Consider the following 288,358-nt stretch of genomic DNA (forward strand, 5'->3'; position numbering starts at 1 on the left):
TGCTCTGTCACCCAGGCTGGAGTGCAGCGGTGTGATCTCGGCTCACTGCAACTTCCACCTCCTGATGAACCAGTTGTTTATTCAATATTTTTATTCTGAAGTTTGTACACCTTCTTCATTTTACTTTATTTTTTAATAAGTGAAGAATATGCCTTCATTTTATTTTTATCATCCAATTTCTTAACAATGTTTTATGATAGGCGCCATTCTCTAACTTCTCAAAGACATTATTAAAATCCTGTGGTCCCCTACAATAAATCAAACTGGTGGTCTTACACACATATTTGGGACACTTTCATTTTGCTTTTCTAAGCTAGAATTTTGTTTTCCACTTTATCTGGAATGTTGCAGCATCTTTCTTTTCAAATTGTTTCAATGGTTAGAATAATATTCTAGTTATTTTTTTTAAGAGAATGTTCAAAGGAGGTTTATGGAGTACTCACATATTAATATTTATGTCGATATATATATATATATATCCTCCTATCATTCTTATATCTGTCTCTATCATCTACCTAACTCTATGTTAATTTTCTCTTGTTAGCATTTGTATATTTTATTAGCTAGAGGATTCTAGTGCTAAAGTCATTGCTGTGATATCTTCCAGCACCTAATGCTCCTGCAGAGATGCTTGGCATCACTTGAGTGTTTTCCATTGAATGGTATCCTAGTCCCTGCTCCTCTTTCCCAGAATCCTTTGGGTTTTCACTTTTGTCCTAAAATTTAAAAATTGTATGGCAATATTTCTATGTGTGAGTCTTTTAAACATTTTCTGGCTTTTATCCTTATAAACCCCTCTCTGAATATTTATATTCTAATATTTCTGGATTATTTCTTACCATCTATATTTTCTCTTCTCTTTCTGAAATGCCTATTATGTGAGCCCTCTACTCATTGATCTCCTGATCTTTTTATTTCTCTTCATTTATATTAATTATTATTTTCCTCAAGTGCTCATGGATATTTGTTCTTCCTACCTTTCTCTTTGGGCTACTCACTCCTCAAATGTCTAGTGACTCCTGGTTGTCAATACATACTAACAAATAAGAGTTATGTAATAAATAGAAGAGTTTGGGGTTTTCTCTGAAAATTTATCAACCTGTTTCTCCACCTCCCAGAACTCTTATTCCTGAATTGAGTGATGAATTTCAAGCTCTGTTTGCATAGTCTGGCAAGCTTCACCTTAGAATGAGCCAGCTGTGGGGTTGTTAGGACCTGGAGACAGGAACGTCACATAATTACTTTAACATCTTTAAAAAAATTGTAACATCTTAGTTTTCATTCTTAATATAATAAATATTTGTCATATACCCTTTCAGAGAAAACTTATTGTGCAAAGTATGGGTCCATAATCTAATCATATTTCTTAAGAATAATTCCCTGAATTTGAGCACAAATAATATTTCTACTGTATTTCAGATTTTTAAGAAGATACCAACAGTTTGTTAGAAATCTGTTTCAGGTGTGACAGTCCACACACATTGAAGACCACAAAGCACCTTCTATCCTGCAGAGATGGATAGGCTATCATAGATCTTAAAAGACTTGGTATTGCAGACATAATTTTATGAAAAAACCATTTATCATACTCAGGAGTTCTCCGGATCCATAATTTAGACAGGGCATAGCAGAGACAGCATCTCTCTACCCCACTGTATATGGGGTCTCAGATAGAATACACAAAGCCTGGAGCCTAGAAGTGTCTACAAGCATATTCCCTCATGAGTCTAGAGTTTATGCTGGCTTGTGGCCAGCAGCCTAATTAATCTCCATGTGGTTTCTCTAAATGGAAAGATAAGGTCCAAGGGCAAGCAGGCAAAGGAAAAGCAAGAGCCAGGCAAAGCTCTATCATCTTTTGTGCCCTAGCTTTAAAAATCACATAGCATCATTTCTGCTACATGGTATTAATTGAAGCCAAATAGCAAAAAATTAGATTCTACACCTTGGTGGAAAGTGGCAAAGCTCTGGAAGAGAATGTGGCTCTGAAATATTGCTGCGAACATTTCGGCCAACCTAATGGGCCACTGTCTGTCCACTTTTCACAACCCCTCTTTCTCCAGTTTGTGAGATATGATCACTCTCTACCTCAAGCCCCTCGATATATCACCTTATTGCATCATCCAACTCAGGATGGTGATTCATTTTGTTATACAAACCAGGTCCAAGTCCAAAAAACACCTTCTCAGTTGCAGTTCTTCAAGTGTCCTTACTCAATTCTGACAGAATATGTTATGGTTTAGCTGTGTCCCCACCCAAATCTCATCTTAAATTGTAGCTCCTATAATTCCCACATGCTGTGGGAGGGACCTGGTGGGAGATAATTGAATTGTGGGGGTACATTCCTCAATACTGTTCTTGTGGCAGTGAATAAGTCTCACAAGATCTGATGGTTTTATAAAGGGTTTTTGCTTTTCCTTGGTTCTCATTCCTTCTTTCCTGTGGCCATGTAAGACGTGCCTGCCACCATGATTGTGAGGCCTCCCCAGCCATGTGGAACTGTGAGTCCATCTAACCTCTTCTTCTTTATAAATTACTCAGTCTCGGGTATGTTTTTATCAGCAGCATGAAAATGGACTAATACAGTGATTATTGAAAAAAACAATGAGATTCCACTCACACACTCAGTCTACAGTAATTGAATAGGCATTCAATAGCCAACTAGTATGGAGGTCTCTGTTTAGAAAGAGGAAAAACAGAATACACACAGCAGCCCTTGGTTTGTAGTAGATAAGAAATTCAGTCATACTCGCAGTGCCAGTTCCTTAATTAGGCTTCAGTCTCATTTCCTACAGGGTCTATTGCCTCTGCCTTTTGGGCTCTTTGATTTCTCTTTTGTTCTTCTGTTCCCACAAGAAATGGCCAGTGTTTGAAGCTGAGTAGTTTCCTAACCGTTTACTAACTACTGAAGTTTGGAGGTCATGAGACCTCTTTTTCATTGTGTCTCTGTCCCTTTCAGTTCAAGGTGATATAATTCTTTTAAAAATGTTAACAGCTTCTTAGGAATCAATGCATAATACATTTCATTATACAAAAGACTTTCTATACCTTGGGCTTCTCTGTGATGTTGCTATGGGAGTTGGTTTTTAAGATTCTTAGAGAGGTATTGTGAGGCCTGCCTGGAAGATTCTTAGAGGGGCAGAGTCTGGCAGGATGGCTCTCTCAGGCATTGCTTTATAGCTTTCTGAGTTCTTAACAAAAGATTTTAGAGCCACATCCTAGATTGTATCTTTACCATGAAGCCCTTTCTTAATTTGAGAATCTTGGAGGGCAGAATATAAAAACGGTTTGTTTTCAAACCCAGTATGTTCTGGCTCCCTTGTAGGTACTCTGAGTTCAACTTGTAGTTGAACACTGGACAATTTTTTTGAGCTCACCTCCACTCTCATTTTATCATAGTCATTAAGAAGAAGCCAGAAGACATCTTCTAAATTCTGCCCAAAAATCTCCTTCTCTAGATTCATCAATTTACTAGGTACAGTTTCCATTTTCCACATTATGACAAACAAATAAACTTCTCACTGCTATGGAAGAAAAGCCTCTCTTCCTCCATGCTGCTGTTACATTTTTTCCTACTTTCTTCTAAGAATTCCCTAACAGGCTTCTTGAAAGCCATATGACTTCTCCTAACAATCACTTTGAGGTTGTTTCAATCCATTTGGATTACTGTAACAGAATAATACCATAAACTGGGTAGCTTATAAACAACAGAAGTTTATTTCTTGCAGTTTTGGAGGCTGATAACTAAAAGATCAAGGCACCCACAGATTTGGCGTCTGGTAGAGGGCCTATTCCCTGGTTCAGAGACAATGCCTTCTTGCTGTCTCTTCACATTATCAGAAGGGGTGAGGAGTGTTTCTTGGTCCTACTTTTATAGAAACTCTATTTCCTGTCATGAAGGCTCTGCCCTCAGGACCTCATCATCTCCTAAAGGCCCCACCTCCTAATACCATCAGTTAGGGGTTAGGATTTCAAGATATGAATTTTGATTGAATACAAACATTCAGACCATGGCAGAGGCCCTTTCAACTTTTATGAACATTCTCCTCATTTCAGCTTCCACTCATCATATGCTTCCAATGGTGTTTGAGTTTTGTTACTACAATAGTGTGCTTCCAAGTACCAACATCTGTTTCACTCACTGTGACTCCATGAAGTACTCTAAAATGTAGTGGAGCAATACAACCACTTATCATGCTATCCCTTGTAGATCAGAATTTGGGCAGATCAGTAGGGCTGGCTTTTCTCTGCTTCCCATTATCTGTCACTTCAGCTGAAAGACTGTAAGGCTGAGGGCTAGAATCTTTTGAAGCTCATTTGCTCGCGTCTGACAGTCGATGTTTTTGTATGTGGTCTTGATTTCTCTCCACTTGAATTTCTTCATGGGAGCCATCTTGGACTTCCTCACAGGATGATGACTGAGCTCTAAAGCTCAGAAAGAGAGAAGAGAGGCAAGAGAGAAGAGAGGACAGAGAGAGAGAGAGAGAGAGAGAGAGAGAGAGAGAACAATCCAGGGGGGCATCCTATCCCCTTTTATGATCAAGCCTTGGAAGTTAGGTAGAGTCATGTGAGCTTCATTATTATTACTGAGGCAACTACAAAATTGTGTCCAGGTTTAAAGGAGAAGAAATAGATTTCATATATGCAGGAGATTGGCAAAAATATAAAAGAGCATATGAGGCTGGCAATATTACTGTGGTCCTCACTGGGAAATAAAGTGTGCCACCTTTAGTTTGACTCTACTTGGCTCTACTTCCCTCTATGATAAGGGCAGTAGGAGAGTGGGCAGCAAATAGTGCATTTCACAGCCTAGGATCATCTAATGGCACCACCTTTGCATGTGTTCTCTTTCTTTCCTTACATCATTCAGTTCTGCTGGACTTTACACCTCCAGAAATAGTTAAATATACTCCTGGAGTCTCCAGGCTTTCAGTGTCTGTGTGTGTGTGTGTGTGTGTGTGTGTGTGTGTGTGTGTTGCAGGGTCCTTTCTGCCATTTTTCTGTTTCATCTGTCTTCTCTAGCCCTGAGCAGTAAACAGCCTGCCAGAGATCCTAGAAATGATCATTAGGGGAATGAATTAGGTTCTGCTTTGTATTTGGCCCAAAGTCTAATTCAAATAGAAGCTGACAGTAAATCAACAAAAGTAGACCTGGGACATCTCCCTCTGTGTAAGACTGCTGACTCATTTCCTCATCATATTAGAGAATGTGTTACAGTGAATATTTTTATGGTGACAAAGAAGATAAGACTATGTGCTAATGGCCATTTTTGACTGTATTTTCTTTGATTTAGTATTATTTCATGGCTAGAGGAGCAAGGAGATATTTTGTGTGAAATTATGATACAAGTGAATATAGCATGTTTTTAAATTTTATTGCTGGATCTTAAATCATCAAATTGAGACTATAATAATATAATATGTATAATTGGGGGAGAAAGGAAGTATTTTGGAAAATAGACAGAATGTGATTGTACTATATCCTACTCCCTAGTAAAGAAAAATTAATACTTCATCAGCGGGACAGTGATTTTTATTACACCATGATGACACCAAATTCCTATTTTTATATAGCTTTTAATGCTACATAAAATATGTGTAAAGTAATTAAGTTTAATAGTAGATTTGGAGACTTGAAGATAGCTTCCTAAATGTCATGAAACTAATTTTAAGTAACTAGAAAACATAAATTTCATTTAATTCAAATAGTAACTATTAAGCAACCTCTATGTGGTAAGCACGGTGAATAATTCAACAATGTGTCTCTCTCAAATAGATAAAGCATGCAAATAATTTAAAAGCAATCATCCATTTGTTGACCTTGACAGCACAGCAATTCAGCACTTGGCAAGGATTTTTGTCCTTCAGAGATTTTATAATTTGTTTTAGAAGAGAAGTACAACAAAAATAATTAATATGTGACAACAATAATTTTCTTTAAAAAATTGAGCCCTAAACACCAAATCCTATGAGCTATAAGACAACTATATTTTTCAAGTAAAAAGGAAAATAAAAGATCAATGTAGAGTGAATACTTCAGTATTTGAAAATGAAGGAATTTTAAACCAAGGTTTAGAGGGACGGCAGGGTTTCCACAGGCAGAGTGGAAGAGAAAAGAGACTTTTAGAAAAGTGAGAGAACTAAATATGAGTACAACCATGGAGATGGAGAAGAAAGACCCTCAATATGAAGAAATACTCCTTAGGGCAATTCAGGAGCAGCCTTCTGGATGGTGAACTGTGGAAACCAGGCTCTGGGGTGGTTTCTCCACACTTCTGCTGATTTCCTCACAGTGCAATGAGGACAACTACACTGCCCCCATTGTAGTGGTAAAAATTAAATCACACAATGCCAAAGCCTGTGTAGCATGTGGACATTAGACTATAAACTTTGCTATGAAAGGAGTTATTGCAAAGCACTGAAACAGTATCCAACATAGTGTGGACACTTCAGCTGAAGTAGTTACATGAGTTTTTCGGTCTACAGCAAGCAGCCACTTACTGAAAATGTGGCATTGATGCCATCACTCTCTTGGAACGGACCCAACACGATGCCTGAAATAAGATACAGGTTAGCCCCACTTCAGGAGTTTCCTGACACACTGGCTGTATTCTCTTTAAAACATGGCTAAGGCACTTAGCCTAATGGCATAAATATTTGCCCCAACTTTATATGAAAGACAGCAGAGGGTGGTGGAAAATTCTGGAGTTTGGAAGAAGATACATCTGGGTTCAAATATTGACTTCATTGTATATACAACGTGTGCCTCAGGCAAGTCACAGAGGAATTCTGGCCCCCAGTGCCCAAAGGTAAGAAGAAAACTTGCTCTTCCTTACTTCACAGGTTTATTGTATATGTAGTGTGTGCATGTGTGTGTGTAGAATGTGTAAGTATTAAATATCTCAGAACGGCAAGAGTGCTGAACAGCACTATGCCAACTTCAATTACAGTCCTACTTCTATGGATAAATGAGAACTGAATTTCTTTCCCATTTGATATCTACTAGCTTGTGCCATTCTGTCATACCTTAAACACATCACTTAAAAATGTGCTTTAGTTGGCCGGGCGCGGTGGCTCACGCCTGTAATCCCAGCACTTTGGGAGGCCGAGGCGGGCGGATCACAAGGTCAGGAGATCGAGACCACGGTGAAACCCCGTCTCTACTAAAAATACAAAAAATTAGCCGGGCGCGGTGGCGGGCGCCTGTAGTCCCAGCTACTCAGGAGGCTGAGGCAGGAGAATGGCGTAAACCCAGGAGGCGGAGCTTGCAGTGAGCCGAGATCGCGCCACTGCACTCCAGCCTGGGCGACAGAGCGAGACTCCATCTCAAAAAAAAAAAAAAAAAAAAAAAAAAAAAATGTGCTTTAGCATATTCAATTCCTACAAAGCTCAGAGATACTTAGATACCAATTTTTAGGACTCTTTATTCTTAAGATTCAATAAGGATTCAGGATTAAAGTCCAAGGTATAATTGAAAAACATATATTTTGATCTGCAGTAAACCTAAAGGGAAATTTTCTCAAGTCTATTTTATACTTTCCAAGTCTGTTTTATGTAAACAAAAATACAGAATTCAATGACATCTTTGGAAATATTCAACTCATAAATTGTTACTACTGAGCTTCACTACTTTGCACTATTACCAGAGAACTTTTACTTTCATACATAACTTTGGTCTCTTTCTTTTACTACTCTGACAGGCTTCTTCCTTATTTTTCCCTGAAACAAACAGAAAGTCTTATATCTTTGGGTCTTAATTCCATGAAGTAGTCAGTTTGATTCACACACACTTACTATTAAATAATTTCTTTCATTTACACTTACATACTAATAACTTACGTACTAAATATACTACATAATAAATAACTTCTTTCGGAATAGTCAAGCCCTGAAATTGTCCTAATAACTGTCCCCAAAATAGTCTACAAAATAAGCCAATCATCTGTTACGGGGCTCTTTGTTTTATTCACTGACTTACAGCTACAGGGGAAGGATATTGGTTCACTTCATCAACATATGTATCATACAAGGGCAATAAGGCATCCTTTTTACTTACCTTTCCTGGTAGTTCTTTTCTCACCATCAGAAGGATCATACTGTGATGTTTTCAACATATATTCTGAGCATCTCTGTAGATGACAGTTGCGTGACACTATCCCCTTTGCTAGGTCAGTACATAGTGGAAAATATATGTCTTTAGCAGAAAAAGCAGTTTCATTTTTACTGTCACATACAAAAGCACAAACATGTACATCACAGTGAACCTACTGTTCATAATAAAATAAATAAAAGGTAACTATAAACCAAAAACTGGAGAAGGAATTAAAACAGTACCATGAAAGTAAAATGCGTATTTCTAGACTCTCAAATAGTTGATTTTGAAGTCCCACAGAGGTCCATTAATGGCTATGTTTATGGTTTTGTAAATAGTCGATGGCTAGGAACATGCAGTGACTGTTAAATTTAAAAAGCATTTTGGAAATAGTGGATAACTAAGGTTTCTCTTAATCATTACATCTCATGGTTTTATCTTTTCCAGAATCTGTTGACTCACTACCATTATTGAATCTGTATGTTCTCAACTATTTTATTTCTGTCTGCCTCGTATATTATTATATGGTAACTTAACTTTATTTGCATAATGTGTTCTTAGTGCCTTAGGGAACAATGAATAATTGGAGTGGTCAATTCGGCCCCGATATCTTAGAAAAAAACACTTTTACCGTCAGTGAGGGATTTCAGGGAGAGCCTGGTTGGGTGTTACATTTGAGAAAATGCTTCCAGGTTCACACAGCACACGTTTTCTTGCAGAGAGAAGGGTAGGGATAACAGCCTCATTTCTTAATCTAGTAATGATTCTATGAAGAATATTTCTGTGGTGGCCCGCCTGTGAAACTTAAGACTGTGGTTACAAAGAGTTGCTCAAAATCCCGGCAGAGATCTGCCTGTGGTCACAATACTTGGAACAAATGAATCAGAAGTTTAAAAGTTGAGCAATTAGCTGGACATAACCACAGAATAGGACCACCATGACTAATAAGTGGACGCAAAATGCAAGTCAATTAGGAATAAACCTAATAAAGCCTTCAGAAATACTTACGCTACAAAGGCATTTCCACTCAACTTCACTAAATTATGGTGATGACTTTGGAAAATTTATCTGCTTCCTTCTTCAAGAACAGTCATGGGGGTGGGGGTGAAGTTACCCATGAACCCTAGTCCCTGTGTAGTAGCTGAAACGCTCTCCATGAGTAAAGAACCCAAGGACATTTTGAGGTGGCCAACATTACAAAATTTAGAGTTTAGGGGCTTACTACACATGCCCTTTAGAACCTAAATGTATTTTATAATTCAAACCTATATTTCTTCAGTAAATAATTATTGAGCACCTACTATATGCCTATTCTAGAACACATCAGTGAACATTACAAAGATCCTCTGGCAGGGAACTTCCGTACAAAGTGAGAGATCTCATGCATAAATACAAAATAAGGGGGAATTCAAAAAAGCTGCTGGCATTCTCCAAAGTCGTTCATCTGGTCAATAATTGAGCCAGTTTATAAACTCTTAATCAAAGGCTGTTTCTTTCACAAAGCTAGCGTACAAGTAGAATTGAATCTGCATACATACAAAGTTGAGCACATAAAAACACATGGTAATTTCTACGCAGTTAAAAGGGTCTATGCCTTTACACTATAGGATTACATAATGTTACAAAGGACTTTTTTCCAGGATTTCCAGACGATGTTCATATATCTTTACGACATAAAACAAACAAAACAGAACTTCAGACAATGTAGATTGTGCAAATTTTGATATGAATCATTTTATTGGACTGTTTCTTCATCTTTATTCTAATAAACTGTCCAGTCAAAACTATAAAGACATTTCAGATTTGCCTTTTCTGTCTCACAGTGGATAATCTTTCAAGACTCTATAATGAAAGGTGCCACACAATAATCAAATAATTCTCTAAACAACTGACATGTTTAAACAGTTTCTTAAAATACTAAAATATCTACAAGTATATGTTTTATTTTTATTTTTGTTTTTATTTTATTGTAAGTCAATTCAAAACAAATAAGCTAAAAAATAATTGTTATATCTTTCAATGCATCTTATTTTCAGTTTTTTGGGGAGCTGAATATCAAATCTGAAATCTCCAGGCTTTTTGGGGGGTTACACATTCCATTTGACCTCTTTATCCTTCAACCCAGGGGAAGGTGGCAATGACTGCCTGAGGGAACTTCACAGAGTTATGTGCACTCTGAGGTAAGGAAGATGGAGCAGGTAAGAATTCCTGTAATCATCCCATAAGACAGCTGAAAGAGTTTTATTTGGTCTCCATGTGGGCTCCACAGTTAGGACAGTAAATGTTTCAGAATTCAGAATTCATAAACTAGACAAGCAGAGTAGAGGTGGAGACCATTATGGGATCTGCTGTAGTTTGAAGGTTTGAATGTGTCCCCCAAAGTTTATGTGCTGGAAACTTAATCCCCAATGATACAATGATGAGGGAAAGGACTTTTAAGAATTGATTAGGTCATGAGGGTTCTGCCCTCATGAATAAATTACTGTCCTCATGGTGGGAGTGGATTCCTGATTAAAAAAAAAAAAAAGAATTCTGCCCCCTTACTCTTTCACTCATCCTCTCTCATCGTCTTGCCTTCTTTTATGGGGAAGCATAGAAAAAAGATTCTTGCCAGATGCCAGCACCTTGATATCTGGCTTTCTAGCTCTCAGAACTGTGAAATAAACTTATCCTCTTTTTATGTCTCCCAATTTGTCATATTCTGTTACAGCATCACAAAATGGGCTAAGAGAAGGCCCATTACAAAAACACAGGATGCAGCTATCAGACCCATGCAGGTAAAGAAGAGTTGTGCTGAGAATGGGAGTAACTGAGGAGGGAAAGGAAGGCAGCAGTTAGATTATGAAGGGCCCTAAGTGCTGAATTCATACGTTTAAATTTTTTTGCTGACAGCTTTAAGAATTATTGAGGTATTATAAGCTGGACAATATCCTCTTTTTCTGTTTTGTTTTAAATTACTTGGTCCTTTGTGAGAAGTGTGAATTAAGGGGAAGCCAGTCTGGCAGCCCGTGGTCCCCAACAGTGACAATAGTGATAGCCTGAATTATAATACTCACAGCAGAGAGGTAGTAAAGGAGGGATAGTCTGTTAACAGTAGATTCAGCAGCACATTATTGATGGATTAATTAACTGGTTGGATATTTGAAGAGACTAGATTGATTCTCAAATGTCTGCTATAGATGTCTAGAGAATGGAGTCATAACCAATACAATTGATACTAGGGAACAAACAGTCAACCCCAGGGGAAAAAAAGGTGAGTTCATTTTGGACAGGGATTTCACATTCCTGTAGATGTTCAATTAGCCTGTTTAGTCAGCTGTTAGATACATTGTGTTATAGATCTCCCAACAAATCTGAACTAAATTAGAAATAAAATAAGAAAAGAAAAATCCTGCAGGCAAGCCATGGTTTTGCAAGGAGAGGATGTGCACTTCACAAGGTATATCTCTCTGCTGACTTCATCACAGTCTAATATCTGTTTCTCGATGTCACTGGCTCAGAAGAACAATTTCTTTAGGATCCCAGAATTAATGAGACTAAAAAATGATGACTCACATTAATAAAACTTTAGAAAAACCGACATATAACAAAAGAATGTAAGTGCGTAATGCTGTAAAAAAAGAAAATAATGATCAAATACAGTAAATACTCATTAACCTACCTTTTTAATCCTCCTTATTTGCAGGTTTCAAGGAATGCTAAACAATCAAAAGCTTTCTCAAGAAACACAGAATCAAACAAGACATAATTCCATGGAGTGGGAATAACTTTAGTAGTAAAAACCTTGTCTATCATTTAAACACACTTACTTGAATGGTCATCATCCAAAATGCTGATCACACTAAATGATGATGAAGACATGGAGCAACAAGGCCTCTCAACAAGGAATGAAAAATGGTACAGCCACTTTGAAAAACAATTTAGCAGGTTCATACAAAATTAAACATACCCTTACCATACAGTCCATCAATTGCACGTCTTGATATATACCAAAAGTAGCTGAAAACTTATGTCCACACCAATACAGCACATAGGTGTTTATAGCAGTTTTATTCATAATTATCTAAACTTGGCAACAACCAAGATATTTTTAAAATGCATAAATAAAATGTGGTACCTTCAGAAAATGGATTGTTACTCAATGCTAAAAAGAAATGAGTCATCAGGCCATGGAAAGACATAGGAAACTTAAATGCTTATTTCTTCTTATTATTTATTTATTCATTTTTGAGGTGGAGCCTGGCTCTGTCACCCGGACTGGAGTGCAGTGGCACGATCTCGGCTCACTGCAACCTATGCCTCCCGGGTTCAAGTGATTCTCTTGCCTCAGCCTCCCAAAGAGAGTATCTGGGACTACAGGCGGATGCCACCACGCCCGGCTAATTTTTATATTTTTATTTAGAGACAGGGTTTCACCATGTTGGCCAGGCTGGCCTTGAATTTCTGACCTCGAGTGATCCACCTGCCTCGGCCTCCCAAAGTTCTGGGATTATAGGCATAAGCCACTGTGCCTGGCCTTAAATGCTTGTTTCTATGTATGATTTTCATTATATGACTCTCTGGAAAAGGCAAAATTCCAGAGTCCTGGGTAGAAGGGGGTGGGTCCCCAGGAAGGCCCCACATTAGGGCCAGGGAGGGCCTGAAGGCTGGGGGCTGAACTGCCAGTCCCCTGGACTGGAGTGTGAACTAGTGGAGCTTCTTCTGGGCAGCCTATGGCCACCCACGGACCAATCAGCACATAGTTCTTCCCGTCTGAGGTCCATAAAGGCCCTGGGCTCAGCCAGAGCAGGGCAGAGGATGGATAGAGAATGGAAAGGGCAGAGAGATGACAACGGGACAAGCAGCTACAGAGAGGTATACTCTCTCTGCTGATAGCTGGAGATGATGAGACAATCAGCTGCAGAGAGGAGTTCCCTCTCCACTGAGAGCTGCAGAGATGACCTGCTGGTGAGAGGAGCTACCCTCTCTGCTGAGAGCTTCAGAGACCTGCAAAGACGCAGTAACTTGCCTGCAGAGAGGAGCCATCCTCTCCAGGGCCTCCTCTCTGCTGGGAACTGAACACTCGACTTGATGACCTACCTACAGGGAGGAGCTACCCACTCCTCTGAGTTGTTAAAAAATAAAACGCTTATTCACCCTTCACTTGTCTGCATACCTCATTCTTCCTGGATCCAGGGCAAGAACTTGGGCAAAGGTGCCACAGCCACAGAGGTTTCCAGCCAGAAATATCAACACCCCAGAGACCCCGTAACAAAACTATTTTGTATTAGCCTATAATGGTGGATATATGTTTGTATGTATTTGTCCAAACCTATAGAATTCACAACATAAGAGTGAGCCCTAATGTAAACTATGGACTTTGGGTGATAATGACATATTAATGTAGATTTATATTATAACAACTGTATCACTCCAGCAGTAGATGTTAATAAGGGAGGAGGCTATGTCTGTGTTGGGGCAGGGGTATATGGTACATCTCTGTGTAAATCTCTCAATTTTGCTGTAAACCTAAAGTTATTCTAAAAAATAAAGTCTATCAACAAAAACAGAAACCATTCATAATTCATGTGCAATAATTTTACTCTTATTTCTGTAACTAGGTTTTCTTACATTAGACAACATTGTGTTTGATGCAACAAATATAAAACCTGATAATTTGAATTAAGAAATCATAAAGTGGGCGGGCACAGTGGCTCACGCCTGTAATCCCAGCACTTTGGGAGGCCGAGGAGGGTAGATCATGAGGTCAGGCATTCAAGACCAGCCTGGCCAACATGGCGAAACCCTGCCTCTACTAAAATTATAAAAATTAGCCGTGCATGCTGTTGGGTGCCTGTAGTCCCAGCTACTCGGGAGGCTGAGGCAGGAGAATTGCTTGAACTGGGAGTGGAGGTTGTAGTGAGCTGACATCACGCCACTGCATTCCAACCTGGGCGACAGAAAAAAAAAAAAAAGAGAGAGAGAAATCATAAAGTATTCCAAGATATTATATGTCTATGATATATTCTAAAAGATGGCATAATATATCTATAACACATTCTAAAATATGTCATGACATATCTATGATACTTTCTAAAAGATGGCATATACTACAATCATAGTAATCTTTCTCTTCTTGATTGTAAGGGGACAGTCTCTTGCCCTATTTAGTTAAAAGAAGTCTGAGTGTTAAGACTATGATATCTGATATTTCTTAGGTACTCTTGCTTTCTTTCCTACACCATGACTAAACATTTTATTACTAGAGTATGTGACATATGAAGAGTCTAATTCATAGTCCTAGACAGTGTTTTACAAGTAAAAGAGTACTCCAAAATCGGGGACGTTTGAAAATGTGTAGAACAAATTTGTTTGTCACAATCATTAAGAGGGTTTAAAAAATTTAGAGGCAGGGATCAAAGATGATAAAATATTGAAATGTGTATGTATATATAGCAGGCCCGGAACTAAATTCAGGTTTTCAGACTGCCTGAAATATCAGAACAAAGAATGAAACATCATAGAAATGTTAACTTCAGGACTGACCTGTGAAGTCTAGTTGATTTATCACTTCCACAAATCTTAACCTGATTCATGGACATTTAGATGCATGCCTGTGTGTGTGTGTGCGTACCTCTGTGTGTGTGTGTGTGTGTATCCCTGTGTGTGTGCACACATGCGTACCTCTGTGTGTGTGTGTGTACATACACACAAGAAAGGGAGAGAAAGAGGAAGAAGGCGACAGACTGTAAAGGAAAAAAGATACTTTTAAGTATTTGGGAGTATTTTTAACTTTTCTTTCTTTATTCCCTAACCCTAATCTACGCAATTCTTCCAAGAAGAGTAAAGTGAAAGATATCACCAAGGACACCTATCATGCTATGGGCATGATACTGTGCTAAGATAAATTGGGTGTATTTGAAGACATCACTAATGTTTACCAATATTTATTCTCTTCTCATTCCTGAGCATAAAGTATACTGACTTTTCAGACCCTTATGTTAGGCAGAATCATAGGTTACTGGCCAGTGTACAGTCAGTGGAAATGCCTAAAAAGAAGAACTGGTAAAAACACTGAAGAATTTGTCTGCTCTTTCTTCCTCCGTTGTGGTTACTAGGGGATTTGGGGTTGAGATGTGGAGCCACAAGATCAAACTGGCTTAGATCACTAATCACCACATAGAGACCACTCTCTAGAGTGTTTTATGGAACCTGAGCAGATTTTGAGTGTAAGAGGAATAAAAGTGCATTGTACCAAGTTACTGCTTGTTGAGGACTGTTTATTATTGCTCCATACCTATGCTACCCTAATGCTGTCTCATCTCCATCTTCCTGAAGCTTGGAGAATATAAGTAACTTTCCCTGCATCACAGTTAGTAAGTGTCTGATCCCAGAATTAAACCCATATCTGGCTGCCATTGTCACGGGATTCCACATCACCACCATTGCCTTTCGGAAAATTCTTTAACTTTTTCCTCTGTGATTGCTTAACATATCTCTTTATTCTTTCAGCTACCACATTGGAAGTCTGTGAAGACTTGGCCTAATACAATGTTTTTCACCTGTTCATCTGACTATAGTCTGTCTTTAATCCAGACTATATAGCACTTCCTACCAGAATAGTTTCCTAAAATATTCCTTGGTTCATGACTCTTTTCTGCCAAAAAACTTCTATAATTGCTGGCTTTGTGTAGGCTAAAATCTATTTTTAAAATATTGGAACCATAGAGTTTTCAAGTTTAGGAAAAGTTTAAGATTATTTATCTTAAATTTCGTGTTTTAAAGAATATAAAACTGATGTCTGTGATTTTTCTATGGTCCCATAATTATAAGCAGCAAAGTCAGAGAAAACTACAGAGATTCTGCTTTTATGAAAATGTATAAACTAGCTTTAACCTACTTTATGAGCATGAGTTATGGAGTCAGAATACCTGGTTGAATTCAATCTCTTTTGGTTGATAGCTGTGTAAGTTTACCAAGTAACTTAGAACTTCTAGGACCTAATACTCTCATTTACCATCTGGGAATAATAATGTTGTCTCTCTCAAAAGGTTATTAGAATTAAATGAGCTAATATAGGTAAAGTATTTAAAGCAACATAGCATATTGACAGCTGTATGTAACATAATCAATTATCATTACTTCTGAAAACAGTTCATTTTCTTCAAGTAGTCCGGTACTCCACATTTCCTCAGAATATGTCTTTTGAATCCACACCAATTATACTTTTGTCTTTGCAGCTACCTCTGGCTGAGTACATGGCTTTGCTTTCCATATTTGATGTTATCTACATATTTTTAATATCAGATTGAAGTCCTACCGGCTAGTTAGACCATTCTCTGAATGTCCCAGCACTTGTGATCTCTCCAGTCTTGGAATTCTGACTCTGTGTGTGTGTGTGTGTGTGTGTCTATCACACATTCGGTGCTTACCACATCCTGCCTTAAATTATTATCTTACCAACAAGTTCTCTCTCTATGATTTTCTCAGGTTATACACTTTGGTGAAGCAAGCCACTGCATTAAAGAGATCTTTGTGGCAAGAACTGACATCAGCTTTGAGACAAGAGCCAGCTAAGAACTGAGGAACTGAGGCCCTCAGCCCAATTTATAAGGAATGAGTTCTGCCAAAAACGATATGTTTTTGGAAATGTATCATTCTCAGTTGAGTCTTCAGACAAGACCTCATCCCTGGCCAACACCTTGATTCTAATTTTGTGAGGGATCCTGAAGTAAAGAACTCAGTTAAGCTTTGCCTGAATTCCTGACTCACAGAAACTGTGAGATCAAAAAAGTGTGTTAAACTTCTGAGCTTATGGCTGATCATCTGTTATGTCGCAATTGGCAACTAGTACACCTGGGCCAGTGGCAGGAGAAAAGGCAGTTATTAGAATCTCACTTTTAAGGGCAGAGAAAAGAAAACAAGCCAGAGGCACACAGATTAGTTTGACAAAAGGTCATTCAGTAACTGTATTACGTGTACATTTACATATCATATAGTATATGCAGAACATTGGAGAACATATGCAAGGAGAAACTCAAACTTCCTGTCTTATTAGAAAGCTTTTTCAAGGCATAGTTTCTCCCCCATTGCATGAGAAATGCCCTTCACTATCTGTAAATAACAGCAACAAGCTTGTTTGCTGAACATGATGTCAGTTTTCAAGTACTGCACAAAGATTCAAGAGACCTCCAGGGAATTTACAATTTAATCAAGAGGAAGACAAGATGGAGTATCTTTGCCCAGCTCCTGCCCCTACTCTCTCAAATCTTCTCACTTATTGCTTATTTATTACATTTTCTTCTTGCAATATGACGTCACTAGACAGATGTGAATATTGAAATTTCAGAATAAAAAGAAGAGCATTTTTCTCTTCCCAGCTGAATTTTCCATATAATTCTTTAGAATATAGATAATGACTACTAATTTATAAAGAAATGCAGCTCAGCTAAAAATATTTGCCTTATGGAAATGGTGCAATGCAGCTGAATATATCTTTCATATGGAAGCTAATATGCCATATTTCATTAGAGGTAGTGTGCTATGCAATAAAGAACTGGAATTTAGAATCCAGAAAGCATTCAAATTTGAATCTTGTTTTTACAATGTATGAGCGTTGTTACTTTTATTGTTTCTAAATCTTGATGAATCGGTTTTTTCGTCAGTGAAACTGAGATTTAAAAAAGCTATCTCAGTATTGCTTCGATAAGTATGTTAAGTAATGTATATGGTGTTCTTGAGACCTTGTAATAGTTCCTCAAGTATCAATTACCCTCTCTCCACCTCCTCCCTGTCCCTTTCGCTCACCACACAAACTCACACAGGCAAACGTACATTTTGTTCCAGGGCTTTCTACAATTGAATGTTCCACAGAGAGCATCACAGGATATTTTGCTGTCATAAGAGAACTAATTCTTTGTATAGCACAATAAGAGCCACAGTTAAAAAACAAAAACAAGACAAAAAAACCTCTAACTTCTTTCTCGAGCTGTGGCTTGAGTTTCTTATTTTTTCTTAAAGACCAAGGGAATTTTAAAAATGTTTAATTGACAGATGAATTTATATGTATTTATCATGTACAACATGATGTTTTAAAATATATATACACTGTGTAATGACTACATCTAGCAAATTAACATATGAATTGCTTCACAGTTATCATTTTTGTTATGAGAACACTTAACATCCACTGTCTCCACATTTTTCAAGAACACAATATAATTCCAAGGCCCGGACTAGGCCTGAAGACAGAACAGTGAAATGACACTTTAGGGCCTGGGATCAAATAATACAAAATATTGTTATTAAGTATAGTCACCCTATTGTACAATAGATCTCTTGAATTTATTTTTCCTATGTAACTGAAATTTTGTATCCTGTGGCCAACGTTTCCTCAATGTTTCCACTCCCGTGGTCCCAGCCCACAGTAACCACCATTCTATTCTCTAGCTTTATGGGAGATCAACTTGTTTAGATTTCACATCTGAGTGAGATAAGGTATTATTTGTCCTTCTGTGTGTGGCTTATTTCATTTAACATAATGTTCTCCAGGTTCAGCCATGTTGTAAATGGCAGAATTTTCTTCTTTTATATGATCAAATAACATTATATTGTGCATATATAATACATTTTCTTTATTCATTCATACATTGATGGACATTTAGGTTGATTCCATATCTTGACCATTGTGAATGATGCTGCAATAAATGTAAGAGTGCAGATATCACCCCACACCCATTAGAATGGCTATTATCAAAAAGGCAAAAGATAACAAGTGTTGGTGAGGATGTACTGATGTACTGATTTACATTCACACTGACAGTATAAAGGATAAAGGAAACCCTCTATACTATTGGTAGGAATGTAAACCCTCCTTTCTGTTGGGGGAATGTAAATCAGTACAGCCATTATGAAAAACAGCACAAAGTTTCCTCAAAAAGATCAAAATATGACACCATACAATCCAGGAATCCCACTGCTGGGTGTGTATCCAAAAGACGGTGGAATTTTACTGCGACTATAATGTCCACAGTACATCTCTGAAGCACTCAGATGAAGTTATTTATCAAGCTGAATAAACCTGTGGTGCCAGGGAGGTTAGATTTCAAAGGCAATACAGGATCATTTTTGACCCTAGTTCAGAATAAATTTGTTAGGTTTACAGAAATCTCTGGCACATATTTATACTTAAGAATTTTCCTTTGTATTTGAAAGTGTTCAAGCTTTAAGGGGTTTTCTGCTCAGCAAGTCAGTTGTAAGCTGACCATGCACGTCTTTTAAAAGTTGGTATTTGTCTACTCCTTGCCAGAAAGAGATATTTGCCATTTTCTCCAACCATTTTCAATTAATTTGATGCATGCTACAAAATTCAGAATTTGGTCAGTCTTTATTTTTGTTGTGTCAGAATAATTGTTCTGCTGTCTTGCCATTAATTTAGTATACTAACCCTGAACAAACAGATGACTTTAATTTGGTCTTAGACTGGATTTCATACTCTTTGACCTTGGCTGAAGTGAAATCTTTAAAACTGAATAAGCTGGGGGCCAGATTTTAGTGTGCTTGTTGCCTAATGCAAATGCATAATGTTTATTATTAGTTAATTTTTAAATTAAATTTTGGAATACAATTTTTTATCATTGTTAGCTTAAGTCCATGCTGACATTTGAATGATACTCCCCCTAATCTCTCTATTAAGCTTGGTGGTAGCCCTAGCAAAAAGACTACATGTGGAACCACATCAGTAGGAGGTGTATATCCAGACTTCTTTCTTTAGTTATTTGCAATGAGGTGTTAATGAGACTGACATCTTATATTTAGTCAATTATAGTTTAAATGCATATATTGCTGTCTTCGCCTCAGCAAGAAATTTGAAATGCAGGTGTCTTGTCATTTGAAGTCAGGAAAAATTATTCATCATTAAATGAAAAATCTTTCATTTTACCTGAAAAATATATCTACTGTAAGCCCTATGAATACTGGATTAGTAGGAAGACTGGGCTTTAGCATAAATGGAATATATAATATCTTCTAAGTAATGTAATGTTGAAACACTGTCTTAGGTCGTATTTCCCTCCCAAACAAAGCAGAGGCAAGGACACGGGTGCAGGAGGGTTATTTGGAATGAGATCCCAGGAAGCAAGAATAAGGACATGAGAGAATAAGAAAGGACAAAAGGAAGAGGAAAAGTCATAATGACAATGAGAGAGAGCGAGAGAGAGAGAGAGAGAGAGAGGAGTTTGCCAGGATTTCTGAGAAATGTATAGAATGCTACTCAAAATTGTTCACATGAATAGGAGGCTATAACATTTATTTCATCTCTGGTCCCAATTGTTCAAGGATTGTTCTTGAAAGCATTAACTGCCCTGTACTTCTGTAATATTCTAGTGTGCAGGGGTAGCAATATGCCATGTTATAAAAGACTTTGAGGCCAAATGAGAAAAGACGGTGGTGAAATTTCAGGTGAAACATTGGCAGCACAAAATGAATCAAAGCCCCCTAGAACTGAAATTGAATTGGAGGTGTGTCACGGCATAAGATGTCAGCACCAAGTTCTCTCTAATAATTATTGGGTAGATCTTTCTTTTGAAATTATTTGTCAGCCAGTTCCTAAAATTTCTTTCTTGGGAATTTTTTTCTTTGATTCCCTAAATAAAAGATAAGTTCAAAGGGAAAATGCCTCTTGTAGAAAAAAAACTCAAATACCCCATTACATTTTTATGGAAGTGGTTGGTCTCAGAGATTTTACGAGCAGGTGAGTAATAGCATGACATTGGCTTCTGAAAGGCGTGGGCATCAAGAAATGAGAAAATAACATAGCTAATTTTAATTCACCTTACAATTTTTCCCAGCAACCTGAACAGTAATATAATTTTTCCACATTGGTAGACAATTATCATAGGTAAATGTGTAACTGCGAGGACACAGAGACATTATAGCCATTGTCTAAATTATCTGTTGCTGCATAACAAACTATCCCTAAATTCAGTGGCTTGAAACAACTCTTGTGTTCCATCTTAAGAATTTTTGGGGTTAGGAATGCAGTCGTACTCAGCTGGTTGATAAGTTGGCCTGGGAATCCAAGATGGCTTCACAGATATGTCTGACACCTTGGTGAAGGGGCTGCAAGGTTGGAATAAATTTTGACTGTCACGTGGAGAACCTGTATGGACCTTCTTTAGCATAGTGCTGTAACACTAAGGTCTTTCAGGGCTCTCAAAGATAGCAATCCTTGAGGCCTGGGTAGAAACCAGAAACTTCTTAAAACATGACCTTGATAGCACCACAATGTCACTTCTGCCATATACTATTAGTCAAGCATGTCGCTACATCAGCGCAGATCCAAAAAGAGGGGAATTGAACTCTACTTCTTAATGCAAGGAGTAGCAAATAATTTATAACCATCCTTAATCTACCACAGCTGTGATATTTGATCTTGGCTTCAAATTAATGTTTTTATGGGATTTTAAGAAAGCTGTGAAGTTTTACTTTACCACAGTAAGGGTTCTCATCTTAAGAGGCAAGAGGCTAAATCCCAGTTTACATGCCAGCCTCAGGAGGAAAATCTAATGAAAGATGAACGAAAGAACAGAATTTCAACCACAGATGTAAACATTGCAAGAATTTATTATACTTATTGCCATCGAAACTTTAAAATGTGGTTCGATAATCAGATTCATACCTTTAAATAATTAATAGCATATAGTGAGTTCCTCCTTTTTGACGAGATTGATTATGAAAAAAAACAGTTCATCTATTTGCAAAATTTTTCATAAAGGGTTTTGTCACATCTAAATGTGAGCCTAGCCTCATGTTTTAAGGATATCTCTTATTGAGTGTATGCTTGAAGGTATAATAATATATATATTTTTAATTCTTTTATTTTTCTTTTTGAGACAGTTTCTTACTATGTTGCCCAGGTTGGAGTGCAGTGGCATGATCTCAGATCACTGCAGCCTCCACCTCCCAGGCTCAAGCAATCCTCCTACCTCAGCCTCCAGAATAGTTGGGACTATAGGCATGCACCACCATGTCTTGCAATTTTTGTATTTTTTTGTAGAAACAGGGTTTTGCCGTGTTGCCCAGGCTAGTCTTGAGCTCCTGAGCTCAAGCGATCACCCCACCTCGACCTCCCAAAGTGTTGGAATTACAGGTGTGAGCCATCCTGCTCGGCCTTCACAGGTATTTGTTGGACTTGACCTTATTTGTAGCTTTTAGAGTATGCTGTAGACTCTGTCTTCCATTTCTCCTGTGTTGTACACGAATGTGCTCTGCATCTGTGTGCTCATTTGCATCGAAATGAATCCCAGAGGCTCATGTGTATTTGCCTTAATACTCTCAAAAGAACAACTTAAATGAAGATAATAGTCACAGAGTCAGCAGTCTTTCCAAGACTAAGTAGAAAACAACTGCATTGATAGCCTTGGGGCATTTCTACTGATTACCGATTTTCTCTGTTGAATTAATGGAAGAGCAGTTCTCCCTTTGAAGTTGCTGTTGTGGAGGTCTAGATTTTCCCTTTCACTCCAAAGCACTGGTCTCAGAGGGCTAGCAATGAAATCACTAACCAAATGGTTACTGAGGTAGACTGAACTCCGAACCTGGACCATGTTCCAGGCAAGGAGTTATAACTTAGAAAAACTTTGATTATAGATTCCCCTTGCATTCCCATTTAGTGCTCCTCTTGGCCATTTTAAAGCCTCATCTTACTCCAGGTATCCGCCCTGTTCTGTCAAAATTCTTAGTTGCCAGCTAGTGGTCTCATATGAAAGTCTGATTCATTGCACATTTTCTACCTTTTCTCATGTCTCTAATATTCCCCACCAATCTAATCTAAACATCATGAGCAAATTAATCATTCCAAAGGAATATTAATGTTTGTACAGGTGGAAAAGGAATTCTATCACCTGGCATTTGTGTCCTAATCCATAACTTCATGTTCTATGACCCTCATTCGTTTCATCATCTCCACTCCTCCTAGTGTTTCCACTTCCTGGCCTCCTCCCCCGTCTCTGACATGAAAATTCACCTAAAGAGGCATCTTCAGAATGCCGTCCCTGAATCCCTGACTATGGGAGATAATGAATCTACCTCCCCTGAAACCCCATTATGAGTTATTTGCACATTGCTTATAATGAGTGTTTGTGTCTGTTCTGTAGTATGGATATTTTGAATTGACCGCCCTTCTCCGCCCCTGCAGGCACTGTTTGAATGCTCTTTGGAGAAACATTTATTTTTATTTTAAAGTACAGTTTTCTCATACTAAATAATTTTTATTTTAAAAGTCATGTAACATATATACTTGGTGAGGAGTATAAACAGGATGAAAAAGATATATAGTAAAACATGAATGTCCCTCCTACTTCAGATTCCAAGTTACCTTCCCTAAAGTGGCTACTGTTAAGTTTCCCATTTGTACTTCTAAAACATTGTACTGTGCCTACAAATACATGACATAATTCTATGCCATAAGTTTACCTTTTCTAATTAACAATTCATAACTTATAAAGGTTTTTCCACACTATCACATTTTGATCTCTCTAGTGATTTTAGCAGACGTACTATATCCCATTGTATACATGTACTATAAGTCATTTAAACAGTAACTTGGCAACTACATTCAGCTTGTTTCCAGTCTTTTTCTTTTTTTTAAACAGATTGAGATATCTTGTTGCCCAGGCTGGAGCACAATGGCATGATTGTGGCTCACCACAACCTCCGCCTCCCAGGTTCAAGTGATTCTCCTGCCTCAGCCTCCCGAGTAGTTGGGATTACAGGCATGAGCCACCATGCCCAGCTAATCTTGTATTTTTAGTAGAGAAGGAGTCAGGCTGGTCTTGAACTCCCTACCTCAGGTAACCCACCCACCTTGGCCTCCCAAAGTGCTGGGATTACAGGCGTGAGCCACTGAGCCTGGCCTTTCCAATCTTTTGACATTAGTAATAATGCTGCAATAAAATTAGTTTATTGTTTTTAATCCTCATATGTGAGTATAGTGTGGAGGAAGACCCTGAACTTCAGGTGAGATTACAGCTCTGGCCAATACTTTGATTACAACCTTGTGAGATGATGAGCAGAGAACTCATCTGACCTGTATCCAGACTTCTAATCCAGGAAAACAGTTGTGGCAATTTGTTAGATAGCAAGAAAATACAACCTAAAAGGAAGGGAGCAGAAAGGTATTATAAATTAGAGGTTATCAGCGGAGACTACAGAATCAGGCCTGGGTTTTATCCCCTGGGATGTTATCTGAGTTATACAGATTGTTATCTCAATATAACAAATAGTTATACTAACTTAGTATTTGTATAACTTTAGATAACATCCCTGATTCTTAGTGTCTTCATCTGTAAAACAGGCATGCAACACTTACACTCAATGATTGCTACGAACATTAATGAACTAATGTAAGTTATATATTTAACATAATATTTGACACACCGTAAATGTTCAAATTATTGCAGCAATGCATATTATTTAAATAAAAGGTTCTTATTTCTAGGTTTTATTTTTTGATTGTTAATATCCATAGTCCATATTATACTAACCCTACAGGATTTGTGGGCATATCTAAGAGCAATTATGGCTTCAAAAATAATTTTCTGAAATATTACATTTTCTAATTATGTATCTCTCAGATTTAAAGTACCCAAAGCTTGAATCTGGCTGATAGAACTACATGAATCATCATCAAATGCATTCCAAAAGTGTTGATAAAGGTGACTTTACAACAGTTAGTTAATTTTTTACCCCAAACACAAGTGTAGTCTCCATGAAAATGAGTCTTCCTACAATCAAATTCTCCTTTTTTTTTTTTTTTTTTCATTTTGGAAACAGGGTCTCACTTTGTCACCCAGACTGGAGTGTCCACTGCAGGCATGACGTCCCAGGCTCAAGCGATCCTCCCACCTCCGCCCCTCAAGTAGCTGGGACTACAGGTGTGCACCACCAAGCCCAGTTAATTTTTGTAATTTTTGTAAAGACAGGGTTTTGCCATATTGCCCAGACTGGTCTCCACCTCCTGGGTTCAAGTGATCCACCAGCCTTGGCCTCCCGAAGTGCTGGGATTACAGATGTAAGCCACCACACCCAGCCATCCCCTTCTTAACTATGGACCTAATTAATGTATTGAATGAAAAATGACTTGGAGTTTGGTCCATGTATGAGAGATTAATGATAGTATCAAGCCTATGAATAGCCTGGAATGCAATCTTAGAGAAGTTAATCTTCATCTTGAAGGTGACAGTAAGCCATAAAAGAATTTTAAGAGGAAGAAGCACAGTATGTTTTATGTGATAGATTACAAAAATGGGAACAAAATTTTGTAGCTCGTCCTAAAGGATGTAAAATATCTTCCCTCTCGCCCCAAGTTTCAGGTTGGTCAGGTAAATTGTTTGCCCATTGGAACATCTGTAAAATTGACGCAAAACAAAGGCCTGATGTATGCTCATACACTCAAGTACTGTCTCTTTTCCTTCTTTTAGAGACCATGCCCCGTATGGAAAGACCACAATATGATGTTAAAAAACGAAGTGGAACAGAAACTAGGTTTCCCAGCCAAGGCCCTTCTAAACCAATCATGCCTCAGCCATCCTTATGTATGACTCTACGAGTAAGCCTACCATAGTCCACTCCATATTCCAAGACATAAAAAGATGAGCAAATAAATGGCTATGATTTTAAGTTCCTAACTTTTGCGGTTGTTTGTTATGCAGTAAAAGCAGATAAAACACTGTTGCTTTTTCTCAATAACAAGTTAAAAAAAAAATAACTCCAATTAAAATCTGAGTTCACTAACTTATATTTATTTTTTCTTTTTTAGACACTCATAATGCTTATATTTTCAAGTTTAAAAACAACATCTAGCTTTAAGTAACCTCCCAGTCTCTTATATTTAAAATTATATATATTAACATATATATTTAGACTTATCTAAAATACATTTTGCAAAACAAATTATTTGAGAGAGTAAGAATAAATTTTTTGGAACACACATGCACACACACATACACACATATATGTATTATATGCATAAATATATGTGTGTGTGTATATATATAGAGAGAGAGAGAGAGAGAGAGAGAGACAGAGAGCATATTTGTAAGACATCTTCTGTTAACTAATTGTTCCTTAAGGGAGAATAACGAATTATATTCATGATCTCTCTGGGTAAGGTTTAGGTATCACAAATTACCACTATGTGACTGAAGTTCTCTAATTTTTAACTAGCTTTATAATGAAAATGTTTCAAAATATTTAAAAAGTATGTATTTTTTTAAATTCAAGAAACATTATTGAATTCTTTGGGAAAAGCAAAACCACAATTTCCCACCTACTTCTGAATTTTTTTGCGATGTTAGGCAAAGAATCAGACAGATGGTAGATAAAAATAACATCTTTGGAAACTGCTGCTGTTGGCCAAAATGGAGTACCAGGGAAAGAACTTGCCCTCCTATCATAAACAACTATAAAACTTAGAAAATATGTGAAACAACATGGTTCAGATACTGGATAGTGGGCAGCTAGAATGTGACTCCTGGAAGAAAAAGAAACAAGGTAGACCTGACAAATTCACCGTGTGCTTCTCTTAATCAGTTTTCAAGTTTGCAGCAAAGCCATGGGAGGCCCAAACATAGCCTTGCAGTCTTGATTATATTAAGAAGAAAAAGATTAGCGTTTGAGGAGGCTAGAATTCAGGAAAAGGATACCGAAAGCAGAGAACTGTGCACACAGAGAGGTCCAGAGATTTAGAGAGGTTCTTGAGTTTTTGGCTGAGCAACCATATGAGCTTGCATAAAAAATAACTACCTCGGTTCAGAGAAAATATCTGGAAGAAAACCATGAGAAAGAAGTAGGCAACAATTCATGGGCTTCAAAGAGGCTGTGAAGAGTTTATCTTTCCACCAAACAGAATGGAAAGATACTGCAAAATTTGGAGCATCAAGTAAGATCGCCAGAAGTTTATCTCCTCGATAGCATGCATACATTGGCCCTAGATTAAAGGCCCTAGATTAGAGGTCCAGCCATAACAAAGCTTTTAAAAAAGCAATTGTATAAATACACAACTGATTTCAAACAATTTAATTGTATTTCAGCAAAAAAATCTAACAACCAAAAACATAAATTCACAATGTTCAGTATCCACTCTGAAATTGGGAAGCATTGAATGGTGCAAGAAAATATGACCTATAGTTAGCAGAAAAATCAATTAATTAAAAAATCCCAGAAACAATAGATGATGAGAGTAGACAAGGACAATTAAAGAGCTTTGATAAATATTTCATATACTTAAGATGGTAGAAGAAAGCCAGAGGACAATGAGGCAAGACACAAAATGATTTTAAAAGACACAAATGAGATTTACTAGAGATTAGTAATTAAAATATCTGAAGAGAAAAATGTACTCGATTGAATTAACAGCAGACTTGGAGAACTTCTAGCATTTAATGTTTATATTAGAGAAAAGAAGGACTTCAAATCAAGGATCTGTATTTTTACTTTAAGAACACCAAATTACCCATAACTTGAAATAATTCTATGGAGAAAATAAAGAGAAGAACTAAGTGGAATAGAAAATTTACAACAATGTTAAAACAAATAAAACTAAAAGCTAACTTTTTCAGAGAATTAAAATGATAGCAGGAAAAGGAAGACAGAAACATTAAAGATGGGGTGTAACTTCTGATTCTGTAGATGTTAGTAGCTAACAAGATGAATATTATAACAACTGTATGTCAGAGTTGAATAACTTTGAAGCAATAGATTATTTGAAAAATACAAAGGATCCAATCCCACTCTAGAAGAAATAGATAGCCTAAGTACTTTGATATGGATTTAAAAATCAAATTTTTATTATTGAACATTCCTACAAAGAAAACCCCAGGCCCAGAGAACCTCACTGATGATTTTTTTGATTTTTTTTTTTTTTTTTTTTTTTTTTTTTTGAGACAGAATCTTGCTTTGTCACCCAGGCTGGAGTGCAGTGGGGGCAATCTTGGCTCACTGCAAGCTCCACCTCTTGGGTTCACACCATTCTCCTGCCTCAGCCTCCTGAATAGCTGGCACTACAGGCACCTGCCACCACACCCAGCGAATTTTTTGTATTTTCAGTAGAAACGGGGTTTCACCGTGTTTGCCCGAATGGCCTCGATCTCCTGACCTCGTGATTCACCCGCCTCGGCTTCCCAAAGTGCTGGGATTACAGACATGAGCCACCACGTCCAGCCCTCATTGATAAATTTTACCAAACATTTAAGAAAAAAAATTGTACAATTCTACAGAGTCTTTCAGAAAACATAAGTGGAAACACTTCCCATTTCCTTTTATGAAGCTAGGATTAAACTAATATTAAGACTATTCAAAGATACTATAAGAACAGAAAATTACCAACCAATATTCTTTGATCCCATATCCATAATTTCCATACATAATGCATTTTAAGATTTTAGCAAATTAAATCCAGAAATATAGACATAAAAGAACAAGTGGGGTTTATGTCAGGAATGCAAAGCCGGTTTAATACTTTTAAAAAAATAAGTAATGTAATTTGCAATGTCAACAGAATAAAAAAGGGAAAACCTTACGATTATCTTAATTGATGCAGGAAGGGGATTTGAGGAAAACCCATCAACTAATCAGATAAAATCTCTCAGCGAACTGCTAATTGAAGGGGACCTTTTTAATGTGATAAGAAAATCCGATCTCATATTTTTAATCATTATTTGCCTGGATTCCTAGCTAGAGAAAAATGAAAATATAATTAAAAGACATACATCTTGTAAATAAAATAATAAATTATTTTTATTCACAGGTGATATGGTTGTCTATTCAAAAAATTCTTAAGGAATTTACAAAAAAGCTATTAACACTAAAGTGGTATTGGCAAGTTCATAGATTTCAGTAAACCAAAATCAATTATACTCCTGTATACCAGCCATGAACATTTGTATCTTGACACTTAAAATACCATTTCTGACAAGATCAGAAAATAAAATACATAGAGATAAGCTTAGCAAAATATGTGCAGAACCTATAAATTGAAAACTATAAAACATTTTAGAGAGAATGGAGATAGATACTATGTTCAAGGCTCATAAATAACGAAAAGATATACTATGTTCAAGTAGCAAATGAATGAACCTTGTTAAGATGCTAATTCTCTCCAAATTCATCTGTAGATTTAACATAGTGCCAATTAAAATTACAGCAATTTATTTTAGAAATGAATAAACTGATTTTAAAATTTAGAATAGCCAAAACAATTTTCTTAAAGAAAAAGGTAAAGGATACACTACCTAATTTCAATACTCACTATATAGATAAAAATAATCAAAACTATGATATGTGAATAAGGATAGATGTATTAATAGGCCAGAATTATATTTCAGAAATAGATCCAAAATAAATGTTCAACTGATTTTTAATAAAAACACAAAATAGTCAATTATAAAAAATTGATAAACTGAAGATCATCAAAATAAATATGTTACTCTTTTAAAAGTCACCATTAAAAAATGAATTGGAAGGCAACAGAGAGAGAGAGAGAGAGAATATTTGCAAAACAAGTACATGACCAAGAATTCATATCCAGAATATATTGTCTTATAACTTAAAAATAAAAAGCAAATAACTTTGTTAAACAAATGAAGAAAATTTTGAATAGATATTTCACCAAAAGATATACATAAATTGTAAATAAATATATGAAAAGAGATTCAAGGTCAGTAGTCAGTAAAAAATTTAAAATTAAAATCAAAATGAACACCAATATACCAAAAATTAGAAGGACTGATAATATTAAGTGTCAGTGAAGATATGAAGATAACTTGATTGTGGGAATGGAAAATGGTACAACCACCTTAGCAAACAGTTTGGCAGATTCTACTAAAGTAAAACATAAACTAATCTTAGGATTCAAAAATACCACTTTCATATGTTTACTTAACAGAAATGAATAGCATATTTACAAAAAGTCTTATTATTAAATATGTATTCAAAAACGCACATCCTGGAAGCAACTCAGATACCCAACTGGTATTTAGACACAAAGGAACTATTAATAAAAATAACAACATGGATGTACCTCAAAAGCATTATGCTAAAGGAAATAAATCAGACACAAAAAGACTATACATTATGTGATTCCATTCATGTGAAGTTCCGAAAATGTCAAAAAAAAAAAAAAAAGGAGAAAAATAAAATCAGTCACTGACAGGGGCAAGGATTACAGGAAATCTATTGATTACACAGGGTTATGAGAGAGCTTTTTGAGTTAATGCCAATGTTATATGCTATAATTGTGTTAGTTAACCTATACACATTGGTCAAAATTCACACACACATATACTTTAGTGATTGTTTATTTTAGGTAAATGATACTTGTATAACTTTGTATTATTATAAAATAAGGTTGATAAAAATATTACCTAAAATACTGAAAGAGACCAAATATAAGCTCCAACTGAGTTCTCTATCTGAAGCCTGGAAGTCAACTTATCTTCCCAGCCAATCATATCCAGTGCTGGGCTAGCGCAGGCTTTTCCTCCCAAGAGTGGGGAAGAGTACTCTAGTAGAACTTAGTACATGAGGAAAGAAGAATGCCTACTGTTGGGCACAGCCAGTTCACGAGGAAGGAAATGTAAGAGCTGAGTTCAGTTGAGGAAGTCCAGATTTTTCTGGCTGGTTTCATCAGTCAGATAAACTAGCCCACTTCCCAGAGGCATAGTGAGTTAGGTGGCACAGAGAAGTGTAGAGGACAAAACAGGTTAGGCATTATCCACACAGAAGGAAACAGGGATGGGAAAGAAGGAAAGATGCAGCGTGAGTAATCAACAACTCACATTTAGTTGCTTTTTTCTCCTTTTACATCATCTGTTTTCTACTGATGTAAGCCCATCATTTCAGAATGCTATTGCAATTCATTTTCTTAGCTGAAATGCACACTTTCCCTACTGTTAACAAGCTGGTGTTAACTTGTGGATTTTGTAGGATCACACCAAAGTGAGGTTTTATTGTCGGACCATTACCTGAATTATATAATGTTTTTCTTTTCAGCAAACCCCATGAATATCATTTGAGATAATACTTTTGAAGGCATTGGACTAAAGAATAAGGCTATTGTCACAAAATACGCATGACTTGTTCTTCTTTCTTTTACTTTCAATGGCAAAAACCGCAATTACTTTTGCACCAACCTGAGATTTATGGCCAATACATGTTCTGTACTGAAGAAGCCAGGTTGATCTCTTCAGAAAAAATCTAGTATAAATTTTATGTCATTTTTAGATGGTGGATCTTATGAAAGATGGTAAAGACTTCTGGTAAGAGGTTGACTTTACTAATTTTTTCTTATCCACTTAAGTTTAAGTATAGTTTGTTTAAAAGATAAGAGAGAGAGAGCTACACATACATTACTGAATAAAAAAGTAGAATAAGGAAATGCGGCAAATTAAATATTGAAAGCTGTTTTTAAATAATTCTCAGTTTATAAGTCTCATCTTTAAAAAAAAATTTCCCTCTCCTTCAGTCCATTACCTCCCCATATCTCTGTGGCTGTCTCTCTCTCTCTCACACATACACATACTTGATTGCGGGAATGGAATGTTGGTATCTTTGGACTAGTAGACTAGATAAGCTTAATTCATTTATATTAAAAAAACTGCTGAATCAGAAGCATTGATCACTTTCTAAGATTCTTTGTTAGTCCCACCTAGTCAAAATTATTCTTTTCCCTACTTTGGCCATATTTCCTTAGCTTTAATTATTAATACCTATATTTTTTACATTTTAAAAATCCTTCAATCATTCACAGGAAGAAATAATAATCAATTTGAAAAATTAATGAAAATTTATATTTTGACTAATAAAACTTCAGGGAGAAGTTTTTAAAAAAATATTTCAGGTGTTGAAAGGGTTATTATTTCAACTAGCCTTCTCCAGAAGCTACCCTGTTTGATACACATATAGGTAGGTAGGTAGGTAGATAGATGGATGGGCAGATAGATAGATAGATAGATACTATAGAGATAGAACATATAGTCTATAAAACATAATAATCTTGACCTCTCTCTGTGAAGAAACTTTATTTTATCAATATTGAATCTTATAATTATTTTCTATTAACTTATCAAAGACCTTATGAGCTTTCTCAAGACCACTCTAAAGATTAAAGACTAAAACCCCTCAAGAGGATGAATGAGTGATTAACCTGTTATATATTTATGTTAGAAAGAATTACTTTGACTATAACTTATATAGCTTTTCATTTCCAGAATATTTTACTTCTAAAATATATTTCCCAGAACAATAACTATTTAAGATTTTCAACAAAGATGTTTTTGGAAAATATTTTTGGAATATAAGAAAAGCACAGATTCTCTAATTCTAAAATGCTGGATAATTACCCTTCTTTCAATGCAATTTCTTAGTTTAATTAGCAATATTTATTAAATGATATGACTAATACATACTATCTACAGACCCAAGAAGTTTATTTTGCCCTCATATGAGAAATAGAAGAGAAAGAAAGAGAGTTAGTGTACATGGAGCATTTGAATTACAATATAGTTTGGGTCTGTGTCCCTGCCCAAATCTCATGTCAAATTGTAATTCCCAATGTTGGAGGTGGGGCCAGGTGAAAGATGATTGGATCATGGGGCCAGATTTCCCCTTTGGTGCTTCTTACGATAGTGAGTGAGTTATCCACAAAATCTGGTTGTTTAAAAGTGTGTAGCACTACCCCTTCCCACACATCTATCCTCCTCTGGCCATGTGAAGACATACCTGCTTCCCCCTTCACCTTTGCCATGATTGTAAGTTTCCTAAGGCTTCCCAGCCATGCTTCCTGTCGAGCCTGCAGAACCATGTGCTCTTTTCTTTATAATTTACCCAGTCTTCAGTATTTCTTTACAGTAGTGTGAGAATGGACTAATACAAATTAATAATGAAAATGCACAGTTTATAAGATAATTGTAATTATGAAACTTTCCCAAAAGTATACTCTTCTGCCAATGTCAAACCTAAAACCTAATTGTACTCATTGTTTCCTTTTTAGTTGTTGTTGCCTAACCTACCAATTTAATTAAGAAGTTAAGACTAATTTTGGTGACCATAAAATAATTTAGTGTCTTCACAAAGAAAACAAAAAAAATTAACATCATTATTTCTCAACATTTACCAAAGAACTTTGGAAGAAATATAAGTTAAATGCTGGATTAGTTTCAACAACATATGCAAATTATCCTCCTAAAATACATCAAGCAACATCAGGAAGACACCTAACCTTTATTTGAATAAAATTCTCAGAGTTCATCCAAGCAAAACCAGATTCTCCAAAACAACTTTGAATTAACTCTAAGCTGAAAATAGGAACACTTTTTAAGGTACCTAAACCTTAAGGAGAGCTGAAAGTACTTAACCATATATAGAACACAAGTGGTATCATCTTAGATAATTTGTCGCAATAAGCTAGAAAGAGAACTCTTAGACATTTATTTTATAGCCACTGAATGCTATGACATTTTCTATTTTGCTTCAAAAAACATTGAAGATGTTAGTTGCTTCCCCCCTCCTTTTTTTCTTTTCAGAACTAAAGAAGTGTGAAATGGAAGTTTGGAAAATTGCTGAGAACAGCCCACTAGCCCTGCCAAAAGAACATCCCAGAGGACACAACTTCTGTTCTTTAAAGCAAGGCTTGCTGTTTGGGAAGTTGGCTCACCTGCTGGAGTTGGGGGATGTATTAGGCAGACAGATGTTAGTGCTTCTTAAAGTAGCAATCTGAAGAGACAGTTTTAAGGGCTGTAGCATTAGCTAAAGAATGGCTTGAAGGGCATTGAACTTGTTGACCTATTTTGAAGTTTATATATATATATTCTCAAGACACTAGTCATTTTTAATGAGATAAGAGGGGAAAAAATGATCATGTCCAATATTTTTTTCACAAGTTTAAGTCAGCAAATGTGTTTTTTCTATTATTTTACTTGTCTTTCATGTTTTCAACTTTATTGCTTTTGAAACTAATATATTTAACAGAGGGTCTTTGTTGAATCTTCACTGTTATGGGTACTGGAATGTTTAGAATTGTCAAATATTTGAGAGTGATTTTAAGAAAAAAAAAATCTTGAGGAATTGATTCCTATGTGTTAAAGACAGTCTTGCTTGAATAAAGGAAGATATTTCTAGTCATTGTTCCTCATGTTTTCATGGCTGTTGGCTCCAATTGGCCACTATTTCAAAAATCTGCAGTCCCATCATGGTGTTCATTCATTCATTCATTTAAGAAATACTGTTTTTTAAGTTTCTACTATAAACCAGGCACTGTTCTGAGCACTGAGAATGTATTCATGGGAGGTGGGGAACAAAAATCCATGCCCTCATGAAGCTAACATATTTGTGGGGCTAGAAAAACACAAGAAACACACACACACACAAATGTGTAATACAATAGGAGGTTGAAAATTAAAATGGCACCGAATTGGGAAAGGTGGAAGAGCTATGGAAGGGGCTGAAATTGTGAATAAATAACTTGGGTAGCATTTTTGAGAAAGAGCACAAAATCAAAGGAGCAGAATCAAAGAAAATCTGCAAGTAAATTCTGCAGATATGTGAAGAAAAGATATTCCAAGCAGAGAGAACACAGTGCAAAGCTCCAAGAGTGAAGTGTGCCTGGCAAGTTTAAGGAGCAACAAAAGTGGAGCAGAGTGAATAAGAAGAGGGTAGCAGTGAATTATGTCACTGGTGCCAATACCATTATTGAGATTTCATATTTACCCTAAAACAACCAGAATCTCATTGAGGGGTTTTGCAGAGATGTGTGACATAATTGATATACATTTTGATAGGGAGTTTGGAGAATAAACTCTAGTGAAACGAAAACGGGAGCTGGAAGACCAGTTAAGAGTCTATGGCAATAGCTAATGCCAGATATTATAGTGCTTGGAATCAGGATAGAGCAATGAAGGATAATTAGTAGGTGGCTCTGGATATATTGTAAAGGTAGAGTCAACTCTGCTGGAGTGAATGCAGCGTGTCAGTGAAATAAATATTTTTGGATGGAACTACTGGTGGATAAATTTACCAGAAATTAACATAAAAAAATTGTAAGTAAAACAGGGTCAGGGAATATGATTTAAAATTTGGCTTGAAATTTTTAATTTTGAAATGTCTAGATGTCTACAGACTTTCTAGGAGAAATAAGAGGAGATGTCAAGTAGGCAGTAGGATACCGAAGTATGGATTTCAGGGGAGAAATCAAGGAAATAAATTTGCAAATAATCAGCAATAGATATGGTATTTATGGAGATTATAGGAGTCTCCAAAGGAATTATAATTACACACAGAAGAGAAGTGGTCTACAGACTAAATCCTAAGGACCTCCAATGTTGATAGAAACTGAGAACAAGTATCTGCAAGAAAGGAAGGAAGAAAATGAGGAGAATGTGATCATTTAGAACTCAAATAACAAAAGCATTTCTTGGTGAAGGGAATCATAAAATGTTTCTAATTTTGCTTTTCGATCAGGTAAAATAAAGACTGAATTGACTGTCAGATTTAATAACGGAAAACTCACTGGTGACCTGAAATAAACAAACAAAAAAAAACCCAAACATAACTGTGCAAGTGATTTATACCTTTACAAGTTTTCTTTTATGAGAAGTACAAAACAATTCTTCAGTATTCTGAAGAATGCATTTTATTGTATTAGCTTACTAATTGCTGAAATAATCTTGCATTCTAGTTAAGCTATTGATGTTTCCTCTGTTTCAGAGGATAAAAATAGTATAAACTTTGCAGTTAAAGGCATGAGCTTGAATCTTCATTCTTGAATGTATTAGTTCAGTTAGTGAACCAAATGATTTTACCACCTAAAAATTCTATTTTAACTATAAATGAGAATCATGCCCAGTTTATAGGGCTGTTATAAAAATTAGATGTATCGCATTCATAGACTTAGCAAAGATTACTTTAATGTATTCTATATGATAACAAAATAACATAGAGCAGTTTATCCAAAAATGACTGATTAGGCATAATCATTTACCGCCTTTTCCTCCTGAGATGTCATTACCTCGACAATAAAAGAATAAAGGGAATAAGTATTCCACAACAATAAAAAAAAAAAAGAATAGGAGTTAGGTCTGAGCAGATAAGATAATATGACATTTTTCTGGAGCTCATGAAAGTAGATGGAGGAATAGGAAGTAATAAAGCAGGGTAAAGGGAACTGCAGCCTAGGATGTGTGTGGTACAGGCCGTTGTTCCAGGTAATTAAATTTAGCACGTTTATTACTCTTAAGAGCAGTCCTGCAAGTAATGTTAGTATCTAGTGTCTTGTATCTAGTAAGTTAGCAAATGGTACAGCTAAGATTGGATTTGTTTTCTTCCTAAATCTCACTCCATGATAATGTCAAAAGACCCAACAAAATTATCACACACACAAACACAATGTGTCTACTAGGTTCAGAGATTTTCAAACGCTCATATATTTGAAAATACAAGTTATGTCACAATAAGAAACCTTAGCCTTTGAATTTCTGTCTGAATTTCTCTCTGTTTTTTACCTAATTCATTTAAAATGGAAACAGGATCAATCACTTTTACTCAAATTCAGTGTTTTAGACGGGTGATGTAAATATAACTAGAAAAAGGAAATGTACTACCAATAATAAACCGCTTGGACTAACTACTGTACAGACAGAGCAATAATGTGCAAAACTAGAAAAGAGAAAAGGACATGTTGGAGCATTAGCAAGAACACTAAAGTGATTAAGAAGTGTCAAAGAGGGATGCCGAGTAAGGTATTTGGTGTTTAGCTGTCAAGGTACAACTGAGTGAGGCAAATTAGCCTTGAATAGTATAATGTGAGTGATAATCAATTCACTTTCCTGAAGGAAAAGAAAGTGAATAAGAGATTGGTTGCTTGAAGACAAACTCCTGTATCACATAAAATATTAATCTCTTTTTACTTCAAAATTCTAGAGATTTTCTATATTATGAAACACATCAACTCTTCGCATCTACACTACTATTCTTTTTTAATGTCTGCTACCATGATAGTCAACCTAACAATGTTCAGTATTATTTGAATTATTCAATCTAAAAAAAACAGCATGTATATTTTTAATGCTGACATTTATTTATGAATTAACAGCAGAAGAGAACATTTATGAAGGCTATGGGGCTGTTTTTGTTCACATTTTGTGGATAATGTTTGAAATTATATATAGAATTCATAAATTCAAATTTTTCCGGAAATCCAAAAAAATCACCAGTTGGGTGGCACAGACTTATGGATTTAAATGCTAGCAAGACATTAAATTAAATAAAATTAAATTTCATGTTTGTCTAATCACCTTTTATTCCTTCTAAAAATTGCTTTTTAAATTTTTCAATATACAATTCCTAGATCAACTCTTTATTATGAACAAGTTTTAGAAAACTTACAAGTTGAATGTTTTACGGTATATATTATTCTTTAAAGTATAATAGTTGCTGATTGCCTCCTCTGTATACCAAGGTACCTGGACCTGATCACAATTTGGAATCACTGATAATAGTGGGAGTAGTAGTGGTAATGGCAGTGCTAATATTAGTGATACTAATATTTGTATTCACTTGCTATAAACTGGGTACTATTCCAAATCTTTACATATATTAATTATTTAATACTTATAAATAATCCTATGAGATAGAAACTATATTACATTTTTATATGAGAAACAGAGACAGGTTAAGTGATCTGCATAGGTACACAAAGATTGTCAGTGAAGAAACTAGATTTCAATTCCTACCATTCTAGCTACTAAATGTTGCTGCTTCAGAAGAAAATACATACCACTTTTGGGATTTAAATTATTATACATTTATTTTGAAAACATGGCGTGCATCTTCAAACATGTGGAAGTCCACCAATAATTATGAATTTTAGGGTTATTCTCAATAATACTCATTTGTTTTGACCATTATAATAGTCTCATTAAAAAGTTTGTCTAATAAACAGATGAACTCTCTAGTAATAAAACCTGGCAAGGCTTATGGGTTACCTTGATTTTATTGACATAATCTATAGAAAAAACTTCAATGTGTAATTATGATGAATTATATTAGCATTCTGGTTACTGAATAAATCCTTTTTCCTAGTACAAGTCTTATATGCTAGTAGGGTATTTTTGTCTCATTATTTGATTCTTTTGCTAGGAATTTATTTAGATTATCCTACTTATAGAGTGATATTTTTATTTGATCACAACTTGTTTGACAGTCTTATCGGATATGGGTATTAAATGTATTCTGCCTTTATAAAATGATTATATAGCTTTCCATTTTTTCCCTTACGATTTAAAGTATTTCAAATAATAACAAATATGTATATTCTTACCTCAAAATAATAAGAGCTGTCTATGGCAAACACACAGCCAACATCATACTGAACGTGCAAAAGCTGGAAAAATTCCCCTTGACAACTGGCACATGGCAAGAATGCCCTCTCTTATCACTTTTATTCAACATAGTATTGCAAGTACTGTCCAGGGCAATCAGTCATATAAATAAATAAATAAATAAATGAATAAATAGCAAGAAAGCAAGGAGGCAAGGGAGAAAGAAAGGAAGGCACCCAAAGAGAAAGACAGGATGTAAAACCATCTCTGTTTGCAGATGACATGATCTAGAAAAACCCCATGGTCTCAGCCTAAAAGCTTCTTAAGCCGATAAACAACTTTGCCAAAGTCTCAGGATACAAAATCAATGTGCTAAAATCACTAACATTTTTATACAGCAAAAACAGTTGACACCGAGAGCCAAATCAGGAATGTAATCCCATTCACAATTGCCAGAAAAGAATAAAGTACCAACGAATACAGCTAACCAGGGACATGAAAGACCTCTGTAAGCAGAACTGCAAAACAATGCTCACAGAAATCAAAGGTGACACAAACAAATGAAAAAAAATAAATTCCATGTTATGGATAGGACGAGTCAATATTGTTAAAATGACCATAATGCTCAAAGCAATTTATAGATTCAGTGCTATTACTATTAAACTACCATTAAGATTCTTCACAGAACTAAGAAAAACTATTTAAATTTAATGTGGAACAAAAAAAGCCAAAATAGCCAGGGCAAAACTACACAAACAGAACAAAGCAGGAGGCAACATGCTACCTGACTTCAAACTATACTACAGGGCTACAGTAACGAAAACAGCATGGTACTGGTGCAGAAAAGACACACAGACCAAGGAACAGAATAAATAACCAGAAATAAGACCTCACACCTACAAACCATCTGATCTTTAACAAAACTGACAAAGGCAAGCAATGGGTAAAGGATTTCCTATTCAATAAATGGTGCTGGAATAACTGGCTAACCATATGCAGAAGATTGAAAGTGGACCCCTTCCTTACACCAAAAATTAAGATAGACTAAAGACTTAAATGGAAAACCCAAAACCCTAAATACCCTCGAAGACAATCTAGGCAATACCACTCAGGACATAGGAACAGGCAAATATTTCATAATGAACATGCCAAAAGCAATTGCAACAAAATCAAAAATAGGCAAATGGGATCTAATTAAACTAAAGAGCCTCTACACAGCAAAGAAAACTATCAACAGAGTGAACAGAAAACCTACAGAATGGGAGAAAATGTTTGCAAAGTGTGTATCTAACAAAGGTCTAATATCTAGAATTTATAAGGCACTTAAACAAATTAAAAAAAAAAAAAACAAAAAAAAAACAACCCCATGAAAGGGTGGGCAAAGGACACGAACAGATACTTTTCAAAAAATGGCATACATATGGTTAGCAAGCATATGATAAAAAAGTTTAACATCACTGAACATTAGATAAATGCAAATTAAAACCAGAATGATATACTGTCTCTCTTCAGTCAGAATGGCTATTAATAAAAATTCATAAAATTACACATGCTGGCCAGGTTGAGGAGAAAACAGAATGCTTATACAGTGTTAGTAGGAGTGTAAATTAGTTCAACCATTTTGGAAGACAGTGTGGGGATTTCTCAAAGACCTAGAAACAGAAATATCATTTGACACAGAAATATCATTTGACCCCACAATCCCATTACTGTGTATATACCCAAAGAAATATAAATTGTTTTATTATAGAGACAAATGCATGCATACGTTGATTGCAGCACTATTCACAGCAGCAAAGGCATGGAATCAACCTAAATGCCCATCAATGACAGACTGGATAAAGAAAATGTGGTACAGTTATACCATGGAATACTATGCAGTCATAAAAAAGAACAACATTTTTGTCCTTTCCAGAAACATGATGGAGATGGAGGCCATTATCCTCAGCAAACTAATGCAGGGACAGAAAACCAAATACCACATGTTCTCACTTATAGGTGGGAGCTAAATGATGAGAATGCATGGATACATAGAGGGGAACAATACACACTGGGTATATTGGAGGGTGGAGGATGGGAGGAGGAATAGGATCAGTAAAAATATTGAATGAGAACTAAGTTTAATACCTGGGTGGTGAAATAATTTGTACAACAATCACCTGTGACACAAGTTTACCTATATAATGAACTGGCACATGTACTCTGAACTTAAAAAAAAAGTTAATTTTTTAAAAATAAATAAAATATACGATAAGGCGTTGTTAACTGCAGTCACCCTATTGTGCTACTGAATACTAGATCTTATTTATTCTATCTAACTGTCTTTTTATATACATTAACAATCTTCCTATATCCCTTTCTTCCCACTGCGCTTTCCATCCTCTGGTAACTATCATTCTACTATCTATCTCCATGAGTTCATTTTTTTTTTTTTTTTGTCCCACATGTGGTATTTATCTTTCTGCCTTTAGTCTTACAGACTCCATTTCTTTCCAAAGTACATAAGTTAGCACCTTTACTCTGTAAACTTCCCCTGATAATTCTTTAAACAGATCACCTTTCTTTAGAATTCCAACTAGCCCCATCTTGGGACAGTTTGTGACAGTCCTTTGTAGGAATTTTCCTATCTCTAATTTTGGGGTGACTTTAGCTGTGGATTCAGATACAGAGTAAATATAGAGAATAGTTTCTCTATCCAAAAAATTCTTTGTACTTCACCTACCCCACTCACTCTCCTTCAAATCCCTGGCAACCATTGGTCTATGACTAATCTTGAGTTAATTTTGTAAAAGTTGTAAGATCTGGTCTAGATTCATTTTTTTTGGCATATGGTTGTCCAATTTTTCTCGCATTTGTTTTGTAGAGAAGACTATCTTTCTCCATGGAATTGCCTTTGTTCCTATGTCAAAGATCAGTTGACTGTATTTGCATGGGTCTATTTCTGGGTACTTTAGTTTGTTCTATTGATCTACGTGTCCATTTTTTTTGCCACTACTAAGCACTGTTTTGACTACAATAGCTTCATAATAAGTCTTGAAGTCAAGTAGCATCAGTTCTCAAATGTTATTCTTCTTCAATGTTCTGTTGACTATTCTGAGTCCTTTGCCTTTCCAAGTAAACTTTGGAATCAGTTGGTTAATATCTATAAAATTGCTTCTTGGGAAGTTGATTGGGATTGTGTGAAATCTATGGATCAACTTGGGAAGAATTGGCATTTTAACAATTTTGAGTCTTCCAATTCATGGACATCAAATATCTCTATTTATATCCTATTTTATTCATTTCATCAGAATTTTGTAGGTAGCTATGCAAAGATCTTGTATACATTTTTAAAATTTGGCTTTAATTCATGTTTCTAATGCTACTAAACATAGTATTGTTTCTAATTTCAAAATTATAATTGTTCACTGTTGGTATACAAAAAAGCAATCGACTTTTGTATGTTAACCTTGCATCCTGTGACCTTGCCATAATTACTTTTTACTGCCAGAAGCTTTTCTTCAATTCTTTGAGACTTCTACGTAATCATGTCATGCATGAAAAAAGACAGTGCATTTACTACCTTCATAATCTGTATATAATTTATTTTATTAACTTATTTCATTATCTAGGTATTCCAGTATGACACTGAATAAATGTAGTAAGAGAGTATGTTCTTATCTCCAATTTTGTAAGGAAAGCATCCAGAAAACCTACATTAACTGCAGGTTTTTAGTAGACATTCTTTATTAAGTTGGGAAAGTTCCCTTCTATTTCTAATTTGCTGAAAGTTTTTATCACTAAGACTGTTGGGTTTTGTTAAATACTTTTCCTTTATCAGTTGATATGATTGTAGACTTATTTTCTTACTCTATTGGTGTGGTAAATTACATTAATTCATTTTTAATGTGGAACCAACTTCAAATACATGAAATAAATCCCACTTTGTCATGGTGTATAATTCTGGCTAATATTTCATTAAGGATGTTTGCATCTATGTTCATAAGAAATGGTGATCTTTAGTTTTCCTGTAAAGTCTATCTGGTATTGTTATTAGGGTAATTATGGCTTCTACTTTATGGAAGATATTGTAGAAAATTGACATAACTTATTTCTTAAATGTTTAGTAGAATTCACCATTGAACCCACTCAGGCTTGGTGCATTTTGTTTTGGAAGGTTATTAAATATTTATTCAATTTAATAGGTTTAGGACCACTCAAATTATCTGTGTCTCCATGTGTGAGCTTTGGTTGTTTGTGTCTTTTGGGGTATTGGCCCATGTTACTTAAGTAATCAAATTTGTGGTCATAAAGCTGTTTGTATTTTTTAATTATCATTTTAATGCCTAAAAATTCAGTAGTGATGACCCTACTTTTATTTCTAAAATTTGTGTGTTCTCATGCTTTTGTTTTTGTTTTGTTTTTCTTAGTCTGGCTAGAGACTTTTCAATTTCATTAATTTCATAAAACAGCTTTTTTGTTGTTGTTTTTCTCTATTGATTTTATGTTCTTAATTTTACAGATTTCCACTCTAATTTTTATCATTTCTTCTGCTTGCTTTAGGTTTAATTGTGCTTCTTTTGCAGTTTCCCATTTTTTCATTTCTTTATGCAGTTCTATCAGCTTTTGATTCAGTAATTTGGAATTGTTTTATTTGGTTTATATATGCTAAGAATTGTTATGTCCTTCTGGGAAAGCATGTCTACCAGACTAACTGTAAACTTCTCAGCAGAAATCTTATAAACCAGAAGGTACTGGACCCCTGTCTTTACTCTCCTTAAATAGAATGACTGTCAACTAACAATGTTGTATCTAGAAAAACTAAGTTTAATAAATGAAGGAGAAATAAAGTATTTTTCAGACAAGCAGTTGCTGAGGAAATCTATCAACACTAGATCAGTGCCATAATAAATCCTAAAAGGAGTTCTAAATATTGAAATAAAAAATCTATGCACACCATAACAGAAACTTCTGAAAGAACACAATTCACAGGGCTTAAAAAATGATAACACAACAAAAAAACAAAGTTACTAGGTAAAAATCAACACAATGATTGAAACAGACCCTCATAAAAAACAATCCAAATATCTGCTATCTTCAGGAGACATGATTAACAAGTAAATATTCTTACAGATTCCAGGTAAAGAGGTGGAAAATGATATTTTGTGCAAATGGAATCCAAAAGTGAGAAGTGGTAGCTATTCTTAAATTTAATAAAACAGACTTTAAATCAACAACAGTAGAAAATGACAGAAAAGGTCATTATATATTGATAAAATAATAAATTCAACAAGAAGATATAATAATCCTAAATATGTATGCACCTAACCCCAGAGCTCTGAGATTCAAAAAGCAATTACTAATAGAACTAAGAAAAGAGATTGACAGCAACGCATTAATAATGAGGAACTTCACCACTCCATTCACAGTACTAGACAGATCCTTGAGGCAGAAAGTCAACAAACAAATACTATATATATATAAAATATAATATAATATTAGTATTTCATATATGTAATATAATATATATAGTATTTCATATATATATATACACACACACACTGCACTCTAGAAAAAACAGACCTCACAGATATTTATAATGCTTTCTACCCAAGAATACACATTTATCTCATCAGCACATACAACATTCTCCAAGATATACCATATAATAGGCCACAAAGCAAGTATTAATAAATATGAAAAAAATCAAAATTATATCAAGTATCTTCTCAGAACACAGCAGAATAAAACCAGAAAATAATTCTAAAAGGAGTCCTCAAAAGTATACAATATATGAAACTCAAATATTGGGTCCTGAATGATAATTGGGTTAATAATGAAATCAAAATGAAAATTAAAAAAAATAAATGAATAATTACAGTGGTACAAATTATCCAAACTTCTGGGAAACAGAAAAAACAGTGTTAAGAGGAAGATTTATAGCACTGAATGTCTACATTAGGAAGACTGAAACTTTTTTTTTTTTAAGATGGTGGACAGGAGGCAGTGTCATCATGCTTTCCCACTTGCAAGGACAGAATAGTGGGTATAGATTCACACTGCAAATTTTTTTTTCCAAGAATCACTGAAGGAACTTAACCAGGAAAGCCAAAATAAATAATAGAACCTTTGAAAGAAGCAGTAGGCTGCAGCTACTCCAAGACATAGGTGAAAAACTGTAAGTTTCCCAAGTGTGAAAGGAGAGCTTGCCTTCAAATACACATCCCCAATGAGGAATCTGAAAATCCAGATCATGGGAGAAGTCCTTAACCCTACCCAGAGCTGGAATGGATTTAGAGAGCAGCATAAAACTCCCAGCAGTGGGAAGTGTCTTGTAGGCATTCCCAGTCTCCAGCTTAAGTCCAGGAAAGCCATTCCTGACTATATCTCACATGGGACCTCCGAGAAGTCAGCAAATGAACTCAAGGAGGGATCACAGGGTGAAAGAACCTCCCACCTGAATGTTATGTTATAATTCAAGTGGGGATGAACCACCTTGAACAGAACCGAGGGACAAGCTGGAAGTGTGCTGAACAGATGAGCACAGGAGCTGGATTCCTGGCCTTGTGGACAGATGGGGAGGCGCATGGCATGAAAGCCCTGTTTGCTATCTCTGTAGGGAAGCTTATGGACTGAGGAAGTACTGAGTTCTGTGTGCAAGCTGCCAGGATCTAAACCTGGCACTGTTAGCAAGGCACTGTGGGAGTGAGACCAGCCTTGCAAACTGCATGGGAGCTGGGTGAGGCTTACTGCTGCTATCTACTCCCCACTCCCTTTGCAAACTCTTCTGCACAACAGAGGAAGTTATAGTCCCTGTGGAACATTATCCCAGCAGCCTGAGATCCACACCCCATCCCCCACGGTGGCCACAGCAAGCCCAGCCCAAGGAGAGTCTGAGGTCAGAACCACCTAACTCTGCCCCCAACCTGATGGTATTTGTTTACCTTCCGTGGTAGCTTAACACAAAAGACAATTTTGGGAGATTTATGGCCCCATGTATCACCTGAGAAACCAGAATACAACCTCTGGACAACTTGGGGCAAGCTCAAATCCCACTGCTACTACTGAAGCTGGTGCTTTCTTGGAAGCATCACCTCCTGGCTGTAGGCCAACCAACTCAGGCAATTACAGCACCTCTTGGCAGAATAATACTGAGCCCAAGAAGGAGAAAACAGCAGCAGGGTCTCAGCTAACATCACTGCCTGCTGATCAAAAGTCCTGACTCTGTCCATGTGACAAGTTCAGTACTAAAACAACCAGCATTCTAGAAAGCCAGCACACTAAACCTATCTACAACCAAGAATTCTCACAGAGTCTATGTCACTCCCCCGCCACCTCCATCAGAGCGAGTGCTGGTATCCACTGCTGGGAGACCTGAAGAGCCAGACAGTCCCAATGAGTGGCTAGACCCAGGAGAGGGATATTAAGCGCTGTAGTTCAGCTGTAAGGAAGCCCCATTCATAGTGGAAGAGGGAAAGCACCACATCAAGGGAGCATCCCATGGGACAAAAGAATCTGAACGGCAGGCCTTGAGTCTAGTGGGAAGTTTCTTACAGCAGAGACACAGTTGTAGTGCTCGGTGCAGTAGGGAAAGTCTGCACCTCTATCCTAATAGGCAGCAACCTCTGTGATTGTGAAGGGCCTTAAAGAAGGTGTCCTTTTACCCCTGCAGTACACCATTGAATACACAGCTGGGGATTTTCTCCAAAAACACAGCATGGATACACCTATAGACAGCCTTTCTGGAGCAATTCAGGGTGATGGAAGCTCCACGGGAGGAGCACTCCCCAGATTCAGATCTGAACAAAAAGCAGAATCACCATTTCTCCCTGCTTGGAACATCAACATTTCTAAGGATGAAAAGAGGTACCTCTCTGATCTGAATAACCAGAATACTGGGATAGGAGTGAGGCTGTGAAGTGGATAACTTTCCTGCCTGGCATGGCAGGGGAGCTAAGGTAGCTCCCATTCTTCACTCTGATAAAACCTCAGCACATCTAATTGAGAGCTCGCCCAGCCGCTTTCATCAAGGCTAGTATATCTTCCCACCACTGGATATTACATCTACCCACTTGCCTTATTGATAACCATTGCCTACCCAGGGATGCCACCCTATTGACCTGATGCCTGAATCATTGATTCAGTAAATAAAATACTGGGGATAAATTAAATAAATAAATAAAGTGTACACAGTGAAAGAATGAGATAAGCTTCAAAAGATTTTTGCCATTTCAACCCCATAAAATTAAATAAACAAATAGAGTGTACACAGTGAAAGAATGAGACAAGCTTCAAAAGATTTTTGCCATTTCAACCCCATAAAAGACAGTGAACTTGCCCACACACCAAGTACATAATTACTACAAACAGCATCTGGGAAAGCCAGTATACAAAGACCATCCATAACTAAAAAACTCATACAGAGTATTCACCTCTTAAAGCACCAAGAATCAAATTGGGCTAAAATGAACTATAAACCTTAAACTTAGATTTATAAGAAAGAAAAACATAAAATAAACACAGTTCAATAAAAAAAATTGAGAACAACTTTAAGAAATAATCTACCCAAATAAGGAGTCAAAAAGTAATTCTGGTAATATGACAAAACATGGTTCTATAACAACCCCAAATGATCACACTAGCTCCCCAGCAATGGATCCAAACTATGAAGAAATCTCTGAAATGCCAGATAAAGAATTCAGAAGGTTGAGTATTAAGCTACTCAAGGGGATACCATAGAAAAGTTAAAAAAAAAAAAGCTTAAATAAATTTTTTGAAATCTAGGATATAAATGAAAAACTTTCCAGAGAAATATATATTATAAAGATAAAACAATCAGAACTTCTGGAAATCAAATATACAATTAGGAAAATACAAAATGCAGTGAAAAGTTTCAACAATAGACTAGAACAAGTAGATGAATTTCAGACCTCAATGACAAGGCTTTTAGATTAACCCAATAATATAAAGACAAAGAAAAAGGAATTTAAAGCATGAACAAAGTTGCCAAGAAATATGGGATGATGTAAAACAGCCAAACCTTTGAAAAACTGGTGTTCCTGAGGGAGAAGTCTCAAAGTTTGGAAAAATGATTTGAGGGAATAATTGAGGAAAACTTTCCTGGTCTTGGTAGATATGTAGACATCCAACTACAAGAAGCTCAAAGAACACCTGGGGAATTCACTGCAAAAAGATTATCATGAAGGCACATAGTCATCAGGCTACCTAAAGTCAAGACAAAGGAAATAATCTCAAGAGCTGTGAGACAAAAGTATCAGGTAACCTGTAAAGTTAAAACCTATCAAACTAATAGCAGATTTCTCAGCAGAAACCTTACAAGCCAGAAGGGATTGGGGTACTAATTTTAGCCTCCTTAAACATGATAATTTTCAGTGAAGAATTTTGTATCCAACAAACCTAAGCTTCATGAATAAAAGAGAAAGTATTTTTCAGACAAATAAATGCTGAGGGAATTTGTCACTACCAGGCTAGCTCCACAAGCAAATACTACAAGGAGTTCTAAATCTTTAATCAAAAGCTCAATATACACCACAAAGGAACTTTCATAATGTGTAAGTTTCACTAGGCCTCCAAAAAAAATAAAAATGCAAACAAAACAAAACAAAACAAAGTATCTAGGCAACAATTAACATGATGAATAGAGAGGTACCTACAGCTGAATATTAATGTTGAATGTAAATGGCCTAAATGGTCTACTTAAAAGATACAGAATGACAGAATAAATTAAAAAACCACCAACCAGGGGGGCGGAGCAAGATGGCCGAATAGGAGCAGCTCCAGTCTCCAACTCCCAGCGCGAGCGACACAGAAGACCGGTGATTTCTGCATTTTCAACTGAGGTACTGGGTTCATCTCACTGGGGAGTGCCGGACGATCGGTGCTGGTCAGCTGCTGCAGCCCGACCAGCGAGAGCTGAAGCAGGGCGAGGCATTGCCTCACCTGGGAAGCGCAAGGGGGAAGGGAGTCCCTTTTCCCAGCCAGGGGAACTGAGACACACAACACCTGGAAAATCGGGTTAACTCCCACCCCAATACTGCGCTTTAGGAAACAGGCACACCAGGAGATCATATCCCACACCTGGCCGGGAGGGTCCCACACCCACGGAGCCTCCCTCATTGCTAGCACAGCAGTCTGTGATCTACCGGCAAGGCAGCAGCGAGGCTGGGGGAGGGGCGCCCGCCATTGCTGAGGCTTAAGTAGGTAAACAAAGCTGCTGGGAAGCTCGAACTGGGTGGAGCTCACAGCAGCTCAAGGAAACCTGCCTGTCTCTGTAGACTCCACCTCTGGGGACAGGGCACAGTAAACTAAGACACACAGACACCTCTGCACAGACGCAAACGACTCTGTCTGACAGCTTTGAAGAGAGCAGTGGATCTCCCAACACGGAGGTTGAGATCTGAGAAGGGACAGACTCCCTGCTCAAGTGGGTCCCTGACCCCTGAGTAGCCTAACTGGGAGACATCCCCCACTAGGGGCAGTCTGACACCCCACACCTCACAGGGAGGAGTACACCCCTGAGAGGAAGCTTCCAAAGCAAGAATCAGACAGGTACACTCGCTGTTCAGAAATATTCTATCTTCTGCAGCCTCTGCTGCTGATACCCAGGCAAACAGGGTCTGGAGTGGACCTCAAGCAATCTCCAACAGACCTACAGCTGAGGGTCCTGACTGTTAGAAGGAAAACTATCAAACAGGAAGGACACCTACTACACCAAAACCCCATCAGTACATCACCATCATCAAAGACCAGAGGCAGATAAAACCACAAAGATGGGGAAAAAGCAGGGCAGAAAAGCTGGAAATTCCAAAAATAAGAGCGCATCTCCCCCGGCAAAGGAGCGCAGCTCATCGCCAGCAACGGATCAAAGCTGGACGGAGAATGACTTTGACGAGATGAGAGAAGAAGGCTTCAGTCCATCAAATTTCTCAGAGCTAAAGGAGGAATTACGTACCCAGCGCAAAGAAACTAAAAATCTTGAAAAAAAAGTGGAAGAATTGATGGCTAGAGTAATTAATGCAGAGAAGGTCATAAACGAAATGAAAGAGATGAAAACCATGACACGAGAAATACGTGACAAATGCACAAGCTTCAGTAACCGACTCGATCAACTGGAAGAAAGAGTATCAGCGATTGAGGATCAAATGAATGAAATGAAGCGAGAAGAGAAACCAAAAGAAAAAAGAAGAAAAAGAAATGAACAAAGCCTGCAAGAAGTATGGGATTATGTAAAAAGACCAAATCTACGTCTGATTGGGGTGCCTGAAAGTGAGGGGGAAAATGGAACCAAGTTGGAAAACACTCTTCAGGATATCATCCAGGAGAACTTCCCCAACCTAGTAGGGCAGGCCAACATTCAAATCCAGGAAATACAGAGAACGCCACAAAGATACTCCTCGAGAAGAGCAACTCCAAGACACATAATTGCCAGATTCACCAAAGTTGAAATGAAGGAAAAAATCTTAAGGGCAGCCAGAGAGAAAGGTCGGGTTACCCACAAAGGGAAGCCCATCAGACTAACAGCAGATCTCTCAGCAGAAACTCTACAAGCCAGAAGAGAGTGGGGGCCAATATTCAACATTCTTAAAGAAAAGAATTTTCAACCCAGAATTTCATATCCAGCCAAACTAAGTTTCATAAGTGAAGGAGAAATAAAATCCTTTACAGATAAGCAAATGCTTAGAGATTTTGTCACCACTAGGCCTGCCTTACAAGAGACCCTGAAGGAAGCACTAAACATGGAAAGGAACAACCGGTACCAGCCATTGCAAAAACATGCCAAAATGTAAAGACCATTGAGGCTAGGAAGAAACTGCATCAACTAATGAGCAAAATAACCAGTTAATATCATAATGGCAGGATCAAGTTCACACATAACAATATTAACCTTAAATGTAAATGGACTAAATGCTCCAATTAAAAGACACAGACTGGCAAACTGGATAAAGAGTCAAGACCCATCAGTCTGCTGTATTCAGGAGACCCATCTCACACGCAGAGACATACATAGGCTCAAAATAAAGGGATGGAGGAAGATTTACCAAGCAAATGGAGAACCAAAAAAAGCAGGGGTTGCAATACTAGTCTCTGATAAAACAGACTTTAAACCATCAAAGATCAAAAGAGACAAAGAAGGCCATTACATAATGGTAAAGGGATCAATTCAACAGGAAGAGCTAACTATCCTAAATATATATGCACCCAATACAGGAGCACCCAGATTCATAAAGCAAGTCCTTAGAGACTTACAAAGAGACTTAGACTCCCATACAATAATAATGGGAGACTTCAACACTCCACTGTCAACATTAGACAGATCAACGAGACAGAAAGTTAACAAGGATATCCAGGAATTGAACTCATCTCTGCAGCAAGCAGACCTAATAGACATCTATAGAACTCTCCACCCCAAATCAACAGAATATACATTCTTCTCAGCACCACATCATACTTACTCCAAAATTGACCACGTAATTGGAAGTAAAGCACTCCTCAGCAAATGTACAAGAACAGAAATTATAACAAACTGTCTCTCAGACCACAGTGCAATCAAACTAGAACTCAGGACTAAGAAACTCACTCAAAACCGCTCAACTACATGGAAACTGAACAACCTGCTCCTGAATGACTACTGGGTACATAACGAAATGAAGGCAGAAATAAAGATGTTCTTTGAAACCAATGAGAACAAAGATACAACATACCAGAATCTCTGGGACACATTTAAAGCAGTGTGTAGAGGGAAATTTATAGCACTAAATGCCCACAAGAGAAAGCAGGAAAGATGCAAAATTGACACTCTAACATCGCAATTAAAAGAACTAGAGAAGCAAGAGCAAGCACATTCGAAAGCTAGCAGAAGGCAAGAAATAACTAAGATCAGAGCAGAACTGAAGGAGATAGAGACACAAAAAACCCTCCAAAAAATCAATGAATCCAGGAGTTGGTTTTTTGAAAAGATCAACAAAATTGACAGACCACTAGCCAGACTAATAAAGAAGAAAAGAGAGAAGAATCAAATCGACGCAATTAAAAATGATAAAGGGGATATCACCACCGACCCCACAGAAATACAAACTACCATCAGAGAATACTATAAACACCTCTATGCAAATAAACTGGAAAATCTAGAAGAAATGGATAATTTCCTGGACACTTACACTCTTCCAAGACTAAACCAGGAAGAAGTTGAATCCCTGAATAGACCAATAGCAGGCTCTGAAATTGAGGCAACAATTAATAGCCTACCAACCAAAAAAAGTCCAGGACCAGATGGATTCACAGCTGAATTCTACCAGAGGTACAAGGAGGAGTTGGTACCATTCCTTCTGAAACTATTCCAATCAATAGAAAAAGAGGGAATCCTCCCTAACTCATTTTATGAGGCCAATATCATCCTGATACCAAAGCCTGGCAAGGACACAACAAAAAAAGAGAATTTTAGACCAATATCTCTGATGAACATCGATGCAAAAATCCTCAATAAAATACTGGCAAACCGGATTCAGCAACACATCAAAAAGCTTATCCACCATGATCAAGTGGGCTTCATCCCTGGGATGCAAGGCTGGTTCAACATTCGCAAATCAATAAACATAATCCAGCATATAAACAGAACCAAAGACAAGAACCACATGATTATCTCAATAGATGCAGAAAAGGCTTTTGACAAAATTCAACAGCCCTTCATGCTAAAAACGCTCAATAAATTCGGTATTGATGGAACGTACCTCAAAATAATAAGAGCTATTTATGACAAACCCACAGCCAATATCATACTGAATGGGCAAAAACTGGAAAAATTCCCTTTGAAAACTGGCACAAGACAGGGATGCCCTCTCTCACCACTCCTATTCAACATAGTGTTGGAAGTTCTGGCTAGGGCAATTAGGCAAGAGAAAGAAATCAAGGGTATTCAGTTAGGAAAAGAAGAAGTCAAACTGTCCCTGTTTGCAGATGACATGATTGTATATTTAGAAAACCCCATTGTCTCAGCCCAAAATCTCCTTAAGCTGATAAGCAACTTCAGCAAAGTCTCAGGATACAAAATTAATGTGCAAAAATCACAAGCATTCTTATACACCAGTAACAGACAAACAGAGAGCCAAATCAGGAATGAACTTCCATTCACAATTGCTTCAAAGACAATCAAATACCTAGGAATCCAACTTCCAAGGGATGTAAAGGACCTCTTCAAGGAGAACTACAAACCACTGCTCAGTGAAATCAAAGAGGACACAAACAAATGGAAGAACATACCATGCTCATGGATAGGAAGAATCAATATCGTGAAAATGGCCATACTGCCCAAGGTAATTTATAGATTCAATGCCATCCCCATCAAGCTACCAATGAGTTTCTTCACAGAATTGGAAAAAACTGCTTTAAAGTTCATATGGAACCAAAAAAGAGCCCGCATCTCCAAGACAATCCTAAGTCAAAAGAACAAAGCTGGAGGCATCACGCTACCTGACTTCAAACTATACTACAAGGCTACAGTAACCAAAACAGCATGGTACTGGTACCAAAACAGAGATATAGACCAATGGAACAGAACAGAGTCCTCAGAAATAATACCACACATCTACAGCCATTTGATCTTTGACAAACCTGAGAGAAACAAGAAATGGGGAAAGGATTCCCTATTTAATAAATGGTGCTGGGAAAATTGGCTAGCCATAAGTAGAAAGCTGAAACTGGATCCTTTCCTTACTCCTTATACGAAAATTAATTCAAGATGGATTAGAGACTTAAATGTTAGACCTAATACCATAAAAATCCTAGAGGAAAACCTAGGTAGTACCATTCAGGACATAGGCATGGGCAAAGATTTCATGTCTAAAACACCAAAAGCAACGGCAGCAAAAGCCAAAATTGACAAATGGGATCTCATTAAACTAAAGAGCTTCTGCACAGCAAAAGACACTACCATCAGAGTGAACAGGCAACCTACAGAATGGGAGAAAATTTTTGCAATCTACTCATCTGACAAAGGGCTAATATCCAGAACCTACAAAGAACTCAAACAAATTTACAAGAAAAAAACAAACAACCCCATCAAAAAGTGGGCAAAGGATATGAACAGACATTTCTCAAAAGAAGACATTCATACAGCCAACAGACACATGAAAAAATGCTCATCATCACTGGCCATCAGAGAAATGCAAATCAAAACCACAATGAGATACCATCTCACACCAGTTAGAATGGCGATCATTAAAAAGTCAGGAAACAACAGGTGCTGGAGAGGATGTGGAGAAATAGGAACACTTTTACACTGTTGGTGGCATTGTAAGCTAGTTCAACCATTATGGAAAACAGTATGGCGATTCCTCAAGGATCTAGAACTAGATGTACCATATGACCCAGCCATCCCATTACTGGGTATATACCCAAAGGATTATAAATTATGCTGCTATAAAGACACATGCACACGTATGTTTATTGCAGCACTATTCACAATAGCAAAGACTTGGAATCAACCCAAATGTCCATCAGTGACAGATTGGATTAAGATAATGTGGCACATATACACCATGGAATACTATGCAGCCATAAAAAAGGATGAGTTTGAGTCCTTTGTAGGGACTTGGATGCAGCTGGAATCCATCATTCTTAGCAAACTATCACAAGAACAGAAAACCAAACACCGCATGTTCTCACTCATAGGTGGGAACTGAACAATGAGATCACTCGGACTCAGGAAGGGGAACATCACACACCGGGGCCTATCATGGGGAGGGGGGAGGGGGGAGGGATTGCATTGGGAGTTATACCTGATGTAAATGACGAGTTGATGGGTGCAGCACAGCAACATGGCACAAGTATACATATGTAACAAAACTGCACGTTATGCACATGTACCCTACAACTTAAAGTATAATAATAATAAATAAATTAAAAAAAAAAAAAAAAACCACCAACCAAATATCTGCTGCCTTCAAGAGACTTACCTAACACATAAGGACTCACATAAACATAAAGTATAGGAGTAGAAAAAGATATTACACACAAATTTAAACCAAAATTCAGCAGGAGTACCTATTCCTATGTAAGAAAAAAATGGACTTTAAAGCAACAACAGAAAAAAAAAAAGAGAAGGAAATTATATAATGATAAAAAAGTAGTCCAATAGGAAGATATTACAATCCTAAATGTATATGCACCTAACACTGGAGCTTTCAAATTTATAAAACAATTACTTCTTAGACCTAAGGAATGAGATAGAAACACAATAATAGTGGGGGACTCCAATACTCCACTGACAGCACTAGACAGATCATCAAGACAGAAAGTAAACAAAGAAAAAAATCAACTTAAACTATACCCTAGAACAAATGAACTTAAGAGATATTTACAGAATATTATCCTCCAGATCTGAAGAATATACCTTTTTCTCATCAGCACATGGGACATTCTCCAAGACAGACCATGTGATAGGCCACAGAACAAGTCTCAATAAATTTAAGAAAATTAAAATTATATAAAGTATCTTTTCAGACAACAGTGGAATAAAACTCAAAATCAACTCCAAAAGGAACCTCAAAACTATACTAATACATGGAAATTATTAGCCTAGCAAAAAAATAATTGGAGTTTTTGACATTAAAAGTAATGGCAGCAACCAACCTAATTCAAACGTGAATCCAACCAACCTTTGGATTCACCACTAAATTCTATCAGGCATTCAAAGAAGAACTGGTACCAATCCTAATAAAACTATTTTAAAAGAGAGAGAAAGAGAAAATCCCCCATAAATCATTCTATGAAACCAGTATCACCCTAATACCAACTATTTTTGCACCAACCTAATAAATAATCTGTTCTTCAATGATTTTGGGATTAACAATGAAATCAAGATAGAAGTTTAAAAAAACCTTTGAAATGAATGATAATAGTGACACAACTTATCAAAACTTCTGGGATATAGCAAAAGCAGTGCCAAGAGAAAAGTTCATAGCATTTAATGCCTACATCAAAAAATTTGAAAGAGCACAAATAGACAAGCTAATATAGAGAAACAAAAACAAACCAAACCCAAACCCAACAGAAGAAAAGAAATACCAAAGATAAGAGCAGAACTAAATGAAACAAAAAAACAAACAAAAAGTAAAGGAACAAAAAGCAAGTCCTTTGAAAAGATAAACAAAATTGATAGATCATTAGCGAGATTAACCAAGAAAAAAGAGACCATCCAAATAAGTTCAATTAGAAACAAAAGTAGAGATATTACAACCAATACCACAGAAATACAAAAGACCACTCCAGACTATCTTGAACACCTTTACACATGCAAACTAGGAAATCTAGAGGAAATGGATAAATTCCTGGAGATATACAATCCTCTTAGATTAGATCAGGAATAAATAGAAACCCTAAACAAACGAATAACAAGCAGTAAGATTGAATAAGCAATAAAACAATTTCCAATAAAAAAATGTCGGGTACCAGATGGAGTCAGAGCTAAATTGTATCAGACATTCAAAGAAAAATTGGTACCAATTCCAATAAAACTATTTTAAAAGATAGAGAGAGAGGGAATCCTCCCTAAATCATTCTATGAAGCCAGTATCACCCTAATACCAAAACCAGGAAAGGACATGACAACAACAACAGCAGAAACTAGAGATCAATGTCCCTGATAAACATAGATACAAAAATCCTCAATAAAATACTAGCTGATCAAATCCAATAGTGTATCAAAAAGATAATACATCATGATCAAGTGGGTTTCATACCACAGATGCAGAAATGGCTTCACATATGCAAGTCAGTAAATGTGATACATTACATAAACAGAATTAAAAACAAAAAGTATTTGATCATGTCAATAGACAGTAAAACCATTTGGTAAAATCCAGCATCACTTTGTGACTTAAAAAAAATAAGCATAGAAGGAACTAACCTCAAAGTAATAAAAGCTATACATGACAAAGTCACTGCCAACATCATATTGAATGGGGAATAGTTGAAAGCATTCCCCCCGAGAACTGGAACAAGAGAAGGATGCCCATTTTCACCACTTCTATTCAACACAATAGTAGAAGTTCTAGCCAAATTAATCAGACAAGAGAAAGAAACATAGGGCATCCAAACTGGAAAAGAGGAAATCAAACTGTCACTGTTTGTAGTAATATAATTGTATACCTAGAAAACCCTAAAGATTCAACCGAAAAGCTCCTAGATCTGATAAATGAATTCAATGAATTCTCAGGATACAAAATCAATGTACAAAAATCAGCAGCACTGCTAAACACCAACAATGACCAAGCTAATAATCAAATCAAGAATTTAATCCCTTGTACAACAGCTGCAAAATAAAATAAAACAAAATACCTAGAAATATACCTAACCAAGGAGGTGAAAGGTTTCTACAAGGACAACTACAAAACACCGCTGAAAGAAATCATAGATGACACAAATTGAAACATATCCCATGCTCATGTGGAAAAACAAAACTGGATTCTCATCTCTCACCTTATACAAAAATCAACTCAAGATGAATCAAAGACGTAAATCTAATGCCTGAAGCCATAAAAATTCTAGAAGTTAACACTGGAAAAACTCTTCTAGACATCGGCTTAGGCAAAGAATTCATGACTAAGACCCCAAAAGCAAATTCATCAACAGCACATGTAAATAACTGGGACCTAATTAAACCAAAAAGTTTTTGCACAATGAAAGAAATAATCAGCAGAGTAAACAGGCAACCTGCAGAGCGGGAGTAAATATTTTCAACCTATGTTCCCCACAAAGGACTAACACATAGAATCTACAAGGAACTCAAACAAGCAGCAGAAAAACAAAAACAAAAACAAAAACAAACCATCCCATCAAAAGCAGAAAAAGGACATGGATAGATAATTCTCAAAAGAAAATATACAAACAGCCAACAAACATTAAAAGTTGCTCAATATCACTAATTTTCAGGGAAATACAAATTAAAGCCACAATGAAATACCACCTGACTCCTACAAAAGTGACCATAATTAAAAAGTCAAAAGCAATAGATGTTGACATGGATGTGGTGAAAGGGGAACTCTTTTACACTGCTGGTGGAAATGTAAACTAGTACAATCAATATGGAAAACAGTATGGAGATTCCTTAAAGAACTAAAAGAGAAACTACTAGATACAATTGACTCAATGTTTTATTTCATGTTCATGTAACTGCAAAGGTATGATTTCTTAAATTCTTGATTACTCTGACTATGGTTTTCTCTGTTCATAATACTTTCCTTAGTATGTAGTATTTTAATGACTCTTCAGATTTTGAACCATAGGATCAGGGAGGGGGAACATAGAGAGGACAAGGGAGGAGGAAAAGGAGGAAGACATGGAGGGGGAGGAAAGAAATGGGAAAAGAAGACAGAAGTGGAGGAAGAGGGAGAGAGGGATGGAAACTAGAAGGAAGGGGGAGGTGAAGGAAGAAAGAGAGAGTCATTTGCCTTGTTTCCTCAATGTCTCTGTAGAAATAACTACAAATATAAGTATGTAGCTTGCCTAAGTTGGTTAGTTACAGGGATAGGTAACAAAACACGTTCTACATGAAGTAAGATACAGCCAACAATAATTTATTGTATACTTTAAAACACGTAAAAAAATATATTCATAATGTTTATAACACACAAAAAAATGATAAATGCTTGAAGTAATGGATACCCCATTTACCCTGATGTGATTATTACACTTTGTATGCCAGTATCAAAATTATCTCACGTACTCCATAAATATATACACCTACTATGTACCCATAAAAATTAAAACTAAAAATAATTGAAAAACCGCATATATACATTCCCAAATGAGAATCCTTTCCCCATCCTGGGGATTCTCATGGGAAACATCACTTTACTCAGCACACCGAGTTTTCCATCATCTCCTGTTTCTTTCTTCCTCTGAACACTTTCTTTTGTGTCCTATCATCTAAAAGAGCAAATGTGAATCTCTGATTTCCTCATATAGAGCACTTTAGCCCTGTCATTTGTTATCTTGCTTCTTTCTGACATTCACCACTCAAAGCAGTTTAATAAAATATCATCAACCGGTCTCTCTCTCTTACTTTCTCTGTCTCTCTCATTCTCCCTCTCTCTCTTCTTTCTTTCACTTCCCTAAATCTTCTCTTTTACACATATAAATACAGTCACACAAGCACAGAAGCAGTTTCAGAATTCTGACCTACTGACATTGAAAAAATAAAAGCTAAACTTAATCAATAACGGAGACTACATCCTGGTCAATTAGTAGTAGTTTTATGTTTTTAATTACTATTTGTAAATTTTATGTTTATGGGCATATTGAAAAAAAGTCAGAATGTAAGTCTTTAGAATTTCTCATAATTGAATTCTGCTTTTGCAAAAGGAAAGGTAAACAAGTCAGGGAGTATAACAAAAAGGCTCATAAGCTTGGTTGGAAAAAAGGAAATGAAATACAGGTACTTATGTTGGGAGACTTAGGGATAAAACTTCTTTGACTGGCATAAATGAAGTGTTAAGTGGAAGAAGTGACTTGTGACCCTTCCCAATATACGTGCAGACAGATTTCCCTGGCCATTTTAGGCATTTCAGGGATTACAGGAACTAAAACACCTATCACAGCATAGAATGTATAGACTTGATTTAATTTTATTTGTTTTAACATGATTATATATCTGGATGTGCCACTAACAAACTAAAAAATAGTTAACACTTATTAATAAGTGAACACTTAGTAATAGGAAGTTAATTTTAATTGATGTACATAGATATGTATATTTCTGAATATGTTTCATGTTCTGGGTAATGTGCTAAGAATACCATAATAAATAAGGAATTACACCTGTTATTTATTTTATTTTTATTTATTTATTTATTTATTTATTTATTTATTTATTTTGAGACGGAGTCTCACTCTGTCGCCCAGGCTGGAGTGCAGTGGCGCGATCTCGGCTCACTGCAAGCTCCGCCTCCCGGGTTCACGCCATTCTCCTGCCTCAGCCTCCCGAGTAGCTGGGACTACAGGTGCCCGCCAAATTTTTTGTATTTTTAGTAGTGACGGAGTTTCACCGAGTTAGCCAGGATGGTCTCGATCTCCTGACCTTGTGATCCGCCGCCTGGCCTCCCAAAGTGCTGGGATTACAGGCGTGAGCCACTGCGCCCAGCCGCAATTACATCTTTTAAACTTGTCTTTTTTTTTTTTTTTTTTTTTTGCCAGTCTCGGTGGCTCACGCCTGTCATCCTAGCACTTTGAGAGGCCGAGTTGGGCGGATCACTTGAGGTCAGGAGTGAAATCCCATCTCTACCAAAAAAAAAATTAGCCGGGCTTAGTGGCGCGCCCCTGCAGTCCCAGCTATTGGGGCGGGGGCGGGGCTGAGGCGGGAGAACGACTTGAACCCGGCAGGTTGAGGCTGCAAGGAGAAGAGACCACGCCTCTGCAGGATCAAAAAAGAGACAGGGTCTCGCTCTGTCGCCCAGGCTGGAATGCAGTGGCAGGATCACGGCTCACTGCAGCCTAGGCTGGGGTCAGGCGATTCTCCCGCCTCAGCCTCCCTAGTGGCTGGGACTAGAGGCATATGCCGCCGCGCCCAGTTAATTTTTGGTAGTTACGGGGTTTTGTCATGTTGCCCAGGCTGGTCTTGAACTCCTAAGTTCAAGCAACTTTTAAACTTTTAAGGATAGTGGAGGAAACAAACATAATAGAAAATAATCGTAATGCAGTGCATCAATTGCCCTAAGACTGTATTTCCTGTCAGGAATGACACCTAAGTCACTTTCCTTTCTTTGGCTTTTCACCTACTAGCTAAGTTATCCCCATATCCAAGTAATATGGCTTCTGACACATAACATATGGGTTTGGATAAAGTGAGAACTCTGTTCAGGTAACTTCAGAAAGCAATAGAATTGGGTTCGCTACATTGTGTGCTGAACCATGGATTAATGATTAGCTCCACTGGAGAACAGAGGCAAAAATCGCAGGATGACGGAATATCGGGATAAAGCTTGAGTACATTACTCTGTGTCATCAGGTGGGGTGGGGTTGGGAGCTAATAACTGTCATGAGTGTGCCTAAGTTCTCTGATTCTTTGAAAGTCAGGAAACAACCGAATAATTGAACTCAGTTTTTCTCTATCCTAGAAACTGGAAGATGGTAGGAGACGTTTCCACACTCTTAATGGCATCTTTTGATTAGCACACTTTTTTTAAAATTTTAATTTAGTGTATTAATTAATTTTTATGGGCTATTAAAGATATCATTGCCTATCCCAAAGTCATGAAGATGTTCACTAGTATTATATTCTAGAAACTTTATGTATTTCTAATTATTCACACTGAAGTATAAAACCTTAATATTTGTGTATCATGTTAGGTAAAGGATCATGATGTAATGCGATTTATATGGCTACCAATTACAGCAATGACTCCTTTCTCCACTGCTTTGCAATGCCAGTTTTGTTACAAATCATGTCCATATACGTGTTGGTCTGTTTATACCTGCGTTATTTTGATATGGTTGTCTGTCTACAATTTCTCTGATACTACAATGTTTAATTAGTGCACGTTTACAGTAAGTTTCCATATATGGTGGCGTGACTCCACTAATTTTGTTCTTAAAGTTTGCCTTAGCTAATAAGTTCATTTTTATTTTCAAGTTAATGTTAAAACTCCCTTAGCTTCCAGAATTGGCTTCTAAGAATTTCACTGTGGTTGCACCAAATCTATAAATCAATTTAAAGATGCTAAAAGTCTCAATCTCAAAAAGGCCTAATTTAGTCAATAAATTAAACAAAACAAAACCCACACAATGCTCCCTCACTCCCCAAAGCTAGCAGTTGTGAGTTATATTTATGATGGAGCTTAATGTTTTTAACACAGTTCTGGTTTTCCGACCACCCCATGCCACCTCAGGTTTGCAGCAATATTAATCTATTATTTTATTCTAACCCCCCCATGTTATTAATCCAGTGATCTTTAGCTTTTAAAAATACAAATTAGGAAAGTGTTACTAATAAGATTTTTTTAAAGCATAGTCTTTTATAACAAGAATGACATATAAACCAATCAATAAAAGTATTTGACAAGGCATGAAGTTACCACAGACACTGGCTGTTGTTTCAAGTTGGGATCTTTATCCCACTATCTCACATTCATAGTATTATTAAGGTAATTAAAATACTGAAAATTGGACTCCAACTTGTGGGTTCTGAATGTGAATGTGAAAGATATATTATCTTTTGAGCCCACTTCCCCCCCAAAAATTCAAGTTTTCTTGAGGTAAGAACTCAAAATCCAATTAACACCCTTCTTTAATAAAGAAAAGTGATGATAATTTCAGGAAACATTTTTCATGCTTGAAAACTGCCATGAGTGACCATTCTTAACTGACTGGTTTTTCACTTTACCTACAGGACAAATAAATCCACATTATGCCCTATGTATTCTAAATATAAAAGTTATTTTCCTTTTATGGAAAGGACATTGCTTTTTTTTTTTTTTTTTTTTTTTAGGTGTGTGTGTGTCTGTGTGAGATGGAGTCTCACTCTGTCACCCAGGTTGGAGTGTAGTGGTGCAATCTCAGCTCACTGCAACTTCCACCTTCTTGGGTTCAAGCAATTCTCCTGTCTCAGCCTCCCGAGTAGCTGGGATTACAGGCGTCCGCCACCACGACTGGATAATTTTTGCATTTTTAGTAGAGATGATGTTTCACTATGTTGGCTAGGCTGGTCTCGAACTCCCGAGCTCAAGTGATCCACCTGCATCAGATTCCCAAAGTGCTGGGATTAAAGGCATGAGCCACCGCACCTGGCTGGAAAGGACGCTTCTCTAAGCATTCATGCTGGCAGAAGCCTCCCACCCACATTCATCCCAAGAGCCATCTGTATCAGTCCATTACTGAGTTGAGCCCTTTCCCTTCCTAACACAAGCCGTTGGTTTGATTACTGAGATTCTTGCTGCTAGATGGCTTTGTTTTTTTAGCTTTTCCCAGTAATGTTTTTCACACTCTGTGTATAATTTGTTTACAGATAAATTGAGTGTTAGGGTTATGTTATTTTACACCAGGGAGGATTTGTCTTAACATTTTGAAGACTTAAGGTAGAATTAGGTAACTTTTAAGACAATCAGTGATTGAATTGATTTGAAGCTAGCCTTCAGTTGTTTTTCATTTATCTTTGTTTCCAGTTTATGTTAAATAGATAATTTTTTAGTATAAAGAAAGCAAATATTACAAATGTCCAAGTGGAATCCATAGTCTTGGAGAAGTAGTCTATTTTAAGAGTTCATGACTCATACAGTGTTAGGAGGAAGTGTGCATGGGTTAGAAAAAGATTGACCTGAAATGTCTAACACAGACCACTGGGAAGATAATGATGTTGTTAAATGAAATAGAACATTTAGAACATTCTAAATAAATACATTAAGAACTGAAGCTTAAACAAAACTTATTGCAGTTTTGATCTTTTTGGCAGAGAAGGTGTGGAAGCTAAAGCAACTCCATCTTCTATGCTAATCCACTATGTTGGCTTCTAATTAACACCTGTTATGGGAAGATCTCTGAGATTTCCATTTATCTGTTGTTCCTTATGTCAGAGCAGGTACATACCCTAAATTCTGCTTTTAAATGAAGCAGACTTGATGTTATTGTACTTCAATTGTCCTACCCTTCTGAACCACCCCTCGCTTATGGCATCTATGCCCTAGGTGTGGGATTAATGGAGTGGGGTCCACCATTTTGATTTGCTGCTGCTCAAGACACAGACATGACTTCTGTTCAAAAGTCTCTGTTAAATGTTTCTTCCTAAGAAACTGGATTTGTCAGCATGTTTCTTCGGCCTATTGGCTTCCTCGGACTTTGAGGTAAGTTTGCACAGACCTGTACACTGTGAAACACAGGGTAATACCTGAGTCTTTATATCTCACAGATAGTTTAAAATTGTTGCTAAGTAGAGAAATTAGGGCCAGAATAAAGATCTGGACCAAACTGAAAATAAATATGCAGAAATGTAGAGTTACTGGATTAAACAGGTTGTAGATGGGTAACTTGTGTACCTGAAAGATTTCTAAATTTTTATACATTTATATTTATTTTTAACACATTTTATGTGAGGTTTTTTAATGTATAGAAAAGATTCTTGACATTACTTTTTACTGAAATAAATAGAAATTATTTAAATTGAGTGCTAAGTATAGGTTGACCAAAAGTCATATGTGCTTTTCTCTCTATTAGCAAAATGAGTTATCACTAGCTACAGAAATTCAGGTTTCATGAAGGCTCTGTCAATACACTCTAGCATACTGAACAGTATAATATGTCTGTCATTGGAAGTTTTTCTCAGATGTTTTAATGAAGATGTGTATCAGTATATTGTTTGAGTATTATGGTCAAGTCGTGGGCTCTTTATAGACATAGCTTGGAACACACAAGAGCAATTAAGAATAAATAAATCATACTTCACATCATAAAACTACTAAATAAATTCCAAATAGTCATGTATAAAGTATTTTTTCTGTTTCCCTTAAGTATATATTGAAGTCCATGTATTTTGATGTTGTAATTTTGTCTTGTGGAGTATTGGAAAACCTATTTTAGCATTGATTATATAAGTCCAGGAAAAACGGAATGCATGACAATTTAATTCACTGACAATAAAAGGAAAATGTAATTCTCAGAGTTTCAAAGAGATGTTAGACAGATTTTAGCCCAGTAGTATTAAATTTTGGCTGCACCTTGAAATCACCTGAGAAGTTTCAAACAATACTTGATCCTTATCCCAGACCAAATTATTCCAAAATTCTTTGGGTTGGGGCCAGACACCTAATTTTTTTAAGTTTCTCATGAGATTCTACTGTATAGCCAGTGGTAAATTAAAAAAAAGAAAAACCAACAAAAAACAAAACAAAAAAGGAAACACCGATCTAATTCAATCATCTCAATTTACAAATCAGAAAATTTAGAGCTGGAAAAGTTAAGTGATTTGCCCAATGACTCACTCATAAATATAAGTGCCCAACACATAAATGAAAAATGCTCAATATCTCTAATCTTCGAGGAGAGGCAAATTAAAACCACAGTGAAATATTACCTCACACCTGTTAGAGTGACTGTTATCAAAAAGACACATGATAACAAGTGTTTGGAAGGATGTGGAGAAAAGGAAATATTTGCTCTGTGTTGGTGGAAATGTAAATTAGTACTGTTATTTTGGAAATTAGTGTGGAGAATTCTCAAAAATCTAAACATAAAATTACAATATGATCCGGCAATCTCACTGGGTATATATTCAAAGGAATTGAAATTGGTATGTCAAAGAAATATCTGCACTTTCATATTCACTTTAGTATTTTTCACAATAGCCAAGATATGGGAGAAACCTAAATGTCCATCGACAGATGACTGGGTAAAGAAAATATTGTACATACATTCCCAGAGTTACAATGATGTACCTTGCGATTTTTTGACTTCATAGTGGTGTGAAAACTATGTGCATTCAGTACACTCACAGTTTAAGATGAAATTGTGCCTAGATTATCCCACCATATGTTGAAATATTCTAAAGTCAGAAACATCCTTTTGACTTAGTATTTTCAGCGTGTGATGAGTTTATCAAGACACAACTCAATTGTAATTTGAAGATCATCTTCATATATACACAGTGAAATACCATACAGCCTTAAAAAAGGAAGGAAATTTTATCATTCGTGACAATATAAATGAAATTGGAGGACATAATGCCCAGTGTAATAAACCAGGCAGAGAAAGATAAATACTGTATAATTTCACTTATATGTGGAATCTAAAAAAACTGATGTCATAGAAACGAGTAGAAAGATCGTCACCAGAAACGTGGGAGATGGGGAAGGTTGAGGAAAGGGGAGATGTCGATCAAAGGGTACAAAATTTCAATTAGACAGGCACTGTGAGGTAACCACAGTTAAAAATAATCTACATGTCAATGTTGGTAAAATAATAGATTTTTAATATTCTTACCACAAAAGAAGAAAGCCTGGTGAGGTGATGGATACATTAATTATCTTGATTTTTCTCTTTCTGCAAGGTATGCATAGACCAAAACATTATATTGTACCCCATAAACATACACAATAATTATTTGTCCATTAAAAACAAACACATAAATAATTTTACCATTAAAATAGAACCAAGGTAGGTGTCTGTATTCTCACTCCAGTATGCTCTATAAACCACACAATGAGAAGCATACACTATAGGATCTACCCTAGAATTGTAAGTTGTGAAGGTCAAATATGTGAAATAAAGTAACATATGTATAAGATTGTGTTTTGTTAGTGCTATACAGTTGCCATATATTGTGTCATATTTTAGTGCATTTTCTTAAAGCAGCCAGAAGTTTCAAGTCTTACTGAGGTCCAACAATTCCACCATGCTATGAGCACAAATGTATTATATGTAGGAGTTATAATCAATAAAACGCTGATGATCATTCTTATGTGATTCATGAATTTTAAATATCTAAAAAATATAACTAAAAGATAAATCTATTCAATAGAAACCATTAACAATGACATTATGGAATCAAAGTTTTAAATCATATACCTCCTAAAAGATACCAAATGAAGATTATTAAAGTGCCATGATATTTGGTATATTCAATATCCTCCCCATGTATTTAATATGCTCAACTAAGTAAACTTTGAAGCCACCCAGAATCTTTAGTTATTCTGTGTTATCCTCTGTGATCTCACTAGGAATTTATCAAAATGCAATTTCAGGGAGAAGCTCAAAGAAAATTGTACATTTGATACTCAGAAGCTTGAACAAAGAGGACTAATACAAATCTGCTTCAGCAATAAAACAAATCCTTGATTTTTATTTTAACACCACTGAATACTGTGATGATAACTGGCAACATCAGAGAATTCTTAAGATCTCAAGGAAGGAAAGATCAGTTTTGGTATTAAAAAATGAGTCTATAAAGGAAAAATAGTTTATTTTAAGCCATATAAGGAAACCAAGAGAATGATTTCCCTTAGCAATAAATTGTTCCTTCCAACCAAAATATATTTTATGTACGTTTCAGTTTTTATTTTTCCCTTATAGATTTCAAGTTTGTGTTATAAAAATTCAATGAAATAAAAATATGCAAAACAGGATCTTTAGTTCATATAAAAAATGAACTTTTTATCTAGTTCATATTAAAAAATCTCCAACTATACCATAAACATTATAAATTTTGGTTACAAAATCATCTGTCATTGTAACTTTGATTTCTATGTAATGGATTTACAGAGTAATGTTTTGAGAAAATTTGTTAAATATGCTCAGATTTTTAAAAAAGATATTTGGCTTTGGAAACAATATTTCAAAAATCCTCTTAATATCTTCTCCCTATGTAATAATTGCATCAACTGATCTACAAAATTATTCCAAAGTTATTATAATCGTGTCACCTACCACTATGTTCTTTATTTTCTAAGTAGCAGCATTTTCTCAGATTACTAAATACAAGAAAAAACATTCGTATAAAGGGCACAGAGTTAACGTGATTAATGTCTTAAGTATTAGAGGCCACTAGTATGTCCATTTCTCTAATCTTCAACTCTTCCCTCCCTACATCTTTTATCATCAAGCCATAAGTAAATTTTGATTAACTGACAGGTAATGTTGTAAGATTGGAGTATTGGTACTTAAAAACAAAGCAACAAAAATTTTTAAATGATGAAAAACAAAACAAAACAACCATAAGCAATAGCAAACTTTTTATTCTATTTGAGATTATTGTGAATGTTACAAAGCAGTTGAGGATGGATAAAAGGGAGGTACATAAAAGTTTTACCCTAAATAAGATATCTATTATATATCCCACCCTCTGTTATCAGATTGATTCAACAATATTAGACAACAAATCCCAAATGGTTAATAGGAAAGAAATGCAAGAGAGAATGCACACACACACACACACACACTCAAGTGCACACAAAGAGTATGTAAAGATCATAGATGACAGGCATAATGAAAAAGCAAAAACTTGTGTACCCTTAGGGCTGTAGGTAGAAGTGGGGTTTCAGAAATGAAGAAATGCACATTACAATTGCATATTTTGGGAAATAGAGAGGATACATAAATAGGAAATGAAATGAGAAGAATGGAAAGGTTTATTAGAGCTTGGGAAAGACAAATGAAAGTGTATTTGAGAATTTGAAGAGTTAGGATCTCACTCTGTCACCCAAGCTAGAGTGTAAGTGGTATAATCACGGCTCACTGCAGCCTCGACCTCCCAAGCTCAGGTGATCCTCCCACTTCAGCCTCTAGAGTAGCTGAGACCACAGGTGTGTGCCACTACACCTAATTTTTTAAAATTTATTTTTTATTTTTTGTAGAGACAGGGTTTCACTATGTTACCCAGGCTGGTCTCGAACTCCTGGGGTAAAGCAATTCACCCTCTTTAGGTTCTTAAAATGTTGGGATTACAGGTGTGAGCCACAGTGCCCAGCCAGAATTTGAAAAGTTTTTGATAAGTTTAATAAAACAGTACATGAATTCCTTCTCACCAAAATTTGAGAACAGCACCCAAGCCAGAACTCCCTTACATATCGAGGAGTTTAGCTTCTCCTGACTAGTTAACTTGGCGTCAAGTCAGAGGGTGCCTCTCTGGAGAAGAGACAGAGAATTTCATTAAGAAGTGGTATGTTACCTGTTGTTTGGTTTATAGCAGAAATTATCCTAATTCCCTTAACTTTGATAGAAATTTCTTTCTTAACTGAAATTTTCAATATTCAGAAAAAAATTGCTTGAATAGAGGATATTTTTTTCCCTCAGTAGAAACTTCATCCATCAGAAATCCAACCAGCCCAATACTTTCCTGGTTAAATCTTTCTACAAAGCAAATAATCCTCTTACTATCATGCCTTGTGCTTTTTTCATATTGTTCTGCTGTGTTATAAACCGAGGTTCGAGGCACTAGAACAAATTATGGATATTAGAACATAGGTTATGAAGGCAAGAAAACCTGCTATTTAAAGTCAGACCAGCAATTGGTTAAACAGTTCATAAAAGTATAGGACTTCATTTAACAGATATTATTAAGTGTCTAGTATGAGCTACTTACTGCTGGGTGTTGGACACACAACAGAAGATAAGATGGACTTGTACTCTACCCATACAGGGTAGATCTTTAACTAGGGAAGTTGTGCAATTAAATAATTAAGGTAGCATATTATAATTTTAATATAACAAGTACGAGGTTTAATAGGAATCCATGAAAAAGAGGACTTAACCTAGTACAATGGGACAGAGGGTGAAAAAGCCCCTTGAGAGAGAAAATGGTAGGTGTGATTAGGAAAGGTAGGTGAATGAGGGCTAGGATGGATTATAAAAGTGTTTCAGGCAGAGAGAATGCCATGTGAGAATGCCTTGAGGTAGGAGAGAGACAGGAATATTGAAGATGAGAGGAGTCAATTTCTGGCTAAGAGATACTGACATGAAGTATAAAGAGATGAGGGTCTGTAGTAGAGATATGAGGAATATGAACACTTAAGGATGATAAGCATCTAAGGTAGGAGAAAAACCAGAAAAATGTGGCACCATAATAAGACAAAAGGAGTGTGGAATAAATGTGTGTGTGTGTGTGTGTGTGTGTGTGTGTGTTATAAATAGGTAGCATGAGGGAGTTTCTTTGTAGTCATGTAGGAGGAGTTCTGTTTCTTGGTCTGGGTAGTGGTTACATGAGACTGTACACAGAATAAAATTGCATAAAACTATACACACGTGCATACAAATCATGAAAAATTATAAAACTTATTAAAACCTGTAGTTGAATCAATAGTGCTACCTCAATATCAGTGTTCTGGTGTTGATGTTATACTACAGTCATATAAGATGTTACCATCAAGGAAGCTGCACAAAGTCTACAAGGTCTTCTATGTACTATTTTTGCAAATTTCTGAGTCTGTAATTAGTTTCAATCAAAAGTTGAAAAGGTGAGGTGAGAATGTTTGGAAGAAAGGCACGATTAATAATGTTTAACAAAGTGAAGAAGACAAATTACTGAAGCATGCATTGGATTAAACTTCAAGGAGGTTGTTGGTTACCTGTGAAAGGGCAATTTAAGTAGTGGAATGGGGTGGAAACCATATTGTGCCAATGGAATTCAGAGTTAGAGGTGAGCAAATATAAGCAGTATGACAAAAATTTTATTCAAAATCACTCCATCAAGGGATGAATAAAGACAATTAGCTTAGCAGCTACCTTTAAAAAAATGGGACATGTTTCTTTCTCATTTATCCTCTGGTTCCTTCATTTATTTTCCTGTTAACATGTAAGAGTGCTTTTTTGATAATATTTTGGATATTAGATTTTGGCCACCATTTTCATTACAGTTTTTTCCAAAATAGTATTTTTTATCAACTTGATGTTACTTTTGACAAATAAAATATTTCATTTATTATAGAGACTGGTTAAGATTCTATTTTCTTTCTTAACCTCTAGTTTTAGAATTTGGTCTAGAATGTTTCCTTCTTACCAAGATGACTCATATAGTCTCTTTAGAGAGTGCTTGTAGGTTTCTATAGTATATATTTAAGTATTTAATGTATCTAGAATATGTATTTTTGTGCATGAGATACATTAATGGTAATTTAGGAATCTGAAAACTTTCTTATTCAACTTCCATACCCAACCATTTTTTTTCAGTTTTTATACCAATGGCTGGGAAGCTCAATATTTCAGCAATTTTCCTCACTGCCCAAAAAATAAAGTTCTAATCAAAGAGATATAGGCAGATTTATTAGACAGTCACAGTTTCATTTAAAAATATGGCAAAATATAGCTAGGGGAAAGTCCTTTTTCCTTTCGTACCTTTCCTTTATATCTTTCCTGGATGACTAGAGTTGGAGGAGACATTTTGCAACCATTGTGATAGTCATATAAATTTTCTCAGCAAACCTGGAGGTGGAAAGCCAAAAGGAAATCCATTGCTTTTGACATTCTAGAGCATCTGCCTCAGTCTAGACTATCAACCTGAAGACTTTTTGCCAAGTGAGAAAGGACAACACTTACGCGTGACTTTTGTTCTGTTATTTATGGACAAAAGCATTTCTAACAGATACAAGGTCTGACTTCAATTTTTTCTTTACACATAGCCAGTTGTGTCACAGTAATATTTTTTCTGACTAAATTAAAATGAAATTCTTAGAGATATAGATTACTCTCTTATATACATTGTAATCTATTCACATAATCTGTATTTTGTAAAAAATTCCTCTATTGGGGGGTTGATAAAATATCAATTTGATTCTTAAAGCTTCATAATTTGTTTTTATGCTAGGTAAGCAAGTTTATTCTTATAGTCTTCATTTTTATATATGTTTGGGCTTTTCTTGGATAATTATTCTTCCATATGCATTTTATGTATTTTTATAATAAGAAAAAAAACCATTTTGTTGTGGATCAATTTGGAAGTAAAAAAGATAATAATAATGTTAAGCCTTGGAAACCTTGGTGGATTTATAATTTGATGATGATAGAATCTGCTCTTAAAAGGCAGGTCTTGGGGCTTGGGTTTTGTTTCTAAGTTTGGTCATTTCACTTATTTATTGTTCCCTATTCTCTAAAAGAATTTTTTAAATTTATATATATAATTATGACTTTATTATTTAATTTAATTTTAAGTATTTTATAGTTGTCCATATTCTGATTAAAATTTTTTCAACTTTCCATTATAAAATGCTTACCCATAAAGACTAAGGTAAGTAGGTGGATTTTAAAAAGAATGTGTTTAACAGATTCTGTTGTGTTTTCTGCATATACTATCTAAGGTCATTCCAAAGATAGCCAACTATTTGTAGTCAGTGTTTGTGATAGTTATTCCAAGTTTTACCTTAGTGTACTCACTGGAATCTGCAAGACAATGTTGAATAACAATGGTGTTTGTTGGCATACTTATTTATCTCCTAAGTTTAACTAAAATAATTTTTCTCTAGATTTTTTAGAATATTTTCTACCAGCTGTTTTTAAATAGACCTTAAATAATTACATATAAGAATATATTATTAATCATTATATTTATTAACATCTATTTATATTTTACAGAGTAACAAACAGGCTGAATTTTGTCAAATTATTTTCAGATCTTTGATAAGGTTGCATGATTATTGTTCAATTTTTTAACATGAGAAAAGAGGGGAAAGTAGATGACATGCACACAAAATTTAGGACCCGTTGAAAGAGCAAGTTAATACTACCTGCAGCTTGGTGGCAACAATTTTAAAAGACTCAAGAAAATGGATGATTTCCTACCAAAAATATAAATTGCTAAAATATTAGTCTACAAGTACCAAACTTAAAAATTCAATTATCGTATTAAAGAATATCAAAATTATTAAAGATCTCTACTGTAAAATAAAAAAAAATACTGCAGTCATGAAGATTATGTACTAGGTTTGTCTAATTTGAAAGAACATACATTTCCTTTTTTTTTTTTCAACTTTTAAGTTCAGGGGTACATGTGCTGGTTTGTTATAGAGGGAAACTTGTGTCATGACGGTTTGTTGTATGGATTATTTCACCACCCAGGTACCCATTCCTTATTTTCCCTCATCCTTTCCATCCTCCTTCTTCTACCCTCTAATAGGCCCCAGTGTGTGTTTTGCCCCTTTACATGTCCATGTGTTCTCATCATTTAGCTCCCACTTATAAGTGAGACCATGTGATACTTTGTTTTCTGTTCCTGCACTAGTTTGGTAAGGATAATAGTCTCTAGTTCTGTCCATGTCCCTGCAAATGACATTGTCTCCTTTTGTATGGTTGCAAAGTATTCCATGGTGTGTGCGTACTATATTTTCTTTATTCAGTCTGTCATTGATGGGCATTTAGGTTGAGTCCATGTCTTTGCTACTGTGACTAGTGCTGCAATGAACATATGGTGCATGTTTCTTCATAATCGAATGATCTACATTCCTTTGGATACATACCCAGTAATGGGATTGCTGGGTCAAATGGTATTTCTGTTTTTAGGTCTTTGAGGAATCTCCACACTGTCTTCCACAATAGTTGAACTAATTTACACTCCCACCAACAGTGTATAAGTGTTTCTTTTAAAAGAAAAATATTATTTTTATATTAAGTTCCAGGATACATATGCAGGATGTGCAGGTTTGTTACATAGGTAAATGTCTGCTGTACCTATCAACCCAATCACCTAGGTATTAAGACCCACATGCATTAGCTATTGATCCTGATGTTCTCCCTTCCCCCACCCCCCGACAGGCCCCACTGTGTGTTATTCCTCTCCCTGTGTCCATGTGTTCTCATTGCTCAGCTCCCACTTGTAAGTAAGAATGTGCAGTGTTTGGTTTTATATTCTTGTGTTAGCAGTGTTCCTTTTTCTCTGAAACCTCAGCAGCTTCTGTTATTTTTTGACTTTTTAGTAATAGCCATTCTGACTGGTGTGAGATGGTATCTCATTGTGGTTTTGGTATGTATTTCTCTAATGATCAGTGATGTTGAACTTTTTTTTCATATGCTTCTTGGCCACCTGTATGTCTTCTTTAAAAGTATCTGTTCATGTCCTATGCACACTTTTTCATGGAGTTTGTTTCTAGTAAATTTGTTTACATTCCCTACAGATACCGGATATTAGACCTTTGTCAGATGCAGAGTTTGCAAATATTTTCCCCATTCTGTAGGTTGTCTGTTCACTCTGTTGATAGTTTCCTTTTCTGTGTAGAAGCTCTTTAGTTTAATTAGATTCCATTGTCAATTTTTGGTTTTGTTAGAATTGTTTTTGGCATCTTCATCATGAAATCTTTGCCTATTCCTATGTACTGAGTGGTATTGCCTAGATTATCTTCTAGGGTTTTTATGGTTTTGGGTTTTACATTTAAGTCTTTAATCCATTTTAAGTTAATTTTTGTATAGGGTGTAAGGAAAGGGTCCAGTTTCAATCTTCTGCACATATCTAGTCAGTTATTCTAGCACCATTTATCGAATAGGAGGTAATTTCCTCATTGCTTGTTTTTGTCAGGTTTATTACAGATCAGACAGTTGTAGGTGTGCAATCTTATTTCTGGGTTCTCTATTCTGTTCCTTGGTCTGTGTGTCTTTTTTTGTACCAGTACCATGCTGTTTTGGTTACTGTAGCCCTGTAGTATAGTTTGAAGTCAGGTAGTATGATGCCTTCAGCTTTATTCTGTTTGTGTAGGATTGCCTTGGCTATTTCTTTTTTGGTTCCATATGAGTTTTAACTTTTCTCTAGTTCTCTGAAGAATGTTGATGGCAGTTAAATAGAAATAGAACTGAATCTATAAATTGCTTTGTATAGTATGGCCATTTTAACAATATTAAGTTTTTCTAGCCATGAGCATGGAAGTTTTTCTGTTTGTTTGTGTCATATCTGATTTCTTTGAGCAGTGTTTTGTAGTTCAGCTTGTAGAAATCTTTCATGCCCTGGATTAGCTGTGTTCCTAGGTATTTTATTCTTTCTTGTGGCAATTGTGAATGGGATTGTATTCCTGAATTGGCTCTCAGCTTGACTTTGTTGGTGTATGAGAATGCTGGTGACTTTTGCACATTAATTTTGTATCCTGAGACTTTACTGAAATTGTTTTTCAGTTTAAGGAGCTTTGGGGTTGAGACTGTGGGGTTTTCCAGATATCTAATCATGTCATCTGCAAACAGAGATAATTTGACTTTCTCCTTTCCTATATGCCTGTCTTTTATTTGTTTCTCTTGCCTGATCACCCTAGGCAGTACTTCCAATACTATGTTGAATAAAAGTGGTGAAAGAGGGCATCCTTGTTTTGTGCTGGCTTTCAAAGGGAATGCTTCCAGTTTTTGCCAATTCAGTATAATGTGGGCTGTGGGTTTCTCATAGATGGTTCTTATTATTTTGAGGGATGTTCCTTCAGTACCTATTTTGTTGAGTTTTGAACATGAAGTGGTGTTTAATTTTATCAAAAGTCTTTTCTGCATCTATTGAGATAATCATGTGACTTTTGTCTATAGTTCTGTTTATATGACGAATCAAGTTTATTGATTTGCTTATGTTGAACTAATCTTGTGTCTCAGAGATAAAACCTACTTGATTGTGGTGGATAAACTTTTTGATGTGTTGCTAGATTAACTTTGCCAGTATTTTGTTGAGGATTTTTGCATCAATGTTCATCAAAGATATTGATGTGAAGTTTTCTTTTTTTGTTGTATCTCTGCCAGGTTTTGATATCAGGATGATGCTGACCTTGTAGACTGAGTTAGGAAGACATCCCTAATCCTCAATATTTTGAAATAGTTTCAACAGTAATGATACCAGCTCTTCTTTGTACATCTGGTAGAATTCAGGTATGAATCCATTTGGTCCTGGGCTTATTTTGGCGGTAGGCTATTTATTTCTGACTTAATTTCAGAACTCATTATTGGGCTGTTCAGGGATTCAGTTTCTTCCTGGTTCAGTCTTAGGAGAGTGTATGTGTCTGGGAATGTAACCATTTCTTCTGGATTTTCTAGTTCATGTGCAAAGAGTTGTCAAAACATTTTCTGATGGCTGTTTGTATTTCTGAGGGGTCAGTGGTAATATTACCTTTGTCATTTCTGATTGTATTTGTTTGAATATTCCATTTTCTTCTTTATTAGTCTAACTAATTGTCTATCTATTTTATTAATTTTTTTCAACAAACCAACTCCTGAATTTGTTGATCTTTTGAATGTTGTGTGCGTCTGTGTGTGTGTGTGTGTGTGTGTGTGTGTGTGTGTCTCAATCTCCTTCAGTTCAGCTCTGATTTTATTTCTTGCCTTCTAGCTTTGGAATTTGTTTGCTCTTGGTTCTCTACTTCTTTTAGGTGTGATGCTAGGTTAACTTGACATCTTTCTAAGGTTTTATTGTGAACATTTAGTGCTATAAATTTCTTTCTTAACAGTGCCTTAGCTGTGTCACAGAGATTCTGGTGTGTTGTATCTTTGTTCACATTAGTTTTGGAGAACTTCTTGATTTCCTCTTTAATTTCACTATTTATTCCAATGCCATTTAGGGCCAGGTTATTCAATTTTCATGTAATTGTATGGTTCTGAGTGTATTTCTTAGTCTTGATTTCTAATTTGATTATGTTGTGGTTTGAGAGATTGTTTGTTATGATTTCAGTTCTTTTGCATTTGCTGAGGAAGGTTTTACTTCCAAGTATGTGATCAATTTCAGACTATATGCTATGTGGCAATGAGAATGTATCTTCTGTTGGTTTTAGGTGGAGAGTCCTGTAGATATCTATCACGTTCATTTGATTCAGTGCTGATTTCAGGTTCTGAAGATCTTCATTAATTTTCTATCTTGATGACCTGTCTGATATTGTCAGTGGGATGTTAAAATCTCCCGCTATTGTGAGGAAGTCTAAGTCCCTTTGAAGGTCTCTAAGAACGTGCTTTATCAATCTGGGTGCTCCTTTGTTGGGCGCATATACATTTTGGGTAGTTAGATCTTCTTGTTGAATTGAACTCTTTACCATTCTGTTATACCTTTCTTTATCTTTTTTGATCCTTGTTGGTTAAAAGTCTGTTTTGTCAGAAACTAGGATTGTGACCCCTGCTGTTTTTCTGTTTTCCATTTGCTTGGTAGATTTTTCTCCATCCTCTTTTTTTTTTTTTTTTTTTTTTTTTTGCCTGTGGGTGGGTCTCTTGAAGACATTATACCAAAGGGTCTTAGTTCTTTATCCAGCTTGTCACTCTGTGTCTTTTAATTGGGGCATTTAGCCCACTTACATTTAAGGTTAGTATTGATATGTATGGATTTGATCCTGTCATAATGATGTTTAGATGGTTATTTTGCAGACTTGTTTATGTGGTTGTTTTACAGTATCACTTGTCTGTATACTTAAGTGTGTTTTTTTAGGAACAGGTAGCAGTCTTTCCTTCCCATATTTAGTGCTTCCTTCAGGAACTCTCATAAGGCAAGTCTGGTGGTAACAACTTCCCTCAGCATTACTTCTCTGAAAAGGATCTTATTTCTCCTTTGCTTATGAAGCCTAGTTTAACTAGATATGACATTCTATGATGGAATTTCTTTTCTTTAAGAATGCTGAATATTGTCCCCCTATCTCTTCTGCCTTGAAGGGTTTCTATGGAGATGTCTGCTGTTAGTCTGATGGGCTTTTCCTTGTAGGTGATATAACTTTTCTCTCTAGCTGCCTTTAACAATTTTTTTCTTTTCATTTTGACTTTGGAGAATCTGATGATTATGTGTCTTTGGGATGATCTTTTGTAAACTATCTTAGTGAGGTTCTCTGCATTTCCTGAACTTGAATGCTGGCCTCTAGCTAGGTTGGGGAAATTCTAATGAATGATATTCTGAAATACGTTTTTCAAGTTGGCTCCATTCTCCCTATCTCTTTTAGGGACATCAATGAGCCATAGATTTTGTCTTCTTACATAATCCCATACTTCCCAGAGGCTTTGTTCATGCCTTTAATTCTTTTTTCTCTATTATTTCCCAACTGTCTTGTTTCAGAAAGCCAGTCTTCAAGCTCTAATATTCATTCCTCCACTTGGTCTATTCTGCTATTAATACTTGTGATTGTATTATGAAATTCTCATAGTGTGTTTTTCTGGTCTATCAGAATGGTTATATTTTTTTCTATCCTGGTTATTTTGTTTGTCAGCTCCTGCACTGTTTTATTGTGATTTTTAGCTTCCATGGATTGAGTTTCAATGCACTCTTATAGCTCAATGAACTTTTTTCCTATCTATATTCTAAATTCTATTTCTGTCATTTTAGCCATGCCAGTCAGGTTCAGAACCCTTGTTGGAGAGGTGATGCTCTCATTTGGAGAAAAGAAAAAGGCACTCTGGCTTTTTTGGTTTTCAGGGTTCTTGTGCTGATTTTTTCTCAACTTTGTGGGCTTATCTACCTTCGATCATTGAGGTTTCTGACTTTTGGATGAGTTTTTTTTTTTTTTCCTCCTATTTGATGATCTTGAAAGTTTGATTGTGTTATAAGGTAGATTCAGCCAATTGACCTTGTTTCTAGAAGATTTTAGGTGGCCAGTGCTCAGCTCCCAACTCCTGGACTGTATGCTCTAACTCTGGGGGACTTCTATTGGACCTTGATTTTGTTCTCCAGCTTCTTAAGGTTAGGAACCAACTGCCCTGGTGAGATATGGAAGTTGTGGCAGAGTGCTAGCAGGTGCCACGGTGCTGGCCTCCCTGTAGGTGTTCAACACAATGGTGGAGGCAACACAGCTGGCAGGGGTCCCTGCTGGCGACTGTGTGCATGGTCCCACTGGGTGGGAGGTGTTGGTAGAAGCAGGTCTAGGTGCCTTCTCTAGGTGCAAAGCAGCAAGCAGGAGTGATTTCTTAGAGCACACATCTTAGTTTTGTCAGAGGTGTTGAAACCAGGGCGACTCCATCTTGAATAGAGTATGGGTAAAATCTTATGTATTTTTAAATAATGAAGTGAATGGAATTTGAATGTTACTAACAAAAAGAAATTATAAGTGTCTGAGGTAATGGATACTTTAATTACTCTGAAATTTGATCATTACACATTGTATGCCTGCATCAAAACATCACATTTACCCCATAAATATATACAATTATTATGTACTCATAAAAATTAAAAATAAAATTTATTTTAAAAGACTAAAAGCAAAATAACTACACACAGTTCCGTACTCTAGTTGGTAACATTCTTTACCACTAGGGCAAGGATTAAGAATTCTGATAATACTGTACACAGAAACAGGAATTGAAAAATTAAGTAAATGCATGACAATTGGTAGAAACCAGGCTTCTCACTGTTGAAGTGGGGATCTACAGATAAGCAAGAGGAGAAAGTTAGTTGATCAATAGTGTGACAAACTGCAGCTTGTGACAATATTAAAAACTCTTATGTAACTTAATATAAATCAAGATGGTTATGCAGAGAAATATTTATTAAAATGTGTATACAAATGGTTGGTATTCACACATATGTTTCTTTGCTCTGACAGGTGACAGCTCTAAAATAAATGAGACCCCAGCAGCAGTGAGCACATCTATCAATCAGACCTTGATGTTTCATGCTATTAAATGAAGCCAAGTCTCCTTGAAGAAATATGGATTCTTAGGCTGGAGAGGGAGATCAAAAAATCTGCAAGACAAACCTGAAGCATCTTATAGTGCCAGAAAGTAAGGAATTCTAAAAGCAAACATACGGAAACAACAGCAACATAAACAAATTTTTTAAAACCCTAGAAAACATACTAACAGGATATTTCAAAAAGACACAGAAGCCAAATGAAAGAGCTCCCAATGGCCAAAGCTGGAACCATTTGAGCAAGAACATCAGTAAGTAATTATGTATTGGATCATAGCCCAAAGTATACAATAAATATCCATGAGATATTTTTATAAATAATTTATATCTATACTTATATAAATACATGACTGAATAAATTAACAAATGGGAAAACAGAGACAGCCCATGCAGAAGAATTTCAAATACACTATGTAGATATTTCACCCTGAAGAAGTGGAGCTTAAATCCCTGCTCCTTAAGTGTGTGCTATGCATAATGTCTTCCCTCCAAAAAGTACAGAATACAAAAGGTAAAAATATTAACTGTACAGTAGAAAAACTTGATAAACACCACTTTAGCCAGATAATCAATGTCAACATCCATAGTCATAAATCATTTTAGGGCAAACAGTTTAAATGATTTTATGAAAATGGCAGTTTACATGTGTGATCTTCTTCCCCAAAACTCATAACCCTAGTATATTTAAGAGAAAAATATTTGACAAATTTTAAAAGTCATATTGCAATACTTCTGACCATTGTTCCTCAAAAATATCAAGGTTCATCTAAAACAAGGAAAGTCAGCAACACTGTCACAGTAAAGAAGAGACTAAGGAGACACACCTACTAAATATAATGTGGTATCTATTATGGAGGAATCCCCGGAACAGAAAAAAGGACATTAGTTGCTGCTACAGTTTGAATTTTTGTCCCATCAAACCACATATTAAAATTTGATCCCCAGCGTTAGAGGTGGGCCCTGATGGGAAGTATGTGGGTCATGGGAGCAGATCTCTTACAAATGCCTTGGTGCCATCCTCATGGTAACGAGTGAGTTCCCACTCTTTTAGTTCCTGAGAGAGCTGATTGTTAAAAACAGCCTGGCATCTCTTCCCTCCCTGTCTCGTGGGATTCCTCTCTCACCATGTGATCTCTGCATAGGCCAGTTCCTCTTTGCCTTGCACCATGAGTGGAAGTAAGCGTGAGGCTTTCACCAGATGTCTAATCTTTCAGCTGGCAGAACTGTGAGTCAAATGAGCCTCTTTACAAATTACCCAGTGACAGGGATTATTTTATCACAAAAACTAAGGCAGTCTGAGTACAGCATAAACCTTGGTTAATAAAAATGTATCAGTATCCGTGCATTCGTTATAACAAAAGTATCATACTAATGGAATATATCAATAGTAGAGGAATAATAGAGGAAATTACACAGGGGTATATAGGAACTCTGAACCATCTGCTCAATTTTTCTGTAAATCTAAAACTATTGTATAAAAATATATTTTTTTAATTAAACACTCATGACTTCTGTAGAATTTTATAGCCATTGAAGTGACGCAAATAGTTATAAAGACATTCAGTTTCAAGTGACCTACTTTACTCTTCGATCTCAGTATGTTCAGAGAACTATTAATGTTCATCTCATTTTGGAGACTGTGTACCACTTCCAGTGACCCTAGAAGTTAAGACTAGATGTGAGAGTGACTGGTTTGAAGAAAAGAGACTTTTTTCACTTTGGGGTTGGAAGGTGGGGTTATGCTATACATCACTGGTATAAGAGAAAGTAGTGAAATAATTAATAGAGCTAATTTTCAGGAGGATTCTTTCTGGATGTGTCCATAGCCCACCATTTCTCATAGCAACTAATGAACAACTTTATAATTTCATTGACTTTCAATGACAAATATTTACTTTTCACTCATGTTGCATATTAATAGCTGTGAACACTTACATGTGTATTTCAAATACATGAAGAGCTTTGTCAGAAATATGTATTAAAGATGCCTTCTCCAGTTTCATAAGTTGCTTTTTAATTGTTTAATGGTGTTTTCGGTTGAGCAGAAATATTTAGTGTAGCTTATGCAAAGAAAAAAGTTCGTGATGTTATACTGTACCTCTGTTGGGCTTTATTCTCTATATAAAGCTGTTGAAAATCACCACAGAGTGTCAAACAAGCACTGCGATCACTTCTGTGTTCCCATCTGTACCAAATACAGAAGGATCCTTCATACCTGAAGGAGGGACAAATGACCTCTTTTTGCCTCCCCAAGTATATAAGGAAGCTCTCCACCCCTCTAGGAGGCAGAACAGAATTTAAGCCAAGTGGAAAAAGAGATGAACATGTAGCAAGCACTTTCTTTTGCCTGTCTGAGTGTCTTCTTTTCTTTTGTTGCCACACTCATCAACTCTTTAAGGCCCTCAAACTACACTTTCTCCTCCAACTCAACCAGAATCTTCACTGAAGGGCCCCCATCATGACCACATGCTGTCTCATTCTCATAAATATTCCTCTTTATTATGTATGGAAATTTTCCTTGTTGAACCTGCTGACCCTTCTATAGAATTAAGAAAGTTGGAATCTGGTAAATAAATGGGTATAAAGATATTTGTTTGCATAATAACTTCTATTTGTAAATAATTGTTTTCAATATCTCAGTTCAAAAATAAGATTTGGTGAGACTTTCAAGAAATGTAGAAAAGGTTTTGACAGTCAGAGAGTAGGGAAAAACAGGGAAACTTTTCTTGGAACATTCAACTCAGTTCTTCAGCACAATTTTTATAAACATGAAATATATCCTGCTTATTTTCTTGTTTCTCCCTCTTACACTGGATGATGTAGTCTAACATTTTAACCAGCTATTTTCCTATAATTTTCACAAAACATAGGATTCTAAAAACCTCCAATATTTTTAAAAGTTAACTCTGAGGTTAAGCCAATCTAAATTTTTATTTACTGATACTGATGGCAACCAGATAGGCCTTCAGATGAGAATGTGGAAATAAAAATAAAAGTTGAAGAAAGAGAAAGAAGCTAACAGCAAAGAAACTGTTAAACAAAATCGAGTAGAGACAAGTTTGAGTTAAGTAAAATACATAAGTAAATTACACACATTTTATAACAAGAGGTCTCCAAGGCTTAAATCAGCCAATATATATGGCAATATTTGGAAATACATCAATGAATGCAGAATTATCTGTTTATATGAACACTTTGAAACTATTTTAAAAAGTGTCACATTTGTTTGCTTATGTATTGCTTAAATTACTACTAATGTTAAAACAGACAATGACCAAAGTTTCTTTAGTGTTGTTTGGAAGATAGAGATACAAAATACAGAGTTATCTGAACAAACATCTAGTGTTTTCAGTAGTGCTATTTTTGCATGCTAGTTCAGTGACAGTTATACTGCTTGGCTTTTTTCTTTGCTTTCTTTCCTTTTTTTAAAAAAATATACTTTAAGTTCTGGGATACATGAGCAGAATGTGCAGGTTTGTTACATAGGTATACATGTGCCATGGTGGTTTGCTGCACCTGTCAACACGTCATCTAGCTTTTAAGCCCCGCATGCATTCGGTATTTGTTCTAATGCTCTCCCTCCCCTTGCACCCCACTCCCCAAGTGTCCATCACTGCTTGACTGTTTTTGAAACTCTTCAGTTGAAATTGACTTGAGAAGTTTATATGCCACACAAGAAATTAATCTGGCAATTTAAATATTTTCTCATTTTTAATTTTTGTCCAGTTTGCTCGTAGGTAGCATTCCTAGACACAGGTTCAAATAAATTTTGACTTTTTACAAATCCCAGGTTTACCCACATGAATGAAATCTTGCTATCATTTATGACATTTAAAATAATGTTGCTGGTAGTCTGGAAACAAATACGGATATGTATATAATCTGACTTATGACAAAGACAGAACGGCAATTCAACAGGAAAAGTATTAACTTTTCAATAAAGGATTGCAGATACCTATGAGGAAAAATGTATATTGGCCCTCACATTGCTGCATACCCCAAAATTTATTGCACATGAATCAAAAATCTAAATGTGAAAGACATGAAAACAGAGTTACTGGAAGAATAAACAGAACATCTTGGATACTTTTGAATAGGCAAAGGTTTCTTAAATCTGGCCCATTAAGACTAAATATAAAACAAAGTAATTGATAAATCAGTATATTAAATGCAGGCAATTCTGTTCAGCAGAAAATACCATTCAGCAATGGAAAAGCAACCAATACAGTTGTAGAAGACATTCCCAAAGCATATATCTGACAAGGCACTCATTGTCTTAAGAATACACACACACCAGATACACAAATTCAAATGAAAAGGAGAAAACTAAAAAAAAAAATTTGGCAAAGAATTTAACATATCTTACAAAAAAGAGATATCCAAGTTGTCAATATTATAAAAAGTGCCTTAATTTTATTAGTGAAATAAAATTTAAGCTATAATAATATATAATTACAAATCTATCAGAATAATTAAATTTTTTTACAAAGGAATATATACCAAATTTCAAAGACTGTGGCAAAACCCAACAATAATAAACTGTTGGCAGGTTGATAAATTGATACAGTAATTTTAGCAAGCTCTTTTGCAGTATCTACTAAACAAAAAATATGTGTACAATGTAACCCAACTATTTAATACTGGACATTAGATTAAATCCTATGAAACTGCTAATTTCCAATTGTTTGTGAGTTACAAGCAGCAATTTCATATGGTTATGCACCCAAAAGGAAAGTTTCCATATATTCACCAAATGTTATTTTTAGAATATTTTAAGCAGAGCTATTTATAATAGTCCCAAACTGGAAACTAATGAAACACCCAACAGTAGAATCAACAAGTAAAATGTGATTTATTTACACAGTTGACTACTATAAATAAGTGATATGATTTGCAGCTAAACACAACATATATGTTATGTACAAGGATACTATTGATGAAAGAAGTCAGTCATTAAGAAGCACACAGTATATGATTTTGGTTATATAAAGTACAAAAACAGTCAAAACTAACCTAGATGTTCATAAGTCCTCAGATTGGTTACCCTTAGTTGGATTAGGCAACAGCTGAAAGAGATCACAAGAATTCTTCTGATGTGTGAATGACGATCAGTTTCTTGATATGGTGCTCAGGTTCACCAGTTTTTGAAGATTTGTTGAGTTGTATTTAGATATGTGTAATTCTCAATATAAAAATTATGCTTCACTAACTAAAAAATAATAATAGTAATGATAGTGTCTCCATGTTATGTGGTACATATTAAAGATAAATTTAAAAATATTTAGAACAGCAATTGACAGTTGAGAAAGTGCATAGCATACTGAACAATGTCAGACTGTCAAAAAGGACTCTCCTTGCACTATTTTCTATGATTCTGACATCAATTTTTGTATATGAAGATTATCACATTAGTTGTTTTTAAGCAGAAAGGGCAGGAACAGTTGTATAGAGTAGCAACAATTTAAATTCAAATGTACCCATAAACTTCAGCATTATGATTTCCTTTACCCAATAAAATGGAAGTGATGTTTTAAATAATTTCACACCTTGTACAAAATGCTTTTATGATATTAGTCACTAGCTTGAAATGGTCCTTTTCACTTCTATGGTGGATCTAATATAATTTTGGACGAACAATATTTTATGTCACTCCTTACCATCAGTTTTTAACGTCTACCGTTTGACAATGTTAGTGATACTTAATAACATTTAATATCTCAATTGTATAAAAATCAATTTTTACATTACTTACATGCATGCATAAAAAATCATTTCAATTAATTTGGTCCAAATTTGGTTTTCATTGGTGGTTACAAACCAGTTGTTCATTTTTAGGAGAGATAATAAATATCTTTTTAGATTAATGAACTGTTTTTATTCATCAGATATAATTGCACTGTGAGATAACTGTTCCATTAACTCCTCAAATAAATTTTAGGGGTCTCATTCATTTTTATCAAAAATATCAATGCAATATTTTCTATGGATAAGGAAACTCTGTTGGCATTGTCTATAAGCAAAACTGGACATGAAAACACCATAAATGTTAAACTGCAAAATGAATTAAAATAAATATTAGACTTTTAAAAATAATAATTATTTTTTCTCAGTTAAGATTACGCCCCAAATCTTAAGTCTGCTAGAATCTATATTCAGGACTCAAGACCCTACTATAGTTGGAATTCGTTTACATTTGAGAGTAGATGGCAATAAGAGATAATGATAATAACTTACCTTTGTATAGCAGTTTATATATTTAGAAGCTCACTCTAGAAAACTAATTTCTCCAAGATCATAAATTTAGCACATACCAGAGCTGGGACTGAATAACAAATTAAGAATTTCTTGCTCAGTGTACTTTCCACCATGTTAAGATTGTACTTGCAAACAAATTAGCCAAAATCTTTGTTCTAATTTAACTTAAATAAAAGAGAAAAAAAAAAAATCCAAGTCAGGGATAGTTTGACTACAGAGGAGAAATCGTACATGAGGTGTCAAATTATCCTTGACTTAGATTTTTTAAAAATACTTTTTGATGTACAGTTTATAGGATCTGTAAGTAATAACAATCAAAGAGGTGTAAAACTAGGGAAGGTAACATGAGAACTAGTGACATTGGGTCATGGGTTTGTTCCCCGACTTGTTCTCCGTGACCTCAGGCCCTTCGGGCCCCTCGTCTCACATAAACCAGAGGGAAGGCTATTCTTAGACAGAGAAATTTGACATATTAGTCATATACTCTGAGCCAGCTGGGGTGAGAGGGAAATTCTATCACAAAATTAAATAGGCAAAAGCCTACAGGCAATCAACAACTACTTAAGATTTATAATTTTAAGGACTTTAATGTGGCCTACTGAATGCACAACAGGTGATTGCCATGAGCAGAGCAAAGTTAGAAATAACCAGGTCCATACATGCCTTGTATCTTTCCACAGTGTCAGGCTTTTCCTAATGCTATTTCAATCACAAAAGCTACTAGCTACTTGGAGTTCCCAAGGAGGTAATTCACCTTTATACTTCGCATTCACTCGGTAGTCAGAGCTGCAGGCACACAGGCCCAAGTCACTCCACAAGTCAGTCAACATTGCAAACCATACATAATAGTATATATAATCAATATATAAATGCTACAGGTTAAGCATGCCACAATACACAAAGTAACATTTCACATCAAGAGAAAAAAAGATAGAAGAAAGGGTAACAAACCAGTCCAGGGGGAGCATAGAAGACAAAAGGAAGGATTCCTGGTCTGGGCCTGGTAGTCCAACAAGCCTTGCAAGGAAGAGTCTTTGAGGTGGCAGAGCCTTCAGTGGCAGATACCAAGTTCTTATCACAAGTGAATGCAAAATGGTGTCAGTTAAGATGGCCATTTTAAGCTGCTGGAAGTCTCATCTTTTATAGTCACAGAGTCCTCTGGTGAGAACTGATAATGGAAGAATGTGCTTGTTTGTATCCTTATCTGGTTGGATGCAGTCTTTATTTTTTGTTGTTGTTATTTATTAAACAAAACATCTTATTCCTGCTGACAAAGTGCCCTATTAAATATCAAATGGAGTCTTTTTCTAAGATGGAGTTAGTTATGTCAAGTGTGCTCTATACAGTGATATTAAAAGTTGTACTGCATACATGCCATTCCTTTAACTTAAATACTGACCCCTCAAAAGATATTTAAGTATATAAAATTAACAATTATCTATATCTCATTTATATTTACATTGACGTGGATCAAGCTTGTCCAACCCGTGACCTGCAGGCCGCATGCGGCTCAGGACAGCTTTGAATGCAGCCCAAGACAAATTTGCAAACTTTCTTAAGACATTATGAAATTTTTTTGAAAATTGTTTTTAGTCAGCTCATCAACTATGGTTAGTATGAGTATTAGTGTATTTTATGTGTGCCTCAAGACAATTCTTCTTCCAATGTGGCCCAGGGAAGTCAAAAGTTTGGACACCCCTGGTATAGATAGCTAAAATCCAATTTATCTATATATTTCAATATTCAAATAGATCAATAGATATTCAAATAAGAATTTAAAATTTATGTAAAACATTTATATATTCAGAAGTTATCATAGTATTTTATTTTTATTGAATCAAAATGTGAGTCTGAGCCCTCATCCCTTTGAAATGGTGGAAAATTCGGTCTTAGATACCCCTCAAGCTCCTGTAGGTCTTTCACAGAGCACATTTTTTAGTGCAACTCCTAATGCTGTTCAGATTTTCTCAAGATCAAAATTTAAGATATGTAACAAAATTAGACTTATGAAGTTCAAGTTTATTTTTAATAATGTGAAATGGTGATTTAATAACATTTTAATGAAAATGTACTTCACATAAAATATAAAGGTAACTTGAAAGCTAATTTTTATTTAGTTTTCTACTTTGATGATTGAGCACATCTTTTTCACTGCTATATGTAAGGGTGGGCTCTATACACACAGTCTTCATTCTTGGCACATATGGTGAGGGTAACAGTGACTAATTTCAGGTGATTAAATATCTTTGGCAATAAAAATGTGCCACTTATGTTTATAGATCAAATTATATAAATGGCTATTATGTCATGAATTTAAGTCCTATTAATACCTATGTGTATTTAGAATTTAAGGTTTCTCACTTGAATGAAGTTCTGGCCCAAATCTATTTTCATTGTCATGGGAATGCTAATAAAGTTAGCAGTTTCATCACAAGGTAAGTAGCTCTACTTACATTTAAACATTTTTAACAAGCATTTTTAACTTACCAGATAGAATTGACATCCTTACCTATGTAGGGTTGTAAAAGTTTAGAAACTAGAGCTTCTCTTATTCACAAGAGTTAAACTATTCCATACTACAGAAAGTGTGCTAAGCAACACATTTTGCCCAGTTCAAAAATCTACCTCTTACACCTTTCCTCTATTTTATAGTAATTCCATTAAATATCAGAAGTTTGTGACTTAGCAACTAACTTACGATTGTAGCACTTGAAAACTTCTTTAGGAACAGTTTTTTTTTTTTTTTTTTTTTTTTTTTTGAGACAGAGTCTCACTGTGTCTCCCAGGCTGGAGTGCAGTGGCGTGATCTCGGCTCACTGCAAGCTCCGCCTCCCGGGTTCACGCCATTCTCCCGCCTCAGCCTCCCAAGTAGCTGAGACTACAGGCGCCCGCCACCACGCCCGGCTAGTTTTTTGTATTTTGTATTTTTAGTAGAGACGGGGTTTCACCATGTTAGCCAGGATAGTCTCGATCTCCTGACCTCGTGATCCACCCGCCTCGGCCTCAGCAAATGCCCTCAGAGACAGAGAACACAAATGGAGAATAAAACACATGGTAAGCCCTTATATATATACAGGATGACATGGTTCAGGAATGGAGAATGAAGGGGTCTCTGAAGTAAAGACGAGGCAGTAATGAGATTCAAGATTAATTATTTCCAAGTTTTGCCACAGAATTCTTTTGAACTGAAGCACCGCTGCCAGGTTGATATATTCAAACCATATAATTAACAGGTTTTTTTTTTTTTTTTAAATGTAGAAACTTCTTCATTCTCCAGGAACATATTCCATGACAATATTCTAACTCACAATACTCATAACAAAGAGCTAAAGTTGTTTCCACATTTCTTGACAATATTTTTACAGTTGCTAACCTTTCCTTGTTAAAAAGCGATGTACTTAAGAGATAAACTTTTGAAGCACTTCTTGAATTTTAAAATGAAAAGCAATGTAAAATGTTGAAACTGCTTTTGATTTGTGCCTTTCCATGGGGCTACCTTTTTTTCTAAATCAGTAAATGAACCAGAAACATCAGGCCAGGCGCGGTGGCTCACGCCTGTAATCCCAGCACTTTGGGAGGCCGAGGCAGGCGGATCATGAGGTCAGGAGATCGAGACCATCCTGACTAACACGTTGAAACCCCGTCTCTACTAAAAAATACAAAAAAATTAGCTGGCGTGGTGGCGGGTGCCTGTAGTCCCAGCTACTCGGGAGGCTGAGGCAGGAGAATGGCGTGAACCCGGCAGGCGGAGCTTGCAGTGAGCCAAGATCTCGTCACTGCACTCCAGCCTGGACGACAGAGAGAGACTCCGTCTCAGAAAAAAAAAAAAAAAAAAAAAAAGAAAGAAACATCAGAGTACATGTGGAGACATTAATACGCTTTGGAAACACAGAATGTCTTTCTTAGGAGGGTAGGAGGTGTAAAGTAAGGGACTCAATTCTTAAAAAAAAAAAAAAAAAAAAAAAAAAAAAAAAAAAAAAAAGTTGTGAGAAGAATCGTTGTGTTTTGAAGACATATTTCATAAAACAATTACTCCACATCTTGGAGTAGATCATCACTGGCATAGAAAAAAGAAAATAGTAGACATGGGAGATGGAGCTGTGTCAAGTTTTGAAAGATAATTTGCCCCTAGGAAGTGGCTTCCTCCCAAACCAAGAGAGCTATAACCCTACATCCCAAGAATGATGACATGATCTGAAGTTACAAGACCCGGATGTGGAATCAGCGCAGAGGGTATTATGTATCCATCATAGCACTGTGCAGAACTGAACATGTCAAGAAGTAGCATAGCAAGACGGTACTGATCTCATCCCCATTGATTTATATGTGGATTTGGGGAAATTATGTTTGGACGGAAAGGAAGTGCCTGAGTTTTTTGAGAAAAATAAAATGTGAGTGGAAAGTGAGGGTTGATATTTTAATATAACAATCTCTGGTTAATATACATCTTCCTTTCTTAACCTGCTGATTAACATTATTTCCTCAAAATATTTCCCCCCACCTTACAGATTTCAGAAATCTTGTCTTTTATTTTGGGTATCTGAACATTTTTTTCTTTATAATAAAAATCTATAAAAATTGTAAACCATTTACATCTATTTCATCTGGTTTTGGCCATTTCAGATAACTAGAAAACAAAATACTTGCAAATCCTAATCCTTCTTTTTCTACAAATACAATAAAATGAATGAGGTAGTACTTTTTTAATAGGTATAGCATCAAGAGTTGTCTTCATTTAATTCTTTTTCTTGTTTGACTAATCTTAGTTCTCCAGTTGTATGTCTTTTGGGGTAGCCTCATTCAGTAGATATTACCTCTACACAAAAGTAATTTACAGAGAATCCCTTAGAGAGACTCTCATAATGTGACACCAATAACTCAATGGGGGGCAAAATACCCCATAAAACTCCAGTACCTGGGTAATTCAATCTCTGAAATGAAATTTCAAAACATTTCCATTATCTGAACCCAAGAAATAGTTGCCTATATCTTACCATAAAATGCTGCCGTCTCAACACTGGTAATGAAGCAACTAAAGTAGAAGTTGCTGGCCTTCTACACATTCATTGTCTGAGCAGCAAAAATTGAAAAGATTGGACCACATCAGGGCAGGACTTACTAACTGCACTAATAGTCTACTCCAGGCCAATGAAGAAACAACTTCTGGCAGGTCGAGGTGGCCCACACCTGTAATCCCTGCCCTGTGGAAGGCTGAAGCAGACAGATAGCTTGAGCTAAGGAGTTCGAGACCTGCCTGGGCAACATGGTGAAATCCCTTCTATACAAAAAATACAAAAGAAAAAAGAATCAGCAGGGCATGGTAGCACGTGCCTGTAGTCCCAGCTACTTGGGGGGCTGAGGTGGAAGGATAGCTTGAACCTGGGAGGCAGAGGTTGCATTTAGCTGAGATTGTGCCACTGCTCTCCAGACTGGACAACAGAACCAGACCATCTCTCAATAAATAAAAAAATAAATAGGCTGGGTGCAATGGCTCACGCCTGTAATCCCAGCACCTTGGGAAGCCAAGGCAGGTGGATCACCTGGGGTCAGGAGTTTGAAACCAGCCTAATCAACATGGTGAAACCCCATCTCTACTAAAAATACAAAAATTAGCCCCGGCATGGTAGTGAGTGTCTGTAATCTCAGCACCTGGGAGGCTGAGGCAGGAGAATTGCTTGAACCTGGGAGGCGGAGGTTGCAGCCGAGATGGCGCCATTGCACTCCAACCTGGGTGACAAAAGCAAAATTCCATCTAACAATAAATAAATAAATAAAAGAAAGAAAGAAAAGAAAAAGAAAAACCGAGCAAACAAATGACAAGCTCATGCAATGCATGCCACCATCACTTTCTACTTCTCTTTCCATATTTATCACTAGCACCAACCCTGGCCTCAGAAGCCATATCAACACAACAATGCAGATAGCTACTATCAACTGACAGTAGTGGACAAACTGGTTAAAACTCATCTTTTCTCTTAGAATAGCTTGCTTCATCTGGGCACGGTGGCTCATGCCTATAATTCCAGCACTTTGGGAGGCTGAGGCAGGTGGATTACCTGAGGTCAGCAGTTTGAGATCAGACTGACCAATACAGTGAAACCCCGTCTCTACTAAAAATACAAAAAAAAAAAAAAAAAAAAAAAAAAAAAAGCTAGGCATGGTGATGTTCACCTGTAGTCCCAGCTACTGGGGAGGCTGAAACAGGAGAATTGCTTGAACCTGGAAGGTAGAGATTACAGTGAGCTGAGATCGCCCCACTGCACTCCAGCCTGGGCGACAAAGCGAGACTCTGTCTCAAAAAAAAAAAAAAAAAAAAAAAAAATAGCTTGTTTGTAGAAATTGTGGCTCATACCTAATTCCACAGGGCACTCCCAAGGATGCCAGCTTACTTAAACTATTAGCCATCTTTAAATTTCAGACATTTTTTCATCTGAACTTTAATCTTTTGGTACTGGTTTTGTTTTGGCCACTCTTACACCTGGCACAAACCTCCTTCCATGTTCTTTCAATAGAGATTGTGAAACTCCAGCCTTGACACAAACTGCTTACATATTCTAAATGATATCTAAATATAAAATTAAGGTTTATTATGCAATAAGTAAGAAAGACCATACTATACATCCATGATGTATTCTACAGTATACTTACCTTTTCATTCAGTTTTGTGCATATCACTAGAATTTTTTTTCTCTTTAAACTTTCTTTTAATGTTCTAATTTATTTAGTCTTATAGAATTCCAAAATAACTCCTTATATTTTATAACTTTATTTCTGCTTCTGGTCAAGGAGCAGAAGCCAAGATTGGAGAAAGAAATCTTGTTTTTAGAAGTATCTAGCATAAGTTTCTATGACAACCATGACCCTTATTCCTGTAGACATTCCTCTTTTGAAATCCAGGGGAGCTAAAAATAAAAGACTCTTTTGAAAGCCACCATTTGTGTTGTATTGGCTGCATGACTCCCCATCATGTAAGTCAAGGAAACCCAGCTCAGAGAAAAGCTTCTACAGGTTTTGTATTTTTTTTTTTTTTGTAAACCATATTTCACTAGACTCAACTCAACTCTCCAATCCTATTACTTTTCTATCGTCCCACTTATCCACCTACATCTTATGATTGAATAGAAGGCTTGCCTATAAAAAGAACATTTTTTTTTCCAGTGGAATTAGGTAAAGGGAAAAAAAAACACCTGATACATGTTCTCCTTTGGTCTGAGAAGTCCTTGCCTATCAAATGCTTTGTGTGTTAAAATGAATAGTCACTGATATGATTAGTATAGGGCCTTATTCCTTGTTATAACCCATAACTTATGACATGTCATAAGTTAAAAAGAAACTTAAATTACTTGTTTTTTATGTGCTGGAGAGAGATATGATAGACAGGGATAGATAAACATGTTTTGATTTTTGGTCATATACATACACATTTATGTATCCATTTATAGATATGCCTTCATATATATGTATGTTTATATAATGACATCTCTTATAATGATAGAAACATATATATTACTTTTAAAACTATTATGTTAAGTCTACAGAAATATAATCTAAAAATGTGTAGTTTTACAATAACTTAAATAATAGGGTTGCTTTGAAAATGAATAAACTCATGTGATGAATACTTCCAATTTATTTAATTTCTAAGTGGTAGAAACAGAAATATTATTTTAAAAGGTGTCTATTGGAAGAAGTATCTGTGTGTATGTGTGTGTGTGCATCTCTATGTATTTTCACTGATCCTGTTAAAGAAAGAACTGTAAATACCTGAATCATATAGTAAAGTATTTACAGTTCTGTTCTTTCTTTACTTTACTGTATGATTCAGGATTCTTATAACAGCTAACAGAAAACATTGTGTTTTAATATTGTAGAAAAAGACATAAGGCAAGGACCTAATGGTTCCCATTAGGAGAATCTAATGTAATTATTTGGAAATGAAAAGCTCAAAAGACCATTTTGCAAATGCATGAAAAGCTTTTTTTTTTTAAAAAACAAACAAACAAACAAAAGCACTTTACCTGCATTCTGCTTAAGAAACCTAAGCACAGACTGAAAAGGATATTCAATTTTACTTTTCTATCTGAGATTTTGGTATGATCATGTGTATTATTCCTCACATTGCAAGGACAAACCGTTTTTATGTTTGGTAGTGACCACACAAAGTGGTAAGCAATAGAAATGGTATATTCAATTATCAACAGCTGAGAAGCCTAGGATTAGGAATTGAAGCCCTCAGTTTAGAGAGCACTAATCTGAGATCACAGTTTAAATATTACTACAGTGAGTGTTTTGTTACATATTAAGCTGAGAAGTGTTTTTGCACCCTGATAAAACAAGTTCTTTTTTTCCCCCTCTTACTAGCTTTTGTCCTCAGTTGCCCTGATTTAGGTGTCTACTACGGATTTTATTGAAACTTATTGGTTGAGAAACGTATCCTGCAGCTGTGTCAGCAAGACTTCAGATATTCAAACAAAATTTTTCCCCGTGAGAAAATTTTATCCATTATAAAAAACACTATGTTCAAAATAACTTTTCTGGTTTTAATGTGCTTTCCTTTTTCCACCAATATACATACTCTTAAATCTCATTTGTATGAATACCACCAAATATTTGCAGATTGGCATATTGGGTGTGATTTTTTTTTTTGCAGTAATGACGAATTATTAAATCTTCATATTCTCTATGAACTCAACACGTAACCATTTTATGTGGGCTTGAAGTTTTCTTATGTTGTTCCTTTAAAAGAGTTTGAAAGAGACCAGCAAGTTGTTGGTTCAGGTCTTGGCACTGGGCATTGCTTCAGTGATTTCAATGTCCTTCAGCTTCTACTGCCAAAGAATGATGTAATCAATTTGATGTCATCATTTGGCCCGAGAGGCATCCCTTTGATATATTTTAGGTATAATGTGGTGACCACGGTACGCTGATGCTTAGCCCACTTTTAAAGTTGGTTAAGAGCGTAATTGCTGGTATTCCCAGTTCTGCATAATCGTATTCAGGTTAAGCTAGTACTACTAATCTATAAAGGAAAAATTGAAATCAAGATATTACTTGGTCAGGTGCAGTGGCTCAAGCCGGTAATCCCACCATTTTGGGAGGCTGAGGCAGGCAGATTGCTGGAGTCAGGAGTTTGAGACCAGCCTGGCCAACATGGTGAAACTCTGTCTTTGCTAAAAATACAAAAAATCAGTCGAGTGTGGTGGTGCACATCTGTAATCCCAGCTACTCGGGAGGCTGAGGCAGGAGAATCGCTTGAACCCAGGAAGTGAAGGTTGCAGTGAGCCAAGATCACACCACTGCACTCCAGCCTGAGTGATAGAGCAAGGCTCTGTCTCAAAAAAATAAATAAAAATAAATAAAAATAACATTATTTGATTGCAGTAATGTGGTGAAGAATCTTCCTAGATCTTCTTGCTGCACTCAAATGTTACCTCAACATTGTATGTTGTAGTAGGTAATCATGTGCCGATGACTTGTCCCTGTCTCGAAAAGCTGGTATATGATCAAAGAGTCATCAATGTATTTCGCCAAACCTACAAATTCTTAAAGAGTGAGTTGACAAGTACTTTTGTAGAAAGCATTAAAATGGCAATCATACTTAGCTTCATCCTGATCGTATTATACATCAGTTCTATAGTCTTACCTTATCCCTGTATCTCTCTTTTTTTTTTCTTTTCTGTTTTCTTATCTTTAAAATAGCACAATTTCCTGAGGGCCTTTTCTGTCTCTAAAAATTCTACAAATTTATAACTCATTACAAAGTCAATACTCCAGATAAGTTATTTTGAGCAAAGAAGGCTATTCAAAAATGTAGGCATATTCAGTATGTTTTAAATTTACTAATATACTAATTGCTATAGTATCAATTTAAAGAAGATCGGATTCCCAAATGATGCATTTTTATACTCGCTATCACATAAAGACTCATCTCAGTATAAATTCAGCTTTTGCACACATGGTACTGAAGGTTCTTTGGTCTCAAATAAATAAATATATTTCCTCCAGTTTGGACCAAAGGGGATTTATTATTAGGACTCAAAAGCAGCTCCCAGAACAGAATATCAGGGCGTACACCTGGACCCTGTGAAGGAATTGAACTAGAGTCTGGAGAACATTTGGAGATTCATGAATCAGACTCTGTGCTTCTCTCTAAGCAGTTCTACCTATGGCCACATCAACTTGAAAATCACTTCTTCATAGAAAAGGCTTTGCCTTTTCCAACTACTTTCACTACTAATCATATCCTCCTATGACACTTTCTCATTGCAAGTGTGTTTGCTTTTTTGATATTTAACAGAATTTCAGTTAATTACATATTTACTATATGAATGTGCTTATGTTTATGTTGTATCCATTTATAATGTCTGTTTCACTATGACCTGAAGCTCTAAGAAGGCATGGATCATAACTAAGTTTGTTAATGTTTCCCAAACACCTAGCACAAAGCCCAATTAAAATAAGTTCTCAAATGGCTGTTGAATGGATGAGTGGGGCCACATATCTTTTTCCTCTTTACTACTCTCTCTGCATGGTAAGTTTTATATTTTTTCTATTCATATCGATCTGTTTCCTTATTTACCAATACTCATGGGTGACATTGAGCATTGATCACCTACCTATGCATCTTAGTTCCAAATACTACCAGTAAGATTATCATACTGTATAATAACAAAACGTAAGGGCTGAAAGAGCTCCATTTGGCTTCACTCAAATCACTAATAAAATTAAAAAAAAAAAAGTTTTCAAGGCACAGTAGAAAACAGCCAAAATTACAATACAAGCTTCCCTCCTTCCCCCATTAAAATTGTAGTTTTATGCAGGGAGACCAAGATCACCTGTTCTCTTTTGAAAGTAAAAAACACTGAAGCATATCGAATCAATATATTTTAGTTACTACTGTTTTCGGCACTGGTGATGGATACTGTGAAGGATTAGAAAAAAAACTACAAGAAAGTTTCTACCATATATGAACTTAGACTAACTCTGAAGTCAAGTTTGATGTACAGCAAAGACCACAGTCACAAATAAAACAGAACCATAGCCTTCTAGCACTTAAGCAATTATGTTCTTTTTCCCTTTAGAATATTTTTCAATTTACAGAGAATAAATTTTTGACATAGCGTGCCAATATATGAAAAAAATTATGCACAATTTTTATATGTATATATCTATGTGTGTATGTATAAAAAAAGTACCAATTGTATGGAAAAAATAGTGAAAAAATTTAAGAAGTGTTTAAATTTTGCAAGAGAATATGTTGTTGAATTTTCCACAATCATCTTGAGCAAACAAGCACGTGCACACATGTATGTGTGTATGTATGTATGTAATAAGGAAACGTTACAAGAGAAAAACAGAAATAAATGCAATAGCTATCTGGGTGGGACAAAAATAGTGAGGTGGAAAAGACAGATAGAAGCTAATTTTTGTTTGTTTGTTTGTTGTTTAGGGCATCTCATTTGTACAATTGTGAATTAGCATTTGCCATCCTAAATGCATTAGGAATAATTCTTATCTGCTAGACCAATCAAACATTATTTTTATGGATTAGGTAATCATCTAAGCAAACAGCTTTGTTGAAAGCAGGCTGTAAGGATATTTGCTGCAAGAATAAGCAGTAATAAATATAGAACACCAATAAAACAAATGCATTGATTTTACATTTCTGTCAGGTGTTATCACAATGTCATTCACGATCTTTTCTCCTCAACGAAATTCAGGAGAATAAATTTAGCTGCCATAATTAGTTCTTTAATTTATTTCTTTAGAAGCAATTAGCATAAAAACTTAGTCATAAGCCTCGTTTCAATCTCCGCCTTTTTCCTCTTGGAAGATTTTCCCAGTACCTGTCTCTTGGCACATGTAAGAATCAGGAACTATATTAATGACACTCCAGTTAGAGAAATTAAAGGAAATTGGACAATTTCAGAAAGGGCGGAGATAAAAATGTCTGTAGGCATCTTGGGGTGAGGTAGAGCAATCATAACAGAAAACTGAAACATGAAAATGTTCATTTCTTCACATATTTGCTTCAGAGCTTAGCTTTATTTTAAAAATGACAGTCACAAAAATAGAAAGCAAAGTTAAAAGAAACTTGAAAAAAATTATGGCCTTCCTTAAGAAAAAAAAAAGAAAAAATTTAATAACTAGATTTTTGCAAGTTTCTGATTCAATATATGTTTATAATATTATTATTAACATTTATCTTTAATTCTAGGCTGTTGTGTCAATACACTGAGATGACCATATTTTCTAAACCAAAAATACATACACATTTCTAAAAATTTTTCCTAAAGTTTATATTTGTAAATATTAAGATAGTTACAACATTTACAATATTACAAAATTAAATCGATGTGGTATGTGTTTAATCTCCGTTATTGAAAATAATAAAATTTTATAGCACTGAGTTTTGCCTAAAAGTGCTTCTCATACATATAATATTTATTTTCTTTGGTTCTTTCTGACAACTTGGATCTCATGAGTAATAAGACAGCACCTTGTCTCTAAAGACATAGAGGCTGGAAAATTACAGGAAAGTAGAAAATCATAGAACTTAGGAGTTACATAAACTGTTAGAAGGGTTTTCTTTAATTTTTCTCCTTAGGAATCCCTTATCATCATATTAACACATGACTGAAATATTATTGGTTAAAAAAAAAGATAATTTGAAAAATCACAACATTGAAAGACATGTAATGAGGGGGACAAAATGGTGATGTAGAAAAAGTGTCAAATTGCTGGAAATTAGAAATCCTGAATTCTAGCAGTTGCCCTATCACAGATTAGCTGTGTGATAGGAGGAAGCTTTTGTTGCTAGTCTTTAACATGGGATAATGAGGACAACCTTTTCTATCTAACGATGTTGTTATCTGAATCAAATATCATAATGTATACAGAAGAATTTGCAAAACATTTATCCTTGAAGTGATAATAAAAATAAGCTTATTCATATTGTACTACAGCATCACAAACTTTTTGCAGAAGAAGAGATTATTTAATTTAATGAAGATATATGGTACAATGATTTAAAATGAGGATTAACCTCTGTGTTGTGAAGCCTTCTATAGTTCAGACTGCAGAGACTATATTGTTTTAATAACCATGTTTGGTTTGACATGTCCCCCAAGCATCTTTAGGACTGAACCTAGAAACACTTTCAAGAAGGTACAGATTTTGTATTCTCTTCCAATCTCCATTGTGCTGCTGCTTTTCTTTTCAATAAATCAAATAATTATAAAGAATTTCAAAATTATAAAAATGATGGAAGAATATAATTACCATGAAGAAATCGTACAAATATGAACACTTTCACCATTTGCTTCCCACTCAGAATTTTTCAATAAATAAAAATATTATAAAGTTGAAGCTCTTCTCCTTTTTCACCTATAGCTAAGCTCTTGAAGTTGATAGCTTTCCATTCCATAATGACAGTTTTCTTAGAAATGAATATGTCCATGAATAACCTATGGCATTTTGTGTTATTTTCAAAAATTTATAAAAAGGCTTCTGTGGCGATCATCTATTGGGAACTCCGAGATATGTTTAAACATTTATGCTCTTTCCAGTTTGTTCATTAAGTCCAACTGCAAGGCATCTGGCAAATTGAAAGGACACTTGTCTGATGTCAGATACTGTTGGTTTTCCAGTTGTACCATTTCCTTTAAATTCTAAATTTTCTTCCAGCTGTGTGTATGTGTTTGTGTGTGAGTTGATAGTGGAATTATAAAATGTGGCACACACACTTTTTATACACCAACTGGATGGGAAGGATCTGTGAAAGGGATACAAGGAATTAGTTGTATAAAAGTGTCCCCCACCAACAGGTATATGAAAAGGTGCTCAGCATCACAAATCATCAGGGAAAGGCGAATCAAAACCACAATGAGATCACTTTACAGTTAAGATGGCTGTTATTATATATATCAAATATTATATATATAATATATATCAAATATTATATATATAATATATATATCAAATAGTATATATATAATATATATATCAAATATTAGTGAGAATATAGAGAAAAGGGAACCCTTTTATCCTGTTGGTATAAATGTAAATTGGCGCAACCACTGTGAAAAACAATATGGAAGTTCCCCCAAACAACTAAAAATAGAGCTATCATATAATCTAGAAATCCTACTTCTGGATATACGTCCAAAGGAATTGAAATTGGGATCTCTAAGAGATATCTACATTCCATGTTATTCCAGTATTATTCACAATAGCCAAGACGTCGAAGCAACCTCAATGTTCATTAACAGAAAAATAAATACAGAAAACGTAGTATATAAATACAATGGAATTTTATTTAGCCTTAATAAAAAGGAATTCCTGCCACCTAAGATAACATAGATGAACCTGGGGGACATAGGCCAAGTGAAATAAGCCAGAGACAGAAGAGCAAATACTACATGATACCACTTATATAGTGAGTCTAAATAGTTAAGTTCATAACAGCAGGGAGTGGAATGGTGGCTGGCAGGGCCTGGGGCAAGTGGTAGAAAATGTGGAGGTATTAGTCAAAGAGTGCAATTTCAGTTGTGCAAGATAAGCAAGTCATAGAGATCTGTATAGCATAGTGCCTACAGTTAAAAATCCTGTACTGTATATTTTAAAACTTGTAAAGAGTATAGATTATGTTAAATTCTTTTCTCACATAATAATAATAGCAATAAAAACAAGAAGGGTAAGTTTTGCAGGTGATATATAGGTTCATGGCATAGACTGTGGTGATGATTTCAAGGTTACAAACTTATCTCCATCAAGTTGTATACATTTTAATTATGTACAGCTTTTTGTATGCCAAATAAATTTTTAGGAAGAAAGGAAGGGTGCCTCATGTTATTGTCAAATTATCAATGTTTGAATCCTCTTCTTCCCCACCCATTATCTGCTCAATTGAAAGAATAGAAAGTACAACAACTTCTTCCAGGTCACATACATGTTTAGAGCTCCAAATCTATGTAAATATCATCCATTCCTGCTTCATTCCTAAGAAAGAAACTCATCAGTAAGTTTTCTGTTGACTCTCTTGAGTCTTTTGCTGGAATTAGATGTTGCAATATTTTAGACAGTCTCAATTTCATTCCACTGAGAATGTAAATGTATCCAATTAAAAACAGTAATGAAATAATTGCCTACAGTTTAAGATGCTTCAAGTATTATTATATAAATTCAAAACCAAATTCAGTACATTATTTGAACTTGCATTTCTTGTTTTGTTCAGTTTAACCTTCCTTTAGCAGAGTTAAACTCAAATGTCTTTCTGCTTGCAAGTATTGCTTTTATAATTTCAATTTACTATAAACTTCAAAGAATTAATATAGGATGCTCATTCATTGATTTTTTTTATTAAAGTTTTACAACTAATTTTCAACAAAGTACAAATATAAAATCATAGTTGATTTGTGTAGAAAAATTTAAAACTTTCATAGTACACTTAGGTTGATTTTGAAAGTAGCACTTCAAAGGCTCATTATTTCTAAAATACACTTGCTGATGAGTAGATAAAAGAAAGAGCTTATGCAATTTTTTACTTGTTTTCAACATCAGGTTGAGCAAAACAGCTTGGTGGTTTAGTTATTATGTATGTAGCTAACATATTTATAAATTTTGACAACTTTGTTTCTATTGGTAGAATATTGCATTTTGTTTGAGCATAATTATGAATTATATTGGGTTTCTATACCACATATTGGTTTGCTTATACCACAAACAAAGTATATTTCTGCTCCCTGGGTTTCTTTTCTTTGATTAGAAAACTCTTTTGAGCATGGAGTTGTACCACAATGAAATTAACATTCATAAATATCACTGAAACAAAATTAATGTTGAACTTCTAGCTAAATTTATAATAGCATTCCCAATGTCAGCTATTTCACTTGAGGTATTTAACAATATCTAAGTGTGTGCTTATATGCTTGTATGCTTTTTCTGTACGCACAAAAGATTTCTAACCAAGAATTAGCAAAATTAACTTAAAAGGCATTCATTTGATCTAAATGAAAAATAATGCTCAAGAGTTGTATATGAATGCATCTCTTGCAGCTGCTCAGCTAATATTGCTGTCTTTGAATAGAGTGTTCTTAAAAATAACTTTTAACTTTTCAAGTAGTTGCTGATTCTTGACCAACAGATTAGTGTCTTCTGGGTTCCACAAAGATAGTAATGATTTGCAACCCGAAAAGGAAGGCAACTTTTGATCAACTTTTCTGTAAGACATACATGTATCATCTATTTTTGAAAGCATAAATTTAATATAAATTTCTTATTAAATATGCATTTATATTTTTAAATATATTGCTGTCAAAAAAGTTAATTGCAAAACAAAACAGCATCATTGAACAAGAATTATAGATTTGAATATAAAAAAATTTAATAAAAAACTTCAGACTATAGACTATGTATGGCAGGACTACTCAATATCTATTTCCTACATATACTTTATATATAGCTAATGCATAATTTCTGATGCTTTCTACTTATATTACTAACTGGATTCTGGTGGCCCCACGTGCCTCTCAGGTACCAAAAAGCCCAATGGCCTAACTGATTGGAATTTCTAGTGGCCAACAGACAGCAGAACTGAATACTTCTGTAATACCACCCAAATACAGAGTTAGTTGTCTTCAGCCATTCATATCCACAAGCAATTAATTTTGTCAGCTGAGGCTTGCATGCCACCCTTGATAGGATGGTCCTAGTTATATTGATATGTTTAAACCCTTACTAATTATCTTTCTGATTAAAGTAGGTATCACAAAAAAATTTGCCAACTTTCTGTTGAGTTTCCTCTACATATATAGTGAACCTAGTTGTTCACTACAGTTGAGGACAGAGTAGAAATTCCAACTATAAAGCAGAGGCCTATTAAAACCACCCCAGTGAATTTTAATGAACCCCCAAATACTGATACACTATTTAAAATGAAAATAAATGTGGTACAGTTGCTAAACTGGGCAGAACACATGGAGGGACCTCAGGCATAGACCATGAGCAGTCATAACCCTGAGTAGAACACTAAGACTGAGTGGAGGCTGGTCTTGCTGAGTTGACAGTGCACAACAGCTGGTAGAACCTGGCTTCATATTGAGCAAGGGATTTTGGGCACATGGAAAAGAACGTGGAGAGGGGTACCAGTGAAGTAGAAACCATCAGTGTTCACAAGGGAGATATCCTCATCCAGCCATTCTTAATTTATATGCAGTCACCTTCAGGAATCACACATTCACCCGGGAGGCCATGTTAGATTTGATTCGGAGGCTCATCCCTGCTGAGATAAAACTGTCATCCTCCTTCCTGTTTTCCTGGGAGTGCTCAAGCAATTGGGAACCATTTCCACTAAAACCCTCACAATACATGGTAGCTCCTTTTCCTGGAAGCTGCCTCACTCTACACTTCTTAATGAAGCTATAGTAGATCAAGGCCATCCTTCTGCCTCTCGCTCACTTTCTAATGGAGACTACTCTTTGTGAGTCAAAGGCTGTTTTCAGGCATTCTTTGTGTTGGACACAAAGATAAAAACCAAACAATTTGACATCTAATGAGGTGCTCTAACAAAAAGCAAAGACGTAGCAAATGGAGCCTCAAAATGAATTTCAGTATATGAAACTTTGTTTCTGCTTTCTGCTATTTCTTTATGAATCTATGAAATTCACAGCTACTGCTTCATCCTGAAAGTAAGTAATCTCTTCTGATGTTTATAATTTATGTCTTTTCCACCTCATGTTGATCCATTTCTCTTGCCTCTTCGTTTATGATACAAATCAAATAAGAGAGCCCACATTTAAAATATTTTCAGAGTATATAAAAACATAATTTCTACTGATGCAAGGAAACATGGTGATCTTTTCATTTACCAAGTGCACCTTCTGTCTTCTGGCTCAGAATGTCATTTTATTTAAAATAAATGAGTTCTTGTTTGACAAGAGTGAAACAAATGCTCATCATAAATCAAATCAATGTGGAAAAAATTATACTTAGGCTGAACTGTAATAATTTCTGGGGCCAAATCTAATGTGCCAGAACCACTAGAACTTTTCAACGCACAGGGTGAGTCACTTTAAAAAAAAAATGAGAGTTTTGGACTCTAAAAAGGAGTATAGTAGCATAAAATTTGGAAACAACTTCAGAGAAGGATGTAGATGTGTTATACAGCCAAGGGCAGTCTCATTAGAGTAGTTTAACAAAGATATGCTAAGAAGATAAAATATTGCAAGTGGAATGAAACTCTTTGAGTCAAATGCACAGAACACCTCAATTAGAAGTTCCTACTGAGAAGCAAGCCCACACTGAGGGGATATGGCCTACGTATGTCTAAGCAGTGTCTTGTGTCTAAGCAGTCACTAGAAAAAGAGACGGAAAGAGTGGAAAGTAGGCCGGGCGCGGTGGCTCACGCCTGTAATCCCGAGATCCAACTTGACTTAGTGAGACCCAAATAAAACATGTGTGTTTACACTGTTTGACAGACTTGAGCAGCTGCACACCAAGTAAGTTATAGGGGCTAACAAGGAGTAAAGCATCAGTTTTGATACCCCAAAGCTATCTTTGAATTCTGCTTTCACTTCTTAACAGCACTGTGATATGGGGTAAGTTTCTCTTTTCTCTAAGCCTCCATGTACTTATCTTTAAAATGAAGGTAAAAGAAATCCTACCTGCTACACTTATTGTGAATATTAAGTTAGATAATATATGTAATAGGTCAGGTAGAGCACCAAACCAGTAGTAGGAGCTAAATATACTAAGTAAAAGAAAATACTAAAAGAATGGCAGATCAAGTTAAAAATTGTCAAAAGAAGTCAAATTTTTCAAATCAATGACCATTTCCAATGAGATAGCTACTATAAATAGATACTTTATCATATAATTAAATCGATGACAATTCTCTCTCCTGCAAATTAATTTAGAGTTGTGAAGACTTTATAGGACTATTAGGTTGCTGCAAAAGTAATTGCAGTTTTTCTATTACTTTCAATGACAAAAGTAATGATAAAATGCCTTTACTTTTAATATTAAGAGAAATTCCAAAATAATTACTCTTTTGCTAGAATCAGAACTTTATTTTTTTTCCCTCAGCACATGCAAATTCCTACTGTTAGCTCCAAGAAACAAACACACTTTTCTGAATCAGAACTTACATTATTTGAGATAGATGAAGGCATGTATGAACCGAAGGGATTTTTGAGCTTCCATTTGAAATGAAAATCCTGATTTCAAATATGGTAACCGCTGCTGATTTAATGTTATAAAAATGTTGTCACTATACAAAAAACTTTGAACTGACACATCAAAAAAGGTGATGACAAATGAACAAATAAATGAATAAAAATGTACACATCAAGGAAATATAAGTTAAAACCACCAGGTACTACCACATACCCACCAAAATGACTACAGCTTAAAAGGTAGAAAATAACAAGTATTGGTGAGAATGTGGAGCAACTAGAATTCTCATTTGCTGCTGGTAAGACTATAAATTGGTACAACCACTTTGAAAGTATTTACCCAAACAATTTATGTGATCAAATAATTCTACTCCTTAAGTAATACACAACAGAAATTCATACATGTGCTTACCAAAAGACACATACCACAAGATTTAGAGTGGCACTGTTTGTAATACTGGTTGAGTATTCCTTATCCAAAATGCTCAGGACCAAAAGAGTTTCAGATTTGTGACGTTTTTGGATTTGAGATATGTGCATTATATATACTTACTGGTTGATCTGAAAATCTGAAATTCTCTAATAAGCGTTTATTTTGAGTATTAATTTGGCACTCCGGAAGTTTCAGATTTTGAAGCAATTTTTTTTTTTTTTAGATTTTTTTATTTGGAATGCTCAACCTTTAGTTCCAATAGAATTAGCCACATGCCCAACAGTATGAATGGACTTCATAGTGAATGTTGAACAAAGGAAGCCAGATAATAAAAACTACGTATAATATGACTCAAATAACACAAAGTGCAAGAATAGTCAAAACTATGTTTTAGAAGATAGCAATAGTGAAATGGAATGTAAGAGGGGAGATCCCGGTGTATTGGTAATAATCTGTCTCTTAATAGGCGGGCTGATTGCAGGGATATGTTTAGTTGCGAAAATCCTGCAATATATACATTTATACAGGTGCACTTCTCTTTATGTGTATTATGTGTCATTGAAAGATATTTAAGAATATTGTCAACATAGCTATACTTATAATTCTAAGGTAATTTTTTGAAAATTTGTGTTAGCCAACTTTACAAAGTTATTTTAAAATGAAGACAAAGCAGATCTGAATAGCATAATTCACATTCAAAACTCAAGTTATTTTTCTGTTCTCAGAATTTATATAACTTATATAATGAAGGTAAGGGAAATAGATAGTAAATGCTGAGCAAATTCATTCTTTCATTATTCTCCATTCCTATTTTCTATTCCCAGGATAATAAATTGGCACCTTTCTTATCCAGTGTTTTAACAACAAAAGACAATACAATTCAATAAAGTATCTATTTTTTCAAACCTTAATTGCTTTGGATGCTAGTGTCTTGTTAGAAAAACATCTATACTTATGAATAGTTTTAGGGCACTTCTAGGTCAACTATTCAAGGTTGACACTGTACACAAGTATCTGCTAAAATTAACTGTGGATGCTGAACAGAAACAAATATCTTTGTCTCTGTACATTTAATTTTGTTTATATCTATGATATTTCATAAACTAAACATTTATAATTAAAATGTTTTATGTAACCAAAAATAATCTATATAATAAGCATTGTGTTCCCTAATTAATCAACTGTGTTCTAACTAATTAGTTTTGAAAAGCAAGCAAACAAAAATTCTGTCTTCCATTTTATTTTGAAATCATTGCAAAGTTATGCTTACTACCAGTAAAAGTCTTCCAAGTTACAACCTTTAAGTCACCCCTTCAAAGGGATATTCCTGCTTATGCTCTGGCTCAGGAACACAGTTCTATTCCTTGTTTCTTTCAGTGGTTCCTTAAAACCCAGGTGACACGTCTGCGTTAGTCATTGAGGACTGCTAAAACAAAATATCACTAACTGGGTAACTTATAAACAACTGAAATTTTTCACAGTCCTGAAGTCTGAGAAGTACAAGATCAAGGTGTCAGCAGGTAAGTGTCTGGTGAGGGCCCACTATATGGTTCATAGCTGGTGCTTCTGTGCTGTGTCCTTACATGGTGAAATGGATGAAGGAGCTCCTTTGGATCTGTTTTCTAAAGGCACTAACCCCATTCATGAGGGCTCTGCTCCCATGACCTAATCACCTCCGAAAGGCCCCACCTCCAAATAGGGGGATTAGGATTTCAACATATGAGTTTTGGGGGACATAAAAATCCATTTGGGGGGTTAGGATTTCACCATATGAATTTTGGGGGATATAAACATCCAGATCATAGTGATGTTTAAAGCCTGACATCATCAGTGGGCTCAAACAATTATCATAAGGACCAAATTTGATTCTTAGCTCCACTCTTCTCCATGTTGGCTTTATCTTACATTGACGACCTCTGGTAGATACAAGACATCTATATTGCCTCCCAATCTGCTGTCATTCCAGTTTCAAATTCTATTTGAAACTGAAAAGGGAAATAGTTTCTCTCCCATAAATTCCAACAAAAGCTTAATTCCATCTCATTGACTATGCTTGGTGTAAGTGGCCAGCCTAAGCTAATCACCGAAGCTAAGGAAAATGTCATATGCTAATAAACCTAGGCTTGAGTTATTGTGTATGCCATCTGACTAGAATGAAAGTAGGAATCCTATCCAAACCTTATGGATTAAATGTGGGGGAAGAGACAGACGGATCTTCAAATCGTTATTATTGGAAGTTGAATGTATAGATCCGGGTCAGTCAAAATCTCATAAATGTATTCTATACATTCTTTGAAGTAGTACAAATACTTTTGCTCCTTTTTTATGGACACCTCTATTAAGTATTTTTTCAAAGGGGCGTATTGGATTTATTTATAACAATCTGGTTCTCTGAATGTAAATATTAGTACTATAATAAAAGTACCAACAATAGTCACCATTTATCAATTATTATTCACCAGTTAATATTCCAAATCCTCCACATTCATTGTTTCTTTTAATCCCATACATATATACGATATAAATATTATCATTATTTTATATGAGGAGACCAATAATCAGAGACCCTAAAAATAATGTCTGGGTCTTCATGGCTTTGAAATTTAAAATTTTAATTTAAAAAATTTACATTCTGCATGTAAGCCATTTTGACTCTATATTCTAGGAGTTTAGCATATACCATACATAATGACTCTTAAATGTTTATATTTAAAGAAAGTGACCTTATAAGGCAATAGATAAAGTAAGTTACAATATCAGGATGGTTCCTAGTATAGGATATAATCTGGACTTGAAAATTACATACTGATTCATTTCCTACATTTCATAATAGTACATTTTTTTTCTTCTCAAAAGGGAAGAAATTTCAATATATTATTTTATGACAATAATTTTTCAAACAAGAACATCATAATTCTTACAATATTTGAAAATCTAGAGGATTGTTCTTTTTAAAACAATGCACTCAGTATATAAGTTTAATATTTGCCTCTGAATTTCTGCATTTCCTTCTCTTAATCATCCCAGGTGCTTCCTCTCGATAACTTAGTCCAATAGTTTTAATCTTTTCAAGATGCAAAAATCCTAGCATATAAAATTATGCTTGCTAACACACAGGAAAAAAAACATTTTAAAATAAGCTATTAAGGGTATATTACTGTGCTAGGGTCTTTGCATGGAATTTTTTCAAACATAAATCTAGCATCAAAGTCATGTTATGACTTGTAACTCAAGCTTCAATGCCAGCCTCTACATGATTATAATAATTAAATAATTTTTTAAAAAAAACTTGGCTTTTAATCTGCTTCACAGAATTTTTAGAGCTAAAATCTCTTCCTTCTTCTGAAACGATCTAGGGAAATGTATATATTCTCCTTTGTGATTTTTACATTTTTCTCATTTCCCTGGTACCAACATCCACTACATTTGCCAGTGGTCTAAAATAATAAAACCCCACCATACTCCAGAGATCCATAGGTTCTTACACAGAGACAGGCCTTAGCAGTATGTATTAACCTTGTTAATATTGTTCCTTTTATATAAACAAATTTTAGTAGATAACTCTGTGGAACTGGATGTTAAAAATGGTAGGGAAAATTTGATTCAGAATTGATGGACTTTGATTATCGGAAAATACTTCATCCAGATTAGCTTAACTGGCCATTTTGAAAGTTATAGTTTCATACTTACTGGCCCAAACTTTCTAATGTGAACAGAATGGTCTCTGCTGCTTCTGCAAACCAAATTTGGTTTTGGGTCTTATCTCAAACTATGTTCTCCTCTCCCTATCTCTTACCTTTGTTAATGTTTTAACCAAAATATTACTTATGAAAATTAGGTAGCCTTCAGATATCCTTAGCTATTAATGAAATCATTTGAACATTATTAGAGCTCAATAAACTATTGTTGATTAACTGTAATAAGAATTACACTTGTAGCTATGAAAATCAGTACTTTCCATTTTAGTCCGGGACTTGATATCTGAGAATTTAAAAGAAGGCAAATAAAAATGGGGTAATAGAGTATAATTTTTCACTTAATCATAATTCATGCAGGAAATATATATATATGCATAAATATATTTTTACATAAATATAAACATATATTTTTTATTGAGTTCCAAATACTAGATACTCTGGTGGGCTTTGGATAAAAAGCAAGTGAAAGAAATGTGGTCTTTATCCTCAGGAAACCTAGAATCATCACAGAATGGCCTGTGGAAAGGCAAGCCCTGAAACAGAAATAAGCATGATTTTGTAGGATGTATAGTAAGCCAAGATAGACTTAGAATTATTGGCAAGTTATAAAAGATGATGCTGGTAAACTTACAGAAGACAGTTTATATGGGGTCTCTTTAATATGGTGAAGAAATTTGTTCTTATTCAAAGAACTATGGGAAACAATTTAGAAGTTATCATCAAGGACATGACAAAATAATATCTACCTTTTTAATGATTACATCAGAAACCACCTAGAGAATCAACTAGAATGGCCAAGATAGAAGACAAGGAAACTCACTAGGAAGACATTGCAGTTTTCCAGGTCAAAACTGATGAGAGTTTGAACTGCAGCGGTGGTGATAGAGGTATTGAATAGTGAAAGGAATTGAGGACTATCTATGAGGTAAAATCAAGAGGACACAGTGACAAGTTGAATAAAGAGGTAAAGTAGAGGTGATGTCAAAGGTAAAATAGTTTCTTGCTTTTCAGTTGAATTAAAAGTGATGATGTTCATTGTGAAAAAAAGACTGGAAGAGTAGAAATTTTTGGGTTTGATGTTTTCTTTTTTTATTTTGGCATGTGATGTAGTTTGGATATTTGTCTTCTCTGAATTTCATGTTGAAATTTGATCCCCAATGTTGAATGTGGGACCTTGTGGGAGGTGTTTGGATCATGGGCTCAGATCCCTCATAAATAACTTGGTAATAAGTGCGTTCTTGCCCCATTAGTTCCCAAGAGACCTGATTGTTGAAAACAGCCTGGCAACTCATCCCTTCCCTCTCTTATTCTCTCCATGTGATGCCTATTACCCTTCCCTTTCCACTATGGGTGGAAACTTCCTGAGGTCCTCACCAGAAGCAAATGCTAGTGTCATGCTTCTTGTACAGCCTGCAGAACCATGAGTCAAATACAACTCTTCTTTATAAGTCACCCAGCTTCAGGTATTCTTTTATAGCAATGTAAATAAACTGAGACAGTATGGAAGAGGTTAAGGTTATTTGTTTTGTGTTTAAAAAGTTGAATTTGAGGAGCCTTTGAGTTAGCCAAGAGCCAGTTTTGAATGGACAATTAGATATGTATGCCGGCAGCAAAGAGAGAAGATGAAATTTGGGGGAGATGGGGCTAGATGAGGCAATAGGCACAAATGCAGCCAGTTGGGTAAAACATATAGTACAATTTGTCATATTCCTTACACATTTTTGGCTCTCTTATTAAACTATCCTATCTTAGAAATTTTTACATCAGTCATATTTGATACAGGGTAATGTAGAATGGTTAAAATATATGGAGATGACTTGGAAAAGGATAAAAACCTCTATAAGATTGGTATTACAACACTGTTCCTCCAACATATATTTTTCAGAGATGTAATACTTGGAATGTATTGTATTTGCAAAAACATCATTGAATTATTTCATAAAGTGTATTTTAAAAGAAGCTTTGTAGGACTAAATGTCTGGAAAGACTAAAAGCTAGTTAGAAATAGCAGTAGAGATTATATTATAGTATTTAATAGCAGTGACTTCATGATGCATGACTAATTCCTTTCTTCTATCTAATTGTTATCCACCTTCTCACAAAGGTTTCTCCTTCACAGAAAAATAGAGGGTAGATTTCTGCGAGCAATGTACAAAGAAACTTGAAACAACAACAAGATAACCCAGGACAGCCCTTACCTCACAGCAGGGAAGAGTGAGCAATCAAGGCAACAACAGCGAAAAACAGCTCATCATCTTGTTATTAGTTGCAACTCTGGTGCCTTGGATATGCCTGATTGAAGACAAGGGACTTGAAGGCCAGCCTATAAACATGCTATATTCTCATGGAAAACCCAATACTTTAATGGCTGTATTTTTGTAGTTTATTATCTTATTGATCTCAAAGGAAAACCTGCAGCAAAAAAAAGTTGGTGCATTTTCTTCTATTATGGAAAATGGAAACTAGCCAAGGACTCCAGTTGCAGAAATAAAGTCCCAACCTCCCCAGTCACCCTGTTTCAGATTGTACACATTGATTCCTTAACAAAAAAGCACCATTATATGGTACAATTAAAGTGAATTTTTGAAGATGTATAATTTTGTGATTCTTTTTAAAATCCACCAGAAAAATTGTTAGAAAATAATCAATGGAGAATGAATCATTATCTATATTTTTTTCACTGTAGGTAGGACACTGATGTAACAGAGATTTCTGGATATCCTGTCTCCATGCAAAATCAAGTTGTCAATAAGAACTTTTCATGACATTCATTTCCCCTTTCTTTTTAGTGCTGTTTCCTACGTCACAGTGCCCTGACCCTAAAGTACTCATGCTGTCCTATATCTGCCTGGGAAATATCAGAATAATTTATCATTCTCCATCCTTTTCCCATGAAAGACAAACAAAATTTCATCCAGCAAATAAAACAAGTTTAGACTTGGTTTCTGTTTCTTACTGAAACTTTCAAAGAGCTTTGACAAATTTCATCAATTATTATTAATAACCAATAATGGCTAATGTGTTACATTTCCCACAAAAATTTGCACCAAGCTACGTCTCCCAATTTCCCAGCCTCCCCTCCCCCCCCCCACACACAATATGTACTAGGGTTCAGAACTTCAACAGGGTAGAATATGCTAAAGCTGGAAATGGAAACTCAAAGTTGTAAACAGGAAGAGGAAAAGTAACATATACATTTATTGAAAACGTGTACTTCTCTATCCTATTTAAATATCTTTATCCCTAGTTATTGGAGAATGGACAGATTAAGGATAATTGCTGGACTCCAAGTTCCTTGACCTCCTCATCTCCAAAGGGCTTTTCTTTCATTCCATCTCAGTCATACACCACCATGACCGTATCTGTGGCCTTGTCACCACGAAAACTACTTCTGAAATCTTAATTTCAAGAATTTAGTTTTTGGAAAACTGTTTCTGTTTTCTCAGCTTACCTAAAGAAGTACTCCTATTTGAGCAATTCTTCACCTTCAATAAATATCTCAAGTTCATTGACCTTGCTTCCAAATGTCCTTATCTTTCCCCTTACAGTTTACATCCCATTATCGTACTCATTCTCTTCAAAAAATCTTTAACTCCTTTGCTCCCTTCTCATTCCATTTCACTCATCTGGGGAATCCTAAGTCTGGTGAATCTACTAGCTACCTACTCTGCCCTGGCACTCTCTCACACACACACACACACACACACACACACACATATTCATCCTTCTCCGGTTCGCATTACCATTTTTAAAGTAGTCATTTCGTGTCTCTCTTTTTCACAAAACCCGTTCAATCATGTACTTCCATGACTCTTGCCTCCTGCTTCACTGACAAAATAGAAGCAACCAGATAAATGGCAATTCTCTTCACCCTCACTCTCTTCTTGTGCCCTTTGTCTTCCCTCGAGTTAGAATAAAGTGTCCCTGCTCCTCTGAAACAGCCCCTTTTCTCTCTGTCTCACAGACGTTTCCTCTTGTCTTCTCCAGAAATTTCCTTTATTAACTCTGCCCTTTTATTCTGAATCCTAATTTCTTCCTCTCTCTTCTGAATTATTCCTAACTGCATACAACGTATTCCAGCATCTTCTATTTAAAACTCCCTTTGCCTCCACATTTCCCTACAGAAACCATCTTGTTACTCTGTTGAACTATCAACAAACAAAAGGTTCATATGTCATGACCTCATTTTATTAGCTTCTTGGCAGTATCAGCATTGTTCATTTTTTCCTCCTTCTGGAAAATTTTCCTTCTTGTGGTAATGTCCCCTCTCCTGATTTTCGATCTCATCTATGTATTATGGCTGCTTTCTCTTTCATGCTGTTTCTAACTCCTATGCTTTACATCTCATTATGAGAGTTTCCTACAGCTCCATACCATGCCCCCATTTTACATTTATTTTAATGTATCTAAACTCTTTCCCTAAATAACACCATTCAATTCTGTGGTTTAAAAATCTATCTATACAACATGATCTTCAAAGTATGGTATTCAGTCATGGCATTTCCTTGAATTCTGTATTTAGATATCGATTTGAAAGGTGTGCCCACTCGCCAAGGCAGGAGTTCAGATCTCACTGAAGTTGTGCTAATGACCCACTACATATCAGAGAACTTCAATGGGTAATCCAGGCCACAGATGGTCCCAGCCATTTGACAGAGAGATTTTTCAGTCACAGATGAGCCATAGCCTGTGTGCAGGCAAGCCAGCCTGCAGGGCGAGTCAGAGCACTGCTGCGGGCACGAGGCCTAAAGCAACTGATGCATGTATCAGGAGAGCTGCAAGAGAGTTATCACTAGGCCAGGCCAGGTCTATGAGGTCATCGAAAGACGACGCATCCTATGTGGATGGCTGGGGCAAAGAATCACAAGATGCCCTCACATCCGTGCTACCGATCAATGATGCAGTCTCTAAAAACTGCAAGGGAAATGCCTTCTTCCTGGAATGTCTCTCCAGTGCCTTGTACTAAGAATGCTTGCCATCAAGGATTGTGTTTAAAGGAGAACTTCCATTTAGTATGGGAGAGCAGGAAGCAAACTGTGATTTTAGATTAAAAAACAAACTGATAACTGACATTCTATCGTTTTTTATTATTATTTTACACAGGGTCTTCCTCTGTGGCCCAGGCTAGAGTGCAATGGTACATTATAGCCCTCTGAAGCCTCCATCTCCCGGGCTCAAACAATCCTCCCATCTCATCCTCCCTAGTAGCTGAGACCACAGGCACATACCACCAGAATGAGCTAATTTTTAATTTTTTTTTTTCATAGAGACAAGGTACCGCTATGTTGCCCAGGCTAGTTTCAAACTCCTGAGATTAAATGATAATCCTCTTGCCTCAGCCTCCCAAAGTGCTAAGATTACAGGTACGAGCCACTATGTCTGCTCTGGCATACTATCTTAATGTGATAATTTATAAATTTTCTTTAGACACATTATTATTTTGCAAACAGGTATTACTCATACTGTAAGATTCCATTTGTCAAATATCATTTTATTCAAAATTTAAAACTTTTATTTCCCAACTAGAAATTGTATAAGAGAATAGGTGCTGTGACTGACAGACTTGAGTTTGAACCTCAACTCTTCTATTTCCTAGTTCTAATACATATATATAATATATATAATATATATATTTCCTAGTTCTAAAATATATGTTATATAATATATACATATATGTGTGTGTGTGTATAAATATATATATATATATATATATATATATATTTGAGATGGAGTTTCACTCTTGTTGCCCAGACTAGAGTGCAATGGTGCAATCTCAGCTCACCACAACCTCCGCCTCCTGAGTTCAAGTGATGCTCCTGCCTTGGCCTTCCCAGTAGCTGGGATTACCGGCACGTGCCACCAGGCCTGGCTAATGTTTTGTATTTTTAGTAGAGACAGGGTTTCTCCATGTTGGTCAGGCTGGTCTCGAACTCCTGACCTTAGGTGATCCGCCGCTTCAGCCTCCCAAATTGCTAGGATTACAGGCATGAGTCACCGCGCCTGGCCTAGTTCTGTAATATTTGAAGTATCAGTTTCCTCTTCTATAATATAGGGCTAATGGTAGCAACTTTATCCTGTGATTTTTGTGGTGATCTCAGTATTTAGCACAGAGTCTGTCTTATAGAATGAGTTTAAGAAATGAGGCCCTAATGCAATAATTGTCACAGTGCCCTACATTGTGAGACCTTGCTGAACAACTTCAAAAATGAATCACATATTCTTTGTATTTCATATGTTGCAGCCTGTCAAATGGAAATCAACCTTTCATTATATTGAAACAAAAAATTTCATAGATCTTTTTTATTCCATTTTGTCTTAACTGTGAAATCATTACCATTTGAATAAACTTCTTTTCTCTTTGATTTTTTTCAATGAAATTTTATCTCCAGCTTTTTCAAACCTCAAAAGTATAATGTAAGGGATAGTCTCACTTTCTGTCAGAAATAAAAACTGAAATGTGTCTTGCATTATTTGCAAAACCATTAATGAGACACTACTGAAGCCCCGTGACATCTATAAAAATGAATGTATGAGCACTTAGAAGTGCATGCATTTTTAATGAACTGCATGAATAATGACTATAAATCCTACTGGAAATGGCAAAGCTTTGAATGTAGAAATCTTATCAAGTATATTCCCTATTTGAGTAGAAATGAGCAGCCAGATAAATTTTCCTGGGAACTGTAGGAAACTCTATGCCATGAAGGAGCTTGCCCAGAGGAAAGAAAAGGAAGCTAGTAGAATAAATCCTAATCCCATTCATTTTCCAGTTTTGTCCACAGGTATCTACAATGAGAGAAAGATAAATAAATAGATAATCACACTGATGTTGAGAAAGACTGTAATTTTAAAAGCCTCCAACATTTCTTAAAAATTTAAATCTTAAAAAGAAAACTTCACTTGGATGGAAATTTTATATTATCTCCTTTTAATTCCCATTGCTATCTGGCATTAAGTTCCTGAAGATTACAATTATTTTAAGTAGGTATTGCTACCTTCCCTATGCTATCATCACCACCACCAGATTCTCCTACCAAAAGTAGAGAATGACTTTTCATTTGTTGGTCCCTGAAACTTGTATTCTTTAATATATTTTTATTGTAGAATAGTTAGAAAAGTGGCAAAGATAAAATAGAGAGTCCCTGTATACCCTGACCCTGATTGTTTGTGGTTGACATTTCCCTGGAGCATTAAGGTGAAATGTCACATTAATATTGAGTAATATGGTACTCTACTCAGAATGACCTTTAAAGGTAGTAACCAGGCCAGCATTCTGTTGGTTTCTCTGTGATATTTATTCTTCGTGAAAAGAAGCCATTAAAAAAAGTATGAATGGGGCTTTTCCAAAATTCAGTCAGCTTAATAGGCCTTATTCATGGGAAAGGTTGTATAAGTAGGTTGCAGAATAAAATACATCTCCTCTGTCCTATATGTTTCTTAATGTCTCAATTTACTCCCTCCTGGAGGTTCCCTTTTCCTGTCCAAGAATCTTGTCCCTGGAAACTGAAGTCTCAGGACTAGCATGACACCATCTATAGTTCCAGCTGTTTCTGATTCCAGAAAGATGCCTTAAACCCCATCCTGATGAATATTTCATGTGTATGTGGTTGGGAGATGAGGTGAGAGGGTAAATCTTTACTCCATAAAGGTAATGAAGTAAAATTTCACACAAAAATATAAAAAAGAAGTGCTCAGAAAAGAATATTTGTAATATAGAATTAAACTAGGAATATTCCACCTAATTAAACCATTACTGAATCTCAGTTTTTCTCCAAATTACCATATCAGCTGTAATGTGACTTAAGAGAAGGCAAAAATAGCAGCTGCTTTGAGGTTACCCCAGGTGGTGGCTCTGGCAAATGTCAGGGAAGGTAGCCACAGCTATAGGATCTCTGCACTTTTGGCCCATCTAGAACTCTAAAGAGATGAAATTACTAGGTGCTCTGTGGTTCTCCTCAAAGACTTTCGTGCCCTGTGGGACAGTGGTTAAGGATACTCTGTGTGTGTGTTTGAAACTTGGGGAAACTCAAGTAGCTGCCTAATGAAAAGTTTTACAGCTTGTGTTATTCTGCTATCAGATTCCTACCTATCTGCACTTGACAAATAATTGGGGAACCAGCCACCTACCGTAATATGGGCAGTAGAGCAGCAGAAATGGAAGCTGTATATATTTGTATTTATTCTGGCCCACCACTTAATGCATTCGTGTTTACAAATTCCTGAGCATGTGGGGAACCTCAGTGACTCAGAGTTGCCAGAGTTTTCTGTATTGTCCCAGGCTCAAAACTACCTGCTGATTCCATCTTCTCATTCAGGTAAACAAATTGCTTTCTTAAAAACTAAACATGAATAAATAAAATAAGCGTTTGAACATTTCAGACCACTAGACATTCAAACCTTAGTGTTTATTATAAATTATTTTAAAGAAATAACTTTGTTCTCATATACTATTTTGGAATCAGATCCTCATTTAAATGATGTAATTTCGACTGTCAGCTCGCTGCAGTCCTCTTGTGGTGTGATCATCTTGACATATGGGATGTCATTTTATTGTTTAAACAAATATTTTCACATGGTGCAAGACCATCAAATCTAATTATTTGTGTCCTGTTCAGCTGTCCTGTTCTAGTGACTACATTAGAGATGTGGTAGTTCTTCTCTACCCAGGTATCTCCCTGAAGGCTTTTCCGGGATAATTTTGAACACGGGTTATTTTTCCTGATATGGTGGTCTTTGACATCGTTCTCTCCAAAAACTGGGACACCCCTTCACTCTAGACACTAAATCACCTAGCAGGGAGCACAGAGGTCAAGCTGGGTCTTGAGGTGCTCATGATAAAGGTCACCTGAGGTGATCAAGGAATTAGATTGAATGGACCTGGTACTCTGAGGTACAGGCAAGAAAAGGGAGTGGGAGACCCAGAAAGGAAGGGCAGGTTTCACATGGAAGAAAAGAATGAAACAATAAGGGTGTTCTGGGATTTGAAAATAGTGTGAGTGGGAGGTAGATCTCTGAGTGCCACCAACTCAGCCCTAGTTCTTACTTAGTACAAATTGCTTGTGAAAAATCGACTCATTGTCCCTTACCCATGGAATTCAAAAATAAAGAAATTGAGGTAAACACAAAACAAACATGCAAATACATTTTTTAAATCATCATAAAGCAAGAGAAAGAAAAAGAAAGCACATCAAGATAAAAAGGAGGCAGTAGCCTAGAAATTTTTTTTAATAAGGGAAGAATATTTAAGCATTAAGTTTTTTTCATAAGGAAATAATGTTTAAAAGCATAAATATATTCCTTATGAGTCTGAACATTACTTTTAAAGCATTGTTAACAACTAACATATCCCATGGCCTGCAAGGAATTAGAGGGTTTTGAGACAGAAAAGTGTCGTGTCACTAGGCCTAGGGTTTTCTACAGTTTTTATAGTGTTAGCTCCCCAGACATGTCCCTTTTACCACTATATTTATTTAATACTACTATGTCTTATTCTTGTCCCACACCACCACCCCAGTCTAGAAGTCTGTTTTCAATAGAGAAGTGGGTTCATTATGCCTAGCGTTAATTTTCTCTACCTAAAACTTCTAAGCACTAACCAATTTTGTATAATTAAATGCAAGTGTTAATTTGGTGTCTCCTCATTAAACATATTAATTTAATTCTTATCTTTGCTATATACTGCAAATAATGGAAACTTACATTATGCTTCAAGGTTTTTAAAGTTATTCCTCATGCTTCATTTCATCTGATTTCAAAATAGTAGTGAAAAAAAAGTAGGACAACAGCTCTGTATTTTTTCCATAGGTCAGCGAGATACAGGGGGCAGAAATTCATGTGATACAATAAAGTGATGAAAATAAACTCTGAACCAAATTATCCTTTCACTTGTTCCATGAATATTTTCTGAATCCTTCTTTTTTGAGTACAAGCAATAGAGAAAAACAAGATGCTTATCACCTGGACACAATCTCACGAGGCAGAGCGTCATTGAATATAAAACTGACAGTACACAAAAGACTGTAAAGAAGAAAAACAGAGTGTCATGGATGTGAGTAACAGGTTGTATTAGTTTCCTATTACTGATGTAACAAACCACCACAAACTTGGTGGCTGAAATAATACAAATGTATTATCTCACTGTTCCGTAAATTGAAGTCTCACATGGGTCTTGATGAGCTAAAATGAAGATGTTTACAGGTCTGCATTCCTTCTGTGGGTTCTACACACAAATCCCTTTTCCTGCTTTTTTAATATTCTAAAGATTGCCTGAATTTATTGGTTCACAGCCTTCTTCCATCTTATAGGCCAGCAATGCTGAATTGAGCTCTTCTCACTATTCACCGTGAGCTCCTGCCTCTCCCTCCTTCTATTTTAAAAGAACTTTGTGATTACATCGGGCCCACCTAGAGAGTCCAGGATAATCTCTTTACGAAAGCTCAGCTGATTTGCAGCCTCAATTTTATCTGTAACCTTAAGTCTCTTTTGCCATAAAACCTAGAATATTCACAAGTTGTAAGAATTAAGACGTAAACATTTGTGAGCTATTAATCTTTGTGCCACACAAGTGAACCAATTACTTCCTAGAGATCATTAGATAAAAGTTGGGAGTAGAATGACATTCTATGAAATAGCATTGAGTCAAGGAAAACTGTGGCACATTTAAGAAAGTGATAAATGGACAATAAAGCTAAAGCAGACAGTAAATGGTGAATGAAGAGAAATGAGGCTTTGCCAAGGACCATATTTTACAAGGCTTTGAAATAGTTTCTGTTCATTAATGGAAAGGTCATGGGAAAATTATGAGTAGATTTAAGGAAGAGAATAACATGATTATGTTTTTTTTTAAAGATTGTTTTGGCTTCAATGTGGAGACTGCAGAGGAGTTCTGAGGTGGATACTGCAGTCCTTGACACTGGATAAAATGGAGGTTTGGATTAAACTGGTGACAGTAGAGATAGAGAGAACTGATTGGATTTGAAAAAGGTTTTAGAATTACAATCAGCAGGAAATAGTAGTTGATTTTTGATAGGTCCTTTAATCCAATGATTCTGGCACAAGTACCTGGGTGGGCTAAGGTTCAAAAGTGGGAGAAGGGCACGTATGATGGTGGGAGAACACTTACCTTAATTTAGGACTTTTTGAATAGTAAGTTTTATATGAGGCCCACTAGTAAAGACAGTGAGATGGCAGCTTAGATAAATGACTTTGGAATTCAGTATAGCAGCCAAAGATGGATATAAACCAGTGGCATACAGGTTGTAGAATAGTTAAAAAAACAAGAACCATAACAAACAAACAAAAAGCATGAGCTACAATGATATAGATCATCTAGAACAGTTGTTCTCCACTGAAGGCGATTTTGCTGTAAAGGGTACATTTGGCAATGTGGGAGATACTTTTGATTATCACAACTGGGAAAGAGTATGGTATAGACATCTAGTGGATAGAGACCAAGAATAAGGCTTGGTAAACCTCCCGTAATATAAGGGACACACCCCACACACACATAAAAAATAATTTTCTGCACAATTCATCCATGTAACCGAAAACCACTTGTAACCCTAAAACTATTGAAATGAAAAATAAATTAATTGATACAAACAAAGTAATAGTCTGGTGAGTCAATCATAGTCAATATGTCAATGGTACCAAGGCTAAAAATGTTGTCTTAAAGAAACAGTAAAGTTTGAGTGGAAGGACAGTCAAGGACAGGGTTCTGAGAATTTCCAATATTTAATGGTTTTGATTAAACAAAACATGAGTAAAGGAGCACCCAAAGAGATGAAGAATTGGGTAGAATTCACAGAACAAAGTAGGTACTTCTTAGTGGATCATTAGTACCAAATATTGCAGAGTCATCATTGTATATTGACCAATGGGAAGGGCCCTTTAATTTGGCTATATGGTGATCATTGGTCAGTCTTGGAAAAATGCCTTTAGTGGAGCGATGAGGGCAGAAATCATATTGATGTCATGTGGTAAGTGAGTCAGATGAAAGGATATGAAAGTAGTGAGTCAGAAAACACAGGAATTTTTGTTTTGATAGAGAAGAGAGCTGCAAATAGAGGGGTAAATAGCAAAAGCCTTGTGCTCTCTCTGTCTCTCTCAAAGACTAAACAAATCAACAAATTTAGATGCTAATGGAAGGAACCCAGGAGAAATAGGGGTAGATCTATAAGAGAATTAAGGAAGTTGATAGTTTAAGTGTCTTGTTAATGAAAGATAAAATGTATTTTTTTCATTTTCATAATGATTCATGTATTCATCTAACACTTACTGAATGCCTATCAAGTGCCTTCATGAAAAGGTTGAAATTAGATGAGAGACACACTTTCTCCACTGCAACAGGAGGAGAGAAGTAAAAAATTAATACGGAATTTGGACCACATATATAATTTATTGGGTCTTAGAAGTTATTTTATTCCAATCCTGGTGATTTTCCTCATCATTATCTACAAAGTGAAGGTATTTCATAATGATACCTTGGCAGGGAAATTCTAGGAGGCATAGAAGAGATTATTATAGCTCTTGTTGCAAGTATGAATTATTTTATTCTAATATTGTACATTAAGAGCTTGTAATGCATTATATTTTGTCCTATATTACATAATATATTTAAATACTGTAACTTGTAATAATTTTTTCAATATTGTAATATAGAAATCTAAGACTATAAAATTATTCTTTTACTGAATATTACCGTAGCAGCATTCCAAATAGACAATCAACCTACATCTTTATTAGCCAGAACTGAAGAGATTTTAGATTCAAAGCAATCTTGCTTTATAATGTATTTCTATTTATATTAAAATTCCTGAGAGAAACACTTGCATAGCATAATCGATGTTTTATAGGTATCCAGGAAAGTTATGCAATTAGACCCTAGATGCTCCATCAGTCATATAGCACTATACAGAATATATAACTGTACACATGTCTATGGTTTGTGTTTCTTCCACTGAACGGACAAGCATAATATTTAGTTTGTATGTTCTGTAGAAGATAAGTAATATTTTCAGAGTACCTGTGGCTGCATATATGCATGAGATGTATAACGTAAGGTCATAATTGACCCCAGGATCTTATATGCATGTAAAATAGCTTATTCCTCCTGGGAAATAAATCACAGAATTATAAAACAAAATTATTGATGTCAGGAGGCCATCCAATATTTTCCTTTTGTAAGTGATCTTTGGCCTCCACTGAGTTCGGCATAGAGAATTTGCCTGATATCTACAGTACACATTAATTAGGGACCAGCTTAAATATCAATAGCTCTATTATTCTCCCATGATTTTTCTTTACCCCATATGTCTATATTTCTTATTTACTAAACTAATCATTGCCTTAGGACACCTTCTATTCTTTTTATTGGAACTTTTGTGTTAAATAATATTTTAATCATTCCTAATCTCTGATGACTAGCGCAAGGGAATATAATAATTTATAGCCAGTAAAATTTTGTCAGATGAATGCATTTGGGTTTAAGAATGGTTCTATGTTTTGTATCAAAGTGAAAAACATGTTTCGAGCAAAATAGCAGATTTCTTGTAAAAGGTCTAAAAAAACTTAAAGGAAACTTCTGACTTGAAAGGATATGGAGCTATAATTGACAGTTTACCAAGCAGGAAAGAAAAGGACATAGAGGTTTGATGCAGACTGTGTCATTAGACTGCAGTAGTTTTCTGTATCTTTCTGGTTGGTCATAATGTTCAAAAGAAACGGGAATACAGGGGAATCTTGAAACGGCCAATATGGCCTTTTAATCTTATTAATTCAAAGTAGGAAGTACCAGGTCTTTTCTACTGGAAAGAACAATAAAAGACCTTTTGTAAATTATTTTTAAGGACCATATGAAATAAATCACCCCAAATCCCTATAACACATATAGAGCTGGTCATGGACCAGCTCTAAGACATGTTATTTCCAAAGTAGAAAAGTTAAAGTAAGTTAGGATTATCAAAAGTCTATTTCTATACAGCAGGTGACTTGGGAAGGAAATTTCTTTGAAAAACTGGGATAAGAGAGATTTCTTGATGTGTATATTAGAGTTCTCCAGAGAAACAGAGCCAACAGGGTGCATGTGTATGTATGTGTGTGTGTGTTTGTATGTGTATTTGTGTGTGTGTGTGTGTGTGTGTGTAAACAGATTTGTTGTAAGAATTGGCTTATGTGATTGTGAAGGCTGGTAATTCCAAAATTTTCACGGTAGGCTAGTAGTCTAGAGACCCAGAGTGCTCATATCCCAGTTTAAGTCTAAACGCTATCTGCTGCAGAACCAGGGAAGGTTGTTATTGCCAATAAAGCCCAAAGGTAGTCTGCCGGAGAATTTTTTGTTGCTCGTGGAGGGCTTCTCTTTTTGTCTTATTCAAGCTTTTGACTGATTGGATAATGCCTACCCTCATTGTATAGGGTGTCTTAGTCAGTTTGGGATGCCATAATAGCAAGATAGCATAGACTGGATCGCTTAAACCACAAACACTTACTTTTCAGAGTTCTAGAGACTGGGAAGTCTAAGGCCAACACACTGGCAGATCTAGTGTCTCATGAGGGCATTCTTTCTGGTTTTCAAATGGTCATCTTCTCATTGTATCTTTACATGGCAAAGAACAGATAGAAGAGCCAAGCTCTCACATCTCTTCTTAAAGAGAACTAATCCCATTTATGAGGACTTTACACTTATGACCTAATTACCTCCCAAAAGTAATTACCTACCAAAGGTACCTCCCAAGTTTATAGATTACATTTTAGTGATTTGGGGTGGAAGAGGATGATGGGAATTATGTGCGAAAGAAAAGATTCTCCTCCAAAGCATTCATTGGTTTTGATACTCTTGAAATTTTGTGAAAACTCACAGATTAAGGTATTAAATATAATCAAGATTTCTACTAGCGTGCAGGAGCTTATAATGCATTGATTATTTTCCTATATTATATAACTTATATAAATATCAAGATACTTAATGGCTGTACTAATATAAATTTTGAAAACAAAATATTTATATTAAAATGACAACAGAGAACTGGGCATCTAAATTTTTTTCCCCAGGTAACCATGCTTATAAAAACTCTGGATGAAATACAGAAAGCCATACTCAAGGAACAACTTGGTTTCAATTTAAAACAAGTGCACTGGAAAATACCACACTGTAGCATGGTGATTCTCAGCCCTCACTTTATATTAGAATCACTTGGGGAAATTTTAAAAAACTATTTAGCTGCTCAAGCTCACCCAAAAAGATTGTGATTTAATTTTTCCATGGTAAGGCCCTGCATCATATTTTCAAAAGCTTTCTGATTACTTTAATCTGCAGTCAGGGTTGAGAACAGCTGCCACAGAATATTAGTCTCAAAAGCCTAATTGTGAAAGTGAAGATTAAATTATATTTTGGAACATAAAGTGGATTAAATAGTCATGTTCCAGCAGTTAAGAAAAAATTTCAAGAATTCATTTTAACATTTAGGAATTCAGGAAATGCAGAGACATAGATTAGCATAAATCATGGAGAAAAGTAAAGGTATTTAATATACTATTAGCGAATTCACCTTCAAATAGTTTTGCTATATCTTTATAAGAAATACATAGATAGAAAAAAGAATGGTCAGTGATTAAAATACACACACACACACACACACATCAAAGTGAGTATCAACAAGCAAATCCCATTTTTGAATCTTAGGGAAAAAATGTCATAGTTAAAAATTTACTTAAGACAGGAATTAAGTCTGGAGTCAAAATTTAAATCTAGGTTTCTCTGGTTTCAACAGTATGTTATATCATGCTGCTAACTGGCTTTCAAATTTCCTTCATCCCCTTGTCAGGAAATTATATTGATGCTGAAGTTATCTTTTATTAACAAAAATGGGGGGATTCTAATAATCTATCTCAAATCTTCTCATTCCATAGGTTCCCTTATACTTAGAATGTGGAGTTTCAGTTTTGCAAGATGAAAAAGTTCTGCAGATCTATTTTACAACAATGTGAATATATCTAACACTACTGAACTTTACATTTAAATATAGTTAAGGTGGTAAAATTTGATGCTATGTATTTTTACCACAAAAAGAAACAAATGGTTAATAAAATTTTTAAAATTAAGAAGTTAGAGTTCACACACCTTATTATGACATTAAAAGTTCTTCTCACTACAACCCCAGCATGGCTCTTTGGCCCTGTGATGTGCTATGTACAATGCTCCTACCACATTAAAATGCTCATTCTTTTTTAGATATACCTCACACATTTTTCTTTTTTATTCAAACACCCATATCTTTCTCTCCACTTGAAGCTCATCCTTCTCCCTTACCACCTGAACAATTTTTACTTACCCCTCAAGACCTACTCAAATATGTTAGTGTAAGATACAATGATTCTATAAATCTTGGTGATTCATATACCTACTAGTCAACAAGAAATTACTTAGTGTCTATCATGAGTTTCATACTATGTAAAACAAACTAACTGCACTTTAACAGAAGGTAAGTTGGATGAATATATAACTAAGATAGAGAAGCATGCTAATATTCATTAAGTGCTTACATGTGGTGGAGCAGACATAAGTAAATATAAGTAGATATAAGTAAATATAAGTAGATGAGATCACTGTAGTCTGGGGTAGTTTGAGGAGGAATAAAGTAGAGGATAATGTTTGTTCTATTTACAAATGTATCCCTGTTCTTAGCATAATATCTTCCATATAGAATGGAATAAATATTTATTGAGTGAATGAAAGAAAGTATGAATGAAAAGTAGGTCCTAAACGTATGAGAATTAGTGAGACATTGCAGAACAGGCAGAATATACATGCGATCATAATCAAGTACAAATAAGTCAGAATACCATGTGCCCTGGCACTGACAGTGATATAGTTCATTGTAGTACTATAATTAAAATAAAAAATGTGATGTGGGGTTTTGTCCTGTTCAACTGAAATGAAATCAAAAATGTGAGGGGAAAGAAAAGCTACTTAAGTATCTAAATGTCAAAAATAGGCTGCAGACTATCCCAAAACTGTTAGTTTCCTATTTGTGCTTATTGGTTTAAGAATAGAGATTTTTCTGCTATTGCTTTAACTTTTATTCTTACCTGTCCTACCTCTCATATACAAAAGGAAATTAATTCCCAACAATTTCTTGAGATGAATAAGGAAATAATAAAATCTGTAAGGAGGCATCTAGGAACAGGGGAATTCTAAACGATTACATGGAGCATAAAAATTAATTTGATGTTTCTCATACTTTTCGTTTTAGCTTCCTATTGCTGCCGTAACGAATTACCACAAACTTCCTGAGTGAAGATGATCTAATATATCACCTTACAGTTCTAGTGGTTAAAAGTTTAAAATTAGTCTCAATGGGATAAAGTTAGATGCCAGCAGGGCTTTGCCTTCTAAGACTTTGGGAGAAAATCCATTTTCTTGCTATTTACAGCTTTTGTGCTGCCAGCCTTCCTCATCTAGGGGCCACTTAGTCCATCTTCAAAGTGTATCAGTCCAACATCGGTTCTGCCATCATATATGTTTGCTGAATCTAATTCTACTGCCTCTCTCTTTAAAGGACACCTCTGAATACATTAGACCAACCCAGACAATTCAGGATAAACTCCCCATCTCAAGATCACGAATTTAATTATATCTACAAAGTTTCTTTTGCCATTTAAGGCAGTATATTTACTGGTGCTGAGGGTTAAGGCATGGACATATTTGTTGTGCCATTATTTAGTCCATCAAACTTCTGATAAGTTTTATTTAAAGATTTTTATTTATATAAATTTTAGTCTGTTGCTATTCTTCCCCACCTGCTGAAAAATATGTCTATTGCATTTCCAACCTCCTTACACATTCAGTTCCTCCAGTCATGGAGGATATGGAACTATTTTCCTGGCACTGGCCTTCTGGTGTTCGCCCTCTTGGTTAGATATGTGCTCTAGCTTGAGTTGCTCTCAAACAACTGTTCACAAACCAAAAATGACCTGTGATATGGTTTGACTGTGTCCCCACCCAAATCTCTCTTGAATTGTAGTTCCCATAATCCCTACATGTCGTAGGAGAAACCTGGTGGGAGGTGAATGAATCATGGGGGCTCCACGGCTGTTCTCATAATAGTGAGTGAGTTCTCATGATATCTGATGGCTTTATAAGGGGCTTTTCCCCTTTTTGCTTGGCACTTATCCTTCCTGTTGCCATGTGTAAAAGTACGTGTTTGCTTCCCCTTCCTCCATAATTGTGAGTTCCTTTAGGCCTCCCCAGCCCTGCAGAACCCTGAGTCAATTAAACCTCTTTCCTTTATAAACTACCCAGTCTTGAACAGTTCTTTATAAGCAGCATAAGAACAGAGTAATACAACCTGTGTTTTCCCTGAAAACCTCTTTAATCCTAATAATCTCTAACTCATTCCTTTGTCTTATCTCTCTTATCCATTTCTGAGGAATTATTGTGGCTTGACTTGAGTCCAAATATTTGCTTTACAACTAATATGATGGATTTCATCTGTGGATTTTAATCACATTTCAAAATGTGGATAATGTTGCCTACTATATCAGATAGTTTGTGGATTAAAATGACGAGAAACACATGATACAGTGTGGATACTACATAAGTATTAGTATCCTTATCTCTCCTCATTTACATTAATCCACTTTTAGATAAAAGTCAGAATAACCTATAATTAATTTTAATGTCTCTTTGCTCCCATTAATTGAGGTGCATATTAAATTCTTAGATAATGCACCTACAGTCATTTTTCACAAAATCACCAATCTGTATGCATATCCAAAAAGCTATCCAGACTTGTGTTAATAGAAGCCTTTTCTCACAGAATAAAATGCATAATTCAGGTTATAATCCTTTCTGTGATAATCAAGCATTTAGCTACATACTATATATGTATTATCTTGATTCTTTCATATAAGCTGCAATACATAAGGTACTTTTCCATACTTTATTTAGTGTATGTTCTCTATTTCATTCAAAATACTGTTTGACTAAAAGATGAAATAATAAAAATCATTTTCTTAACCTTTAGATAACTCTTATTTTATATTCCCAAACTAGGTTGAAACAACAATTGGGAACTTAAAACTATTATTTTCAGGGTTTCCTTAGCCAGTTCTCTCAGTTACTTTATTTTATTGTTCTCCATTTTCCTTTCTCAGTAGGAAATTCCCTGTGCCCCTTCTGTCTTAGTCTGTGGCCAGGGTCCCTATTACCTGAGGGAAAAAAAAAAAATCTATCCCTTCAGCAAATTAGTTAATTTGAAATAATTCTTGTATTTTTCTACTTCTTTTGGCAATCCATCTCACCTTACTTACTATTCTTCCCTTTGGCTACCTATAAATAAATCTGGCCTTGTTGAAAGATATGCATTGTATACAATCTTTTCATGACCGTTTATTATGATCTTACCATGTACTCACCATGGAAACATACAGCACCTCAAAAACTGGCTTGCAAAGTCAAATAGCACCTATTTAAACAGAATCCAACAGGTCACTATGGTACAACATGGGAACTCTGGAGAGAAGAATTTTGTGCCTCCAAAGAGGGAGAGGGTTGGAATATGATCAAAATACTTTTCCAGGGAGTCAGGCAGATTGATTTCATGGTTAGTGTGTCAATAGGAAATTTAAAAGATATCTTCTCTGACAAACTGTGCTCTTCCTTGTTATTGTGCAGCATTAACATCTGGATGTGTTGTAAGCACACAGACCCATTTGTGCATGTGTAATATCCAACAGAAGAGCTTTCTACCACAACTCATGATAGTTTTGTGACCAAAATATCATGGGTTCAGCCTAGGTCCTGCTTCTTGCCACAAAGAAAGCCAACCACTGAGACAACAAGTATTGCCAGCAAAAAAGGCTTTAATCAAGTGCTGGGAGATCAGTCTCAAATCCAACTCTCTGACTGACCAAAATTAGGAATGTATATAGCAGGGGAGAAATGTAACCATGTGTGGGAAAACAGAAATTAGGAAAAGGAATTGAAATAGAAAACAGGTGGTCAGTTAGGAAATCATGACAGGTAAGGGGTCTGACATCTCATTGTCCTAATACAGTAACATGGTGAGTTTCAGCTCCTTGGTACTATCTGGGATGTCTGATGGTTGGTTTCCTAAAAAAGGAACTCAGATAAGACAAATGTAACTTTCTTAAGTTTTAAGACAGGAGGAGTCCATTTCCGTGTTTATTTAAAAGAAACCATAAACATGAGTTATATGGTACAATGGGTTGATTTCGGTTTTCCAAGTAGCTTCAGGAAGAAATAATGAGTTGCTAATGTTGCCTAAGGGCCCAAGAATAGACACAATATGTAGACTAAATTAATATTTTAAAGGCTGAATTATCTCTCTAAAATCTGTTGTCTTTAGAAACTGATAATGAAATCTTTGAACTGCTCTGATCGCTGTATGTTACTGTAGCAGCAAAGTTGTAACATTAAATCATTGACTTTGGAGACAGTCCTTCTACTGTGATTATTCCCATTCATGTTCCAAATGGCATTACCAACCATCAGTATGACCAAGTTATACATTCCCGGAAAGGAAGACATTTTATTTTGAATTAGTTAATGTTCTATGTTTTTCCTACAGTTTTGTGCATTAAGGATGTTTGTTTTCCATACTGAAGATAAAGAAACCCATGTATTTTTAGTGTCCATGAGAGAAATCAATAGGAATAAGACTTCTTCCTTTCACTCAGGATATGTCCTTCTATTCCCTTTCACTGTCTCAGGGTGTGTCACTCGGTCTCCCAGGAGCCACTCAGTTATGCCCTGAAACTATGGTCGTTGATGTCTTCAAGTTGCAATCTGCTGTTCCATGGTGGCTACCAGGTGTCAAAGGCATACCTCAGGACAACATAGGTCTTGGTTGTGGTTTTGTTAATTTCAATCATTTGATTTCCTCATGGCCCTTCCTCTTCTATATGCCTCTGCTCCTTATTTTGCCAACTACTTGACCTTAGCTGTGGTACAACACCAGTGTAGTGATTAGCAAAACAATAAAATTGGACTTCAGGTTCTTCTGTGTCTTTTTTTTTTTTTTTTTTTTTTTGCTGTTACATAGAATTAAGTTGCTTCAGCTCTTTTACAATCACTTTGCTTCTAACATGTTCCAGTTAAGACAGAATCCTAATATCATACATTAGATTATCCACACTTTTGTTTTTTTCTTTTGGAGACAAGGTTTCGCTTTGTCACCCAGGCTGGAGTGCAGTAGCATGAATAGGGCTCACTGCAACTCAGGGGTTCAGCCTAGGTCCTGCTGCTGGCACAAAGAAAGCCAATCACTGAGACAACAAGTATTGAATTAGTTAATAGTCTGTTTTTCCTACAGTTTTGTACATAAACTATGTTTGTTTTCTATACTGAAAATAAAAGAAACCCAAACTCCTGGGCTCAAGACAATCTCCTGCCTTAGCCTCCTGAGTAGCTGGGACCACAGGAACATGCCACTATGCCCAGTCAATTTTTTGTATATTTTGTAGAGAAGAGGTCTCCTATGTTGCCCCAGGCTGGTCTGAAACTCCCAGCTCAAGCGATCCTCCTGCCTCAGACTCTCAAAGTACTGAGATTGCAGGAATGAGCCACTGCATCTGGCCCAATTAGCCACACTTTCAAACACTTGACCTGCATGTATAATAAGAGTATATTTTAAAAAAATTTTCACTTTGGGAGGCCAAGACGGGTGGATCGCGAGGTCAGGAGATCGAGACCATCCTGGCTAACACGGCGAAACCCCGTCTCTACTAAAAAATACAAAAAACTAGCCGGGCGAGGTGGCGGGCGCCTGTAGTCCCAGCTACTCGGGAGGCTGAGGCAGGAGAATGGCGTAAACCCGGGAGGCGGAGCTTGCAGTGAGCTGAGATCCGGCCACTGCACCCCAGCCTGGGCGACAGAGCAAGACTCTGTCTCAAAAAAAAAAAAAAAACTTTCAGGTCAAGGGTAAAACTTGCATTTTCTGTGTTAGGAGCACAGGTCACTATTAGAGACCTGTTGTCGACAGAAACAGAACCCACAGGGTGTGTGCACATGTTATTTCTCATAAGGAATTGGCTCACATAATTACAGAGACTTACAAGTCCCAAGATCTTCAGTCAACAAGCTGGAGACCCAGGGGAGCTGATGGTATAGTTCCAGTTTTGAAAATCTGAGATCAGGAGAGCCAATTGCAGAGTTGCAGTTCAATGCTTGCAAGCTCAAAACCCAGGAAGAGCTGATGTTTCAGTTCAAGCACAAAGTCAGGAAGAAAATAATGTTCCAGTTTGCAGGTAGACGGGAAAGAGGAGTTCTTTCCTATTCACAGCAGGATCAGCCTTTTTTTTTTTTTTATTCTGGTCTTCAACTGAATGTATGGAGACCACCCACGTTATGGAGGGCATCTGCTTTACTCAGTCTACCAAATTAAATGTTAATCATATCCAGAAATACCCACGCAAACACATCTAGAATAATGTTTGACCAAATTTCTGGTCAGCCTATGCCCCAGCCAGGTTGACATGCAAAACTAACCATCACAGTTTCCTGTTACAGAGGACCAGTCTGGAAGTAAGAAAAGAAGTCGTATTCCTAACTATGAAATCTTGTGAATATCATTTCTCTCAGCCGCCAATTCTTCTGCAGTAGACAGTACTATAAACCAATTATGTCCAAACTGAGTATGTGCAATAAATACGTCTCACTCTCACTGCAGACAGTATCTCATTTTACCCTCACAACTCCGAGCTGTTTATCACATTACAGAGGCAAAGACTTAGGATCAGAGAGATTAAATAACTTAAATAATCCCTAAAACCCATTTAAACTTTAGAAACTTCTGCTTCCAAGTTGGCAACTAAGAAAAAGAAAAATTGATTTGGAGTCGGCCACAAACCCCTTACATGGAGAAGGGTCCCAAGGACTCACTGGCATTTCCAGTCTCCTTTCATGATATTCTGGAAAGAGGGTAAATGCAGTTTTATTGTAAGACTCTCTCATTTAAGTTTTTCCCCTAATGTACAAAATGGAGAGGAAACTCCTTTAGAAAGAGAGCACACTCACAACATTTTTATTATTGTTATTTACTAGTTCCATGGAACTGACATCTGCAAAGTGTAATTCAGTTTATCTTTTACAGTAGCAGCATTTATAGTCATTCTGAGCGATGTAATGGACTCACACAAGAATTATGACACTAACATAATATTAATGAACAATTTGTAGGGAGGCATAAGAAGTTTCAGCATCATAATCCATAACCCATATCATCTATTGACTGCTCTCCTGGGACCCCTTTTCTGTCTTTTATAAACATACCACTGATAATCATCAAAAAGTAGATAGAATTACCACACACCAATATCTTGATGCCATTTATTCACGTCATACTGGATGCTGAGAAATCTCTCTCAACAAGCCCTCCACTTAGCTTTGAATAACTTCCAATGTGTGCCTAACAAGTTCTTCACACATTACTCATGATATCACTATTTGACACAGAAATTAAGATAAAATATGCAACCACCTTTAATGAATATGTCTATAAAATACTTCAATGAAGAAGAGAATATCAATGTTTCAAGAGATAAAAGTCCAGAAATTCATCTTGTTTCTCTACCGTCATAAAGATATCTAGCATCTGGCCACTTATAAACTTTATTGCAACCATTTCATCTAAGCCACAGTAAGAATCATTGCCAAAGCTTTCTAACTGATTTTTTTTTTCTGTCCTTATTTCCCTAATAAATTCTCAAAACAGCAACCAGTGTCGTTGCTATTAGGTTGGTTACAGGTAAAATCAAGCTACTTATTTTCTCAGAAGCTGCCAATGGTTAACATTTCACTTGTTAAATGGGGAGGCCGGAGGGGATCACTGGCTGCTCAAGACTTCCCCAAGCTCACATGGTCTTCTTTCCCCTCCATCTTTGTTTTAGCCACTTTGACCTTCTTGCTACTCCTTGAACACAACAGGCATCCTTCTACCTCAGGGGATTTGCAGTCAGCTTGAAGTGCTCTTCATCAGATATCCACCTGGCTCAGACCTCACCCCTTTTATGAGTTAACCTTCTCACTGCAGTCTGATTTAGCTATTATTAAAGCTGCATCACCCCATCCCCATTTGTCTGGTTTTCTTTTGTCCTTGTAGTACATAAGACCTTCTCATATAATATATGATGTAATTACTCTATGGCTTATCCTTTTTCTACCATTAGGATGTAAGCTCCCTAAAGGCAGTGATTTTTGTCAGTTTTGATCATTGCTGTATCCTCATCATCTAGAATAGTGCCTGATACAACATACGCTTTGAATAAATATTTGTTGAATAAATTAATGAATCAAACAAAAAAAGGTAGGGAGTATTATCTATCCACTCTGAAATATTTTCAAACTGTTAAGGTTTCTGAGTTTTGCTGATCAGACTTCCACATGAGCTGAAGCTATGGAAAGGCCTTGGCAACCAGACAGGCTCCAAATGTTCTTTTGTCTTATCTGTCTACTTACAAAAATATAATCATTTCGCAGTTCCCTCAATGTTACTTTCCCTGATTTTCCATAGTACTTTCTTTTTACTTTTCTTATGTTCACCTGGATACACTGAATTAACGCTTTGTGTGTTTATTATGTAAGTCTAATAAATTTTATACCACACTCTTTATTTTCTGTTTTCTACTGCCCAAACATGCATGAATCTTCACCCAAGAGTTTACAAATTGTAAAACCTTGGACACATGTTAAACCTCTCTGAGCTCCAATTTTTTTCAGATTTAAAACTAGAATACTAATACCTATGTTTCATAACATTCTTGAGGATTATATAAAAGTGTCCAGAGCTGCACTTCACAAAGTGCCATATAAAGATATTATTATTTGTTGTTTTGCTGAAGTTGGCTCTGTTTTGAGGGACATCCTATGGTTATAAGGAGCAAAAAGGATAATGAGGAACAGAGTGGGCCATGTACTGTTAATATTTCAGCTATGCTCTTCTATATCCAAAGAGAATAAGGCTCACAATAGGCAAATATGTTAAACCCAGACAAAAACATTGAAAAATCTGGTACCCTCTGAATGCTTAAATAGTAGGTAATACTTCTTACATATTGATAATGATTTGGATATGGTAAAGCTAATTTATTTGCTCATGAGCCACCAATGCTTAAAATTCACCAGGTGTTTTGCCTTAATGAAAATTAGATCTGATCATGGTGAGTTAAATATGTGTGAATTGTAGAATTACATCACCAGTTGATTGTATACTTTTTGAAATATCTCCAAAGCAAGTGTGATTTATATAACAATTGAAAATATGGCCAGGCACAGTGGCTCATGCCTGTAATACCAGCATTTTGGGAGACCAATGTGGGAAGATCACTTGAACTTAGGAGTTGGAGGCTCATTGAGCTATGATTGCACCACTGCCCTCCAGCCTGGGTGACAAAGGGAGACTCTGTCTAAAAAAAAAAAAAAAAAACAGTCATTAAGGGTATTTTATTTAGCTTCCTGGATTATTAAAATTTAGCTATTCTATGTAAGTAAATGTTCATGAAAAGAATGGGCAACATCTTAAGAATTAAATCTTAAAAAACTCAAAAGGACATATTATGAAAGAAAAACTTTCTAAAATATATATTTCAATGTATTTGTCAGAATAAAACCAATGCACAGTGATAAATTAGAATATATGTAATACCTGTGTGTATACATATATAACACATATATAGTCATTGAAAAGAAGTAGGTTAAATTGTGATTGACATTATTTATTCTGCCTGAATCTCAATTTCCTCATTTATGAAAGAGAGATAGTAATTTCTAACCTTATAGAATTTATATTTGGTTAAATGTTATAATGTGTATTTGTGCATGTGTGTGTATGTATATACTTGTTGGATACCATGCTAAATGTTCATTAAATTACTTATTCTCCAACCACCTTTGTCAATACATTTGTTTTCTTTTGTCAGTATTACAAACTTCAAATTCATATCTATTCCATTTCTCATATTTATAAGCAAAATAAAACTGAGCTTCATACTTTATATTTCAGTTTACTGATAATTCTAAGACAGGAATATTTACTTTATTTGGTTAAAAACATAGGCTTTGGAGGTCAGCTTCCTAGAAATGGCTGACTTAATTGTTTTCCCTAAAACTTTCTAATGTGAACTAGAAAGCTGAATAAAATGTAAGTGACCCTTTTTCTCTCCAAAAAGTATCTCGTTTTAGGAATTAGAGCACTGGCAAGGATATAAGAATTTATAGGATGAGAATTTCTTAAAAAACAGATGCTAAATAGGTAAGTTAAGTATTTGCGATTATAATAGCTGCTAAAAGCGGTTCCCAATTTCAAAATTGAAAGTAAAGAGAAAGGTTAAAAAGTAGAGTATAACTTTCAGCAGCTTCAAGGGCAAGGAAGGACAAAAATTAAAGTTTGGGGCTCACCAAAAAGACAGAATGAGAGCATCCTTCAAAAAGAATTTGTCTTTGAATGACTTCACTCATGACTAAAATAAGGTAATTGTCCCTAAACACATTTCCTCCTGGAAGAAAATGTAAATGCTCACTGAATGTAAAAGATATTTAAATCCTTCAATTTTTCTAAAAAATGTTCTTTCACAGTGTCAAGCACACAAGCAAAATTAATCGGGCATAGAGAAAGGAAACATTACACCAAAAGAAAAAAACAGTAAACAATAAATGTGCAGGATATCAAGACATTGGGGTCATCAGATATTGGCGTCAAGATAAGTTGATTTGGCCGGGCGCGGTGGCTCAAGCCTGTAATCCCAGCACTTTAGGAGGCCGAGACGGGTGGATCACGAGGTCAGGAGATCAAGACCATCCTGGCTAACACGGTGAAACCCCGTCTCTACTAAGAAATACAAAAAAAACTAGCCGGGCGAGGTGGCGGGCGCCTGTAGTTCCAGCTACTCTGGAGGCTGAGGCAGGAGAATGGCGTGAACCCGGGAGGTGGAGCTTGCAGTGAGCTGAGATCTGGCCACTACACTCCAGCCTGGGCGACAGAGCGAGACTCCGTCTCAAAAAAAAAAAAGAAAAACAAACAAGATAAGTTGATTTGTATTAAAAAGGGAATTTAGAAACTAGTAAATAGGTCAGAACAAAATGTTCAAACTAAAGGACCAGAAGATACATATGTATCATTAGATATACATAAAGGAAATAATGAAAGACCCAATATACATTTAATTTGAGTATAATAAAGAGAAGAGTGAGAAAATAAGGCTGAAGCACAATTTTTCTTCAGTTATAAGCATTTCTATTTTGATACCCAGGTGTGTTTTTATTTGTAATTGGTATAATCAGGTTTTTAGCATTTCTTATATCCGTAGATGAAGAGCTTTAGTCTGTTTTAGAAATTTCTTGGCTACTATTACATTAAAAATTAAAGTCAATGAAAGATGTTTGCAGACAAAATATAAGATAATTTGGCAGCAACAAACTAACCCTAAGAAAAATAAAGCAGATGAAAAATAATTCCAGACAAAATTAAACGTATTCCTACAATATGACCTAGCATTCATGCTCTTTGGTATATCGTGTATGGGGGATTAACAATGTAATGTGAAAAGTGAAACAATAAAGTTTTAAAAGATAAGGGAAATAATATCTTCAGAATGTTGAGGTAGACAAATTTCTTAAACAGGACATTAAAAGAGAGCACTAGCCAAGTTGGAAAGTTTTAATGATTTAGATATACAAAATTGATATCTGTTACAAGACATCTTTGACAAAGTGAAAAAACAACTTTTAATTCTGTGAAGTCGAAAATACATAAAGAATTCCTAAATATTAATAAGAAATGACTGAATATTTAACTAAGATATTTGAACCTCCTACTTGCAAATGTATATCAAGATGGCCAATAATATCTATGAATAGATATCCACCCTTTTCTTGCAAATACAAAATATAACAACAAAATACTATTACTCATTCATTAAAATTATTATTGTGAGAAAGACTCTCAATACTGAGTTCTGTTGAGTATCTATTATATGTCACTAGTGTTACTTCAATGGATACTACCAATTTTGAAATCTATTTTTGTATCTATTACAATTGCCTACTCTACTTCTACATATTTGTATATACCAAATATAATTGTGTACATACATCCACCAGAATACATGTATATAGATAGTCATAAGACCATTTAAAATGAAAACAAGTATCTGCTAACAGTGAGATGGGTAATAAATTATAGCTCATGTGTAGAATTCAGTTTTAGACACCATAAAAAATGAATGAACTGATGTTGCATTCAACATAGAGTAACCTAACATTGTTGAATGAAGGAAACAGAAACAAAACAATATGTATTATATGTATATATGTATTCCTACATAAAATTCAAAAACAGATAAAACTAGCTGGAAGTCAAGATACAGGTTACCTTTAAGGTGGAGAGTAGAGGTAGTGATTGGGAAAAGCATTGGAGAGAAGTTCATTGAGTGTTGGTAATCCTCTATCTTCTGACCTGGGTTGTGGTTACACGGGTGTGTTTAACTTATGATAACTCATTAAGCTAAACCAATATAGTTTGTATATATTCCTCTATGTGTGTAGTACTTAAACTTTAAAAGATTATTAATAAAATAGCTTAGGGCATAAGTTCGAACTGCTTGGGTTAGAATTCCACAAGTTTCTAACTGTGACTTTGGGTAAGATATTAACAGTGTGCTTTCCTGTTTTCTCACTTTTTTTTTTTTTAATGATAATAATATATGGATTGTATTTTTGGGGTGTGGAGTGTGAAGGAACAAGTGAATTGGTACACACAAAATGCCTAAATGAAAATCTGGCACACACAGGAGACTAATGAAAGTGAGCTGGCATCGCATCACCGCCAGCTCTATATATTGGTGGTTAACAACTGTAAAAGTACTTTAAATTAACCCTTCCTCCTGGTATTCACACATTTGGATAATCCCCTTTCATTGAGTGTGGATGGAACTGACAAGCTTCTAATCTATAGAATATGGCAAAGGTGATGGGATGTCACTCCCATGATTATGTTTCATAAAATTGTAACTTCCATCATGCTGGCAGAATCAATTGACCTTTTTTTTCCTGACTTTGATGGAGCAAGCTGCCATGTGGAGAGGCTTAATAGCAAGGAACTGAGGACAGCCTCTGGTCAACAACTAGCAATATACTCAAAAACCCACAAAGAACTGAATATTGCCAATGACCTCACAAACTTAGAAGCAGATCTTTCCCCAGTTGAGTCTCAGATGAGACCCCAACCATAGCCTTGTGAGAGACATCGAAGCAGAGAGCCCAGCTGGGCTGTCCCTCATTTCCTGACCCTTAGTAACAGTGAGACAGTAAGCATGTGTTATATTAAGCCTCTAAGTTTGTGATACTAACACAACTAACATGACAAAATCTGGATTCAAGCCTCTCTTGGGAATTATAGTGCCTAAGTTTTGTGATAAGTATTTTCATTAAAATTTACGGGAACACTTTTTCTTAATTCTGAGTTTGTAACTTTATTTTAAAGCATTGAGTTTGCCTATTATTTTTCAACCACGACAAAGTGGGACATCAGTTTTCCCAAAGATTTAATTACAAATAACCATAAATGAAATGATTTTGTGCCCACTTACCTTCTATCAATATAACTGTTTAATGAGTTGTTTTCCATCAGTTGCAAGTCAACTACCAGAGAGAAAGCAATGGCTTAAATAGGACCACTCCAAAACAAATTAGTAATATCTTGTTTTTCTTTTGTTGACTGGTGCCCCTGGACTGAAAAACGGCATTGGCTCTTTCACAGTTTAATTTGAAGGTCATAAATTAAAATGCCAATATGGACAGGCAAATATCACAAATGAAGCAACTGATAGTGAACAGTGGGAAGCAGTGGAGACCATGGTAAACTGGAAATGCAGTCAACGTTCCAAAACATTTAAGTTTGTTATTTTAAAGCACCAAAGAGCAAACTTGGGCCATACACAACACACATACAGGTTGTCAGTTTCTGGTCTCTGCTTTAGTGATACAGAAATAATATCACTAGACATTGTGATTCCATGAGGCCCAAGGTGGTCTCAGAGTCGAGAAGAATTTCTGATTCATGCTTCCTAGGATAGAAGAATTCCTTTCAAATACTCATAAACATGAAACCTGGCCATAGTCAGAGACTGCAGTCAAAAGCAGGGGGTATGAGGAGGTTCTACAAATTTTATTATTTACAGGACAAATGTACAAACAGAAGGGAGGGTGATAAGCTAATATTAGTCATCAACTCTCTGCCTGTGACACATGCTCTTTATCTTCTAATTTATCACTAATTTTAACATACCATCAAATGATTTTAGACACACTTATATTTCCATGTGCATGTTAAAATGTAATTGTTTGGTTAACTTTGCATTTCCCACACCAGACTGTGAGCTTCTACTCAAGGGCAGGGCACTTGTGTTATTGCTTCTGGAAGACTGACACCAACACAGAACTCATGACAGAGAAGGCACTTATCAGCAGGATAAATAAATGAGCAATTGAACAACTGTATCTTTCTGAAACTAAGACCTCTATGTATAAAATAAGGGTGTGTGTATGTGTATGGTGATTTCTAAGTTCAACAGTAACTATAAAACCCCATGGTACCTAAAAATCACACTTCTACAGAGAGTAATGTTTTCATTCAATCTCATCATTGATTTATTCAAATTGAATTAAGATGTCAGCCTAGGCTGGGCTCGGTGGCTCACACCTATAATCCTAGCACTTTGGGAGACCAAGGTGGGTGGATCACTTGAGGTCAGGAGTTCAAGGCCAGCCTGGCCAATATGGTGAAACGTCATCTCTACTAAAAATGCAAAAGTTAGCCAGGCATGGTGGCACGCGCCTGTAATCCCTGGACGACAGAGTGAGACTCTGTCTCAAAAAAAACCAAAAAACAAAAATGTCAACCTAAATTGTGTGCAGGACAATTTTAGCCTTAAAACAGAAATGATGTTTTTGCAAAGTAACAAATTAAATAAATATTAATGTTAAAAATTTTTTTAAAAACATCTTATTTATGGTTTTGTTTCCTCCATTAATTAATTAGAACATTTGATTCTCAAATTTTTTTGTAGATATCAGAAGCTGGATTTCTACTTTCTTCTGATTTTCACCAGGCCAATTCCTTTTTTGCTTGGGTTTTTTGTTTGTTTGTTTGGAATTTACTGCACATCTATTACCATTATAGAGTACTTTTAAGTTTACGTAGAAAATTTAGCAGATCAGACTTAGGTGAAGAAAGTAAACAGTCAGTGACCCTCTAGAAAAGATTGAATGGACTATTAAGAAGGCCTTTTCTTCCTATATCTCAGAAACCTTTTATATTACACAGAAAGCTTGGCTCCCTGGGCTAAGATAAATGTTCACATTTTAATGCAAAACTTTCAGAGTAATTCAGGTTTATTAACCCAATCTTGCAGCACCACTACAGATGGCCTAAGAGCTGGCAGAGTCTGTCAGGGAAGAAGGGGGAGGGACACATGCAGTGCGACTGACAAACTCGGTGGTTCTGTGCAGCTGTGCATTATACTTTCAGTCCTAATTATGTCCTAGGGGGCAATGCTTTCTGTTCAGCAGAAGAAAATCTCAGGACCAAAGAAAATAAGACTATGTACTAAAAGATTCTGCCCATAAGACTGAAAGTGTGGTTGAGAATTCATAAACACAACTTTTTTGGTTGTTGTTCAGTACTGTCACAGTTGTTAGAAGTAGGAAGTAATGATTTGTATTTAAAATAGGTAAGGAGTAGATATCACTGTGTATCACTGTGTTTCTGATGCCTTCTTGCCTAGATGCATTTTTATTTGGTGTTGTAGCAGGGTGGCTGGGAAATAATATCTCAACATGCTATAGAATTGAGGAAGTTTTAATTTTTTTATTTTCATGAATCGATAGTATCAGTATGTTTATTTATGAAATACCTATTGAGTATCTACTTTGGGCTGGCAACTATAGTAAGAACAAGAAGCAAATGTTTTCTGTCCTCAAGAGCTTTCTGTCTGTTTAGAACATAAACAAGAAAACAGTTAGTTTGTAAAGTAGTATGTCCCAGATTTTAACCAAATGAATTTCTTAGGAACTTTGGCCAGAGAGTTTCTGTGGTATCATGGGTTGGAAAATTAAATGGCAATGAGACAAGAATTGAATAGCAATGCAGCAATAGAGGCCGAAAGTTCTGTGGAGACAAAAGTGACTCTATCATGGACGCTAATCCACCAGTTGACTTCTGATTGGCTCTAGCCCCATGAATGTCTCCTGGTTTCTGTTTTATTTTCTGCCCCTAGTGCAAGAACATGTACTCCCACTTTTAGATCAAAGCAACCATGACATTATCACATAAATTAGAGGCTGTGACGCACACAGCATTCTTGCTGGTTTTGGAGGGTTGCCTTTAACTGTTTTGCTGGAACACATAGGACCCTTTCCTTATGCCTTAGGTTTGGGAGGAACAGCGAGGAGATCTACCTGTCTTGAAGCTGCCTAAGACCATGCTTCTGCCTATAAGCACCCCTAATAAATCACCCAATACTGACAAACTGGATGTGCCTGCCTCCTTCTTGGATTTCGGGGCTCCATTGGCATTTGGGGACTGCTTTGTATACATGGCCCTTTTGCAGAATAAACACATTTACATATCTCCTTAGAGGCTTGGCTATAAATGAAAAAAAGAAATAATGAGGCAATTCCTGAAGATTTCCTTAGATGGGGTTAGGGAGCATATTAAATTTTTGTTGTTATTGTTTTTAATGAAAAAAATGTACTAGCAATGAGGGAGAGATGAAAAGTACAGACAGTGAGATAAAAATCTACAAAGTGAGATCTTAAGGGGTATTTTAAGGAGGACTAGAAAAAGATGGTTTACATGTGTGGGAGGATGGGCCCTAGAGCAAAGGGATATCTCTCTTCCAATGTAACTGTTCAAGAGGTAAAAAAAAAGGTAGATGCACATGCCCAGTGTTTTAAAAATGTAAGGGTAGGAAGAATATGAGTTACTTAATAACTTCTATTTTCCTCGTGATGGATGAAATTTTCTTTTCCTGGTGGTGAAGGATGAGGAAACAGTGTTGTTCTTGGAGGCAGAGAAAGATGGTGAAATAGAAAGCTTCACCAATCATGCTCCCCATAAAGACACCAAGTGAACAACTACACAGAAAAAAAAATAAATAAATAAAACAAAAACACCTTCATAAGAACCAAAAATCAGGTGAGCACTCACAGTACCTGGTTTTAACTTCATATTGCTGAAAGAGGCACTGGCATTGAAGAGAAAGGAAAGATAGTCCTGAACCACAGATGCCACCCGTCCCCCAACCCCAGGAGCAGCAGTGTGTTGCATAGAGCATCTCTGGGGACTGGGAGAGGGAGAACACAGCAATTGTGGGGCACTGAATTCAGAAAAGAATTCAGTGTCCTGTTAGAGCAGAAAAGAAAGCCAGACCAAATTCAGCTGATGCCTGCACAGAGAGAGAGCATTTAAACCAGCCCCAGCCAGAAGAGAATTGCAGATCTCATTGGTTTGAACTTGAGTAAATGCAAACCTAGCCACCAAGGGCTACAGCACTCTGTGTCTCCAAATAAATGTGAAAAGCAGTCTAGGCCATAAGGACTACAAGTCTTTAGATGATTTCTAGTGCTGAACTAGGCTGAGAGGCAGTGGACTGAGTGGGCACACAAAATACTGAGACACCCATCTGGGGCAGCCAAGGGAATGCTGGCATCACACCTCTCCTAACGCCAGGCTGCACAGCTCAAGATTCCAAAAGAGACCCCTTCCTTTCACTTTAGGAGAGTAGAGGGCAGAGTGGTAAGGATTTTGTCTTGCTTCTAGGACACCAGCTCAGCTATAGTAGGATAAGGCACCAGTCAGTCATGAGACCCCTGTTTGAGGCCCTACCTCCCAGATGACATTTCTAGACACACGCTGGACCAGAAGGGAACCTGCTGCCTTGAAGGAAAGGACCCCATCCTGGCAGCATTCATCAATGCTCTCTGAAGAGCCCTTGGGCTCTAAATAAACAGCAGCAATACCCAGGTCCTACACTGAGGGCCTTGTATGGGTCTCTGAGACTTACTGGCTTCAGGTGAGACTCAGCACATTACCAGCTGTGGTGGTTACAGGGCAAAATTCCTTCTGCTTGAGAAAAGCAGAGGGAAAAGTAAAGGGGACTTTGTCTTACAGCTTAGCTACCAATACAGCCACAGGGAGGTAGAGCACCAAGCAGTCTCTTGCAGTCACCAATTTCAGGGCTTGACTCTTGGATGGCATTTCTGGACCAGCCCTAGGCCAGAGGTGAGTCCACTTCCTGGAAGACTGAGTCGCAGGCCATGCAGCACTTGTGACAAGCTGACTTAAGAGAACTTGAGCCTTACGGGAACATCGGTGGTAGTCTGACAGTACTCCTTGTGCCCTGGGGTGGTAGTAGCTATGAGGCTCCTCTGCCTGTGGAAAGGGAGGGAAGAGTGGAAAGGACTATGTCTTATAGCTCAGCCTGCAATTCAGTTCAGCTGCAGCATAATAGAACACCAAGTAGACTTTTAAGGTTTTTTGACTGTAGTCCGTAAGTCCCAGATGGCACTTCTGGACCCACCCAGGTCTTAGGGGACCTTGCTACCCTGAAGGGCAGGACACAGGCCTAGCTGGCTTTACCACCTGCTATTTGTAGAGCCCCAAGGCCTTTAGCGAACCATAGGTAGTAGACAGGGAGTAGTTACAGTAGGCCTTGGGCAAGACCTAGTGCTATGCTGGCTTCAATTCTGACCCAATATAGCCAAAGTAGTGGTGGACACAGTAGTGCTCATATCAGTTCACCCCCAGCTTTAGGTGACTCAGAACAGACAGAAGCACTCTGTATGTCTGGGAGAAGGTAAGAGAAGAGAACAAGAGTTTCTGCCTGGTAATCCAGAGAATTCTCCCAGATCTGGTCAAAGACCATCTATAAGTCTACAAGAACCACAATGTTACTGGGCTCGTGGTGCTTCCTAAACCAGATACAGTTTATATCACAACGCCCAAGTCCTTTCAGATATTCAGAAAGCCTTCCCAAGAAGGAAGGATACAAATAAGCCCAAACAGTAAAGACTAAAATAAATACATAATTCTTTAATAGTCAAACCCTGAAGAACATCTACTAGCATCGACACCATCCAGGAAAACATTACCTCACCAAATGAACTAATCTATAGTTCACTGGAAGGAATGTGAGACCAATCCTGGAGAAACAGAGATATGTGGCCCTTCAAACAGAGAATTCAAAATAGCTGTGTTGAGGAAATTTAAAAAAATTCATGATAGCACAGAGAAGAAATTCAGAATTATGTCAGATACATTTAATGAAGAGATTGAAATAAATTAAAAAGAATAAAGCAGAAATTTCAGAACTGAAAAATACAGTTGGAAAACTGAATAATGCATCATAGTCCTTTAATAGTAGAATGGATCAAGCAGAAAAAGGAATTAGTGAGTTCAATGACAGGCTATTTGAAAATACACAGTCAGAGCAGACAAAAGAAAAAAGAATAAAAAACAATGAAGCATGCCTACAGGATCTAGAAAATAACCTCAACAGGCCAAAACTAAGAGTTATTGGCCTTAAAGAGAAGTTAGAGAAAGAGATAGGGGTAGAAAATTTATTCTAGGGTATAATAATGGAGAACTTCCCAAACCTAGAAAAAATATCAATATCCAAATATAAGAAGGTTATAGAACACCAAGCAGATTTAACCCAAAGAAGGCTACCCTAAGGCATTTAATAGTCAAACTCTTAAAGGCCAAGGATAAAGAAAGGATCCTAAAGTCAGCAAGAGAAAAGAAACAAATACAATACAATGGAGCTTCCCTGGCTCCCCTGCTCCAAGTCTCGCAGCAGACTTTTCAGGGGAAACCTTACAAGCTAGGAGAGAATGGCGTAACATGTTTAAAGCACTGAAGGAAAAATATTTTACTGTAGAATAGTATATCTGGCAATAAATATCCTTCAAACATGAGGGAGAAATAAAGGCTTTTCCAGACAAACAAAAGCTGTGTGATTTTGCCAATGCCAGATCTGTCCTGCAAGAAATGCTAAATGGAGTGCTTCGACAGAAAGAAAAGGACATTAATGAGCAATAAATAATCACCTGAAGGTAAAAAAAAAAAAAAAAAAAAAAACAACAACAACAAAAAAAAACCTTACTTGTAATAGTGAGCACATAGACATAGAATATTATAACACTGGAACTGTGGTATGTAAACTACTCTTACCTTAAGTAGAAAGAATAAATGATGAACCCAATCAAAAATAATAACTACAACAACTTTTAAAGACATAGTACAATAAGATATAAACAACACAAAGTTAAAGAATGGGCATGAAGTTAAAGCATGGAGTTTTTAATTAGCTTTCGTTTTGCTTTTTTGTTTATGCAAATAGTGTTAAGTTGTTGTCAGGTTAAAATTATGGATTATAAGATGATATTTGCAAGCCTCATGACAATAAATGCACAAAAAATAGAAAGGGATAAATCGAATTATATCACCACAGAAAATCACCTTCACTAGAGGTAGACAGGAAGTAAATAAAGAAGAAAGACCATATAATGACCAGGAAACAAATGACAAAATGGCAGAAGTAAGTCCTTACTTATCAATGATAACATTGAATGTAAACGGACTAAATTCTCCAACCAAAAGATACAGACTGGCTGAATGAATGAATAAACAAGACCAACTGATCTGTTGTCTACAAGAAACACATTTCACCCATAAAGACACACACTGACTGAAAATAAAGAAATGGAAAAAGACATTCCATACCAGTGGAAATCAAAAAAGAGCAGGAGTCACTATACTTATATCAGACAAAATAGATTTCAAGACAAAAATCTCTAAAAAGAGAAGAAGAAGGTCACTATATAATGATAAAGGGGTCAATTTGGCAAGAGGATATAGCAATTTTAAATAGACAGGAACCTAACACTGGAGCACCTAGATATAGAAAGAAAATATTACTTAGAGCTAAAAGGAGAGACGGGCACCGATACAATAATAGCTGGGAAATTCAACACCCGACTTTTAGCATTGGACAGATCTTCCAGACAGAAATTCAACAAAGAAACATTGGACTTAATTGGTACTATAGACCAAATTCCTTCTGCTTGAGAAAAGCAGAACATTTCATCTAAGAGCTATAGAAAACACATTTTTTCCCTCAACACAAAGATCATTTTCAAGGATAGAACATAGGTTACAAAACAAGTCTTAAAACATTTGAAGAAATTGAAATAATATCAAGTATCTTCTCTGACCACAATGGAATAAAACTAGAAATTAATAAGAAGAATTTTGGAAAGTATACAAATACACAGAAATAAAACAATATGCTGCTGAATTACCAGTGTGTCAATGAAGCAATTAAGAAGAAACTTAAACATTTATTGAAACAATTATAATGAAAACACAACATACAAAAACCTATGGGCTACAACAAAAGCAGTACCTCTTAAGAGGAGAAGTTTATAGCTATAAATACGTACATCAAAAAGGAGGAAAAACTTCAAATGAACAATCTAATGATGCATCTTAAAAAGCTAGAAAACCAAGAGCAAACCAAATCCTAAATTAATAGAAGAAAAAATAATAAATATCAGAACAGAAATCAATGAATTGAAATTTTAAAAAATGCAAAAGATGAATGAAACAAAAGTTTGTTTTTGAAAAGTTAAACATAATTGACAAACATTAGGTAGACTAAATAAGATAAGAGAGAGAGAAGATCCAAATAAAATCAGAAATTAAAAGAAGATATTACAACCAATGCTGCAGAGATTCAGAGATTATTAGTGGCAACTCTGAGCAACTACATGTCAATAAATTTTAAAATCTAGGACACACTTTTACATACATATAATGTACAAAGATTGAATCATAAAGAAACTCAAAACCTGAACAGACTAATAAAAGTAACACAATTCAAGCCATAATAAAAAGTCTCCCACTAAAGAAAAGCATGAGACCCGGTGGCTTCACTGCTGAATTTTACCAAGCATTTAAAGAAAAATTAATACCAATCTTACTCGAACTGTTCTGAAAAATAGAAGAGGAAATACTTCCAAATTCATTATTTGAGGCCAGTATTACCCTGATACCAAAATCAGACAAAGATACACGAAAAAAAGAAAACTACAGGCCAATATCTCTGATGAATACTAATGCAAAAATCCTGAACAAAATACCGGCAAATAGAATTCAACAATACACTAGAAAGATCATTCATCATGACCAAGAGGGATTTATCTCTGGATAACTATGGGTCACATTCTGTTGATATGAAGTATCACACTGATAATTTGCATTTGTCAATCAAATCAACTATCCTTGATAGGATAAAACACATATAATCATTTCAACTGATGCTGAAAAAGCACTTGATAAAATTCAACATCCCTTCGTAAAAACTGTCACAAAACTGGGGATAGAAGGAACATACCTCAACATAATAAAAGTCACATATGACAGATCCACAGTTAATAGTATCATACTGAATGGGGAAAAATTGACAGCCTTCCTCTAAGATCTGGAATGCAAAAAGGATGCTCACTGTCATTACTATTATTCAACATAGTACTGGAAGTGCTAGCTGTAGCAGTCAGACAAGAGAAAGATATAATAGGCATCCATATTGGAAAGGAAGAAGTCGAATTATGCTTGTTTGCAGATGATATGACCATATATTTGGAAAAATCTAAAGACTCTACAGGAAAACTATTAGAACTGATGAACAAATTCAGTGAAGTTGCAGGATACAAAATCAATATACAGAATTAGTAGCATTTCTATATGCCAACAGTGAACAATGTGAAAAAGAAATTTTAAAAAGTAATCCCATTTATAGTAGCCACACATAAAATTAAATACATGGGAATTAACCAAAGTAATGAAAGATCTCTATAATGAAAACTATAAAACATTGATGAAGAAAATGAAGGGGGCACCCAAAAATAGAAAAATATTGTATGTTCATGGATTGGAAGAATCAGTATTGTTAAAATGTCCATATTACCCAAAGTAATCTACAGATTCAATGTAATCCCTATCAAAATACCAATGGAATTCTTTACAGCAATAAAAATAGAAATCCTAACATTTATATGGAACCACAAAAGACCCAGAATACCCAAAGCCATCCTAAGCAAAAAGAACAAAACTGAAGAAATCACATTACCTGACTTCAAATTATACCCCAGAAATATAGTAACCAAAACAGCATGGTACTGGCATAAAAATAGACACATAGACCAATGGAACAGAATGTAGAACCTGTAAACAAATCCACACACCTGCAGTGAATTCATTTTTGACAAAGGTTCCAGAAACATACATCAGGGAAAAGACAGACTCTTCAATAAATGGTAGCAGGAAAACTGGATATCCCTATACAAAAGAATGAAACTAGATCTCTATCTCACACCACATACAAAAATCAAATCAAAATGGATAAATACATAAATCTAAGACCTCAAACTATGAAACTAGTGTAAGAAAACATTGGATAAACTCCCCATGACACTGTTTTGGACAAAGATTTCATGAGCAATAACCCACAAGCACAGGCACCCAAAGAAAAAATGGACAAATAGGATCACATCAAGTTAAAAACTTCTGCCCATCAAAGAACACAATCAACAAAATAAAGAGACAATCCACAGAATGGGAGAAAATATTTGCAAACTACCCATCTGACAAGGGATTAATAACCAGAATACATAAGGAACTCAAACAACTCTACAGGAAAAAGTAAAATAATCTGGTCAGAGAATGGGCAAAAACTTGAATAGACATTTTCCAAAATATGAGATACAAATGGTAGACTTATGAAAAGGTGCTCAACATCACTGATCATCAGAGAAGTAAAAATCAAAGCTACAGTGAGATATCATTTCACTCCAGTTAAAATGGCTTATATCCAAAAGACAGGCAATAACAAATGCTGGTGAGGATGTGGAGAAATGGGAACTCTTGTGCACTGCTGAAGGGAAAGTCAATTAGTAAAACTACTATGGAGAAAAGTTTAGAGGTTCCTCAAAACATCAAAAATTGAGCTACCATGTGATCCACCAATCACACTTCTGGGTATATACCCAAAAGGAAGGAAATCTTTTGATATATCAAAGAGATATCTGCACTCCTATGTTTGCTGCACTACTGTTTACAATAGCTAAGATTTGGAAGCAACGTAAGTGTCCATCAACATATAAATGGATAAAAAAAAGTGTTGTACATATGCATGATGCAGTACTATTCAACCATGAAGAAAAGAATGAGATCCATTCATTTGCAACAACATGGATGAAACTGGAGATCATGATGTTAAGTGAAATAAACCAGGCACAGAAAGACAAATATCACATGTCTCACTTATTTGTCCAATCTAAACATCAAAACAATTGAACTCATGGATATAGAGTACAAGGATAATTACTAGAGGCTGGGAAAGGTAGTGGGGGTCTGGGTGGAGGTAGGGATAGTAGATACAAAAAAATAGAGTAAATAAAACCTACTATTTAATAGCACAATAGGGTGACTATAGTCAAAAATGAATTAATGGCACATTTTAAAATAACTTAAAGAGTATAATTGGATTGTTTGTCACTCAGAGGACAAATGCTTGAGAGGACAGATACACCATTCCCCATGATGTGCTTATTTCACATTGCATGCTTGTACCAAAACATCTCATGTACCCTATAAATATATACACCTACTATGTACCGACAAAATTTCTTTTTAAAAAGAGAACAAAATATAGTGTTGGTTTAACTGAAGATTTGGAGAAAGGATAAAAGGTTTAGAACACTGCAGACATACATAACTAGAAAAAAAGCGAAAGTGTGCTGAACAAGGCAGAAACACCAGATGACAACTGAATCTCTAGATTACATCAGAAGTAATCTACGAAGCTGTGCATTTCCTTTAACTGATTTTAACATTTGACATTTCATACAGACATATAGTTGGATTTGTTCATGTTTGGGACTTTCCTGTTTGGGTACAAAAGAAAATTAAATAACTTGTTAAAGTTAATAATAACAAAATAATTTAAATGAAGACCCACAGAGTCTAAGCAATACACAGAAGGAAATAAGGTCAAGATAGGGCAGAATGTTAAGAAGAAGAGAGTTCAGGGAATGGATCTTTAGAGTTATCCAAAAAACTCTAAAAACTCCAAATACTCAGTGGGTATACATTCAGGAGATTGTAGTCAAAAGGTTAAGTGGCTGAATTTATTATTTCAGATTAAATGTTTTCCGTGTAGCTGTGTGGTCCAAAAAAATAATCAAGACTGAAGTTACTGAGAATAAACATCACAGGAAAACGTATCCAGGTAATAAAATGGTACTTGTACCCCTTAAATCTATACAAATAAAAACACAAGTAAATGCAACATTTGCATGCTGCCCTGAACTAAACGTTTGAGACAGGGCAAACTAATAAAAAATAAAAATATCAAATAAATATAAGACCTGAGAGTTAAATGGGACACTCACTAAATTGGACCAGGATGGTGGTGACATGCGTGGTAGAAGAGGGGGCTGTAAGTAGGTGCCACAGTCTTTAAAGCATGAAAGTGAGTGAGCAGGAAGTCAATAGGGTACCATGCCATGGGCAAGAAAAACATGAGTCTGAAAGCAGCGGGTGTTTTAACAGGTGGGTGGGAAAGAGATGTTCTTGATGTATCAGAGAGAATGAAGAGGTTTTCAGCCCTGCTTCCTTAACAAGGAGTACACAGGTCTCACAGAATAAGCACTCTTCATCTAACCTGTTGCCTCATCTGTAACAAAGGTATATAAGCTCTGATCCCAAACGAGGTAACATGGGTGAATAGGTTTTGAAAAACACAATCTATGATAAACCAGATATCCTGATGAAACTTCTGCTACACAATATTGAGACAGAATATAACGCATCTTTTTAAATGTACTGAATTCTCTGGAAAGTAAGAGAAATCCCCAAGATTCAACCTAAATAGGAAGCAGTAAATCCGGGTTGCAACTGTGTATTAAAGCCAGGACAGCAGCTGCTAGGATATTTCCAATCCTGGTAAAAATACAGCCTTGAGTGTTAAGTGCCTCATGGAATACAAGATCTTGGGCTTGTACATAGGGAGATTTGGAGCTATAGCCCTGAAATAAAATTGGAACTTGTGAAATTCTATAACCTCAATTCAAGAATAGACTAGAAAAATTCACTTAACACCAGAAGAAGGTGGTGAGGAAAATCTGTTTGCTCACCCAGACTTTCTGTTTCAGTCAGAACCAGAGGAACAAAAGCAGGAGGAGCTCCTCTGGGAAATTACAGCCATAGGCCTGGTCTCACGAGGGTTTACATTTGAGAGTTATCTAAGATGGGTATACCAACTGGGCCTCGGGCAGGAGCAAATTTACAAATTGTCTCAGAAGACGTACCTCAACCCAAAATAATAGGATTTCCACAGAAAACCAGTCAGAAGCATGAGAATTTAAAACTTTCATTTGACTGAATTTTAGTCAAAATTTCTCTTTCTTGTTGAATATTAACTTACAAGGAGGCAGGTCTCCCTCTCTCTCTTTGCTATTGCTGATTTTTTTCTAAGAGCTTAGAAAAATGCAGCTACTTCTATTCAAGTAGAGAGTAAACTTGGTGGGGGTGCTAGTTCAAGGCCTGTAATTAAAAATACCTATTCCTCCTATGTATCTTCCTTCTATGGGTGTGGAAATCATTCTAGAATCTTGCTATATTCTCAGACACCCACTCCTGGATACAACGCACAGGTGTCCTTTGTGCTTATATCCCTAACCTAGTTGAGAGGTGGGTCTGTCTTATTTTGTGCTGGGAATGTAAGCAAGAGGAGGCCCACAGCAGTGGGTCCAAGATGTACCTCTTTTGTTTCTTTTATATCCTTCTCTCTATTTTCTTACTCAAAAAACTTTTTGTGTATCCCTTCTGTGTAGAGAGTAAGACCTTGAACTTTGATGCACAATAAAGACAAGCTTTTAAATTCAAATGTTTTTCCTAAAAACTGTTGTGTGTGCTATGAGCTTCAAATGTCTGTTTCAGAAATCCAAATGTCACTTCTTTTTTTTCTGAATTGATGCAATAAACTTGCTACCCCGAGGGCTGCAAAAATGAGAAACCATAGCTTTACAGATTTGGTAAAAGACAATATGCGAGGCAGTCAAAGATTTACAAAATAATACTCTATGCATACTAATGCTGCCAATACTACCTTGTAACATTAACAGAAACTAAACATTTGTGAAGATATTTAATCGTATGTGTCTTTTACAGTCTGTGGCAAAATTGCCAATTACGAGGATAAACAAGGTGTGGTTAAGTTTATGGTGGGAATAATTAAAGAGCGGATAAAAATGGATAGAATAAGAGCCACTTATTAAGCTAAACTAGCCCTGGTTATCTATGTTTTAGCTATACATACATACTAAAATAACTTTACAAATTTTGAACAAAGAGTAGAAATCAGAGGTGATACGAAGAAAGATAAAAAGAATATCTTGTATTATATTACAACATTATAATGTTGTAATCCAGCAAAACTTTCTTCCTTTTGGAAAATGCAAGGAAGATTTCTTTGAGTGGCCGAAGGATATAGTTTTTATTATTGAGACTAACTATTGAGCACTATTAAAAAATTATTTCAACATGAAATGCATAGTGGCCAATATATAGTAGTCAATCAAATACATTTTTTTCTATGATGATAAAGACTATGTTGGCTGTAAATGGACAGAAAATCTGACACAAATTTGCTTAAGTGAAACGATTTCTTTGAAATTCATACAGGGTCTCAAAAGATCTGATTTCACTTTCTCTCTGCCTGTTAAAATAGATCTGTCTATAAATTCACTCTATTCTCAGACAGCCTCTTCCCTTGAGGGCTAAACATTACTGCCAGCTGCATCCAGAGATTCAGGATTACTGCCAGCTGCATCCAGAGAGGCAGTCTTCCAGGTAAGTATGTGGTATCAAGAGAAATTAAGTTTCTTAGTTTCTAAGAGTCGGGCAAAATCTTGGGTCTAACTACTCTTGAATGGGATGGGGCTACCTGCGTATCCCTGTAAAAATCACCAGAGCCATTGTATGGATGATTAGCTTAGGCCAACCAAGGCTTTTCCGGGAGATAAGGGGGAGTTGCAACCAGCCAAATCCAATTGGGCTTACAGTGAAAAAAGGATAGGCTCTCTAGAAAATTCAGGGGCAGGTCTTCAGTCGAAAAGTGAAAACCTATAGTCTACTACAGGTCACATTTTTCTTTTTTGCTTTTTGCATAGACTCTTAATGAGCTTAATTTACACAGCATTGCAGAAAATTCTGAAAACAAGGAATAATTGTATTCCAAGCCACATATGTGACAAAGATGGAGAAACGTTCTCTTTTGTAGAAATCTCTAAATTTGAATAAGGCAGAAAGTGTTATTTAAAAAATTGAGAAAATATCTATTCTTTCCTTTTTTCTTAAAACAGAACACTGATTTTATTTAGGGTTTATTTTACTTAGCTAAAATCATTAATTTCCCTTCCTCCCTTTGGTCAAATAACATCTGGCTAATGATACTAAACCAAGCCCTTTTTTTTTTTTTTTGAGATGGAGTCTCATTCTGTCACCCAGGCTGCAGTGCAGTGGCACAACCTCAGCTCACTGCCACCTCCACCTCCTGGGTTCAAGCAATTCTTCTGCCTCAGCCTCCTGAGTAGCTGGGACTATAGGTGTGTGCCACCACGCCCGGCTAATTTTTTATATTTTTAGTAGAGACGGAGTTTCACCATGTTGGCCGGGCTGGTATCAAACTCCTAACCTCGTGATCCACCTGCCTCAGCCTCCCAAAGTGCTGGAATTACAGGCATGAGCCACCATGCTCAGTCTAAACCAAGCATTTTATAGAACTTCAATAAAGAGTTTTCAGAAGAAATTGACTTGGAAAGAATGTCATTTTCTGCTCCCCACTTCCACATCCTTCCTGTTGACTTAAATGCAGATACATCACTGGCGCTCTAGTGGTTTTTAAAACCAGGAGGTGATATTTAGGGTAGAAATTACAGTCTTAGGATAATGGAGAGTAAGTTAGAAGTAAACTTCGTGATTATCTGGTAATCATGAACCACCATGTCAGTTCCAATCTGTCTGAATATGAACTTCTTTTATGCAAGGAAGAAATTTATATGTAACTTAAACTACTGTTATTTGGGTATTTTCTGGCATCTAAATCTAATTCAAAGACATTCAAATTTGTAAGTTATCATGCATGTCCTTGGAGGCTAGAAGATTCTTTAGGTGATCTTTGGAGGCCACTTGCATCATAAAATTTTCATTATTTTATGCCAAGACCTCCAAATCTGCAATGTCCCATATTCTTTAGACTCCAAATCCACTGTTGTTTCAACTCTCCAGATAAAGTGGACTCCAGGTCATTTGCCAATTAGTATACTGAGGTTTGCAAGCCTAAAAACTTGCTTGCCCCAGAAACCTTCCCTGTAGCCACTACAGCCTCATGAAAATATTTTCATCATTTTCCAGTTAATCTGGAGCATTAACTCCAAAGGTTTCAATTACCAAAATACATATAAAGATAAAAATAAAAATTTTAAAAAAGTTTAGATGTCTTCTAGCTCTCTTATATTTTCATCTTTTGCTTTTATAAGGCCACTTTGTAGGCCTTTTTACAAGTGTACTTATTTAGTACTATGGGCCCTAAGTGGGGGTGGCTAACTATGAGAATAAATATACAATGGTATGAACCCATTGAAAGCAGAAAGTCTCAATAATCAGATGGAGAAGTGGGGAAGGGGAAGTTTTGTGCATCTGTCTCACAAAGGTATGGTCATGTTGATATGCAATACAGGAAGACAGTTTCTGAAAATAGGAAGAAAAATTTCTATGAAAGGAAAGGAAAAATTAGCTTATTTCCTGGAGCATGATCTAAGCATGTGGGTAGAGTGAGCCTGATATGAACTGCTTTTTTAGAGCAAAGAAAGAACTGTGGGAAATATCCAAAGTCAAAAGGAGCCATGAGAATGAAAGAAATAGTAAGAACTGACACTTTAATCAAAAAGGGGTGAGGCCAACGATGAAAAGCAAGTCTTAAGCTGAGTATTTTCAGTGAAATTTGATGAGATAGAATGTACAAGTCAACATAACAGACTAGACAAGAGGCCATGAAATATTACCAGAAGCAATGCATTAGTTTTTCATCACTACATTAATAAATAGCACCTTAAAATAACATCCGTTTATTATCTCAAATTCACTGCCGTTCTCACTCAGCTAAAATTATAGTGTTAACAGTATTGCATTCCTTTCTGGAGGCTCTGGGGAAGAATCCACTTCCAAGTTCACTCAGATTTTTGTTATAATTTATTTCCTTGAAGGTATAGGTCTGAGGCATCCATTTCCTTGTGGCTGTCAGGTAGAGACCACCTTCATTTCCTAGAGGCATGTCTTCCATCTTTGCATGTGAGTTCCTACACCTTAGAGCCAATGGTGGATAATCAAAACTTCTCAGGGTTGGAATCTCTCTGATTTCCCTTATCCCACATCCCTCTTGCCTTTCTGCTATATTTCTGTAATCACAGTCAGATAAAGTTCTCTGCTTTAAAGGACTCAACATAGTTAAATTAGGGCTATCCATAGAGTCTAGCTCCATAAGTTTCATTACATTTGTAAAGTCATGTTTTCTATGTCTATGGGTTTCAGAAATTAGAGTGTGAACATATTTGAGGGACTATTCTGCCTACCATAGGTAGTAATACATAAAATGGCCAGTACATTTTCTTATGGATATGGAGGAAAAGATTAAGAACTCTGATAACCCCTATTATCTTTCTGGTACCATCCTGATCATGTCCGCTATGGAATTCAGAGGCATATATAGGTATATCTCTGAGGATTTACACTGTTCTCTTGAACTAGGATTATAATCCATCCTGGGGTTAGTCTTTAGAGAATGGCTTCACCAAAAGGTTCTCAAATCAAGGAGAATGTATTTGTGGTATAGAAACCCTAGATCTACCCAATATTATACAATTTTTAGGAAATTGCATAATAATCTAAAATGGAGTGATTCTCAGGGATTAGAGTTTGTCTATATTGTAACCTAATAAGAACAGAAATGTTTTGACTCTTAGATGTGCCCAAATGGCTAGTTTACTCTTTCAACAATATCTGCTGACATCTTAGAACCTCTTTCACAGTGTTATTACCATTTGTGAAATCAGCCTATGTTTAAAACTCTTTTTTTTTTTTTTTTTTTGTAGAAAACATTAATGATTGTGTCAAGGCTTCAAGGCAAAGGAAAACAATTTGGACTTTAGGTCAAACAAACACAGTTTTGAATTCTAGTTAAGTGACTTCCTAGCTGTGGTACTTAGCTATGGTATTCAGCTCATCTCTTTTGATATTATACCACAAGCCACACAGGAGCAAAGAATGTTACCTGTTTCTCCAGTACTAGCTCCCTAGCATCTCAAACATCACTGGCACATAGTAGTAGGTCACAAAATAAACTAAAATTTGAATAAATAAAAACTCTGAAACCTTTACTAAGATATAGACATAAGTGGTATTTTTATAATTAAAATTGTTAACATAATTTTACTCAATATTTGCATAGAAAGACGAGAAAAGACAAGTCGTAATAAACAGAGAATAATACATAGTCCATTGTCTGGTTAAATGAGTCACCATGAATATTTAAGGACAACTCATTATCTTGGTAGTGCCATCACAAGTGGTAATTATCCTTGAGGTGTTAATAACTATCCTCTAGTGGAAACCATTGTTACTATGAATAAGAAGAAACACAAAGCTTACATAGAACATCTCTGTTGAATCCAAGCTTCATCATAACATTGGTAAGTCACTTAAGTATGCTGTTAATAAAAGGGAACAATAATTTCTTATTTCATTGATAAATCAACCAATGTTAGGAAAGATTATAATGGGGAAATTCCATGGGAGATGGACACTATTTGAGCAGTAAGATGAGAAGTCCTAAGCAAAATCATGGTTTTCCTATTAGTGATAGGAAATTAAGAGAAAATTAATTGGAATGTGTTTGTACATGTTAGTATGTAATAAACACTTAATAACTATTTGGTGATCATATTGATTAATGGATAAATCAGTATTTTGAATTTTCCAAAAAGAAAAAATCAACATCTACTCTTTTTCATATTTGAAGTTGAGATGTTATGCAGATAAGTAGTTATAATTCAACTAAGGAGTTTAGAATAATGCACAAAGCCAATGTGTATGATTCCAATAAGAAATTCCAAAGATATATAATGACTATGCTACTATCATGCCTTAGATGTTTAGAAGAGGAAGAAAAACTGCAAAAGAGGTTCATTGTAGAACTCATAGGAAACTGAAAGGTAAGGAGTCATCAAGAGTTATATTTAGGAAACTCAGCAGATGCTGGTGTAGCAAGAGAACCATTCAAAGTGCAAAAGCCATCCATAGAACATGGCATAATCAGCAGTGCAAGAACTGTGGCATATTGAAAACCCAGTACTCTTTGGACAGAATAAAATTAACCCTTCCTAGGTACATACCTGCAACTACTCCTAGACTGAGTGCTCTCTATGGCACTTAGGCTATAAAACGCTAAGTAAACTTGTAGAATCTGGGCCAATTTCAGAAATGAATGCCTCTGCCTATCTCACCTTTTTATCCTTAGAAACAGCATCATTACTCAGAAAAGCTGTGATACTGGGATACTTGGCCTCAAAGGTACAGTGAGATGCTTAGCTTCCAAGGACCCATGTGATTATCATTTGCCAGAGTATCCTTGGAAGTACATCAACCCTCCTAATGACTCTCTGTTTCTTATTATTTCTTTCCTTAACTTTAATGTAAGCTTCATGATTGCCATTTTGACTATCTTTTCAAGAATGTTTGTATAGTGAACAGCTTTGGAAGACCAAGATTGTCTTTCTCTGGACCACTTCATAGGCTAGTTGTTAACCCTGTGCCCTAGCACCAACATTATAGAGGATCTTGATATATCTCTTAAGTATTTTGACCCCTCTGCCCTATAGTAGGCTAATGATTTTAATAAAATAAATCACCAGAGGACACCAGTGTTGCCTTTTAATTATTCAAGCATACTGCACATTGAGCCTCATGGGAATAAAACAAGAGAGGGTCCTCGTATCAAGACAATTGAGATTATAAATGTGAATGATAGGAGGCAAGATGCAAAATTTTTGGAAATAGTGGCTTGATTGTTCAAAATTAAACTTACAACACTAAGTTGAAGATACTCTTACCATTCAACTTGTTTATCCTCTAGTTCTTGACTCAGCTTTGCTCTATGAGACTGTTTGCTTAATCATCATTACACTTTCTCTTGCCCTCTAAAATTCCTAAATTCCCAGAAATATTTACTGTGCGGCCCTTGGCAAAGTTTGCTGACCTCACTTTAGTCTGTTCCAGTTTATGCATATTGTCACAGTATAATTTTAATAGTGCTGTTTTTACTCATAAATAGATCTCCTATTTGGATAACAATAAAGTACCCTGTTCCATACTCTGTAGAACCACTTTATTCTGTTCAAATTGTTTTCTTACGTGTTCTAGTTTATGTACAGACTGACCAAACATCCTGGTATGTCTAAGGCTGAGGTTATTCCTGGGATGTAGAAACTTTAGGATAAAAGCTGGACAGTCTCAGGGAAGCCAGGACACTTGATACTTTCATAAGTATCAGTGTCTCAGTGGTGATTACTTCCCTTATGCCTAATGTTTCTTATTATTTTAAAAATTTTCCTAAATACCCCATTAAAAAAATAATACTGCTGATACTGCATCCTGCTGTCCACAGCCTTTTAATTGTCCCACACTTACATTCAGATTTTAAAATATCTTGGTCATCTCTGGCAACAACTAAAATAGCATAACTAAACCTAAGTTAAATGTAATTATTTTGAGTCCTAAGAAAGTTTTGTTATTCTTTTTCAATTTAAGTATTTTAGGGAGTTGAAGAAATGGTTTGGTATATCTCTTTCAATCTTGTATTTATGTATTATAATTGAAAGCCATTATCTTCTAAGCACAGCCTTTTAGGATTATATTTTAATACATTTCACTCATAAAAACATTTAAATTAATTGAGTGAGATTGACTCATACATATGTTGCATCAACGACTTTTAAGTGATAAGCATAATTAATAAGAGAATAAGAGTGAAGGTGTTGAATATACTATAATTTCCATCCAGTTATCATTGCTACCCATGCAAAACAATTCAAAGTTTAATATCTATGGTTTTTATGAACTCAAGTGATTATAATTCAGAGCTTAAAAGCTTCCCTGTTGTTTTGTTAACAGGGGCCACAAGGGCCTCATTGAAGTCAGTGTACTTTGGAAGCTGTTTTATTGGGATAAAGACATCTAACTGATAAGCCTGAATTGTACAAATATGTAAAGGGAATTCATGAAATTATTCTCAGTGAAGTAAGTGAAATATGAAAGAACAAAAGATGTTTTACCATATTAAGTTTATTAACTTTTAACAGTCAACATTATGTAGGAATTCCCTTCTTTCTAACAAATATGAAATAAACATGAAAGCTATTTCAACTTCATACCATGAACTAATATTTGAATGGATATCAATATCTAAAAATCTACTTGGAAAATTTAAAAGAGAAATAATTATTGGCTAAAATTCCAAAATAAGACCATCTCTCCATTGAGGTTTCATGATTCATGTTGGACACAGTTGCTCCTTTTTTGGCTGCTCTTGAGCAGTTGCCAGGAGCTGCATCTTTTGGGTTCTGGTACTCAGTGGCTACTGCTATTATTAAAGGCAGGCAGCACATTAGGTAGCAAGTTGAGGAAAATGTGACTGGTGTTCCTGACCAGCACCCACATTGGCGGAAGAGTCCTAGGCTGAAGGTCATGGTCATGGTCTAGATTCCATAGGAAATGTTGATGGTAGCTTTGAGTAGGGCATGGAAGAAAGCAAGAATGCCTGGATCTGGCAAAATGGCTGAAGAGATCTGGCAAAAGGGCCAAATAGGAACAGGTCCAGTCTGCTGCTCCCAGCAGGACCAACATGAAAGGTGGGTAGTTTCTGCATTTCCATCTGAGGTACACTGTTCATCTCATTGAGACTGGTTAGGCAGTGGGTGCAGCCCACAAAGGGTGAATAGAAGCAGGGTGGGGCATTGTCTCACCCGGGAAGTGCAAGGAGCAGGAGGCCTCCCTTTCCAGCCAACGGAAGCTATGAGGGACTGCTATTTGTCCCAGATACTATGCTTTTCCCACAGTTTTTGCAATCTGCAGACCAAGAGATTCCCTTGTGTGCCTACACCACCAGCAATCTGGGTTTCAAGCACAAAATTGGGCAGCTGTTCTGGCAGACACCAAGCTAGCTGCAGGAGTTTTGTTTTTGTGTGTGTGTGTGTATGTTGTTTCATGCCCCAGTGGTGCCTGGAACCCCAGCGAGACAGAACTGTACACTCTCCCAGAAAGGGGGCTGAAGCCAGGGAGCCAAAGTGGTCTCTCTCTTTGGGTCCCACTCCCACAGAGCCCAGCAAGCTAAGAACCACTGGCTTGAAATTCTCACTGTCAGCACAGCAGTCTGAAGTCAACTTGAAATGATCAAGCTTGGTGGGGGGAGGGGTGTCTGCCATTACTGAGGCTTCAGTAGGCAATATTCCCCTGACAATGCTAAGGACTGGTTAGATCTCAACACAGCATGGCAAAGTGGCTGTGGCCAGACTACTTCTCTAGATTCCTCTTCACTGGGCAGGTCATCTCTGAAAGAAAGGGAGCAGTTCCAGTCAGGAGCTTATAAATAAAACTACCATCTCCCTGAGACAGAGCCTCTGGGGAAAGGGGTGGCTTTGGGCACAGCTTCAGCAGACTTCAGCATTCCTGCCTGCCAGCTCTGAAGAGAGCAGTGGATTCTGACAAGGATGGTTCTCCCAGCACAGCACGTGAGCTCTGTTAAGGGACAGACTGCCTCCTCAAGTGGGTTCCTGACCCCCATGCCTCCTGACCAGGAGAGACCTCCCAACAGGGGTTGACAGACACTTCATACAAGAGGGCTCTGGAGGGCATCAGGCTGGTGCCCCTCTGGGATGAAGCTTCCAGAGGAAGAAGCAGGCAGCAATCTTTGCTGTTCTGCAGCCTCCACTGGTGATACCCAGGCAAATAAGATCTGGAGTGGACTTCCAGCAAACTGCAGCAGACCTGCAGAAGAGAGGCCTGACTGTTACAGGAAAAACTAATGAACAGAAAGCAATAACATCAACATCAGCATCAACAATAAGAATAAAAAACCCACACAAAAATCCCATCCAAAGGTCATCAGCCTGAAAGATCAAAGGTAGATAAATCCAGGAAGATGAGGAAAAACCAGTGCAAGAATACTGAAAATTCCAAAAACCAGAATGCCTCTTCTCCACCAAATTACTGCAACTCCTCTCCAGCAAGGGCACAAAACTGGACACAGAATGAGTTTGACAAATTGACAGAAGTAGGCTTCAGAAGATGGGTAATAACAAACTCCTCTGAGCTAAAGGAGCATGTTCCAAACCAATGTGAGGAAGCTAAGAACCTTGACAAAATGTTACAGGAACTGCTAACTAGAATGACCAGTTTAGAGAATATAAATGACCTGATGGAGCTGAAAAACAAAACACCAGAACTTCATAAAGTATACACAAGTATCAATAACCAAATCAATCAAGTAGAAGAAAGGATACCAGAATATCAGAGATGGCAGATCAACTTACTGAAACAAGGTGTGAAGACAACATTAGAGAAGAAAGAATAAAAAAGAATGAAAAAATCTTCCAAGGAATATGGAACTATGTGAAGACATCAAACCTGTGATCAACTGGGGTCCTTGAAAGTGATGGGGAGAATGGAATCAAGTTGGAAAACACACTTTAGGATATTATCCAGGAGAACTTCTCCAACATAGCAAGATAGGTTAACATTCAAATTCAGGAAATACAGAGATACAGAAACACCACTAAGATACTCCTCAAGAAGAGCAACGCCAAGACACATAATCATCAAATTCTCTAAGGTTGAAACAAAGAAAAAAATGTTAAGGATAGACAGAGAGAAAGGTCAGGTTTCCTACAAAGGGAAGTATATCGCACTGAGGATCTCTCTGCAGAAACCCTACAAACCAGAAGAGAGTGGGGGCCAATATTCAACATTCTTAAAGAAAATAATTTTCAACCCAGAATTTCATATCCAGCAAAACGAAGTTTCAAAAGTGAAGGAGAAATAAAATCTTTACAGACAAGCAAATGCTGAGACAGTTTCTCAACAAGAGACCTGCCTTACAAGAGATCCTGAAAGAAGTACTAAATATGGAAAAGAAAAACTGGTACCAGCCACTGCAAAAACACACCAAAATATAAAGGCCAACAACACTATGAAGAAACTACATCAACTAATGTGCAAAATAACCACCTAGCATCATGATGACGGGATCAAATTCACACATAACAATATTAATGTCAAATGTAAATGGGCTAAATGCTCCAATTAAAAGACATAGACTGGCAAATAGGATAGAGTCAAGACCCGTCAGTGTGCTGTATGCAGGAGACCCATCTCACATGCAAAGACACACATAGACTCAAAATAAAGGAATGGAGGACTATTTACATGCAAATGGAAAGCAAACAAACAAGCAAACAAACAAAAAGCAGGAGTTGCAAACCTCATCTCTAATAAAACAGACTTTAAACCAACAAAGACCAAAAAAGACAAAGAAGCATACTACATAATGGTAAAGGAGTCAATGCAACAAGAAGAGCTAACTATCCTCAATATACATGCATCCAATACAGTAGCACCCAGATTAATAAAACAAGTTCTTAGAGACCTACAGAGACTTAGACTCCCACAGAATAATAGTGGGAGACTTTAACACCCCACTGTCAATATCAGACAGATCAAGAAGACAGAAAGTCAACAAGAATATTCAGGCCTTGAACGCAGCTCTGGGCCAAGTGGGCCTAATAGACATTTACAAAACTCTCCACCCCAAATCAACAGAATACACATTCTTCTCAGCACCACATAACACTTACTGTAAAATCAACCACATAATTGGAAGTAAAACAGTCCTCAGCAATGCAAAAGAGTGAAATCATAACAAACAGTGTCTCAGACCACAGTGCAATCAAAGTAGAAACTCACTCAAAACCACGCAGCTACATGGAAACTGAACAACCTGTTCCTAAATGACTACTGGGTAAATAGTGAAATAAAGGCAGAAATAAGAAATTTCTTTGAAACCAATGAGAATAAAGAGATAATATATCAGAATCTCTGGGACACAGCTAAAACAATGATTAGAGGAAATTTACAGAACTAAATGGCCACATCAGAAAGTGGGAAAGAACTAAAATTGATACCTGAACATTTCAATTAAAAGAACTAGAGAAGCAAGAAAGAGCAAACAAATTCAAAAGCTAGCAGGAGACAAGAAATGACTAAGATCAGAGCAGAACTGAAGGAGACAGAGACATGAAAAACCCTTCAAAAAATCAATGAATCCAGGAGCTAGTTTTTTTAAAAGATTAGCAAAATAGGTAGACTGCTAGCCTGACTAATAAAGAAGAAAACATAGAAGAATCAAATAGACACAATAAAAAATGATAAAGGAAGTCAAGCACAGTGGCTCATGCCTGTAATCATAGCACTTTGGGAGGCCAAGAGGGGCAGATTGCCTGAGCTCAGGAGTTCAAAACCATCCTGGGCAACATGGTGAAACCGTTTCTATTAAAAATACAAAAAAAAAAAAAAAAAAAAATTAGTCAGGCATGGTGGTGTGCACCTGTACTCCCCGCTACTCAGGAGGCTGACACAGGAGGATTGCTTGGACCCAGGAGATGGAGGTTGCAGTGAGCTGAGATTGCACCACTGCACTTCAGCCTGGGAGACAGAGCAAGACTCCATCTCCAAAACAGAAAAAAAGAAAAGAAAATCTAGAAGACATGTATACATTTCTGGACACATACATGCTCCCAAGGCTAAACCAGGAAGAATTCGAATCCCTGAATAGACCAATAAAAAATTCTGAAATTAAGGCAGTAATTAATAGCCTACCAACCAAAAAAATCCCAGGACCAGATGGATTCACAGCCAAATTCTACCAGAGGTATAAAAAGGAGCTGGTACCATTCCTTCTGAAACTATTTCAAACAGTAGAAAAAGAGGGACTCCCCCCTAACTTCTTTTATGAGGCCAGCATCATCTTGATTCAAAACCTGGCAGAGACACAACAACAAAAATTTCAGGCCAATATCCCTGATGAACATCGATGTGAAAATTCTCAATAAAATACTTGCAAACCAAATCCAGCAGCACATGAAAAAGCTTATCCACCATGATCAAGTTGGCTTCATCCCTGGAATTTAAGACTGGTTCAACATACGCAAATCAGCAAACGTAATCCATCACATAAACAGAACCAATGGCAAAAACTACATGATGATCTCAATAGATGCAGAAAATGCCTTCAATAAAATTTAACACCCCTTCATGCTGAAAACTTTCAATAAACTAGGTATTGATGGAACATATTTCAAAATAATAAGAGCTATTTATGACAATCACATAGCCAATATCATACTGAAAGGGCAAAAGCTGGAAGCAGTCCCTTTGAAAACCTGCACAAGACAAGGGTGTCCTCTCTCATCACTCCTATTGAACATAGTATTGGAAGTCCTGACCAGAACAATCAGGCAAGATAAAGAAATAAAGGGATTCAAATAGGAAGAGAGGAAGTCATATTGTCTCTGTTTGTGGACAACATGCTTGTGTATTTAGAAAACCCCACCATCTCAGTCCCAAAACTCCTTAAGCTGATAAACAACTTCAGCAAAGTCTCAGGATACAAAATCAATGTTCAAAAATCACAAGTATTCTTATACACCAATAATAGACAAGCAGAGAGCCAAATCATGAGTGAACTTCCATTCACAACTGCTACAAAGAAAATAAATTACCTAGGAATACAACTTACAAGGGACATGAAGGACCTCTTCAAGGAGAACTACAAGTCACTGTCCAAGAAACTAAGAAAGGACAAAACAAACGGGAAAAATGTCCATGCTCATGGATAGAAAGAATCAATATCATGAAAATGGCCATACTGTCCAAAGTAATTTATAGATTCAAAGCTATTCTTATCAAGCTGCCATTGACTTTCTTCACAGAACTAGGAAAAACTCCTTTAAATTTCTTATGGAACCAAAAAAGAGCCCATATGGCCAAGACAATCCTAAGCAAAAGAAAAAAAGCTGGAGGCATCATACTACCTTACTTCAAACTATATTACAAGACTGCAGTATCCAAAACAGCATAGTACTGGTACCAAAAACAGATATATAGACCAATGGAATGGAACAGAAGCCTCAGAAATAACACCAGACATCTGCAACCATCTGATCTTTGACAAACCTTAAAAAACAAGCAATGGGGAAAAGATTCTGTATTTAATAAATGGTTCTGGGAAAACTGACTAGCCATATGCAGAAAACTAAAACTAGATCCCTTCCTTACACCTTATACAAAAATTAACTAAAGTTGAATTAAAGACTTAAATGTAAAACAGAAAAACCATAAAATCTCTGGAAGAAAACCTAGGCAATGCCATTCAGGACATAGGCATGGGCAAAGACTTCATGAGTAAAACACCAAAAGCAGTTGCAACAAAAGTGAAAATTGACATACGGGATCTAATTAAACTAACGAGCTTCTGTACAGCAAAAGAAACTATCATCAGAGTGAACAGGCAACCTACGGAATGGGAGAAGATTTTTTGCAATCTATCCATCTGACAAGTCTAATATCCAGAATCTACAAGGAAATTAAACATATTTACAAGAAAAAAAAAAAAAAAAGCAACCACATCAAAAAGTGGGCAAAGGATATGAACAGACACTTCTCAAAAGAAGGCATGTATGTGGCCAACAAACCATAAAAAAAAGCTCATTATTACTGGTCATTAGAGAAATTCAAATCAAAACCACAATGAGATACCATCTCATACCAGTTAGAATGGTGATCATTAAAAAGTCTGGAAACAACAGATGCTGGTGAGGATGCAGAGAAATAGCAACGCTTTTACACTGTTGGTGGGAGTGTAAATTAGTTCAACCATTGTGGAAGACAGCGTGGTGATTCCTCATGGATCTGGAGCCAGAAATAGCATTTGACCCAGCAATACCATTACTGGTTATATACCCAAAGCATTATCAATAATTCTAATATAAAGACACACGTACATGTATGTTTTTTGCAACACTATTTATAATAGCAAAGACTTGGAACCAACCCAAACGCCCATCGACGATAGACTGCATAAAGAAAATGTGGCACATATACACCATGGAATATTATGCCACCATAAAAAAAAAAAATGAGTTCATGTCCTTTGAAAGGACATAGATAACGCTGGAAACTATCATCCTCAGCAAACTAACACAGGAACAGAAAACCAAATACCACATATTCTCACTCATAAGTGGGAGTTGAACAATGAGAACACATGGACACAGGGAGGGGATCATCACACACTGGGGCCTGTTTGGGGATGAGGGGCTCGGGGGTGATGAGTGGCTAGGGGAAGGAGAGCATTAGGACAAATACCTAATGCATGTTGGGCTTAAAATCTAGATGATGAGTTGATAGGTGCAGCAAACCACCACTATGGTACATGTATACCTATGTAACAAACCTGCACATTCAGCACATGTATCCCAGAATTTAAAGTAAAATTTAAAAAATAAAAATAAAGAATGCCTGACAAAAACAGTCTCAGGAGCAAAGACAAGATCAAGATCAGACTTTTTAAAACTTATTATTTCAATAGGTTTTTGGGGAACAGGTGGTGTTTGGTTACATGGATAAGTTGTTTAGCGGTAATTTCTGAGATTTTGGTCCAACCACCACCCAAGCAGGTTACACTGTACCCAATTTGTAGTCTTTTATCCCTCATCCCCCTGCCACCCTTTCCTCCAAGTCCCCAAAGTCCATTTCATCATTCTTACTCCTTTGCATTCTTCTTAAAAGGACATGGTCAAGGTTCAGTGTCTGAGTAAGGTCTGAGTCTGGGAGTCAAGCTGAGAAGATGAAGATAAACAGAAATGGAGGCTGATGAGAAAGGCCAATATTATAGTGAGAGTTTTTGCAGGCATGACAACTCAAGCAGGAAGGGGAGTTCAGACAGATAAACTGATTTGACCCCTGTCTGCAAATAGCCTTTTCATTCCAGTCTCCTTTCTCATTGTACTGCTTTCACGTTGGCGTTCTTTCTTTTCTTGGAACAACAATTTTGTTCCCATTTCATGATTGTATTGTGCTTGTCCTTTATTTCTCCTAACTAGAACTCATGCTATTTCTTTGTACAGCTGGCCTCTTTCTCAGCTTTCAGGCCTTAGCTTCTTTATTACATTTTAGAATGGTGTATTTCCAACCTTAGCATTTATTACAATTATTGTGCTTATTTGTTGTCTTTTCCTAGTGTATGCTTTTTGACTATTAGTGCATGCTTATATTCATTTATTTATTGTCTGTTTTCCCACCAGAAATTAAGCTCAAAGAGGGCGGGAATCTTTCTTCCTTACTCACTGTTGTTTCTCCAGAGCCTAGAACAAGTTCTGGGAAGAAAGCAAGTCCTCAATAAAAATATTTGGGATCCTTTTACAGTGTAGAAGGTAATTTCCAAAAACAAACGGGGTATAGCTACTAGTCCTAGAATTGCAATTATTTGTCTTCTTCCTGCATTTGGGGATAAAAGCAGGTGAATTCAAGCACTGGAAAAATACCAATGTCTGAGCATCAACCCTCCAGAGATATTGATTTAGTTGAGAACCCCTGGGGCAGATGGAGCCTCATGGGTGAGGCTGAATGAGCAGGAACTAGTGATAGCAGTAGAGTGCGGATTGTTTGGAAAAAACTTCTTGGTGGGTATTATGGTCTGAATGTTTGTGTTCCCCCAAATTCATATGTTGATATTCTAAGCCCTAAGGTTACGATATTAAGAGGTGAGGCTTTTGGGAGGTACTTAGATCACGAGGGCAGACTCTTTGTAGCAATAAAATACCAACATAACAGATACCAGGCCCAATGTATAATTTTTGACATATTTTAATTTTTGACATATTTTGGAATATCCTTGCAAAGCTGTCACTTGTAGGGAAAATCTACATTCTGTAGAGAATCCTCTTCCCTTTTCACATATATTTCCTGATTCGGGAGAGAATTAACTAAGAGTCCGGCAGCTTTTCGGGTCTGCCAAGAAACATTTACAGTCTATTCTCTCTGAAGCCTGCTACCTGGAGGCTTCATCTGCATAAGAACCTTGGGTTCTACAACCACTTATCTTAACACAGACACTCCCTTCTAGATAAACTCTTTCAACTAACTATCAATCAGAAAATCTTCAAATCTACCTATAACGTGGAACACCCTTCCAACCCTCTGACCACCCCCCATCCACCTTGAGTTGTTCTTCCTTTCCAGACTGAACATATTACATGTATTGATTGATGTCTCTCTACAATGTAGAAAACCAAGCTGTAGCCTGACTACCAAGCTGTAGCACATATTCTCAGGATCTCTGGGGCTGGGTCATGGGCCATGATCACTCATATTTGGCTCAGAATAAATCTCTCCAAATAGTTTACAAAAAGAAAAAAATAAATAAATAAAGGAGGTCTGAGAGAGCTTGTTCACCCTTTTCATCACATAAGGACTCAACAAGAAGTTGCCGTGTTTGAATAATGGGCTCTCATCAGACATCAAATCTGCCAGCACCCTGATCTTGGACTTCTCAGACTCCATACTGTAAGAAATAAATTTCTGTTGTTTATAAACTACCCAGTTTATGGTATTTTGATTATAGAAGCCAAAATAGACTAAAATAGTGGGTAACAATAACCCTAACCACTTTTTTTTTTTTGACGAAGCTACTTGGTAGAAAGTTAAACTTTGCCACAATTGAGGATTTCTTTTTATGTCATCCTAATATTAAAAGAGCAATAACAAATGGAAAATTATAATGAGAAAAGTTCAGTTACTAATAAATATCTTTAATCAGAGCAATGGAAAGGTAAACTGTGATGCTATGGCAACTTTAATCTTCTATGAAAACAACTCTTCAGCATTCTTACAATATCCTTGATGTATGATTAAATCTAAACTGGGTGAAATTTGAAAGTAATAGATATGAGATCACCCTTTAATGGATGTGCACTCCTTAAAACCTTTGGTCTAAGAAACAATTGGAAGTATACCATTCTTTTAATAAACCTTATATTTCAAAGACAAGGATGTGAAGAACCATAGGAAAGATATTTGGGGAATTTGAGAAGTGTCTATGTAATTATGTATAGGAAACATGCTGTATATACATATATGTATGTGTATATATATACACACATGTATATACTATTATTTAATTTTTTTATAAATAGTTCTTTTATTTCTATGAAGAAAAATTTTGTAGTTGATAGTATAAACATATATCTTTCATTAACAAAATGGTACATATATCCTTATACTCTCAAATAAGATAGACTTGGTAATCCCAAACTTTTTGTCTTGTTTTACAGGGCTCGTCTTGATCTGCTTTCACTTTAAGTCATTATTCACCACACTGCCCTGCCTTTTCTATAGCCATCCCTTCCAACTCATCCTTTCTACCCCAGGACTTTCGGCAGGGCTGACTTCGTGGGATGTGATCTGTGTTGCACAGGGCTCATGCTCACAAGGGCCTCCCATTTAATTTAAGACTTCTGTCACTGTCTTCAAATTATTATTATTATTATTATTATTATTTTAACACAGTGTCTTACTCTGTCACCCAGGCTGGAGTGCAATGATGTGATCTTGGCTCACTGCAGCCTCGACCTCCCAGGCTCAAGTGACAGGTGATCTTACCAATCTCAGGAGACTGAGACCACGTCTGTTTATAGACTTTCTGCAAGAAGAAAAATATGGCTCTTTTTGCCTGACCCCGCAGGCAGTCAGACCTTACGGTTGTCTTCCCTTGTTCCCTAAAATCGCTGTTATTCTGTTCTTTTTCAAGATACACTGATTTCATATTGTTCAAACACATATGTTTTACAATCAATTTGTACAGTTAACACAATTATCACAGGGTCCTGAGGTTCACAGGGTCCTGAGGTGACATACATCCTCAGCTTATGAAGATAATAAGATTAAGAGATTAAAGTAAAACAGGTGTAAGAAACTATAAGAGTATTATTTGGGAAGTGATAAATGTCCATGAAATCTTCACTATTTATGTTCCTCTGCCACAGCTCCAGTCAGTCCCTCCATTCAGGGTCCCTGACTTCCCACAACAATTTCCTACTTTAGGACTCAGAGTACACATTACCTCCTAGGAAAGGTCTTTTCATACCCATAAACAATGATTTGAAGAGCACTGCTCTACCTTTCATTACATTGCAATTTAGTCTTCATAGACCTAATCCTAAAAGATTGCAAATCCTCATTATTTATCTGTCTTCTTCCCTTCAGACTGTATTTTCTTGGTAGGCATGGATCTAGAATTATATGTATACTCGTATTCTTGTTATATAGGGAATTGCTTGGTATAAAATCAATGAACATTGATTGAATGCTGTTGACTTAAGTTAAATTCTCCTGGAAAACTATGAAGTTAGGAGGTTTCAGGAGTCAAAAAAGGTAATCCTTTAACTTTTATATTCCTGATTTCTGCCAGCTTATTTTTACCACATGAATAGAAAGACTCTTGGAGGATGGAAGACTCATTGCAAAGTCAATTGGAAACAATAAGAAAAAATTATTTTGCTAGGGGAAAGACAACAAATAGGAGAGAAAAAAAAGCATTCCACAAAGAGTAATGAGTAATTTATTGACTAGAAATTTATATAATGCTAAGAAAAATAGAAAATACTTGAAATACCTTATGAAGCAGTGGAATATAAGCTCCAGGCAAAGATTTCTCAAAGCAGAAAGAAAAATGAAAGGAAATCATGAACATGATAGAACAATATATAAGAACATTTACAATCTGGCAAGAACATAGGGCATGACATGTTTCATTAGTTTTGAAGATTTTGTCCCTGGATCTCTTTCTTAATAACAATATTTGGCAACTCTGTGAAATCACCTAGGCCTGAGAATTTAGGATAAGGTATACTGTAAGGAAACTGAACAAATAGTAGGGATTGGCCATTTTATTTTCCTCTAGTGTTAGGGATGGAATATAGAAAATTGACAAAAGAAAATAGATTATGGCTACTATTTATTTTGAAGACCTTTTTTCAAGAAGCACACTGATTTACATTATAAAGATTAGTGAAATGCTGAAAGCAAAAACACACTCTAAGTCTGGCACTCTAGGGTTCTCCATCTGGCTTTTCTGGCAATTACCTGTGTGCTATTTGGCAAAAAATTCAACCCCTCTGTGTTCTAATTATTTTACTGGAAAAAAATGGTGGAGTATATAAACTATCAAATTCTGGAGAAGAGAAGTGGTAACTTTACATGGTTGGAGTATGGCAGACACCTCCTTAATGAAGTGGTTAAAGTGAGCATTGTCGCTAACAAGACTATTTGAAATGTGTGCTCTTGAGAGGAGTCAAGGAGGGGAACATACTTCACTTCTGTGATAGGCCTGCCAAAGACATATCATTTGAATGTAATTACAAGGAAACATTGGACAAACAAAATTGCGGGACAGCATACAAAAGTATTGGCTTGTAATGCTCAAAAGTATCAAGATCAATAAAGGCACATGAAGACTGAATAACTTTTTCAGATGAAAGAACTCTAAGTGCATTGTATGATCTTGCACTAAATGATGTGCCATAAAGGATATAACTAAGAAAACTGGTGGGGGACATCAGAGCACTACCTTAATTTCAAATGCTTCAGAAAATGACATTTTGGTACTGTACTTCCAATTTTCCTTTATTTTTGTAATTGTTCTAAAATAAAAAGAAATGGGCAGGTGCAATGATTCATGCCGGTTATCTCAGCATTTTCGGAGGCTGAGGTGGGCAGATTACTTGAGGCCAGGAGTTTGAGACCAGCCAGCCCAACATGTTGAAACTCCATCTCTACTAAAAATACAAAAATTAGCCAGGCGTGGTGGTTCAAGCCTGTAATCCCAGCTACTCAGGAGACTGAGGCAGGTGAATTGCTTGAACCCAGGAGGTGGAGGTTGCAGTGAGCTGAGGTTGTGGCACTACATACAGCCTGGGAGATAGAGTGACACTCTGTCTCAAAAATAAATGAATAAAATAAAATAAAACAATGTATTAAAAGGCACCACCTGACACTGAATGACACAGCCAAATCCCCCTCCAAATAAATAATTATCATCAGACTCTGATTCATCCTACCTTCCTGACTCTTCATGTTTCTTTCTCTCAAAATTATTATTCAATTAATATAATTTGCTTTGTCCTACTTAAGTCTGAATTATATAACCTTCAACATGTCTTGATACAATATCTGGAATATTAGTTAGCATATAAATATTTTTTGCATTAGTAAATGTAAAAAGATGTTAAAAGGGACTCTGCCTGAGATAAAACAACTGAAAATGAATGGTGTTAGCTGATCACACATCCTAAAGCCCCACCATGCCAGACATGCTAACCACACCATTTTGGAGAATCGTAGTCCAGCACATACTTTGGCTGATATATAGCAAAAGACGAAGATGGCTTTCACTAACTGTTTAGGGAGAAATTCTCAGAATTTCATAGGTGGTGAGAATTTCCTTCCTCAATGCAATTCAGGCAGGGAGCTTCAGTGGAGAAGACAAACTTTAAACTGAAGAAAAGATAAAATTTGATTTACTTTGGATTGTATTTTTAATAATTTTAAATAGCATTGTTTAAAAATACTTAATAATGGCAAAATCTATGACTTCTGCTTGAAATACAGGAGCAGGGAAGAAAGAGCCTTTCTTATTTGATAAATGATGATATAAGGAGAAAGAAAAAGGCATTTCTTACATTTACCTCACTTAGTCAACCTAGCACAGTAAACTCGTTACATTAACTAAACAACTCATTAGCTAAAGCACCTGCTATATGAATGCATACCTCACATTGGACCTGATGCTGACCACAGATAAATAATGCTAATCTCATTCAATTTTCATTTTCGGAGAACCTGCTAAGTTTTAATATGATTCCTACATCTTGGCTAGTTCATACAAATTAAAATGAAAATAATCTCTTGAATTTATCTCTATGTGTTTATAACTTTTTATTTCACAAAATATTGTTTATAAGGACAGATATATAAACTAGGACTGTGGCAATTTTGAACCTTGAAGTTGTAGGGACACAAACAAGAATCTCATTTTAATGAAGCAAAATTCATGGACAGTGTGCTTGACCCGAAAGCAATGGTTAATTCCGGACAGCCACCTTGTTGTAAATATCAATGTTTGAAGAATTTTCAACTTTATGGAAAAAAAAATAGTTGCCCAAGTTTTTGGGTAAATCTAAGAAATTATGTTATTCACATATATAAATATAAAAGTAAAGATAATATTTATCATAACTCATAAACCTATGTTAGTGTTAATAAATACAACTAACTTCCAATAAATACAATTAACTTATTTGGTTGATAGATATGTTTTAGGTTCTACCTTAGGTAGTTTTAATGAGATGTTTATACATCTGTTTGTATTTTGCAGTTAGTAGGCACATATAGGGGTTAACTTTTCCTTCACTGCTGATTCAATGACTTTCTGAGTTCTTGATACCACCTTAGGGTTACCATTGTGACCTCAGAAACATGAGTAATAAGTGTCCTTAACTAGATAAAACACTAGATCAAATTGATTTTTTTCTAATGAATGTTCTATACTTATGTTTCTCAAAACTCTTCTCTGGGATCAAATATTGCAGAGCCTGTGCTTCAACAGAAAAAACTTGTGTCCAGCCTATATCATGAAGACAGAGCAGTTTATTTTCATCTGGTAGCAACAGCCTCTCAATACCTATTGGCTACAAATGCTACTTTGGAATTATAAAGCCAAGCTTTATTTTCTTGCAATGTATTTTCACCTCAAAAGATCACACTGAGAAAGTCTGTGTTCCTAATTTTTTATTTTAATTCCTTCGATTTTGGGTTCCCAACACTCAATTTTACCTTTATTATAAGTGTCTCCAATATGAGGCATTCAAAATTCACATATGCCTAAAACAAAATCTCAGTCTTGAGGAATAGGTGTATCAAAAAGTAAATTATTGTATCCCAGATTGGGGGAAGGATTATTTTATTTCCAAAGAATCATAACATCAAACGAAGTGCCTGTCCCAATCACCTTTTCTATAGTTTTGAGAATGAATTCCCTGAAGCTGCAATGAAGAAAAAGTGCTGCATTAAATATTTCTTCAGAGAAGAAAAGAAAAGAATTTAAATTCTCCCACAACAAACCCATGGTGCATATTTTTACATGGATTTATATTTTTTCATGCCAGTTCTCTTCAGCAGTCCGGAGAAAAATATTATAGTTTTCATAACATGTTTATAGTTGAAAATACCTATTTCCAAGACATTGGAAAGAAGATCTTTATTTGTCTGTAAAATCTTAAAATGTTAAACAGGAGATGAATAAATATAAAAATAAAATGTATCCTAGTAACAGCAGTCATTTCTTAGAAACTTTGAATGTTTCCAAAATAGTGATCAAAAATCACTTTTGAATGCTAAATAAACCTAACATAAAGAAACATCATTAAAAATTAAACTTGTATGTTTTGAAAGTCATTAACTAAAATGTGTAAGTGTTTTGAAAGGCCAATTTTGAAAGGCCCATTTCTTATCTGCTTACTCAGAGACATATGTCAAATGAACACTTTAACTCAAGTCCTACAAAAATATTTAAATCTATCTTTCATTCACTTGTAAGCTTTGCAACTCAGCTTCTTTTAAATAAAGGATGAAATACACCAATCCCAATTTTAAACACTGCTGCCTATCATCTACTTTTTAAAAAATCCTGTTGATCCTGTGATTAATTTGCAATACACTACTTCATATCACCATACCATTTACGATCATAATAACTAGATTTTTTTAGTCTTGTCATATGCCAAACATTTCTCTAAGTATTTTACATGTATCGATAGATTCATTTCTCAGATAAACCTATGAGGGAGTTATTAATATTATACCTCTTTTAAAGAGAATAAAACCAGAGCCCAGAAATATTAACTAATTCCCCAGTAATCACACAGTTACTAAGTGAATGAGCAAGGATTCAAACCCAGGCAACCTGGTTTCAGATAAATTTGTTTTACATCATATTGTCTGATACCACCTAATCATACCTAAAATTCTTGCCCCCACTCTCTTATATAATGTAAGCATCCAAAAAACATAGAATTTTATATGAACCTAGTGATAATATTTTTATTCCTTTAAAAAAATGTAAGCACCCCGAGAATAGAACAATTTTCTGAAGGATTAATATGAGCCTTGTGTTTCCAACATTATGATGAACTGGAAATTGCAAAATTCTCCTGCTATGTAACATCTAATAAACATTGATAAAATAATTTAAAACAGACTCCCAAGTAGCTGGATGAGCTTGCATAAAATATTAGAAATTGGCTCAGATCAGATGCAGTCAGGGAGCAAGGATTACGAACTTAAGCCAGTATTAAAAATGAAAGTTAATCTGAGGGTACATATGGACTCCACATTTTTTAGAGCTTCAAAATCAAGCATCTGAATAAATCACATGCTCTTTTAGCAATAACAGAAAAAGACACTCCATAAAGGCAAATAGTAAAATAAGTAAAGTACCATGCATAATTTGGTTTCAGTCTTAAGTGGAATCTTTATGTAAACAAAACCTTCACTGAGACTATGAGGTCAAAGTCTGGTCTTAAAATATTTTGTGGTCTTAATCTACTCTATCATTCAGTTCAAAATATGTGAGCCAAGAATTGCCATGTATGTTAAGATCTATTTTTTTACCTAGGTACCTGGAAGAAGCAATCCAAAATTTTCCCTCTACTGTATATACTCAACACACAATGTAAACAAGTATGAATTCTCAATAAAAAATTATGCCACACATATGAGAGAACAAGCATCCATGAGTGAGAACCAACAGAAACAACAAACAATAACAGAATTATAAACACTCATATATTAAAAATATTTTAAAAGAATGCTAAAGGGATGTGCTTATTAAATTTCAGAAAATAAAATGGAATTAAAAGTATAAAATCAGAATTAAAAGGCTACCAGAATTAACTAGGTATATTTAACAAAGGAATACAGAAAAGTTGTAGAAAAAAAAAAATGTAGTTAAAATTATCAACTTAGTTGTGAAGTGAAAGTTTGAGAAATCCAAACATAATTAGTAAATGGGAGAAGGATCAGAACAAATCATAAAATATTGTAGCACAAAGTAATGAAAAGTGAAATAAAATGTAAGACACATTATGAATAGGGCAAGAAGATTCAAAATACATTTTAAATAGATACCAGGAAAAAAAATGATAGAAAAGGCCGGACGTGGTGGCTCATACATGTAATCCCAGCACTTTGGGTGGCTGAGGCCCGTGGATCACAAGGTCAGGAGTTTGAGATCAGCCTGGCCAACATAGTGAAACCCCATCTCTACTAAAACTACAAAAAAATTAACCGGGTGTGATGGCAGGTGCCTGTAATCTCAGCTACTCAGGAAGCTGAGGTAGGACAATTACTTGAACCTGGGAGGCGGATGTGGCAGTGAGCCAAGATCACACCACTGCAGCCCAAGAGACAGTGTGAGACTCCCTCTCAAAAAAACAAACAAACAAACAAAAAAGAAAACAAGAGAAAAACCTACATAGACATAATATTTAGATCATAGCAAGCAGAGAGTAAAATACACCTTTAGCATCGAGAGAGAAAATGGCTATTCAATTATATTGATTGCTCAGGAAAACTATTTTAAAGAAAAAAAGCAAGTAAAACATCTTCAGATAACCAAAAACATACTCTCATTAATAGAAATTCTAAATAATCCAAAAGGAGAAAAAAAAGATGCCAGAAAGAATATCTGAAATGGAAGTGAGACTGGTGAGCAAAGAAAATAATCATACACATCTAAAAACAAATTAATGATATAAAACGATAATAGTAATTAATTTGAGCTTGTAACAATGCTGTTAAAATAACAGATAACAACTGCATGCAAAGTCCCAAGGACTCAGGCTCCTGAATGTCATTCTCATTGCTTAAGGCAGCTTTCAGAGCTTCTAGCTCTAGTTTTCCACTTGTCTATTTCTGTTTTTTCCAGCCTCAGAGACAAAAACGAATAGAGTTAAAGCCATCCTAGATCCTTATTTCACTCTAGTCATCTGCAAAGAGGTTGATTTTATTATAAATATTCACTGGAATATTGATAGTAACTACAAAAAGAATAGAAACTTTCAAATAAAGTAGAAAGAAAAATGTAAATAAACTAAAGCAATATTTTAAAAGGCAGGTAAGGAAAATACACACACACACAGACACGCAAACACACACACACACACACACTGAGGAGAGAGGAGTAAAACAAGACAAATAGAACAGTACAAAATGAAAACGTCAGAATTAAATTATATTAGTAATTGCAATGAATATGCCAGCCTGACAGTACAAAATACCTGTGCCTTTAGCAGGACCTCCCACTCCTCTTCCTATAAAGAGCTTCGTGTTCTACTTCCAGTAGGTGAAGTAAAAGGGAAATGATGTGCCTTCTCCTGCCTTTTTCCTTCTTTCTGACTGAAAGAAGAATAAGATGGCTGGAGCTTAAGTGGTCCTGTACTATGAGGTGGAAGCCATATGTTGAGGATAACAGAGCAACAAAACAGGAAACATCTGGTTTTCTTACTGGGGGTGGGGTCCCATGCCAACCCTGGACTGCCTCACTTTGGGTTTTATTTTTAGAAGTTGGGATGTGCCTTTGGGAATAGATCTTGTGTTCTGGGAAGTTGCTGGAGGCTATTGCTATTTGAAAAGGGAATACCATAGTTTGTATACAAGGACACAGAACATGGCCTAGAAATTGGTAGAGGTCCAGATGGACACGTCCCCTTGACAAGAGGAAAGACATTGCTAGAGAAGATCCACAGCAGACCGTCTAGAGAAATAAGTCCATGATCAAAAACCATGGTACTTGGGCTAAGGGAATGCTGAAAGTCCTCATATAATTGTAATGAGGGATAAATGAGATAACATAGGAAGAGTACATAGCTCAATACCCAAAACACAGTAAACACTCAGTGCTGGTAAAAATTGGGTACTAGGTGCTAGCTTTAGGAGAAAATTCATTTTCTTGCCTTTTACAACTTCTAGAGGTTGTTGGCCTTCCTCATCTAGTAGCCATTTAGTCCATCTTCAAAGTGCATTAGTCCAACCTCTGTTCTGCCATGATATATGCTTGGTGAATCTAATTCTACCTCCTCCCTCTTATAAGGACACCTGTGAATACATTAGATCCACCAAGATGATTCAGGATAATCTCCCCATCTGAAGATCACTGATTTAATTACATCTACAAAGTTCCTTTTGCCATTTAAGACAATATATTCCCTAGTGCTGAGGATTAGAACATGGACATATTTGTTCGGCAATTATTTAGCTCATCAAACTTCTGGTAAGTTGTATTTAAAGATTTATATTTATATAAACTTTGGTCCAGCTGTTACTCTTCCCCACCTGCTGAGAAATCTATCTATTGCATTTCCATCTTCCTTTATACATTCAGTTCCTCTAGTCAAGGAGGTTTTTATGGAACTGTTTTCCCCCCACTGGCTTTCTGGTGTTTGCTGTCTTTGTCAGATATGAGCTCTGGCTTGAGTTGCTTTTAAAAACTGTTCACTAACCAAAAATGACCTGTGATGTGGTTTGGCTGTGTTCCCACCCAAATTTTACCTTGAATTATAGTTCTATTATCCCCAGGTGTCATGGAAGGGATCTGATGAAGAGGTAATTGAATCATGAGGGTGGTTACCTCCATGCTTTTCTCATAATAATGAGTTCTCATAAAATCTGATGGTTGTATCTGGGGCTTTTCCCCTGTCTGCTTGGCACTTCTCCTTCCTGCCACCATGTGAAGAAGGACGTCTTTGATTCCCCTTCTGCCATGATTCTAAGTTTCCTGAGGCCTCCCCAGCCATGCTGAACTGTGAGTCAATTAAACCTCTTTCCTCTTTAAACTACCCAGTCTTGGGCAGTTCCTTATAACAGTGTGGAAATGGGATAATACAGTAAATTGGTACCACAAAGAGTGGGGTGCTTGTCTGAGCCAAGACTGAACTCAGGCTGTGAACGTCATTCCTATAACCTAAGTCTTTTGGTCTCCTCTTCTAGTACTTCTTGCTCTAGCTTTCCTCCTGTCATTTGTTTTCTTTTTGTGCTCCTATTGTTCGAGTTAGAAGTGAACTGTTTCAGCCTCTGCTGAGAATACAATCATTTGTAAGACAAAATGTCTACAAAACTGAAGAAAATATTCACCCATGAGGAATAAATATCCTACTCCAACCTGAAGCTGCTCTATGCTAAGCCTCTTGTGGCAGGGTCCCACAGCTCTTTAAAACTCTAGAAGAACACAAATTCTCAATTTAGCTCTAGACTTCCAGTAACAATTAACTACAGTAAATACAGGGAGCAGCAGTGGAATGAATATGTGAGACTTGGTCTTCCAAATTAAATCAGGAACAAATCCATAGCCCTTAGGTTAAAGTGGAGCTTTTTGAAATTGCAGTTTGTGAAGGATGGTTCTCACCAGTTGCCTTTAATTCAATCAGCCAGCTAATTAATTTTCCAGTTCCAAAAATGTTTTCAATAAACAGAATCCAAAATAATAATACACTTTTATATTTCCTCAGCAATTTCCAGCAAAAGGCATTTGTAACTCTCTCTCATAGTCAAGAATGATTTTATAAGTTCAGGCTTGTATCTTCATGTGACAATAACCCACTAGAATTATGTTACTACTTGTGTTTTCTCAAAGATTTATAGATGCTATTTAAGAGTTGTCTATACAGAATTTTCCACTAACAAACATTTCACTATCTCCTTAGAGAAGGAATGTTATAGGTAGAAGATAATTTCATCCAACTTATGAGAAATAATCAATTCTGATGTGTATAATGTTTATAATTAGTATAATATTAGCTAAAATTGGAAAAAATATTCTGAAACTTCCATGTATGGTAAAAATTTTGAAATCAACAAAGGGCATGATTTTTTTCTATTGGGGGTTCTTTGGACTCATTAGAAATGTCATAAATTTCATAGCAGGAGCTGCGGAGAGTGAATTCTTGGATTAGTGAAATGTGTTATTCTACTAGAGTAACAGTAGATGATTAAAGCTACAGTGATCCAAGCTTCAGATCTCCCCCGATCCGTCATTGGAAACTTATTAGATCTGTTGTCTTCCAGAGTCTCAGAATGTCAGAGCAGGAGACCAGATCAACTTGATGATTTCTCCTCTAATGATTCTCAACTCGGATGGCACATTTAAGCCATGCAAAAAGCTTTAAAATTTGCAAATGCCCAGGAGCCATCTCAGGCCAATTAAATTAAAATACCTGGGAGTGGAGACCAGGCATTTGTATATAGTTCAAGTCTCCCAGGTGATTCTAATGTGTAGTCAGGTTTAAATCCAATTGCCTTTTTGCTAAGTTCCTCAATGTACAGAGGAGATCTAGTAATTCTAGAGATCAGTGAGTGGAAACAGGTTCATTCTCTTCTCTCTCAAGTCATTCAGATAATGGCTCTGCCTCCAGAAATTAGAAACTCATAGCTTCAACATATCTGTATCCTGAAGTGGCAACTTCTAGGAACCTCTCAGATCCCACAGATAAATCACTTCAAGTTTCAACTGAACATAAGATCAGGCTTGTGAGAGTCACATTTACAAATGAGCATACATAAATTTAGATTATTAGGAGAACCATGCATTAAATAGAAGGGTGTTCTAGGAAGCCTATACGATCCTTTCCAAACTAATAGCCTTGGTTTCATTTTCACTTTAAGATTAAGGCCCTTTTGGAGTAGGCTGATGGAGAACACAATTCAACAGTAAGAAAAACCCAAGTCTCCCTATCACTATTGGACTAATAGTTTCAGCTCTTGTTCACCTTTATAAATTAACATGTAAGTCCGGGTGCGGTGGCTCACGTCTGTAATCCCAGCGCTTTTGGAGGCTGAGGCGGGCGGAACACGAGGTCAGGAGATTGAGACCATCCTGGCTAACACGGTGAAACCCCGTCTCTACTAAAAATGCAAAAAATATTAGCCGGGCGTGGCGGCGGGCGCCTGTAGTCCCAGCTACTCGGGAGGCTGAGGCAGGAGATTGGTGTGAACCTGGGGGGCGGAGCTTGCAGTGAGCCGAGATCCCACCACTGCACTCCAGCCTGGGTCACAGAGTGAGACTACGTCTCAAAAAAAAAAAAAAAAAGAAATAAAAAAAAGTTTGTTTTGTGTGCTTCTAGTGGACAAAGCATGCCATTATTGAACATAATTCCTACACTGAAGCAGCATGTAATATCACTCTGCATATAAAACAAATGAAAACTAACTGAACTGTTTTGAACTTACCACAGGTGCTCAGAATAATTTATGGTGATTCAATTGTTGATTGATTAAAACTGTTGCTTTCCCAGTAGTTCAATATTTAATGATTCAGATAATTTAAGAACTCTAAATTGGCTCCTGACATTAGACATTTTACTCCCCTATCCAAAAAGTTTCCGTTTCTAGCTCCTCTTGATTGTTAGCCGGCTTTCTGGATGGTTCTGTCTGGACGTAATGGAATGGGATATCCCAGCCATCTCCTGTACTCTCCTCCATCATCTTTTCTCCTGTTAATGTATCATAATTTCAAGTTGTAGAAAGGAAGAAAAACTTGGATAACATCGATTGAGCCTGCTTTTTCTTCTGACAAGGATAACAGATTCCTCACAGGAGAATAGCCTCCTGAGTTAATACTTTAGAGTTTTATCAAAGGAACTTAGCATCATTTCATGGCTAGTAGCCCACTAGTCAACTTCCTAATGTCTGTCAAGTAGGGACCCCTTGAGAACACTGTGCTGTTCCAAGAGATGCCTGTGTCACCATAACCATTCTACAAATGAATGTTTTGGATGGAAGTTTTGACATGATAATTCTGTAACAGTTCGGCCAACATCTGCAGAGAAATTATCGTAGTGACTGTTAGAAAATACCACAGTCTTCAAGCCTGGGCTTGCTGGGAAAAGGAAAGGCAAGAGGAAGATACTCTGAGAAACTGAGCTTGGGAAACTGGCCTTTAATTCACCCTTGTAGTTGCCACTCCAGGATTTATTGGTTGCAGTGAGAACACTTAAAATCTATTCTCTTAGCAATTTTCAAGAATATAATTAATTGTCATTAGCTATAGTCACCATTTTGTACAATAGATCCATTGAATTATTCCCGCTATCTAATTCAAATATTTTATCTTTTGACAAACATCTCCTCAATTATTCTTCCCTTCTCCCAGTTTCTGGCAACCACCTTTCCACTCCATATTTCCAGGAGTTCAACTTTTTTACACTCCACATGTAAGTAAGATCATGCAAGTGTTCTCACCACAAAAATACGTGTGGAAGATAACACATATGTTAATTAGCTCCATTTAGCCATTTCACAATGTGTACATATTTCAAAACAATATGCTTACACAATAAACATACACAAAATTTTATCTGTCATTTTTTAAAAAAATGAATAAAGCATGTGTTAGGTTATAAACAAATACTTGAAACCTTATGGGCAGGTAAGTATCTGGCTATAACAGTCAGGAGGAGCCACCGTAACATATAATGACAAAAGGAGTTTGTCCACTTACCTCCACTGGAAATTAGATATTATCACATTAGAAAGACAGAGATACATTTGAAAGTGCCAGGAATCCAGAGATGTATCTAGAGAGAAAAATGCTGCAGAGTCCCACCTAGAGCCATGTTCAGACAAGTGCGTCTATCCTACATTTACATTCATTTCCTCTCTTGGTGACTTTCTGTCAATTGCTACCACCTTTTGGAAAACTGTGAAACAGGTAAACAAATTGAAGAAGAGTTAATTGACTTCAGAAACTAATTTCTTTTCCTGCAAATTATGTGAATCATTGTATATTCATTTACTTGAAATTCAGCAATCATTTATTAAGATTCAGCATTATATTATTGACATTAGTTAACTAGACTTGCATGCTGCATACCTTTGCTTGATTAAACTTTCTTAATACATAACTTTTTTTTCATTTTGTTACTTACTCAAAACATGTTTATTTACTACAGGAAATATTGTAATTCAACTTGGAATTCAACACTAAAGGGAACCTGACTTGGTCAATGTTTCTCATTATGAGTCCCATCACCACACTTCATTAACATATTTCCTCGTGAATGTCTGAACTTGCTCTGCTCTTTCTCTGTTTATACCTTTGCCATTGTCATTGCCTTTATTGAAATTTCTTGCCACTATCCAATCCATCCTCACCTCTCAGTAGCAGGTTTCATATCTACCTTTCTCCACATAGCTTATTTATAGATTACTCAAGTAATCCAAGTTTCTTCTTCGAATTTCTATAGCACATGTTGTCTATGTTGCTCTTTAAACATCAGTAAAATTTAATTGTGAGACAACATCCTTTAGTGCAAAACATTCTATAACGTTATGTTAATTTTGTGACCCAGACTAAATGCTGTAGAAGTGCCTAGAAGAGAAAGATCATTGAAAGATGTTTACATTCACACTTTATTTCAAGCAGATGTGTGAAATGTAAAATCCTGTGTTTTTGAATGTAAAATTCAAAGCAGATGTTTCTGAATGTAAAATCCTGTGTTTCTTTGAACTTGGAAGTTGTGCCAACTTCTGTGTAAGAGAGAACAATTTCCTGCCAAGAAACAGAAATGACAAGTTTCCAGTTAATATTTTAACTCCTCCTTGATGGAAACAGAAATGAAAGGTAGCAACTGTTTATTATGCTTTATTGAGACAACAAATGTAGCCATTTAAACACTGAATTGATTTATTATGAACACTGCACTGACTGTTTTCTGGAAACTGATAAATATACAAATAAGATTTTGAAGGGTGTTATACCTCTTAACCTTACAGAAATTGACTTAAAGAGCATTTTTTTTTGTCTACCAATACAAAGCTATGTAGAATATCTTTACTTAGATATTTAAAACATTATTGATGTCTTAAATAAATTACCTCTTAGAAACTTTGCTTTTCAAATTTTCATGTGCATAAACATCACCTAAGGATCTTGATAAAAACACAGATTCCAATTGTGAATTCCTGAATAGAACCTAAATTTTGCATTTCCAATAAGCTACATAGCGATGCAGACTACACTGTGAGCAACAAGGCCCTAAACCCCTTTCTCCCACTGACATGAAGCACCTTCTCCCCGAACCTCCCACTAACGTGAAAGTTCCCACTGCTGTGGCTGGCAGGGTACAGCTACATGTCAAAGGTCAAAGAGGTGTGTTTCCATCTGTAGTTCAAAATCACTTTCAATGCATTTCCTTGGGAACCTGTATTATAAATAGTAGTAAGGTATAATTGAATAATTGATTATATTGTATATATCTATTCTTTCAACATTTGTTGAGTACTATCTATGTGTAAGGCATAAAAATAAAGATAAAAAAGACCCAGTTTCATGGTTATGACATTTGCTTGTTTCACCTGCTAGAATGTGATCCTAGTATGCACAGCATTATAGAGATAGTGAGCATTAAGATATCAAAATCTTCTTACAGTAATCTAGTGAGTAACACACTTCATTCATATCATTTGTGTAACAATAATGTTTGAGTTGCTGATCTCAGGAACAATAGCACTCCCTCCTCCGAAGGGAGGGACAGCCAAGGAAAGAAAATCAAGAAATGCTGGTAATATTATCATTCTAATGACGATACTTCACTGTCAGTCCTAATAAGAAAAATTCTGACAACCCTAGACCCCCCCAGTATTTCTTTTCATTTTTCTTGCAAAACTATAGTGTTGTTCATTCGTTCATTTATTTATTCACTTTGTCATGCAACATGTCAGATACAATTCAGGGTCCTGGAGACACAATGGTGAATGATACAAGACTGACTATATGGAGCTTACACAACACTGAGAATGAAAAAGAATATGTAGTGAATTAATAAAGAAATAAACAAGAAAGTATTTAAGAGTGGCGAATACTTTGAATAAGTAACTAAAGGCTAAGTAACAGTGGCTGAGAGGGAAGTTACATTAGAGGACAGCTGCATGTCATTGCCCACTGCCTCCGGTACAAAATACTGCACTTTCAAACCAGGAGTTACTTGGCCTGGGGAGATGTTTTTATTTATCCCCTATTGTTAAAGAATCTTAATCCTAGTCTCCTGAACAACTAAACTTTTTCATAGCCATTTCCTTCATGTCAATCATCAAGTAAATTGAGTCATAGCAACATGCTCTGAAACATAATCTAAAAAAAAACATAGTTACATAGTTATTTTCTTTCCCTAATGTCTTACTATATTTATAAACAAGATCATTGACTTTATTTGATAAGAAAAGTACAAAATTCTACGGAAACATAACTAATACAGTTTATACCAGAGTTGCCTTGGAAATCAAACCAGGATTGTGAAGACAGGACATTGTCCTTGGGGCCAGATGAATGAACAGCATTTCCACAGGCAAGACAAGGATAGAAGCATTCTAGGCATCTGGAAGTCATGGTCAAAGGCTCTGAAAGGAAGAGCAATTACTATTTGGTGGATATCCTACTGTGTTTCTGATGTTGTACCAGTCACTTACATATGCCTAATCTAGGAACCTATCTTCTATATATAGCAATACCATTTACTAAAATAATGGAGCCAAGATTAAAGCAATTAGAACCTGCCATGTTGGTAAATGTCCAAATAATGTGTATACATCATGGCAGGTGAGAATCACAAGCATGAAGGCATGTCCTTGAGTCTTCAGGGATTTATGATCAGTAAAAAATGCTATCTGCGCAAACATGCTCAGTTACAGCATAAAGGTGCCTATTGCCTTGCTTCTTGGAAGTCCATTTCAAGTTTCCTATCAGATTACCTTTAGAAATCTGCTGAAACTCTGGTTCCTAATCTGTCTTGATATTTTAGGCAGGTGGCTTTGTACTTGATCTTAGTAATTCAGTTTATTTTATGTACCTAAGCATTATAGGTATCTGAGCATCACATTTCCTGCCTGTGCCATTGCCATTCATACCCATGTCTCTTCATTGACCGTTAAAGGTGGTTCATATTGTAGCAGAACTGGAGATACAATGGTAAATTGGAGATATGGGCTACAGGGGATTTGACATAGTTCTTAAATAGGTGTTTATAATGTTAAGTCTTTCTGTACTTTCTTACTCCCTTGAGCATGATGAGCAAAAAGTGAAAAGGACTTATATTTGAGCTTTCCATTTGATTATGTTTCTACAGTTTGTTTAAAATTTGTGGATTTGTAATAAAATGATGGATGAAATGCAGATGTCTACTTTATCAATGGAACTATTCATATATTTCAAATTCATACATTAACATCCAGAGACAGAATCTATGTAATTAAATATTTTTTTCCATAGAAGATGTTTATTTTTTATGAATTCAATTCAGATTTTTTTCTAATCAACAATAATGGTAGAGCCCACAGGCCAAGAGTTGTTATTTTTTTCCATTTAAAACTTTTATTTTTAAAATTATTATTTGTGTAACAAATGAAAAATACCCAAAGCATTTACTTTAAGTGAATTATTCAGAGATTAAGCTCTTTTTATGTTCAGAATATAATTAGTTCTCTTAGCTTTAAATTTGACATGTAAGTGCATTTTCTGTTATGTAAAGTAAATTTGACTCTAGCATGAACAATAATATTAACTGAGATAACAATACCTGCCCTACCAACTCCCAACACTCAAATATGCTAATCTGTTTGTCATTTAACGAATATGGATTGTATGCTGATTATGTGCCAGGAACTGTGACAATCTAATTGTCTCTAAGACTATAAATTTGAGTGATTGCTTTATAAAATAATTGAGACTCTATGCTAGTTGATAAGTTAATATTCTATCTAGCTCTCAATGCCACCTTTCCAAGTAGGCATTAGTGCAGTTTTTCCAACTGTGAAATAGAAACTCAAAAGTTAGGATGGTTACCCACATTTTGTACATCTGATAAACATAGAGTTTTATTGGATTTGTTTGAACCTGTTTTTCTCTTTCAAGACTCCTGCCTTTTTACTTCACCACACAGTCTCATGTGTTTTTATCTCTCTGTTTTCTGCATCATAGCAGCAGCTTTGCAATTATAATCCTAACTATCTTCTGCATTGAACGTTTGGTTTCAAAGTTCATCTTCACAATTACCCTGAGAAAGTTGAGAGAGTATAATTACTGCACTTGATATTAAGGCTCTTTATCACACTTACTTGTTGAATTTTAATAATTACTTGTACTGCCTGCCAGCCTATCGCTCCTTGAAGCCAATACCATGTCTTACTTATTTTTGCATCACTGTACCTAGAATAATGCAGGCCGAACAACAAGTGTATTGTAAATTGAATTGAAATGAATATTCCTAGGCCAGGCATGGTGGTTTATGCCTGTAATCCCAACACTTTGGGAACCCGAGGCAGGTGAATCACCTCAGGTCAGGAGTTTGAGACCAGCCTGACCAACGTGGAGAAACCCTGTCTCTAATAAAAATAAAAGATTAGCCGGGCATGGTGGCACATGCCTGTAATCTCAGTTACTCGGGAGGCTGAGGCAGGAGAATCGCTTGAACCCGGGAGGTGGAGGCTGCAGTGAGCTGTGATAGCACCATTGCAGTCCATCCTGGGCAACAAGAGCAAAACTCCATCTCAAAAAAAAAAAAAAAGAAAAGAAAAGAAATGAATTTTCTGGAAACTATTTCTGCTACATTCACTATAATAGTGTAAAGTTATACTTAGAAGTTTAAATTATGTCCATTATTTTCCTGTTTAAGAAATGCTTATTGAATCTGAAATAGATTTCCATCAAATGATTATAATAAAACTAGGAGAGCTGTATTTTATGGAATAACCCTCAGATATAATATATTGACAGAGCTTTGAAAACTAGAGCAGTTCAAATATCATATCTTATTATGATGTCTGAAAGATTCAATACAATCCTGTCAGAGACCATTTTGCTTTGTTTTCAGACATTGTAATATTCTGTCACGTGCTTTCTGCACTAGGTTATTTTTGGTGGTACATTGATGATAGCTCTTAAACTATTAACCTCAGAACAATCTGGTACAATGACAAATCTTTTATGAAGCAATTAAATTCAAGGAAATCCAAAGGAAGAAATGACAGTTACCAAAGGAAGAAAGGGCTAGATTAAATTATGCCATAAATTATAAATAGAGGGGTGTATTGTTTCACTCATCTGGAAGAAATACCCTCCCTCACTACTAAATTTTAACACATTACCACTCATGGTGATCCTGCTTTTAATTTGCCTTCTTCATGCTTCTGAAAATTATTTATCTCTTCTGTAGAATTCCATAATATTTTTCCCCATCAATGAACTCTCTCTGGGGCATAGAAAAGTTACAACTTATTTATACCATTAATATTTAATTCTTTCCCATTAGTAAGACTAAGCCCATGGTATCAGCCTGGGTTATTGGTTGCAAGCAATGAAAAACAACAGAATTTGTTTAAAAAATATTAGGTAGTTCACAAAATTACCCAGAAAGGTGGCCCATATCTGGTTCAAACAATAACAAGGTTCAAAACTTGTGAGTCCATTCTCATGCTCTTAATAAACACATACCAGAGGCTGAGTAATTTATAAAAGAAAGAGGTTTAATTGACTCATAGTTCGGGGTGGCTGGGAAGGCCTCAGGAAACTTACAATCATGGCAGAAGGGGAATCAATCACTGTTTAATTATTCCAAACATTTTGATAGAAGAAATGTTCTAGCTGGGCCACACACACACACACGATTGACCTGTCAGGATGTCTGTCTATATGAGTACCTTCATCTACTCAATTATTTTTTCACCAATAAACACTTGCATTATCTACTTTGTGGTGGCTTAACTACAAGTTGCTCAAAATATACTAGAGGAGACTGGGTGCAATGACTCATGCCTGTAATCCCAGCACTTTGGGAGGTCAAGGTGGGCAGATCACCTGAGGTCAGGAGCTCAAGACTAGCCTGGCCAACATGGTGAAACCCTGTCTCCACAAAAATACAAAAATTATCCAGGCATGTTGGTGGGTGCCTGTAATCCCAGCTACTCAGGAGGCTGAGGCTGGAGAATCAGTTGAACCTGGGAGACAGAGGTAGAAGTGACCTGAGATTGTGCCATTGCACTCTAGCCTAAGTGACAGAGCAAGACTCTGTCTCAAAAAAAAAAAAAAAAAAGAAAGAAAAAAAACCCAAAAAACTAGAGAATATTGTAAATGTTGCCAGCTAGTAATTTATCTGCTTTGAGAGAGGGATTCTTACTCAGCTGATCAGAGATAGAGCTCTGTACTGCTTTTTTTAAAAATTTCACTAGGCAATTTCATTGTCCTGTCAAAGTTGAGAACCACTGTCCTAGAGAAGTCTGAAGCCTACTTCCTTCTCCCTGTGGCAAATTCCTTACCAGAGTCCACATTTACTTACCCAGTTTTTCCAGAGATCTATAGTCAGAAGCTGTATCACCTAAAATTTACGTGTCTTTGAACACCATAGATTCAACCTCACTGAATTTTATTTTAATGATTCTGTTTGTATTCAAAGGATATTGAAGAATTTTAGACAACTATACACCACTGCCATTTATCTTTTTGTCAATTCTGTATCAGTTAAATGTTCTTTTGATTTCTGTGAAATGTTAATATGTTTTAATATTATATTTTATTTTTTAACTTTTACTTTAGATTTGGGGGTACATGTGAAATTTTGTAATTAAATATTTTTTTTGATTTTTAATAATAGCAATTCTGACTGGCATGAGATAATTATCGGGGGAACCCATCCCCAATATTTCAGCATAGGTTCTTTCTATTTTCCATAAGTGTCAGCCAGCTGAGAAATAAAGAGAAAGAGTACAAAGAGAGGAATTTTACAGCTGGGCCTCTGGGGGTGACATAATATATCGGTAGGACTGTGATGCCCACCCAAGCCTCAAAACCAGCAGGTTTTTATTAAGGATTTCAAAAGGGGAGGGGATGTACAAACAGGGCATAGGTCACAAAGATCACATGCTTCAAAGGGCAAAAAGTAGAATAAGGATCACATGCTTCTGAGGAAACAGGACAAAGAGCAAAAGGCGGAACTCCTGATAAGGGTCTATATTCAACAGTGCATGTATTGTCTTGATAAACATCTTAACAGAAAACAGGGTTTGAGAACAGGGTTTGAGAGCAGTTAACCGGTCTGACCAAAAATTTACCAGGATGGAGTTTCCCAATCCTAGTAAGCCTGAGGGTACTGCAGGAGACCAGGGCATATCTCAGTCCTTATCTCAACTGCATAGGACAGACATTCCCAGAGTGGTTGTTTGTAGACCTCCCCCCAGGAATGAATTCCTTTCCCAGAGTATTAATGTCAATATTCCTTACTAGGAAAATAATTTAGTGATATCTTCCCTGCTTGCATGTCCATTTATAGGCTCTCTGCAAGAAGAAAAATATGGCTCTTTTTGCCCAACCCCTCAGGCAGTCAGACCTTATAGTTGTCTTCCCTTGTTCCCTAAAAATTGCTGTTATTCTCTTCTTTTTCAAGGTGCACTGATTTCATGTTGTTCAAACACACATATTTTACAATCAATTTGTACAGTTAACACAATTATCACAGTGGTCTTGAGGTGACATACATCCTCAGCTTACAAAGATAACAAGATTAAGAGATTAAAGTAAACATAGGCATAAGAAATTATAAAAGTGTTATTTGGGAACTGATAAATGTCCATATTAAAATGAAATCTTCACAATTGATGTTCCTCTGTTGCAGCTCCAGCCAGTCCCTCTGTTTGGGGTCCCTGACTTCCTGCAACAGATAATATCTCATTGTAGTTTTGATTTGATTTCTCTAATGATAAGGGATATTGAGCTTTTTTTCATATGCTTATTGGCTGCACATATGTCTCCTTTTGAGAAGTGTATGTATATGTACTTTGCCCACTTTTTAATAGGGTTGTTTGTTTTTCTCTTGAGAATTTAAGTTTCTTATAGATATTGGATATTAGACATTTGTCTAATGTATAATTTGCAAATATGTTCTCCCATTCTATAGGTTGTCTGTTTACTCTGTTGATAGTTTCTTTCACTGTGCAGAAGCTCTTAACTTTAATTAGATCCCGTCTGTCAAGTTTGCTTTTGTTGCCATTGCTTTTGGTGTCTTCATCATGAAATTTTTGTCCATTTTCCTGTCCAGGATGGTATTGTCTAGGTTGTCTTCCAAGGTTTTTATAGTTTTGGGGTTTATATTTAAGTCTTTAATCGATTGTGAATTGATTTTTCTATATGTTGTAAGGAAGGGTACACTTCAATAATCTACATATAGCTAGCCAGTTATCCCAGCACCATTTATTGAACAGAGAGACTTTCCCCCATGTCTTGTTTTTGTCAGCTTTGTCAAAGATCAGATGGTCAGGTGTGTGAACTTATTTCCGGGCTCTCTATTCTGTTCCATTGGTCTATGTGTTTGTTTTTGTACCAGTATCATGCTGTTTTGATTACTGTAGCCCTCTAGTGTAGTTGGAAATCAGGTTATGTGATGCCTCCAGCTTTGCTCTTTATATTCAAACATAGGATTGCCTTGGCTATTTCAACTCCTTTTTGGTTCCATATGAGTTTTAAAATAGTTTTTTCTAGTTCTGTGAAGAATATCATTGGTAGTTTGATAGGAATAGTGTTGAAGCTATAAATTGCTTTGGGAAGTATGGCTATTTTAGTATTGATTCTTCCTATCCATGAGCATAGGATGTTTTTTCATTTGTTTGTGTCCTCTGTTTTCCTTGACCAGTGCTTTACAATTCTCCTTGTATAGATCTTTCATGTCCTACCTGGTGAATTGTATTCCTAGGTAGTTTATTTGTCTTGTGGCAATTGTGAATGGGACTGCCTTCCTGACTTGGCTGTTGGCTTGGCTGCTTTTAGTGTAAAGGAATGCTAGTGATTTGGGGACATTGATTTTGTATCCTGAAACTTTGCTAAAGTTGTTCATCAGTGGAAGGAGCTTTGGGGTTGAGACTCTAGATATAAAATCATGTTATCTACAAACAGAAGTGGTTTGACTTCCTTCATTTGGATGCCCTTTATTTGTTTATCTTGCCTGAATGCTCTGGCTACGACTTCCAATACTACATTGAATAGGAGTGGTGAGAGAAGGCATCCTTGTTTTTTGCCAGTTCTCAAGGAGAACACTTCTAGCTTTTGCCCATTCAGTATGATGTTAGCTCTGGGTTTGTCATAGATGACTCTTATTATTGAGATACGTTTCTTCAATGCTTAGTTTACTGTGAGTTTTTAACATGAGGGAAGGTTGAATTTTATCAAAAGTCCTTTCTGTATCTATTGAAATAATCATGTGGCTTTTGTCTTTAGTTCTGTTTACATGATGAATCAAATTTATTGATTTCTGTATGATGAAACAACCTTGCATCCAAGGATAAAACCTACTTGATTTGGGAGGATTAGTTTTTTCATATGGAGCTAAATTTAGTTTGCAAGTGTTTTGTCAAAGATTTTTGCATCAACATTCATCGAAACTCTTGGCCTAAAATTTTCTCTTTTTGCTGTGTCTCTGCCAGGTTTGGGTATCAGAATCATACTGGCCTCATAGAATAAGTTGGGGAGGAATCACCTCCTCTTCAATCTTTTGGAATAGTTTCAATAGGAATGGTACAGCTCTTCTTTTTTGTTTGGTAAAATTAAACTGCGAATTCATCAGGTCCTAGGCTTTTTTTTTTTTTTTTTTTTTTTGGTTGGTAGGCTACTGATTTGATTTCAGAGCTTATTATTTGTCTGTTCAGGGAATCAATTTCTTCCTGGCTCAGTCTTGGGAGACTGTACGTGTCTGTGAATGTATTCATCTTTTCTAGGTTTTCTAGTTTATGTTCATAGAGGTGTTCATAGTAGTTTCTGATGGTTATTTTTATATCTGTTGGGCCAGTAGTAACATCCACTTTGTCAATTATAATTGTCTTTATTTGGATCTTATGTCTTTTTTCTTTATTAGTCTCATTAGTGACATATCTTCCTAATTTTTTCAAAAAAAAAACCAACTCCTGGCTTTGTTTATATTTTGAGTGGTTTTTGTGTCTTCATTTTCCTTCAGTTGAGCTCTGATTTTGTTTATTTCTTGTTTTCTGCTAGCTTTGGGGTTGATTTGTTCTTGCTTCTATAATTCTTTCAGTTGTGATGATAGGTTTTTAATTTGAGATCTTTCTAACATTTTGATTTGGGCATTTAGTGCTATGAATTTTCCTCTTAACACTGCCTTAGATATATTACAGGGATTCTGATATGTTGTATCTTTGTTCTCATTAGTTTCAAAGAACTTCTTTATTTCTGCCTTAATTTCATTATTTACCCAAAAGGCATTCAGGAGCCTGTTGTTTAATTTAAATGTGATTACATGTTTTTAAGCAATTTTCTTAGTCTTGACTTCTATTTCTATTGTGCTGTGGTTCCAAAGTATGTTTGATATGATTTTGGTCCTTTTGCATTTACTGAGGATTATTTTATGTCCAATTATGTGGTCAATTTTGGAGTATGTGTCATGTGGTGATAAGAAGAATGTACATTCTGTTGTTTTGGGATGGAGAGTTCCATAGAGGTCTACAGGATCCATTTGCTCCAATGTTGAGTTCAAGTCCTGAATATATTTGTTAGTTTTCTGCTTCAAAGATCTGTCTAATACTATCAGTGGAGTGTTGAAGTCCCTCAATATTATTGCATTAGATTCTACATCTCTTTGTAGGTCTCTAAGAACTTGCTTTATGAATCTGGGTACTCCTATGTTGGGTGCACATATATTTAGAACGGTTAGCTCTTCTTGTTGAATTGAACCATTTACCATTATGTAATGCCCTTCTTTTTTCTTTATTGGTTTAAAGTCTGTTTTGTCTGAAATTACAATTGCAACTCCTACTTTTTTTCTGTTTTCCATTTGCTTGGTAGATTTTTCTCCATCCTTTCATTTTGAGCCTATGGGTGTCATTACATGTGAGATGGGTCTCTTGTAAACAGCATAACAGTGGGTCGTGCTTCTCTCTCCAGCTTCCCACTCTGTGCCTTTTGAGTGAGGCATTAAGCCCACTTACATTCAAGGCTAGTATTGATATGTGTGGATTTGATCCTGTCATTGTGTTGTTAGCTTGGTGTTATATTGGCTTGTTTGTGTGGTTGCTTTATAGTGTCATGGGTCTGTGTATTTAAATGTGTTTTTTTAATTAACTGGTAGTGGTCTTTGCTTTCTATATATAGTGTTTCTTTCAAGATCTCTTGTATGGCAGGGGTGGTAACAAACTCCCTCATCATTTGCTAATTTGAAAAGGATCTTATTTCTCCTTCACTTAGGAAGCTTAGTTTGGGTAGATATGAAATTCTTGTTAGAAGATGTTTTCTTCAAAAATGTTGAATATAGTTTCCCAGTATCTTCTGGCTTGTAGGGTTCCAGTTGAGATGTCCACTGTTACCCTGAAGGAGTTCCCTTTGTAGGTAACCTGCCCTTTCTCTGTAGCTGCCTTTAAAATTCTGATGTTTCAACCTTGGAAAATCTGATGAGTATATGTCTTGGCAATGGTATTCTTGTACAGAATCTTGCAGGGGTTCTCTGTGTTTCTGGAATTTGACTGTTGGCCTCTCTAGTAAGGTTGCAAAATTGTCATGAGCAATATCCTGAAATATGTTCTCCAATTATTTGCTTTCTTCTTCTCCCTTTCAGGGGTGCCAATGATGCATAGATTTGACCTCTTTACATAATCCCATACTTCTTGGAGGTCTTGTTCATTCATTTTCATTCTTTTTTATTTTTGTCTGAATGTCTTGTTTCAGAAAGCCAGTCTTAAAGTTCTGAGATTTTTTCCTCAGCTTGGTCTATTTTGGTGTTAACACTTCAGATTCCATAGTGAAATTCTTGTATTGTGGTTTTCAGTTCTGTCAGGTCCATTAGGTTCTTTTTAATTTGGTGTATTTTGTGCTTAAGCTCCTGTATCATCTTATTGTGATTTAGTTTCCTTAGATTGAGTTTTGCCATTCTCTTGAATCTCAGTGATCTTCATTCCTATCCATATTCTGATTTATATTTTTGTCATTTCATCCAGGTCAGTCTAGTTAAGAATTCTTGTTGGAGAATTGGTATGGTCATTTAAAGGACATAAGACTCTCTGGCCATTTGAGTTACTAGAATTCTTGTATTGGTCCTTTCTCATCTCTTCTCATCCTTTAACTGTGGTATAGATTGAGTACAGTCAATAGACTTCTCTATATTTTCACAGGGCCAAGAGTTTGTGCAGGGTCTTCATTTGAAGCTGATTTATTGTCTTTGGTTTTACAAGGTGGTATGTTAGCAATGCATTTTTGGTGTTGAAGCTTTGGGATGTGATCCAGTAGGTGGCACTTAGGCTTACTGGTCAGTTGGAAGGCTCTTGCTTGGTTTTGTGGCTTCCCTGTTTCCTCACTGTTGCAGCTGTGTTCCCTCTCAATCCTCTGAAAGTGTGGGCTCCTCTCCACCTTCAGTGCTGGTAGTAGACCACAGCTTGGCACTCTGGAGCTGCCCACTGAAGCTCTGAAGTAAATCTGAGGCAAACAAAAATCTCAGGGTTTTTGTTCCTTCCCCAACTTGGAGGCAGCAGAGTAAGGTACCTTAGTAGTGGTTGTGCCCAAGGGTCTTTTACTTGCACCCAAGAGCGATGCTGGTCAATATTGCTCAGTGCAATCAGCCCAGGATGGAGGGTCTATGTGGTAGGCCCAAGCCAGGGGTTCCCTGTCTGGTGATGAGCAGGGAGGGTGGCTGTCTCCCATAGGAGATAGACTGGCTTCTCCTTTGGTCATCTGCAGCTTGTTGAAGGTATGGATAAGGCACTTAGGGTCTTTGCTCGTTCATTAGTCTGAGTGTAGTAAGAGCAGTTCCACTGCAGAGGCAGTGACAGAGAGGCTTTCAGTTGCCCCTGGGGATTCCATATGGGGAGATGTAAGCTGCTACTGGCTCAATAGCCCCAGCAAGGGGTGTCTGGAGGCCCAGGCCTGGAAGACCTGCCCAGTGAAGATATATGGGAATAGGCACCTAAGTAACAGTTTTGTCACTTTTGCAAAGGGCTGTTGCAGTGTGCTGGAGGTCTATTACAGTCCTTAGCCACCTCAAATTTTCCAGTACCTGGAGGTATTAACAGTGAAGACTATGAAACAGCAAAGATGGTGGCCTGACCCTCCTTCTGGGAGCTTCATCCCAGGGATGTACAGACCTGTTTCTGGCCCAAATGCACCTGTAGGAGGTAGCTAGAGACCTCAGTTGGGTGATCCCACCCAGAGAGGAGAAATGGGATTGGAGACCCTCTTAAAAAGCCACCTAGCTACGTTTTCATAGAGCAACATTGATGTGCTTGGGGTCTACTCCACTCCTGGTCACCTTGGACTCTCTAAAGCCCCAAAGCCACAATGCCTAAGTCACTCAAATAATAAAGATGGTGGCCCACTTCTCCCTCTGGGGCTCTGTCCCAGGGAGGTTTGAAACCTCCGTTGGCCAGAAAACACTGACAGGGGTAGCTGGAGGTTCTATTCAGGAAATCCTACCCAGTGAGGAAGATTGGGCTTATGACCTGCTTAAAACAGCAGTCTGGCCACATTTTCATAGAGCAGCTATGCTGTGTTGGGGGTTCGTTTCAGTCCTGTCACCTCAGAAACTCCAAAACCCAAAGGCTGGAATGGCTGTCACCCAAACAGCAAAAATGGTGGCTCTCCCTCCCTCTAGGAGCTCCATCCCAAGGAGGTTTGAAACCTCTGCTGGCTGTAGAACACTCACAGGGGTAGCTGGAGACCCTGGTTAGGAGGTTCCCCTTGGTGAGAAGGAATGGGATTGGGGACTTGCTTTAAAAAGCAGTCTGGCCACGTTTTCGTAGAGCAGTTGTGCTGTACTGGGGGTCTGCTTCAGTCCCCGGTTGCCTTGGACTCTCCAAAATCTGAAGACTGGAACGGCTAAGTCAGTCAAACAACAAGGATGGCAGGTCCACCCTTCCCCCTGGGAGCTCTGTCTCAGGGAGATGTAATGCTGCTATTCGGTGGCTGACTGGAGTTCCAAGCCAGCGGGTCTTATCCTGCCAGGTACTGTGGAAGCATGACCTGCAGACTATTGCTGTTCAGTCCTCTGGATTCAGCCCCTTTCTAGGGGTATGCACAGGGGACTAACCTCCCACTTTCCTGGAGCTGCAGTTGCTTTTGCCAGAAAGCCAGAAAGCCTGTGTATCTAAGGCTTCTGAATTTCCATGTGTGTCCAAACAGCTGCTCTCCTGCGACTCCAGGCAACTCTGTGTGTCAGGCTGAAGGCCCTTGTTGCATGGGTTCATAAGGGGTCTCCTGACAAGAATTGCAAAGATCTGTAGGAGGAGCATGGGTTCCCGGGGTTGCACATTCACTCATGGCTTCCCTGGGCAGGGGAGGTTTGCCTGGCTCTGTCGCTCCTGGTGCGCCATCATCCTACCATGCTTTTCTCCGTTCTCCATGGCTCCAGTTGTTTTCCTCATTAGTCTCAATGAGAGTACCTGGATGCTTCAGTTGGAGGTGGTGTATTTACTCACCTCTTCCATTCCTCTCTATGAGAGCAGTGCATACTAGCTGCTTCCAGTCAGCCATTTTGGCCATCCCCCCGTTAATATCTTTTGATATTGTTAGGACAATTTCCTTAACAAACTTATTAGTTTTAAAATGATATTGCTTTATTCTTGTTTATTTTTCCTAGTGGTATTTATTATCACTTTGCTGAATGATAACTTCTTATTAATATTTTAATGGAATAAAAATGCATTTATTGAATATTAGAAATTATTATTTTATATAAAATATATTGATATCTTTAGTATAAGTCATGTATTTTTTATGCCCTTCAATAATACTTTTACTTATCTTCATAGAAATATTTGACATTACTTTATAGAAGTTTTCTATAGTTATTGCTGGATTTATCCTTAGGTTAATTGGATTGTTTTTCATTCCATTCTTTACCATTTTATTTATTATTTAAAAAGCCATTAACATTTTAATCAAATATTAGATGCATTTAAAAACTTTACTTGGCATTAATGGCAAATCAACTTTTTTTTTTGGCCTTGAAGTAGAAAATTTTGCTCTCAGCAATAATTATGTTACATGTTTCTTCCAAGTACTTATATCTGATATTTTTCGTAATTGAATGGTAGGCACTTCAGAGAAATATTGTATAATGATTTACTATAGGCACCTTATTCTGTTTCCAGCATTTTGGAAAAATGTTTATTTTTTGATGACTCAATATGAAGTTTTAAATGCTTTTTTAGTAGGTAAGGAAGTATCATACTCTGAATTCTATCAACAATGTTTGTTTGTCTATATCTTACTATGAAAGTTGCTTGTATTTCCACTTTAATTGGCCATAAATCAATTGTGCAAAGCTTTGCCACTTCGCCTAACATTCAATCATTGCCTTTTGTAATCCTCAAATCCTTCATTCATGCTCCACAATATTTTTCAGTGTCCCTTTATTTTGCTTGGAGCAATTTTTTTTTTTTTTAAGAGTTGTGGTCTTACTCTATTGTCAGGCTGCAGTGCAGTAGCACAATCATAGCTCACTGTAGCCTCAACTTCTGAGGCTCAAGTGATCCTCCCTCTTCAGCTTCCAGAGTAGAATAGCTGGGACTACAGGCATATGCCACCGTGCCCTGCTAATTTTGAAAATTATTTTTGTAGAGACAGGGTCCCACCATCTTGACTAGGCTTGTCTGGAATTCCTGGGCTAAGGAGATCCTCCTCCTTCAGCCTCCCAAAGACAAACTTTGCATGTTCTCACTTATTTGTGAGAGCTAAAAATTAAAACAATTGAACTCATAAAGATAAGAGAGTAGAAGAACGGTTACCTGAGGCTGGAAAGGGTAGTGAGAGGGTGGGGAAGATTAATGGGTTCAAAGAATAGTTAGAAAGAATGAATAAGATCTAGTATTTACCAGCACAAAAGGGTAGCTATAGTCAAAAATAACTTAATTTTACATTTTAAGATAAACAAAAGAGTATAACTGGATAGTCTGTAACACAAAAAATAAACACTTGAAGTGATACATACCCCATTTATCCTGATGTAATTTTGTAATATATTTTTAATAGTTCATTGTCAATATTGTTCAGCTAACATTTTATTCCATATTTGATTGCTTTTACTTTTCAGCCATTTTGGCTTTTGCTCTGTTTAGTTATATTATTCTATATAAGAAATGAAGTATTGAGAGCTGAGAGTTAGGATTCAGGACTTAAGATCTAGACTATAAAAATCTCAGATTTGGTTTCTGTACCTACCACATGAATAACAGGACCCAACTAAGGTGATTTACATATGTTAATCATTATTGAAGCTGGGATAAAGTGCAAAAACTTTCTGATTTGGCGAGTTTTGAATGGAGCACATGAATCTTTATAGCCATCCCCGATGAAAGAATTCAATCAATTTGCTTATTTGTAAAAGAGAAGAGTTGTGATTTAGAAAGCTTAAAATACATTGATAAAAGGGAATTCCAACTCATATTTACAGCAGCATTATTCACAATAGCCAAACAGTAGAAGCAACCCCAATGTTTATTGATGGATGAATGGATAAACTAAATGTGGTAGCCATTTTGTAGTATATAAGTGTCTTATAATATCATGTATCTTAAATATGCAAAATAAAATTTATTTTTAAAAAGGTTATATATACATTCTATGAAATATTCTTCAGCTTTAAAAAAAAAGAAATTCTCTCATATGCTACAACATAACTGAACCTTAAAGACATTATGTTAAATAAAATAAGGCAGTTACAGAGGACAAATACTGTTTGATTCCAACTTTAAGAGATATCTAGAGTAGAAAGATTCACAGAAACAGAAAATAGAATAGTGGTTGCCAGGAGCATAGGACAGAGGGAAATGGTAGGTTTTGGTTTTGCAGATAAAGAAGTTCTAGAGATATTGTGGTTGCACAATAATATGAATATAGTTAGCACATTGAACTGTACACTTAAAAAGAATTAAGATGGTAAATTTTATGTTGTGTGTATTTTACTACAATAAAACAAATTTTAAAAGGGCTCAGTAGTAAGAATATAATTTCCTGATTCATACTTTTGCTGTTGAACAGCACCATGAAAATATGATACGCTCTATATAATAATAAATTGTTACCACAGCCATACTGAAAATAAATTAATTAGGGAGATAGTCTATCTCTCTTTGAGCAGCAGACTTCAGGGAGTTGTTCTATCTGTAGGGCTTATCCATCAAAGGGAATTTGTGAATGCAGGCCAGTTGAATAGGATTCTGGATCAAATATAGCATAATCAGAGGAAAATTATCTGATCTTAATGATCAAAAAGCTCCTTGGAGTGGCACACAACTTTGGAGTATAAAAGTGCATGAATAATCTTGCATTTAGCATTAATTTTATTCAACATTATTATTTCTCAGATTGCTTTTTTTAAGATTAAAAAATAGATAAAGCTCTAAACCTAGGTTTTGACTCACCCTCTAGATCCAGCAGCATCTTACAGAAGAAGCTCCATTCTGTAGTTTATCAGCACCTTTCTGGGAGCTCCCTATATATTTATAGCTTGGTGATTCATAGTTCCCAGGATTTAATTCTGTGCGAGGTAGTCAGTTTATTCATTAGAAGTGCCACACTGACCCACATTAACTAAACCAATTTATTAGCATATGAAGCAAAATTAAAGAGGAAAAACATCCCTGGGAATTCATCAAACATAATCCCGGAAACTACATGATCATGGAAACTGCTAATCTGATAACTGAACAATTCACATCTCAAATAAAAATATTAAATTAGTTTAACCTTAAAGACAAATAGAGAAGGCACAGGGGTATGACTGTAGGCTGTGCGCATAGGCATGTACTTGTGTGATTAATAAACTATGAAAATGCACTACTTTGTTCATATCCCAAGTATTAAAAGTTTTTAATTTTGCTTACTTATACAGAAAAGTAGGGTGAATATATTTTCTGAAAGTTTTCAATTTTTAAAAAAATTTTCAGAAACAAAAAATAAAATAAGAATGAACAATTATGCTCAATTTCCTCACTCTGAACTTTTCTGACCACTATTAATTCAATTTTATATACCTTTACATGTCTATACACAAACACTAGCTGGATAAATAAGTAATGTTAAGTTCCTGCTCTTGAGAATTTTATTTTATTTTATTTTTCAATTTTTTCTTTTATTTTCTTTTTTTATTATTATACTTTAAGTTCTAGGGTACATGTGCACAAAGTGCAGGTTTGTTACATATGTATATATGTGCCATGTTGGTGTGCTGTACCCATTAACTCGTCATTTACATTAGGTATATCTCCTAATGCTATCCCTCCCCTCTCCCCCCACCTCAAGACAGGCCCCGGTATGTGATGTTCCTCACCCTGTGTCCAAGTGTTCTCATTGTTCAATTCCTACCTATGAGTGAGAACATGTGGTGTTTGATTTTCTATCCTTGCGATAGTTTGCTGAGAATGATGGTTTCCAGCTTTGTCCGTGTCCCTACAAAGGACATGAATTCATTCCTTTTTATGACTGTGTAGTATTCCATTGTGTATATCTGCCACATTTTCTTAATCCAGTCTATCACTGATAGACATTTGGGTTGTTTCCAAGTCTTTACTATTGTGAATAGTGCCACAATAAACATACGTGTGCAGGTGTCTTTATAGCAGCGTGATTTATAATCCTTTGGGTATATACCCAGTAATGGGATGGCTGGGTCAAATGGTATTTCTAGTTCTAGATCCTTGAGGAATTGCCACACTGTCTTCTACAATGGTTGAAATAATTTACACTCCCACAAACATTGTACAAGCATTCCCGTTTCTTCACATCCTCTCCAGCATCTGTTGTTTCCTGACTTTTTAATGACCGCCATTCTAACTGGTGTGAGATGGTATCTCATTGTGGTTTTGATTTGCATTTCCCTGACAGCCAGTGATGATGAGCATTTTTTCATGTGTCTCTTGGCTGCATAAATGTCTTCTTTTGAGAAGTGTCTGTTCATATCCTTTGCCTTCTTTTAGGTGGGGTTGTTTGATTTTTTTCTTGTAAAATTGTTTAAGTTCTTTGTAGGTTCTGGATATTAGCCCTTTGTCAGATGGGTAGATTGCAAAAATTTTCTCCCATTCTGTAGGTTACCTGATGGTAGTTTCTTTTCCTGTTCAGAAGTTCTTTAGTTTAATTAGATCCCATTTGTCAGTTTTGGCTTTTGTTGCCATTGCTTTTGGTGTTTTAGACATGAAGTCCTTGCCCATGCCTATGCCCTGAATGGTATTACCTAGGTTTTCTTCTAGGGTTTTACGGTTTTAGGTGTAACTTTTAAGTCTTCAATCCATCGTGAATTAATTTTTGTATAAGGTGTTAAGAAGAGATCCAGTTTCAGCTTTCTAGATATGGCTAGTCAGTTTTCCCAGCACCATTTATTAAATAGGGAATTCTTTCCCCATTTCTTGTTTTTGTCAGGTTTGTCAAAGATCAGATGGTTGTAGATGTGTGGTATTATTTCTGAGAGCTCTGTTCTGTTCCATTGGTCTATATCTTTGTTTTGGTACCAGTACTATGCTGTTTTGGTTACTGTAGCCTTGTAGTATAGTTTGAAGTCATGTATCGGGATGCCTCCAGCTTTGTTCTTTTGACTTAGGATTGTCTTGGCAATACGGGCTCTTTTATTGTTCCATATGAACTTTAAAGTAGTTAATTTATCAGAGGAAGAGGTACAGAAGAAGCTGTCAAACTTGGCTATAATTAAAATCACCTGGGAGCTTTTATAAAATGTGGATACTCAGTCCCCAATCCCAGAGGTTTTGATTTAATTTATCTGTGTTTGAGCCTTTTAAAAATATATATAAATTCCCCCAGATAATGTTAATGTGCAGAATGAAAGAAGTAGTTCTCAGCAAAGCCTGGTTCAAAATAGGATGGTTCCAGATCAATGTGATGGATTAAATACCCTCAACTTTCTCCTTTCTTTTCTAATACTTAGATAAAATATAAATATATATGTCTATAATAGTAGTCCTTAAAAAGTAAGAAAATATGTCACAGGGTGACCAGACTTCCAAAGGAATTTCTAGAATGCAGATGAAATCATTTTGTTGGAGATAACAGAGTAGAGGGAATCAGCTCAAAACAGAGAAAAGACAAGATTCAGAGCAGTTTTTCCCTAGGTTGTCTCAGAGAAAATCTCAGTTTGTAGTCAAGAAATGGAAGAAATATAAAATGAGAAAAAATAAAAAAAGACAGTTTTTCAAAAAAGTACATCCAGAACAGCAGGTCAGTTGTGCCTCTTCTCCCCTGGATATAGAGACGGGATGCAGTTCCCCAGATAAAATACAATAACTGCTCTCTAAAAAAAAAAAAAGGATTTAGGAATACTCCTGCTGGGAGTGTTAATCACTGAGACACAAGAATTGGACCTCTAGTTATTCTGTACCTCTTCATCACACACAAAGTAATGAATGTTTAAAAAAAAAAAAAAAAAAAAAAAGACATGTGTCTCTGTATGAGTGAAATAAACTAAAATATTCCACACATAGAGTAAACCCCTCCTTATTTTGGCAGCTATGGGAATATCCAGACTGTCTTCTCATTCTATTTATTTTATTTTCCCTTCTGTTTAATGCAATCCTAAACCCATTTATGTTTTCATTTTTATGTATTATATATTCGTTTTTAGAATCTCTACTTCATTCTTTTAGGACTACTGTCTTCCACGAGTGGATAGATTTTTTTTTTACCCTGCCAATACATTCAATGTGTTCTTTATTTATTTAAATGGAGTAAGGAAAGCAATTTTCTGAGTCTAGTCATTCCAAAATTTGAAGAATTCACTGGTCTATTTCTATTGTAGGCTGTTTTTTACTGGTTTTAACTCATAATACCTTGTTTCCTTGTGTGTTTATCTACTAACATGTCTTTGTCATTGGCCATAAAACCAATGTTATGAGTCCCTGAAACCTAGGATAAAGTGCCTTCTTTTTATAGACAATTTATATTTGTTTCTCTCAATGGTACTTAGGCCCCATCACCAGTGTGGGAACAGTAAATAATAATATGTTAAAGTTTCAAATGTTAGAAAGAAGATATTGAATGTTTTCATCACAAATAAATGATAAATGTTTAAGACAATGAAGGAGCTAATCACCCTGATCTGATCACTATACAATGTATGTATTGAAACATTACTATATGCCCCATAAATATGTACAATTACTATATGTCAATTAAAAAAAGTAAACCTAAATCCTGGTGATGTAGATCCCAGGGCTACAAATCCAAATAACATCAGCTAATGAATAAATCTTCTTAGGGAAAAATCCTCTGTCTGTCTTTTTGCCCTTATTCTGCTCAGAGTCAAGTAAACTCTCCCTAAAATTCTCTGGAAGTGTGAGGAGGAATATGGATTTACCTTTCTTACTCTTTTTCAACATGAAGTAATGACTCAGAATCCAAGTTCAATGCTGAAATAAAGAGAGTCTAGTAAACTCAAGCAGAACTTTCGTTATCTATCTTTATTTTCCACACATGTAACTTGTTTTCATAATTTATTCTTCAAGCAAAATTGGCTTAAATTTCTCTGCTTATACCTCTGAATTTCAGCTTTCTCTTAAAGTTTGACCTGGTAATTTCTAACTAGCTTATCAGTTTTCATAAGACAATTTTTAAGATTTCCTACTCAGCATTTTGTTTGTTCTCTATCAACTTAATTTTCTGAAAAGCATAGTTGATTATAACTGAAAATATTGATTAGAGCATTGGTGCATACTTTGTTCTTGATTAATATTTGCATTTGTACGTACATTGCAGCCCTATTTATAACACAAAGACATGGAATCAGAATAGGTGTCCATCAGTGGTAGAATGCATAAAGAAAATGTGGTACATATAAACCATGGAATACTACACAACCATAAAAAAGAATGAAATCACACTCTTTACAGTGCCATGGATGCAGCTGAAGGCCATTATCTGAAGCAAATTAATGCAGAAACAGAAAATCAAATACTACATGTTCTCACTTATAAGTGGGAAGTAAACAATGGGTACACATAGACACAAAGATGGAAAAAGTAGACACTGGGGAATACTAGAGGGAGGAGGGTAAGATCGGGGCAAGAGTTGAAAAACTATTGAGTATTACACTCACTACCAGGATGACAGGATCAATCATACCCTAAACCTCGGTGTCACATAATATACCCATGTAGCAAACCTGCATATGTACTCCATGAATCTAAAATAAAAGTTGAAATTCTATTTTTAAAAATGTAAAAATAAAGGCATATCTCTGCAGCAGTACCTGGGGTGAGGTGCCTTTTCCCTATCAGTTTAAATAAAAAATTAAATTAAAATTAAAAATAAAAGTAAATAAATAAGTTTTTAGTCTCTCTTAGACACATTTCAACAGGCCACTACCTCTTTATAATGGCTTTTTAGTTGAATGTGTGCATAAGTGTATGCAGGGCACATGTGTGCATGCTTGTGTATATTCAGACCTTAACTGTAATACAACTCTCTGTCTTTGATAAGGCACTGATTGCCTCTGGACCAATTTTCTCAGTTGTAAATTGAAGCAGTTGAATTAGGTGATCTCAAATATCCATTCTAGTTTTACGAACTATATTTATATGGTTGCATTTTGAAGTAATGTCTGTCTTTCATCTTCTATATCTCTTTTATATTTTCCCATGCCAAGATGTTTTTCACAAAGTCTTGGGGAAAAAAATCTCAAAAACAAATAGAAGTGGTTTCTTATTGCTATAAAATAGAGCTCAGCTCCTTTGCACGTGCATAATACCCCAGGTGCCATGGAGTCTGTCTGCCTTGCCAGGTTGACCCCTTACTGTTCCTTGACACACAATTTCTGCTGTAGAAACAACATACTGATTCATGCTTCTTTTCTTCTGTAGATTCTTTTTATTGCATTTCTTTGTTAACCTAACTCCTCTTCATCCTTTCAAATCAGCCCAGGCATCCTCCCTTTCAAATTTCTTCAAACTCTAGGACAGGCTTGGTGTTTTCTCTCAGAGATTATACTATTATAGCACTTACTTAACATTATGCTGAAACCACCTCCTTCTGTTAACCATACCCGATACAAGCCTAGAAACTTCCTGAAGACAACACTTGTTGTCATTTTTGTTTGTAGCCTCAAAAGAAATATATGTTTAATTGCTAAAAGAAGATTAAATCTGATTTTCTCCTCATTAAGTAGTGTTTTTATTTTTGGCCTTCAATATGTTCTATATCAATACAAACTTTATTGTTTTATCCATATTTTATTAATTATTTTAATACTGAATTATCAGATTCCTTCCAACTGTAGGACTTTGGCATTTTACTAATCTCTTAAATATGCCATTTTATATGATGGTCAATATTTCTTTTGAAAAACTCACATATATTCAATTTTATAATTAGTTTATACTGATGAAATAGGAAAAAATATTCAAAAATTTTTTGGAAATTTAATATGCTGAAAAATTATACTAATAAATTCATTTCATACATTGAAATGCATCTGAGAATTGTGCCATTTTGTATGAGGTGGATAACAATTTTGTATACTGTTTAGTAAATGTTTGATTATTAATAATTGAATTAATAATTAAAATCATAGTTATGATTTATTAAGTACTTATTTTATTCCAGATACTCTTCTAAAAGTTTTAAACATAACACAGGAGATACCCACAACAATATAATAGTGCTAACATTGTCTTTATTGTATAGAAATTTACGCTTTCCAAAAATTCACTTTACAGAAAATTAAGTAGAAGCCTTAAATATTTAGTGCCTAGTTGTCCATGTATTTTTTATTTGAACTTAGTATACCTATTTAAGTGGATTAATTTAATTGTTAATCAACTGAAAAATAATAATGGTATTAGATATCTATAGTAAAAGAGTATCTTGCTAGGTACTGTGGAGGGAAGATAAGGAATTAAAGCATACATCCTAACCTTTAGGGGTTTGCTATCTTATAGAGAAAATGACATATAAAAATCTGCTGTTTCATGAGTTCTTCATTTCTTTTATTGCTTAGATATTTAAGCAATGTCTAAGTCATTGTTTTTTGGTACATTTTCAAGAATAAACATAGGAAAAAATTAAATTATAATTAATTCAAATAGTAAGGTTTGCTTGTAGAAAAAAAAAATGTATCTTTTCCCATCACTTTGAAAATGCTAGTAATAGTTTCCTTTGCCGTGTCAAAGATTTTTAGCTTGATGCAGCCCCATTTGTCTATTTACTTTTGTTGGCTGTGCTTTGGGGTCCGACACAACAAATCATTGCCCAGACTGATGCTGTGGAACTTTCACCCTTTGTTTTCTTGCAGTAGTTTTACAGTTTCAGGTCTTAGATTTGAGTCTTTAATTCATTTTCAGTTGATATTTGTATATGGTGTGTGAACCCCGAATATCTGAAACAGATCTCAATTGATTTGGAAAGTTTATTTTGCCAAGGTTGATGACGTGCACCCATGACACAGCCTCAGGAGGTACTGACAGCATGTGCCCAGGGTGGTCAGAGCACAGTTTGGTTTTATACATGTTAGGGAGAGATGAGACATCAATCAGCATACGAAAGCTGAACATTGGCTCGGTCTGGAAAGGTGGGACAACTCGAAGCAAAGGCGGGACAATTGGAAGTAGGGAGGGGGCTTTCAGATCATGGGTAGAAAAATGACAAATGGTTGCATTCTTTTGAGTTTCTGCTTAGCCTCTCCAAAACAGCCAATCAGATACGCATTTACCTCAGAGAGTAGAGGGTTGACTTTGAATAGAATGAGAGGCAGGTTTGCCCTAAGCAGTTCTCAGCTTGAATTTTTCCTTTAGCTTAGTGATTTGGGGCCCCCAAGATTTATTTTCCTTTCACAGGTGTGTGGCGAAGGTCTAATTCTTCTGAATGCAGATAACAGCACAGTGAATCTACAATCTACATAATGAGAGAAAATATTTGTAATCAATAGGTCTGATAAAATGGTAATATCCTAAATAAACAAGAAACTCAAAATTCTCAACAGCGAGAAAAAAAAAAAAAAAAAAAAAGAGGCCTGGGCAAAGAACCTGAATACTGAATAGACATCTCTCAAAAGAAGATCTACAAATGGCCAACAATCAAATGAAAATATGTAGCATCACTAATCATTAGGGAAATGCAAATTAAAACTATAGATACCAACTCACACCTGTCAGAACAGCTATTTTCTTTCTCTTTTTCAAATTTCGTTATTTTACTTTAAGTTGTGGGATACATGTGCAGAATGTTCAGGTTTGTTGCATAGGTATACGTGTGTCATGGTGGCTTGCTACGCCTATTGTCATCTAGGTTTCTTCCCTTCACCCCCAACCCCTCAACAGGCCCCAGTGTGTGTTAGAACATCTATTTTCAAAAAGACAAAATATAACAACAAATGTTGACAAGGATATGGAGAAAAGGAAACGCTGTTCACTGTTGATGGGAATGTAAATTAGCACAGTCACTAAGGCAAACACTGTGGAGGCTCAAAAGACTAAAACATAGACCTACTATATGATCCAGCAATCCTACTGCTGGGTATATATCCAAAATAAAGGAAATCAACATATTGAGGAGATAGCTGCACTCACATTTTTATCATAGCACTATTCACAATAGCCAAGCTATGGTATCAGTCTAAGCATACATTAACAAATGAATGGTTAAAGAAAATGTGGCATATGTATATAATGTCTTTATATTTAGACAGCCTTTAGAAAGAAGGAAATATTGTCCTTTCAAAATAGGTGAACCTGGAGGACAGTATGCTAAGTAAAATAAGCCAGGCACAGAAACGCAAATATCACAAGTTTTCAATTATACATAGAATCTAAAACAATCAAACTCATAGAAGCAAAAATTGAATGGTGGTTATCAGAGTGGGGGCTTAGGGAAATGGTCAAAGGGTGTGAAGTGGCAAAGAGACAAGAAGAATAAATGTTAAGTATATAAGGTGATGGATATGTTAAATAGCTTGATTTCATCACTCCACACTCTGTATATACATGATAACATCACTTTGTGTCCCATAATTACATAATTGGTCAAAAAATAAAAATTAAATAAAAATCATAAAATACTAATAACAAACATTTGATAAGATTAATACTGAATAACAATATTTTTTACTCATCTAGTCACTTCATTTATAAATAAAAATTATAAGATTAATAATGTTGATAAATGTTGAAGGTGAACCTCAGCTGACCTTCCTCAAGGACTGGCAAAAGCGTAAGGATTATTGTTAAAAGAACAGTGCTTTTTGGACATGCACATTGATAGTCCAGTTATTATGGCACAAGTCATTCAATTTAATTGATTTAAACTGAACCATCTGCTGTCTGACTGGCTCATAGCCAGTGGGATTTATGTAAGTAAATGAGTATCAGAGATAGAAATAATACTAATGTGAAGTTTATATTTCACTAAGAATGTCCTCTTGTGAATCGCTTGAAACCGGAAGGCGGAGGTTTCAGTGAACTGAGATCACGCCACTGAACTCCAGAGTGGGCAACAAGAGCAAAACTCTGTCTCAAAACAAAACAAAACAAAACAAAAATGTCTCCTTGTTCATCGACAAAAATTAAACATATAAAAACTGTATGCAAATCAAAAATCCTACTTTCAAGACTTCTCCTGAACGAGGTAGAATAAGTAGGATTAGATATATTCTCCTTCCCAAAACATTATTTAAATGCACAAAATAAATGAAACAAAGGTTTTGAAGACATTGGATATCAGACAATGACAGAGAGCAATAACAGAGATACTAAATAAACAATGTGAGCTCTCTGATTGTCCCGGTATACTTTCTGAAGAGGTTTCCAGATGGCACCAAAAAAGGAAAAGCAGATAGAGCCTATGGCTTGAAGAGACATAGCAGGGAAAGAAGGGAAGACAAGGTTGATAGAGTTTGCAATGCAGAGTACCAGAAAGAAGAGAGTTGCCCAGACAGAGAACTCTAGAGATCTGGAAGAGTTCTCCCTGAGTCATCAGCTGAATACTAATCCGCAAATGAACATGGGAAAACAGCTTGAGACCAGAAAAGAAATGCGTGAAAAGACAGAGGTAACAATCCTTTGTACTTACACAGGACTGGAAGAATAAATGGTCATTTCCACTAACTAGAGAGGAAATCCTAATAATTCACAGGGTGTCGTAGGGGGGTATAGTATGTAGAAAATTTGTGCGTCGATCGTGGAGCAAAATTAGCCAAAGGTCAAATTCAGCTGTGGTCCTGCCTAACAAAATTTAAAGGCAATAAGCAGATACGAACTGCAAGAAATATTAAAGGCATTCCCACAGGTGGAAGGAAAATAATCCAGATGGAAATAAGAATTTACAGAAAGGGGTGATTTTGTGCCTCATTATTGTTACATTTTTCTGCTTCCTTTGCATGCCTTGGGATTTTACATTACATGTAGAACTGAAAATTCAACTTTGTTGGTTTCTTGATTATTTTTTTTCCTTTCCTTTCTTTTTTTCTTTTTCTTTTTTTTTTTTTTTGCATTTTACAAATACTCTTGAGCTTTTTTTCTGAAATATGATTAATTTGTTGACAACAGTTTAATCCTTTTGAGTTTTCCCTTTAGCATACGCTAAAAGCCCATACAGAGGAACAATAGTATAAAATACCTCCTAAGAACATTTCTGCTTTGCTGTTTTAAATGATGGCCAATTTATCACTATTGTGATGATTGTCTCATAGAATATTTTACCGAATGTCTATCTGAGATTATCTGATGTCATGATAGCCATGATCATGATGTCAGACAGACATGGTGGATTTCTTAGATCATGCCCTCATAGACCTTGCAACCTGACAATTCCCATCTGTTCTTTGCAGAATTGGAAAGCAAATTTTGTGCACCTGTGATAGAATTCTTGATATTCTTCACAGATTTTGTCATTCTATTCAGTCAGATGTTCTTGCGTAAGGACTTTAATCATTAATATTGAAATACAAAACTAAAAAATATATGAAATGAAAATTTTGTACTGGATTACCCCAAATCTTTATTTTGGACATGAGTACTTCTCAAACTACAGAATTACAACCCTCAAGTTTTCTTCACCAGCAAGGATATTATAGCACAACAAAAGAGAAAGTTAATACATTTCATTAAGTTACTGGAAAGTGTGGCATCCTCAGTTCTTAGTCTTCTTGGGAGAAAGAATTCAGTCAAGAAACAATTTAACAAAGAAAGCAGAGAACAATCATTTGATACAGCAATCCCACTACTGGGTATCAACCCAGAGGAAAAGAAGTCATTATGCAAAAAATGATAATTGCACACGCATGTTTATAGCAACACAATTTGCAATTGCAGAAATATGGAACCAGCCCAGTTGCCTATCAGTTAATGAGTGGATAAAGGAATTGTGGTACGTATAGATATACCATGGAGCCATAAAAAGGAACAAAAAAATGGCATTCTGGCACTTGCAGCAATTTGGATGGAACTGGAGATCATTATTTTAAGTTAAGTAACTCAGGAATATAAAACTGAACATCGTATGTTCTCACTTATAAATGGTAACTAAGCTATAAGGATGCAAAGTCATAAGAATGATAAAAGGGACTTTGGGAACTGGGGGAAAGATTGGGAGTGGAGGTGAGGAAAAAAGACTACAAACTGGTACAGTGTATACTGCTCTGATGATGGGTGCACCAAAATCTCAAAAATCACCACTAAAGAACTTACTCATGTAACCAAACACCACCTGTTCCCCAAAAACCTATGGAAATTTAAGAAGAGAGAGCTATGCAGAAAAAAAGCTTCAGAAATCTAACTATAGGGCCCTTTTATATCATTGTTGAGTACTCAGATATGCAAGTGTGGAGTGAAACTCGATGAGGCCAGGTAAAAAAACAACCAAGTATCTATAAGGTAAATATTTCCAGAGTGTGCACAAGACAAGCTCAAACAACATATATTGAACTCCACCTAGCCAGAGTGGAGAGTTCTTGATTATTTAGCATATTTAAGAGAGTAACTTTTCATCAGAGGGGACAGTATCTTAATAATTTGGACAAATTATCAGTGGAATAAAGGCAACTCTAGATTGCTCGCAGAAAAGCTTTAAAAACTGACTCAAAGGAATGACAATGATCTATAAGTAACCAATTACCTGTCCATACAAAGCCTAATAATTTTTAAAGGAAGAAAACAAAAATCCAGCCAAAAAACATCAAATCTTTAATGTTCAGCATAAAATAAAAAATGACTGCTAAGTTAAGTAAAAAAATGTAATCCAAAGCAGGAGAAAAATAATCAAATAGAACTATAAATGACAGAGATAATGGAACTAGCAAATACATTAAGCAGCTATTATAAATACGTAAACATATGTAAAGAATAACATGAACAATATAAAAGGGTAAATAGAAATTTAAAAAACAAACAACTAGATAGAACTTCTAGAGTTGAACAATAATGTCTAAATGAAACTTTAGATAGGCTTAACAACACATAAGATATTACACAAGAAAATATCAGTAAATATTCAAATTTAGCAATGACTCTATTAAAATTGAAAAAGAAAGAGAATGAAATAATTTTTTCAGTAACCCACGGAACAAAATAAATTTATGTGCAGACATGGAATAGGAATTCCGAACAGGGTAAGGACAGAGAAATAAAAAAATAAAAATTGAAGAAATAGAGGTTACTATATTCTCAAATTTGAATAAAGCTACAATGCTTGCTCAACACCTGGAAATATTTTTAAATGCCTATCAAAATAAAACAGAGCAAAATAAAATTGCTAAAAGCCTGTGATAGAGAAAATCTTAACAGTAGCCAGAGAAAAAAGACAAATTACATAAGAAAAACAAGGTTTAAAATGTATGCATATTGGTTGCACAGTAGCGTTAATGGCTTCACGATTTGGTCCTCGGACCTGGCAGCTGCCACTGGTGTTGAGTTGGTAGGAAGTCACTGTTAGTGAGCTCACTGGAACTTGAACCCATTGTCACCCCTCTGATTCACCAGCAAAAAAAGAAATTGATTAATGTTTTAAAAAATAGTTGTAGCAGATTGTCCAGGAAAGTTCTTCATTGTTGGGCTTAATATGGAAACAAATGAGAAAGGACTTGAAGCACCATTTGGCAAATACAGACGAATAGTGAATAGTGGAAGTACTCTTGATGAAAGACCGTGAAATCAACAAATCAAGAGGATTTGCTTTTGTCACCTTTGAAAGCCCAGCAGACGCTAAGGATGCAGCCAGAGACATGAATGGAAAGTTATTAGATGGAAAAGCCATCAAAGTGGAATAAGCCACCAAACAATCATTGGAAAGTGGTAGATGTGGACCACCTACACTTCCAAGAAGTAGAGGCCCTCCAAGAGGTCTAAGAAGTGGAAGAGGAGGAAGTGGAGGAACCAGGGAACCTCCCTCATGGGGAAGACACATGGATGATGGTGGATATTCCATGCATTTTAACACAAGAACCAGGGAACCACTCCCAGTAAAAAGGGGACCATCACCAAGAAGTGGAGGTCCTTCTCCTAAGAGATCTGCACCATCAGGACCAGTTCACAGCAGCAGTGGAATGGAAGGAAGAGCTCCTTTATCACATGGGAGAGATAGTTACGGAGGTCCACCTCGAAGGGAACTGCCGCCCTCTCGTAGAGATGTTTATTTGTCCCCAAGAGATGATGCTTATTCTACTAAAGACAGCTCTTCAAGCAGAGATTACCCAAGTTCTCGTGATACAAGAGATTATGCCCCACCACCACGAGATTATACTTACCATGATTATGGTCATTCCCGTTCATGTGATGGCCATCCATCAAGAGGTTATAGCGATAGAGATGGATATGATCGTGATCATGACTATTCAGATCATCCAAGTGGAAGTTCCTACAGAGATTCATATGAGAGTTATGATAACTCACATAGTGCTCCACCTAAACAAGGGCCCCCACCATTTTATGCTGGAAGCAGTCTCTATCATGATTACAGCAGCTCACGTGATGGATATGGTAGAAGTGAAGACAGTTACTCAAGCAGCCGAAGTGATCTCTACTCAAGTGGTCGTGATTAGCTTGGCAGACAAGAAACAGGGCTTCTCGCTTCTTTGGAAAGGGGGTACCCTTCTCCAAGTGATTCCTACAGCAGTTCAAGCTGCAGAGCACCAAGAGGTGGTGGCTGTGGAGGAAGCTGATCTGATAGAGGGGGAGGCAGAAGCAGATACTAGAAACAAACAAAACATTGAGCCAAAACCCCAGTTCAAAGAAACAAAGAAAAAGTGAAACTATTCTGTCACAGCTACCCAAGGACTACTAAAAGGAAAACTTGTGTCACCTTTTTTAAATTCCCTGTTAAGTTCCCCTCCATAATTTTTATATTCTTGTGAGAAAAAAAGTAAAACATGTTTAATTTTATTTGACTTTATGACATTGCTTTTCAACAAGCAAATATTAAATGTGTTAAGACTTGTTATATTAGTGTTGTAACTTTCCAAGTAAAAGTGTTCCTAAAGGCCAATTCCTATCTGATTTTTCCCAGTAAATGACGCAAGCAATTCTAAGATCTTCCACAAAACATCTAGCCATGTAAAATGGAGAGATGAATTGTTCTGCCTATACAAACAAGCTAGCTATTAGAGGGTGGTTGGAGTATGCTACTTAGAAGATTTCAGGTGTTTTCCAACTGAAATCTCAATGTTCTCAGCATGAAAAACCTGAAATCAGATGCCTATGTAAGGAAAGTGCTATTCACGCAGTAAACCCAAAAGAGCAAATGGGTAATGCTGGCCATTTTGCTTTTCTGACATTTCCTTGGGAATCCGCAAGAACCTCCCCTTTCCCCTCCCTGAATAAGACCATGTAAGTGTGTGTTAAACAACTACAGAATACTAAATAAAAAGTTTGGCCAAAACCAACCATGAAGCTGCAAAGGTGTCTGCTCTTACTGTTTCAAATTTTTGCAACTCTGTAATGTCTCACTTTTAATGGAACAGCTTGATTGCAAAGGAGAAAATAGATAAGCAATGAAATTATCTCCAACTTCCTAAAGGTTTATGACTTCTAAAAAGTTAATCTATCAGCATTCCACATCAGGTTTAAAGCATCGAATGCCTGTGAAACAGCAAAGATGGTTTAGGATTATGCTCATTATGGTCATGGAGTGCTGATTTATTCACAGTAGATAAAGCTAGCAGTCAGATAAATCAAATGCTAAGAGTTGTTGAAGCAGACGGTGGCTGATTGTCAATAAGTCACTACAGTTGCATAAGTAGTGCTGTCAGAATTGGTTTGGTGCAAGCAATAAATTTTGCCTTCAAGGGTTCCTATGGACCTGAGGATGGCATCAGTGTTGATTAACATTCATAACTAGGGAGTGAGTGGTAGTTCCTTAAAACAATAATTGACCAAATGGAAAAGGAGAAGTAATTAAGGAAACTGGTAAGTGGAAGTAGTCAGGAAGTTCTTGTGTTTCTTTACATAGATTTTACAGCTTTGGTTTTCATTTTCTTTAGCTAAAGTCATGGGACAACTCTTCAATTTAGAACTTAAGTTGAATCATAAAAATGATAAATCCAAGTGGTAGCTCTATCTAGTGAAGTGTCTGTGTCTGTCAGTAAGTGAAACATTTTTTTGGTGGTGGCTTATCAAGAAACACAGTTTAGTTGTAGAATAAAACTTACGAGTGACATCTGGAAAGTAACAAACATGTTAAAATGGCAAGCACACTGGAAATAAGTAGGCCACGTTTGCTGTATTGTTTTATAAGCTCACTTTACCTCCCCATCTTGGAAACAAGTTTTAGTTTATTGCTTTAGAGACTAGAGCCAATAGCATAATTTTCTCAAAGGAAACAGACTCGAGTTGTTGGATTACAGGAACTAACTCATATTCTAGGATTTTTTTTTTTTTGGTCGTAATTATGGCAATGTCATGTTTTACCATTTGCAAGTAGGGATAGTCAGTACAACATTTTAACTCTCATTTAACAGACTACTACTAATCACAGACCTGTAATGGGTAATGACCAAATTTATGTGGTTGTTGTACTTCCATAGTTGTTTTAGCCCAATCCTTCCATACTTTTATGATTACTTGGATTAAAGCCTCTGTGAGGACCTTTTCGGCTCTTGAGATATCCTAGATATTTAAGATATATAGATATCCTAAAGATAGTATAGGATATAGAGATTGTACCAATTATGAATGACTATTAAGTTCAAAGCAAGGAATATGTTAAAATGACCAGACACCTGTTTGATAAATAGTTTACTGACCTAGCAAACTTGCGGAAAAAGAATCAGACCTTGATTGTTCTGGGTTTATACTGGTTGTAAAACAGAATGATATAGAAAATGTTTTCCTTGTTTAACTGGTAGTTGAACATAGAACTTGGGTATTATAGATCACTTTTCACTTTTTGGAATGTTATGTATTGAAACTTAATAAAACTTTAACATGGCCAAAAAAAAAAAAATTCATGTTGCCTATGGAAAATATACAACCAAAAAGTTAGTGGAATAACCTCTTAGAAGCTGTAGAAAATATTATGGCAACCTAAAATGTATATTCAGTACAAGTGCATATTTCAAACACCAACTCAAAATAAAGCTTAAAAAAAAGGTCTCTGAATATAGCTAGCCCTATAAATATGTAAGCAATTGAATTAGTAGTTTGTAAACTTTACCTCAAAGAACACACAGTCCCACATACATTCACAGTTATAGCCTATAAATTGTTTAACAAATAAATACTATTCTTACACATTTTTTTTTTCAGAAAACAGAGGTCAACATTTTCCTGATAACAAAAGTCAAAAAAGAAACATCAAAGAAATAAAACTGGGAGATAATATCTTCATAAAGATAGATACAAACTTCTTAACAAAATATTAGCAAATGTTGTTACCAGTAGGTGTCCAGTTTCTTGGCATCTCGAAGAAGGAATTGAACAAAACTCACAAAGTGAGGAAAGCAAAAGTTGGGATTTATTGAGAATGAAAGTACACTCCACAGTGTGGGAGCAGCCGGAGCATAGGGGCTCAACAGCGCCATTTACAGAATTTTCTGGAATTTCAATACCCTAGAGGTTTCCCATTGGTTACTTGGCATATATTCTATGTAAATGAAGAGAATGAGGTGAAGTCACAGAGTCATTTACTCGGGATGTACCCTATTGTAAATGGAGAGGATGTTATTTGGTGTGTGTGATCTAGGTAAATGGAGAGGATGAATGTGAAGTTACCAAGTGTAAATGGTGTGAACGGAGAGGAGGAAGTGAACTTACAAAGCCATTCACATTCCTGTCATTGCTGACGTGCTTTCATTTGATTTAGTTCTAGAAAGTCAGCAGGGATCAGTCTTAAGTTCCCTGCCTCCAGGTCTTATTCTCCTGCCTCAATGTGATATATCATAGCCCAGTTAGTTTTATAGCAGAAATGCAAGGTTGGTTTGAGTATCAACCTATATAATTTATTACATTAATATACTTTTTAAAAAGCCATGATTGTCACAAAAGATGCAGTAAAGCTTTTGAGAGCATGTAATACCCATTCAACTTGATAAAAGTCAAGTTGAAAAACTCTCAGCTAAAATCACACTTAATGGTGAAATATTTAGTGTTCTTCTTTGAATATTAGTAACAAGGAAATGATTTCCACTCTTAATATAAATTCATTCAATAAGTCAAAACATAAAACATATGAACATTAGAATGGAAGAATTAAACCTGTCTTCATTCACATGTGACATATGCAGAAATGTGTATGTGCATACATTGAGAAATCGAGACAAAGCTACCAGCATTTGTGAGTAGGCTAGCAAATGCTGTAAGATATTAAGTCTCCACACAAAAATCAATTATATATCTATATACTAAAATGAACAGAAATTGAATTGTAAAAAATATCAGTCATAATAGTATCAAAAACATGAAATGACTAGTGATAAATTTTTAAAAATATGTGCAAAGCAAACTGAAAGAATATTGTTGAAAGAAATCTATGCAATCTCAATCAACAGGATTACTTGTTGAAATTGACAAGCTTATTTCAAAATATATGGTAATACAAGAGATAACAAATAGATGAGTAATTTTAGTTTTTAAAGAAAATGTTAGAGGACTTACACTACCTGGTTTCAGGATATAATATAAATACAGATATAATCAGGCCAATTTGATGATGTTATGAAGACAGACACATAAATCATTAGAATCAAAAGTCTAGTTAGTTAGGTACATAGATAGATAGATATTAATTTATCTTTCACAATGTTGCCAAGTCAATTTAATGAGAAAATTATACTGATGAAATACTATGACTGGAACAATAGCGTATTTTTATGGAGAAAAAAATAATACTTTGTTCTTAATTCACACCATACAACAAACAACTCAAAATAGATTATAGATCTAAAATTAAGAGACACAAGTATTAAAGTTTCAGAAGAGCAAACAACATTTTTATGATTTTAGGTTGGTTAGCAAAAATATTTTACATAGAACATAAAAAAAGTATGAATAACAAAAATATTCACATTTAGAATACATCAAAATGAAAAACTACTGCTCTTTAAAACATACCCATAATGAAATAAGGCAAGTCACAGACTAGAAGAAAATATTGGAAATGATTATATTTAACACAGAAATACAAGAAATACATCTAGACTATATAAGGAACTCTTAAAATTCAAAGGTAAGAAGAAAAATGAATCAATTTTAAATTACAAAAAAGATGTAAATATATATTTGATTTAAGATATACAAATGACCAATTTTCATCTAGAAAAAATGTCAGCATCATTAGTCATCAGGGAAATTAAAACTAAAATTATAATTGGATACCACTACAAACCCAATAGAATGGTTAAAATGTAAGACTAACAATACCAATATTGATAATTGGTTACTGACATATGTTGCCTATGGGAATATAAAATGACAATCTTTGAAAAATGCATTTCAGCAGTTTTATATAAATTTGAACAGATATTTACCATATGACTTAGCCATTCCATTTCTAGATATTTGCCCAAGAGAAATGAAAGCACACACCCACACAGAGACTTGTACACAAATGTTTATAGCTTTTTTATTGCCCATAGCCAAAATCTGGGAACAGTCCAAATAGCCATCAACATGTGGATAAATAAACATGTTAGCATAACATACAATTGAATGCTAAGAAGCAATAAAAAGGAGTGAACCGTCGATACAACTTCACAACATGGATGATCTCATAAACATTATGTTGAAAAAAGTCAGGCACAGAAGAGTAGGTACTTTTGAGTCATTCATATGAAATGGGAAAGATAATTCCAATCTGTATAGGCAGAAAGCAGATTGGTGATTGGGGCTAATGTGGGTGAAACAGGATTGACTGTGAAGAATCACAAGGAACTTTATCAGATGATAAAAATATTTCATTTCTTGAGGTAATGATGGTAGTTACCTGTCTGTACACATTCTTTCAAACTCATCAAAATATACACTAAATTGGGATGCATTTTATTTTAAGTAAATTATCCCTTGATAAAGTGTATTTTATTGAAATAAAACTTAATCTAAGTTTTATATTAGAGAAAATTTAGATTTCTAAGCTAAGAAATGTGATTGTATATATTTTCATCAGTCTGTGCATCAGTCTATACACCAAGCAGTATATAAAATTATTATACTTATTTATGTTTTAATAAATTAATTTAACATAGTGTAATAACATGATGTAATAGAGAAAACCTTATGCTAAGGATAAGAATCCCTAAGTTAGATTCCAGTTCTGCTTATTATTGGATTTGTGGTCTTCATCAAAGCCACTGACTCCCTCCGTGTGTCACTTTGCATACTTAATAATAAGTATTATAATACAAATCCAATACAGTGCAGTAATATTCAAATGACATGATAATTTTGTCCTTCACCACAACTTTAAAGCATTATATAAAGATAGCCTTATTTCTATATTATCGTCACCATTACTTTAAAAAGTAGACATTGGCTTTGTAATAATTTGTGCAGGGAGTCTATGTTTCCCACAATAAGAGAGCTGCTTTATGCTCTAATGTCATCCAGGATTCAGAGAATGTTTAACTTTAATATTAGATCATATTTACTTCAGTGAAAGAGGTGAAAGGCTATTGGAAAAATAAAAATGGATGGCAACTTAGCCATCAAAAAATACAATAAGGCTTGGGCATGGTGGCTAATGCCTATAATACCAGCACTTTGGGAAGCTGATGTGGGAGGATCGCTTGAGTATAGGAGAGTGAGACCAGCCAGGACAACACAGTTAGACGTTATCTCTATAACAAATTTAAGCAGGGCACGGTGGCTCACGCCTGTAATCCCAGCACTTTGGGAGGCCGAGGCTGGCGGATCACAAGTTCAGGAGATCGAGACCATCCTGGTTAAGAGTGTGAAACTCCGTCTCTACTAAAAATACAAAAAATTAGCCAGGCGTGGTGGCGGGTGCCTGTAGTCCCAGCTAGTCAGGAGGCTGAGGCAGGAGAATGGCCTGAACCTGGGAGGCGGAGCTTGCAGTGAGCCGAGATTGTGCCACTGCACTCCAGCCTGGGTGACAGAGAGAGACTCGGTCTCAAAAAAAAAAAAAAAAAATTAAAATAGTTGCTGGGTGTGGTGGCATGCAACTGTAGTCCCAGCTACTCAGGAAGCTGAGGTGGGAAGATTTCTTGAGCCCAGGAGTTCCAGGCTGCAGTGAGCCATGTTTATACCACTGCACTCCAGCCTGGGTGACAGAGTGAGACTCTGATTAAAAAATATAATAATACGATATGTATCATCTCAGACTGGGAAAAGAATATATACCCTTTTGATTCTAGGTGAGACTTGTTTTCTATGAATATATCTTAGTTCGATATGTCTTATTGGAAGTAAAGTGTATATATTATTTATTTATTTATTTATTTATGTCTATTTAAAACTAGTAACAAGGAGCTAGGCAAAGCTCAAATGAGGGAACTTTTCCCATTTTTAGAATTATTTTGCTCATTTATGCTTACATATAGATTGATTTTGCTAGATGCTAAATTTTTAAATTTTTGTTCTGTATGTGAGTATATTTTGCATTAAAATGAATGACCAACCATAGCAAACCCACTGTAGAAAATAATGAACTGTGATAATCAATAATTTCTACCTTCTTGTTGCAAAATAAACTGGATCACTTCTTTAGAATTCAGTAGCAAAAGAAAATAAAACAAATTCTAATGGAAATACAATGAGCAGCAGAGAGGCAAGGAAAGAATCTTAGTTTTATTGCTGTGTTCAGTTATAAAGAAGTTAAGACATACAGTACTGTAGAAGATTGAAAAGTCAAGGAGGAAAAGAGTTATTTAACAAAGAAAATGGTTTGTGAAAAACTAACAAATGGAAGACCTCCACAAACCTTTTTAATGGTTTTCTGGCAATGTTACTGGCTAAATAATGGAGTGATGCCCTGAAGAAATTCTAAAGTGCACTATTACTTAGGAAATGTAAAAACTTCTTTGGGCTAATCGTTAGACACAAAGTGATTGGACCTCAGATTGGACAAATTCCATGGTAAATGGAAAGAACTTGACTTTCTGAAGGCTTTGTGAGGGCAACAGCTTTTCAGTCAGTGAATCGAAACTGTAAACTTGCTTGGTCAATAGATCAACATTTGCGTTTGGGAAATTCATTGTTTCCCTTCTACAAGGCCCCACTTTAATCCTAAATTGAGATTTTACTAAAGAAAATGACTCCTTCACCTCCCCCAGAAAGTTAATCTTTTCTTGTCTATTTAGCATTGTGAGTTAACTATTGTGATTAATGCAGTTTCTTGGTTTCAAGTTGTTCTCATTTGTTTGAATCCTGAAATAGCTTTAAAGAATGGACTGTGACTATAAACAATTCCAATTAAAAAGCAATCACTTTTCAACTAGCTTTACAAGAACTGATTTTCTATTAAACTTCTCAGGCCGTGTTTCAATCCCAGTGCAATAAAGTTCCCATTTTAAATTACAACAAATGAGATTTAACCATTCTAAACCAAACGCACACCTAATACTTCCTAATATTAAGACTCCAAGTTTCCAAATTATGGGAGAAAGACCAGATCATTTTAATCCATGAAAGTTTAATTTGCTCCTTGACCTTTCATTCTTCTCCTACAGAGACTCTTCCTTATTTATCCATTGAAGATATATTACATTTTACAGGTACTGTTTTAGGCAAGGCTTGGAGCAATAAAATAACAGACCTGACCACCTCAAAGAAAGACCTTACAATCACTATTTGAAGATTTTATAAGAGAAGACTTAAATTGTATGTGGTAAACTGACATGAAAGTAAAAATTACATGGAGTGTCTAATTCATGATTGCCTAAAGGTTGGAACAGATGGTGTAGTGTTTTCATTTTTTTTTTTTTTTAATTTTAGGGAAAATAGGGATCAGTAGGAGGTAGGCTGCTCAAAGGGTGCTTTATAGGAGAGGTGAGACTTTATATTTCTATTCTATGCATATTTTAAAATATCTTTTAAATGGCAGGGTATGAACTATTCTTGGAAATGCAAAGATAAATAAATACATACCCTGAGTTTATAGACTAAGGACTGAAACATACCTACAAACAAATAGTGACAATATTACTTAAACTGAAAAAAGAGGAATGAGACAGAGAAGGCAGCTTAATGAATTGCTTGAGCAAAAGAAGAAAATGGAAACGGGAGACTGGCATTTTTTGAATATCTACCGTCTGCTAGATACATCATTTTATATATCATTAATTAAAATAACAGTGCAAAGCGTTATTATTATTATTCTCATTTTAGAGGTGAAGAAATTGAGGTGCATAAAAATTTAAGTATTTTTCCCAAGGTTTATGGTAGGATTAAGATTTGAATGCCAGTCTGCCAGCTTCAAAACCCTTCTTCTCAAAAAAGTAAGTGTTTAGGAACCTTCTAATTACAATCCTAAATATAATTCTACAAGGGTATAAGACTGCACTAATTCATCACAGGTAACTGTCTAATATCATAAAGAAATAGACCTAAGATCTACTTCCTCAAAACTCTTTAGGCTCTCTATTTGCCTCTGCAAATTTTCTTTACAAGTGAGATACAAATGAGAGGAATTTATTTTATTATAAAACTTGCACCAAACTTTTGATACTGACTTTCTGCTTGGAAACTTCCAGCAGAGTTGATTTTGGGGAAAAGAGCAGGACGCTTTGAACATGGAAATGTGGAAGCAATATTTTGTTCTAAAACCTAAAATTGAAACTTGGATATTATTCCAGTTAACTAATGCTGCATAAACATCCCCATAGTTTATTGACTTAAAACACCTGTTTTAACTTTCTCACAATTTCGAAGGTCATGAATTTGGGAATGACTTAGCTAGACAGTCTACCTCTTGCCAAACTGCATTATCTGCAGAGACTGAACCTATAGGATATGCTTTCAAGGTGATCTCTTCATATGCATGTCTGGCATCTCTGCTCTTTGGCCTCCATTCTCTCTCTCAGCTCCTTGGCCTCCATTCTCTCTCTCTCTCTCTCTCTTCCCCTAACCCACAACATGGCATTTCAATCAACATGGCCTATTTATGTAACTTAAATATCTCACATCATGGACACACTTCTTACATGGCACTGACTACTCTCAGAGTAAGAATTGCAGGAGCAAATAGCCCAAGATACCCAGGGTAAGTTGCAGAGATTTTTATGACCTAACTTCAGAAGAAGCAGGATATCACTTTCTCATATTCTATTAGCCAAATAAGTCATTCATATCAGCCAGATATAAGGGGAAAGGAGGAGTAGATACCACCTCTTCATAGGGATTTGTGTATAGAGGGAAAAAGAAAATTGATGGTACCTATCTTAAAGATAAGCTTCTGCTGCCATGGAATAGTTGTATTGGAAATAACTATTGAGGCTTTTAATCAATCATCATCTAATCTACCCTAATTTGAAAGTATTTTTGTCACAGGTATGTAAATTAAGTGAGTAGAAAGCAGCACAAACTCCCCACTAGAAATTACATGGGCCAAAATAAGCAAAGAATTCTATCAGCAGGTAGAGTTATCTGCCTAGAGCACCCCTGTTTTTTCAAGGATGTAAAAAAGAAGTTTGAAAACGTAGATAAGTTTGATCAGAAAGTGTATACAACTGTTAATGAGTTTGATCCTGTGATATGAGGATCAAATATTTTGTCCAACATTTCCATCTTCATTTTGACTGGTGAGATTATCTGGTAATGATCTATCTGAATCATTCTGCAATGCACAACAAACATCTCCACTCAAGACCAACTCTGGCTCTATCTCCAATAAATCTAACCTGGTACCTGTCAGAGAGAATGACCATGTGGGAAATTCATAAAATAATGAAAGACTTTCCACCCAGACCCCGAGTCACCTACTTTGCCACACACTCACACACACACACACGCATACACACACACACACACACACACCCCCCACACCTTTGTTCTGATAGCTGTCTCTGTGACCAGGCAGCAAATGAGCTGGTGGTTTTCTTATTTTAACTCCTCAGAAGACGTTCACTTGCACAAAATGGAAACAGGATACATCAAAGAAAAATTGCAGTAGAAAAGTTGACAGTCAAGGAAGACTTTATTCAAGACTATTGCAATAAGGGAGAGAGACTGAATTCAATTCTACCAATACAAAAAAGTACTGATGGGCATTAGGGGGAGGTTGGCCATGTGATCAAGCCATCTATATTTGTGAATTGTTGCTTATGTAAGTTAAGCTCCTACTCTCCCACCAAAACTGGGAAATAGGAAACTCTCTCTTGATATTTACATTTCAAAGGAATGGCTCCCAGGTCCTTGAGAAAGATATTCCTGGGTTGTGAAACTAGTAAGACACTGGCACTGGGAGAAAACTTACATCTCAAAGGGACAGACAAAGAATTTACAATAGAACATTTTATAAAGTAAATGCTCTAAGAAAAGGGAGGTCAACACCTATAGTCCCAGAAAATCCTGTCTAAGTTTTTTCAAGCTGAGGAGAATGTCAAAACCTTCTTGGTCAAATGCATTTAATATACCAAAGCTAGGATATGTTTTCTAAGGAGTCTCACCTCAAAAGAGATTCTAAGTAACTCATATGAAAACCCTAACCAACCCTGTCTCTACAAAACAAAAAAAAATACAAGCTAAAAGATGAACCCTGAGCCATAGCAAGGACTTGAAGCTGCCTAATGGACTGGGACACATCCCTCAGCTTCAATTTCTCCCTCCAGCCGAGTTGGAATAGAAAGTAATTGTTGTGATCATGTCCTGCACAGAAGAAAACCCAATCTCTACCCAGCTTTATCCAAGCTTAAAAGAAAGCCCCAAAGCATTAATTTTGCAATATGCAGAGAGTACTAGATTCAGCAATCTTATATGCTTTGTTAAAACTAATTTACAGCCTCAAAATTACATTTTATATATACCATGCCCCTTCAGGCATTTCAGTGGTACCTAAAATTCTATAAAATAGAATGCCCTCACAGAGGAGTTGTCAGTGTCACAAGTCTAAGAATGTTTGCCCTAGAGAGTAACACTATGGTTCTGAAAAATGCTTTCTATGTGTTTTACCATTTCTGAAATACTCTGCTTGTAAATCACACAGAGCATTTGCTGGCATTTTCTAGGAGGCAGAAAGTTACTGCTAGGCCTCTGGTATAGGACATAGAAAAATAGAAGGAGACAAAAAAACAGGTACTTGCCATCCTAAATTTATCCATAAAACTAAATTCAAAAGATAAATAAACTTGCATATGCTATATATTGTATGCCCCAATCATAAGACAGCATTTTAGGATACTTCAGAAAAATTATAAGCTTTTTGCCCCAAATCCTTTCTGAAGTTTTAGTTTCTATAATCAAGCATCGATAGATTTTACTTGAGGCTCTGATATCAGCAAAAATTCAAACATCTCAAGGAAAAGTTAGAGTGGACAATGATGATACACTGGCCCTTCAGTACCCTGATGGCTCAGAATGTAGATAATGAAGTTTGAGGAAGAGAGTCCCAAACTGATTCATGGTGGACATCTGAGTTGCTAAAACAATAGTGCTTGCAACTATTGTTGTTTATTATGCTAGGATAGCATAGCTTATACTGATGGTATAAACATTAATATTTTTTAAATATTAGAAAAAATAACAACCAAATTGGACCTGAAGAAAGTCAAAGAAATGGAAATAAAAATAGAAGTGTAAATACTGTAATAAAAAACAAAAATCTACAGATTTATACATAAATAGCCAAAGCCTGATTCTCAGAAGACTGATAATGTTTTATCAATCAAATTGATAAAACTTTGGTGATACTGATTAAAAGAGGATAATGAAATAACTAATACGTGGAATGAAAAAAGGAATAACACAGTAAGCTCCAAACATTAAAAAGACAATATGATAATCATACGTATAGGAAGGTTTGCTTTATGTATGTCTAACTCATCTCTCTGAAGTTTGGTCAAGCTGAGGGCAATGTCAAATGAGATCCCTAGTGTTACTCTCCAGGGCAAACATTCTTAGACTGGAATATGTTATCCAGGCAGCTACATTACAGAAAGGATACTAAGTAACTCAGAATATACAAAGAGAAGAATCTTGCTACAGAAAGGACTTTAAACTGCCTAAGGGACTGAAATACATCTTTCAGCTTCAATTTCTCCCTCCAGGCAAGTTGGAATAGAAAGTAATTGTATTATTAAGTAACACTAAAGAATGGTGGAGAAAGGAAAGTCTCTTCAATAAATGGTGCTAGGTCAGCTGGATATTGTAGATTGTAAAAACCATTACAAATAATTTCCTGTTATCAGGAAGTGAAGTCTCCCCTCTGCCCTTTGAATCTGGGTTGGCTATGTTGCCTCACATGGTCAGAGGGACAATGGGAAACATGATAATGTCAACACAGATTGAAAAGTGCTGGTACACTGTGACTTGTTCTTTTTGTTGTTGTTGACCTTGAGAATTCCACATCCACCACCATGTAAATAAGTCTGACCTATCCTCCTGAATAACAAATGCCAAATGACCCAGCCAGCCAACAAACAGACATATGGACTGACCCTTGGTAACTATATTAGTTAGGGTTCTCTAGAGGAACAGAACTAATAGGATATATATATATATATATATATATATATATATATATATATATATGTGTATATATATATATAAAATAGGATATATATATATAAAAAGGATATATATATAAAAAATAGGATATATATAAAAATAGGATATATATATATAAAATAGGATATATATATGGGGGTTATGTATATTGTATGTACATAAGATATATATATAGGGTTACTAAGTAGTATTAACTTGCACAATCACAAGGTCCAACAATAGGCCATCTGCAAGCTGAGGAGCAAGGAAGCCGGTCTGAGTCCCAGAGCTGAAAAACTTGAAATCTAACATTGGAGGGCAGGAAGCATCCAGCACATGAGAAAGATGTAGGTTGGGAGGATAACCCAGTCTAGCCTTTTCATGTTTTTCTGCCTGCTTTATATCCTGGCTACACTGGCAGCTGATTAGATGGTGTCTACCCAGATTAAGGATGGTTCTGCCTTTCCCAGCCCACTAATTCCAATGTTAGTCTCCTTTGGCAACACCCTAATAGACACACCCAGGATCAGTACTTCGTATCCTTCAACACAATCAAGTTGACACTCAGCTTTGAAGAGAAACCTACAAACCCTATAACTAAAATATTACTTCATAAAAACACAGTACATGTCTTTTTTTTTTCTTTTTTTGAGACAGAATTTTGCTCTGTCACCCAGGCTGCAGTGCAATTGTGCAATCTCGGTTCACTGCAACCTATGCCTCCCTGGCTCAAGTGATTCTCCTGTCTCAGCCTCCCAAGTAGCTAGTATCACAGGCATGCACCACCATGCCCAGCTAATTTTTGTATTTTTAGTAGAGATGGGGTTTCACCATGTTGGCCAGGCTCCTCTCAAACTCCTGACCTCAGGTGATTCGCCTGCCTTGGTCTCCCAAAGTGCTGAGATTACAGGCATGAGCCACCACGCGTGCCTGACACTCAGTATTAACTGTCACAGTAGCATGTGTGATTGAGTCCAGCAGATTACAGATTATCCAGGTGAATTGGCAACCCACAGAGTCATAGTGGGTTAGCCAGGTGTGGTGGCAGGTGCCTGTAGTCTTAGTTACTCGGGAGGCTGAGGCATGAGAATTGCTTGAACTCAGAAGCAGAGATTGCAGTGAGCCAAGATCCTACCAGTGCACTCAATAAAATAAAATTACATTAATAAAAAACTTAAGTTTTGAGGTGCTTTGTTGTGTAGCAAAAGCTAATTGATAGAGAGATTCATATTTTAAAAAAGAACATTGACCCCATTGAAGCATCATCCTTAAAAACAATAAAGCTTCTAGGATTAAACCTAGGAGAATATCTTTATATCAGTAGGATAGGGAATTCTCAAAGACAGCATAAAACAGAAACAATATAGAAAAAAATTGATAAATTGGACCTCATTATAAGTAAGAATGCTCTTACTCAAAAGGCAAACTTAAGGAATTGAAAATGTAAGGGGCAGAGTGGGAGAATACATTTACAACTCCTGTAGTCAATATATGTTTCACTAGTAGACTATGTACAGAACTACATATCAATTAAAAAAAGAAAGATAACCTTAAAAATTGAGAAAATATTTCAATCCCATAAAAGATGACAACTTAAGGTCAACAAATGAAAATGTATTCATCATAATTTGTAATCAGTGAAATTAAAATGTAAAATGCTCTGAGAGATATGAGACATGTAGGTAAAAGGAATTTTCTAGACAAACAACTCTTGCAAAATTTCCAGAAAAGCTGGAAAAAAATGAAAACATAAATTGCATGTGTGAAGCCATCAAAAAGCTGTTGAAGCAACCAAAACCAGAAGGTCTAACATATGCAGACAAGAATAACCTAAGAGAAGCAAACTTTCAGCTCGTTTTCACTGGGAGCACACACCAGTTCTGAGTGTAGGGAAAGAGGTGAAAAAATCCATTTTTAGTTTTTTTTTCTATGTTGTATTAATTATTGGTGATGAATGATTTACTTTACATATATTGAAGGGAGGATGTTGACATAAAACAGAACGTGTACCTCTGCTGACTTGACATGATTCTAGACTAATTGGTTAATAATGTGGCATTATATTAGAACAAAAATGCATAAGGGACATTGGTAAAGCCCATAATATCAAGACATCTGTGCCTTTAATCCTTGTCTAATATATGATTGACACTTGATATGTTATGATTTCACATGACAGGAGGTACTCAGGAAAGAGAGTTTTTCTTTGTAACAAGTATATCTCTTTTGTGAACTGTTAAAGCCTTCTTCTCTCAACTTGAACCACAGCATCTAAACAAAGTTATTTTCTGCAGTCTTCTCCATAAACTCCTTTTCGACCAATTTTGACATCTGAAGAGAGATCAAATCTCTACCTGCCCAGAAAGCTAGGCGATATGTTTGGAATACAGATTTCATCCAGCAACACAAAAACAGAAAAATGGATTATAACCTAATAGTTTTGAGAGTTGATCATTTCCTCTATGAAAGCTTTTGAAAAAGATTTTGAGAACTCATGAAAGGATACTTTTGTAATGAAATCTACCTGTTCCCCAGCCCTGTGTTAAAGAAGTTATAAGGAACTTTTAAATGTTGAAGCAGCCGAGGTAGGTAGAATGAAAAAAGAAGTATGGAAGACATGCAAGGCCATTCTTAAATTCTTGTATACTTTTAGTATGTCTTATTTATAAAACACACTTCACTTATAAAACATGTCATGTATGTTGTCTCATTTAATCTTCCTGTGTTTTCATCTGCTACAAGCAATTTTAGCATATCCATTTGAAACTCCAGTCTTGTGATTATTACCTCCGTAAGAAGCAAATACAGGATTTTGTGAAAGAAACTAACCTGACTTCATGACTGGTATTGATGGATTTGAAGGAAATTTCTCAACCTCTTTATAACTACCATCCATTTTATGTCATATTTTTGGAACAAAAACAAAATGTGGGGTAGGAAATTACCTGACAGCAAAAATTATTAGAAATTACAGTTGGGTTTGATGAGAACTTGTTGGTTGGTCACTGAACTGGGTTACATTCTAGGTGCACATGGACTCTAGAAATCTAAGCTGGAGCTACATAGAGATATTTAGGGGTATGTGTATCTCTAGATTCTTTTCATATAACAGACCAATTGGGGTATCTTCATAGTTTGTCATTTTGTCAAATGGCAAAACTTTGGGGACTACTAAATGATTTTACCAATGTTAACATTTAATAGGTATTTATGTTCAGACATCTAATAGGCAAGTGAAAATGGGGAAGCAAATCTCTAGGAAAGTTAATTATAAGCATATAGAATACAGAGAATTACCAAAATTCAAGAAATAGAAAGTGCCTGGAAATTGTCTAATTTTTTCCAAATAATCTGTAACTATTTCTACCACAAAGTAAAGACTCCTAGGAAGGTAATTCCAAATTCCATCTTATAGAAAATGTAGTGCAATCAGCATTTATCATCTACTTGTTGTTTTACACTGTGCAAAGTATTGTGAAAACAAAAACAAGCAAAATCAAACAGAAAAAATAAACTTCATATACAATTCTAGGAACTGTGGTCTAAAATAGAAATAGACAAATTTCAATATTCAAGGAAATGGAAGTTGAAAAAATTCATGTTTGTGTTTTTGAAGAATCAGTTTGGCGAAGTGAACATAGACCTGGAGAAAAGAAAAACTCAGCACTGGAAATTATTTTCTGAATATATTTCACATCTGCAGATAAAATTTTGTGTTATTCTTGGAGTCTTGCAGGGATGGGATTGCAATTTTTGAGCACTCTTGACAGATTTTTTAGCCCCATATTAAGAAAAAATTTCTTAAAGAGTTCACTAAATGTCAAATGAGGTGCCTCAACAAATAGTGAGTTCCCTATTCGTAAATATATTTATGTATAAGAATGACAAGCATTTGGCAGGGCTTACTTTTCAGATTCTTTATAAGACTTGAGAGTTCATCTTGTAAATGAACCAACTTTGGTAGGTCCTCTTTTATTCCTGACATTAACAAGTCAGTTGAGTAGAAAAAAATAAAAACAGCAAAACTAAAGAAAAATGTACTCATAATTAACCAAGGGACACTGTAGAAAGGAAGGTTCTGAAAATAAAGCCCTAAGCTGAGTAGGGTTGGGGTGCCATGCTAGCCAGCTGTACCTTCTTTTGTAATCAGTAAAAGGAAGGTAGATCTGTGATGAAACCAGGCTATAAACAGAACAGGGCTGAAGCAATGAACTTAGACCTATTGGATAAGGTGGGGTATGTGAAAATAGTGAGGCTGGGAATAGCATGGGCAAGAATTATTGGATGAAGTGAAACAATGTGGCCTCAAGGAATGGGCAAAATTAGGTCAAGGGTATTTGAGGGAAAATTTAATTCTAAAAAAGGATTCTTCCTTTGAATGAATTTTTATCACTTTGCTGTAATACTGAAAGTATGCTTCTGCTTCTTGATGTTTTGATATTGTGGTGTTGGCATCCATCAAGGGCAATCACGGTGTTGATGAAATATGCTGAGCCTGGGCCAAAATTCAGGCCCACACAGCCCACTGTTTCTGTACTAGGAAAAATCCTTCTGCAGTGGAGGCAGTGTATTAATAATTACACAGGGTTAGGTGAATTGCTTAGATAAATGTAGGGCAGTGTCAGATATTCCTATGGGGACCACCTTATTTGTACCCCACTGGAAGTCATATGTCCTTTCTTCCGTGTTTGAGAATATGACAAGCCCCAGTGAATAGAAACGAAGAGTACTGAGTAAACACACATATTAGTGTCAGAAAGATTCTGAAGCATCAATTCAGGACATAGAAAGATGGGTCTCAAACAAGATTCAAATGTAAACTGCCACAGTTTGTGCCAGTGAGTATTTCCAAGGAAATCTAGCAGTGCATCCGAAACCAAAATTCAATCATACTGCAGTCCAATAACATTGAACAGTCAGTTATGTTATCATACTTTTGTTTAAAATCTGAAGTTGTTCCAATGTGATTGATATATTAAGAAACAATTAGATGACAAGCCAGATTCTTCATACACTTATGCCAGACTTTATCCATGAGAAATACCACGTGAATGCAGAAAGCTGCACCCAACTCAACCGAACTATGCAGAATATACAATATGCGATCACCTCAAACATCTACCAGCTACCTCAGCACACTGCCTGTGTTTTAAATTCTGAGCTGCACTCATTCCTATCTGGTGGTACAGCATTGCACACAATTTCAGTCAACGTTCCTTCCATCACTTCACGGTAACTCAAAAGCTACAACTTTTTTGATGCCCACTTCCACAAGGGAACTTCAGTCTTTTTTCAAGAAAAGGTGCCACGTTTATTGCACTATTTGTGTATTTCTTAACCATTTAATATGTGTAAAACTGTGCCTCTACTTTAGTTAGTTTCTTATCTTTTTGTCTAATGTGTCACTAACAAAAGTTTTCAGCTACTAGCCCCCTTTTCTCATAAGCCCTATGGCTTTTCTTGTGTTAGTTTGCATCACGTGATTTTTAGCAACACATGCATCATCTCAGAGCAGAACTTACCATACTATGAATTTTTTTTTGTCCAGCAGTGGAGGTGTCATTATGTAGAACAGATGAATAACAACCAGTAAGCAAGTATCTCGGATGCCACAGATCCAAGCTTGCTACAGATATCTATTGCCACCTTGTAGTGAACAAAAAGAATACTCAGAAAACAAAAAGCATCTGAGAAAAGAGGGAAGGAAAAGAGGAAGGAAGAAAGGCAAGAAGGTAAAAAAGCCTATAGATCATAATTGCTCCTATGGCAATCCATACTGTGCTGTTAGGTAACTGTCCTTTTTGAATAAACTTTGTTCTCATCCACCATTCCACCTCCACCATGTATCACCCATCAAAATCAATCTCTTTCAGTGATAAATACACTACATGAGCTCATCTGTCTGCTTCTCCCCACCTCAGTCCGATCTCAGAAGAGCTGCTTAAGGTTGCTTTTGGATACTAGGAAGTAGTAAGTAGTCTAAAATATCAAAGATAAGGCTATCAACTAGTATAGATCCACCTTTTTTTACATCAGGACTTGGGGGAACTTCATCAGATTACACCATATAGGTACTTCCTATAGTTGAGCCTCTGATTCATTCAGAAAATCTCTCAGCATCCCAGTGATTCTTCCAGATACAGTAAATCCTCATCATTTGTGGATTCTCTATTTGTGAATTGTGAATCAACCTACTAGCTAAAATTCATTTTAACCCCCAAATCAATACTTACAATGATTTCAGAGTCATTTGCAGACACATATAAAGTGATCAACAATTTGAGTTGCCAAAAAGGGTGTGTTCCTAGCTGAGGTCACACAAAGTGATGCTCTGTCTTCTCTGTTCCAGGTCATACTATAAACATGTCCTTTTTGTAATCTATGTAATTACATGTAATTACATGTAATCTATGTAATGCCATTTTTTTTTTTTTACTTTTATACTTTTTTTTTTTTTTTTGGTAATTTCATGGTTTAAAATGTTCCTGTGAGTGTAGTGCTAAAGTGCTGCCTAAAATTCTTCAGTGCAAGAAGGCTGTGACGTACCTCACAGTCTAATGTGTGTTAGATAAGCTTTGTTCAGGCATGAGCCACAGTGCTATTTGCTGTGAGTTCAATGTTAATGAATCCAATGTATATATTAAATAAAATATCTTTAAAGAGAAACATACATAAAACGAGGTTATATATTCATTGACAAAATGTGACCAGAGACACAAAGGAATTTACCCTCTTGGAGCAATGATTCAGTATTCACTCACTCAGTGCTGTCAGTGACTTAATAGAATGTAACTACTGTGAATAAGAAGAACCAGCTGTACTAAAGACATATTGTTACAATTGCCCTTTATATGTCAATATTTTTGCATTTGCCTATTTTTCTAGAGATTAGTCACAGAATCCACATTAAACTATATATGACTTATTTACTCAGATGCTGCAGAAAAGCAGTAATATTGGGTTGTGGTTATGTTGATAAAAACTGACAATGACCCAAATGGACAATTCAATGTTTAATGTCTAAAGAGGCCCCTGTGTTGATTCTTCTGCTTTAAGACCTGGGTGTTGACTTACCTGCTTGGATTGTTTTTGCTTCTTGTAGTGAATAGATTGGTAGAAATTGTGGAAGCTTTGCTTTCCTTGAATTTCATAATAAATTTAGTCATTTGGAATGCAAATAAAAACGTAACAAAAAGTATAAAAATGTTTTTTGATACATAAATATGTTAACAGGGTATGATAAGGTTAAGTAATTGAAAGAGAAATTACTTGTTGTTCTTTCTGTATTCTTTCCTTTCCCTTCATTCCTTCTTCATTTTGAAAACCAAGATTCCATAAAGAGCACTGTGTATCAGGACTAAAATATTTTCTGCATTTTGGAACTTAAGGCACCGACTCTTAAACATACACTGAAAAGTCATAGCAAGGAGTATACAACACAAATTGTTATTGAATTAGTCCTGTGGACATCCCCATCAACACATATCATAGACCTTTGAATAATACTATCTGGGGAGAAAAATCATTACAAGTAATATTTGTATAACTAAATGTTTACAGTTTGAAGAATATGCTTATAATTATTAAGTCAAAAATTGTCTTCTTAATTATTTACCTTACCTTTACACACACATACTCATTAATATATCATTATTATATATCTATAATAGTAAGTTTTAATTCTAAAAACTGTCAAGTATACGAGATTAGGACTAAATTATCCCCACTTATGCAGAAGAAAATTAATGATTCATTTATAAAGTCATTTTCCACAGTAAATGAGATTAGGTCACAACAGAAGTGGATTTTAACCCATTTGTTTTCTCCAACTCTCTGGTTAATCTTCTATATGTATAGTATCATCAACATAATAATATTGATTTCTATGGATTAATTTTAAAATAATATTGAGAGCAAATATTTTCATGCTTTATGAATTAGAAAATTTCCCATAACTCTATTGATAAACTACAGTTTGATTTTTCTAAGAAAATTATTTTGTTTGCTGAAAAGTGATTTTCAATGAGTATATTGTTTCATAAAGAACAAGGAATTATATCATTAAATATTACTTCCTAGAACTTAATTTACTTCATGGACTTATAATAAAAACATGTGGTACTATATTGATTTATTTTGAAAATTTTTAGAAAATTAAATCTTATTTTGATAGACTGATATTTGCAAAACCAATAATAATTGGAAGACAGTGATCTCTCCTAATAACATTTAATAATTTTTGTTTATCCTGGCAATTTTAGTCAAAGTTTCTGAAATAATGTAATTGACAAAATGGCTGCTCTGAAATGTAACCAAAAAATGGCATTTACCTATGATGACAGTGTATCAAGCTTTTAAACAGTGACTCCTTTGTTTTAGAGAAGCACAAATAAGTAGAATACTCACTGTGCAATGTACTCTAAGATAAGAAGTTTACATAAAAATTCTGAAACACATTAGAAATTGTTTTAATTTTTAATTTTAGTTTTAATGGAAGTGAACCATCTGTCTGCCAATACGTAGAATTATCAGAGGGCATTAAAAGAACTATTAAGTTGCTGTCTTGTGGTGCTGAAATGTAGACTGCATATGGCAACCTGCACCTATAATAACATTTTTATTTCTCTTGATTTTTATCATAATTCCAGATGTTTATTTGCTCTTTTTAGTAGCCTAGAAAAGTAAAACTTCAATAATAAAAAAGCCTGTTCTAGGTTCTTAGATTACGAAAATAATCAATAATGAGTACAAGAAAAATGGGCTATTAAGCCCAAAACTAATCTTTAATACAGAGTTGTTGTAAGACTTAGATGAATTAACTGTGAAGTATTAGAAAAGCTTTGGGGACATTGGAAGCACTATATGTTTAATAAATTAAACTGTTCTTATAGGTATAGCCTCTACATATTTAAATTTAATAACTGACAGTATTATGGGAAATATATATGGAAATGATTATATTTACAGTTTTTAAGATAATTTATTCAAAAATTTATCTAGCTTGAAAACCAAACAAATCATGTAGTACTTGAAGAACACATTTAATGAACTTTATTAAATTTCTACATAGGGAACTATACAGTTTCTTTTAAGGAACCTGTTTGTTGTTTCAAGTACAAATAGACTATCAAAATAATTAACCATTTAACAGGCTTCAAAGCAAGTTTCATGAATGTCAAAGAAAATAATGAATACGTTCTTAATAAATATAGAAATCAATAATGAAACAATAGCAAAAAAGTTGTATATTGGTAATTTAGAAAAAAAATCAATAAAACCACACAATTTTACTACCATTTTTCACTTAAAAATTATGAAATACAAGGAATTGAATAATTAAACAATTACATTTCAAAAGTTGTGAGAAATAACTAAAATGGTGTTTAAAAGACATTTTAAAAAATAAAATCCTAGGAAAGCAAGACAGAAAATATCAAATAAGAAGAATAGAATAGTAGCAAAAATATAGCAATTTTATTTATATATATATATTATTATACTTTAAGTTCTAGGGTACAGGTGCACAGCGTGAAGGTTTGTTACATATGTATACATGTGCCATGTTGGTGTGCTGCACCCATTAACTCATCATTTACATTAGATATATCTCCTAATACTATCCCTCCCTGCTCCCCACTCCCCACTATAGGCCCCGGTGTGTGATGTTTCCCTTCCTGTGTCCAAGTGATATCATTGTTCAATTCCCACCTATGAATGAGAACATGTGGTGTTTGGTTTTCTGTTCTTGTGATAGTTTGCTGAGAATGATAGTTTCCAGCTGCATCCATGTCCCTACAATGGGCATGAACTCATCCTTTTTTATGGCTGCATAGTATCCCATGGTGTATATGTGCCACATTTTCTTAATCCAGTCTGTCACTGATGGATATTTGGGTTGATTCCAAGTCTTTGCTATTGTGAATAGTGCCACAATAAACATACGTGTGCATGTGTCTTTATAGCAGCATGATTTATAATCCTTTGGGTATATACCCAGTAATGGGATATCTGGTTCAAATGGTATTTCTAGTTCTAGATCCTTGAGGAATTGCCACACTGTCTTCCACAATGGTTGAACTAGTTTACAGTCCCACCAACAGTGTAAAAGTGTTCCTATTTCTCCACATCCTCTCCAGCACCTGTTGTTTCCTGACTTTTTAATGGTTGCCATTCTAACTGGTGTGAGATAGTATCTCATTGTGGTTTTGATTGCATTTCTCTGATGGTGAGTGATGATGAGCATTTTTTCATGTGTCTGTTGTCTGTATGAATGTCTTGTTTTGAGAAGTGTCTGTTCATATCCTTTGCCCAATTTTTGATGGGGGTGTTTGTTTTTTTCTTGTAAATTTGTTTGAGTTCTTTGTAGGTTCTGGATATTAGCCCTTTGTCAGATGAGTAGATTGCAAAAATTTTCTCCCATTCTGTAGGTTGCCTGTTCACTCTGATGGTAGTTTCTTTTGCTGTGCAGAAGCTCTTTAGTTTAATTAGATCCTATTTGTCAATTTTGGCTTTTGTTGCCATTGCTTTTGGTGTTTTAGACATGAAGTCCTTGCCCATGCCTATGTCCTGAATAGTATTACCTAGGATTTCTTCTAGGGTTTTTATGGTTTTAGGTCTAACATTTAAGTCTCTAATCCATCTTGAATTAATTTTCATATAAGGAGTAAGGAAAGGATCCAGTTTCAGCTTTCTACTTATGGCTAGCCAATTTTCCCAGCACCATTTATTAAATAGGGAATCCTTTCCCCATTTCTTGTTTTTCTCAGGTTTGTCAAAGATCAGATAGCCGTAGATGTGTGGTATTATTTCTGAGGGCTCTGTCCTGTTCCATTGGTCTATATCTCTGTTTTGTTACTAGTACTATGCTGTTTTGGTTACTGTAACCTTGTAGCATAGTTTGAAGTCAGGTAGCGTGATGCCTCCAGCTTTGTTCTTTTGGCTTAGGATTGTCTTGGCAATGCGGGCTCTTTTTTGGGTTCCATATGAACTTTAAAGCAGTTTTTTCCAATTCTGTGAAGAAAGTTATTGGTAGCTTAATGGGGATGGCATTGATTCTATAAATTACCTTGGGCAGTGTGGCCATTTTTACGATATTGATTCTTCCTATCCATGAGCATGGTATGTTCTTCCATTTGTTTGTGTCCTCTTTTATTTCACTGAGCAGTGGTTTGTAGTTCTCCCTGAAGAGGTCCTTTATATCCCTTGTAAGTTGGATTCCTAGGTATTGTATTCTCTTTGAAGCTATTGTGAATGGGAATTCATTCCTGATTTGGCTCTCTGCTTGTCAGTTACTGGTGTATAAGAATGCTTGTGATTTTTGCACATTGATTTTGTATCCTGAGACTTTGCTGAAGTTGCTTATCAGCTTAAGGAGATTTTGGGCTGAGACAATGGGGTTTTCTAAATATACAATCATGTCATCTGCAAACAGGGACAATTTGACTTCTTCTTTTCCTGACTGAATACCCTTTATTTCTTTCTCTTGCCTGATTGCCTTAACCAGAACTTCCAACACTATGTTGAATAGGAGTGGTGAGAGAGGGCAACCCAGTCGTGTGCCAGTTTTCAAAGGGAATGCTTCCAGTTTTTGCCCATTCAGTATGATATTGGCTGTGGGTTTGTCATAAATAGCTCTTATTATTTTGAGATACGTTCCATCAATACCAAATTTATTGAGAGTTTTTAGCATTAAAGGCTGTTGAATTTGGTCGAAGGCCTTTTCTGCATCTATTGAGATAATGATGTGTTTTTTGTCTTTGGTTCTGTTTATATGCTGGATTACGTTTATTGATTTGTGTATGTTGAACCAGTCTTGCATCCTAGGGATGAAGCCCACTTGGTCATTGTGGATAAGCTTTTTGATGTGCTGCTGGATTTGATTTGCCAGTATTTTATTGAGGATTTTTGCATCGATGTTCATCAGGGATATTGGTCTAACATTCTCTTTTTTTGTTGTGTCTTTGCCAGGCTTTGGTATCAGAATGATGTTGGCCTCATAAAATGAGTTAGGGAGGATTCCCTCTTTTTCTATTGATTGGAAGAATTTCAGAAGGAATGGTACCAGCTCCTCCTTGTACCTCTGGTAGAATTCAGCTGTGAATTCATCTGGTCCTGGACTTTTTTTGGTTGGTAGGCTATTAATTATTGCCTCAATTTCAGAGCCTGCTATTGGTCTATTCAGGGATTCAACTTCTTCCTAGTTTAGTCTTGGGAGAGTGTAAATGTCCAGGAAATTCATTTCTTCTCGGTTTTCTAGTTTATTTGTGTAGAGGTGTTTGTAGTATTCTCTGAGGGTAGTTTGTATTTCTGTGGGATCGGTGGTGATATCCCCTTTATCATTTTTTATTGCATCTATTTGATTCTTCTCTCTTTTCTTCTTTATTAGTCTTGCTAGTGGTCTATCAATTTTGTTGATCTTTTCAAAAAACCAGCTCCTGGATTCATTGATTTTTTGGAGGGTTTTTTGTGTCTCTATCTCCTTCAGTTCTGCTCTGATCTTAGTTATTTCTTGCCTTCTGCTAGCTTTTGAATGTGTTTGCTCTTGCTTCTCTAGTTCTTTTAATTGTGATGTTAGGGCATCAATTTTAGATCTTTCCTACTTTCTCTTGTAGACATTTTGTGCTATAAATTTCCCTCTACACACTGCTTTAAATGTGTCCCAGAGATTCTGGTATGTTGTATCTTTGTTCTTATTGGTTTCAAAAAACATCTTTATTTCTGCCTTCATTTCATTATGTACCCAGTAGTCATTTAGGAGCAGGTTGTACAGTTTCCATGTAGTTGAGCGGTTTTGATTGAGTTTCGTAGTTCTGAGTTTTAGTTTGATTGCACTGTGGTCTGAGAGACAGTTTGTTGTAATTTCTATTCTTTTACATTTGCTGAGGAGTGCTTTACTTCCAACTATGTGGTCAATTTTGGAGTAAGTGTGATGTGGTGCTGAGAAGGATGTATAGTCTGTTGATTTCAGGTGGAGAATTCTGTAGATGTCTATTAGGTCTGCTTGGTGCAGAGTTGAGTTCAATTCCTGGATATCCTTGTTAACTTTCTGTCTCATTGATCTGTCTAATGTTGACAGTGGAGTGTTGAAGTCTCCCATTATTATTGTATGGGAGTCTAAGTCTCTTTGTCTCTAAGGACTTGCTTTATGAATCTGGGTGCTTCTGTATTGGGTACATATATATTTAGGATAGTTAACTCTTCCTGATGAATTGATCTCTTTACCATTATGTGATGGCCCTCTTTGTCTCTTTTGATCTTTGCTGGTTTAAAGTCTGTTTTATCAGAGAGTAGGATTGCAACCCCTGTGTTTTTTGGTTTTCCATTAGCTTTGTAGATCTTCCTCCATCCCTTTATTTTGAGCCTATGTGTTCTCTGTATGTGAGATGGGTCTCCTAATACAGTGAACTGATGGGTCTTGACTGTTTACCCAGTTTGTCTGTCTGTGTCTTTTAATTGGATCATTTAGTCCATTTACATTTAAGGTTAATATTGTTATGTGTGAACTTGATCGTGTCATTATGATATTAGCTGGTTATTTTGCTCATTAGTTGATGTCGTTTCTTCCTAGCATCAATGGTCTTTACATTTTGGCATGTTGTTGCAATGGCTGGTACCAGTTGTTCCTTTCCATGTTTAGTGCTTCCTTCAGGATCTCTAGTAGGGCAGGCCTGGTGGTGACAAAATCTCTAAGCATTTGCTTGTCTGTAAAGGATTTTATTTCTCCTTCACTTATGAAACTTAGTTTGGCTGGATATGAAATTCTGGGTTGAAAATTCTTTTCTTTAAGAATGTTGAATATTGGCCCCCACTCTCTTCTGGCTTGTAGAGTTTCTGCCAAGAGATCTGCTGTTAGTCTGATGGACTTCCCTTTGTGTGTAACCCGATCTTTCTTTCTGGCTGCCCTTAACATTTTTTCCTTCATTTCAACTTTGGTGAATCTGACAATTATGTATCTTGGAATTGCTCTTCTCAAGGAGTATCTTTGTGGCATTCTCTGTATTTCCTGAATTTGAATGTTGGCCTACCTTACTAGGTTGGGGAATTTCTCCTGGATGATATCCTGCAGAATGTTTTCCAACTTTGTTGCATTTTCCCCGTCTCTTTCAGGCACACCAATCAGATGTAGATTTGGTCTTTTCACATAATCCCATATTTCTTGGAGGCTTTGTTCATTTCTTTTTACTCTTTTTTCTCTACACTTCTCTTCTCACTTCATTTCATTCATTTGATCTTCAGTCACTGATACTCTTTCTTGCAGTTGATCGAGTCAGTTACTGAAGCTTGTGCATTTGTCACGTATTTCTCGTGTCATGGTTTTTATCTCTGTCAGTTCATTTATGGCCTTCTCTGCATTGATTATTCCAGTTATTCATTCTTCCATTCTTTTTTCAAGATTTTTAGTTTCTTTGCGCTGGGTATGTAATTTCTCCTTTAGCTCTGAGAAGTTTGATCAACTGAAGCCTTCTTCTCTCAACTCATCAAAGTCATTCTCTGTCCAGCTGTGTTCCATTGCTGGCGATGAGCTGTGTTCCTTTGGAGGGGGAGATGCACTCTGATTTTTTGTATTTCCAACTTTTCTGCACTGCTTTTCCTCCATCTTTGTGGTTTTATCTGCCTTTGGTCTTTGATGATGGTGACATACTGATGGGGTTTTGGTGTGAGTGTCCTTTCTGTTTGTTAGTTTCCCTTCTAACAGTCAGGACCCTCAACTGCAGGTCTGTTGGCGTTTGCTTGAGGTCCACCCCAGACCTTGTTTGGCTGGGTATCAGCAGCAGAGGCTGCAGAAGATAGAATATTGCTGAACAGCGAGTGTTGCTGTCTGATTCTTGCTCTGGAAGCTTCGTCTCAGAGGGCTACCCAGCCATGTGAGGTGTCAGGTGTCGGTCTGCACCTAGTCAGGGATGTCTCCCAGTTAGGCTACTCAGGGGTCAGGGACCCACTTGAGCAGGCAGTCTATCCATTCTCAGATCTCAAACTCCATGCTAGGAGAACCACTGCTCTCTTCAAAGCTGTCAGACAGGGACATTTACATCTGCAGAGGTTTCTGCTGCTTTTTGTTTAGCTATGCCCTGTCCCCAGAGGTGGAGTCTACAGAGGCAGGCAGACTTCCTTGAGCTGCGGTGGACCCCACCCAATTTGAGCTTCCCAGAAGCTTTGTTTACCTACTTAAGCCTCAGCAATGGCGGGCGCCCCTCCCCCAGTCTCACTGCCACCTTGCAGTTAGGTGGCAGTCAGACTGCTGTGCTAGCAATGAGGGAGGCTCTGTGGGCGTGGGGCCCTCCAGGTCAGGTGTGGGATATAATCTCCTGGTGTGCCATTTGCTAAGACCCTTGGTAGAGCACAGTATTAGGGTGGGAGTTACCAGATTTTCCAGGTGTTGTATGTCTGAGTTTCCCTTGGCTAGGAAAAGGAATTCCCTTCCCCCTTGCACTTCTCAGGTGAGGCAATGCCTCACTCTGCTTCAGCTCTCGCTGGTCGGGCTGTACCCGTTGACCAGCACCAACTGTCCGACACGCCCCAGTGAGATGAACCCAGTACCTCAGTTGAAAATGCAAAAATCACCCATCTTCTGTGTCACTCACGTTGGGAGCTGGAGGCTGGAGCTGTTCCTATTCGGCCATCTTGCCCCCCCCCCCCCAGTAATAATATTTTTAATTAAAAAATAAAAAAAACAGCATGCAGACGGATAAAGCAGATATAGGAATAGATATTTTAAACATCAGTGAAGTTGAGAGCCTTACAGTTTGATGAAATTTTACCCTAAAAATAAAATACAATGGAAAAATCAGCAGATAATAATAACTTTTAAAAGGCATAACTTTTTTAGCTTCTCAGTACTAGATAAGTGATAGAGCAGTTGTCATGTGTCATATCACAGGATACATGTTATCAACACAACTTATTACTGATGATGTTAACTTTGATCACGTCATTAAGATGTTGTGTGCCAGTTTTCTCTACTGTAAAGTTACTATTTTTTCCCTTCCTCATACTCTATAGTTTGGGACAAATAACTTAAGTCTTCCCTACACTCAGTGTGGTAGAGGAAAGGGTATAGATATATTCCACTTTCTAGTGAAGGGAATATGTAGCCTACATTATTTGGAGTTCTTCTATGAGAATTATTTATCTTTCTTCTCCATTTACTTATTTATGCAATTTACTTGTTTATATATATATATATATATATATATATATATATATATATATAGCCTCTACATATTTAAAAATAAATTGCATATGAACTCTTTTTTTGCCATTAAAAGTAATGTCAAAAACTGCAATTACTTTTGCATCTACCTAATATTTACATCAGCATGGACTAATAATGTATATTTGTTTTGTACTTTGGGTTGTAATCTAATACCATCTTGTTTATCATGTTGCTCAAATGTATCCAGCTTTGTCCATTGGGAGTTTTTTCAGGTGGACGTCTATGTCCCTTTGGCACAGCCCCATTGTATTTTTAGCACATCCTTGCTCTTTGGCATTACCAGATAGCTCTAGGCTCATCTGAAGTTTTTCTCTCCTCCAGCCCTGGAATCTGTCATTTCTATAAGGATCCTGGTTCTTTTTATTGGGAAACGTCATTTAGAAATTAAGATTTGTGGACCAAATATACTTGTTGCTACTTAGATGTCACTGTTTCCAGGCCCTCTGAGCAGAGGGCTAGCAAATACTTGTGTGTATATGAACTCTTTTATATACATTTCCATAATTAGGTCTGTAACAATTCACAAGCATATATGTATTAAGCTAAATATGAATTCATACTAACATCTCCAACTCTCATTTAGTACCACAGAATTCATTCTATCCTTCCTTCCTTGTTTGTCTACAATTTCTTTCTCCAATGTGAGAAACCTAGCACCAAGTGTCCACCATTCATTCCCTTTTTGTACATCCCTAGTATACATGTAAAGCAAGTTTAGAATTGTTAAACTGTACTTCTTGTACGGCCTCTGTGAATAACAAATTTACAACTAGAGTACAGAATTGATATATATAGCTCCTTTCTGTCTTTTCTTATTGTAATTTCCCATTAAAACAGCGCTTCTTAAATTTACGTATGAGCTTTATCACTTTTATTGTGTTAAACCCCTAGGCTTTAAAGGTTGATTTGTTTCCACAGCATAGCCTGAGCTACTCTAATGCAAATAAAGCTAAGCAAGAGCTTTCAGGAAGATTTATTGTGCTATGGTGTTTTACAAGAAATAGCGTATTCTTAAAGTGATTAAAACTCAATGACGTTTTCTAGCTTGTTAATTTTACATGTTTTGGACCTTTCAAAGATTTTATCAAGCCAAGACCTTAAATGAGTATTTCTCAATTCTTCCAAGCATGGAGAGTCCAGAACGATTTCAGTTACACGCAGAGACAGTTGAAAATAACGGAGACGAATTCTGTCAGGGTGAGCTGGGCTGTATATAAGAAGGCCCCCTCCTATGTTAGCTTTTTACATTACATTGTTACACCGTTCTTTAAATGTTTACATGCTAATAAGAGGAACTTAGCTCATCTGCAGAGTTCTAAGATTTTACATACAAATGCTTATGTAATCAAAGTAACTTTCTCCCTAGTACACGTTTCTCTAATCAGGTAAGTTACGGAAGGGCTTCAGAGGGACACTTAGGTAGCAATATAGGTGGTGGTGTTGTTTTGGCAGGGCAAGGGGAGCTGAGGGAGGAGCAGAGAGGTCTAAAAATGTTCGAAATATCTAAAAGAATTTTAAGTTGAGTTAAAATAGGCTGAAGCAAATGTTTATATCTTGGTTGTATAGCTGTTTTTGTTTTTGTTTTTGTTTTTGTTTTGAGATGGAGTTTTGCTCTTGTTGTCCAGGCTGGAGTGCAGTGGCGAGAGCTCGGCTCACTGCAACTTCCGCCTCCTGGGTTCAAGAGATTCTTCTGTCTCAGCCTCCCGAGTAGCTGGGATTACAGATGTGCACCACCACGGCCGGCTAATTTTTGTATTTTTAGTAGAGACGGGGTTTCACCATGTTGACCAGGCCGGTCTTGAACTCCAGACCTCAGGTGATCCACCTGCCTCGGCCTCCCAAAGTGCTGGGATTACAGGCGTGAGCCACCATGCCCAGCCGGTTGTATAGCTGTTTTAATGTTGCTCTCTAAATATATATTAATTGAATCAAAATTGTATCTTGAAACAAAGGAACAGGAAAATAAGTTTTAAAACTGGAGCATTGGTGACTAATCAAAGATATTATCAGAAAGGAGGGAAAACAAATGAAGACAGGAAGACATGGTTTTCTAGAAAATTTTTTTAAAAATTTTAATCTTTATTCTGAGTTAAATGTCCCATATTGTCTTCATTTACATCTTATGTCTTTTTAAATTTACTCTTATACAGAGTAAAATACAGGACTATGTCAACCACTGAGTTAAGCTGAGAACAGAACTGTAAAGTGTTGGAGCAGTCAATTAAGACAACACACGGAAATGAAAGTAACTACAAAGTGTTTATCTACTTACTGCCATAGTACAGGCAGGAGGTCCTAGTACACGTCAAATCAGAGAAAGTGCTGGTTCCCTCACCATTCCATTTTCCATGTCAAAGGCCCCCATGCAAAGGCCTCCAAATGGGAGCACCTGGGATGCAGGGATGCAGACAGGCTTCTGTGTGGGCAAGACCAGACAGAAGGGCCTGAGTCCTTGCCTCAGCTCCTTTCAGTGACTTGCAGTGCATTAGATGTGTGCCACATACAGTGTGTGCAGGGCAGCTGTGCCCCAGGAATACTTATTGTTAATAATTATTATTGTGTATTCCTAAGTTTTTAAAAATATGTTGACATTGGGAAAATGTATCACTTTTCCTCCTTTTCTTTGATTTTCTTTTTATTTTATTCTAAGTTTGAAAGACTTTTGAAATGGGCACAAAAGATTCCTAAGTGTCCTAATGAACTCTTCCAAGTTATCTCAAAGTTTCGTTGTCTTTGCTCTATTTCACTATTCTGTAAGTTGTTGAAAACTGATAAGGCAAATATATATATATATAGATATATATGCAAATACACACACACACGAGTTGCATCTGATAGAATGCAACTGATTATTGCCCTGTGGACAAACTAGTTTTGCATTCCTTTGGAAATTCATAACAACATTCCTATTGCTTACAATGTGTGATTTTTTGAATTATCCAGTTATAACCTCATACTGGTTCCCTCATTAATTAGTTAAATAAAATCTTTGACATATATATCTATTTTATATCCATAGGAGATTCATGACTTTGTCATATATTTTTTTTAAATTCTGTAAGTAATATATACAAATTTAATTAAATATTACTAAAGGCTGAGAGACAAAAATGGCAAGCACCTCAGCAAACTATTCCCATGTGCAATCTTGTTCCTTCAAAAGTCAATACTCCTAAATACTCTTGCCAGTCACCGCATTTATAAATAATTTACTTACACTATGAGGTCTTTTTGTAAGTTTTAAGCATTGACTTCTTGTGTTGATGAGAGGCCAGTTTTCTAATATCAACTCTACACCTCACTCCTGACATCAGTGTGCTCTTATTTCAGTTTCTAGTAGACCATTCCCCTTCCTGTTTGCAGGGATATACTCCTCCTTCAAAAGCTTAGAAAATAAATGTCATCTCTACACAGAGACTTCCCTGTCTAACCTTTCAACTATTGTCTCCTCTTTTACGTTCTCTCTCTCTGCTTTCTAAATTTACTACATCACACATACAGATAATTTACAACGGGCATTTTGCTTGTTTCCAATAATAGTTGCTCTAATTGTTTCGTTATTGTTGTCTATTCCCCCACCAGATTGTGAGCTGTGTTAAGAGCAAATACCAGTCAAGTTACTAAATGCCTTCTTAGTAACAGGAAATCAGAGATGTGTGAGAATCAGTCTTTTTGCCCTTAATAAGTTCACTATCTAATAGAAAATATAGACATATAAGTATCCCTATACATGGTATATTTTAATTGCCCAGGATTCCATGAATTTATTCCAGAGCCCATTTGCAATAGAGCAAATTAAAATCATTTGTGGTAACATTAAATTTCATCTACGTTGTCACAAGCAACCATGAAAACATTGTCATAAGCAACTATTATGGGTAGGACAGTCAACTGAGATCCTAAGGCTCTTGGTGATGAATTAAAATCACATTAAGGAATACAATGAAACATATATAACATATTTGAAAAAAAAAGTTACACCAATAGATGGTAGCCATTGCCAAGGACCAAATGAAAGAGGCAAATAATAAATATTTTCTGAGGGTAGAGTGACATCACTCTGGCAAGGACAAAAAGGGTATGTTTCGAAGAAAAAACTGTTTAAGTTGGTGCCTCTGTATATGACTTAGGTAAACAGAGAGAGAGGAAGAGACACCTGAGAATGTGTACAGTAGGTTTAATCAACAATAAATAGATTATTTTGTCTGTGGCCAATGTAGCATATATAAGAACCTCCTTCTGCAGGCTCTATCCAACCTTTCTAAATCACAAGACCAGTCTACTGCTGAGTCTTCTGCCTCCCTAAAGCCTGTGAAGATCATAAAACTCTTACTCTACTTAAGTTATAACAGATAGCTAGATCAAAAAATAGCTCATATTTAATGTGAGCATTCCCAATGGGGCTATTTCAATTCAATCTCAAATTATATTTGCTCCAAGGAAAGCACACAATGAATCACAATGAAGGGGGGTTGGAAATACATCAATAGATAAGAATAGCAATGACTGTCTTCCAAGTATACATAATTAGGGAGAATTCTGGGGTTATAGATGACTGTTTTAGAGAACACATGGGGACAATTTAGTCCGTCTTTATTAGCTCTACATTGCAAATCAGCATTTTTGAAAAGAACTTTTAAATTAATATTCTAATTTTTGCTATGTTACGGTCACTGAGGCCAGGGTCTCCTCGTCGCAATTATGGGCAATTCTTTGCCCCTTGGTTTTCATCATTGAGCACAGGAAACTGCTGAAGGCAGAAGGCAGGCTCTGTTGTTTCCGCTTGTCTCAGAGGCCAAGAATGGTAATTTAATTCAATTAAAAATTGTATTCATTCAGACTATGGCACAGATCTCTGACTTGCATGAAAAAGCTTCAATCAAGTTAATTTAACAATTTTTTCTAGATGTCTCCAATGCCCTCTAAGACTGCAAGCCTGCTCTTCCCCAGTCTTCTCTGTTCATCCAATTGCCTGGCAGATCACTGAGAATTATTCCTTATTCCTCTTGTTTCATTCCCAATTTCCAAAAATTCAAACGGTCCCTGGGTCATGCAAATTCTGCCTCTTCAGTATCTCTGGCCTCTGCCCCTTTCTGTCAGATTATTCCTGTATTATTGTGATAAACCTCTAGCCAGTTTATCTGCCTCCAGTCTTGTCTCCTAAAAATCTCACTTACTCAATTGCTAAATAAAGATTCTAACACTTTCACTTGTCTCTCCTTCTTCCCAGCCATACTGCAAGCTCCAGATGGAAGTTATGCTTATTAACATTGTTTCCTAATGCCTGAAACATGTATGGTATGTTAATTATGTGAGAACACACAAAACGTTTTCTTGAAAACAACCATTGTTTATCTCATTTTTGTCTAACACTCTCCCTATTGAATCCCATCCCAGTTAAGCAAACATTTAAATAATATAACACAAATGTCATTAATAATATTTTTAATCCAACCCCTAACTGGAACCATCAATAATTTCATTAAAAATATCTACAGAAATGCATTAAAGTCCTCCCTACTTTTTAATGTCTAAACAAATAAAAGAAAAAAGTCAAAATAATAAGTCAAATCTTATCTGTGCTGAAATTAGGAGAAACTCAAATTTTATACTATTACTCTAAGTAAAATGAGCCAGAAAAATTATAATTTTAAAAAATTGATTTTAACCAAATTGGAAGTTGATGAGAAAGATAAAACACCTCTGAATGTCGTTGGCCTAATGCAAGGTTTTCAGAATTAAATGGAGGAAACTATTCCTACAAAACTAGTGTCAAATAAGGCCATAGACGTGGGTGAGTTGTGTGGAGGATAAGGATCAAATCTGCACCCATGCTGAAGATTGCCACGGGTCATCACTCATGGCAAATACAATAAGTTGTGTGAACAAACAGTACTGTATTTCTCGTATTCAAAATAAGATGACTGAGATGCAGAGACAAGTATATTTTGAAAGTACCACAGACAACTGTGCAGGCACAAATAAAAATAAACATAAAGTAAGGCATCAAACAAAAATCCTTGAGTCATTGGAAAACGCTTAATTTACCCTCCTATCTGAAGATGGAAAAACAAATCTGACCCAGGAAACCACCTCCCACAGAACAAGATGACCCCCAACTGTGGGTAAGAGCCCGTCTTAAGCAGACTAGGAACTTTGTAAAGTATCCTATGAGGAAAATCTCCCAGAAAACAAGATAGTAGGAAAAAAAATTAAGATATTGTTTTCTCAGGGATTAGCAGACCAAGTAAATAAAAAAGCTATATTTCCAATACCTTTAATATCAAGCACCGTTAATACAGTTGACCTAATAGAGTAATTTTCAGAATCTATGTTGCATCGAAATACCAAAACATTTAATTTTAAAACTAGAGAACAAGCCCCAAAAAAAACTCTGTAATCAAAATTTATGAGAGTGTGATCTGGGCATTGGATATTGATCTTGAGATTCACTGATCTAATAAATATATACCCAAATATATATCATACAACAAGGATACACTTTATAAGTTGGGTATCCATGGAATAAATATCAACCATATATTAGACCTAAATAAATCATCTAAAAAAACTCAAAGGAAACTCAAAGTATTGAACATGATATCATTTGACAAGAGAGCAATATAACCCTAGAAATAAGTAATAGAACAATTCCATTAACTTAAAAACTTAAAAAAAAAAAGCTGTAAATAATTTTAAAAGATCTTTTCTGAATAATTTTTGGACCAGTGATGAAATTAATATCACCATCTAAATTTTAACAGCTCCATTGAGATACAATTCTCATGTCATATAATTCACTGATTTTAAAGACACAATGCAACAGTTTTCAGCATATTTACAAGATTTTGCAACCATTGCCACAGTCTTGTTTTAAAATATATTCATCTACCCTAAGATAAACCAAACCCATAACCATTAGCTATCACTCACTCTCTGTTATCCCATGCCCCACTATGCCACTCTTAGCCCTCTTCTATTGGTAACCACTAATCTACTTTCTGTCTCTTTATCTGTGACTATTCTGGATATTTTACATAAATGAAATCACAAAATATTCTTGTGACTATATTCTTTACCTTGGTATAATATTTTCAAGGGTTATCTGTGTTGTAGGATTTGTAATTACTCAATTTCTTTTGTATTAATGAGCAATATTCCTTAGTACGGATATACTATGTTTTATTGATCGGACATTTGGGTTATTTCTATTTTATTATACATAACACTGCTATAAACATTCACGTACAAGCTTTTGTTCAGTTCTATGTTTTCAGTTCTCTTTCAATGTGTGCATAACTAGGAGTGGAATTGCTGCTTCCTATAATAACTATGTTTAACCTTTTAAGAAACATTCAAATTGTTTCTCAAAGGAGCTGCATTAGCAAATTCTAACTAGCAATTTTCCAGTGTCTTAACATTTTTGCCAACTCTTGTTATTGTCTAACTTTCTAATGATAGCCATCTTAGTGGGCTTTAAGTTGTATCTTGTAGTTTTGGGTTTACATTTTCCAAATGCCTAATGTTATTGAGCTTATTTTCATGCGCTCACTGGCCATTTGTATATCTTCTTTGGAGAAATGTCTATACAAACCGTTTGGACATTTATTAAAAGGGTTTTCTTTTTATTATTAAGTTATAAGGGTTCTTTATATATTATGAATACAAGTGTGTTATCAGATATATGATTTGCAAATATTTTCTCACAATTCATGATTTTTCTTTTCATTTTCTTGATGAATGGTAAGCTGTTATCACAGTTCATGGTGTCTATAGGAATTTTCCCATGTCCAGTCGGGAAGTAATAGCTTGGAGGATCCTTATTTTATTGCTTCTGAGATGCAACATCCTTGGTCATGCACATAGTCTTTCATACTGCCAGAGATAGGTGTAATTTTATTTTTAAACTGGGTTCCTATTAATTATCCTGGAGTCAAAGCAGCTTACCAATCAGTCAATGTTTGCTCAAAGATTAAGTTTAAGCCCCCTGTGTCATTGAGACTTCCCTGTGTTGATGGGTTTGTTTGAGGATTGGGGAATGGTTTCGTATCTGCCCTATGTCCTGGTGATTGTTCCCAAGTGGATGCAGCTTAGCATATGGGCGTAGCCTTCCCAACCCCCAGAGATCTAAGAAGGCTGTAATCCTAAGAATGCTCCTCTTCTCTCTCCCTTTCCCTGGTTCTCTCTATTGAACTTCTAGCTATTCAGCTATTTTCATTGTATTATAAAGCCACCAAGGCCTGCCTAATGACTCTTCATTAAAAATCTGTGTTATTTTCAACAAAACCCTTAGGCATGTCTCCACTTTCTGTTTCAAAACAGCCCTCTCCAGCAAAACTACAGAGCTCTTGGTCCTTATGACCTACTTTCCACACCGAACTGAACTCCTATTCCACTGCACCATAGCTGGGACCAGGGACTCACTTTCCCACTTATTGAGTGGGAGCAGGGACCAAAGGGGCAACTCCTCTTTTTCTTGGTTTGTTATTGTTAGCCTGGAACCTCTGACCTACAAGTGAACTGGAGCAGGAGCAATTGGAAAGGCCTGGTATTTCTGGCCTTCCGCACTTTGGGCATACCTCTTGCTCTACAAGTGGAGTCCAGGCAGGAAAAGGGTAGAGCTTCTGCAACATGAGGCTAGGGAGAGGTGATGAGAAAAACCAGCAACTTGCCCTTCCCAGTATGAAATCTTAATCCCAGAATGATAGCTTTGGGGAGAAAGACCCTTTGTCTTCCTGGTTGTACATGCCTCTGGTAGAGCTTTTGTAAGAACTGGAGTGGTGGGTAGTGAAAATGGGGTGAAACATGTCTCAAATACCAAAAATTTTCTCTAGCCTTACCAGAATTTAGTAGGTTCTCTTGAATATTTTTCCTCATTTTCCATATGCCCTTAGCACAAGTTCTAGTGACTTTAAATTGTAGTTTTCCTATTTTTTATCAGATAAAATGTTGTTTTGCTAGGGAGAGAGTTTGCCAAGCTCCATTATTCAGGAAGTCTCAGCCATAAAAATATTATTTAATACAGCTGATGCAATTATTGCAAAGCAGCATTCAAAAAATATTTTTACAAATGTAGAAGCTATGTTTATTTATCTCTAATAAACCAACATGTGGGATTAAGAAACACTCTCCATTTCCGTTGTTAAATTTTCCAAATAATACCTACAACACAATGAATGCTCAAAGCTAGTTTCTAGTATGTTTTTCTCTTCCACTTCTGCTCGCAACTTGGAATTGTATAAATGTCAAGAATCAGTGGTGCTTTTTACCTTTCCTGTTTAGGACTAGAGGTACTTCTTATTTTAGTAATATACTATTTCCAAAAAGAAAGATGTTTCTGTTAAAGATCAGCTGAATTCATTGCAAAATCATAATACAGAAAAGTTATTTTTTGAAAGACCATTTTTTAGAGCAATTTTAAGTTAACCATAGAATTAAGTGGAAGATTCAAAGATTTTCCATATATCTCTTGCTCCCATACAAGCATAGCCTCCCCATTGCCGACATCCCCACCAGATTGGTCCATTTGATACAGTTGATGAACCTACATTGACACGCCATAATCACCCAAAGTCCATTGGTTACACTCAGGTTCACTCTTGGGGTTGTAGATTCTATTTGGAGAAATGTATAACGACATGAATTCACTATTACAGTATCCACACAGAACAGTTCCACTGTGCTGAGAATCCTCTGTGCTCCACCTATTCATCCCTCTCCTGACAACCATTGATTTTTTTTTTTTTTTTTAACTGTCTCCATAGTTTTGCCTTTTCCAGAATGCCATATAGTTGAAATCTTTCATTTTGTAGCCTTTTTAGGCTGGTCTCTTTCACTTAGTCCTATGCATTTATGTTTCCTCCATCTCAAATCATGGCTTGATAGCTCTTTTTATTTTTAGCACTGAACAATGTTCCAATGTCTGGATGTATCCCAGTTTGTTCATTCACCTACTGAAATACATCTTGGTTGCTTCTAAGCTCTGATAATTATGAATATAGCTGCTATAAACATTCATGTGCAGGTTTTTGTGTAGACAGAAATTTTCTACTCCTTCAAGTAGATACCAAAGAACCAAACAAGTTATTAAACAAACAAACAAAAAAACCCCTCTATTTTGGCGATGGCAAGATAACGATAAAAGAATGCTAAAACTTGTGGGTGAAAACATGATGAACAAGAATATATTTACACAGTCTCAAAGAATCTCCCCATTAAAGTACTAATTAATTACCAAAAAAAAAAATATGAAGTTTACAGAGGAGAGCAAGTGGCCACCACATAAGGAATAATGGATAAAACAACATCATCAGCAACTAGATGGCTAGCACTAGAAAGAGCACTGTATAATTTATGTAGAATTATCTCAGACAGCATAACCCAAATAAAATTATGAAGACACTTCTGACAAGGCCAACTGGAGAACATTCTACAAAATTATTGATCTGTACTCATCAGAGGAAGGCAGAGGAACTCATCCAGATAAAAGAAAGCTAAGGAAAGACACTCAACAGTTGAAGGTAATGCATGATTCTGGAATAGATCCTGGGTCAAGAAAAACAAAACCTTCAGGACATTATTTGGTCAATATGCAAAATTTGAATATAGAATGTAGATAAAATAGTACGTTAAATTTGTTGAATTTGATAGCTGCACTTTCATTATGTGCAAGAATGTCCATGTCCTTAGAAAACACACACTAAAATATTTAGAAGAAAGGTGGTGTGATATATGCAACTTTCTCTCAAAAAGCTCAGAAAAAAAAAATGTATATAAGATAGATTGTTATATTCCTAAGTTTGGGTCAGCTACCAACATTTTGTCCTTTATGCTTTCAATGTCATGAAATATCTCCAAGGTTTTAAGCACTAAATTTTCTCTAGCACCTAGGTTATCTTCATTCTTTTCCTTACAACTACTTACCTCATTTATATTGATAAGTTCATCTTCACCAAGTTCTTCTGGAGACATATATATATATATATATATATGTATATATATGTAGACATATATATATATGTATATATATATATGTCTCATGAATGGCAGAAGTGTTAACATTCCTAAACTCAGATATTTCTTCTGTGACTCCATTTATATTTAAATTGAATTTTACTTCCAGTGTCATGAATTTTTATTTCTTGGCTGCACTTTCATCTTTGTCAATTCCCCCTTTTGGTTATTTATATTTTTAAGTCATGGGCATTTATTACTGGGAGATAAGGTGGCAACAAATCTATACCACTGCTGTTGTGTGAGTATTGAATAACAGATGTGCATTGGCCAATCGCTGCCAGACTTTGGGAGATATGATGTGATAGGTCATTGATCATGGTGCACATCTGTTATTTATTTAGTGATTTGTGAATTGAAGATCTCCCGGAAAGTTTGTACCTTATGAATCACTTTCAGTTGATATACCGTGGTAACTAAAATGCAAACCTTTTTTATTGGAGGGTTGGTGTTATTTAACTAAACTATGGCAACTGAAATTTGTGCATATCAGAATTGTGCAAAGTAAAACCTTCCTGTGTGTGTTATATGTGTTACATGTATTTACGTGTAAGTATTTAAAATCAGTGTGTTTGCTTATCTGTAATTCTACACGTTAACTACATTTTTTGATTTAATAACCAATCATTAGTCATGATGTTTTTACTAAGAGGACTACACTAATATTTTATTTTTCAGAATAGAAATATCTTAGGAAAAAATACATACACACCAAGCAAAAGGTCACCAATGAAAAAGTATTTTATTTTAGAAATTCATATCTATCTATACTCGACTTTGAGATTTGAGAAATCCTTTATTTCAATCCAGAAAAATAAAAGTAAACAGTATTCTACCCTCTACCAGGTAGCATTACTTCATAATAAAAATGATTGAGTTCCCCACAAATACAAACAAGCTTTAAAACATAAGAAAAAAAAATGGATAGACCAGAGGTTGCCTGAAGATTCACTGCCATATATTATTGAAAGTGCATGGGAAGCTAATTTGTTAACTTACCTTTAAAGACCTTTGACTTATGAAAACACAAGAAGTTTGCAAAGTGTCCTCTTGTTTAGATTTGATTTCTGAGCTGCATTACTTCCCTAAGGGTAATCATTTCTGGCAAGACCATAAATAACATTAGTTTATAAAAATAAAAGTTCAAGTGAACAAGGTCCACTGCTCACCCTGCTTCACTTTCCCCAAGATGGTCAGTCAGAGTCAGTTCGTCATGTTTTTGGCAATCCCAGTCTCTTGAATCACCAATTACTTGGTAATGGCAACAAAGAACAAATGTTCTTGTCTCTATATGCCCTGAAAATCTCTGCAATACTTTATTTTTCAGAATTTTAATTTTATATTTTCTCTGAACCTGAGATTTTTGCCTACGATTGAGTCTGTTGTTGCACCACTCCCAGGACCTGCCCAGAGTTCTTGCGATGGGCAAACGATTTATCCTCATTCTGCAGAAACAGAATGTCTCTGGAAAAAAATTCATCAGTCTAATGGCAACTACTCAGGTGGCACCAGCAATCTATCTTTCTGAGAGCTACTAGAGAAAAGTACTGTGCTTATCAATCCAAATTATGGTAAAAGATGACACAATATTTGCCTGTCAACCTACTCCAGTGTCATATAGGCACAAAATAAGCTTCATTCGTGAATGGTTTTCTATAATTAAACAAAATGAAACTCCTTCCCTTTAATTGGGTTTGGGTATGCTGCTGCTTGGAGAGGATAACACATCAGCCAGTTTACGCATTAGCAGACAGTATTTTATAGAAGAAAGGCTTTACCACCCATTGGTAGAAAGATGTGGGGCACTTCATTTATTCAACAAATCTTTTAAATGCCTATTATGTGAATCCCTGAGAGAATAATATCAGGGAAATGAAAATGGAAAACTAAAGCAATTGCCCCTGAAAAAGGTATAACTTTGGTTGTTAATCATTCTGATCAGTAATTACCTCAATTATTGCAAACGTTCTGCAAATGCAAGGGCAGGGCAGGGGCTGTTCATTGGCTAAATAAATGTATTATATTCTAATGCACTACTATGTCTTCATTTACACAGATCTCATTCAAAGTAACCAAATACACACTGCTTCAGACATACTGTAGAATGCATATTATCTCCTTATCACCATACAATTTCTAACTCAATGGATATCAACAGTACAATTACTATGAAGAGAAGAGTTTGTGATCTATATTTGGTTATAAAAAGAAAACTTTATACTTTAGAATGGTAAAGATGACTGACACAAGACACAGGAATGAGAATTTTGACTGAGAAGGTGGCATAATTGTTGAGTTTGACCCATGCTTAAGGAAGATGGAGTTGTTACCAAAACTTGTATTCAGAAGTAAGCAATCTTAAGAAAAAGAGCAATCCCATAGGCATCACACTACCTGACTTCAAAATATAGACGGTTTCTGACTTATCATGGTTAAACTTAGGATTTTTTTTTACTTCACAATGGTGCAAAAGCAATAAAGCATTCAGTAGAAATCATACTTCAAGTATCCATACAACCATTATTTTTCACTTTCAGTGGAGTATTCAATAAACTACATGAAACATTCAAAATTTTGTTGTAAAATAGGCTTTGTGTTAGATGATTTTCCCCCACTTTAAGCAATGTAAGTGTTCTGAGCACATTTAAAGTAGGCTAGATTAAGCTATAATGTTTGGTATGTTAGGTGTATTAAATGTATTTTCATCTTATGATATTTTCAACTTATGATGGATTTATTGAGACTAGAACCATCTTAAGTCTAGAAGCATCTGTATATGTATATATAGACACATAGATAAAATAGGCAATTACTTATATTGATGTTAGAAGTCAAATTTTTCAGTGTAAGAAAAAAGATAAAATTATAAAATCAAAAAGGTAAAGTAAAAAGCCTGTAATACTAAACTTAATTTTATCTATATACCTTTACTTTTTTTAAAAAAATTATGTTTCCTAGCTCTACTCATTACAAAATTCAAATGACAATGATAAATCCGGGCTAATAAGAACCTCTGGTGTCAAGATTGCAGACTGAAACTATCATAATTTCCCACTAAAACATACTAGCTCCATAGAGAAATGATGGATTTAAGACTGGGGAAGGAAATACATAAAACTAACCTGGGATATCTTGACATATCAGAAAGTAAGGGAATTATGAAAGGCATTGTAAAAGAAGTTCCAAACCATATAGTTAAATAAAACAGGCAAATCAGAGAAGTGTCCACATATATAGGAGCTGAAGGGAAAAGGCTGTCAATGACCAAACATGGGATGACTTGATCATCTAGAAGTATAATAAGAGCACTGGATTAAAATACATAAAATATTTAAATACTATAATATTTTTAAAAATTACTTATTAGTCACTGTTGGAGATTGCTAGGGTGACAATATTCTAAATATTGGTAAATAAATAGAAAATAATCAGGTATTTATCTTGCCTTTTCTGTGTAGACTATAACTAAATAGTTGATGAAACAGTGTTCTTTTTTATAGAAAAATCACAGCTAATAAGGGCACAAGCAATGAAAGAATCAGAAAAAAAACACTATTTTAAAAAGTCTAATGAAATTCTGTATATAGGTAATAGTTTTCAATGGCAGCTAAAGCCATTTAAGGAAAGATTGCTTGAGAATTTAAATGATGTTAACAGGTTTATAACATCAGAATCCATGGATCAATCTTTATAAGTAATATGCCTTCTAGTGTAATATGATAATAAATATACAGTTCTACCTGTGAATTACTCCAGCTTCTCCTTCCCCTCCCAACAACAACAAAAAAATTGAATCTGAATTGAATCAAGTCTCTATATCTATCAAATTTATGGGAAATAAATGGGATAAAGGAATACAGTAAACAACACCAGGAGGCCACCATCCACAAAATGCAGAATAAGGCAAATTTTATATGAAAATTCACTATTTCCTTCAATATATAATTGTCATTTTAAACAGGAGAGGGGAACTGTTATGTATAAAGGATTTATATAATACATATACAATGTATGGGTTTGTTTACATCCTCATATTGGCAAACAAAATATAAAGACATTTTTGAAAGCAATAGATTGTTTGAACACAGATTGGCCATCAGGAGAATTTAAAGAATTTTTCTTTATTTTACTGGATTAAAAAGATGATTATATTATTAAAATTATTTATCTGTTGAAACAATGAAGCATTTGTGAATGAAAAGATGATATCTGGAATTTTTTTTAAAAAAATCAGTAAAAAGAAAAAACAATGGAGAAATGGGAATTAAAGCAAGAATGGCAAAATATTGAAAACAATTGTAGCTCGATAAGTCCATGGAAGTTCAGTGTACTATTCTCTTTAACGTGTGTTTAAATGTTTCCATACATAAAGAAGCTAAAAGGGAAAAAAGTGAACTTCAGCCTATACAACCTGAAAGTACAGCTGGGGAAAGAAAATTACCCACTTTTCAGTTTTGTACATCTTTGGAAATTTGTATGTTCACTCATGCAGTAGGTTAAATATAGATACCTTACCAATAGTTTAATTATTTTTTAAAAAATGGCATGTTTTAAAGAAGCAACATTACCACAGAGACAGAGAGGTCTGTGTTCCAAAGTTTTAGAAATAGGTAGCAATAATCGAGATCAATGGTTCTTAAACTTTTCGTCCATTTTCACTCCTAAAAATTGTATACGATTCTGAAGATCTTTTTTTTATGTGGGTTATGTCTATGCTTGTTCTATAATAAAAATTAAAACTAAAAAAATTTACATATACTTAAAATAATGACACACTTATGTGTATTAATAAATGATCTATTTATGAAAAGTAACTAGATTTTCAAAAAAGTTGATGAGGAGAGTGACATTGTTTTATTTTCCTTCCAGTTTTCCTGAAGTCTGGCTTAACTGAAGATTCTCATATTGGTTACTCAATGTTGAAATATATTATTTTGCTTAAAGTAGATAAAGGAAATTCAACTTCACACAGACATGTAGTTTGAAAGGGGGAGATTATTTTCATAGCCTTTTCAGATAATTGTGTCTATTCTTCTTTGATACTGTGCCAAAACTAGATAGGCCATATTCTCTTAAAGATTAGATGCAATGGGAAATTAATCCTTCATACTCAGTGACAATGAAATCCATTGGTCTTTTTTGCACTTTGAATGCTTCTTTTACTGATGCCTAAACTTTATTATTTTACTAATTGGCCATTTGGAAAATATTTGTTCATTGAGCGATGTATATTTCCTACTGTTGACACATTGTATTCTATAATATTAAAAATCACATATAATACAGCCACCAATCTCATCAAAGAAGGCCAAGCTCATAGTGACAGATTCAAATGTTTAAAAATTCTAATTTTTCCTTAAAATCACAAATTTTTTCATGGTCAACAAATACTATCAATTGTTTCTCTTGAAATGGCAGGCTTATCACACTTCTTTTCAATAAAATGTCTGCCAAGTACCCACGTGTGTACAACCATAGTTTGTGTGTCAATTGTTCTTTCAAGTAAAGTGGCATTACACACACACACACACACACAAACACACTCACAAAGCAGCTCACTCAACTCAAAACTCAAGGAATCACGTGTGTTTTTTAGAAACAATCATACTTTGGTATGCATCAGAACTACTTTAAGAATGCATCACATTTCATCAAACGGAATATTAAAAGCATCTACTCAGGCATTGAAAAAAAATCGATAACTTTTAGTGCTTCATCAAGGACATTCTTAAGTGTAACCAGAACTTTAATTATTGTGAGGGCATGGCAGTGAATATACTGACTGCTAGTACATTTTGGTGCTATTGCCTTAATTCCTGCTAAAGTGTTGGCAGTTTTACCTACCATCAATGGAAATAGCATGGTGAAAAAGGCAATTAATATTTATGAAAACGTTTTTCACTTCATGAATCCAAGAACTGGTCTCAGAGACCTCCATGGGTCTTCAGGACATGCTATGAGAACCACTAGTCAACCTTGAATATATTATTTCAGTTCCCTCACATATGTGATACAATTGTTAACAATTTTAATATAGGTAACTCATTGGAATTTCTGGGCAGGACTCAGAGAACTGCAGTATTTTAAGGCTTATTAAGTCATTAATTGCCCCAGTCAGGCCAATAAGTTCTTATGTACGAGTTTCCAGAGGAAAACATTCAACCTATAATAAATTATTTATTCATTTTGTTTTGATTTTCTCAAAAGAAAATGTATAGAACGCTAAATTTTACCTTCCAGGCATTTGAAAACTTTTGAATACATTTATATAAAGCATATGATGATGCTGAATTATCTTTTTAAAAATTTTTAGGTAATTGGATACTCACATGCAGCTGTTAGAAATAATACAGAGAGAGATCTTGTGTACTCATTAACAAGTTTCCCTCAATGATAACATCTTGCAAAACTATAGCACAGTATCACAACCAGGATGTTGACATTGATGCCGTGAAGATACAGAACATTTCCATCACCTCGAAGATCCCTCCTGTTGCTTTTTTGTAGCCATACCCATTTCATCCTCCTTAATTCCTGGTGACCAATAATCTATTCATTTCCATAATTTTGTCATTTTAAGAATTTTATATAAATAGAACCACACAACATGTAAATTTTTGCAATTAGCTTTTTTGCTTAGCTTAGTTTGCTGGAGATTCATCCAGGTTGTTACATACATCAGAATTTTTTTCCTTTTTATTACTGACTAATAATCTACAGTATGGATGTACCACAGTGTGTTTGATTAATCCATTGAAGGATACCTGGGTTGCTTTCTGTTTGAGGCTATTAAGAAAAAAAAGCTGCTATAAACATTAATGTACAGATTTTTAAACACAATTCTTTATGTCTCTGAGATAAATATCCAGCACTGCAATTGCTGTGTGATTTGGTAGGCACATATTTAGTTTTTAAGAAACTGCCAAACTATTTTTTTTAATGGCTGTACTATTTTATATTCCTACTAGCAATACATAAATGATTTAGTTTTTCTGCTTTCTTTCCAGCATTTGGTGATATTATGATTTTTTAATTTAATTCTTCTGATTGGTGTGCAATCGTATCACATTGTGGTTTAATTTACAAGTATTAGATCATTGTTATAGTCCCATAGGTTTCTGAGGCTCAATTTACTTTTTCCAGTCGATTTTCCCTTTCTTGTTCAGATTGAATAATTTCTATTTTTTGTCTTATAGTTTACTAATTTTTCCTCCCTCCCCTCCATTCTGCTGTTGTACCCATCTACTGAACTTTTTATTCTCAATTGTTCTTCTCTCCATTTGTTTTTCTTTGATAACTTCCATTTCTTTACTAAGAATTTATTATTACTGTTTTTTTTTTTTTTTTTTTTTTTGGCTGAAGCTTTCTATTTGTTTTAACCATGTCGATAAACTCTTGCTGCAGCATTTTTACCATGAGTTCTTCAAATCCATTGTAATGACCTCATTACTCCTGGGCAATGGTGAAATCTGGATTCTTTGGTAGACCTCCTCTGAGATCACCCTCGAAGGGAAGAGAAGAGGGCACCTCACTACTTATGACCTCTATAGGTTAGAGCTGTAATTTCAAAAGTCACAATCCTGGATACCATAATCTCAAATGTTGAAATTCCAGAAGGTCAAAATCCCCAAAATATCATTCTAGAAAAAATGATATTACAAATTTTTAAAAGACACTTATTTATATTTTTAAAGGGGGTTTATTTGAGAAACATAAAAGCACAACAGAACACTTTACAGGCCACTTTACACAATAAAATAGGCAATAATAACATTTTTGTAAGCATAAACAGTCTCAAGGGTATAAGTTATGAGCAGACAAACTATATTCATAAAGATATAGGTCAAAAAGCAAATGTGTACATGCACATCACTGTGGTTGGCAGTTGTGTGTACTCAGCTTTATATTATAATAATTGCAGTCATCTGAAATAGTGTGACAGACAACCTAAGTCTTTTGATAAGATCAATCAAAAACTGTGATGGGTTACCACCACATATGGAGCTGCCCAAAGAGTACAGCTTTCAAGAAATGTTATCTTTCACAAATGCAGATGGACAAAAAGAACATCTCTTCATTCATTAAGGAAGTTTCAATATTTTAACATACACACACAGTGTATAAACACAAAATTAGCTTTGTGATAATGCACTTTTGTGGAGTTGAATTTGAAAAAAATTCATGAAATGTATTAAAACTCTCTTAAGGTATTCACTGTACAATTTATACCTCCAGTATTGGAAAGGATGCAAGGATGAAAGATAGCATAACAAATTGGAAAAAAAAAAAAAAAAAAAAGCTGACAATTTAAAATAATAGGAAAAACCTTAAAAAAATAAAACAGAAAAATTTTAACCTTCCCCCCCCCAAAAAAAATTGACATGTGATAAAGTGTATTACAGGGACAGACAATGGGCAATTGTGGCAATTGCACAGAGGTAGTCTAAAAGAGCTGGCTGACTTTCACTATCATCAACTATATTTTGAAATCTTACATCACAATGAAGAGTTGTTTTTTGGGGTTTTTTTTGTTTGTTTGTTTGTTTGTTTCTTTTTCAGGGCATGGCTCTCCTCAGAGAATATATTCACATTCATATTCTAAGTGGTGCTTCTCTTTTGGAAATTCTTCCATGATTTGTTGTACACCAAGCATTCCCTTTTAAATGTTCCCATCTTCTGCGCTATGTTTCTATGTTGTTTTCAGCATATGAAAATTTATTTCGCATATACTCATATACAGAACAAAAATTTGCTGAAAACAGTACTGGTGATACAACAGCAATACCACCGCATGCTTTTTAATCCTGCCATGCACATAATTACTTTGCAATTAGTCACTTCACTGGCTTCTTCAGGCAAATGTGGCTTTAATTTATTAAAAGCTCCCAGAATTTCTTCAGGTGGAAGGAAAGCCAAGGCAGACAAATAAAGCATTTTTAAACTGAAGTTTTTGTTGTCACCCTATAGCATGGCCAATCCACTCATATGAATTTTCCCACAAATACATTGGACTGAATGAGAAAAAAAAAAAAAAAAAAAAACTTTATTGGTAACACACTGAAATTCACTTTTAGAAATGTTGATTCCACCTAATTCCAAATGTGTCATGGTTTGGGGATTCAAGTGAAATCTATTTTTTTCTGTGAAATCCACCAAATCTTCAAGTAAACAAATGAATACCTTTTCCAGTCATCAATACATACATGAGCAGATAAGTTCTAAAATTTTCAGATATAACAGGGGCATGAATTGCATGTAGTTGATTAAAACTGGAGTGATTTTTAAGTGCCATCCATTAGCCAAAGTGAAACACATTCTAGTTTTTCTGTTAGGATTAGTGGTAAATATAAGAAGTCTATATTTTTTGACAGTCAAATCCCTCACCAAGAATAGTTCACCATTTGATGTACTTTGTAACACATAGATAGAGGAACCTCTCTCTCAGCAAGTGTCTGGTTCAAAAGTCACTGAGCTTACGGAAATCTTTTTATTCTCAGATGAAGGACATTTTTTTGAAGGTAAGCATGGTGCTATGTCGAAGGGGCAGAAGTCATACACAATTGAATAATTTGGCAAGGAAGATTCCTTGTATTCTTTGTCTGCATTTTCACTTCTGTGATCTTTAAAACACTAGAGACATTGAAGGCAGATCTTCCCCACCAAGTCTACTCAGATTCACACACTAATCTCAGAAAATATCCTCACAGACACACCGTAAATGATACTTTACCAGGTTTTTAGGTCTTCCTTAATCCAGTCATATTCACACTTAAAATTAAGTGCACAAGTCCACCCCTACACCATACACAACTTCTTAAATTGTATTTAATTTCCAAATGAGACAATAACAAGGTAATAATTCTATTTAACACGATGCAACTATACTTGTGCATGAATTCCTTCCCCAAGATTCGGCTTTCAACATTAGGGGTTTTAATTTTTCAGGATTGTGATTTTTGAGATTTTAGTTATCAGGGATTTTAAACTTCAGAAATTTTGATCTTTTGGGATTCTGATCGCTCAGAATTTCAACATTGGGGATTACAGCATTTGGGGTTGTGCCTTTCAGAAATATGATCAGAACCCAGTTGTTACTAATTCCAGGAGTCGGGGGTGGGGTGCCCTATTGGGCCAGAAGGGATGAAAATCCCAGCTCCATATTTGGCCTTCTCTGAGACCACACCTATGGGATTATTAGGGGTTCCTCCTTACAGCCCTGCAAGACTGGATCCCTCCACAGACTTTGCTGGCTTGGGTGGAGTTGAGGCCTTAGGTGTTTTTGTTTTCGTTTTTGTTTCATGTGGGGTTTCTGTTTAAAAGTTTCCTGCCTTGCTAGGCTGCCTCCCTCCTATTTCTTTGGCATGAATAAAAGGCTTTGGGGGAGGCATTTTTTTTTTAATCTGCACTGGTTCATATTTCTAGGTTGCTGGCTTCTTTAGCTCCCTGTCTGTGATATATGATGAAAAACAAAACCCAGAGAACTCAACAACCATATCATATCTCAGGTCTCAAGGTCACTACTTTAGTGGGTCTAACTTCTTATCCTCATGGTTGAAAATCTTCTCTTTCCTTTACACACAATGCTGGGGAGTTTTAGTTAATACTTAGCAGGAAGAACAGGGATAAGTAAGTCTGTTCTTTATCCCTAGAAGTGAAAATCCAAGGCATGAAATTTTATAACGATGGCATATGACATATGTAGATAAAATCACTTTTCTCTATTCTATCTGCTTTTTATATTCTTGTATTCAATTTACTCCATAAATAAGTACTCAACAGTTAAAAAGCATTGTATTGCTTTTACTGGCTATTACTTATCCTGAATACAAGCATACGCTTTGTATTAACTTGAACTTTACATTGGGTAAATAACTTTCCCTGCAGGTATTACTTCCTCTATCTTCTGCAATATTTATGAATAGTAGCCTTTTCCTCCCCCTTTCACTTAAAAAATACTTAATTCCTCTCCTCCTCCCTGATGTGAATGGTTTCTGATGAACTTATTATGAAAAAGAATTAAGAGAGTTAAGATATAAAGGAAAACATGGTTATTGAATACCCCTCCTCACTGGTTACAGCCTAAGTGGAATCCCTGATAATTAATTCAGGACTTTGAGTGCTTTTCTAAGGATTTAATTATGCCTCAAAGATAAAGAAATAGAAAAAAAATTATGAATAAGGTAATACAATTTTATTGAACATTAAAAATGGAGCAGATCCAGAATCCTTTTCTTTGTAACTTAGAGTAGATGCAGACAGTTATATATGTAGCTGGAGTAAACAGAAACAGAAATGGTATTTGAGAGTTACCTGACGAACTCTCTGGGAGTTAATATTTTAAGTCAGTAGGTACATATTTGAGCCACCAGTTCTTAAAACACTGAACCATCCTCTCTAGAAGCCATATTAGTATGTCAATCTAACATTGGTAGTTAATTTCTCATAATGAAACAACGTATCAAAGAAACATGAGGCAAATACCTCTTGAAATAGAGCAAGGAAGGAAAGCTTTCAAATTTGTTGCACTATCTGCAAACACTTTCAGATCAGAGCACTGGATGACAACACCAATTGTGATGGTTAATATTGAGTGTCAACCCGATTGGATTGAATGATGCAAAGTATTGTTCCTGGGTGTATCTGTGAGGGTGTCACCAGTGGAGGTTAACATTTGAGTCCGTTAACTGGGAGATGCAGAACCACCCTCAATCTAGATGGGCACCATCTAATCAGCTGCCAACACAGCTAGGATGAAAGCAGGCAGAGGAACATGGGAAAACTACACTGGCTACGTTTTCTGGTCCCCATCTTTCTCCTGTGCTGGATACTTCTTGCCCTGGGACATCATACACTCCAACTTCTTCAGCTTTTGGACATTTGGACTTATACCATTTGTTTGCCAGGGGTTCTCAGGACTTTGGCCACAGACTAAAGGCTGCACTGCTAGCTTACCTATTTGTAAGGTTTTGGGACTCAGACTGACTTCCTTACTCCTCAGCTTGCAGCTGAGACTTCACCTTGTGATCCTGTGAGTCAATACTCCTTAATAAATTCCACTTCATATATACATATACCCTATTAGTCCTGTCCCTCTAGAGAACCCTAATACAATTTCTCGTAATGAAATAATATATCAAAGAAACATGAGACAAATACCTATTGAAATAGACCAAGAAAGGAAAACATTCAAGTATGGTGCACTATAGTGTACTATCCGCAAATGCTTGCAGATCAGAGCACTTGATGACAGCACCAGCAAGAAATGAAATGGAGAAGATATGCTCTAGAGGGAGAAAGGCCACAGGAAGTGCTGAAATGCAAATGATGAAGCACTGCTGTTTGGTTTCGTAACTACACACATTGGTTTCACTTGGAACAAAGCCCTTATCTTCTTCGTTTTTCTGAGCACTATTTACTTTATCTGTTAAATAAAAAGCATGCCCGTAATTTTAAGATTACAGTACTATAATGTACCCTGTTAAAGCTACATGTCTGACTTCACAGTCTTACACCAGATCTGAATAATAAAAGCTAGATATGTTTAAGTAATAAGTGAGTGATTATTATTTGTGACAGGGAAAGAATGAGTAGGAAATTCCATCAAACTTGATTCCAGTTGAAACTTGATTATCACATTAATGCCTTGATCAAAGGCATTTCCACTCAAAATTGTCTCCATTTTATAAAATGTAAAATTAGACATTCTTTAAAAGGCAAAATCTAAGAAGAATTCAAAAAATGTCACTTCCTTGGTGAAATGTATACATTGAGGAGAATTAACAAATCTGCCTACTCTTCTCCAGGCCTCCACTAAAGCAACGAATCTGCAGTGCAAACCCGGTGCAAAAACGGTAACAAACAACTTTGACAAACAAAGAGCTTGCCGGTTCAGGGGAGGATAAATGCAGAAGAATCTCCACTTTTGTAAAACTCTATCTGGAGAAGCTTCATTTCTATTTTAAGCAACTTCTATCCTACAATAGGGCCACAAGAGTTTCTTTAAAGTTTCTGGACAAGAGTAAAGATAACAAAAGAATTCAATTATTGAATGACTGAAAAATTATAAATGAAGAAAAGAGAGCAGAACACAATTTTTCACAGCAACGTATTTCCAAATAAGGGTTTTACATTCAATCTTTAGTAATGTTTAGTTTGATTTTTGAGATCTTAAATTATGTTTCACACTTCCTTTACAAAAATACTTTCTTAATTTTCTATTAGAGTGGGAGGCAAAAAGTACAACTTCCAAGAAGTGGAAAAGGTAAGGTCTAGATATATAGTTCTACTAGAGTCAGATCAGAAAATCTTCATCCTTATAATTACTAAGCTAGCGCTTGAGAAGTGCTTCCATACCCATGCATTAATATGCTCACAATAAAAACTAGAAATAAACATTTCATAGGTAAGAAAACAGCATTAGATTATTTGTTTTACTTGCTTATATTTAGCAGCTAATAAGTAATAGAAAAATGATTCAAACCTAGGACCCAGTATTCATAGGAGACAAATGAGACCGGAGAAGAGAGAATGAGGCAAAGCAAAAAGCCATTTGATATCTTCTCTGGCTATTTATGCTCTTTCTATTCCATAATTCTGACCCTATTATCAGACTCTGTTGTGCAAGTTCAATTTTAGTGATAGATATAATTTTGGGGACTACTGACGTCTTGTTGTTTCCTTTTCTGCAGCTACATAGTGGAATTCCATCTGTTCATTGAATTACAGTTAGTTCTGTTTCTTGAGTTTAACATTTTAATCTGAGCATGAATGGATTGTATTTGAGAGGTCCAGCATTTGTAGTTTTATCAAGTTTTACTTCAAGGTGGCATAGAGGAATAGGAAGAGAGAGAATGAGATTACTGAGATCACCAGTTAGGAGTTGGTGAAGGGGTGTGTATTCAGGGACTATGACCTCTAAGTATGACCTGCATCAAAAGCATTCTTAAATTTTTCTCTATCCTTTTAGTTCTCAGCATAGAAAAACATACTATGAGCAATAGCAGAGGAAGATAAGAGAATTTCAGGGCTGCACTATTTTAAAAGTTTACTTTTTAACTTCTTTTAAAAGTAAAGAGTATACTAAAAGTATTCAGAAGATCAAAGAACTTTCTCTTCCTTGAGCTACTACTTTTGTTCCAGTGTTTAAAGGTAGGCAAAAAGGGCATCTATCTTTCTGAGACAGATGTTAGTCTCAGTAATTGCTACCAGTTTGAACTCAAATGCCTGACAGGCACAGTGCTAAATTCCTCAAGTATTTTAGCATATATTATCATTTCCACAATCCTGTAAAATAGATCATCCATAATCACCATTTTATACATGAGGAGACTGGAACCAAAGAGGCTTAGCTCTTTCTATTGTCATTAAATTATTTAGCATGATTGTCTTAGTCCATTAAGGTTGCTGGGTGCCTTATAAACAACTAAAATATATTTCTCATAGTTCTGGAGGCTGAAAAGTATAAGATCAAAGCACTAGCCAATTCAACGTCTGATGAGGGTCCGATCCTGTTTCATAGATGACAGTCTTTTCACTATAAACTCATATGGGGGCAAAGGGGCAAGTGGTCTCTCTCAGTCCTCTTATTATAAGGGCTCTAATCTCAGTCATGAGGGGTTTGCCCACATGACCTAGCAAATCACATCCCAAAGGCCATACCATCTAATACATCACAATCACTTTTACCATCAACCCAAGGCGATGATGATGTATTACACGGTGAGGCCTTGATGGTTAGGATAGCAACATATAAATTTGTGTCAGAAACAAATATTCAGCCTATAGCATAGTTTGAGCCATAGTTTGAGCCATATATTTAAGACTCCAAAGCCCTAGAGATAAACCTCTGCATTTAGTGTTTTCTTTGCAAAGAGGGTGGAAGGGATAAAAACATATAACATCAACAATACTTACAGTTTGTATAAGGTGAGTGTTAATTTTATGTCAAGCACTGTATCAAGCATTTTTTAAAAATCTTCCCACAATTTTATGAGAGAATAATTATAATTTTGCCATTTTGATGATGAGGACATTGAGACAGAGAAAGTGAATAACTTTTCCAAATGGTGGGACATGAAGTCTAATAAAGACAGCTTAATTCTAAAAATTGTTCTCCTACCAATCAGGACTCAAAATGGATGATGGTTCAACAGGGGCATCTCAACAGGGTGCTGTTATGATGGTATTCTTGCAGAAAACTTTGTTCGTAATTGATAAGTTTCCAGTTTCCAGTGCTGTTTAGATAAATCTTTTTCTCTGTGTAGATTATCAAAATTGTGACACCTTTGAGAACTAGTAATAATGAAAACTTTGATCATGTTAACTGAGACTATGTTATAGAAATTTAGTTAACACCCAAAATGGATGTTTTGTTATGTGATCTTCCCACTCCTGACATTTTTCTGAGTTGGTCTTGTTTTTAGAGTTGGAAGTAAACTTTTACTTTTAAGGATCAGTGTTTTAGATAGGGCATAGAAAGTTTAAAATTGACTTGTCTGTTTGAAATTTTATGCAGCTCTCGTTCTAGGGTTAAAAATCTTAGGAATCATTTATAATACTCCTTGTCAGGGATTCCTCCTCAATTAGATTCTTGGGAACGCTTTCCCTCTGCCCTCCTCCCCGATGTCTGGTCCCCTTCTGCTCCATCTTTCAATAATCAGATACCAAGCGATGACTCACTCTGCCCATGTAGACTGACCTGGTACCCTGATAAACTTCTTCTCACTCATGTTATCTATAATTTCATTCATCTTTGCAGTAATTTTTCTGGGCAGAGATTTGGAGTCCCCCCAAATACAATGCTGTACATCAGGGAATTATTCTTAGTGTCCTTATTAAGAAGGATTCATTTATTACTCAATGGTTATGCTATTTCAGTCCAAATATAGAGAAAATGTTCTTTTGATACTAAAGTATGCTTATTATCAACAAGCCAATAAGTTACCCAAATATAAGCTAGCTCTAGTTCTAGTTCCTACATTGATTCTCGTGTTTGCATAAATTTGTAACAGCTTTAAACAAAACAAAGATAATAAATAAAACAGTTTGCAAGAAAATTATTTCTTTTAATTGGTTAGGCTTTTTTGTTGCTAAAGCACACTAGCTTACTAGTATCGTGATGTTACTCTAAGGAAGGTTGAATTTATGGCTCTCTAAAATATGGTTTTAATGTAAAATACACAAGAACCTAAAGGTGGGATTCTGGCAACTTGCCTCATTTGTATTATTAATGTAATCTTTTATCTCTTTGATTGGTCATACGCATGATTATTTCAGTGTGAGCCAGCCAAGACAAGCAATCACTCTGAAAGTACAGGTGAAAAGTAACATCACACCTAGTAATGACAACTATGAAAATGCTTTCTATTTGCCAAAAATATGGAATGAAACCCTTAACTGGGATTAAGTATCACTAGCATATAGTGAAAAGTGAATGGGTATTGGTCCATCTAGATTAGACTAAAGTTCTATGAGCTAATTTCTTTATCTGTCAAGATGGGAATAATTAATTTACATTAAACTATGGTTGAGATAGTGAGTTACTATATATATATTATATATACATAAATATACATATATTTATATGAAAGTTACCATATACTATGTTTATATATACATAATATTATATATAAATATACATAAATATACATATATATTTATATGAAAGACATCTGACACATTATAGATTATCTTGAATTAGTTCTCATTGGTCCTCTACTCAGCTCAAGCATTACATAACACATAGTCTAATGCTTATCAATTTTAAAGGCAGGGAAGGTCATTGCAATACCTAACTTTAAAATTAAACCATATTTTTTGAAATTTTTTTAAGACTTTCCTCCTATCAGTTCCCAGTCTTATCCACTTTGATGTAAGCTGAGAGAGCAAGGACATTGAACAACTCAAACATAACCCAGAAGTGCTGCATTTTGTTTGGAAACCAACCTATCTTTCCAAAAGTCCTTGAATTTTACAAGCATAGTCATATATCTAATTGAAAGTCATTTGGAAAAATTCGATTTCATATTTAAAGAGACGTCATTAAATGTAAGTATTAATGAGCCACCGATTTCACTTGTGATGCACTTATAGAAGCCCAACAAACTAGAAACTGAAAAAAAAATCTCACATTTGTTAAGGTGTCATCTGCATTAGTAATCTTTAAAACACAAATTTAAAAGGCAAAAATCTAAATTTATTTCATCAAGCAATATTGAGCTTTTTGTTTGTTTGTTTGTTTTAATTATTCTATTTAAATTCAGTTCGAGAAGTGTCCTGAAGATACATTTATGATGGTGGAAAAACTACCCTGATTTATGGTGATTTATATGTATAGTCCATAAGCGAACACCTGGAAAACTAAGTTGGCTTTGATTGTAATTTGGGAAGAAAATTGATCTATCTTCAGGTTTTTTTTTATCTTAAAATTGTGTACATCTGTGTAACTGTATTTTTTGGTTCCCAAAATGAAGAAATGTAAACAAGTTTTCTAAAGCTAGAGTAAAGGAAAATTATACAGGCATAATTTTAAGTTACTCTGTTATAAGAAGTTTCCATTTCATTTCCTTTGGCATGTTATCTAACTGATTTTCTAATAGACATAATAACTCCTTTAGCACTATTACTATATATAGTGGCAGTTTATTTTGGCCTCTGATATCTTTCTTTCTCCTTCAAATCTCAGCACCCATGTCTCCCAACTCGAATGCTGTCACTGAAAAATGCACTTCTAGCCACTGCAGAGACTCCTTTATTTGCTATTGTGGTTAATCCCTAAACAAGAATGAAAATACTTGTTATTTCCAGATACTTATTGTTATTCTCTCCGAATCCGTGTACTCTTCCTTCTGTCATATCATTGTTTTCCAGTTCACTCACTTGTTTTTGTTATTTTTATTGTCCATAATGATGAATCTATTCATAGTTCTGCTGCTCTCTTACAAAGACTCCCTGATAAAGAGAAATATTCAGCATGTTTGTTAGCCACTGAGTATTTGAGGAAAAAAAAAATACTGAAAGTTATATTTTTAAAGGAAATAGTAGAACAAGGATACTTTCTCTCTTTTGGCTTCATGGATAGGTCTGGAGAGAAAATTATCTAATCTATTCAAAATAGCACTGATTCTATGAACAAATTTCTCATAGTTGATAAGAGAAAAAGAAATAGGATGCAGGAGTACAATTCTGTTTTGGGAATTATTTTAATGGCACAATATTTTTTCTATATCAGGAGGTAATATAAACCTAAGATCATGATAAATATTACTCTGCAGCACAGGCAGATAATTTTTTTTAAAAAAAGGATACATACACATATATTTAATATATGCCCTGACATATCTATTCTATCAGCTGACATGAACGAGAAGCAATGAGCCCAGTAGTAATGACAACACCTAGCACCTAGTTCATAGTTTCTAATACCATTCTTCAACAAAAGGAACCAAAGATTTTTAGAGAAATGGCTGATACCAGGGCTGGGATAATTAATGCGCAAAAAGAACCTGGAATATGTAGTAGTTCAGAAAGTAAAGAAGTGCTTTAAAAAGAACCTCCAAGATAACGAAAATATCTTTATCGTGATGATAGTAAAGAACTATTACTTGCATCTCCTTAAAATCTCTTCTATCTTCATATAATATACCTACACTATGACTACAGTAGTGAATACATGATTTATGTCATGTCAATTGTTTATTTCATTGGATCAATTGTGACTCTTATGTTTGCATGAGCTAGAAAGCCCTTTTCAAACTATCTTCAGTAAAAATTGGAATTTTTAAGATTACATAAATTAAGAAAAAACTCATCTCTGTTCTATTGAATCCAAAACTTAATCATAAGATGTCTAATAACCCTGATTTTAGCAAGATCTTTCTCTCTCTCACCTCTTTTTCAATGTCTAACTTAAAGAATCCTTGTCTTTGTCCATTTTATGTTACTGTAACAGAATACCACAGACTGAATACTATATAAAAACAGAAATTTATTTCTCACAATTCTGGAGGCTAGCAAGTCCCAGATCAAGTGAAGGTGCCATCCTCTTATGTGGACTTTCTTACTATGATCTCACATGGTGGCAGGTGGAAGGCAAGAGAGAATAAATACAACCACCATACCAGAGGCTGCAGTCATCACCCAATGCCCTGCTTATTAGAAAGCATGACACTGTTGCCTGTGGCTCTAAAGAAGTGGCTCAGAGATTTTTCCTGGTGGGAGAGGTAGAATAGGGAGTTCTGAAGTTATCCCCAAAGGAACTGACTTTGTTTGAAACACAGTATGAGGAATTTCAAAGTTAAGATCAGTCTTTTAAAGCAAGTGATATTTTGGCAGTAAGCAATTATAACAGTTTGGTAGCACCATTAGACCAATAAGCCAAACCACAGGGTATCTATTTGACTGGAGAAAACCAGGGAAAGAGAAAGCTAGGAAGAATCCTTCTGGAGCCAGAACAACAACAACAAAAATGGCCTCAAAACTACCTCTGAAAAAGGACTTAAATTTAAGTTGGAATGTGGAGCAATTTATTGTCCTGAGATTCAGACGAAAAAACTGGTTAACCTTAATATCATGGCATGATACAGACAGAGGCAGACAACTCACAAGATCAGAAAAAAAGACAAAGAAAGCACTGTTAAAATCATTGTGATTTTAGTGTGTCTATATGGATGCTCAAGGCTGTTTCGTCTATGGGGTGGCATCAGAAATAAAGAAATATGACCCCCATATGGTAAAAAAGGAAAACGACAGAAACTGCCCACATAAATGTCAAATACTAGATTTAACACAGAAAGACATCAAAGAAAGTCTTATATGTATGTTCAAATAACTCTGTATATAGAAATAAGAGGAAATAATGGCAATATCTCATTAATAGAGATTATTAATAAACAGACATTTATTGGTAAAAAAACGAAATATTAGAGTTGAAAAGTGCTATAACTGAAATGAAAAATTTACAAGGAGTGCTCAACCTTAGATATAAACTGATAGAAGAAAGTGTGATAAAACCTGAAGATAAACCAGTAGACATTTCACTGTCTAAAGAATAGAGAAATAATAAGAAGAATAATTAATGCACCCTAGAGAAATGGGGAAAATTATTAAAGCAACAGCATAGACATAACAGAAATACAAGGAAGACGAGGGGAACAGGAAAAAAGCAAAGATATACGTTTTCTGAAATAATGTTTAAAATGTGTAAACTCTTATTAGAAACATCAATTTATACATCCAAGATGCTCAACGCAATCCATGTTAAATAAACACAAAGACATCTATATCCAGACACATCATCATAAAAATGCTAAAAGACAAAGACAAAATCTTGAAAACAGCAAGTGAAAAGGATTCATCACATAAAAAGAAACAAAACAATTAACAGCTGACTTCTCATCAAACACAATGTCAGAAGGCAGTGGGATAACATATTTGAAGTGCTGAAAAAGTAAGGTCGACTAAGAATGTTATTTTTAACAAAATTATCTTTCTCAAAATTAAAGGTATAATAAAAATTTCCCTAGATAAACATAAATGGAGAGAACCTGTTATTAGCAGAATCACCTCATAAGAAAGACTAAAAGAAGGGCAAGCTGAAAACAAGTGATTCCAGATAGTAACTCAAATTCATATTAAACAAACAAATAAAAACAGCTGGTAAAGGCTATTATATGATTTATAAATGACAACAAAAATACATACTTATATACTTTCTTCTCTCAACTTATTTAAAAAGCAATTATATAAAACGAAGTGTACAAAACAGAATTTTGAGGTCTATAATGTATGGAAACGTAATATATTTATAACAGGAAAAGAACCTATGTGAGAACAAAGCTGAGTAATAGACTTTATACTTGATCTCTTATTTTTATTCATAATTGTAACAATATATTGTTGGATTTGCAACATATATAGACATAACATCAATAACAACAGGGTAGTAAGAGAGAAAATAGCTAGATAGGAACCAAATTTTCGCTTCTCACTAGAATTAAGTTAGTATACATGTGAAATACATTTTGATAAATTAAGCTGTGTATGATGGGTCTAGAGCAACAACTAAGAAAATAATAGAAATGGCAGCAGAATATACATTCTTCTCAAATATACATAGAGAGGCTTACAGTCACTGTGACAGAAAGACATCAGTAAGCTGCAGACATTTTCCCAAACCCAGGAACAAGAGCAGGATATCATTTTTAATCAGAGCACATACAAAGTCAGCTATACTTTGGTGACCTGGCCACATGGCCGTGCAAGAATTTAAGTCTTGGGCCAGAGATTGGGGTGCCTGCTCTGGAGTGGGATTGAGGCCTCCATAGCCAGAAGTGGGGAAAATGTCTCAGCAGCAGGTGCTAGAATTGTGCCCTCTGCCATCAAGAGCGTGGGCAGAAAGCTGCTATAGCTGCAGTTTCTCCTGGTCAGCAAAATTGCAGTCAGGGCCAGCCAGGTGACCTGGAACTGTCTGTGTGTGCCATTTCTGAGTGCCCTAACTAGTTCCCCTGTGACTGTGATACAGCAGGGCACTCTACCCTAGGCAGAAATACAGGCATTTAGAGCACCTGCTTGCTTGGATCAATAGCCTGAGACACCCCAGTCTTCATGGACATAGATTATAGTGCAGTGGGGCCCTCTCTGCTCCATACCCACACAGATCTCCAAGCATTCAGAATACTCATTCACCTGGCTCAGCAGCCCATTTCTCTACCCCTCCTGGGCATAGATCATAATGTAGTGAAGCTTTCTCTGCTCCATACTCAGGAATTTGGAACATCTGTTCACCTGGATAAGCAGGCTGAGATGCTACACCCTTCCTGTGGAGAGATCCTCATGCAGGGAGGACCTCTTAGCTTCACTCCCAGATAGATATCCAGGCATTTAGAGCACTCCCTTTTCTGGTTTACCAGCCTGAACTGCCATCCCCTTCCTAGACATAGATTGTGGTGCAATGAGGCCACCTCCATTCTATGCCCACACAGATCTCCAAGAATTCAGAGGACCAGCTCATTTGGATGAGCAGCCTGAGCTGCCCCAACCCTCCTGTACAGAGATCTTAGTTCAGGAGGACCCTCTCCACTCCACACCCAGTTAGGCCACCAAGCATCTGGAACACTCACTCTCCTGGATTAGGAATTAAGATCATCCCCACCATCACCATGCAGAAAACTTAGGGAAGATAAAGTTTGCCAGCTTCAGGCCTGGGCATACCTCTGGGAACTTGGTGGTCACCCACTGGATTCTCCTTCAGGGCTGATGGTTGTGCCTGCCATTGGAGGACCTATAAGTGGGCCTATTTAGCCCAGCCCAACCCATCTTGTTCTCTGTGTTCCCAGGGATGGGCAGAGAACTCAGACCACTGTGCAGTCCATAAATCAGAACATTGCCTAAGGCAAGAGAGAGCTTCACTAAGTAAATAAGGATCAAATATATACCCAGTTGGGTTGGCCACAGCTTGTTCTTACCTATAAGCACAATCTACTGGCTTATAGTTTGAATTGTACAGCCAAATGTAAAACCTGCCAATAGAAGTGCACTGGGCTATAAAGCCCAAGCCAAAGGACCATACCTAGCGTTCTCTACAGTCACATACCCTAAGGAGTGGATGAAAGGAAAAGGAAAAGAAAAAAATATTATAAGGAAAGAAAGGAAAATAAAATATCCTACCTGAACAAAAATTGTTACAGAAATTGGAAGTGCCAGTGTCTCCAGAGGAGAGGGAACCAGCACAATAATTCTGGCACCATGAAACATCTGAATGTAGTGACATCATCAAAGGATCTGACTAGCTCTCCAGCAATGGTCCCTAAACAAAATAGAGACTCAGAAATGACAGATAAAGAACTCAAAGCATGGACTTCAAGAAAGCTCAATGAAATCCAAGACAAAGTTGAAAATCAACACAAAAAAATTTCAAAAGCAATCAGGGAAATGAAGGAAGGAAAAAACACCTTTTAAAAATTAATCAGAGCTTCTGGAATTGAAAAATTCACTTAAGAAATTTCAAAATACAATTGAAAGCTTTATCAACAAACTAGACAAAGCAGAAGAAAGAATTTTAGAGCTTCAAAGCAGTCTTTTGATCTAACCTAGCCTGACAAAAAAAATTTAAAAAAAAAGACTTCAAAAAATATGTAATTACATAGAGGGATAAAACCTATAAATGTTTGGCATTCCTGAGAGAGAAGGAAAAAAAGTAAACAACTTGGAAAACATATTTGAGGAAAAAATTTAAGAAAACTGCCTTAATCTTGCTAGAAAGGTAAAGATCCAGCTACAAGATATCCAGAGAACAACTGTGAAATACTATACAAAATGAACATCACAAAGGCATATAGTAATCAATCTATCCAAGGTCAATGCTAAAGAAAAAATCTTAAAGGCAGATAGAGAATGGTTAGGTCACATATAGCCCCATTGGGCTAACAGCAGATCTCTCAGCAGAAATTTCACAAGGCAGGAGAGATTGGGGGCCTATTTCAACATTCTTTAAGAAAAAAATCAGCCACAAATTTAATATTCTGCCAAGCTATACTTCATAAGCAAAGAAGAAATAAAATGTTTTATAGAGAAACAAGCACTAAGGGAATTTGTTACTACAAGACCAGCTTTACAAGAGATCCTTAAGAGAGTTCTAAACATGGAAATGAAAGAATAATACCTATTACCACAAAAACACACTTAAGTACATAGCCCATAAACCCTATAAAGCAACCACACAATAGAAAGTACCAAAACCTCACGTATCAATAGTAACTTTAAATGTAAATAATTTAAATTCCACTTTCAAAGGCATACAGTGGCAAGTTGAATTAAAAAAAAACAAAAAACAAAAAACAATTATCTGTCTGCTCTCTTCAAGAGACCCATTTTACATGTGATGACAATCCCATTACTGGATACAGACAAAAAATAAAACAAATCATTCTACCAAAAAGACACAAGTCTTTGCATGTTCACTGCAGCACTATTCACAATAGCAGAGACATGGAATCAACATAGGTGCCCATCAGTGGTGAATTGGATAAGGAAAATGTGGTATATATACAGCATGGAATATTATGTAGTCATAAAAAAGAACAAAACTATGTCCTTTTTAGAAACATGGATGCAGCTGTAGACCATTATCCTAAGCGAATTATGAAGGAACAGAAAACCAAATACCACATATTCTCACTTATAAGTGGGAGCTAAACATTTGGTACTCATGAAAATAATGATGGCAACAATGAACACTCAGGACTACTAGAAGGGGCTGGAAAAGAGGGGTACAAGGGTTGAAAAACTACCTATAGGGTACTATGGTCAGTAATAGGTGACAGGATAATTCATTCAAACCACAAATCTCAGCATCATGCAATATACCCAGGTCACTAACCTGTACATGTATCCCCTTAATCTGAAATAAATATTGAAAAAAATTAAAAAGATATACAGATATATATCTCTCTCTGTATATATCCAACCAAATTGTATATATATATGTGTGTGTGTATATACATATAACAAAATTGTCAAATTTTAACTAACCAAGTAAAAAAGAAAAATTACTAAAATTAATCACAATTAATTAAATTTAAAAAGCAGATATTACTAACATTAAAGAAATAAAAAAAAATTATAAGAGAATATTATGAAGAAATATATGCCAAAAAATTAGATAACCTAGATAAAATGGACACAAACATCTAAAGGTGAATCAAGAAATATCTGAAAATGTGAATGGAACTACAAGTAAAGAGATTGAATTAGCAATTGAATATCTACCCACAAAAACTTCTTAGACCCATATGTCTTCACCAGTAATTTATACCAAACATTTTTTAAAAATTACTACTAGTTCCCACTCATTCTTACTTAAAAAAGAAGAGATAGCAACACTTTCTAACACATTTTAAAAAGTTGTTATTGCCCCAATATTAAAGGAGAAAAATAATACACACACACACACACACACACACACACACACACACACACACTCATAAATGCATATAAATTCTAGAACAATATCTTTTCTGAAAATAGACATAAAAATATTCAATAGTGTCTTGCAAACTGAATTCTACAACTTATATCAAGAATTCTAAAGCATGACCAAATATGATCAATCTTAGGAATGCAAGGTTAGTTTAAAATCTAAAAATTATGATTGTAATATATCATATCAATAACATAAAGAACTAAATGCACAGAATCATCTCAGTAGACACAAAAATCATTTGATAAATTCAATTTTTTCATGATAAAAACATTTGAATAAGGCATAGAAAAAAACTTCTTAACCCGATAAAGGACATCTATAAATAAAAAATAGAGCTAATATAATTCTTAATAACAAAAGAAAGAATATATCTCCCCTTAGACTAGGAAAAAGACAAATATCTTCCTACTATTTAATGTTGTACTGGAGATTTAAGCCTGGAAAATTAGCATCAAATAAAATATAAAATATCTATATTGAAAATTAATAACATTCTTAATTGCAGAGTAATACATTTAAAAATCTGTTAAAACTAAAAAGCAAATTCAACAAGTTTTTAGGATACAAGATTAATCTACAAAATTTTTTATTACTTACATTGCACAATCCAAAAATGAAATGGAAAAATATTTACAATAGAATAGAAAATGACAGATTGAGGCCAGGTGTGGTGGCTCATGCCTGTAATCCCAGCACTTTGGGAGGCCAAAGCAGGTGGATCCCTTGAGATCAGAAGTTTGAGACTAGCCTGGACAAAATGTTGAAACCTTGTCTCTACTAAAAATAAAAAATCAAAAAAAAAATTATCCAGATGTGGTGGCACACACCTGTAGTCCCAGCTACTCGGGAGGCTGAGGCAGGAGAATCACTTGAACCTAGGAGGTGGAGGTTGCAGTGAGCCAAGATTGTGCCATTGCACTCCTGCCTGGACAACAAGTGTGAAACTCATTCTCAAAAAAAAAAAAAAAAAAATGATAGATTTAGAAATAAATTTCACAGAAGTATAAAACAGAAACTGAAAATTGTAAAATATTTTTGAAATAAATTAAAGAAGACCGAAGTAAATGGAAAAACACCCCATGTACATGGATCATGGATTGGAAGTTTTAATATTGTTCAGATGGCAATAGTCCCCAAATTGGTCTACAGATTAAATACAACTCTTATCAAAAGTTAATTTGGCTTTTTTTCAAAAAATTGACTTGTGGATCCTCAAATTTATATGAAAATTAAAGGGATCCAAACAATAGCCAAAATATCTTTAAAAACTTTTTGTCATAAAGATAGAAATATAGATAAATGTAATAGAACTGAGAGTCTAAAAATAAATCCTCACATTTACAGTCAATTGATTTTCAATAAAGGTGTTAAGATATTCCAATGAAAAAAAAATAACCTTTTCAAGAAATGATAATGGGACAACTAAATAGCCACATGCAAAAGAATAAATTGGGATCCCTATATCATACTATATGCAAAAATGAATTCAACGTGGATAAAAGTTGGCCAGTCATCGTGGCTCATGCCTGTAATCCCAGCACTTTGGGAGGCCAAGCGGGGGCGGATCACTTGAGTCCAGGAGTTAAAGACCAGCCTGGTAAACATGGTGAGACCCTATCTCTACTAAAAATACAAAAATTACCCAGGCATGGTGGTGCAAAGTATAATCCCAGCTATTCAGGAGGCTGAGGCATGAGAATCACTTAAATCCAAGCAGCAGAGGTTGCAGTGAGCTGAGAGCACACCACTGCACTCCAGCCTGGGGAAGAAAAATCAATAAATTTGTAACAAAAAAAAATGTTTCAATGAAAAACATGAAGAAAGTGAAAAGACAACTCACAGAACGGGTAAAAATATCTGAAAATCTGTTTGATAAAGAACACTTAAATATTGAATATGTAAATAATTTCACAACTCAAAAATAAGGTCGAAGTAACCAATTTATAAATGTGAAAAGATTTCAATAGTAGTAATTTCTCAAAGAAGATATACAAATGGCTGGGAGGCCCATGTAAAAATGTTCAACATACTGGCTATTAGGGAAATGCAAATAAAATCACAATGAGATATCACTTTCTACCAACTAGTATGGCTAAAATAAAAAAGACATAATAATGAGTATCAACTGATAAACTGCTGAGCAGTTTACAAATGATGATGTGAAGAAATTTTTATGCTCATCCACCGCTTGTGGTAATGTAAAATTGCACAACTTCTTTGGCAAACAGTATGGTAGTTCATCAAAAGATTAATAGAGTTACCATATGATCTACCAATTCTACTTTTAAATGTATACCAAGAGAAATAAAGCATGTGCCCACATAAAGACTCCTACATGAATATTTATAGCAATATTAGTCATAATAACCAAAAAGTGGAAACTGCCTGAATTTCCATCAAATGATCAATGGAAAAATAAAATAAGATTTATCTATATAACTGAATATTATTCAGCAATAAAAAGACATAAATTACTGTTATGTGCTACAATTTGTATAAATCTTAAAACCATTTTGCCACATATTATATGATTCCATTTATATGAAATATGTAAATTTAGGGAGATAGAAAAATATTAAGTAATTGCTTTGGGGCCATGGAGGTTTTAGAGGTTAATGGGGAGTGGCTGCTAATGGATGCAGTGTTTCTTTCTGGATTGGTAAAAATGCCCTAAAATTAATTTTGGGATTGGTTTCAAAACTCTGTGAATATGATACAAAATAGTGAATTGTTACTTTAAATGGGTGGATTGTATGGTATGTAAATTATATCTCAGTAAAGCAGTTTCAAAAACTTAAACTGCTGAAAAGAAATAATTTCTAACAATTACTGAATATTCATTATGTGCCAGGCATTTATTTACTGCTCTGATTCATATATATATATATGTGTGTGTGTGTATGTATATATATGAATGAATCAGGGCATTGAGTTCCTGACATACAAATATTAATGTATAACCCCCACGTACACACATGCAAACACCTACACACATAACTAGTATATCAAGAATCTTCCAAAAGTGCATGGAAAATGCATGAAAAAATTATGCATGGCTTTTAAACTTTTTTGCACCAAAATAAACTGATACTACTTTTTTATACCATGTCTGAACAGGATCTAGTTGGAGGCACTAAGAAGAATGTCAGTTTGAAAAGAGCCCCTATCAGAGCAACATAAATTCTGCTAAAATTGAAGCAAGAATAAACATAAAATTTATGGTGAAGCTTGGGTGGAAGAATGGTGAGATCACTGTTGCTTTGCAAACGTTTATGGTGGCAATGCACCAAATAAATCAGCAGTTTGCAATACATAACTCCTTTTAAGAAGGGATGAGATGAAGTTGAAGATGAAGCCCATAATGGCAGACCACCTACATCAATTTGCAAAGAAAAAATTAGTTTTGTTTTTGCCATAATTGAAGAGGATTGACAATAGCAGAAACAATAGCCAACACCACGGACATCTCAACTGGTTTAGCTTACACAATTCTGAAGGAAATATTAAAGTTGAGCAAACTTTCCTCTTGATGAATGCCAAAACCATTGCTCCCAGATTGGCAGATAAAATCAGAGTTTCCAATGGAAATGTTAAACAAATGAGATTTCAATGGAAATTTTAAATAAGATCCTGAAGGACTTCTTCAAAGAATTGTAACAGGAGATGAAACACAGCTTTTCCAGTATGATCCTGAAGGCAAAGCACAATCAAAGCAATGGGTACCAAAAGATAGAAGTGGTCCATTCAGAGCAAAAACATGTGGGTCCAGAGCTAAGGTTATGGCAGCAGTTTCTTGGGATGCTCAGAGCATTCTGCTTGTTGACTTTTTAGAAGGCTAAAGAAAAATAACATCTGCTTATTATGAGACTATTTAGACAAGGTTAGCCAAAGCCTTAGGAGAAAAATGCCCAGAAAAGCTTCACCACAGAGTCTTTCCCCACCATGACAATGCTTATGCTAATTCCTCTCATTAAAAAACACAATGTTGTGAAAGTTTCGATGGGAATTCATTAGGTATCTAACTTGCAGTCCTATTTTGACTCTTCCTGACTTCTTCTGATTTCCTAATCTTAAAAAGACATTTAAAGAGCACACATTTTTCTTAATAACGTAATAAAGGCTACATTAACATAGTTAAGTTCCCAGGACCCTCAGTTCTTTAGGGATGGACTAAATGTCTCACATCATTGCTTAGAAAAGTGTCTTGAACTTGAGGGAGATTATGTTTAGAAATAAAGTTTATATTTTTATTTTTGTGTTTTAACTCCATTTCTCCACAAACTTATGAAGTCCCATCAAATATGTGTATATACACATGTATGTATATATGCATACATATATGTATGCATATATAAGAAGGCTGAATATTATTATCTATAAGAAGGCTGAATATTATTATCTCCATTTTATAGATGAACCACAATGAGTTTAAGTGACCTTCTTAGGTTTCACAGCCTTCAAGTAATGGTGGCAAGGGGCAGGGAAACGGAGGTGAACTCAAATGCTCTGGATCCTGACCCACCTTCTGAACACTACACCACCCCTGGTATAAGAAGTAGAACTGAGAAAGGAGCCCAGTCACGTTGGTCTCCACTATGCTCTTCCACATCACAGCAGTTGTACCACTGAACAGAATGTTATTTTGATATATTTCAAGAAAGCTTTCTAATGCTGATATAAAATTCGGCTACAAATGGTTTACTTATGGTTTACTTATTTGGTACGTGGATGTTTACTCTCTCCTCACCAATCAAAATTAAATTTCAAAGTATATTTTATGCATGTAAGTCTGTGGCTTTAAGCTTATCTACTTTTTTCCAACTTTTATTTGAGGTTAAACAGGTACATGTGCAGGGTTGTTACATGGGCTAATTGCATGTCACAGGGGTTTGGTATAGAGACAATTTTGTTACCCAGGTAATCGGCATAATTCCTGATAAATACTTTTTCAATCTTCATCCTTCTCCCACCCTCCGCCCTCATGTAGGCCCCAATGTCTACTGTTCCCTTCTTTGTGTCTTTGAGTACTCAATGTTTAGCTTCCACTTATAAGTGAGAACATGCAGTATTTGGCTATCTGTTCCTACTTTAATTTGCTAAAGATAATGGCCTCCAGTTCCACTGAGATTGCTGCAAAGGATATTCAAAGGATGTAATTTTGTTCTTTTTATGGCTACATAGTATTTTACGGTATATGTATATCACATTTTCTTTATCTAGTCCACCGCTGATGGGCATCTAGGTTGATTCCATGTCTTTGCTATTGTGAACAGTGTTGCAATGAACATATGCATGCATCTTTATGATTAAACTATTTGTATTTTGGGGGGATATACCCAATAATGGAGTTGCTGGGTTGAATGACAGTTTTAAGTTCTTTGAGAAATCTCCAGGCTGCTTTCCATAATGGCTGAACTAACTTACATTCCTACCAGCAGTATATTTAGCATTCCCTTTTCTCCACAACCTGATTAGCATCTGTTTTTTGTGGGGGTTTTTTTGTTTGTTTGTTTTTTGAAGCTTTTTAATAGTAACCATTTTGACTGGAGTGAGACAGTATTTTCCTGTGGTTTTCCTTTGCATTTCTCTATTGATTAATGATTTTGAGCATTTTTTCATATGCTTCTTGGCCACATGTATGTCTTTTTTTGAGAACCATTTTTAATGGTTTTTGGTTTTTGCCTTCTGATATAAGTTCCTTATACATTCTGGATATTAGATCTTTGTCTGATGCATAGTTTGAAAATATTTTCTCTCATTGTATAGGTTGTTTGTTTACTGTATTGATAGTTTTGTTGTGCAGAAACTCTTTGTTTGAAAATATTCTATTTGTGAATTTTTGTTTTTGTTGCAATTGTTTTTGAAGTCTTCACCATGAAATATCTGCCAGAGCTGATGTCCAGAATAGTATTTCCTAGACTTTCTTCTGGAGTTTTTATAGTTTTAGGTTTTACATTTAAGTCTTTCATCCATATTGAGTTAATTTTTATATACACTGAAATGTAGGGGTCCAGTTTTAATCTTCTGCATATGGCTAGCCAGTTATCACAGTACTATTGATTGAATAGGGAGTTATTTCCCTATTGCTTGCTACTACCAGCTTTGTTGAAGAACAGGTGTTTGTAGGTATGCTGCTTTATTTCTGGGTTCTCTATTGTGTTCCATTGGTCTACATGTCTGGTTTTTTTTTTTTACTAGTTGTGTGCTGTTTTAGTTACTGTAGCCTTATAGTACAGTTTGAAGTAAGGTGGTGTAATGCCTCCAGCCTTGTTCTTTCTTTTTTTTTTTTTAATTAATTAATTTATTTATTATTATTATACTTTAAGTTGTAGGGTACATGTGCATAACGTGCAGGTTTGTTACATATGTATACTTGTGCCATGTTGGTGTGCTGCACCCATCAACTCGTCATTTACATCAGGTATAACTCCCAATGCAATCCCTCCCCACTCCCCCCTCCCCATGATAGGCCCCGGTGTGTGATGTTCCCCTTCCTGAGTCCAAGTGATCTCATTGTTCAGTTCCCACCTATGAGTGAGAACATGCAGTGTTTGGTTTTCTGTTCTTGTGATAGTTTGCTAAGAATGATGGTTTCCAGCTGCATCCATGTCCCTACAAAGGACACAAACTCATCCTTTTTGATAGCTGCATAGTATTCCATGGTGTATATGTGCCACATTTTCTTAATCCAATCTGTCACTGATGGACATTTGGGTTGATTCCAAGTCTTTGCTATTGTGAATAGTGCTGCAATAAACATACGTGTGCATGTGTCTTTATAGCAGCATAATTTATAATCCTTTGGGTATATACCCAGTAATGGGATGGCTGAGTCATATGGTACATCTAGTTCTAGATCCTTGAGGAATCGCCATACTGTTTTCCATAATGGTTGAACTAGTTTACAATCCCACCAACAGTGTAAAAGTGTTCCTATTTCTCCACATCCTCTCCAGCACCTGTTGTTTCCTGACTTTTTAATGATCGCCATTCTAACTGGTGTGAGATGGTATCTCATTGTGGTTTTGATTTGCATTTCTCTGATGGCCAGTGATGATGAGCATTTTTTCATGTGTCTGTTGGCTGTATGAATGTCTTCTTTTGAGAACTGTCTGTTCATATCCTTTGCCCACTTTTTGATGGGGTTGTTTGTTTTTTTCTTGTAAATTTGTTTGAGTTCTTTGTAGGTTCTGGATATTAGCCCTTTGTCAGATGAGTAGATTGCAAAAATTTTCTCCCATTCTGTAGGTTGCCTGTTCACTCTGATGGTAGTTTCTTTTGCTGTGCAGAAGCTCTTTAGTTTAATGAGATCCCATTTGTCAATTTTGGCTTTTGCTGCCGTTGCTTTTGGTGTTTTAGACATGAAGTCTTTCCCCATGCCTATGTCCTGAATGGTACTACCTAGGTTTTCCTCTAGGATTTTTATGGTATTAGGTCTAACATTTAAGTCTCTAATCCATCTTGAATTAATTTTCGTATAAGGAGTAAGGAAAGGATCCAGTTTCAGCTTTCTACTTATGGCTAGCCAATTTTCCCAGCACCATTTATTAAATAGGGAATCCTTTCCCCATTTCTTGTTTCTCTCAGGTTTGTCAAAGATCAGATGGCTGTAGATGTGTGGTATTATTTCTGAGGACTCTGTTCTGTTCCATTGGTCTATATCTCTGTTTTGATACCAGTACCATGCTGTTTTGGTTACTGTAGCCTTGTAGTATAGTTTGAAGTCAGGTAGGGTGATGTCTCCAGCTTTGTTCTTTTGACTTAGGATTGTCTTGGAGATGCGGGCTCTTTTTTGGTTCCATATGAACTTTAAAGGAGTTTTTTCCAATTCTGTGAAGAAACTCATTGGTAGCCTGATGGGGATGGCATTGAATCTATAAATTACCTTGGGCAGTATGGCCATTTTCACAAATTTGATTCTTCCTATCCATGAGCATGGTATGTTCTTCCATTTGTTTGTGTCCTCTTTTATTTTACTGAGCAGTGGTTTGTAGTTCTCCTTGAAGAGGTCCTTTACATCCCTTATAAGTTGGATTCCTAGGTATTTTATTCTCTTTGAAGCAATTGTGAATGGAATTTCATTCCTGATTTGGCTCTCTGTTTGTCTGTTACTGGTGTATAAGAATGCTTGTGATTTTTGCACATTAATTTTGTATCCTGAGACTTTGCTGAAGTTGCTTATCAGCTTAAGGAGATTTTGGGCTGAGACAATGGGGTTTTCTAAATATACAATCATGTCATCTGCAAACAGGGACAATTTGACTTCTTCTTTTCCTAACTGAATACCCTTGATTTCTTTCTCTTGCCTGATTGCCCTAGCCAGAACTTCCGACACTATGTTGAATAGGAGTGGTGAGAGAGGGCATCCCTGTCTTGTGCCAGTTTTCAAAGGGAATTTTTCCAGTTTTTGCCCATTCAGTATGATATTGGCTGTGGGTTTGTCATAAATAGCTCTTATGATTTTCAGGTACGTTCCATCAATACCGAATTTATTGAGCGTTTTTCGCATGAAGGGCTGTTGAATTTTGTCAAAAGCCTTTTCTGCATCTATTGAGATAATCATGTGGTTCTTGTCTTTGGTTCTGTTTATATGCTGGATCATGTTTATTGATTTGCGAATGTTGAACCAGCCTTGCATCCCAGGGATGAAGCCCACTTGATCATGGTGGATAAGCTTTTTGATGTGTTGCTGAATCCGGTTTGCCAGTATTTTATTGAGGATTTTTGCATCGATGTTCATCAGGGATATTGGTCTAAAATTCTCTTTTTTTGTTGTGTCTCTGCCAGGCTTTGGTATCAGGATGATGTTGGCCTCATAAAATGAGTTAGGGAGGATTCCCTCTTTTTCTATTGATTGGAATAGTTTCAGAAGGAATGGTACCAACTCCTCCTTGTACCTCTGGTAGAATTCAGCTGTGAATCCATCTGGTCCTGGACTTTTTTTGGTTGGTAGGCTATTAATTATTGCCTCAATTTCAGAGCCTGCTATTGGTCTATTCAGGGATTCAACTTCTTCCTGGTTTAGTCTTGGAAGAGTGTAAGTGTCCAGGAAATTATCCATTTCTTCTAGATTTTCTAGTTTATTTGCATAGAGGTGTTTATAGTATTCTCTGATGGTAGTTTGTATTTCTTTGGGGTCGGTGGTGATATCCCCTTTATCATTTTTAATTGCGTCGATTTGATTCTTCTCTCTTTTCTTCTTTATTAGTCTTGCTAGTGGTCTGTCAATTTTGTTGATCTTTTCAAAAAACCAACTCCTGGATTCATTGATTTTTTGGAGAGTTTTTTGTGTCTCTATCTCCTTCAGTTCTGCTCTGATCTTAGTTATTTCTTGCTTTCTGTTAGCTTTCGAATGTGTTTGCTCTTGCTTCTCTAGTTCTTTTAATTGCGATGTTAGAGTGTCAATTTTAGATCTTTCCTGCTTTCTCTTGTGGGCATTTAGTGCTATAAATTTCCCTCTACACACTGCTTTAAATGTGTCCCAGAGATTCTGGTATGTTGTATCTTTGTTCTCATTGGTTTCAAAGAACATCTTTATTTCTGCCTTCATTTCGTTCTGTACCCAGTAGTCATTCAGGAGCAGGTTGTTCAGTTTCCATGTAGTTGAGCAGTTTTGATTGAGTTTCTTAGTCCTGAGTTCTAGTTTGATTGCACTGTGGTCTGAGAGACAGTTTGTTATAATTTCTGTTCTTGTACATTTGCTGAG

General features: G+C 35.7%; 1 long non-coding RNA gene and 1 pseudogene across 1 annotated transcript; one reads left to right on the plus strand and one right to left on the minus strand.

Moving 5' to 3' along the window:
• Positions 1-13,654: 13,654 nt before the first annotated feature.
• On the minus strand, positions 13,655-176,860 carry LOC144340742 (uncharacterized). The gene is made up of 2 exons (XR_013417037.1): positions 176,692-176,860; positions 13,655-14,017 (listed from the first exon to the last, which is right to left on the minus strand). It is a non-coding gene; the product is annotated as an uncharacterized LOC144340742 (long non-coding RNA).
• A 35,597-nt stretch (positions 176,861-212,457) lies between these two features.
• LOC705827 (RNA-binding motif protein, X chromosome-like) lies at positions 212,458-213,554 on the plus strand (annotated as a pseudogene).
• Positions 213,555-288,358: the final 74,804 nt, after the last annotated feature.

Source organism: Macaca mulatta, chromosome 4 (assembly GCF_049350105.2).
Source record: "Macaca mulatta isolate MMU2019108-1 chromosome 4, T2T-MMU8v2.0, whole genome shotgun sequence".
Taxonomy (NCBI): Eukaryota; Metazoa; Chordata; class Mammalia; order Primates; family Cercopithecidae; genus Macaca; species Macaca mulatta.